The 235,064-nt window shown below is 36.7% G+C and overlaps 14 protein-coding genes and 1 long non-coding RNA gene across 17 annotated transcripts; 8 read left to right on the top strand and 7 right to left on the bottom strand.

The window, feature by feature from the left end:
• Positions 1 to 6,065: 6,065 nt before the first annotated feature.
• LOC106928982 (E3 ubiquitin-protein ligase RNF14-like) lies at positions 6,066 to 11,608 on the bottom strand. The gene is made up of 7 exons (XM_088004682.1): positions 11,137 to 11,608; positions 10,617 to 10,747; positions 9,453 to 9,965; positions 8,502 to 8,580; positions 7,645 to 7,848; positions 6,777 to 6,949; positions 6,066 to 6,684 (listed from the first exon to the last, which is right to left on the bottom strand). The coding sequence occupies exons 1-7, from the start codon at positions 11,288 to 11,290 to the stop codon at positions 6,622 to 6,624; spliced, it is 1,317 nt and encodes a 438-aa protein (XP_087860808.1). The 5' UTR covers positions 11,291 to 11,608; the 3' UTR covers positions 6,066 to 6,621.
• Positions 11,609 to 11,646: 38 nt separating this feature from the next.
• On the top strand, positions 11,647 to 17,944 carry LOC106928984 (E3 ubiquitin-protein ligase RNF14-like). Its single transcript, XM_088004681.1, has 7 exons — positions 11,647 to 12,315; positions 12,705 to 12,835; positions 13,487 to 13,999; positions 14,577 to 14,655; positions 15,227 to 15,439; positions 15,750 to 15,922; positions 16,595 to 17,944. Exons 1-7 carry the CDS (start codon positions 12,162 to 12,164, stop codon positions 16,667 to 16,669), a joined length of 1,338 nt encoding a protein of 445 aa, XP_087860807.1. The 5' UTR covers positions 11,647 to 12,161; the 3' UTR covers positions 16,670 to 17,944.
• A 154-nt stretch (positions 17,945 to 18,098) lies between these two features.
• ankmy1 (ankyrin repeat and MYND domain containing 1) lies at positions 18,099 to 29,960 on the bottom strand. The gene is made up of 19 exons (XM_088004683.1): positions 29,689 to 29,960; positions 29,473 to 29,619; positions 29,170 to 29,364; positions 28,822 to 29,060; positions 28,214 to 28,430; positions 27,037 to 27,198; positions 26,662 to 26,834; positions 24,887 to 25,184; positions 24,625 to 24,806; positions 23,529 to 23,700; positions 22,011 to 22,151; positions 21,817 to 21,924; positions 21,629 to 21,736; positions 21,428 to 21,550; positions 20,427 to 20,528; positions 20,172 to 20,337; positions 19,499 to 19,562; positions 19,259 to 19,413; positions 18,099 to 18,319 (listed from the first exon to the last, which is right to left on the bottom strand). The coding sequence occupies exons 1-19, from the start codon at positions 29,881 to 29,883 to the stop codon at positions 18,159 to 18,161; spliced, it is 3,108 nt and encodes a 1,035-aa protein (XP_087860809.1). The 5' UTR covers positions 29,884 to 29,960; the 3' UTR covers positions 18,099 to 18,158.
• Positions 29,961 to 30,913: 953 nt separating this feature from the next.
• Positions 30,914 to 46,657, bottom strand: stxbp3 (syntaxin binding protein 3). Its single transcript, XM_088004680.1, has 19 exons — positions 46,551 to 46,657; positions 45,493 to 45,542; positions 45,294 to 45,375; positions 44,560 to 44,636; positions 44,409 to 44,481; positions 44,229 to 44,329; positions 41,151 to 41,296; positions 39,910 to 40,003; positions 39,070 to 39,194; positions 38,873 to 38,971; positions 38,736 to 38,793; positions 38,327 to 38,392; positions 38,138 to 38,218; positions 36,203 to 36,338; positions 35,961 to 36,067; positions 34,766 to 34,864; positions 33,862 to 33,947; positions 32,683 to 32,831; positions 30,914 to 31,596 (listed from the first exon to the last, which is right to left on the bottom strand). The coding sequence occupies exons 1-19, from the start codon at positions 46,594 to 46,596 to the stop codon at positions 31,493 to 31,495; spliced, it is 1,779 nt and encodes a 592-aa protein (XP_087860806.1). The 5' UTR covers positions 46,597 to 46,657; the 3' UTR covers positions 30,914 to 31,492.
• A 951-nt stretch (positions 46,658 to 47,608) lies between these two features.
• On the top strand, positions 47,609 to 64,458 carry LOC106903778 (fibronectin type III domain-containing protein 7-like). The gene is made up of 14 exons (XM_014967765.2): positions 47,609 to 47,662; positions 48,559 to 48,574; positions 48,661 to 48,921; positions 53,170 to 53,430; positions 54,642 to 54,902; positions 55,696 to 55,956; positions 56,414 to 56,668; positions 57,390 to 57,647; positions 58,892 to 59,161; positions 60,095 to 60,349; positions 61,649 to 61,909; positions 62,008 to 62,037; positions 62,123 to 62,165; positions 64,021 to 64,458. Exons 1-13 carry the CDS (start codon positions 47,609 to 47,611, stop codon positions 62,152 to 62,154), a joined length of 2,475 nt encoding a protein of 824 aa, XP_014823251.2. The 3' UTR covers positions 62,155 to 62,165; positions 64,021 to 64,458.
• A 7,080-nt stretch (positions 64,459 to 71,538) lies between these two features.
• Positions 71,539 to 129,425, top strand: fndc7b (fibronectin type III domain containing 7b). Its single transcript, XM_014967764.2, has 57 exons — positions 71,539 to 71,716; positions 71,874 to 72,134; positions 73,035 to 73,304; positions 74,526 to 74,789; positions 77,998 to 78,116; positions 80,502 to 80,643; positions 80,901 to 81,164; positions 81,255 to 81,515; positions 82,242 to 82,505; positions 83,139 to 83,396; positions 83,496 to 83,756; positions 84,182 to 84,445; positions 84,957 to 85,217; positions 86,124 to 86,384; positions 87,458 to 87,715; positions 88,899 to 89,162; positions 89,957 to 90,217; positions 90,314 to 90,574; positions 91,726 to 91,992; positions 92,930 to 93,193; positions 94,218 to 94,475; positions 96,278 to 96,541; positions 97,190 to 97,450; positions 98,208 to 98,468; positions 99,520 to 99,783; positions 100,844 to 101,104; positions 101,198 to 101,458; positions 102,561 to 102,821; positions 103,473 to 103,742; positions 104,526 to 104,789; positions 104,866 to 105,126; positions 105,771 to 106,034; positions 107,059 to 107,319; positions 107,786 to 108,046; positions 108,902 to 109,162; positions 109,988 to 110,248; positions 110,388 to 110,648; positions 112,151 to 112,408; positions 113,244 to 113,504; positions 113,621 to 113,670; positions 113,900 to 114,110; positions 115,030 to 115,290; positions 115,865 to 116,125; positions 117,058 to 117,318; positions 118,401 to 118,661; positions 119,283 to 119,549; positions 120,130 to 120,387; positions 121,182 to 121,445; positions 122,359 to 122,619; positions 123,739 to 123,999; positions 124,293 to 124,553; positions 125,401 to 125,658; positions 125,907 to 126,167; positions 126,234 to 126,521; positions 127,206 to 127,442; positions 127,588 to 127,653; positions 128,875 to 129,425. The coding sequence occupies exons 1-57, from the start codon at positions 71,539 to 71,541 to the stop codon at positions 129,141 to 129,143; spliced, it is 14,133 nt and encodes a 4,710-aa protein (XP_014823250.2). The 3' UTR covers positions 129,144 to 129,425.
• A 654-nt stretch (positions 129,426 to 130,079) lies between these two features.
• On the top strand, positions 130,080 to 136,793 carry henmt1 (HEN methyltransferase 1). Of its 2 annotated transcripts, none has more exons than XM_014967760.2 (9): positions 130,080 to 130,177; positions 132,054 to 132,166; positions 133,045 to 133,179; positions 133,270 to 133,452; positions 134,227 to 134,395; positions 134,966 to 135,137; positions 135,209 to 135,302; positions 135,494 to 135,651; positions 136,687 to 136,793. In XM_014967760.2, coding segments are annotated over exons 2-9 (1,020 nt in total). In that variant the 5' UTR covers positions 130,080 to 130,177; positions 132,054 to 132,164. The 2 variants fall into 2 exon arrangements, with proteins under 2 accessions (XP_014823246.1, XP_014823245.1); XM_014967759.2 differs by lacking the exon at positions 130,080 to 130,177 and adding an exon at positions 131,717 to 131,852.
• A 184-nt stretch (positions 136,794 to 136,977) lies between these two features.
• eeig2b (EEIG family member 2b) lies at positions 136,978 to 160,253 on the bottom strand. The gene is made up of 12 exons (XM_014967761.2): positions 160,121 to 160,253; positions 158,350 to 158,617; positions 152,151 to 152,271; positions 151,907 to 151,936; positions 150,643 to 150,759; positions 150,477 to 150,523; positions 149,004 to 149,098; positions 145,048 to 145,149; positions 143,677 to 143,905; positions 141,003 to 141,139; positions 140,593 to 140,662; positions 136,978 to 139,439 (listed from the first exon to the last, which is right to left on the bottom strand). The coding sequence occupies exons 2-12, from the start codon at positions 158,493 to 158,495 to the stop codon at positions 139,397 to 139,399; spliced, it is 1,137 nt and encodes a 378-aa protein (XP_014823247.1). The 5' UTR covers positions 158,496 to 158,617; positions 160,121 to 160,253; the 3' UTR covers positions 136,978 to 139,396.
• Positions 160,254 to 160,517: 264 nt separating this feature from the next.
• On the top strand, positions 160,518 to 175,704 carry slc25a24 (solute carrier family 25 member 24). The gene is made up of 10 exons (XM_088004679.1): positions 160,518 to 160,697; positions 164,429 to 164,555; positions 164,639 to 164,726; positions 167,535 to 167,646; positions 169,723 to 169,881; positions 170,663 to 170,815; positions 170,888 to 170,995; positions 172,625 to 172,792; positions 172,873 to 173,023; positions 174,969 to 175,704. Exons 1-10 carry the CDS (start codon positions 160,518 to 160,520, stop codon positions 175,148 to 175,150), a joined length of 1,428 nt encoding a protein of 475 aa, XP_087860805.1. The 3' UTR covers positions 175,151 to 175,704.
• Positions 175,705 to 175,965: 261 nt separating this feature from the next.
• LOC106907237 (transmembrane protein 69-like) lies at positions 175,966 to 178,735 on the bottom strand. Of its 2 annotated transcripts, none has more exons than XM_014972834.2 (3): positions 178,628 to 178,735; positions 177,630 to 177,674; positions 175,966 to 176,932 (listed from the first exon to the last, which is right to left on the bottom strand). In XM_014972834.2, exons 2-3 carry the CDS (start codon positions 177,672 to 177,674, stop codon positions 176,213 to 176,215), a joined length of 765 nt encoding a protein of 254 aa, XP_014828320.2. In that variant the 5' UTR covers positions 178,628 to 178,735; the 3' UTR covers positions 175,966 to 176,212. The 2 variants fall into 2 exon arrangements, with proteins under 2 accessions (XP_014828320.2, XP_014828321.2); XM_014972835.2 differs by having other exon boundaries at positions 178,520 to 178,673.
• Positions 178,736 to 179,506: 771 nt separating this feature from the next.
• Positions 179,507 to 185,465, bottom strand: tm4sf4 (transmembrane 4 L six family member 4). The gene is made up of 5 exons (XM_014972836.2): positions 184,784 to 185,465; positions 183,622 to 183,711; positions 181,628 to 181,782; positions 180,595 to 180,781; positions 179,507 to 180,100 (listed from the first exon to the last, which is right to left on the bottom strand). Exons 1-5 carry the CDS (start codon positions 184,952 to 184,954, stop codon positions 180,083 to 180,085), a joined length of 621 nt encoding a protein of 206 aa, XP_014828322.2. The 5' UTR covers positions 184,955 to 185,465; the 3' UTR covers positions 179,507 to 180,082.
• Positions 185,466 to 187,251: 1,786 nt separating this feature from the next.
• Positions 187,252 to 199,437, top strand: LOC106907242 (uncharacterized). The gene is made up of 12 exons (XM_014972838.2): positions 187,252 to 188,093; positions 189,103 to 189,256; positions 189,337 to 189,490; positions 189,949 to 190,155; positions 192,634 to 192,786; positions 192,868 to 192,958; positions 193,481 to 193,652; positions 194,718 to 194,874; positions 195,350 to 195,520; positions 195,714 to 195,798; positions 196,830 to 196,925; positions 198,050 to 199,437. Exons 1-12 carry the CDS (start codon positions 187,994 to 187,996, stop codon positions 198,193 to 198,195), a joined length of 1,686 nt encoding a protein of 561 aa, XP_014828324.2. The 5' UTR covers positions 187,252 to 187,993; the 3' UTR covers positions 198,196 to 199,437.
• On the bottom strand, positions 196,915 to 199,342 carry LOC106907243 (uncharacterized). The gene is made up of 3 exons (XR_001415541.2): positions 199,256 to 199,342; positions 198,015 to 198,191; positions 196,915 to 197,224 (listed from the first exon to the last, which is right to left on the bottom strand). It is a non-coding gene; the product is annotated as an uncharacterized LOC106907243 (long non-coding RNA).
• A 1,347-nt stretch (positions 199,438 to 200,784) lies between the features above and the next one.
• tm4sf1 (transmembrane 4 L six family member 1) lies at positions 200,785 to 212,305 on the top strand. Its single transcript, XM_014972837.2, has 4 exons — positions 200,785 to 201,159; positions 205,134 to 205,202; positions 206,456 to 206,598; positions 208,534 to 212,305. The coding sequence occupies exons 1-4, from the start codon at positions 200,980 to 200,982 to the stop codon at positions 208,730 to 208,732; spliced, it is 591 nt and encodes a 196-aa protein (XP_014828323.2). The 5' UTR covers positions 200,785 to 200,979; the 3' UTR covers positions 208,733 to 212,305.
• On the top strand, positions 212,231 to 229,758 carry cp (ceruloplasmin). The gene is made up of 24 exons (XM_014972832.2): positions 212,231 to 212,477; positions 213,761 to 214,005; positions 214,757 to 214,969; positions 215,925 to 216,098; positions 216,168 to 216,259; positions 216,935 to 217,097; positions 217,787 to 217,925; positions 218,006 to 218,145; positions 218,855 to 218,995; positions 219,077 to 219,121; positions 219,208 to 219,422; positions 221,797 to 221,947; positions 222,076 to 222,288; positions 223,304 to 223,508; positions 224,453 to 224,592; positions 225,240 to 225,368; positions 225,491 to 225,597; positions 226,018 to 226,073; positions 226,376 to 226,447; positions 226,993 to 227,084; positions 228,241 to 228,380; positions 228,454 to 228,510; positions 229,169 to 229,274; positions 229,357 to 229,758. The coding sequence occupies exons 1-24, from the start codon at positions 212,323 to 212,325 to the stop codon at positions 229,377 to 229,379; spliced, it is 3,213 nt and encodes a 1,070-aa protein (XP_014828318.1). The 5' UTR covers positions 212,231 to 212,322; the 3' UTR covers positions 229,380 to 229,758.
• Positions 229,759 to 235,064: the final 5,306 nt, after the last annotated feature.

Genomic DNA, 235,064 nt, shown 5'->3' with positions numbered 1-235,064 from the left:
ACGAAAATGTGAAAAATGTGAATTTTGCATAATAGGTCCCCATGGAAAGTTTTCCATTGTTCTCATTGTCAGATTAACACATAAAGTCTAATGTAAAACTAAAACATTTCCAGTTTTATTTAAAAACATCTTTTTTTAAGGCTATTTGCTGAAAACCAAATTTCTCCAGATTCGATTGCGTCGCTAAAAATGTTCATGTCAACAGTCAATTATACGTTGGAAGGTCAACAGATGACTGCAATTATTCCTTAATATTTAATCACTAATTAATAACCAAAACAACATCATATCCAACATTTCATTTAGCCAAAATCTTTTGTCTTCACTTAAAACAGAAAAATCTAAACTAAATTATTTTTAAACTATTAATTTATTATTAGTTTATCCCATTCATTAAATCTCTAAACTTTCATTGCCTCATTGAGACTGAAACTATTTGTAAGTAATGGAGTTAAATTACAGAGCTACTTTAAAGTGTGACTAAAATACAATTTGTGTACTTGTATTTAAGAATTTGTTGTTCTGTTTTTGTGAAAGACGACAAAAATCTACAATTACAAAATTCCTGTAAGATTTTAATCTCTGACTTCAACTTCACAGCTACAAAGCACAGATACTTTTGTACCAAATATACTTCCGTATAAAACGGCCACATCAGTGAATGCTGCTTTGTAGTGCTGAAGAGTGCGTCTGGTCTTAATGGGCTGCACAAATATTTTAGAAAGCCTGATGTACCTTTTTTTCTTGCCTTCTTATTATTCCTAGATAGATCATAGAATGGGTAATCACAATATGAATTTATGAAGTTGTTTCACTGTTATTGAGATGCTGACATGTTTCAAAAATAATGAGTTTAGTGTTAAACTTCAACGTTTTGTTGTACATGACAGAAATGCCTGTTTTGTTTTTTTTGTGCATGAAGGAAGTTGCAGCTATCGACTGCTGAAGGGTTTGGGAGAGATTTGTATTTATTTGGAGATATTTATGGATAAAGAGGAAACTTAGCAAAACAATTTTTACACTGGATGTTAAAAAAAAAAGGGCATTGGTGTTTGTACGGAAAGACATTTGACCATTTATTGTTACTTTCAGTGAAGACTATTTTTGTCGATATATATACCTCTTAGCGATTCTAAATGTAATGTTTACGATGGTGAGTGGTTTTGTGCGTTTGTCCGTGCACTGGGACTTTGGACTAAACCAGGCATGGCAGGCGGCCAAAAAGGGGAAGTTTAGCTAAAAAAAGAAACATAAACTGTGAAACATTTAAAATGTTAAAACTGTTTGCCATATTGGGAGGGAATCTGAATCTATTTTTGTCTTTTGTTTGGCAGAATCTACACATGAAAGTTAGTTATTTTCAACTTGTCTTAGTTTAAAATTTGCAGATGAAATGTTTTCCACTCTGCTTGTCATGAGGCACTTTAGTGTTTGATCATCTAAACTTCAAATGAAGAATAATAACATTAATTTTTTTAAAGTTTAAGCTCTTTAAAAAAAACATTGTCTTGTTTATCAGGACAATAAGCATCAACTTAACCGCCTAGTTAGAGTTTTCTAAAGTGGGGTTATGTTGAGCATCATCAACAGTCAGTATCTTACCAGAAGAAGAATCAAAAATCAGAATGAAAAATGTTATTTTATTCACCACTGTAGCTTAAAATTAAAATCTATAAGCACCTTAAGTATTTATTGACACCCCAAAGTTTTATATATATATATATATATATATATATATATATATATATATATATATATATATATATATATATATAAACTTTAAACAAACCCATATTATTTGTATTCATTATCTGTACATTATTTGTACTAAGTATTTATTAACCCATGTCATAATTTAGATATTAATTTAAGATACAAAGTTGAGTTTGACTTAAAAGCTCAATTATGAGTTTTGATTTAAAATGATAAATCATTTCAAAGTGATACAGGAGTAACAGAGTTATAATTACAAAATTTTAAACTATTTGATTTTTTTGTCATAAGATACAAAATAATAGTTATACAAAATATGGTGATAACTTTTAGATTCTACTTCAATAATTCTGACTTTCAAAACTGGATTTTGAAAAAAAAAAATAATAGAATTTTGAAGTAATCATTTTGACTTCCAATGGCATAACTATGACTTTTAAAAACATTATTATGAGAAATAAGCAAACATTATGTGATATAAAATCAGAATTATGAGATCTAACTTTCAAAATTTCAATAACATAATTTAGAATTTCGAGGGAACTTTTTTAAAAATATAAAACTCTTTAATGGAATTAAAATTAAGTAAATGACATCACTAAGAGAAATAAATAAAAATGATGTAAAATAAAATCAGAATTATGAGATCTGACTTGCAAAACTGAATTTCAAAGACAATTTTTTTATATATAAAACTAAGTCATTAGAATAATTTGAAGTCAGTAATTTGACTTTCAAAGTCATAATTATTAATTTCAAATGCATCATTGTGAGAAATAGGCAACAATTATTTGCAGTGAAAGCAGAAATATGAGATTTGAAGTCAGAATTACGAGTTTCTAATTCCTAATTGTGAGATTCAGTACATTTTGTGAAAAGGGATGGTAGTAATTTTCCAAACATATCCCTCCTGTCTCACATTGAAACCCGCATATTCTGGTTTACAGACACACTTCAGGATCCTCCACCTGGGGTTCTGCCCAGGGCCGTGAATCTGTCGGCATCGCCCCTGCAGGGACGCGGATGATCCTGTGATCTTTGTGGAAAAACCTCAGCACACGTTTAGTGCCTCTGAACCGCATTAAAACTCCATCCTACTGTCTGAGTGAAGGCCTGGACGGCAGGCGCTGTCGTTTCTGTGTATGCTTGTGTTTCATGACAGATGAATAAACATGCAGGCGATAAAAGCTGAGCTGTGGTTTTCATCACTAAAGTCTCATCTGGTCTCCGCTGTGGCTCAGCTCGCAGCGCTGCAGGGGAAACATGCAGCCATCAGCCTGAAAGGAGCAAATGTTCTCCATAATCTACTTTAAATAGTTATTTGTTATATTACTCTGAATAAAAATAAACCTGTGCCTCTGCTGAGTTGTTTGTGTGTCATCAAGTTGGTGTTAATGTAACCTGCTGACCTCATCTTAGATATTTACAGAGCAGAATGATTGAGTGTTTTGTTTTGTTTGTTCTGTTGATGGTTCTAATTCCATCATGAGTTAAAAATTATTAAACCTGCAGTAAAAGTGAGTTTTACTGCAGGTGTATTAGGGCCTCTGCAGACAAAAACAAAAAAGAAGAATAAACTTCCACCAGAAAACTCATATTTTGAGATTAATCTCAAATTTTCTAGAAAAAAATATTAAAATTTCTAGTTTCAAAAGTCAAAAAATTCCAAAATCGAAAATGTTCAACTTTTAGAAATTTCTGTCTACAATGGCCTTATTGTAGATAGTTTTTTTTGCATTATTTGCAATGAAGGCTGAAATGATTAATCAAATTAATCATGATTAAGCAATTATTGAAATAATCATCAGCTAATTTAGTAATCGATTAATTGGAGTATAAAGAGTCTAAAATATGGCCATTTGCTGAAAAAACAACACATTAATTTATCCAAAAAAGTAAAAATTTTCTACCCAGAACTCCTCAGGTGGCGGTTTTAGCTTCAGTTTTAGGTCTTCTTCTATCCAATTATTACATTTTTATTGTAGTTAAACTGAATCATTCCTGGAACAATGAGTGAACCCTGACATTTTCTGTCTTGGAAAAAAAAAACCTGCAGCATGGGGGACATGCTTGCATCATGTTTTTACAACAAAGGAAGGGAGGAGGACATTTCAAAAACAGGAAGTCTGTATGAAGGTGTCAAACGCCCAGAAGCTGCAGCAGCAGCAGCAGCAGCAGCAGCAGCAGCAGCAGCAGCAGCAGCAGCAGCAGCAGCTGTACCTGGGAGCTTTTGAAAGCAAATAAAATGTTGGCTGGTGGATTTATTTTAGACATTTTACTGTCTTTTTTAAATGCAACGTAAAAAGTTGAACAATTTTAACTTAATTATGTCAGAGCTGGCATACTGTTGCACTACAAATTATTTAGTTTTTTTTAATGCTTTGCATAAAATAAACATCAGTTTGTACATTTGTTGTTCTGCTTGCAAAAAAGAAAAGCAGCATTTCCAAGGCTCATTTAGCTGTTCTTCTTCAGCGCCATCTAGTGTTTGTGACAGAAAGCAAACTGCTGCAGTGTTGCATTTTTATTAGATGAGTTTTAAAGTTTTTGAATGTTTCTGTGGGCCTGACCTCACAGATAAATAATGAAACCGTTACTGGACAGAGTTTTAGCAGTTTGTGTTCCCAGTGTTGACAGAAAGGTTTTAATAAATCTGGTTTTACTGCTGAAATTATAAATAAGCTTTTCCTTCTCTCCCTTGATTCTTCCCTAACAGGTTAGCAAAGCTCATTCCTCAGAAAACTATCAAATTGTTGTAACGTTGCAAAATCTTGTAGTTTGAAACAACAAGCATTTTGTCACAAAAATTTTAACTGAAAATAAGATTTACTAAAACCTAAAAATACCAATACTAGAGTTGATTCCTTTCATAAGGAAACTGATGCTGCTCCAGTTCGTTTCAGTCTGGACTTAGAGCTAATGGCTAAAGAGACGGAGAAGCTACTGGCTCTGCTAATGGCTTCAGATAATGGACCTGAACCTTTGGACTTCCATGTCCTAACAGTCATAAAATCCTGGGAGAGGCTGCAGGACTGAAGTTAATTACATTACAGCTGCAATTCATGCTGTGTACTCCAGTTTAACTATAACAGAAACAGCATGAGGTTCTTTATCCATGTCAGAATTATTTTTCTTCCTAGTCTGAGGTCCAACAGAGTCAGAGACACAAATAAGAAATATTTAGACTATATGTGCTTTTTGGCTTTAATTTTCGTCATTTTTAGTAATTGAGGTTAAATCATGAAATTCTGTTTTATTTTCACAAGCTTACTTCCTGTTGAGCCTTATTGTGTTATGTGCATTAATAACATTTTAGGACTATTTGTAATTTAGAATCATAAAAGAAAAATACTTGAGTTACTTTGGCAGAAATAAAAATCCTCTTCTGCACCATTAAATATAAAAATATCCACACATTTTTATTAGTTGTCTTTATTTTCAGATTAAATTATTTTTGGTAACACTTTATTTGAAGGGGGGTGAATAAGACTGTCATGACACTTTCATTAACATGACATAACACCTGTCATGAACATCAATAAGTCTTCATAAATATTTATGACTGTTGTCATAAAGCGTCATTCGGTAAATTATGACACTTTTAATACAAAGTTGACATTATTCAAAATGTCTTTGTTATGACAACTTGACATTAACCAAGAAATCATTACTTATATAAATTTGTTATAAAAGTATTACTGATTGCACTTTAAAAAATTAGGTAACTTTATGTTATTAAAGGTAAAGTTTAAACAGTAATGATTTATTGGTTAATGTCAAGTTGTCATAACAAAGACATTTTGAATAATGTCAACTTTGTATTAAAAGTGTCATAATTTACCGAAAGACGCTTTATGACAACATTCATTAATATTCATGAAGGCTTATTCATGTGCATGACAGGTGTTATGTCATGTTTATGACAGTGTCATGACAGTCTTATTCACCCCCCTTCAAATAAAGTGTTACCTTATTTTTAAGTAAATAAAAATAACAATAGCTGTTGACGTGTGACTTATAAGCAAGCAAAGTCGTAAAAATTTAACAGTTCTCACCAAATGACTCGTTCACGGCAAAGAGCTGTTCAAAAGAATCAAATCTGTAGTGAATGACACATCAGTCAGGAATGGCTTCCTCTGATCATTTAAACAGAGCTGGGGAGTAACATTTACCCGAGTAACCTTTTTTTAAAAATAGTTTTAGGAGTGTTTTACTACTAGCCAATTAAAAGTAATTTTATTATTAAGTATTTTCACTATTACTTGAGTAAAATTTCTGGATTTTCTACCCCCTCAATGAAAAACAAACATGTTTTAATCAAAGATTCACCAGACACAGACACACACCTGCAGTTTTTGTTAAAATTGTATTATTTTTTTATTGAAAGAAACTGATTTGGACATTTTTTCTTTTGCCTGATTTTATTTCTTGTTACTTATATGAATTATTGTCTTTTTCGTCCTTAAAATACCTAAATTTCCATATGATTATATCATTTTTAAATATGAAATGATGGTAATTTGATCAGTTACCCAGTACTTTTTCACCAAATACCTTTTTATTTTACTTGCCTAATTTCTTGGACAGCTACTTTTTATGTTTACTTGAGTAAAAATACGTCGAAGTAGAACTACTCTTGCTTTAGTACAGTATCTTAGTTCTCTGCCCACCTCTGCAGTATTCCTGCCGTTGATTTCTTTCCACCGGTATCTTCAGTTTTTCTTTTGAGTGACCCGGTTTGATCCATTATTACTGTCCTTTGCTAAGATAGCTGTAGCGTCGCATTTCGAGCTGACGTCACAGTAAACAAACGGTCGTTTACATGCAGTACCTGGGCGGCCACTAGGGGGCGGCCGCGGTCCAAAGTTTGAGAAAGACTTCTCTAAAGAAAAAGTCAAGTCTACAGCGTCACTGCCACGTAAACTTCCCTTTACATTGAATGCAAAACATGTGGTTACATCCGAAATATTTCTGCAACACAAACAAAAAACAACATAATGTGAAGAACAGAACCAGATTGCCTGAAACAATGAGAATCTAAAGCTGTTAAAAACAAAACGTACCTGTATTGGGGAGAAACAGTGAGGGCAGGGTTTGGTGTTGGCGCTTATCCATTTGTCGCTAATATGCTTTTCGAAGGTATAAACAAACAATTTACGGCCATATTTGTTTTCTAGGAGGCGACGCTTTCTCTTGCCGCTTTTAGCATATTCCTCTATAAGTGCCTGGATCCCGTCTGGAAGAAATTAAAATAAACAAAATAAAAATAAAATATATCTTGAAACACAACTTGGACATTCAGTCTTGTCTTTAAATGGTAACGATTTATATCATATGACTGAATTTCATTTCATTTTCATTAATTTATTTCAGAGTGGTGTTTGAACTTTTTGAAACATGGGCCCAAATCCCAAAGTTGAAAGTATTTAGCAATCTGTCATATTTTTTTCCAAACTTAAATCCAAAATAATTTTATTGTGATTTTTAAAAAAAAATCAGAATTAAACATGCAATAGTTTTTGTCTTAATAAAAGGACCAACATTTTGGATATTTGTTTTCAGTTTATTTGGTCTAGAAAAACATTTAGATTATTTCCAGTAATAAAAACCCTGGTATTAACCAAATTCAATAAAATAAAATGTAGTTTTTTTTTTTTTAGTAAAGAGTCAGATATTTATAGCCCTACTTACTTAATTTGACTTAAAATAACACACAGCTATAACAGACAGTGCACACAGACTTTTTCTGTATAAATTTGTCATGCATTGTTCCAAGTGCCATTAATGGCCCACAGGCCACAGTTTGGACACCCCTGGTTTAAGGTAAATGGTTTCCTCAAATCGTTTAAGTTCAACCAAATCATCAGGTTTTCCAGATGCACAGAGTTTTTTGTTTTTTTTTTCACAGGAAGAATTTATATTTCCATGTACCTCCTGTCTTTGGTAAAGCAATCAGCAGATCTTCACTCTTCGCTGTAGATAAGTCAGGTTCTTCATAGCACTTGCTTCTTCCATGGTACGTGTTTTTGCAGTCTACACAGAAAGCAAAGCTGCAGACAGAGCACATCGCTGCAGGGCTGGACTTCTCCAGAAGCACAGCAGAACCGCAAGTCGGCCGAGGACAATACATGATGTCTAAAAATGAAAAATAAAAAATGAGAGATGAGCATCTGTAGTTTTCCTGACACTGAAATGTATCTGAATTTTTATCTCTGATAGAGCCAATTAAAAGTGACCTCTAATGCTTCTTGAACAGGATAGGATAGCTTATACAAAACATGTTCATTAAATTTTTTGCACAATAACTCAACGTTTATACTTGCATGTAAAAACAGATGCACCATTACACAACCGTACATCTTTGAAAAGCAGAAGTGAAACCTCCTTCACAACCAACAACAATGCAGCTAGAGGTTACTGGATTTTAAGTCAATGGGAAACTCTTGTTTTCCAACAGCCATTGTACAGCATATACAGCAGTAAAACCAGCTGACCAAATGTGCTGGAGCTCAGCTTGGGTTGCTAGGTAACGGGTGGAACTCTGCTATGGTTGCTAGGTAACGGGGGTGGAACGTGTGCCTGGTGATCTGTGACGTTACATTCAGGAGGTTTTAGAAATGGCTCATTTTCCAGACACCAAAAACATGACCTTATTGTCAGAAAACTTCTGGCTGTTTTGTATTTAAACATTTAGATTGTTTTCAGAAGCAGTTCAAACCTAAATGGAAGCACAAAAACATCCAAGATGTGTGTTTTGCATAATAGGTCTCCATTACATATAGGCATACCAGGCATGTCGCCCAGGGTAGACTGTAGCAGAAGATGGTCATATCTGTGAAAGAGCTCCTCTCCTACAAGACTTTTCACCTGAAGGAGGCATTAGAGACGCACAGAAGGGGAAAAAGTGAGGATAAAACTCTATGTATGTATGAGATTTATGTAATTATTTTCACCAAAACATACAAAAAGGAAGAAAAACACTGTAAATGTATGGCTCATTATAGCTATTGAAATATAAAAAAAAAATAATGAAAACTTTATACTTTGTTGCATTAACGTTTCTACTACATATATATATATATATATATATATATATATATATATATATATATATATATATATATATATATATAATATATATATATTTAGATATTAGTTGAAACTATCACTATCATTGTTGTGACAGTGTGGTGTGATACAAGTTTAGCTCCTCTGCCTTCTCCCAATGCTAACTAGAAACAACGAAAGAACCAATCAGAGCTAGAAGGCGGGTCTTAGTGCTGCCAATCACAATGTGGAGTGGTTTTGCTCAAGCAGCTAGCATAGCATGTTGTGAATAGTAATGGTGGAGCTAATGTTAGAATAGCCACTGATCATGGCCGATAAATGGTTTCCTGTAACAGTAAGTTGTTTCTCCACCATTAGCACATTTAGCAGTGAGTACATTAGGATGACTGACCTCGCTAAGACCCGCCTCCTGGCTCTGATTGGCTATTTTTGGTCAAGCGCTGTATCCAATGATACATGTTGTATCATTGGAACATGGTGAAAATCAACATTGTTGAAGTTAGCGCTGTAGGTTAGCTTCCACTAGGTATCACCATAGTGGAAGCGTTAGGGGAGCTGATGTTTATGGTTAGCGCTTTAGCATTAGCTTCCACTAACTGTAGCTTTAAGAATCTTCTGAATTGATTGTATGATTGCCTTTTTATGTCGGTGGGTCTCAAAATGCGGCGTACCTGTGCAGGCGTCGGCGTGGCAGAGCAGTCTACCTGAGGACAGGTAACGCCACGGACGTTCCCCTCCGTAATCTGTGCTTTCCAGAACTCGTCGAGACAGACCCGGCAGAAGATGTGGCCGCACTCGTACAGCTGAACGCACTCGGACCCGAGCCGGCTCGAGAAGCACACGCCGCAGTCAAACGGCGTGGCGGCAAACACCTTTTCTTTCTGCTCTGCATCGTGGATCAAAATCTGGGACAGGAGAATCTGAGACGCAGTCAAAGAGACACCAGAGTCACTTTGGTCTTCGTTTGGAGGGACGACTTCCTGTCCGGCCGGAACAGACGCAGGAAGTTCAGATCTGTCTGCAGCTGAGGAAGAATCGATCTGCTCAGAAGGAAGCTCCAGCAGATTGTGGATGTCCAGGTGCTTCAGGGCTTCCTCTCTCAGAAACTGGATCCAGGAGAAGAGCACCACAGCGCCCCCAGTGGCCTGGTAGAGATCTGTGAGCCGATCACTCAGGGAAGTTAGCTGAGACAGAGAAACAAAAAATAATTTAATCCATGGTTTGGAGGGATTTTACGACGGCGTATTAAGGCCGTTATAGATAGAAAAGAAGGGAATAAATTTCTGCCAAAAAACTCTTCCGTCGTTAATTTTTTTCAGATTAATCTCAGAATTTCGATAATTCAAGTATTTGCTAGAAACAACTCAGAAGTGTTTAGATTAATCTCTGAAATTTTTTAGAAAAAAACATAAGATTTTGATTATCTTCGACATTTAAAACTAAATTTCCGCCTTGTTTCTAATCGCAACTGAGTCTCAAAAGTCAAAGATTTTTCAAAATGTTCAAGATTAATCTAAAACTTGCAGAATTTTTCACTGAAAATTAATTCATTTTTTAAATCAACAATAATCCTAATCCACCGGCGTAGTATTTTCAGTTCTTAGAGGTTTGCATATATTTTCCTCTTTTCTTGTAGGTTCATTTTCAGTGTGGACTTTGACTGGATGCAGAAAATGCTGACTAGGAATAAATTTCACACCCTCGTTTTTGGCGCCCCTGTAGCGCAGCGCCCCTCCCTATACGTCACATATAGTGGATACCTTTTTATTTGTTGTGTGACTGATCCCCAGCACATTGTTTCAGAAGTTTTTCCACCATTGTCATTTATTTATTACCTGCGGGTGTGTCAGCCAGCTGCAGGTCAGAGTGAAGGAGGGAGGGGCAGAGGACGGGTAATCTCCAGGAAGTTCAAAGGTCAGAAGCAGCGGTGGAAGGAAAGAGACGTCATACTGCCTTATTGTTCCACCTAGTCGGAAGAAAAAATAACAATTTAAAGACACTAATATTTACCTATTATGTAAACAGTCATGTCTGGTTTTATGTTTGCTTCCACAAAGATAGTTTAGAAATGTTTTAATTCTTTTCCAGACAACCCCCCCCAAGAATAATAATGTGGCATTAAAATAAATTCATTTTTTTCCTGTTTTTGAAAATGGTCAAAGATCCCTTAGTCATATCTCGACAGTAACTGATTAAAATGTATATTTTAAGGTTGTTTTTTATTAGATATTCTATTGTACTAGCTAACTTGAACACACCACGGAGTTAAACTGCTACCGTAAAACCCAGTGTAGAAGCGCAGCTCCACATAACATCGCCCTTCTGCCCTATTTTGCTCAGTTTTCTGAACTGTACCGTGTTTTAAGAGCACAGTGAATCCCGCTGGCAGCTCCACGGAAACTCGGAATTCTCCGGCAGACTTCGACTCATTTCGGACGAACTCTTCCGAACCAAATATGCTCTGCAGGGCGAGCAGCTCGTCTTCCTGCTCCACCAAGTCCGTATTCATGAAGTCCAGAGACGCTAAATTATTCCGCCGCTGCTCGAAATGACAGCGAAGCAGCTTAAAATGTGTTATTTAAAAAAAAAAAAAAAAAAAAAAAAAAACTTCCTTCAACCAAATGATTAAAAATGGCTACAATGTTTAAAAATGGACTTAGTTTACATGCCAGCTGTTTGCTGTGTCTCCATCAGCTTCCTGGTCCATATGAGTCCGTCCCTCTCTGGACTCGCCTTAATAAACTCCAGTCTGATGCAAGGTTCGGGAATCAGCTGTAAAAACTCCACAGCGCGTCACTGTGGAAACTCGTCCTACGTGTTATTGTTTGCTTTCTAATACAGATTAAATCACTGCAGGAACATAAAACGGCCTAATGTCATGTGCAACACAAAGTTTATTCATTGTTTTACTTTTACTTTAATTAATTAGGAATGGGGACAAAAAAACATCCAGTAGTTTTTACTTAAGCGACATTTTCCATATTTTAGCTCTAAGCTGTTCAGTGATTTATAATCCATTAGGCCGTTTTATGTTCCTGCAGTGATTTAATCTGTATTAGAAAGCAAACAATAACACGTGGGACGAGTTTCCACAGTGACGCGCTGTGGAGTTTTTACAGCTGATTCCCGAACCTTGCATCAGACTGGAGTTTATTAAGGCGAGTCCAGAGAGGGACGGACTCATATGGACCAGGAAGCTGATGGAGACACAGCAAACAGCTGGCATGTAGACTAAGTCCATTTTTAAACATTGTTGCCATTTTTAATCATTTGGTTGAAGGAAGTTTTTTTTTTTTTTTTTTTTTTTTTAAATAACACATTTTAAGCTGCTTCGCTGTCATTTTGAGCAGCGGCGGAATAATTTAGCGTCTCTGGACTTCATGAATACGGACTTGGTGGAGCAGGAAGACGAGCTGCTCGCCCTGCAGAGCATATTTGGTTCGGAAGAGTTAGTCCGAAATGAGTCGAAGTCTGCCGGAGAATTCCGAGTTTCCGTGGAGCTGCCAGCGGGATTCACTGTGCTCTTAAAACACGGTACAGTTCAGAAAACTGAGCAAAATAGGGCAGAAGGGCGATGTTATGTGGAGCTGCGCTTCTACACTGGCTTTTACGGTAGCAGTTTAACTCCGTGGTGTGTTCAAGTTAGCTAGTACAATAGAATATCTAATAAAAAACAACCTTAAAATATACATTTTAATCAGTTACTGTCGAGATATGACTAAGGGATCTTTGACCATTTTCAAAAACAGGAAAAAAATGAATTTATTTTAATGCCACATTATTATTCTTGGGGGGGGTTGTCTGGAAAAGAATTAAAACATTTCTAAACTATCTTTGTGGAAGCAAACATAAAACCAGACATGACTGTTTACATAATAGGTAAATATTAGTGTCTTTAAATTGTTATTTTTTCTTCCGACTAGGTGGAACAATAAGGCAGTATGACGTCTCTTTCCTTCCACCGCTGCTTCTGACCTTTGAACTTCCTGGAGATTACCCGTCCTCTGCCCCTCCCTCCTTCACTCTGACCTGCAGCTGGCTGACACACCCGCAGGTAATAAATAAATGACAATGGTGGAAAAACTTCTGAAACAATGTGCTGGGGATCAGTCACACAACAAATAAAAAGGTATCCACTATATGTGACGTATAGGGAGGGGCGCTGCGCTACAGGGGCGCCAAAAACGAGGGTGTGAAATTTATTCCTAGTCAGCATTTTCTGCATCCAGTCAAAGTCCACACTGAAAATGAACCTACAAGAAAAGAGGAAAATATATGCAAACCTCTAAGAACTGAAAATACTACGCCGGTGGATTAGGATTATTGTTGATTTAAAAAATGAATTAATTTTCAGTGAAAAATTCTGCAAGTTTTAGATTAATCTTGAACATTTTGAAAAATCTTTGACTTTTGAGACTCAGTTGCGATTAGAAACAAGGCGGAAATTTAGTTTTAAATGTCGAAGATAATCAAAATCTTATGTTTTTTTCTAAAAAATTTCAGAGATTAATCTAAACACTTCTGAGTTGTTTCTAGCAAATACTTGAATTATCGAAATTCTGAGATTAATCTGAAAAAAATTAACGACGGAAGAGTTTTTTGGCAGAAATTTATTCCCTTCTTTTCTATCTATAACGGCCTTAATACGCCGTCGTAAAATCCCTCCAAACCATGGATTAAATTATTTTTTGTTTCTCTGTCTCAGCTAACTTCCCTGAGTGATCGGCTCACAGATCTCTACCAGGCCACTGGGGGCGCTGTGGTGCTCTTCTCCTGGATCCAGTTTCTGAGAGAGGAAGCCCTGAAGCACCTGGACATCCACAATCTGCTGGAGCTTCCTTCTGAGCAGATCGATTCTTCCTCAGCTGCAGACAGATCTGAACTTCCTGCGTCTGTTCCGGCCGGACAGGAAGTCGTCCCTCCAAACGAAGACCAAAGTGACTCTGGTGTCTCTTTGACTGCGTCTCAGATTCTCCTGTCCCAGATTTTGATCCACGATGCAGAGCAGAAAGAAAAGGTGTTTGCCGCCACGCCGTTTGACTGCGGCGTGTGCTTCTCGAGCCGGCTCGGGTCCGAGTGCGTTCAGCTGTACGAGTGCGGCCACATCTTCTGCCGGGTCTGTCTCGACGAGTTCTGGAAAGCACAGATTACGGAGGGGAACGTCCGTGGCGTTACCTGTCCTCAGGTAGACTGCTCTGCCACGCCGACGCCTGCACAGGTACGCCGCATTTTGAGACGCTCTGATAAAATCGATTCAAAAAATGCTGCAGTTAGTGGAAGCTAACGTTAAAGCGCTAACCATAAACATTAGCTCCACTAACACAGCATACCAAGATGGTACCTAGTGGAAGCTAACGCTACAGCGCTAACTACCCTTAGCATTTACAACTTGCTATGCTAGCTGCTTGACCAAAGCCATATCAGATTGTGATTGACTAAGACTTGCCTCTTGGCTCTGATTGGTTGGTTTTAGTTAAGAGTTGGGGGAAGGCAGAGGCTCTCAGTTGTTGTTTTGTACAGATTATCTGTCTCATGCTAAACTGTCACAACATAGACACATTCAACATATATGGGGAAAAAATTCTAAAAGTTACATACTTTAAAAATATTTAAAAAATTCTTTAAATTACATATTTAATAGCTATAATGAGCCATAAACTTAAAATATTTTTGTTCTGTTATGTTTGTTTTGGTGAAAATAAATATATTCATCGTATACATTTCAATTACTTCTGTTCTTCCTAGAATTTTATTCTCACCTTTTTCCTTCTGTGCGTCTCTAATGCCTCCTTCAGGTGAAAAGTCTTGTAGGAGAGGAGCTCTTTCACAGATATGATCGTCTTCTCCTACAGTCTACCCTGGACTTCATGCCTGGTATGCCTTTCTATAATAGAGACCTATTATGCAAAACACACTGTGTACACTTTTTTTTTTTTTTACCTTTTTGCGTTTCATTTTCTGCTTCTAAAAGCAGCAAAACTGCTTTTAAAAAAATAGAAATAATAAAAAGCATCTTGCCATTTTCTGGCAATAAGTTCGAGTTTTTGGTGTCTGGAAAATGAGCTGTTTCAAAGCAGCTTTTGAATGTAATGTCACAAATCAGCAGACACATTCCACAAGCACTCTGCCGTTACCTAGCAACCACAGCAGAGGTCTGCCTGTTACCTAGCAACCACAGCAGAGGTCTGCCTGTTACCTAGCAACCACAGCAGAGCTTCAGCAAGTTTGGTTTGCTGGTTTTACCATGTACAGTGGCAGCTGGAAGAGTTTTGTTGGTGACTTAAATATACAATCCACTTGCTGCATTCTTGTTTATCATCTGTACCATTTCCCGAACCTGTTCAAGGAAGTATAATGGGTCACATTTCACTACATCTGACAGATAAGAACACAGATACATTTCAGAGTTAAATGAAAACTACATCATGAATGTTTTTACTTTTAGACATCACGTATTGTCCTCGGCTCACTTGCGGTTCTGCTGTGATTCTGGAGAAGTCCAGCCTTGCAGCAATGTGCTCTGTCTGCAGCTTTGCTTTCTGCGCAAACTGCAACAAAACATACCATGGAACAAGCAAATGCTACGAAGAACCTAAAGAACCTCACAAACCTGAAGAGACGAGTGAAGATCTACTGATAAAACCACCACAGACGGATGGTACAATTTACATTCTTACTGTTTAAAAATAATTTGTTAATTTATACTTTATCAAGTTTGTGTTCTAATTGCGTAATATGACACTTGTGGAATGACTCATAAATTGTCGTTTACAATTTGGTGAAAAATGTTCAATGATGGAAAAGATGGATGTTTCATGTATTCGCTGCTGATGGCGGAGAAACAACTTACCGTTACAGAAAAACTGTTTATCCACCGTTATCGGTGGCTACGCTAACAAGCATTAGCATTCCCAGCAGGCCGCAATGAGACCCCGGATATTTTCTATTTTTTCTTCTTTTTTTACCAGAGGGGATGAGGGCGCTTATGGATGATTATTCCACTGGTAGCAAGGAGCGGCTTCACCTCCTGGAGAGAAGATATGGCCGCCAAACGCTTCTACATACCGTTGAGAAGCATGTTAGCGACAAATGGATAACAGTTAATACTAAACCCTGTCCTCACTGCTTTTCCCCAATACAGGTACGTTCTGTTACAACGGCTTAAAGGTTACTTTCTAACTAACTGCGTTTTCTTTATAAATGTTCGCAAATACATGTCAATATTCTGCTAAAGTCGAAAAAACACAATTTCACTACGGTGTTTCCATTACATACAAAATGAAATTAAAATCACGCGTGAATAAGCTTGTTCACGCGGTAAGTCATTACAAAACATGGCGCCGATGTACGTAAACTGTTACCAGAAGAGACGTCGGCGGCTTACGCCGATTTTGGGGAAACTGTAGTCTCCCATTTTACAAAAGCGCCATGGATTCAACACGTTCATATGGCACAGCCTTTTATGAACTGTGCAGCCAGCCAGCTGTCCGAGAAAAGAGAGAAATAAAAAAAAAAACTACAAACAACGAGGAAGACTCCGTCCTGTTGTCGTCTTTGTGGTTTCCGTAGTAACATGCGGTTGTTGATCAAGTCACTCGTCAGATGCGACGATATTTCCATTGCAGTTTACGGCTGAAAAACCACCTCATCCCAAAATGCAAAAACTTTTATCCCTCCTAAATTGCCGTGTTTCTATTCAGCGAATTTATTTTCGTAATTTCAATTTGCGCAGTTGTATGGTTAATGGAAACGCAGCTAGTATTTCATGCAACCCATTTTCTCCAAATGTAATGTAATATTGTTTGTGTTGCAGAAGGAAGGCGGATGCAGCATTCTGCTTTGCGCTCATTGTCGCCGGCGGTTTGACTGGAATCTGGGGCCCTTTTAGGATCTTAAGAAATGCTCTTCAAGTCTATTTATGCATATTTCAAAATATTATACTACAGTGATTATACTATTAGTTATACTGGATTAAATTTAGGCGATTATTTTTTTTGTGTATTACTCAGATGATTAATCAGTTAATCAGATTTTTCAAAATTGTCCCATTCTGCAGATTTTTTTATTCAACCATCTTTTTTTGTACAATATTTGAAATACATTAAAAGATGCAAATAAACAAAAAATTAAATTCCTTCTTTAAATAATAAAATAAAAATATTTTGCCTAAATTGCAGTAACTAGGTCAGTCACAATAACAATCTTAGCTGGATGATAAATTGTCCTAGAAGTTATTGCAATAAACGATAATATTGTTGACACCATACCATAACTGGATAGCAAATGTGCTTTATACAGAATTTGAACCAGGTGAAGCTAAAACTGTCACGTGACCCAGTTTTAGCTCAAATTCTGTAAAAAAAACTTCTTAGTAAGTACTTTTGTTATCCAATTATTGATTAGTTTATCCAAACAAAACAATAAACTGATCAGCCATACACTATATTTATGTTAAGCCAAGCAGAAAGAGTTGGGTTTTTCACATATTGATGTTAAAAGTATTATTTAGCTGCAGATGCATCCTTTGCTCCAAATGATTAAGCGTTCACTGAAGGAATAATATGTTACTGATTTGTAGGCAATATGTATTATATTTTTTTAAAAAAAGAATTCAGTTATTTATTTCCATCTTTTAATGTTTTTCTATTGTATAAGAAAGTTAATTGCCTTGATCAGCAGAATGTGGCAATTTTTTTAGCTGATTGTCCGAATAATTGATCACTAAAATAATCGTCAGTTGATCCCTTGAGTCAATAATAAACTAATCATCAATAAAGTTTAAACAGAAAAATAAGTTTAAATTTACTGCAAATATTTTCTTATCCATTTATAAAAATTTACATCCACGTTTATATTTATTTATAACTTTTACAGTCTGTGAAGTCTGAGTTTTTATTTCAGAGAGCATCATTTAATCCACTATTGCCTATAAGAAAACAATGTTAAAAAATTTAATTTTTTATTTGAAACCATGAATAAATGTAAAAAAAAAATTATCACAATAGGAAATATTTAAGTGCACCACTTATACCCCAACGCCTCTGCAGACATAATAAAATTCCCTAAATTCCCAACATTTAACAGAAATTTATAACAGAGGTGAAACAAAACTACATCAAGATCAACATGTATTAAAAAATAAAACAAATACAAAAATGGCTTAGTCCTGAGATTTCTGTGTATTTCTTTGGTTTGACATTTTTAAAATTATGGAAAATAAATCAAAGAAGGAAGACATGTATGATCTACATGTCTTCAGACAGACAGATCATAAAATAGTTCTTACTAAGAGAACTGTTGTTAATGGCACAACTGCATTTAAGTTCAAATTACTTTAATTTAAAAATAACAGCTACTTTTCAAAGCATTTAAACCCGTCAGATGAGACTGTAGTTTTCCTTCAGGTAGATCTGGTTCGCCATGGCCTGCTGCGCCTTGGTCAGAGGTTTGGGCGGTTCCGGCTTGTATCTTATGATGGTTACGGTTTTCGGTTTGCGCGGTTTAAACGAAGATCTCTTCCGATGGGCATCGAGATAGGCTGCATTTAAAGAAAAAGAAAGACAAGTCAAAAACACTACTCACCTGAACAATAATACATATTTTACATTATTTATTAATCCAATATTGACATTTTAGTCAGGCTGGGTGAAATAGCTCCAATTTTTTTCATACCACGTGATTTTAATCTATTTCTTTTCCCAAAAACAAAATTACAAATGGCAGAAAATATTTTCTAAAAGTGCCTTTTATTTCAATCATTCCTTTCTGTGTAGAATATAACATTAGCAGAATACAGCTGCAATTTTACCAGGTCTTAAAATTATAAGAAAAAAGTGTTTTTTTTTGGTTTTTTTAACTTTCTTGCCTTTAAATATAACAACAGGAAATTAACTGACAACAGAAAAAATAGGGGGAAAAACCCAAATGTGTTGAGTTTGGGCTCAGTAAACAGGTAGCAAAACAAACGAGATACATAAAAAACAATTTTAATGAGAAAAAAAAGATTTAATTAACTTTTTTTATTTTTGATGTTGGAGTTCTCATAAATTTACTACTTCATTCTCCTTATATTATGACTTTATTCTAGTAATAAGATTTTATTCTAAAAATAATAATAATAAAGCCTGATCCTTATGTTTTGTTGTAGAGTTGACCCAAATTCAAAGTCCAATTGAATAAAAGCTGTATAAATGCTTGTCAACCAAGATGGCCGCCCTGGGCGTGCTGACATGTCTTGTAACTATGGAAACCCAAGAAGCACATTGGTGACAAAAAAAAAAAAATCCAGATTTTCCAAAAATTAAATCTCCAAAAACCATAAATGTGACGTCTCACACAGTCCAACATGTTAGTAGTATTTTCTTATTAGTTTCTAAGCCCAATTTAATTAAACTTCTTCTCCTCAGGGTGTCCATGTCCTAAATTTCATATTCTATGTAGGTTTACTGCGGTTATGTTGATATCTGTGGATTCTCACCTGCCATCTGGAGACACTCCTCCTTGTGATTTTCATCCCAGGATTTCATTTTGCAGGACTTGGAGCAGAAGTACACCCTCTGGCAACGGCCACAAATCGCCAGCTTCACAAGCACAGAGCGGCCGCAGTGATAGCAGAACTTTAACACCGGCGGCCTGAGGAAGGATTTACAGTCGCGGGGTTTGAGAAGTGCAGTGTGAAAGGCGGATTGAAGAGGAAGGATATAAAAATAGTGTGTACCTCGGAGGCTTGGGTGGCGTTTTTCCTGAGGCGGTACGCTTGCCTGGGGTCTCGTCCTCTGGAGCTGTGGGTGTTATTAGTGTTTAATTAGTCACTATTACAACTAAAAAACCCTCATACATGCCACACAAGTCAAGTTATCATTAGAAATGATAACAACCTATGACTCTGTGTGTGTGTGTGTGGACATCTGAATATTTAAAGGGGACATATTATGTCAAATAAGAGCATATACACAAAGTCCAGGACTTACAGAATTATATTCTGACATCAGAACATTGGAAAAGTTTGCATAAACCTAAAAATATATCTAGCACTGAATCAATTAATCACATTAATTGTAAATAATAAACTAACTTAGTCATCCATTAATCATTAGAGTATCCAGACTCAAAAATCTGCTGAAAGAATAACATACGCAGAGCAATAATTAAGCCAAAATTGTACAAAAAATATATACATTTTGCATTACAGACAAAAAAAACCTTTGCCTGAAAGTATGTTCTACCCAGAACTTCTCAAGTAGCAGTTTTAGATCAACCTAGTTATTATAATAATTAACTGATTAATCTACTAACTCTTAATCTACTACTTACTTAATCCACTTACTCTTAAATTACTTTACAGAAAAAAATAACTTGCATACGTTTTGCAAATAAAATGTTGCACTTACCAGTCGGTTGAAGGGATTGCTCCAGTTCTAGAGTCTTCCTCTCCTCCAGAGCAGCACTCTTCCTCAACAGATCCGCCATCAGAGTCAGAAGATGGCGCCATTTCTTTATTATAGCCCTCTCCTGCATGTTCAAGGCGTGGAAAGGAGTGCGAGCAAAACGGACATCCTACAGCATATTCAGATGGAAGCACATGCAGCAACTCAAATCACTTTTAACCTCCAGAGGCGAATTATTAGATGGTGCAACAGGGTTACCAGCTGGAAGGAGTGGTATGCAAAGTCGATAGCGGTTCCCACCCCTTCGCCCACTGGAACTTGCATCAGGATATTAGCATCAGCCTCGGCTAACATGTCAAGCTATAAAGACACATAATTTTATCTTATTACATCAGCCATACATTATTTACACTCGCTTGTCTGTTAAGGGGGAGAGCAATTTAGTTATGGAGCTAAATTGAGGCCAAAATTTTTTAAACTGAAAAAAAAAAAATCTTTTAAGTTTCAACACTTTTTTAATTCAGTTTATTTTTTTCTGTTTCAGTTTTATTTTATTTTTTACAAACTTTATGGCCCCAATTTAGCTCCATACAGGACACAATCTGGACAGATTGCAACCCATCACAGAGCAACACAAGAAAAGCTGCTTTTAAGTGAATTTTGTCTTATTTCAGCTGCACTAAGATATCTGTACTCTGAACTAGACAAAAATACTTAGTAAGGTTTTGAGTTTTTGCAGTGGATAGCTGACATATTTTAATCCTTCACTTATTCCAGGAACTTTATCACATTTTATACATTATTTCTAAACATATGGATGATTAAAAGTCTTTATTTCTATTAATTATGATGATTTTCCACTTACAGCTAATGAAATGAAATGTTTTATGTCAATAATTAATTAATATTGATTAAAAAATACTAGTTATTGGTGAAATAATCTGCAGGTGGAATAAGACATTTTAACTGATAATATGGGGAAAATGTGCTGTTCCACTAGCAGATTACTTCACCTATAACTAGTACTGTTTCATCAATATTAAGGAATTATTTACTTAAAACAAGTTCCTATATCTTGCCGAAAAATCAGTTGTGAGTTAGTTTTATCTTAGTTTGTACTAAGATATTTGCACTGGCAACTAGACCAAAAATACTTTATAGGATTTTGTGTTTTTGCAGTGTAACTCCTTATGGTGAGAAATCACAACTAAATGTAAATTTGCATTTATTTTAAAATACATCTCTACGTTTGAGTTTACCACTTTGATTCTGTTGCCACCTAAGCGGTAGTTGAAGTTGGCGAGGGCGCAGAGAGCACTGCCCACCCTCCAGCCCAGACGCAAGTTAGGATCTGCGCCTGCCTTCAAGATCTCCTCCACTGCCTGAGTGAAGACAAGAGGGCAACATGACGAGTCTTAAATTTATGCAACCGCTGCCCTGACGGAGGGGGGCGGCGGTACCTCGTCATTGCCGCTCGCTATGGCCAAGGAGAGGGGAGAGTGTCCGCTCCAGAGGAGGTCGGTGCTGGCTCCGTGGGAGAGCAGGAGCTCCACCACTTTACAGGCATTCTGCAAAACACACAAATAAAATACATTTCATATGACTAAGGATGAGTACAGCTGTGAATGTGTGAACTGTTGTCCCAGACCGAGTAGTCCCCATCTCTCTGGCAGGCTATGTGCAGGGCAGTTCGGCCCCCGTCTTTCAGATGCATGTCCTCAGTCACGTCCTCCCACTCTTTATCCACCATGAAGGCCTGAAAAGACAGAAAAATACTAACTTTACACTTTACCTCCTTTATTAAACAGGGGAGTATGTTAAAAGGTGAACGTAAACATGCACCATATCCGGTTGGTAGATCTCTTCCTGGTCACATGCCCGAGAGTCGGGTTCGGTGATAGCGTGCAAAAGCATTTCAGTGATTTGTGCACCTTCAGAACCGTGCAACGCTGCAGCAACATGGAGGGGATAAAACCCTTTATTCTACAGAAAGGAAGAAAAAACCCGGCATGTTGGAGGGAATCAAGTCTGAGATAAACTACAAATTACTTAAAGTATATGATCTACTATTACACTCCAAATTAAATTAATCGTTAGTAACATAATCTCACGAGGGCTGAAATGATTAATCAGATTAATTGTGATTAATCGATTATTGAAATAATCGTCAGCCAATTTGGTAATTGATTAATGCTAATTACATTAGCAGCTAACTGTGCTAAAGTAATTAAGCCAGGACTGTAAAATAAAATATACATTATATGTTTAAGACAAAAAAAATCAACAAAATCAAAGTTTTCCTTAATTCTGCATTTTTCATGATGTTGTTTCTGTTCTTTTCTGTGCGTGTTCATGTGTAGTGTGGAATGCCACTTCTATAGCTTGAAAAATCCCTACCTACTGTTTTACAAAGATTTTCGAGTTTAAAAAATATATATATATATTTTTAACAAAGACTTTATTTTATTAGTTCTGCATTCAAATTCAATAATTAGCACATTAAATCACAAACATCAATTTCCAGTACAACCAAACAAATCAGTTGAACAAGAACATCCGAACGATTCGGTGAGCTGAAGTTCCAAGGAGTCTTTTCTCCATCAGTGGAATATAAAACACAGGCTACAAATGGACTATAAACATGAAATATGAAATAAAGGGAAGATCTTCCTCCCGTAACCTTTGCCTGCATCTTAACAGAGACATATGTTAGATATACATATAAAGAGTATACCTGTGTTTACATTTGTTTTACTTGCTACAATGTTAACTGCAAATATGTTATCAAAGGGTTCAGCCATTTCTTAAATAAATCAGTGGACATGTTTAGTTTTGCTGTTATTTTCTCCATTGTATAAACGCTCAATAGTCTCTCTTTCCATTGATTTATAGTAGGGGGTAAACGTTTATACCAACCTACTGTTATCATTTTTTTGGCTAGGTGTACAAGGATTCCAAACAAGTACCGGTTGTCTTAACTTAATAAATTACTTGGGGGTACTCCCAGAACAAAGACAAGGGGTTCCATTCAATATAAATGTGTAAAATATTTGAAATTTCCTCTCTAATTCCCTCTCAGAGCGTTTTAATCTTTGGACAATCCCAGAAGATATGAGTGTGATCTCCGACTAGTCCACACTGTCTCCAGCACAAATTTGATTTAGCTTGATCAAATTTTGAAATAATACATGGTGTTTTGAAATATCTAACGATTACTTTCCAATAAAATTCTTTCCATGTTGGACTCTTAGTCAGTTTATGTCCATTTTCACACACTTGCTCCCAGTCTTGATCCTCAATCACAACATTAATTTCGAGTTCCCACTAAAAATATATATAATTTACATAGGAGATTCCTACCTTCATTGGAAGGCGAATATCAGTACGAGCTCCACACATGAGCAATTTATGGACGACCTCAGTGTCGCCCGCCATTATGGGCAAAAACAGGACGGGCATTGGGACCCTGCAGCAGTTGGGGTCGGCTCCACGATCCAGTAACAGCTTCAGGGTTGTTAAACGAACACGGGGCCTAGCCGAGCACAAACAGGGGTTCTGCCGGTGTTAACAAGTTACATTTTAGACTTTTAAAAACATTTTTAATGTCAGCTCAAAGCAAATTTCTGAGCAAATGTAAACAAGTAGCAAAAATGAACACCGTCCAGCCAGCTGGTGATACATTTGCGCATATCCGCTATTAATAGGAAGAAAGCTAGCTCTAGCTAGCTAGCTAAAAATTAGCAGCAAGTGAGCCGTCTCCTGTCACAGGAGCACAGGACTACGATGACGCAGTACAAAAAAGGAGTACATTTCTGCCAAAAAACGTTAGAGCTTAAGCTCAGAAATTTTCTAGAAAAAAATATAAATTTCTGAGTTAGAAAAGTCAGTAATTTTAGACTTTTGAAACTGAATTTTTTTTCTCGAGAAAATGACAGAGATTAGGCTAACAATATTTGAGTTTTTTAGTGTAAATTTACTTCTGTATTTTTTCTGTCTACAATGGTCCTAAAACACTGTAGTACAGAACACAATGATGTCTGCACATCACTTGGCCTGACAGAAAAGTCCTGAAAGAACAAAAACTACATACAAGATGAAATAATCCTGCTATGGGAAAATTTAAGATCTGTGTTTAACATGTTTGTACAAAAAATTAGAGCTACTGAAAAAAAATTCTGACTTTATCTCTGAATACTGATTTTTTTTCTCTCAGAATTCTGACTTTAATCTCAGAATTCTGACCTTTTTTTTCAGAATTCTGACTTTAATCTCAGAATTTTGAGATTAAGGTAAAAATTCTGAGAAAAAAGTGGTCCTAAAACTGCAAGGCCAACTTTTTAAATACATTTTAAGGTTTTAATTTTAGACATGAGTTTAAGAGACCCTGCACAGATCACATTATCACCATTAGACCTAGAACAAAGGAGCAGCATGTGAGGGGGGAATGATCACTGACTCGATTTCCTTGAGAGTCATTTTGCGTATAATCTCCTGTGAGTCACACTGCGGGGTTCGCTTAGCTAAAGTCAGCAGCTCAGCTGACTGCTGCAGCGTCTCTTCTGATTCAGAAATGTCTCTGCTGCGGATGGAAAAGGAGGAGTCAAGGCTCTGATTCCGGGTCAGATCGTGGTCTTCGCCCTGCTGCAGACAGAATCACAGCTCTCAGAAAAACACATAGAAAACAAAGGGGGATGGGTTCAGCATGACTGTCCTGCTACCTCGGCTGGGACATCCTGCTCACTCCCCAGAGAAATGTGTTCACCCAACTCTTGAACGTTGACTTCTCTGTTTTCACTCTCGGTTAAATTCTCCACATCTCTGTTGAGCTCATCCTTTAGCTTCTCTAGCTCACTTTCCACATCCTCTCTAATACTCTGCTCGTCTCCAGATTTCTCTGTGGCATCGTAGCCTTCATCCATTCCTGTCTCTTTCCTCTCCTCCTGAAGCTGCTCAGAGTCTGCAGGGATTTCATCATTTTGACCATGTGAGACATGTACAGGCGGTTCTTCAGATGCCCTGCAAACAAAATAAATACCTTTGGGAATAAATCATTTTGTGTTTTCCTCAATCTGTTTTAGATACTTGCATGCTCGTGTATACACACACAAACACACACACTTAGCACCTGCACGAAGAGCTAAGGTTAAAGGAAATGACAATACAAGGAACTGAAATGATTCATTGTGATTAATCGTGATTAATCTGTCATTGAATTAATCGTCAACTAATTTAGTAATGAATTAATCATTAACTGGAGTATACAGACTCAAAACATTAAGGCAAAATATGCCCCAGACTCAAAGACAGTGAATCACACCTTAAATTTACATAATGGCTTAGTGATTTGTTTTGTTTTGTTCTTTGCTTTGATGGTTTTTTAATTCTTGCAAGTGCAAAGAATGATTAAACCTGAAGTAAAAAGTGAGTTATGTGCATTATTTGCAACAAGGGCTGAAATGATTAATTGTAATTAATCAATTGTTGAAATAATGGTCAACCAATTTAGTAAATGATTAATCACAAACTGAAGGATACAGATATATATATAAAAAGCAATTTTTCTGAAATTGCTTTTATATTCAGAGCAGTGTCTTTAGTCAGAGGCTTCTTCAAATTGGCCGTACTACAGACTGCTACAGGAGATCTTTTCTGCCAACAGCTGCCACCATCTACAATAACTCTGAATATTCTGAATTAATAATTAATATGAGTTACAACAACATTTAATTTCCCTTTGGGATCAATAAATTATTTTTTTAATCATTGTTGATGACAGGAGTATTTTTTATCTGCAGATCCTGGATGATAAATTGTCCCAGAAGTTATTGCAATAAACTATAATATTGTTGAGTTGAGACCATTTTCAAGTAATATAATGGTAATAATGGCAGAATAAAACAGGAGCACATTCTCAAAGATCAATAAACTTTAAATTCCATCAAAAATTTAACACTGGAACTGGAAGACATTTTAAATATCTAAAATATATAAACAAAACAACAAATAAAATGAATCACAAAGTCTCTGTAAACAAAATTGTCCCTTAAAGAAAGGGGCCAACTGAGACCAAAACACCAGACCAAAGACTTTAGTCATTCAGTTTTTGGTAAAAAGAGAGAAAAGAGAAAAACGATAAATTGTGCAAATGGAAATTATCGAGTTTGTTTTAATTTATTGTGTGATTAATTGATTTATTGCTATAGATACAAATGATCCAGGAATTCAGGTAATAAGATGTTTATTTTCTTATTTAAAATTAATAGTTTTAATGTATTTCTAATATAAAATATTCAGAAGTGGTTCAATAAGAAATCAGCAAAATGTGCCAATTATTATTTTTTATTAATCATCAGAATAATAAATAGAAGAACACTAAAATAACAGCTGCAGCCCTGGCGTATTCTCCAAACAGCTTTTAAACAGTAAACAGAAGGTTTCTACTGATGAAATATCTGTAAATCAGCATGAGGTGAACGTGTAGGTGCAGGCTTACTGCTCGGTGAGCTGGCTTGGGCTGCTTTGGTCCGTATTATTCTGATTCAGATTCAAGTCCTGGTTCTGATCCATGTCAGTAATCTGTGATTCGGTGTTCAGGTCCAGCGACTTCGATGGGTCGTCAGTCTGGTTGATCGGAGAGCTGGTCTCACCAGGCGGAGACATCGAAACCTTACGACACAAGACAGAAAAGCACAAATGGGAATGTTTTTCAAGAGCAGCATTTGTGTTTGTGGGGTTAGAATTGCTGTGACACACAGTCACAATCATCCACCTAAAAAAGAAGTAATAAATAGCTCTTATTGTCATTTTTATTATTGTCACAATAGTCCCAAAAGTCCATCTCTCCCAGCACGGCAATGCGTTGTCTTACCGGCGTGTCAGTGGGCGGCTCGATCAGAGTCGACCTCAGAGACTCAAAGGGATAGTAGAGGACGTTGCACACAGCCAGGGCGCTCATTCCTTCGTTGTTCATCTTGTCAATATCAGCACCGCCATCCAGCAGCAGGTGGATCACATCATTATTGCAGTTTACCTGACAGGTGGAGATACAAAAACATATATGAGACGATGGACCCGCTGGATGCTATCGTTCACATTAGGAAATTTCAACGCTGGACAGCAAAAAGACGATTCTTTTACATCCCATCCAGAGTAGAACGACTTTGATAACTAAATAAAACTTGAAAAATGAGCCTGGAACAAACAAATCTACTACAGTTTTCACAAGTTAAACAGATTTATGTGTTTTGTAAGGTGGAGTTTTAGGGCCATGCTAAGAAATAAAAAAATTAAATTATGGGAATAGAGTCATAGTATTATGACTTTATTCTCAAAATGTATGTTTTTTATTTTAATATAATATTTAATATCATATTGTTATATTTTCATATTATTTCAGCTTCATTTGTGTAATATTTTGGACTTTATTCTCATAATTCTATGCCTTTTTCTCACATTTTTAAAACTTTTTTCTCTTAAATATGAGAATATTTTTTGTAATATTATGAGTTTCTTTTTATATTGTTTCAACTTTACTGTCATACAAGTTTATTCTTGTAATGCTATCGCTTTATCTTCGTAAATATTACGAAGATAAACAATTTTTACTACAACTTTTACTCTCAAAATATTTTTTACTTTTTTCTCATATCATTATAACTTTATTCTCATATTATTTCAACATTATTCTTGTAAATATTACAAGAATATTTATTCACAAAATATTTTTGACTTTTTTCTCATATTACTATAACTTTATTCTCAATAATTTAAACTTCATTCTCATAGTATTGAAACTTTCTTCTCGTAATAGTACAACTTTATTCTCATAATTTATGTTTTCATTTTTTCTTAGTTTGGACCTAATACTCCGTTGTAGTTTTGTTTGGGCAAATAAGAAATTTAGTTTCTCAAATTTCGGCCCACAGTTCATTTAGATGAAATTGAAATCTCATTTTGCCACCATTGTTCTGTTTGTGCCCCTGAGGGAAAAAAAAACCCTAGACACGGCCCTGCAGAGGAGGAAAACTCAAACTGGGAGATGTTACGGTTGCAGCGATGAGCGCGGTTTGTCCTCGTGCGTCGGCTACGTCCGGGTAGACGGCGCCGTTTTGGAGGATCTGTGACACAGCGCGCAGCTCCCCTCTGAAGCTGTGCTGAATCAGCAGCTCTGAGGTGACCTCCAGAGGCCCTTTGGGGCCAAAGCTGTCCCCCTTCAGAGAGAGGACCCCTGCAACGTTCCAGTCGACAGTTTCAGCCTGCAGCCTGAAACAAACACACAGGTAGAGGTGAAACAGATGCTTCCTCTCAGTACAACGAACTTGTGAAGTCGGTTCCCACCTTCATCAAGGCTAACAAAGTTGGTGTCAAACGTTTATGCTTTAAAGGTCATCAGAGGTCATTATCAATATTTTCAAAGCAAAAGCAGCACAAAGGAAATTTTGTGCTGCATAAACAGAGTTGAGTTGATTTGGTAAATGTGAGTGAAGGCAGGGTGGTTGACCTCTAATGATCTCCTGAATCTTTTTATTATCTTTAAAATGATAGCTGCACAAACAAAAATTTTTGCTGCACTAACGTGTCACAAACATTTGACACCAATTTTGTTAGATCTGAAGAAGGTTGGGGGGCCGACTTCACTGTAATGGTCTCCAACCTGTGTTCGTGTATGTTAGCCTTCATACGGATGTGCACAGGGAACGCAGAGAGAGGATCCCTTTTGTACCCCTGGTATGGACGGGCTTCTGGCTCCCACTTTTCACCGTGAAAAACTCGATCCAACTCTCTTTTCCTTCCAGGAGGAAGCGGCAAGTGGTCGCCATCTGTGGAGTACCTCTCGATGCCGGGTGGATAGATGAAGCTTTCGTCTGATAGCAGATCTTCGTCTACGTCTGACTGAAGACGGGTTAGAAACAGACGTGACAGGACAGAAGGTAACAGAGTTTATTATGTTTTAAATGTAAGCCTGAAAGGGATATTGAAGCAAAAACATGACAGCACATACCTGAATGAAAAAATGCTCACGATGAGAGGACTGCATGAATGCAGCATAATCTGGAAAATTGAGCAGACTAAAGCCTTCTTCTAAAGAGGAGCAGAGTTTTAGCAGGCGCTGCCCGATCCACAGGCCCACATCCTGGTTCCCATCTGGATAAGTGAGAACACCTGGACCAAACCTGTGGTCACTGTGGTACAAACCCTGAATATGTGGAAGGAGAACATGCTTTTTTTTCTACAGAATTCACTTCTTTTTAAAAATAAAAAAAAAATAAATGAATGAAATAGTTAAAAAATATTGCAGGCTCACCTGAAAGATGGCTCCACCTGGGTAGATTAAACATCCATATCCTTCCTTTCTGTTTAGGTAGAACTTGCCAATGAACTTGTGACCAGAGGGCCAGCTGTACTCCCCATCGCCATGTTTGAAGTCCTTGTAGAAAAACCCCTCATAGAACTACAAAAATCAACAGGAAACTTAGAAAATGAAACACTGGCAGTTGGCGAAGCTGTAATTTCACGTTACCTCGCCGTTTTTCCAGCTGTAGCGCCCTTTTCCATGTTTGAAATCGTCTAAAAATTCGCCCTCATATTTTGACCCGTCAGGCCACTCCTGAACACCGAAGCCTTCTCGCTTCTCCTCGCCGAAGACAGCGACTCTACTGCTGCCTTCCCCCTCCGTGTCTGGGACACCTTCACTGCTTGACGGCATTTCTGCCATTGTTCCTGCTTCTTGGATTTGTTTTAATGTGATAATCAATATCTTAGACTGCAGCTAGAGATACATTTTTGTTTATCTTCGTGATAAACGTCAACTGTTGGATGTCAGATTTGAGTAGTAACTTTGCCTTCAGCGTTGGTTGACATGACAACGGTGAAGCGCGTGGAGAAAGTAACTCTTCACGCATGCGCATGTAGAAGGTCGAAAGTACACGAATTAAATTTAAGTAGTTAAATCATTTTTTTTTAATGTACCATGTAATAAATATACGTTTAATGTGTTTCATAGACAAGTTTTAAATGTCATTAAATCATAAGAAATAAACTTACATTAGCCGATGCAGATAATTATAAAATAACATAAAAATACTACTCGCTTTATTGCTTCTTGTACAATATATCTAATTAAATGTATATTTATTTTATTGCTCCTGTTTCTCCATCATCGCCGTGAAATATGGTATAAATATATACACATTCATAAACAGTAACTTTAAATCAAAACTTTCAAATAATATTGCCATGGTAGGCAGGGAGAGCCCAATAAACTAATTAATCAATGGCTTTATTTTTTGATTTTCAATGACATAATTTAACAAGTAAAACTCATTTAACAGATTCTTAAAATGGAGGGATATAGTTCAGGCCTTTTTGTAAATTTATTTTATAACTTACAGGGAGTGAAAACCCTAAAACCAATATCCAAGAAATGATAGACAGACATAATGTCAACAAAAAATGAAGATATCTTAACACTTAAGTGGACACTAATGTTTTAAACTTTGCATCATCTCTACTACCTACTACCACAGAAAACATGCAAAAAACTGGTTAGTTAATTGCTGTAATGTCAAATATTGTATTCAGATGGGTGTAAATATTTGTTACAAAAAAGCTCATAAAAACAATTAAATGTTTTTTAAGAACTCATGACATAAAAAATTATCTAGCAGATAATATTTTTTGTTTGCATTCCCTGATTTTATAATAATAATTTAAAAAAAACAAGTAGCAGACATTGCAAAAACAGCTCAGAGCTGAACCACTTCATCCATTTATTAGTCAGTTGTTCAATCCAAGAAAGGTGTACTTATTTAAAAACACTCAGAATATATTAGGTGTTTATAAACAGCAGTGATCAGAAAAGGCAACACAACAAAGCAGACACTCGGTGCATACATACAGTATATACAACAACTTTGTGCTTTTATTTTCCCACAGCTGTCAGGGGCTGGTCAACTTGTAACATTACCAGCATCTTTCTTTAAGGTCAAAGGTTAACACAATAATGCATTATGGAAATTTTTTTTAAACATAAACTTGCTTTTAGTCAAATGAGGTTAGTTAATTTTAAAATTAATCCATTTGATTTAATAGAACAAAGCTACATACATTATAAACAGATTGTATTCTGACCAAAAAAAGAAGAAATTCTGCCAGGCGAAATGAAAGATTAAAGGATAATTTGTCAATACCGTCACTATAAATGTGCATAAAGTAAAATAAAAGACAAAAATAAGCTACAGGTGAATTCCCTTCAGTTTTCCAATCAGGAAGTTGAGTTGAGTGCAGGGCTGAGTGATATGAGATGAAGTAACATGGGAGATTTCTCAGGCGTTGCTTCTTTCCTCTACAGTAAAAGTTTCCATTGGACCTTTGCTCAGGGCTTTAATGTCTTCCAGCAAACCGATGGGGGTCAAGATATGAGAAGAACCTGTATAAAGATAAAAATATTCATTTTGAGTTCTCATTGGTACCAGCAGGGGGAGAATTAAGTCAAAAATAAAGCAGGTCATAAAAAGCATGAAAGGGGATCTATTATGGAAAATTCATATTTTACATGTTTTTGTTTTTTCATTTGGGTCTCAAATGCTTTTGAAACAGGCCAAACACTTAAAAATAAACACCCAGCTAGTTTTTGGCAATAAGTTAATGTTTGTTGGTGTCAAACTTTCAGAATGTAAAGTCACAAATTACTGCCTAGCAACTTCAACAAAGCCCAGCCTAGCAATGCAAGAGGAGCTCCAGCACATTTGGTCAGCTGGTCAAATTAAAAACTTTACCTTTTAAAGTTGCTTTTAGACATTAGGATGGTTAATGTATGTTAAAGCGGATCTATTATGGAAATTAAACATTTTACACATTTTTATTCTTCCACTTGGGTCTCACCTGTTCTAAAAACAGATCAAGAGCTTGAAAAAAATCCTTCCTGCTGTTTTTTGGTGTCTGGAAAATGAACTGTTTCAAAACCTTTCAATTGTTAAGTTACAAAATCAATGGACGCTGCACCATTACATAGCAAACCCAAACCCAAGCCCATCCCAGTTACCTAGCAACCCGATTAGAGTTCCAGCACGTTTGGTCAGCTGGTATTACTGCTGTCTGTGCTGTACAATGGCTATTGGAAAAGACAAGTATTTTGATGATCTACTATCCAGAAACCACTTCCTGCCTTCTTGTTGGTTGTGTAGAAGGCTCCACTAATGCTTTTCAAAGATGTACAGTAGTATAATTGCACATCTGTTTGAGGTCATTTTCAGTGCGAAAGTAAACATAAAGTTTAGGGTTGTGGCTAGCAGCAGCTTATTTGGTTTTAAAGTGACAAGAGGCCCTAAAACAGCTCATTTTAAGAATGACTTTGTGCTAAAAATATAATGGACATGGTTCGTATCGCCCACTGACCTATCCTAGCCTGGTCAAGGAAGCACAATTGGTCACATAAACACAAATTGTAGTTGACTGAATGACAAAAACAGATAAACTCCAGAGAAATAAAGTTGTTTTCAAGAGGAATACTAACCCACGATGACCTCACAGGACTTCACCGCCTGGGTGACCTCGTAAGCGCAGCGCATCTCAGAGTAGGTGATGCCCCCAATAACAAAGATGATGAGGCGTGAACCGGTGCGGCGATCGTCCTGGGTGCTGGGTTTGTTCCTCTGGCGGGCGCTGAAGAACATGCATGTAAGGAAATTTAGGAGATCACGCAAGAGAACAAGTCTATTCCAAAAACAAAAGAAAAGACATTTGGCCCTCAGTCCAGCCAAATAAAGCTTGTCTAGAGCCACAAATGTTACATGACTGATCATTTTTGAGAAATACCTACACTAGCTAATGTGCTGCCATTTTTAAAGAACCTTAGTTTTGTTTTTTACTATTGTCAGTATAAGATAAAAGTTTTAAGGGTAAAACTTTGGTAAAAATCAATACATTTTCTTAAATGTAATGTTAATATTTGTGGAAACACACCAGTAGATTTCAATATAATGACAAGAAAAAAATATCTAAATAATTATTTATACTTTTAATGTAGTTCTGTTCCATGAGAAGACTGAAAAACTGCTAAAACCTGAATTTATTATTATGTCCTTATTTAAAAACATTAGTTGGGTACTTTATAATTTCTAGCCGAAGTTATTGAGCGCCACTGTGGGAGGTCCAAAAATCCCTAGAGTTAGTTTTAAAGTAAAAATGCAGATCATCAGAATAAAAATAAATGTAAATTGAATCCCGGACAAGCCCCCAGTCGTTAACAACTTGGCTCATAGTTGGGAACAAAATAGGAGAATCCACAGACAAAACCTGGCTTACTCAAATTTATTTGTCAAAAAAACCGCTCTCTGTGAAAAGAAGAGATGATTATGTCAATAATAGGAAAAACATTACTAACCCAATCACCACATTATAGGGAGGAACAAACATGCCAAACACAAAGCCTGGCATATTCAAATGTGAAATAAAATGAGACTAAAATTGAAATACTTTTCACTGCTCCTGCCTTTGGAAACATTGAAAATCTTTTTAAATTAATGACCGTTAGGATGATAACTTGCCACCTCTGAGCCTGTAGGTGTTTAAAACTGGGTTTTTGTGGCATTTGTTTGCTAAATATCTCAACAATTTTACTTATTATGCATAATCTTTTGGATCTTGAAATATTTGAATGATGAATATCAATCAGTTTTTCCTGATGCCCCACCTGACGGCGCCGGAGCCGTTCCAGGCAGCGGGACATTCTGATTGGTGCGGCCAGTCTCTGGAGTCCAGTTTGTTCTCCACAGCATCCTGAAAATAATAAAAATGTTTTACATTATTTTCTGCAATGATGACATAAATCTTCTCTGCAGCATACACAAAATAATTTTTATATCAGAAAACACAACCTGAGTAAATATATGAAGCAGTTTTCAAATTATTTTATTTTTCTAAGATAATAAAGCTCTCCAACTCATGATTTACTCTTTATTTACTCTAATGGTAGAAGACACAGTCTTAATTTCAGGGGGGAATTTTTTGAGAAATTTTGGTATTTTTTAATCAATTTATTGATGCTCTCATATAACGAAAAATGAGAAAACTACAAAAATAACATTTCTATACCGTCAGTTTTTTTTAACATTAACAATGGAAATTTATCATAATGAGCTAAAATTCTTATGTAAAGAAATTTTTCACGATAAATGATGCAATAAATGCTGATTGCTACTACTTACCATATAAAACCAGTCATTTTTAAACTTAATTATGTAAAATTTAAGTACACAGGATCAGATCAGGATAATCTGATCAGTAGGAAGGAGGCGGCCCTCAGGAAAACTACCAACAGAAACATGAGAGTCAAAGGGTGAATTTTGTGACAGATTACTGCTGGGGGATTTCTTGAACTCTCAGTTCCCCATTAATTTCTGCAGAGTGAAATAAAAAATTTTCAGAGATGATTCTTACTCTTCCTTTTTCTTTTTGCTTGACAGATTTCATAAATTAAAGGCAGGAAAAGCCTGGAAGCTGTGTGTCAGAGTGGATTTTTCTCTTTTTTTATACGCAGTGATGAGACCAACAGATGAAGCTGCCGACAGTTTGTTGTGTTTAATTTGACCTCTGACCTCCATCACGTCTTTGATGACTGGAGTCCATCTGGAAAGGTTGTACGTCTCTTCTTGGGATCGATCTCTTCGGTTTGGTTTGCGGGAGAAGAAACTGGCCTGAACAGAACAGAACTAAAATGAGCAACATGGTGGTTAAAGTGTGGCCCGGGGGCCATTTGGGGCCCCTGGGACAGTTCTGTGCGGCCCACAAATGCTTTTTGTAGGGTGACATTTTTCCTCAAAAATTAAAATACTTTAAAGGGGCAGTATAATGTGTCTTCTGGGAACATAGCACAATCAAGTATGCTAACTTGTGTTATTATGAAAATGAGACAAATAACTTTTCAGCAAGATACCAGAGCTTATTTTAAGTCAATACTTCCTTACTATTGATGAAAAAGTACTTGATCCATTGGTACTTTTTCATCAATGTTTAGGAATCATTGACTTAAAACAAGCTCCTACTTCTTTCTGAAAAGTTACTTGTAAATTAGTCTAGTGTTATTTTAGGAGAACTAAGATATTTGAATTAGAAAATAGACCAAAATATTTTTGTTTTTGCAGAGTGGCTCCTCTGTTAACCTCATAACGTCTTAGCAGTGTTTCACTGAGTGGCAGCTCCTATAATGAGCTCAGCAGATTAACAGTTTCAGGTCTTTGCAAGTGTTTGCTAATTGTTGGTGGCTAGTCTGAAGGAGAAGAGTGGGGGAGGAGCTGCACCTCGAAGGCGGGGCGAGGTCTAACCAGGCGTTTTGAATAGCTGGATGGTTGCCATGGAGATTAAAGGATTTCATGAAACATGCAAGAAAAAACCAAAGCAACAGTAAAAATGTTCTTGCTTCATTTTCTGGCTTTTAGGAAATATAAAGAATTTTAATAATTTTATAAACCATAAAAGTTTTCCCATTTAACTTCAAACAGCGAGAAAATTTAGACTTTTTATTAGTTGTATGAAAATATCTGTTTTTAACTTTAAAAAACATTTTCCAAATTCAGGCTTTTAATCAAATGTTACAAAAACTCCTGTTTGAATAAGAAGCACTTTCAAGGACGTTATGCAGGGATCCAGCACTTTCCTAATTGAAACTCAAACACTTTCAAGCACCTGTATGAACCTTAAAATTACAGGTTCTGAGCTCCAAGCAGAATAAAAACATCATTTTCTATTTTTAAATCACAGCTTAGAGTGAAAGGATAAAACTTCCTCACATACCGTCGTGATGATGGGGACGCCCAGCTCTTTCCAGTTCAGGATAAACTCTCGTTCGTCCTCGATTTTAACGTGCTGGATAAATTTGTTCAGGTTCTCATCTGTCGTTCCTGTTCACACACAACAAAGCAGAATCAATGAAACATCGATTCAACATTTTACTTAGTTTTAGAAAACAGACAGGCTGTTTTAATTCACTGCAGTCAATGGAGGCTGGGCTTTGCAGGGTGAGATGAATGTTTTACCGCTCAGGCTGAAGATGTAGAGCAGCACGGCTCTGATCTTGTCATGTTTGCTGAACGGGTTGAGCAGCACCGGCAGCAGAGTCCTCATCGGGTCCTTCACCTTTGTCCCATCCGCATCAGCACCAACAGCCAGGTCCTGCACAAGAAACACAAACATTTAACCTCCTAAAAATACAAATATTATCCAACAGGATAAAACTGAAGGTGCGTGGGCCAAATCTGGCACACTGTAGCTTCTTAAGTGGTCCTCTGGACACCACAGGGACATGATAAAATATCATTATTTTATTAAAATATTTTATCAAATCAAAGCAGTTTTTATCCATTTCCTGCCAAATTACATCAATCAGTCTCTCCAGTTTTTCACGATTCTATGATTTACTTATTTTAGGGATGCAGTAACATTGGTATCATCTGATATTTGTCATTTTTTAACATAACGGTATCAAAACAATAAATAAAACCGGGGCGATATGAACAATCAATATTTAATGCCGTCTGTTTCTGGTACTTGTTTTATCCAAAAATGCCAAAACGGTAGAGACATATATAAAGTATTGGTAAATATCAGTTACTGGCAATAACAGCAATAGCTAACAGCTAAAGGTACAAATTTGTATATTGATGCATCCCTAATTTATTTAATTTTCCACTTGGATCAATAAAGTAGTTTTGAATTTGACTGTATTTTCCTGTGCCAATTTATCATTGTGACTTTATTGCAAGTTTTGTGCAAAAATGCTCAAAAACATTGTGTTAAAGTGATACTAACTCCAACCTGCAGGTGGCAGTATTTCTTACTTCTACTCCACAGCTGCCTCAATCTTATTTGATATCAAGTTAAAGTATGTGATTGATGCAGCGAGTAACAAAAAGTCACATTTCCTCCAACATTTCTTGCAAATATTTAAAATTAGCACCAGAAAATGAGTGAATCTGATTACAAAAATTCATAAAACAATTACAGAATTCTGTAGGGGCTGAACAGTGTGAAAAGATGTTCAGTATTTAATTTTAATAATCAATTGGAGACATGGGTAATTATTATTATTTTAAGTTTGTTAATGGGTTTTATCATCACATTATGGCCCTTTAAGAACACTCATGATCTTGGTATTTTTCAAAATGAAAATGAGTTTGACAAACCCTGCTCTACAACAATTGTTCTAGAGAAAAATGAGGAAAGACTAAATGGCCGGGTAATTTCCCACACAAGTATAATGTAAGAGAATATTTTGAAACATAATTTCACAAAAACCACAGGCAAAATTTAGGAACAGAAACAAAAAACCAAGTCAAACATGTCTGTGGAAACGTGCCACCAAGAAAAGAAAAGGAAGAGAAGATTTTGTCTTTCTATGCAAACTACAGGATAAAAATACAATCCTAAAAAACAATTTAAATTAGGAAAAAAAAAACTTGTTAGTATAGTTTTTGACACTTTCCACTTCCCGTATTTAATTTCCATCCAATCTTATGGATTTTCACTAATAGGCTATTTCTCCCCCCCCCAATATTCACAATTGCTAAAAGAAAAAAAACATCTTCTAGAAAACAAATGAATTAATGAAGTGGAAAAAATATTTGTATAAACTTAATTCACACTAAAATACCCGAGAAAACCTGCAAAATCAAATGATCAAAAAGTAGGGTTGAGCCTTTATCGTATCGTAAATCATTTATCATGAAAGATTCTTCATAAGATTGATTGATTGTTGTCACAATAATTCCAAAATAATTCTCTCTATATTGTCTATTTTAATTTTCTCTACTTTTTTCGATGACAGCATCAATAAATACCAGTAAATTTGATTAAATGAAGTCTCCATATTCAGGTTAATGATACCAGTCGTACTTCTGTAAGTATATGTCTTCCAATTTCTAGATAAAACTTCAGCATAATTTCAAAAACAACCACAGTAAGTCCAGACAGACCTGCTCAGCTTTGCAGAGTTTCTCCACATTGTTTGAGAAATGCTTCATGCAGTCCTCAGCCAACTGCAGGTGAATCGTTTTCTAGTTGGGATCAAAACAACAGTTTTTATTTATTATTCTGAGATTCATTTATCATTACTTGTCCTTTGTATTTACAGCCACACCATGAATGAAATAAAGTTCTCATACCTCGGTGAGCTGCTTACGGAATGAGGGCATCTTCTTCATCATTTGTGCCAAGTTGCTTATTGTGATCTGAAAGGATTACATTAAGTTTCAATTAGAAAATGACACCATCCCTGTTTAGTCCGCTTTAATCAAATTTTGGTTTTATTAATTAATCAAACCTTAGTTTGATTAAATAACTCTAGCTTAGAAAGTTTGGTTCGTTTGGGGAGTCGGGAATCAAACTGATGCAAACCAAAACTACAGTGATCTCTTAAGCGGTTTGAATGCATATATGAACGCCAAGCAGACCGGAGACCGCTCCAAAAGCGGACTACGATGCAGGGCATTCTGGGTAAATACAACCAAAACAAACGTGCTGGTCTAGCGCTAGGAGCAGAAATGGCTCGTGGTAGGCGCTCCAGCTCTTTACCTTCCCATCAGGCTGTTTCTTGCTGGCGGATATTTCCTTCACCATCTTAGGGATCTGTCTATCACAAGGCAAAAACACAGAGGAGAAATAAATAAGAAGAACCAGATCATGATAAGCTGAATGTTGGGAAAACTTACTCTGAAACCTCAGCGATGTGATGGTGCCGCAGCTTCACCCACAGCATGTCGTCCTCGTTCAGCAGGGCGTGCTTCTCCGAGCCATCTTTGGACTTGTACCTGCATAAGTTCATCCACATAACTGCATTTAGCTGTCTGCAACAAGCTGAGAGTCAGGAAATGATGTGGCTGGGAGCTGGAGTGAGGTGCAGGTTTACCTGTAGGTGTCGTTCTGGATATCAATGAGGTCATAGGCCATGGCCTGGTAGGTGAGCTCATGGAGGATGGGGCTTACGGGGTCAAAACCTCTTTCTACTATCAGCAGCTGGGCCTGCGTCTTCTCCTGCCGGCAGAGGGAAAGTCGTTCATTAAAGATGACCCGTTATGCATCGTTGAACAGGTTAGGAAATCTCTATTCAAAACATTATTTTACACAAAATCAGCCTTTGACAGATTTCAATCTGCTCAGTTCTGCCTCAATGCTTACACTCGCGCGTGAAAATGGCTAAAAACAGATATGCGATTACACAACCGTACATCTTTGAAAAGCCTTAGTAGAGCCTCCTCCACAACCAACAAGAATGCAGCAAGTGGATCCAGCAGCCATTTTCCAGCGCATACATAGGTTCCACATGGGTTGCTAGGTAACAGGGCAGGGCTCATCTGGGGTTGCTAGGCAACACCGCAGTGCCCATATGATGCGAGTTAATAATCAGGAGGTTTTTGAAACTTTAACTTTTTGTCAAAACACAGCTGAATGTTTTTTTGTTGTTGTTGTTCTTAAGCATTTAGGCCGTTTATAGAAGCCCAAATGGAAGTACAAAATGTGCAAAATGTGAATTTTTGCATAATAGTACACCTTTAAAGCACCTGATTTACTTGTAAAAACTGTTTAATGTTTGGTAACAATGCAGGTTTTAATCCCCAAATTTCTGGGAAAACAGCTTTAGGCAAAGGAATAAATGTTACAGATGGGCGTGAAAAAGAAGACTTAGATTTACTCCCAAGGCCAAAACCTGGTTTAGTTTCTGTTCTTCTTTGTTCAGCAGACGTCTCACCTTTTTCTTCCCACTGTCGTCCAACTCGTAGTGCCTGGCCAGCTTGTTGTCCACCAGCTCTGCTAGAGTCTTGGCGTTCTGCATGTTGTTGTCTCTAGATACAAGACATATTGTTATACGCAGGAGTCGCATACGAGATGTAAACAAGATAAAGTTATTAGTTAGCCAGGCAGCTACTTGACATAAAAAGACTTTACTGAGACCTTCTTCAAAAGACGTTTAGAAATGTTATTTCTCACTTATTTCTAAGACTGTCACAAAAGATGGTCAACTGCTAAAAATGGTAATTTTTTTTCAAGAATAGCAATGACAAGTAAACAAGACATTTGAAATAACAACAAAACACTTCTCTTGTCCAGCAGTCATTGTGCAGCGCATAAAGCGGTAAAACCAGCTAAGGAAGCCGGAGTTCCGCTTAGGTTGCTAGGTAACAGGGCTGGGCTTAGCTGGCGTTGCTAGGTAACGGCAACTCCAGCAGGACAGTTCAAATCAACACATTTTTAGAAATTTTATTTTATTTTTTGCTTTGAAAATCCTTTTCTTATCCTTATAAAATGTGGAATACATAAAGTGTCGCAGCGTTCTAGGTTTCAAAACCAAAATTTTTCAAGAACGGTCAGGGTGGTGTGACCAAACATGTGGTTTGGTTTTTTATCGCACTTCCAACTTTATCATTTGAAAAAAATATATGTGTTTTATTTCTTGCAAAAATATACACAAAATAATAACTAAAATCTCTTACAACTTAGATGAAGATGAAAGTTAATCTGATGTTCAAAAGGTGGTCAAAACCACCATCACACCAAACATTAGCCGAACTAAAGGCATCCACCCCCTGGAGTGTCCTTAATCACTTAAATTAGTGGGAAGGCCTAAAACTTATCAAAGTGATCTAAACAATACCAAATATAAAAAATTATTACAGATTTTGGCTCCACACAAAGTGAAGTATATCCCAACTGCCCAAAGAAAAACTAAATGGATGGAACTTAACATTTACAAAAATTCAAAATAAGTGGCCACAACACAAAGTACTGAAATACTTTTCATGTTTCTTACCGACCTGGAAATGATTAAAACTTTCCAGCAACTCAGAAAACATTCCTTTAACGGGAAGCGTTCATAACAAAACAAGTGATGTCTATTAGAACCGGCAACAGTTTGGGACAAGAGAAGAAGTTGTGCTTGGGGGCTGAGATGTGCTGTAACCTAAGCAGAGAAAGCGACTCTTCTCTGCTTACTTCTTGTATCTGACCCCCGGGTATTCATTCAGGGTGGCACACAGGGTCACGAGCTGGTCTGCCAGAGTCTCCAATGTCTTGCTTTTGTCCTGACTGTGAGGACTGTAGATTCTCCGGAAAGCCCCCGGATCGTCACATGTGAACACCTGGAAACCACGCAGGAGCAAATTAGGATCAGGTGGAATATAAATGAAGATATGTTTATTTTTTCAGATATTCAAATGTTAAAAAGGGAAGCTCATTATTTTAGATTCATTACACAAATTCAGTCATTCATGTCCGATAATTTTGATAATTATGCTAAGCTTGTAACTATAAGCAATAAAGCAATTAATCACATGATAAATTAAGTTGAGTCCAGAAATGTTTATTTAGACCGCAGTCATTAAAGAGATGCTATCATTGGAAAGCTTTTCCGTTTTGAAGTAGTTAGTTTGCACTACCTGCCCCTTTTGCCTGTTTTCCCTGTCGAAGCTGAATTATTAATATTTTTTACAGCAATTTTGGCTAAAGAGATTCATGTTCTTTTTTAATAATTGTTGTTTTGTTTATTTTGGGTCTTTAGAATGTTTTCCAGTGTTCAATGTTCTTTAGGAATTTACGTTTTTATTTATTTTTGTGAGGTTATACTTGCATAAATATCCCAATATCATTATTATTATTATATTAATTGAGAATTGTCTGAAAATTATAATGCTATCGTTTATTGATATAAATTCTGGAACAATTTATTGTTCAGTAAAACTAATTATCATGACAGGTCTAATTACATCTAATGACAACCAGTTTTTTATTTTTCTTATTTCAGTAATTAAAAAAACCCACCATTTTCTGTTTATTCAGTCAGTACTTAATGCAGCCAATAAAAATAATTATATGTTTTTTATCAATTCAGAATGTTATGAAAAATGCATCCCTTTGTGTTATGGAGAGACGCTCGTGACAACAGAAAACTCGTGTTTTCAAGAAAATGGCGGCTTATCATTTAATCGACTGATAAGAGCAGTCGACTTTAGATTAACTCATTAATTGGTAATATGCATTACCAAATGCAAGAGTTGTAGTCTATAATCCTTGAATGTTGAATAGGTTTTGTTTGAAAAGAGTTTTATTTTTAAGTCACACTTTTTTCTTCCACTCAACTTCTCACTAATGCAGCTGTCTGAACAGCCAGTGACCTGTTCCCAACTAGGGTAACAAGTAAGCTAAGAAGTTTAAGTTTTGTATTTGCTGCAAGTCATTTAAATCAGTGGTCCCCAACCCCCGGTCCGTGGACCGGTACAGGTCCGTAGACCAATTGGTACCGGGCCGCGCAAGAGATAATTAAATATTTCCGTTGTATGTATTATTTGAGTCTGGAGGATCTTTTATTATGAAAATCCTTTAACCGGATTCTCTCAGTTACTTGCGCACCAACACTGAGCCCACAAGCAGCAAAATGATTAAGAAACGGATCAGATGTCTTTGGAAAGTTTCTTTGCAAAGGGGAAAAGGCCCAGAGAAGAGACAGGAGGATGGATTTATCCCGGACCGGTAGGTGAGTCCCACATTACAAGCCGCTCTGTGTAACATGCGGTGACCGGCTGCTAATGAGGCAATGAAGCTTCAAACTGCTTCGCCACGTAGAGACCAAGCAGGCTGTGGATATAAGCAACACTTCGGGTGTCATTGTCCCCATCACTCCCAGATGGACCGTCTCGTTGCAGAGAAACAAGCTCAGGGCTCCGTTAGTCATTATCGTGAGTTAAAATGTTCCCGAAAGTAAAATGCTTGTTTTTGTGGCGCATCTGTATCTTATTTTGAAGGGATATGTAAACGTTACCATAGCGACCAGAGTCAGAGCATTTGGGCAGTGGTCGAGAGGAGATGAGTAGAGCTTGTGAGTCTTAAGTCTGGTTTAGACGGCAAGATTTAAGAATGTCGGCCGATTCTCCAAACCTCTGTGATCACAGAGCTGATAAAAGTCCAACAGGTTCGATCGGTTCGTGTCCAGCCACACAGCAGGAGCAACACGAACCGATTCCAGTCACAAACATCTCGATTCCAGAGGATAATCCAGAAAAAAAACCAACATAGCATACGGGAATTTAGAATAACCAAACACGGATGACGATGTAGAAGCAATAGTGACAGTTTGTGGAGTCATTTTAAGAGATAAAAGACGAAATAAAAAGAAAAGGCGGTGGATAAAAGACGACGGGAGCAGCCGCTCTATTTGCTGCACTATGATTTGGAGGGGACTGTGTTTTTTCATAGTTAACATTTTAACTGAATAAACACATATAATAATGACCTTTACATATAATAATAAACATTTCCACATATCATCTCCGATATCCACCGGACTCACAGTAGCGCGATATCAATCAATCAATCAAATTTTATTTGCATAGCACATTTCAGCAGCAGGGCATTTCAAGGTGCTTTACATAATTAAAGAAAAAAATATATAATAAAATAAAAAATAAGAACAACATGTCAGATGTGTCAGCTGTTTGGGATTCCCCTGTTCTGACGTCACCGCGCTTTCTGATTGGCTACCTGTCACATTCAACAGGTTGTATTCTTCCCAGTCAGGGAAAACCCCACAGGCTGCAATAAAAGGGCCAAATTGGGCATATTCAGGATTTATCGGGAACACCAACATGTAGAAGCCTTATCTGACGGTTTACCGCCTCTGGGCTGCAGCAAAAAATTTCCAAGTCTTGACTGGTCCGCGACAATAAAAAGGTTGGGGACCACTGATTTAAATGATTAGAAACTTTGACAGCATTCTGATTCGTTTTAAGTTCTAAAATCAGATTAAAACACAGAAATGGTAGCAGAAAGCAGACAGGAAACCTAAATCCAGAGACATTCCTTTCATTATTAAAAAGCAGGAAGCACACAAGGTTACTACATCATAACTTTAAGCAACCAACACCCATAAAAGTTTCCCTCAGAGGATTAAAATGTGTCCTTCTCTGCATTATCTAAAAACTTTGCAACCTGCTACGTTTCTGAGAAAAAGAAACCCCTAAGAATAAAAAGAGGAACCAATTATTAAAATTATTATGGAAGTAAACTGAAACCATTTACCTGCGCTTCTTGTGGTAAGAAGGAAATGTTTATTTCCTTGCAGACCCGTATGTGCTTTGCACAGGAACTCCTCATCTTGTTGAAGAGGTCATCTGGACAGTCTGTGGAAACCAAACAAAACCGTCAACTTCCATCCTGACATCCAGAAACGTCTTTTTATATAATCTACAGGTTACTTACAGTCTGTAAAATAAACATAAGCTGATTTGTATTTAGGTTTGGACTTGAAGTCAGCTATAAAGGCATCCACACACTGAAAACAAGAAAGTTTTAGTCAAAATTCTTTAATAATAAAAGTTTATGCCGTTATATTAGAGTTATTACGGTAAACCTTGGAGGTTGGTGTCATGAAGTAGATGGCCTTCATTTCAAGAACAGGCTCCCTGCTTTTGAACAGATCCTCCACAACTAAACAGAGAAGACATTAACGTCAGAAAAATGCACCAAACAACATCATGTGTTTCAAACCCAGGGCGCGGGGGCCAAATCTGCACCGCCACAGCTTCTTATGTGGCCCTCTAGACTCCAGAGGAGCGGAAACCTTCAACATAACAGTTATATGGTGAAATATTATTTTATCAATCAAATCAAAGCAGTTTTTATCTGCATGCTGGCAAATTACATCAATCAGTTCCTCCAGTTTTTTGCAATTCTGCAATAAAAATCAAATTATTTTTTGTTATTCTTGGAGGGACTGATCAATGTGAAAAGAAATTCTGTTTTATTTCATTTAAAAAACTTATTGAATGCAGACAAAGCTATTTATTAATATTTTAACAGGTTTTCTCTCCAGCTCTTGGTGAAGGTGGGAGGTTTTATCTCTGCTCCGTCACTAACCTTAATTTACAACAGTTTTAGATCTAAAAACAGGTGGATCTAAAACTGTTTTTAGATCAGTTTTTGCCCTGCTTGCTCTGTTTTTGTGCTGCTTTTCTGGAGCCTTTCTTTGCACATCCTCCGAATCTACAAATTATGGATCTGGTCAACTCGTCTCTCAGTGCAATTCATAATCCTGATTAATTATCTCCTGGACAACAAAGTCTGACTGCAAACATTGTGACCTACTTGTTATTCTCTCCTCCATCAGGTCTGACATTTTGCAGCATGATGAGAGAAGCTTGGTGGTGAACGGGTCTAAAATCAGAATCTGTGAACAGAAATTCAAAACAACCAGTAAACACCAATTCTGGCCTAAATTACTGTTGCACAGTCAAGCCTAAAAGTTTGTTTTGAGTCATAACAGATGGAAAATTTCTGTTCCTACCTTCCATACTTCAGATTTTTTGCAGTCTGCAATTATTGTGTCTTTTATTCCTGGAGAGAGACAGAATATCAGTTGTCACACAAAATCAAAAGTCAACTCAAAAGCCAACATGCTGAGTACAAAACTCCAGTTGGTAAATTATGGCAACATTTAGTCAACAGTATGTACAATCAATAATTACGATCTAAACAAATAATGTGGCATTTACCTAATCTAAAATATGTAATTTTTAATGTTAAAAACCTCATCCTACTCAGTTGCTTATTTCTTTTTAATCTGAGTATTAATTACTATTTGTATTAATTATTTTTGTTACTGTTCATTTGCCCTCTTTTATATGGTGTCCTATTATATTTGTATATATTTAGTTTACCTTTGTGTGATTCTGAATTATTTAATTTGCATTCACTTTGCTCAATCAAAAACTTTTACTCCATCACTAAAAGGAGATTGAAGCATATAATTTAAGACTGAATTAGCATTTTAACATTAGATTATGCTCTTCAAAGTAAAGGTACTATGTAAACAGATCAACAGACTTTGTGTTTTTTATGTAAAGCACTTTTAATGCCTTGTTGCTGAAATGTGTTATACAAATAAAATTTGATTGATTGGCTGAATGAATACAACAACAAACTCTTCCCGTTCTCCATTAAGCTCCATTATTAACCAAAATTGGTTGGATATTCATTCAACTTCACGGGAAGTTAGGAGGAGAAAAGGAAATGATTGTTTCAACGCTGTCAGACATATATCCAACAAACATTGCTTTTCCAAACGCTTACAACAGTTTTATAAATAAAGAAACTCGCTAATCTCAGCCATCTAGCTTTGTTATCACAACGTGCTAATCTTTAATCGGAGCAAACTTGTGAAGGTGACAGCAGTTTGTCTCAGTCAGTCGTGGTTTTTCTTGTGGAATAAGGTGGGGCTCCAAGCTATACACAAAATGACTTTACGGTCGCTACTCTTAGACAAAAGTCGGATAATTAATCAGCACAATTATCGAGTCAAGTTTACGTAAAGTATAAATGCGTAAAAACAGTAGGGAAACTTACTTTTCCAAACTATTCGCTTAAGCCCGTGATCCGAGACTGCTGCCATCTTGTTTTCCTCTTTTTTTTTTTCCACTATTGCGCCTCTTTTTCCGGTCTGTTTGACGCACGCTAGATTGCGTCACAAAGGGCGCGACAGGGTGATTCTGTAGTTTTTTTTAAATTGAACCCTTTCATACTTTTTGTGCTTCTGATAGATAGGTAAATAAGAAAGTAAATGAATAAACATCTACTTACGTAATGAGAAAATTTATATTTTGTGAAAATACGGATAAGAAACTATTACTAATACTAATAAAGGTATTTTCTAAAATATCAAATTTTAAAGAATAAATTGAAGATGCTAAAATGAAAGGATTTAAGAAATAAAAACAAAAGAATATTAATAACAATAATTATTTATATTATACATTTGTATATTTATTTCCATGATATAATAAGCCCAATATATTCCAATAATTCCTTATGCATAATCGTAAGCATAAGGAAATAATTGTAAGCAATTATAGAAAATAAATGTTTTCCGCAAAAAGCATGCGTAAATTATTTGCAAAGCAATTTGCAAGTAGCAAAGCAAATAGCTGTTTCACCATGCAGTGTTTCTTTTTTATTATTTGTTTTATAGTAAATATATAATAATGGCACTTTAAGCTGCAATGAAATCTATCTTCTTTAAACATTGTAAGTGAATACATTTCACTTATAATGTGGAAAAAGCTCAGACATTTCGCTGAAAAGTTACTTTCTTTTTGCAGCGTACATAAAAGTCACAACTGATGACTGTCCTTTAAACCCAGCGTAACTGCACGGGCACCCGCCGTTACTTAGCAACCCCAGCCCAGACCATCACCTAGCAACCCCAGCAGAGCTCCGCCTGGCGGGCCACTGTACTTTGTTATGATTGGACCTTTGCCTCAAAGAGGGAGGAGCTGAATCCAGACGTATTAATAAGAACAAACACTTTATATTTTAAGGATCAGTTGAAGATATCAGGCAGGAATGTGGATGAATCAAAAAGAGGCATAAGGTGAAAAGGAAGAGCTTCAAGAAACAAATCAAGAATGGGCGGTATGAAGTGGCTGGTGTTTTTGGTCTTTCTCAACATATATTCACAGGTAATGTGAAGCAATTTTACTAATTAGCGACAGACTCCTCTTGTTACCACTTTACAATAAGACTTTACTTATAGATGGCTAATAAATGTTATTTATTTATCTCTAAACTCTTTCTAAATCATTAGTAATTGTTTATTATACATTAATTAAGGGTGAGAAGGAGACAAAATATAAGTTTCTAATCAAATAGAGAACCAAGTCTGTTCACCTATTTATTTTATCCAGAGTTGTTACATTACACCTTATAAACAGAATAAGCATTTGTGGACTTAATTTTGTAGCCTTGTCACCTTGAATTAATGCATAATAAACAGTTATTAATTATTAATTAACTGTTTAGCAGATTTGCTCAATTACATTTACTTGAGTAACTTTTTTGAAAAAAAAAATACTTGTATGAGTATTTTTACTACACTGTACTTTGTATTTTTGCTAAAATATTTTTTTAATGACGTAAGGCTACTTTTACTTAGGTAAAATTTCTGTATTCTTTACTGACTGAATGAAAAACAAATGTTTTAACCAAAGATTCACCAGACACAGACACACACCTGCAGTTTTTGTTAAAGTTTCACAACTTTAATATTGATTTGAAAAAAAATTATTTTGCCTGATTTTGTTATTTTTTTGTTACTTATATGAATTATTATAATTTTCGTCTGTAAAATACCAAAATTATAAAAAAAAATATTTGAAGTAGAGCAACTCTTGAGTTTTTTCTTACTTGAATTTTTGGGTACTCTACCCACTGCTGGTATTTATAGATGAATTAATAGCATATCTATAAACTAAATATTATCCATCTATGAGGGGAGCCTTATTATTAAGTGGTACCCTTCTTTTTAACTTAGGCAAAAAGTATTAATGGCATTTTTTTTCCTCCTATAAATTTGCAGGCAGCAGCACAATCAGGTACTGTTTGTTGTCCTATCAGGATAATAATGCATTTTTTTATCACAGCATTCAAACACACAATAATGTGTTATTTTTCTCATCAGGCATCCAGGTGTCTGTGTTCTCCACCACATCCAAGACCGTGATTCTCAGATGGAGCAGTTATTCCGGAGCTGCTTCATACAAAGTATCTGCTGCCCTGTCAAGCTCACCCAACGATCCCATCGCTTTCGTCATGTTTGGTCCAAATACGGTGATGGGCTCCATCAGTTCCCTGTCCCAAGGTGTAGCCTACACCTTTACTGTTGAAGCATTGAGTGCAAACCAGACTGTACTGAGCTCAGCATCAACCAAAACATCAACAGGTGAGCAAAATTTAGTCAATTTTCAGCAAAGTGTGAAAAAATAATTGTTTAAAAAGTGTGAATGTGACTCAGGGAACATTTCTGAAACTTACAACAAGGTTCATAATCTTCATACCTAAAAATTGAACTAAAGTCAGAGTAGCTACGGTAACATATTTTTACTTAAGTAAAAACAATAAAGTATTTGGTAAAAAGTCTAAGGAAGTGACCAGACTAATTTCTCATTATCTAAGACAGGGGTGTTAAACTCAATTTCACCGAGGGCCACTTCAGCATATTGGCCACCCTCAACGGGCCACATTGACGGTACAAATCAGGAGGGCATCCCTGCTAAAACACACCCCAGACAAAAGGTTGACTTCCCTCATTCAGAGGCTTATAATGAGTCAATGGTCCAGGTGTGTTAGAGAAGGAATGCATCTAAAGCTGCAGATGGGAGCTCTGGAAAACTAGACTTGGGCAGTCCTAGCATAAATGTATAAAAATACAATGTTAAAAATAAATTAAACACCAACCTCATATTGTTAAATAACTGATTTTATGTATTAAAGTTTTAAATATTACATTTGAGTTTCCATGGATGTAAAATTACTGCTCAGTTTAAAAATTACAATATTTAAATCAGTGTTTAAAGGTAAGAAAACAAATTATAAAAACAAGTCACATGGGCAGACATTATAGACTTTACGCAAAGATTTAGTCTCAGAGGCAACTGAAGTCAATTAATAAAAATAAAAAATCCCATGGACTCTGAACTAAGTGCGTCTTTCTGACTGGTGCACGTTACCCCGGAGAGCGGCGCTCTGGAGGAGCTGCACACGTAGTATCTGTCCGTTTCGGAAAAGCGAAACGACACCAAAAAAAATATATATCCTGGTAAAAGCGCACACTGGACCGCTCAGGGTAAAACACTCACAGACAGAGTTCAGTTGATCTGTTTTGATCAGACAGATCCAACTGACGGATGAATTAGCGCAGATTTGTCTGCAGATGGGAACCAGGAGGAAGTGCATTCAGACTCCAGCGGGTGAAGTGATGCTAATTTAAGTGAAGTCACTTAATTTAATTTATTAAAAGTTATTGGGGTGGTTTTTGTCACTACGAGAAAATGTAGATATATTTATCTGCTTAATTTGTGATGGGATCTGGATTCACTGTCAATATTAACTAAACCGCATAAAATGCTCCTAAATAGCCGATGTTACTATGATTGTAATTTCTCGGATAAAAATAGTACATGACCGATTTTTTTTTATGTTGTCGGTCAAGATAACGTCTAGCGCCACCTGCCGCCCTGACACCAACTCACACATCTTCATTCACAGTCTTGTAAATCGATTTTTCTTTTCTTGGACGTTTTGATGTTAGCTTGTCGATGTCTCAGTTTTATTCGCTGGGAAGATCAATAAGCAGCTTGAGGTGACTCTGCTGCTCTCTAGTGGCGAGAAGCCGTAATGTTGGCTGGTAACAATCGGAATGCATTATGGGAGATGTAGTTTGTAGTCAATTCGTGCTCAAAACCTATTTTAAATCAATCATCGGCCTATAAACTGCTGGGGGGGCCACATGTGGCCCGCGGGCCTTGAGTTTGAAACATGTGCATTACGCCATAGAACTGCCAATTGGTAATTGAAGTAAAGTAGCTTCAATTTCACAGGAGCCTATATTGAAGTCGATTGGCAAATGAACCATCACGAAAGGGGAAGGCTCTTGTTGTCTCACTGCACCCCAAACAAAAACTGTTTCTGTCTGGTTTTGAACCAGAGACCTTTTGGATGTAAAGCAAATGTGATAACCACTACACTACAGGAACTGAACTTCTCTGCTTTGTTTCAGTTTGAGGTTCTAAAGTTGATGATGTGAGATGCAATGCATGAAAATGTCAACTGAGGTTTGCACTCAGATGCCTGGATTCAGAGTACAGACCATGACACCACAGAGCCTTGTTGACCTTTAGTAAATCTGTTTCTGAACCAGAGACCTTCTGCGTTTAAAGCAAACATGATAACCACTACACTACAGGAACTCAGGCTCTTTGCATTGTTCCTGGTAGATGATCCACATTTTGTTAGAGACTAACGTCAACAATGGACTTGGAACAATGTCACAATAATATCAACACTTCAAAATACAAAATCTCTGGAAAATAAAATATGTTGTTTTGAAAAACATTAGAATATAAGCACTTTTATCAAATCTTCATTGTGGTAAGATCATGTCAGTTCTTCTTAAATCCATGGAAACTCAACATTTTGTAAGGTAGGTGAGTTAGCTCAGCAGGTTAGAGCACGGTGCTGGCAACGCTGAGGTCATCGGTTCAAACCCCGTGTGGGGCAATTCATGTGTAAGGTCTTTCAGACAATCAACACTTCAAAAATAAATAAGGGTTCAGAAATAAAATCAACACTCTACAATAAAAAAGGTTTCAAAAATAAAATCAACACTTTACAATTAAAAAATGGTTAAATAAATGGTTCAAAAATAAAATCAATACTTACAAATAAAAAATGGTTCAAAAATAAAATTAACCCATTAAAATAAGAAATATCTGAAATACAATCAACACTTGAAAATTAAAAATGGTTCAATAATAATATCAACACTTCAAAGTGCAAAATCTTTGGAAAATAAAATGTTGTTTTGAAAAACATTATAATATAAGCACTTTTATCAAATCTCCATTGTGGTAAGACCATGTAAGTTCTTCTTAAATCCATGGAAACTCAACAGTTTGTAAGGTAGGTTAGCTCAGCAGGTTAGAGCACCGTGCTGGTAATGCTGAGGTCATCGGTTCAAACCCCATATGGGGCAATTCATGTCCAAGGTCCTTCAGACAATCAACACTTCAAATAAATAAGGGTTCAGAAATAAAACCAATACATACAAATAAAAAAACGGTTAGGAAGCGCATTACAATCCTTTGGTTGAAATGGCACATTAGGTCTCCATCCTGGTAAAACACTCACAGAGTTCAGTTGATCTGTTTGGATCAGACAGATCCAAATGACTGATGAATTAATGCAGATTTGTCTGCAGATGGGAACCAGGAGGAAGTGCATTCAGACTCCAGCAGGTGAAGTGATGCTAATTTAAGTGAAGTCGCTAAATTTAATTTATTAAAAGTTATTGGGGCGGTTTTTGTCACTACGAGAAAAATGTAGATATATTTATCTGCTTAATTTGTGATGGGATCTGGATTCACGGTGAATATTAACTAAACCGCATAAAATGCTGCTAAATAGCCGATGTTACTATGATTGTAATTTCTCGGATAAAAAGTAGTACATGACCGATTTTTTTTAATGTTGTCGGTCAAGATAACGTCTAGCGCCACCTGCCGCCCTGACACCAACTCACACACATCTTCATTCACAGTCTTACTTGTAAATCAATTTTTCTTTTCTTGGACGTTTTGATGTTAGCTTGTCGATGTCTCAGTTTTATTCGCTGGGAAAATCAATAAGCAGCTTGAGGTGACTCTGCTGCTCTCTAGTGGCGAGAAGCCGTAATGTTGGCTGGTAACAATCGGAATGCATTATGGGAGATGTAGTTTGTAGTCAATTCGTGCTCAAAACCCATTTAAAGTCAATCATCGGCCTACAAAATGCTGGGCGGGGAGTGGGGGCACATAAAATGACATGGCGGGCCACTTGTGACCCACGGGCCTTGAGTTTGACACATGTGATCTAAGACACATTAGAAAAAAAGATTGTTTTGGAGGATTTCTGTCTGTAAAAAAATATTTCAACGGACTTATCAATGAGCTATTATCTGTTACTGCAAAATTCATTTTTGAACATTTTCTTTTACTTCCATTTGGATTTCTGCTGCTTCTTAAAACTACCCAAGTGCTTAAAAAACACCCAGCTGATTTTTGTTAACAAAATGAGTCGTTAAGTCACATTCCATTGGCTTTTTGCCGTTACCTAGCCGCCCCCGCCGACGCAGCCCTGTTACCTACCAACCAAGGCAGAGCTCATTTTGGAAAGTGATCAAAATGGGCAAATCTCATAAGAATGATTTTTATTCTAAAAAAAAATTTAATGAACATGTTTTGTATAGCTCGCAAACCTTTCCTAACCTATTCAAGGAAGCTTAATAGATCACATTTTATATGCACATTTGATGGAGGAATCATTAGATAATCTACCCCAGTTAATAGTCTACAAATGTCATACTTTTTTGTATTTTTACATTAATTTAGTAATAAAAAACACTGTCAGCTCACACTCTGCGTCTCTGTTTCAGCACCTGATATGATGGATCCCATCAGGACCGTGAAACCAAAGGACAGCAGGACCTTGATGGTGGACTTTAACCCAAAGACAGGGGCGACCTCTTACGTCATACGAGTTGAGAACACTAATGGCTTCTTTAGAGAGGATTCGGCGTCCTCCTCCCCGGCTGAGATTGACAATCTCAACCCGTACACCGAGTACCAGCTCAGCATCATGGCTGTGAACGATGCCGGCCGGAGCCAGCCATCGTCTCCCGTAGCTGCAAAAACACGTATTACCTTCTTTATTACAGTTATATTATGGCTATTATTAGAAACACAATACAAATGAAAAAGAACTATTTCAGCCTAAGGTTAGTTGGAGAGTTTGAGATATACCAGGAAAATCCGGAGCTGTCTCCAATCGGTCCAATTTGCCCTGAAGACGTCATTTGAGCTGCCATTTTGTGCATTAGTCATGTTCTGTTTTACCCAGGAAATGTGTCAGCATCCCTCAGGCCCTTCTCCGATATCATCGGCAACTCTGTATCTGACCTCATTTATGAAAACACAAAGAGATTATCCAATTTTTGCTTCCCATTACACAGCTTCAACAACTTATTTGTGTTTCTACCCCAAAGGAAAACATCTTAGACTTATTTTATTGTCATTGCACAAAGAAAGAAACTATTTTTTGTTGTGATACTCACAACAAAAGCAAAACGACTTCAACAATACGTTCACAGTTTATTTTTTATTTATATCAGGAGATTCTTAAAATGTCCAAATTTCAAACTTCTTTCTACTTAATTGAGATGATTTGAAGAGTTTTGAGGTAGAAAAGCCGTATCAGCAGTTGGTTTTCCATTACAAATTTTCGCAAAACTTTGTTGATATTCAGCTAGTGTCATAAAAACAAACAGAGTGTCACAGTTGTGGTGTTTCCATTAAATATCAAACAAGTAAATCACATCAATAATTTTGTTCATGCTATTGTCATTAAAAACATGCAGTGCGATCCTCCTCCTACCACTTCCTGTCGTCTTTTTTGTCTTTTCTGCCAGTAGTAACATCCGAAAAATATATTTGCTCCGTGGCAACATAGCGATTTTGAAAAAACCTCACGTTTTTTGCTAAAGACATTTTGGCGCTAGAATTAGGTGGCTTTTCGGCTGTATCAAAATTGTTTTATTTCGCGAAGCACCATTTTCGCGTCACACGTATCACGTGATCAACCACCGGATGTTGCACTGCCGCAACCCACGAAGAAGACGACGACAGGAAGTAGAGGAGGATTATGACGCAGCATGTTTTTTTAACGACTTATTGCGTGAACAAACGTATTCATGTGTGACTTTAATTGCGTTTCTCATTTAATGGGAACAACACAATTACAAAATTGCTTCTTTTGCAGAATATTAAAGTTTTACTAACACTTGTAATGGAAACTCAGCTTTAAAATGTCTTTTTAAAGGCATTAATTTCAGCAATTTCTTCTCCTCAGTGTTGCCACCTCCTCAGCTCTCCACCTCCTCTCCCAGTAACGACAGCATTATTGTGACTTGGCCTCCTGTTTCTGACGCGGCCCATTACACCGTGTTTATGTACAAGTTCGGCTCAAACACTGAGGAGAAGTACAACATGACCAACACCAAGCTGACCGTTCCTGGCCTGGATGCTGGATCCCTGTATGTCATCAAGAGTTTCGCTTGGGACCCGGAAGGCCGAGAGGGAGAGGGAAGTTTGTACGTCAACCAAACCACACGTAAGGAAACACAGAAATATTTTTATTCTTTATGTCGCCAATTACATTAAATACGTTTTCAATTGGGCGCTTTAACTTATCAATTAAATCACATATTTATGTCTGTTAGCATGTAAAAATGTCCTATTTACTTCAAACAATATGTCACGGTAACGATAAATTTCCCTAGCATCACAATAAGTGACAATATTGTTGTCTTGAGAATATTTTCAAGTCTTATAGTGATAATCACATAATAATACAAGTTCACCCTCTTAAAGATCAATGTGGCAGGTATTCTAAATATCCAAAATAAAACACAATTAAAAATAATGAATATAAAACATTTACAACTGAAGCCATAAATAAAATGTGTTATGAAGTTTCTAAACAAAATTTCCATTCAGTAAATATCAATCATCAGAATGGAAATTATCAAGCTTATTTTAATTGATTAACTGCTTATTGAAACAGCCTTAGTCATGACAGCCTATTTTATATTAGATTATGAAATGTTAAGAGTATTTCTTCTTTTTCTGGATACATATTTCAAATTAAAAAATTCCAATGCACAAAAATAACCTGAGTAAATTTTAAAAAATCTATTTTCAAAAGTTAATTTTATTTTTAAGTATAGGAAAATATGTTTATTTTAAAGTTTCAGGACATATTATTTTTTCTAATGAAAATAGCCTTAAACAGCTTATAATTTTTAAAAGCATATCCAAACAATCAGTATCCTCCTACAAGTCGATCCCACAGTTAGGGTTGGTTTTTGTTTTTACTTTTACAACTTGCATTGTCTTTTTACCAGGACCTCCGACTCCAACCTCTGTCAGCGTGTCGGTGGTGAGGAGTAACGTGGCCAGACTCTCCGTGTCCTGGGAACTCGGCCATGACGTTTATGGTACCATTGACTATCATGTGACAAGTGACCAGAACCTGAACTGTAACAGCACCTCCGGTTCCTGCACCCTGTCGCCGGTGGGCTGTGGAGAGGTCCACACCGTCCACGTCACGGCCTCAAACGAAGCCGGGCCCAGCCAGCCATCCAGCCCAGTGGTTTTTATCACCTGTGAGTAGAAGCATGAAGACTGAAGATGGTTACAAATAGGTCAATAAAGGGAAATGTGCAGCTAGCAAACGTAAATCCTAGCTAAAAGCTAGCATTTATCATCATTATCGTTACATAGAAGGTCCATAATAAAAAGGTAAAACAGCGATGTACAAAAAGATAAATAAAAAACAAACATGACATTGTTCACCGTCAAAAATAAATGATAATGCTAGGTGCATAAGTAGCACCTAGCATTAGCTAGCAGCTAGAATTTACTTCTGCTAGCTGCATAAGTAGTTAGCTAGCTGCTAGCATTTCCTTATGCTAGCCAGAGGCGGTAGAGATAAGAGTAGTAAAAATCATACTCAAGTAAGAGTAGCACTACTTCAACATATTTTTTTTTTCAAGTAAAAATAAAAAGTAGCCGTCCAAGAAAATACTCAAACTGAAAAAAACTCATATTTTTGGCAAACAGTCCCGTGTCCTCCAGAGTCTCTGACTCTCGTGGAGTCGTCAGAAGGAAACTGCACGCTGACGTGGAACACGGTACCTTACGCAGACGGCTATGAGGCCTTTGTCAAAAAAGGTGATGGCGGTGAGACAACCTGCAACTCCACCAGCAACAACTGCACATATCAGTGCCAGTGTGGATACACCTATCTGATGTCTGTGTTGGCGTACAACCTGGCTGGGAGCAGTCCTGAGGGGACGATTCTCAACTACACCACAGGTGAGCAGCAGCGCCGATAGTTACACAATCAAACAATAACAGAAATTAGGCTAGCAATTAGCATTTAGCTTGTTTAGGCTGTCATGCACGCAGGTTCATCTTTAAAGGTCATGTTTTGAAGATGTTATTTATTCATTATTAAATAATAGTTTCAAACTAAATATTCTAAATATTTAAATAGCAAACTAAATTTAGTTAAGTTAAATATTTGGCTACAAGCTAAATATGTAGTTTGTAACAGAAGTAGTATTAAGCTAACTATTTTGTTTGGAGCTAAATATTTAATAAGCAAGCAAAATATTTAGTTTGAGGTTAAATATTTTGCTTAAAAATGGCTTACATATTTAGTTTTAAGCTAAATATTTGGCTTGCTAACTAAATTTAGTTAGCTATGTAGTTTACAAACTAAATATTTAATTTGGAGCTAAATATTCAGCTTGTTATCTAAATATTTAGTTTGGAGCTAATATTTTGCTTTCTAATTACATTTAGTTAGCTAACTTAATATTTGGTTTCTAAACTAAAAATTTAGCTTGCTAATAAAATATTTTATTTGAAATTCTTAACTTACAAATGAATTAATAAAATGGTTAAAACATAACTTTGATAAATGAACCTACATTTTTTTTCTGTCTGGCTAATATTGCTGTTAGTTTTTGACATTGTGCGTCTAAATGACATCATTTATTCATGCTTAGAATCGTTAATCTGTGTGTTTCAGTCCCCTGCTGTCCAGAAAGCGTCTCTGTCTCTTCTGTGAGCGCCGACACGCTGGAGATCACCTGGACCGCGTCGCGGGGAGCAGAGCTGTACCAGACCCGGGCGGCTGACAACTCAGAGGTCGTCCTCTGTAACGACACGGCTCCGGTGTGCGCCCTCTCCGACCTCAGCTGCGACAGCTCCTACACCGTATCGATAAGACCTTGCAGTGAAATCAGTGGGTGCAACCATGCCTGCAAATCCCACACCAAAGACACAGGTAAGGTCTTACCTGCTGCTTTTCATAATAAAGTTTTGCTTTCAGTTTACAGCCAAATGCTTATCTGACAATTTCTTTTATTTCCTGAAAAATCCTTATTGTATTTATGCCATTTGCAGACTTTTAGAAATTGTTTTCAAGACTCTAGAAAATGTGTCAAACCTAAGTCGTGGGGGCCAAAACCGGCTCACTATAGCTTCTTTATGTGGCCTTCAAGATAACAGTTAAGTGCTTAGATATTATTTAATCAATCACCGCAAAGCAGTTTTTATCACTGCCAAATTACATCAATCGGTCCCTCCAGTTTTTCAGTTAGTTAGCAAGCTAAATATTTAGTTTGAAGCAAAATATTTAGCCCCTTAACTTAAATATTTAATGGGTTTAATATATAGCATGCTTCAGTTAAATGTTTTGCTAACTAAATATTAAACTAAATATTTGGCTTGCTAACTTAATTATTTAATACACTAAATATTTATATTAGCCTGCTTAAATGAAATATTTAGCAAAATATTTAGTTTTGAGCAAAATATTTGACTTGCTAACTAAATATTTAGTTTGAAGCTAAATACTTAACTCTATGCTAAATATTTACCAAGCTAAATTTTTACCAATTTATATATTCATATTTAGCCACTAAATATAAATAAATTAAATTAAATACTTATGCTAACTAAATATTTAGTTTTGAGCTAAATATTTGGCTTGCTAAATAAATGTTTAGTTGAATATTTATGCTATCTAAATATTTGGCACAATCGCGAAAATTCACTCAAAGTTAAATGTTTTAATTTTTTTTGCTTATGTATTTGAGTTCATTGTAAATTTTCCTCAAAAACATTGGTTTAGTCATGTTCACTCCCACCTGCAGGTGGCAGCGTTTCTTAGTTTTTGTGCCTCAGTCTGACTTGATATGTGGCAAGTAACAAAAAGTCACATTTATCATCATAAGAGCAAATATTGCAAAATTACTTGCAAATCTTTCTAAATTAGCACCAGCAAATCTGTTATTTTGTTTGCAAATTATCACAAAAACCATTGAGAAATCCTGTCTGTAATGATCAATGTGAAAAATGTTCAGTATTATTTAATTTTAAGAACTTACAGAATGCAGACACAGCTTTGACTAATATTTTAAGAGTTTGTTTTTTTATCACTATAATCTGGCACAACAACAAAAACATAAAAAGATTTTTTGCTTGTTTTTGTTTGTGTGTTTCTCTGTTTTCTTTCTTCCCCTCCAGCTCCCTGCATGCCTACAGACCTGGTTCTGGATCCAAAGAACTCCTCCGTTGTCAGTGTCAGCTGGAAACCAAACAACAGGGCTGCGAATTACACCGTGAGCGCAGAGAGTCACGGTGAATACGGGCAAAATGGCGGACGAACCTGCACCACCAGCGGAAACGGCTGCGACATCACCGAACTGCCCTGCGGCTCTAGCTTCGAGTTCAGCGTCACGGCAACCGGCGGCGCTGGGCGGAGCTTACCCAGCTTCTCCACCTTCCTGGAGACAGGTAAGAAGATGAGGAAAAGGCCTGGAAAAGCTGGTTTTGTTGGTGATTTAACCATTTCGTGTGAATCCAGCGTTTCAAAAATGCTCACCAGATTCTGTTTTTAAAGTTTTGAAAGCCACTGTCTGGTTTTTATAAAATTTAATACTAACTAGTTTTATACATAATAGTACCATGAAATTATCACTTCCAGAAGGAAAAGAAAATGTCCATAATTTCTGAACATTTGAAACATCTAACGAGCAAGGTGTTAATAGTTCTGGGTTTTTCATTATAGTTTAGTTTAATTCCATTGTGACTTTTTGTTTGTCTAATTCAGTTAGTTGTAGTTTATAGAGTGTATTTGCCAGTTTTATTAGTTAAATATTGTTTAGTTTTAGTTTCTTTTTTGTTAGTTATAGTAGACTAAGACAAAATTAAATTACAAATATTTATAAGCAAGAAATAAGAGGCTTGTTTTCGGTAAATAATTTCTTAATATTTATGAAAACGTTATATTTCCACTAACTTGTAACCAAACATTTTTCCCATAAAATAAGTGAAATAATCTGCCAGTGGAGCCATTACATTTTCATTAATATAAGGAATTATTTGCTCAAAATAAGTAAATAAGCTCCTGTGTGTTGCTTAAGTTACTTGTAAGTTAGTTTTGTCTTATTTGAAGTGAACTAAGATATTTGCACTAAAAACTAAACCTGAAACATTTTGTCAAGTAGCATCATAAACATCATCAATACAATAATAATTTTAAGTTTTAAAATAAAGAAAGAGAAAGCAACTTTTGAAAAAATCTCACATATTTTCCAAACTAATAAGAAAAATATGCTACATGTGCTTTTTGGTCATTCTGCTGTGGAAATTTTATGCAATTAACTCCATAAAAAAGCTGTAAAAACATGGTTTTTCTTTCTAAGTAACTGAATATCTCTCCTGCAGACCCCTGCTGCCCGGTGAACCTGACCGTGGCTCAGGTGACTCAGGCCATGTCCAATGTGTCGTGGTCTCACGCCAAGGCGGCGCAGTCCTTCATCACGTCCCTGACGTCGCCGCGTGGCCACGCCCGCTGCCACACCCAGGACTCCCACTGCCTCATGGGATGCATCACCTGCGGGACGAACTACACCGTTACCGTGGAGACGTTCAGCATCACAGGACGGGCGACCAACTGCACCTATCAGGGCTTCTCCTCCAGTAGGTGGCCGTTTCTATGACGACAGATTGACTGGCAACACAAAGAGTCTTCAAATCCAAACAGGAACTTAATATTCATCACTAAAGATGTTATAATTGTAACTTTGCTACATTATTTACACACAAAAAAACTCATAATTTTGGTTTTGAAAATTGAGAATGTGCAGCTTAAAGTGTTATTTTATATTACATTGAACTATTTTTGGATTAATTAATGTCCATCTCTTGGGTTGTAATCAAAATAAATGTATGAAACATTCATTGTTTAAAATAATCAGTTTATGTAAGAACATGCATGAAACTTGACATAAGATTCTGATTTGTTCTTTTTTCAGAGTTTTGCTCATAATTATTTGGTTACGATAATTTATTTTAGGTTTTTGAACAGATATTTCCTCTGGTTGGACGCTATGCAGCTGGAAAGATTGTTACTCTAACATTTTTACTTTTAGACTTAGATCAGAATCTACAATATTTTATTCTACACCATTTAGAATATTTAAATCAGAGTTTGACATTCTTGCCATCTCAAAACTCTCCAGATTGTGGAGTCCCATCCCACCAGAGGTCAGCAAAGTACGCAAAAACTGTACTCCAGTAAAAATAAAATGTAAACATTCAAGAAATTACTCAAGTAAGAATACAAAAGTATATGATAAAATGTCTACTCAAATACTGAATAACTGATTAAATTATCAATCATTCAGTATTTTAAGATTACATAATGAGACAGACCAAATTTTAAAGCTAAGTGGAGATTTTGGTATTTTAAAGATGAAAATGACAATAATAAATTTAAGTAATAACAAAATTAGGCTAAAGAAATGTTTTCCCATTCAGTTTCTCTCAATAAAAAAATATAAGACTTTAAAACGCCAGGTCTGTGGTGGGTTTGGTTAAAACATGTTTGTTTTTCATTCAGTGAGATGAAAATCCAGAAATGTTACTGAAGAGCAGAAATACTTCATAATAAAATTACCCAAGTAAAATTAGAAAGTACAGCATAGTAGAAATACTCCTAAAAGTACTTTTTTCAATAAATGTAAAATGTAGCTACTATTCTGCAGTGCTGCACCGTTACCTAGCAACCCCAGCCAAGCCCAGCCCTGCTGCCTAGCAACCAGGCAGAGCTCATTCTGGAAGGAGCTCAAAGTAGGCAGAACTGAACAGAATGATTTTGTTTACAAATGTAATGAACATGTTTTGTACAGAGCTTGAACCTATCCTGTTCAAGGAAGCAGAAAAGATCACATTTAATAAAACAGATCCTGTTTTTCAGTCAGAGTTTGTCTCTTTCAGGCCCCTGCTGCCCATCAGGCATCAAGCTCTACATGTTGGCCAGTAACTCTCTGCGGGTTTACTGGCGCAGCACAGCCAGCAGCCGCAGCACCACAGTGGAGATGCTGGGCGCCAGCAGCAACTACACCTGCACTGCCTCACCTGGGGAGAACAGCTGTGACGTGGAAAACATCCAGTGTGGAGACGTTTATCGGCTGGTCGTAGCGCCGCTCACAGCAGGGGGCAGCAGAGTCCCGTTCTGCCCCTACAGACTCTACTCAGGTACAACCGCCTGCATGAAACTTCACTAAAGTCATTTATGTAGTTTTGAGTTTGACTGTAGCACAGAAGAGTGAATATTTCTGCTTCTGTCTTTGTAGTCACTTGTTTGGGAAGCAACATCGGCACAGGTGAGCGTGTTTAAAACCTTTAAATCGCTTTCTTAAAAAACCCAAACTATTATGTCTTTAATCACTTCCACTTCTTTGCCTCCAGTGATTTATAGAGGAAAAAGAAGCGTCGACTGATTAACTCTGTGGTAAGTTTCAGGTTCTGTTTAAGAACAGTTAGCATAACTTCACCGTATTTTGAAACTGAATTAAACTAAAATCCAATCAATTATTTAAATATTCTCCATCCATACAAATGATGACAAAAATAATCATCTAAGGTTCTGGTCAATCAGGAGTATAAAGTCGACCAGTGGTGTCCAAAATGTGGCTCGGGGACCATTTGTGGCCCACTTACTGATTTTCTGTGGCCCACAACTTCAATTCAAGATTATAAATTTACCCCCTTTTATTTGTATTTTGACTATTTATTTTTAACCAGGAAAAAATATTACAAGACTAATTAAAATATAGAAAGTGTTGGCTACACCACAAAATATTCAGTACTTATTTTATTTTATTTTTGTGAGGAAAAATGTATCCAGCAGGGTTTGATGCACCCAGATGTGCTTTTTATAAATTTATTAAACTTGACTGTTTATTTTTTCAATAAAAGTGACCTAATTCTTGTTTTTTATTTCTCAGAATTGACCAAAAATGTTTTATTACTTCTAGTTGAGACCCTTAAACACCTACTTTATTGAGCATAGCATAAGTTATATAATTTAAAACTAAAGCAAGCAAAAGAAGAGCAGTAGCAAAGAATATTAAAAAGAGGAGGTAGAAGTATAAACTTATTTGTATACATATCAATTTTAATATGGAAAACCTTCAAAACCGTGTTAACATTCTGAATCTACAACAATTTACATCCATTTAAAAAAAATACAATTTCTCATTTAAGTAAAGTCGGTAATTAAATTAGAAAAAAAATCAGTATTTTGTTTCTTTCTCCATTTTTTTAAATTAATTTTTTAGTAATTTTAACTTGAAAGTTTTGATGCCCTGGAAATAAGCTGCTGCTTTGTGTCTTCCAGCCAGCAGGTGGCGCCAAACGCGCTTGACTTCTAATTGCAGAGTTCTGAAAACTTCAAACTTGTGTCTTCCAGCCAGCAGGTGGCGCCAAACGCGCTTGACTTCTAATTGCAGAGTTCTGAAAACTTCAAACTTGTGTCTTCCAGCCAGCAGGTGGCGCCAAACGCGCTTGACTTCTAATTGCAGAGTTCTGAAAACTTCAAACTTGTAAATAGATTTAGCGAGAAACACATTAAATTTAATTCAAAGGATGTAATTATCAGATTTGAGTGATTTTGAAATTTTATAAAATGTATTTATTTAGAACTTAAAGGATGATAGATTCAGATATAATACAATCAGTTTTCTGACTAAAATTATTTATGAAAATACAATTTGTAGAAAATGTGAATATTACATAAAACATTTTAAGAATAAATCTTTAGACTTGGATTCTGTCTCTCCACTTTGGGAATTTCATATCCTAGAGACATAAAATAAAACAAAGATTTTATATGATTTTCCTCTTTTTGCCTTATGTAATAATCTACTTTTCTGAGAAACTGAATGTTATGTTGTCACTAACTATATGTACTATAACTGTCGAAATTAAAATAAAAATGCTTTTTAAACATGTACTTATTCTAAATAAATTAATAAATATATTGAAGATTAAGCAAAATTTGTTTCCTGACATCAACTCAAATGTTGGTTTGTTAGTAAGCTGGTAAATTAGTGGTGTAAGATTTAAAATAAAATATAGTTACATTTTAAAAGTATACCTACCTATATTTTGTGTGTGTTTTATTGTGGATCCTGATGGCACAATTGCGCCTCCTTAATTCTGAAGATTTATTTTATTTCTTATTTTTAAATGACATGGACTACTTTTTGCCTAGAAATAAACAAAATATGTATTATTTTCTCTGCAAAAAATTACCTAAAATGTGAAAATCTTCATTTTTGAGCAACTTTTATTTTATTTCTCAGCAGACTCCAGTTTCTGGTGGAGTTCAACACTTCGTTCTCCTGGATAATCTCTTCTTCTCTTTGAACAGACATGATGTTTTTAATCATGATTCAACACAAAGTAATTACTCATGTTTGACTTCTTTACAATGTAACAGAAACTTAATGGCCAAGTAAAACGACCAGCAAAAATCAAACCGAAATCAATCAAATTGCTTAAAATATTTTCAATAATGAATGTTTTGATTTTTTTTTTTAAATGTGTCATTTTTTTAGTTGCCTCAGCCCAAGCAGAAAGCCTCCTTGCATTGAAGCAGCAGATACAGATTTTAGCATCTTTAAATAAAAACATCAAGTCATTTTTCAGTGCGCTGTTTCAGACTGTTAGGATGAATTCATGTGTTTTAAATGTGAAAAACTGAAACATGTTTCAGTTATTAAACATATTATCAGCATCGATTATGTCTCCTGTTGTCTCTTTTGTAATTTAAATATACACTTTGTATTAAAATAACAGAATTTAGCAAAAATAAAACATACATACACTGCAAACACACAAAATATTAAGTGATTTCTGTTTAGTTTTTAGTGTAAATATCTTAGTTCACTTGAAATAAGACAACTCATATATAAGTAACTTTTCAGTTAGACAAATAAAAGCTTGTATTAAGTCAACAATTTCTTAATATTGAAGAAAAATTACTAATTTCATTGGCAGATTATTTTACTTATAAAAAGACATTTTTCCATGTTACAAGTAAAATAATCTCAATATTATTAGTACTTTTTCATCAGTATTAAGGATCTATTTATATAAACAAGCTCTTTCATATATTGATGAAAAGTTACTTATAAGTGAGTTTTGTCTTATTCTAGGTGAATTTAGACATTTAAATCTTTTTTTTACTTCTCTTTGATTAGCATGACGCTTTTGGGGAAGAAAAAGCTACATAGTGATCCTAAAATCCTTTTTAGAATGTTTTATAAATGTTATGAGAGTTTTTTAACACACACCCAGATAGCAGGATCACTTTGAGCTGCCATGATCTTTCATTCACAGCCCAAGTTTCAGTTGGCTAACGTCCCAAAACCCTGAAAAGAAGGCCCTCATATCATCCACAATGGTTGGTTTAATAAGAGACTCTAGAGAAAATTTTATAAAAGCACTTGAAAAATATCTCAACCACAGAAATTATAATTCTTGGACACCAGTAGACCTTTGAGGTGTCGAGCGTTTTATGTAACTGTAGGGAAGCCAGGAGGATTTGTGGATGTTACAGCAGTCCAGTTTTCATAATAAATCCACGCCCAGATTAAGATCAAATTTATCGTCCCCCAGGGGCAATTTGGTTTAAAAAAAAAAAAGATTTAGGTTACAACCGCAGGCTCAATTTGGGTCTATCCAGTTACATTATTAATGAGACTGATAATAACCACAACAAATATTAATTTTTATTGCCATTTATCTATAAAATGGTGTCAGAAGTCTGTAATTTGGTTTAGTTTTCTCAAGTTTTAGCTGTTTTTGTAGAGTTGGGAGACACTTTAAAATACCGTTCAGCCTGTGTTCATTTTTCAAGGTGAGGGAATCAAACCTACAACCAGAGGTGGGAAGAGAACCAAAAAATGATACTCCAGAAAGAGAAGCACTACGTCAACATGTTCTTATTCAAGAAAAAGTAAAAAGTAGCCGTCCAAGAATTTACTCAGGAAAGAGTAAAAGTTTATTTGATAAAAATGTTACTCAAAAACTAATGTATTATGCATTAAGTAAAAGAATACATAATAAGTAAATGTTGTAAAAATAGTCAAGAAAGCACAAATTATAGTTTATTTAATCTAAAATTGTTTAAAAATAAAGTATACTTATATTGTGGACAACAACCTGATGAAAGAACAAGTATCAATGTCTGATATTTGCCGCGTTATCAGCGCTATCTGCTTTGTGAATCATATGAAGAGAGAAAGAATGGCATTAATACAATATGCAACATAATACAGGTGAATTCAATCCACAGTCATTCCACAGAGGCAGCATCATCACAGGTTCCCAAAAGGTTTATGAGAAATCTGCTGTCAGGAAAAAAAAGCAACAGAATATTTTTAAAAATACCATCAAACATAGCCAGACAAACTCAAGGATTCTTGGATTTGATTGAGTTTCTTTTTTAATGAATGGTTTGCTCTGCATCCCCAGAACCGGAACCACATGGAGAAACAGCATTCAGCTTCTATTCACCACAAATCCGGAACAAACTTCTGGAAACCTGAAAAGTAGTATTGCAAAAGTAATGTTTCAGTTGTTGATAACTTTGTATTTTTGTGATTTTATGATGTAAAACTCTTAGAACTCCCTTGTTGCTAAAATGTACCTGCAAATAAAATTTATTGATTGATATACAAAACATCTTCATGAGATTTTTTGCGTAAAAGCAGCCGACCAAACGAGCTGGAGATCAGCTATGGTTGCTAAGTAACAGGCAGAGTTCCGCTGGGGTTGCTAGGTAACGGCGGAGCGCCTGTAGAATGACTTAATCTGAAACAGCTCATTTTCCAGACACCAAAAAATATTAATTTATTGTCAAAAAAAAAACGAATTTTGAACAAGCCCACTTTAAGTTTTCTAATTTTTCCTGCTTTTAACAGACAAACAGTAAGAACAAAGTGTTCACTGGCTGCCTAATATAAACCACTAATAAGTAGGTATCCAGTAATCACTGTAATCTTATACCTTATAAGTGTATGCTTGTTGTCAGAGGTGGGCAAAGAACCCCAAAATTTAACTCAAGTAAGAGTGGCACCACTTAAAAAAAACATATTTTTACTCAAAAAAAAGTATTTGGTAAAAAGTCTACTCCAGTACTGAGTAACTGATCAAATTATTCATATTATAATTAATATTAATATTTAAAATAACATCATCCACCAGACCAAAATACACAGTGAAGTGAAAATGTTGGCATTTTAAGGACCAAAATGACAATAGTTCGTAACAAAAAATAACAAAATCTAGCAAAATAATTTTTTCCAAATCAGATTCTTTCAATAAAAAAAAACTTATAAAACTTTAACAAAAACTGCAGGTGTGTGTCTGCCTGGTGAATTTTTGATTAAATATGTTTGTTTATTTTTCTTTCAATGTGTAGAAAATTCAGAAATTTACTCAAGAGAAACGATACTTCATAATAAAATTATTCAAGTAAAAGTAAAAACTACAGCATTGTAAAAATACTCCTAAAAGTAAATGTTTTCCAGGAAGTTAAGTTACTCAAATAAAAGTAATTGAGTAAATGTAACTCTGTATGTTGTATGTGAAACATTTTGTATTATTTTGTTGAGTTTGCACCAAAAACAAAACACCAATCCTGGCAGTATTTTATCTGTTGTTGTTGCTAGGTACGACCAACAAACTGTCAACATAAAAGACGAAGATTAGCTGAGAAATCTACTGGAAGTTGCATCACGAGATGCTCAATACGTGTGACCTGTAACAGAGTCCCCTCAGGACAATGCAAGGAAATATCAGGGTGTTCACATCGCTTGTCCTCATTCAATGAGCTTAGAATTGTGCATTTACAGGGCAGCTTAAGTTTCCTGCAGGGTTTCATGTTGACTTCCTTTTTTCTCTTTCTAGTGCTTCATAAGGAAGCAAGTGGCGATGGCCCTTCTATTATTTTATCATAAAAGATCTATTGTTGTTTGATAGTTATTTTTGCTTTTTATTATTAATGGTGTTTAAAATCTTTCAAAAATAAATAAATACAGCCAAGAGCCACAGCGTGAGTTTTTTTTTCTCTAAGAATGCATCTATTTAGATGAAATCCAAATTCCCAAGATTACGTTCCTTTTCTTCAGTTTCAGTAGAACTTGTCTCCTTTTCTTAAGCTGCCCCTCCTTAGTCATTATCTCTAGGGATCAGGTCATTCACTGTATTCTTGTGTATTGTTAGAAAAATGACAAAAAAGATGTTTAAACCCATAAACATGACTTTGGAGTCCATTACTTACTGTGAACTGGAAATGGAAGGAAAATGGAAACTTAAAAATAAAATGGAGCTTTATGTAAAAATGAGGTCTTTCTGTGACCAAATGAACGCCGTTTGTTTGGCAGTTTAAATCGGATTAAATCTGATCAGATGGTTTTTATAAAAGAACCAGTTCATATTTTAGATCTTAGGAAAAATAAATAAATAATTCACTATTTTTTAAAAACACATTAATGCAAGTCATACACTATAAAACAATTGAGCTGCAGGTAGTTACTCTTCAAGTCAAAATAGAACATTATGTTTTATAAAATATAAAAATGTTATATTTCTTATAGCTTAGAATTAGTTATTTTAATTTGACAATAAAAGATGTGCGCTTGGTCAACTGGGTGAGGACAGTATTTTTGCATACTGAGAAATAATTATTTGGTTTAAATTACAAGCTGTGACAGATCAACATTAGTGAGCTATCTGACAACTTGTCTATTGCTGCTAATCAACTTGATGAAATTAAAATTTTAAGGTTGACTCATAATTGAGAAAAAGCTAATTAATTTTCTAGTAAATTGTAAATTTGCTCTTAAGATTAGATAGGGATTTTCGTACACTTAAGGCGCTTTCGCACTGCACGGAACGGTACAGAACGGTTCCGAGCGTGTTCGCATTACAACTTGGGACCGGTTCCACCCGGCCCCATGGAACCACAAGAGCTGTGGTTCTAATCGTGCCGGCCAAGCGGTTCTACTTAGAACCAGCAGCTGATTGGCCGCTGGTTGTTATGGAGTCAGATGTTGATTTTCCGTTGACAGCTGGCTCTCACTACTATAAAAGAGTGCTCTTTGCAATATTTTTATTAAATTGGCAGTTAGCCACCAACCAACTCAAACCACATTGTTTAGTTTTAAAAATAAAGACGTCCTGCACCGCTTCGATGGCGCCCCCAGTGTAATGCGAACACAACGGGGCTGGAACCGTTCCGTGCAGTGCGAAAGCGCCTTTACTTTTTGATTCGTGCGTAGAATTTCAACCGGGCCAATCAGCAAACAGGAGAAGCTGTGAACGTTGTCGTCCATGCTTTGCGCCATTTAGCCCGTAGTTTTAGCAACAGCAGCAGAGGAAATGAACGAAGCCGTTCAAGTTTTTTTAATAACTTTATTTCAAACAAATAACATAAACATACATATGGACGTAAACTCAATGACAAATATTAAAATATAATAATAAAAACAAATAGTAAATAATAATTACAGACATTCAGGGTGTTGCTGTTAAAGTCTAGAGAGACAAAAGTTAAAGAAATATATATATTTGTATATATATACATTGGTAAAATAAAACTTTGTGAACTTTTTTCAGTTATAGTTTTCATAAGAAAAAGTGTCAAAAATATATTTGAATACATATGAAGAAGGATATATTACAGCAACAATAAAAATAAAAAACAAAACAAAACAAAACAAGAGGGATCTGCTTATGAGATTAAGTTAAATTTTTGAAGAGTTAAAGTTTTTACCAGTTTCTTGTTATTAAAGTTAAGTTTTTCAACAGAGGCAATATACATTTTTAAGTCAGTTTCTTGAAAATTATTAAAAGAGGGGATTTTTTCACTCCATTGAAGCCGTTCAAGTCCGTGTTGGCCAGCGCTTCCAAATATCCGCTATTTTGTTCGGTTGGGCCCTTCTCTCTTCACAGTCCAGGAGTTGTTTACAAAGCCGGCAACTTCCGGTTAGCTTCATATCGTTGAAATGACGCATAGCCACGGATAAACGTTAGCGATTGGGTAAAATTTTCCCCCTATTAAATGCCGTATTCTTCTGTTAAACTGTAACATTTTGTTCCGATCCACCCGTCGAAAACAATTTCCGGACTCTTTCAAACAGGTGTTATTTTGCTGTAACGCCCATAGACATTAATATTGATGTCTATGGTAACGCCTGCAGTTCTCAGTGAAACTTTTCTGTAAGGGCTGCAGGGTTTATTCTGCGCATGCCCGGGCGGTTAGCAACAAAAGCAATTGCGGATAGAATTGTTCTGTGTTGTACTATTTATAAGCTGTTCAATTTACAATTCATGATAATGAATATTTGTGTTACATGAGCACTTTGTTCACGGTAGATGGAAGCAGGTTACTGTTTTGAAAAGCTATTCGAAGCTAGGTGGAAACAAAGGATCAAATGCGCATGCGCTCTACATTCTAAAAGCAAAGCGCCATCTAGTGGCTTGTCATGACAACTACAGATGATCCAAGGTGTCGACGGTGCTTTCAAAAAGTGGATAATCGGAAAACACTGACAGTTTCCGGAGGAGTAAATTTCCGCCAAAAAATTCAGAAATTTTTAGATTAATCTCAGAAATTTTCTACAGAAAACTTGGACGTTTCTGAGTTTCAAAAGTTGAAAATTTTCGACTTTTGATTTCTGCTTTTAATCTGAACATTTCTAATATTTTTTTCTAGCACATTTTCAACTTTTGAAAATTTCTGAGATTAATCTTCAATTTTTTGAGTTTTTCCAGAAACTTTTGACTTTTCAAATTCAGACAAGTCCCAAATGTTGCAAATTTTCAACTTTGAAAGAGTTCTTTTGTAGAAAATTTCTGAGATTATTCTAAAAATGTCCATATTTTTTCAAGCAGTTTTTTTCCACCTTTTGGAGTGCAAAGTTAAGAAAAGATTTGCTTTTCTTGTTTAAAAAAACTAGAAATATCTTCTTTTTTAGAAAATTTCTGAGATTTATCTTAAAGTGTCTAATTTTTTCTAGCAACTTTTTGACTTTTCAAGTGTTTTCTTAACTAAAAATAGTGGCAGGGTGATAATTCACACATTAAAATGTAACACTGTCAGATAATGAATAGAGAAAACAAAGTTGTAAAACAATACATGGATAGAAGCTTTTAGGAAAGATGGGGATCCATTATAAACAGCCCCTATCACAGGTTGTGCAAGCTGGTACATAAGTGTTAGCTAAACTTATCCAAACAGCATCCATCCCTCCCTCTGCAGCTGTGACTGCCTCAGGCTGCAGGTTGGACCGCCTCTCCTCATCAGGTAAACATGATTGGTTCTCACCCGTCTTAAATCAAAGCTCAAAAGAATCCTGCACATCTTTTGTGTTTAGCTCCCTTATACATTAAAGAGATTTTAATCCCAGTCTCAGTGTGAAAGATGGGATTGCTGGGAGCCATAGGATTTTCTTTAGTTTTGGTTTCTCTCACACAGGTAAATCTATGTTTAATCTGAATGTATTGTAATTTATTGCTGGAATTTAAATCATATCACATACATTATTTTGCTGTTTACAGATACATCATTGTAGTGCAGGAGGTAAGAAAATTAAAAAACTAGTCTCACAATTTCAAGGCCAAAAGTGGAATTTAGAAAGATAAATATGTACAGGTAAAACTGTTGTTTTTCCTTTTATATGTGCTGTGGTTTATTAACTTTACTGCTTCATACTTCTGAATTTTCAGCGTGTAAAATTTTATCAGCAAAGTCAACAGCTGCCTCTTCCATTTTTGTAAAATGGGAGAGTTATCCCGGAGCAACAAGCTATATGTTGGACACCAGAAGGAAAAACTCGACAGATACGGCGCCGATTGTCCTTGTATCAGGGGCGCAGGTGACTGAGAGGAGCATCCAGGGTCTCAGTCCTGGAACTGAGTACAATGTGACTCTTAAAGTGATAAATTTTTTAAGTGTGAGCTGTGTGGCGTCAGCGTTGGCACTCACAGGTAAACCCAACAGGGAATATTTTCGTTTTTGCTTGATATCTCACATATTAAACAGATAAATAAAAAAATAGGCTTTTAGATGAGAAAGTTTTAATATTCTCTTAAATTAAACATTTTGGTGCATATAAAGCTTTTCTTTTCTCTGTTTTTCACTCAGTACCTGATACATCACAAATTTTAGACGGCTGGCCACAGTCAAGTACCTCCTTTACTGTAAAATGGACAGCAGTGCCATCTGCGCAGCACTACATCCTGCAGGTGTTCTCCCAGGCTACAGAGAAAATGCTAAACTTCACCTACACCACCACCACAGCCATGGTGACAAACCTGCAGCCCGCCACCAACTACGACTGCTACGTTTACACGGCTAACCAGGCAGGCTTGGGAAGCAGAAGCAATGTCAGGACCATCACAACGTGTGAGTTTCAAAAAATCTGACGAGAAACTTAATCTGTTTTACTCAAGACAAGTTGTTAGCTATTGAGTAAAGAGATCTTTATTTGCGTCCAAATTAGAAACAGGAAGAGAACAGGCAACATAACCCTGATCATCGTGGAGTTTATGTTTGTTTCTATGTATTTATATTTGGTTTCTTTTTGAATTTAGTTTGGTTTCAGCGCTGGTGTGGTGCTTAAAGAGTTTTCTGCTTTGATTTGAAGTATTTTTATCTAACATTTAGATGGTGTTATCAAAAGTAGAACATTAAAACAGTCTCAAACTGAATAATCCTAATTAAGGATGCCCAGAGTAAGACTTCTTGTCTTTAATTCTGATCATAGTTATTTGTGATACCAAGTCCTACGAACATCTAATTCCTTAAATCTGTACTACATATGGATATGCTTCAAAGTATCAATAGTTTTAAAGAGCAGTGAAAAATAAAACAACTACATTTTGTTCATATTACATCTCTACTACGGCACAAAGATGGTGTCCAACTTGACCAAGTCACCAGTGAGGCTGGAGGATCTGTTTTCCTTCCCATGTTATTCTTGTTCCAGTTGAAATTTGTTTGGTTCAACTCTGGAGTTATCAAAGTTACAAAAGCTGCTAAAATATTCTGAAAACACAAAATCTAAAACCAGCATAACTTTATTATTTGTTTCTAACAATAAATCTGACTCAAATTTCACTCCACAGCAGATTCAGCAGCAGATTCACTTCCAGAAGTGGAGCTTTTACTGTGCTCCACTTGATTTTTAAAATATAATTTAAATGTCATGGCTAGGACTCCTAAACTCTGATTACTAATATAAGTAAATATTGTATCCTAGTCTAATAATAAATGAGAATTTATGCGATCTGTTTTGTCTTTTAGTGGTGCAGCCTCCTGTTGGAGTAGCAACAACACCAATCAGTGTGGAATCAGTGAGAGTTACGTGGACGCCGGTGGTAAACGTCCTGATGTACCAGGTCACCATCCGGAACCTCGATGAACCCACCATGAAGCCTTCTGTGTACAACGTCACAAACACCAACCAGGACATCAACGGCATCCGCCCATGCTCCAACTACCTGATATCTGTGTCCTCGTTCAACAAGTTCCTGGTGCTGAGCGAGCCCACAAACCACAACTTCAGCACCAACAGTGAGTTTCCAGAGCCAAAGCTGGATCAGTAACTGCTGGATAAAGATCTAGGTCAGCTATTCTCTCTCAGGCCAGCCTTTCAGACATGCAGAAGATGATCCTCAGGGTAAAAAGGATTCAGATTCTCCAGCATCTTATCTTGTTGTTGAGGGTGTCATAAAAAATTCCCTGAGAGAAATTAATCCAAAGGCTATTTTTTTTTAATCTTTTCAAATAAAAGAGGGTCAAATTTGAGCCCGTGGTTATCTAATCAGCAATTCTGACTTGATCTGAACTTTTCAGGCTGCAACAATACAAGACCTTGCCAAGTTGTTTGTCTAGTTTCTATTGCAAATATCTTAGCACATTGAAAATAAGACAAAACTATCTTACAAGAAACATTTAAACCCAATATAGGAGCTGTTTTAAGTCAATAATTCCTTAATACTGATGAAAACGTTCTGCTGGCAGAATATTTCACTTACAAGTAAAATAGTCTGTCGATGGAGGTAGGATTTTTTCATCAATGTTAAGGAATTATTTACTTAAAAAGGCTCTGATATCTTACTGAAACCATGCTTGGAGGTTGGACCTTACATATTTATTTGCACTAGAAACTAAACAGAAATTAAGATTTTTTGTTTTTGCAGCTCAAAAGTGCATTTTTCCCAGCAGCCTGATGACCAGAAGCCTCTGAAATATACAGAAAATATGGATTAATTTAAAGTTACAAGGAAGAAAACATGTTATCATTCCCCATAGTAATAATTTATTGTTGTAATGGTGAGAAGCTTTAACACTGCAAAACACAAAATTTGACTAAGTTTTTTTGGTCCAGTTTCTATTGCAAATATCTTAATACTTTGAAATAAGACAAAACTAACTTGCAGGTAGGTTTTCAGTAGGAGCTTGTTTTAGTTCAGTAATTCCTTAATTTTGATGAAAAAATCCTGGTTCCATCGACAGACTATTTACTTGTTTTAAGTGAAATAATCTGCCAGTGGAACTAGTCCTTTTATAAAATCAATATTAAGGTATTATTTACCGGAAACAAGCTCCTATTTCTTGCAGAAAAGTTACTTGTAATTTGGTTTTGTCTTATTTCAAGAGTACTGAGATATTTGCAGTAGAAACTGGACCAAAAATACTTGGTGAAAATTTTACACTTTCATAGTGTAGGAGGTTTTCTCATGTGAAAAACACACAAAATAAATCAAATTTCTTATATTCAACCTTTCACAGAGTTGGCACCAGTGTCATCTGTATCAGTGGATTACTCCTGCAGCACAAACTCTGCCAAAGCATCTTGGTCGTCCGTCTTTGGAGCCAGTTCCTACATCGCCACAGCAGTGGATGAAAACGGATCAGAGATGCAATGCATGAGCCAGAGCACCAGCTGCACCATCGTCGGACTGACATGTGGCCAGCAGTACGAGGTGCACGTCATACCGGTATCAAACAACTGCAAGAACCGGGTCAACGCCACTTCAGCTTCGTTTCAGACTGGTGAGCCACAAAACAGCAAAGAAAAACACAAAGTAAACCTCAGTCTCATACTGAGCCCCATAAACATGCATTTGTTTTATATAAATACCTTATTCTACTGGTATTCGGCTAGTATAACATGCCCCCAACATGCTTCACTGCAAAAACACCAAATAAAACCCCCCAAATATTTTTGGTCTAATTTCTAGTACAAATATATTGGTACATTTGAATTAACATTAACATTTCAGGAAGATATAAAAGCTTGTTTCATTAATATTGATGAAAAAGTATCAATTCCACTGGGAGATTATTTTACTTACAATATGTAAGGAATGTCTTAAGTGGAATAATCTGCCACTGATACCACTTTTAGAATTATTGATTTATTTACTTAAAACAAGCTCCTATATCTTATTCAAAAGTTGCGTGTAAGTTAGTTTTGTTTATTTCAAGTGTACTAACATATTTTCACTCGAAACTAGACTGAAATACTTAATAAGATTTTGTGTTTTTGCAGTGTAACCATTCCAATAGTACTCCAAAGCTGGAAGAAAATCACATTTTCTCCCCTAAAGTTTGAATTCTAACATGGAAAGTCTATTGGTGTTTACCTCAAAGTCCAATATGGCTGCCATGTGTAAGAGAGGTGGTACAAACGGATCATTCTTGACTGATTATTGGCTTATATTTTACTTATAGTAATATTGTTTTTGTTCACCAACCACAACAGTTACCGAATTTCACAGACTTGGAAGAGAATTTCAAATTATTCTGTGGTTCATGTTCTGACTTCTGAGGGAAAAGGTAACTCTGAAAAATAATGGGAAGATGATCTGGAAACAAACAGCATTAGCCTCTAGCCAATCCATCGGACAATGTTACAAAATATGTGAAGAAATATTGGCTTTTTTACAATTTTTTCTTCTGTGTATTTCATTATCCATTAATTGTTACAGCTGTTTGGCATTAATGCAACCTCAAATGTAGTCCTCATATGTAGTGATTTTAGCTACTAATGCAGTTGAATGGTTCCTCCTGTCTTTTTATTGACAGAAACATTTTAATTTCCAGACTGCTATGCTAGCTTAAAGAGCAAGCTAGCATAGCAAGCATCTCAAGCTAGCATAGCCAAGATGAGCATGGCAAATAACCTTTATTTTAACCTGTATTTTATCTGAATGATTGACAAAATTAATCAGATTGTATTATTTAAATATATATATATATAATTAATTAAAAAATTTATTGCATAATTTTTTCCCCATCAACTTTCTTACATTGAAAAACACTGTCCTATAAGAAGAAACTGTTACAGTAGGCCCAAAAAATAAATTACAAAAATTCTAGCGACCATAAAAGACACTTTTTTGCTCTACACTTCGTGTTCTTGCCATTGAAATTTAAATATTATTTATATATTTCTGAATTAGTTTTCTTTCATTTTCTCTCTCTTTTTGTTCTTTTATTTTATTTTAGCATTGACATGTATATGGAAAGATTAAAATGACCAAAATAAAAAAGTAAAATGTTGACTAATTGATAGATAAGAAAGGAAAAATGGTAATAAATCAAACATCATCATTGCTAAGACTGATTTTTTTCTCTAGATTTTATAATCTTAAAACAGATGAAATCTCTGAATTTTTATGCAGAAATCCTGAGTGCCAGAAAAAAATTAACTCCGGTATAAAGAAACTGAATAAGAAATCCAAGAATCATTCTGATTTAATTGTCTGGTAACCTGCCTGCTTGTGAAATGCCATCTGACATCTGACCCCCATCTAATCCATTTCTAGTTAAATATGTGGCTTTAAACTGACACAGGCAGCAGAGAACTGTAACCTCATCCATAAGAATTAATTGGGTGATTAAATAGCAAATAAAAGATGTAACCTAACCGCTAAGCACCGGTGAAATGAATGGGGATGTTCTATCAAATTCTTCGATGGTGAGAGCTTTCACTGCTCCACCCAGGTGTCTCTTTTTGTTAAATGCTTTCATCTCACATGTCGCTCCATTCTTCTGAACATCCTGGCTCAAACTCGCTGTCCTGCCTCACCCACGCAGGGTAAACAATAAAATAAATAAAGACTTCACTGTAATTTAGTTGTGTCTGCTAACTTCTACTCTTCTTAAATTTGTGAGTTTGTCAGACGTAGCTGTGTTGACTTTTCATTAATTTAAACGAGGGTTTCTAAGTTAGTGCTTACTATTTCCCAGAATGCTTAGTGGCATGTTTTTGTATCCTGTGTTGCAACGTGAGTGAGTGTGTTACTAAGGCAAATATTAATCGAGTGCAACTGTTAGTTTGCACTGCTAGAGGATGACATTCATCATGTTCAAGCTATTTTTTGGCAGAATTCATTGTGTTGCTAGTAGAAAGTATTATTAGCAAGACACAAAATCTCACCAAGTATTTTTGGTCTAGTTTCTAATACAAATATCTTGGTACAATTGAATCAAGACAAGCAACTCTGCAGCAAGATAATTTTACTCATAAGATATTTTTTTCATGTTGTAAGTGAAATAATATGCCAGTGGAGTTAGTACTTTTTCATCAATATTAAGGAATTATTTATTTAAAACAAGCTTCTCTATGTTGCTTACAAGATGCTTGTAAGTTAGTTTTGTTTTATTTAAAGTGTGCGCAATTTTCAAGTTAAATGACTTTCAAATGTTTTACAGTGCTGCGTCACTAAATCTGGTGATTATAACACAGAAACCCCCTGTGGTAATCATAAGCTTTAATAAAAACATAAATTAAAATATTTCTCAGATATAAGAGGTAAAATGTGTTAGATCCTTTAAAATGAGTCTCATTACTTTGGGGAATACTTGTTTACAGGTTTCATCTTTCAAATCCTGTTTGCTGTCCAGGTTCACGTCCATGTTTGAATAATCTTTTTAAAAAATGGGTCTCCCATTCAGCTTCACATTGTTTTGTGTTCTTTCCCTTCATAATAGACTTGTGCTTTTATAAAACCTGAATGCAGGGAAACGCAGCTATCTGTATCAGGGCGTTTTAACCTAAAAAGAGATGTGAGACATTTCCCTTTTGATTGTGACATTTAATCATAATTACTGGTATTTTTAACTCTTCTGTCATACATTAATCACCTATTCTTCTTTTGGTAGCCTCTTGTGAATATATATGTATACATTAAAGTATATAACATGATGTGGTTACGAGGTTTAAATTACAAATTTGATATCTCTTTCTGTTTAGCTCCCTGCCCTCCTGGCAACCCGATGTTGTTGCGAGAATGTAGCAGCAACGTTATCATCTTCTCATGGAATCACACAAGCAACATAGATTTCTACATGGCCCGGGCAGAAGACTCAAAGGTAAAAAATAAATTAATAAATTATTCGGTGTCTGATTTGGGGTTTATTCTTTAAAAAAAAAAAAAAAAAAAAAATTGGTCCGGTGGGAACGGCGAAGTAGGTGGCAAATTTTGCTAACTGATTTTGTTAGCCAGAAGCTAACGGCCGGTGGAACCATAGACATAATATAAGGATAGACGCCTCATGCCCCGCTGTCGCCTATTGTCGCTGACGAGATTTAGGGCGGCCATCTTGGAGCGGTATACCACTCCACTCGGTACTATGTGTTTAACAGGCACAGTGACGGATCAGCGACGGATCAGCGCATTTAATCGATCATAACACACTTTTTTGTTACTGGAAACCATATTCAAACATCTATCAAAGCTACATTTATAAACAATTGTATTATTTAAGTATGTTATTTAAGTTATTTAAGTATTTAAATATGCTTAGTGGCTATAACAATAGAATAGGAATGGAATATTCTGATATTGATGTATAAAGAGCATATTACAAAGCACACAGCCGTTCATAATTTATTTAATAAATTATTTAGTAATATCAATACATATTTAAATAACTATACAACACAAATAAAGATTCATAATGGCACAAATAAATAATTAATACTGAATTATATATATATATATATATTTTTTTTTTTTTGCCGACTTCTAGCTTCAGAGATTCAGCAGCTGAGATTAAGTCCAAAATCTGATGAGATCCATCCTGCTGCAGTGAATCCGTCTCTCTTTATAGATTTCTCCCTCTTCTTCCTCACATCTTTATGAAACTTTCAAAACAAAAACGGAAGATTTGGGATGTATCTTACTAGTGAAAGAATATAAATAATAGTCTTTACCACCTGTGTAAACTTTGCCGGTGAATGTTATAACACATACGTTTTATAATATGTGTTATATTGTTTCATTTCTAAGGCTCTTGTGTCATATAATCTAAGTCAATGTTAGAGAACAATTAATATTTTTAGATGTACAGAATCTCAGTTAGTCTTCATAGCGGGGCTGAACCCGTATTACACCGGGTTCAGATACCAGCTAGGCGAGATACCAGCTAATATTAGCTGGTATCTCGCCGGTGGACATAAATACAGTAAAGTAATATTCTAATCACAATATATACACAATAATATGTCCATCTTACTTGTGAAATGCTGTCTGTGGAGCCCTCACATCAATAATCCATAGATCCGAACAATAATATCCCTCAGAGCTGAGGCATCTTCTATTGTTTTGATTGAGGAAAGTAGGAGTTTATACCGCTCTAAGATGGCCGCCGTATTTCCTGCGCCGGAGCAGCCAATGCGGCGTCTACCCTTATATTATGTCTATGGGTGGAACGTCTTCTTCTTCTTCTTCTTCTTCTTCTTCTTCTTCTTCTTCTTCTTCTTCTTCTTCCTTTCTTCTTGATTTTTGTTGGCGGTTAGCAAGAAACGTTAAGTGTGCGCCAGTGTAATTTCTTCTTGCAGTCCAATATTTATGACTTTTAAGTTAATCGGTCTTTTTAAATTATTAAGTGTGCGCTCTCAGTGACTGCTCCCGGAGAAAAAGGCATCCCATTCATTTATTACGAATTAAACAGGTATTTTTCGCCATGGATTTCAGAAAGTGAAGTATTTCAATTTTATTTCTTGTAAATTTGACGATATTGGCTGATATATAATAAAAACCAAAAATTTAGCATAGAAAAAAATCAGAATTTTGTGAAAAAGTGAAATCTCATGGTGTCACACCTAATCAAACCAGTCAGAACTACATGTTTTGAATATATTCCTGTACATTTAACTAATTGAGTCGTAATTATCACAATTTTTTGTAGGCCACCGAAAAAAAGAATTCAGCCTTTCTTCTCAGAATAAAAAAAAAAGAAAAACAAAATTCTTTGTTTTTTCTGCCGTGACGCTAATCCTCTTATGTATGAAACGGAGTACAATCAACTTCAATCAAATTTTTTAAAATATAGCAATTCAGAAACCTGGCTGTTTTCAACTGCGTATATCTAATTTATTTGCATATTTTAAGAATGAGCCAAAGAGATTGTTGCTTTGAATGCCTTAGATAAATAAATAGAATTTTTTCTTGTAATTGAAATTCATAAACTCTACAAATTGGGTTTAGTTGCACTAAATCATGACTGTATTTATGTGCACAGTGGGGGTCATTTAAAAACATTTAAAATGCTTCTTTAAAAATATAAAAACTCTTTTGTTGTAGTTAATTGGCAGTAACATCAGAGGGAGCCTCTGGTTGTAGCTCAAACACAAAGATGTTTACTTATTAATGCATAAAAAACATGCCAATAAAAAGTTTTCCATGTAAAAATTATAATTTTTTTCTTTGGTGGAGCATGAATGCACCTCGTTCCCTTTTCTTCTGTCTCCAGGGAGAGATCCTGAACTGCCTGACCGAAGACAACTCATGCTACTTCACACAAACATCATGTGGTCGACGGTATCGCTTCACCGTATTCTCCGTCACAGCGGGCTGCAGTAGTGGAGTTAGCTCGACTGTTGAAGTTCAAACAGGTAAAAAACACTTACATTTACAAAAATGTGAACAGAAACACAAGGTTGTGTGTTTTTATCTTCCATTCTGAACTCTTTTATGGGTGGGATTTTGCATGTGACGTGATGCTGCAGCTCATCTACACTCCAGTTAACGATTAAGGATTGACCAGTTACTAAATTGGTTGACGATTATTTCAACAATCAGTTAATCACGATTAATCTGATCTATTCTAAATTTGATTAAATAACCTCTAATGTATTGTTTTTTTCTCCAGCGCCATGCATGCCCCAGAATTTGCAGACTTCAGACTGCAGCAGCAGCAAAAATCTGGTCAGCAAGTGGGACCACGCTGAGGGCGCCTTGCGCTACATGGTTGAGGCTCAGGGAAACATCCGAAACAGCAGCTACAACTGCAGCTCACAGTCCAACAGCTGCGCCATGGAGGGCGTCCTCTGTGGAGATCAGTTGACCATGACCATCACGGCGTACGACGACGAATGCGCCAGTGCTCCAAGTTTGGGATTTCCTGCTGAGACAGGTGAGGGGAAACCTTGTTTTACACACCAATTTTTATGGGAAAGGTGTAAAAGTAACAGAGACTGGATGTAATTTGCTGCCTCTTGTTCAGTCCCGTGCGTCCCCCAGAATGTGTTGGCAACGAAGGAATGCGGGTCCAACTCCATCAGGGTGTCGTGGAAGATGAACAGTGGAACGGCTTTCTACATTGCTATTGCAAAGTCCAGTGACAATGTGATCGGCAGCTGCAGCTCCCTTACTCCATCCTGCACCATCCCCGGCTTGAAGTGCAGCACCAACTACACCGTCTACGTTATAGCCTCAAACTTTATGTGCAACAGCTCAGAGAGCGAGATGGTCACCTTACAGACAGGTACAGTAACAGAGGAGCTGAGCAACAGTACACAGTTTCTAAAAATAAAACAGAAAGGGATACAGCGCTTTGGTATGAAATACTATGAAAAGCAGAAAACAAGGTCCAATGGTGTTGCATTTCTACAGAAGAGGATAAAGGCCACTGGGAAAAAAGAATCGACCTTTTTTCTCTGAATTCTGACTTCAATCTCAGGATTCTGACTGGAAGCTGGAAAAAAAACTGAATCTTAAAGAAAAAACAGTTGAATTTTGAGAAAAAAAAAGTTTAAATTTTGAGTTCAAACTCAGAACTCTGAGTTTAACGTCCAAATTCTGTTTGAAGTCTGAATTCTGAGAAGAAATGTAGAAATTTGAGAAAAGTCTGAATTTTGAATTTGAAGACAGAATTCTGAGGAAAAAAAGTCAAAATTATTTTTTTCCAGTGGCCCTAATCCCCTTCTGTACTTTTTGTGAGGTAAATGTTTATTGGTGTTGAGTCCTGATGCACTTGAGCGTAATTTTTGCTCAGTCAGTTGGTGGAGTTTTGTGTCAGTCGGTTGCTACGGCAACGGGCCTGTGTGTACCTTAAAGCCGACACAGAGAGAGAGGAGAAAGGGAAATCAGGAGCGGTTTTGAGTTGTTCCTCTCCGTTTATTCTGTGCTGTTTTCCCTTTTGCTGTGGCCTGAAAATGCTTTCTACGTGAATGTTTGAAACGTAAAGTTTTGAACCTGATGTCCGTTCCAGCCGCCTGCGCTCCAGACAACGTCACCACCGCCCTGGACTGCGCCTCCAACACAGCTCTGATCTCCTGGCGGTGGAGCTCGCCCATTAACTCCTTCACTGCCACCGTCACTGACGAAGCTTACGGATCGCTCAGCTGCAGCTCCAACACGACCAGCTGTAAGGTTCCCAACATGGTATGCGGCCGCCTCTACAGCGTCTCCGTGTTTCACAGCGACGCCACCAGCTGCTACAGCGTCCCATCTCAGCCCGTCTACATGGAGTCTGGTAGGAGCAACATCAGCTGCAAACATGAGGCTGTGACCAAGTAAAACAAACAACATTTGAAAAGTGGAGACTTATGTTACTGGACAAATGCACCGTGATCGTTTTTGTATGGAAGAATATTCTGACTTTAATCTCAGAATTCTGATGTTTTTCTCAAAATTTTAAGTTTAATTTCTGAATTCTGACTTTGATCTAATAATTCTGATTTTATTTCTTGGTATTCTGACTGATCTCAGAATTCTTAATTTTTCTTTGAATTTTAGCTTAAATCTCAGAATTCTGACTTTAATTTCAAAATTTGGATGTTTTTCCTCAGAATTCTGACTTTAGTCTCAGAAGATGAAAGTCCTGGTTCCACTGGGAGATTATTTCATTTATAAAATGATTATAATGTCTTATAAGTGAAATTATTTGTGAATGGAAGGACTCCTTAAGGAGTTATTGACTCAAAACAAGCTCCTATATGTTGGTGAAAAGTTACTTGTCTTATTTCAAGTGAACTAATATATTTGCAATAGAAACTCGACCAAAAATACTTGATAACATTTTGAGTTTTTTCGATGCAGTCTTATTTTAATCACTCAGGATCCACACTTTACCTCGTTTCACGTCGCTCTTCTCATTTCTGCGCAGTTCCTTGCGGTCCGTCTAACGTCCAGGTGAACGTGAACTGTGGCTCTGGTGCCGTGAACATCAGCTGGGACGCGCAGAGAAAAGCAGAGGGCTACATCGCCGTAATCTCAGACACAAACAAGACGACGATCCGGTACAACACCACGCAACCCAGGCTGCTGATTGGCTCACAGGGCTGCGGGCAGCAGTACACAGTGGAGGTGATGTCCTTCAACCAGAGCTGTGTCAGCTTTTCTTCTCAAACTCACTTCAAAGAAGGTGAGTAAAGCCCTAATTTGGTTCCATATGTGTAAATGAATGCCTCCATGTTCCTCATGGTGGGCAGATGGGGGTTAAACGGAGGTTTTACTCCCACAGCGCCGTGCGTGCCCACCAACGTGGTGGCAAGCAGAAGCTGCGGGCAGAAGTTTGTGGATGTGGCGTGGCAGTCGAGCCGCGGAGCCCAGAACTACACCGTGACGGCGGTGGACGGCCAAGGCAGCCGCTTGACGTGCGTCTCCACGGAAACATCGTGCCGGCTGGACGGCGTAAAGTGCAGCCAGGTTTACAATGTGAGCGTGGTCGCCATGGATGACTTGTGCAGCAGCATGAGGAGCACGCCAGTGAAACTGACCACAGGTGTGTATTTGTAGAGATCAGATTATATAGATTTATCTTTTTTTTAAGCCAGGGGTGTCCAAAGTGTGGCCCGCGGGCTATCTGTGGTCCTTAGACTTGTTTTGTGCGGCTCCCAACTGAAATTCAAGAATGATTATTTTTAATCAGGGCAAAACTATGACTGACATAATTTTCTCACAATGGAAAATGTAAAGTAGAACTCAAATCTTTTTATAACAAAGCTTTTATAATGAGACAAACAACGTTTATCCAGGAACCTTTACTAAAAAGTCAGCTTTGCTGGACCCAAATCAGCTTTTACTTAGTTTAACTAATTCGGCTAAATATAGGGAGTCTTTTGAGACAAAGTGAATAAAATGCACACCACACTTTTCAGATTTATATTTGCTCCTAACTAATTAACATTAGTTGCTTTTTCCCTGCAGAGCCTTGCCCTCCGTCTCAGCTCACTGCCTCGATTAACTGCTCTGATAACTCTGCCAAGTTAAGCTGGGGCAGCAGCCCCAACGCTGCGTCCTACACTGGGAAGGCGAGCAGCTCGGACGGACACACGGTGACCTGTGACCCCGGCCTGACGCTGGGATGCCAGCTGAAGGGCCTGCAATGCGGCAAACAGTACAGCTTCACCGTGTCGGCGTCAGACGGTGACTGTCGAACTGCAGACAGCCAACCAGTCAATCACACAACTGGTGAGAAACACAGAAACCTTTATGTTTTTCATTTCCACTTATTAGTTTTAACTCTTCAATTTTCTAAGGAATTTTTCTTGGTGTCTCCTATTTACTTTACCTAGAAGTTAGCCTGTGGAAATATAAATTAAAATTAGCACGATAGTTTCTATTCTAATTTTTTTTTTTGAAGGGCAATTTTGTTTACTGAAACTTAATAATTCATTTTTTATTGTTTATTTATTTTATTGTTTATTTATTTTTGGATATTTAAGATATCTTCCAGTTCCAGTGTTAAATGCTCATTAGAATTTAAAGTTTATTAACATTTGGTCATGTGATCTTGCGTTATTACGACTATTTTACTTTAAAATGGTCTCAAAACAACAATATTATCATTTATCATAATAACTTCTGGCACAATTTATTTGTTATTGTGACAGGCCAGTTCATCATATTGAACAGTATGCTGATAGTTAGAGGGTACCACTAACGACACAAATAAAAGCTGTCATTCCTCTGTCTTGTTCAGCTCCATGTGCCGTTCAGGGCGTAATCACCCAGCTGAACTGCAGCACCAACGCTCTGAGCATCAGCTGGACGCCTGGGTCCCTCCCGGTCAACTACAGCACCAGCGCCGTGTCTGCTAGCGGCTCCGCGCTTAGCTGCTTCACGGACGACTACAGATGCACTTTAGCCGGCTTGCAGTGCGGTCAGCGCTACACCGTGAGCGTGAAGCCCATCAGCAGCACATGTGAAGGCCGGAGCAGCGTCCCGCAGATTGTGAATGCAGGTACGTTCACCAGTCAGAACCGTTCCCACCCGATACAAAGTTACAACAACTCTGAACCCGAAGTGATCCGTGCCATCTTAGTCGGCAAACGCAAAGCATAGCGGACCCGCGGCTAACGAGGCCAGCAAAAAGAAAATATGCGGATATTCTTGACAAATGTTATAAAAAGATACATGAACAAAATGGCTGGTGTCAGGATCAACCCACATGAGACGGAGAAGGAAAATATGTCAGACGATGTGGACAAACTGCCTCCGATCTCATACTACCAAACAGTTACTTAGCTAGTGAAGAGGAAGAGTGAGGAACATGGAGGAGCTTCACGGCCGGAAGACCATGGACTCATGAAATCAATGTGTAAACAAACTCTTCATGTGAATAACAAAGTTCTGGTGACTGGCAAAGTAAGTACATCTAGTAACAAACACGTAGGCTCCATGTCCGCCTTAGCCAGCAGATAAAAACTACATTAGTTAAGCTAATTTTGCTAGCTCAGCAGTAAGTGCGACAGTAAATATCAATGATGTTTATGTTAGTATTACACAGAGGTGGGAAGAGTACTCTAGTAGTTGTAATGTACTTAGCTTGTCTGTACGTTTTATAGGAATGAGGCAAGATCCAGTTCTAAGCTTGTGGATTGTTTATTGTTGTCATAGCAACTCCATTAGCAACTGCCTCCCAAGATGGCTGTCAGTTACAAAATTTGCAGAAGTGTGACATTACATGAGAACGATGTATGCATAGTATCCAAAGATCTCCTCCCATAGTTCACATGTTGGTCTTGAGGCCATGGGTCCGCTATGCGTCGTGCGCCGCTTGCCTACCAAGATGGCGCGGATCTCTTCCGGTTCAGACTTGTGGGAACATGTATAATCACGTTTCTGATTGACGTCTTCTTCTTTTTAGTCCCGTGTGTCCCAGTGAACGTCCAAGGCAACGTGGAGTGCTCCACCAACACCCTGCAGGCGTCCTGGGCTGCAGCTGCCGGAGCTACAAACTACGTCTCCACCCTGACCGGACCGGGAGGCGCCTCCTCTTCCTGTCTGACCACCAACCAAACCTGCACTTTCACCCGTCTGCAATGCGCTCAGACTTATAATTTCAGCGTGGTGGCCGTCAACGACAGGTGTAACAGCACAAAGAGCAGCACTGTCTCTGCAAAAACTGGTAAAAGATTACATTTAGTACCAGGCAGTTACTATTATATGTATCATTTTGCTATATTTTGTAATATTTTCCATGATAATTGATGATAATTACCTCCAGCTCCATCAGTCATCATTTATTTTCTTCCACACCAACTACGAGAACTGTAGCTCAATTCCATACAGTTATATTTTCTTCCCAAATGTTTTTAAATCCACAATATTACAAATGTATGGAAGACCATTTCTGCCATTCTGATGACAAAAAATAGACTTCTCTCATAATTATGACTAAGCTATATGATAAGTATGAGATTGTTATCATCTCAAACTTACCATATAACTTAGTCATAAGCTATACAAATTAAATACATTTGTATTTCATTTGTATGGAAGCCCATTTCCGCCACTCTGATGGGAAAAAAAATAAACTTGTCTCATAATTAAGCTATTTCATAAGTATGAGACAAGTTTATTTTTGTTCATCAGAGTGGCTGAAATGGGCTTCCATACAAATAAAATACATTTGTACTTCATTTGTAGATGAAATATAAATGTATTTGAATTTCATACATTTCCATTTGTATGGAATGTACTTCCATACAAATGAAATGTGTTTCATTTGTATGGAAATACACTTACATTTCTTTCATAATTATGACTAAGCTGCATAAGTATGAGATTATTATCTCATACTTATAAATAATAACCTCATACTTATGAGATAGCTTAGTCATAATTATAAGAGACGTATTTCTATGTTTATTTTATTTTTTCCAGAAATGGACTTCCATCCATACAAATGAAATATATTTAATTTTAACTGACAAACTCATATATAACAAAAATAACTTATGAATTTATAAGCTTTACAAAATGGTGATTACACTGATTTATTTAAAATGTTTTTAAAGAAACATTTTGTAACATAGTTACTTTGTTAACCTCTTTTCCTTTTTTAATGTTTCTATGCAATGCAGTTGACTTGGAAAACAATTCATGCCACTTGAACTGAAAAAAAAGGATGATTATTCAGGTGGAAACCTGGTTTTAATTTTATTCACCATATCTTTGTTTGCTTGCATGCGTCTCCAGCTCCATGTGACCCTGCAAACGTCGCCGCGTCTCTGAACTGCCTCTCTGAGGTGGCGACGGTGACGTGGAGCGCCAGCGCCGGAGCGAACCTTTACACGGTCGTCGCTCAGGCCGGCGGACTTGTGGACTCCTGCAACTCGACCGGAACCTCGTGTGAGCTGAGCAAGCTGCAGTGTGGAGAGAATTACACCGTCACCGTGCTGGCCGGGGACGCCAAGTGCAACAGCTCCATTCTGGCCAAAACCAGCATAGTAACAGGTGAGAACACTGTAAAAACACAAAGTCTCACCAAGTCAGTTTGGTCCAGTTTCTAGTTTAAATATCTTAGTGCACATAAAATAAGACAAAACTAACTTACAAGTAGCTTTTCAGCAAGCTACATTAGCTTGTTTTAAGTAAATGTGTCCTTAATATTCATGAAAATTTTCTTACTCCAGTATAAAAATAAAGTTTTGCCATGTTATAAATGAAATAACTGGAACTTTTTCCAACAGTGTTAAAGAATTATTTGCTTAAAATAAGTTCTTACTTACTGAAAAGTTACTTATGAATCAGTTTTGTCTTATTTCAAGTCTGCTAAGATATTTACACACTAAACTGGACCAAAATTATCTGATAATATTTAGAGTTTTCTTTTTTCACTGAGCATTGTAAATTTAAGTTCTTGGAATTTTACCTTACAATTTTAAACCAAACTTTAAATTAATTAATGTGAAATATATTTAATGCTTATTATAATGTAAATTAAAAGCCCTGTCTTAATATATAAACGGTTATTGGTGTTTAAAAAAGATAATCAAAATACAAACTGAATATTTTTACCAATTAAAAGTAGTAGAAAATACTCTGCAGTTAATAAAAATAGGAATAATTTTCATGGTTATGTATTATATGTTGTTGATACAATAAAATTGTTTGTTAAAATATAGATATTTTATATATATTTACCAAATAAATAAAGCCATCAGTATTATTTTAATCTAAATCTAAAAATGATTGAATGTAGAAATAATTGATTCACATTTCAATATTTATTTAGAAATGAATTTAACTGCCTAATTCACAGTGGCTGTGCTCCAATGCATTAAAATAATTTAAAATGAGACAAAAACTCATCAAATTCACCCAAACATTTGATTGAATCACTTTGACTTGGTCAGTTTTAGCGCCTAGCTTAGATTTCAAACATGAAATATCATATATGTTAAGTTACATACTTATACATAAATTGCCTTAATATAAAAAAATAGTGCAAATTTAAGAAACTTAAAGAAAAAGGGTAAAATTGAATGTCAAAGGGAGAGAAAGTGTCTCAGACTCAGACAGATTACCAACTAAAACACACATTTATAAACTTTCTAGCATTTAATTTAAACATTTACGTCGTTAAGACGTCGCTCTAAATAACACGACTCATATTCTGTTTTTTCTTTCCATGCAGCTCCCTGCACTCCAGTGATCAAGAATTACTCTCATTACTGCGTCACTAACCACACTTTGGTTTCGTGGGTTGAGGATAAGGACGCCGTTAGCGTAGCGGTCAATGCTACGTCCGACCGGGGTCACTCGCTGACCTGCAGCTCTTCCACCAACAGCAGCTGCATTCTGGGTAACCTCCTGTGTGGACACACCTACACTGTCCAGGCTGTCGCCATCGGAGTTCAGTGCACCAGCAAACCCAGCTCTGCTTTCCAGATTATCACAGGTTTGAGCAACACAAAAATACATTCACTTATATGGAGCTAAATTAGGCTCAAGAGTCATAATGTGCACAAGATTTGTATCTATCAGTAAAGTTTATTTGTGTAGCACACTTCTGTAACAAGACGGATAAAATGGTAATTTTTTTCCTCAAAATTGCCTTTTATCTCTGATTTTTGACTTTTATCACATAATTATGACAGTTTCTGAGAAATTAGACTTTTCTTGCAGACATTTAACTTTTCTCTCAGAATTTTTACTTTTTTTTCTCTGAATTTTGACTTTATCAGCATTTTGAATTTTCTCAGAATTTAACATCTTTATCTCAGAATTTTAAAATTTTTTCATAAAATTCTGACTTTAATATTTGAGATCAAAAGTAGGAATTCAGAGGAAAAAGGTGTAAATTCAGATAAAAGTCAGAATTCTTCATTTTTCCCTAATCGTCCTCCGTAGGTTAAGGTTCAGAAATTCAAGCTTTTCTTCTGCCTTAAACGCATCATCTAAGAAAATCTTGAAAGCTGAAGCACAGGCCAGCTGACCATGTGAACCGGTCCGTCTGCAGCTGGTGATTCAGAAACACGCCTTTGCAGATTTGTATTTGTAAAGTATTACTACACATACAGTTTGAAGCGTGTCAATATGAGAAACTTTATTCTTATTTCAGTGTTGAAGTACACGTTCATGCATTTCTGAATTATGTTGTACACTTACAAATCTTGTATGCTTTTTGAATCTTTTTGAGACCAAGTTGCCTCCATAGTTTCCATTAAATTGGAGCTTCTTTCTCTCCATCAGCGCCCTGCACCCCGGGCAACGTGGAGTACCAGTACTACTGCGGATCTGGGATTGCTCTGGTGAGCTGGGACGAGGCTCTGGGCCGGGACAGCTACTACGTTCGCGCCCACGCGGGCGACCACTCCGTCTCCTGCGCTGCCAGCCAGGACACCGACTGCTCTCTGCCGCCGCTGCGATGCAGCCGCAACTACCAAGTAGAAGTCATATCAATGGCTAGCAGCTGCAACAGCAGCATTCCTGGAGTCACTCACATACAGACCGGTGAGTCACGTTGGTCTGCAGCCAGCGATTACTTTAGGGCTGCAACTGTAGATCTGTACTGTAAATAAAGCCCCGTTTTGTGTCACTTCCTGTCAGCTCCCTGCGCTCCCACCAACCTCAACGCGTCCCTGTTGTGTGAGAACAACACGGCGGAGGTGAGGTGGCAGCCCAGCGACGGAGCGGTGCTGTACAGCGTGACGGCCACTGGACGAGACGGTGACCTGAAGCGCTGCACCACAAACACCTCCACCTGCTTATTACCCAACATGCATTGCTCTCAAACCTACCTGATCATCGTCAGCCCCTCCTCTAACCAGTGCAAAGGCCAAGACACGCAGGTGTACACCTATAATACAGGTGAGACATAAATGTCAAACTGTAACTTCACAGCGCCCCCTAGAGGAGGTGGGGAATGTTCTTTCTTCTGCCAAAGCACAAAATCTTACCAAGTACTTTTTAGTTTCTAGTGCAAATATTTTTTTGCACTTTGCAGTGGGACAAAACTAACTTACAAGTAACTTTTTAGCAAAAAATAAAAACTATTTAAAGTAAATATCGATTAAAAATTACTGGTTCCACTGGCAGTTTTGTTATAAGTGAATATTTATCACTTATGACATTGGAAAAATGGCTTGTTATAAGTAAAATAATCTCCCAATGGAACTAGTATTTTTTCAATATTAAGGAATTATTGGCCTGAAACCAGTATCTGTATCTTGCTAAAAAGTTACTTCTAACTTAATTTTGTCTTATTTCAAGTGTGCCAAGATATTTGCACTAGAAAATAGGCCAAAATACTTGGTAAGAGTTTGTGTTTTTGCAGTGTAGTAACATGTGAAACACATTCTTGATAATAAAAATGCACTGCAAAAACACTAAATCTTACAAAGTAACTTTGTTTCAGTTCTACTCTAAATGTCTTATTACACTCAAAGTAAGACAAAACTAACTTACAAGTAACTTTTCAGCAAGAAATAAAAGCTTGTTTTCAGTAAACAATTGATTGATATTGATGAAAAATTACAAGTTGTAAGTGAAATAATCTGCCAGTGGAAATAGTAGTTTTTCATTCAATGAATGAATGAATTTTATTTGTTTCTTCAGCAACAAGGCAGTTCACATTGCTTCACATCATAAAAACAAAAGTCATAAGAACAACTTAGAAACCAGGAACAAACATCACATCGAGTTCCATCATCAAAATCATCAACACGTATGAAATATGTTGATAAATGTTTCATTTTTTATGGTTCAAAAGCAACTCTAAACAGGTGAGCCTTGATTTAAAGGAACTCAGTGTTTCAGCTGTTTTGCAGTTTTCTGGAAGTTTGTTCCAGATTTGTTTTCCAATCAAGTTCCTGTATCTTTCTGAAAAGTTACTTGTAAATTGGTTTAGTCTTATTTGAAGTGCAATAAGATATTTGCAGTAGAAAATAGACAAACTACGTCGTCAGATTTTGTGTTTTTGCAGCATAGCAAAGTAATATTTCTTAAAACCTCTCCCGCAGGCTCCTGTCCTCCTACAAACATCCGAGCGTCTTTGCAGTGCGATGGCAACGTGGGTCACGTGACCTGGGACGCTGCGCTGCGAGCCGAGAAGTATTACGTCACGACCGTGCCCTCCGTCCTGGACCGACACGTCCACAGCTGCTCCACCGACGGAACCAACTGTTCGCTCACGGACCTGCACTGCGGCGAGACGGTCGCCATCACCGTGGCAACCATAGAGCGAGGCTGCCGGAGCGAACCCAGTGACCCGCTCATGTTCAAAACAGGTCAGACACACAAACTGTGGTCGGTGTTTAGCAATAAGTCAACCGTTTTGGTTCCTTTCACATTAAAAAAAACCCATTTCACATCGGACAATCTCTGTTCACCGAATTAAACAGTACTACATTGTTTTATTTTTGTTTTTTTGAAAAATAAATAATTTCAGGTAAAATATTTATTTTGAAAGCTACGCAAACCTGTTAGAAGGCAAAATGCAAAAAATAAAAATAGTGCAGAGTTAAACAAAGAAAAGAGTGAGGAAAATATGTTTACTTATAAAAAAAGGACATTTGAAAATAGACAGAGACACAATATTGTAGCTGGAGAATATAATTTATGAATAATAAACAAAAAATATGCTAAAAAAAACAAATGAATACAAAATGTGCAAAAAATTAGAAAAATTAAATTGTGAATAAACTTTTATCATATAAGTAGAAAATTTAAGTAATTAAATAAGAAAAGGAAACTATAGAAATGGTAAGATTATGAATAAATTGGAAAATTAAATAATAGTTATAATATTAAACTTATACTGTTGAAAATGATAAATATTAATTTATACTGTACTGCATTATCACTTAACTTGTGAAAGTTCTGCTTGTTTTTATTTTTTGATGCAACATTTGACACATTAATCACTTTATGAAGTATTTGTTCTAATTTTAACGCCTATTTTGGCATGCTCTGTCCTCCATATACTTTTTGCTCATAGCGATAAGTAAATGCTTTAAATTACATGTTTATAGGTGCAAATTAGTTTTGTATTTCTAAATAGCAATAGAAATAATGGATTATTTTCTTTCTAAATAGAAATGAGATGATGTTCTGCATTTTTTTATGAATTCTGTGGTTCAATGAATTTGAAATTAAATATTACTTTATGAGAACTTTTACTACACAACAAATAGAATAACATATATTTTTCCGCCTTGTTTACAGTGATCTGCCCGCCCAGCGCTGTGGCGGCTGTGACAACCTGCAGCAGCAGTGACATCACCGTTAGCTGGGCCCTGAGTCCGGAAACCGGAGCTCAGTACTTCATCCACGCCCAGAAAGACGGCGGGTCGGCCGCCAACTACTCGTCGTCTCAGCCGTTCCGCGTGATCAGCGGGCTGCGCTGCAGCGAGATGTACAGGTTCAAGGTCGCCGCAGTGAACTCTGAGTGCAGCAGCGTCTTCAGCGAGCAAATCGAAGCTGAAACGGGTACATACCAGCTGCAGTCAAATACTTTTGATTAAATAAAAGATTTTCATGATGGAAGGACAAACACCATTTTACAGGTGGCTTGTGTTGACCTGAGATTAGCAAATTAGCTCTAGACACTACAAACTTTCTTAAAGCTGCAGTTTGTAACTTTTATGATAAAAAATATTCCTTAAAAAATGTATCTCTTTTCTCAACCAGTCAGAGCCAGGAGGCGGGTCTTAGCGCTGTCAATCACACTCCATGCGGTTGACAGCTTAAGGGAGAATGTTTAAATGTACACTGCAAAAACAGAAAAGCATTTTTGGTCTAGTTTCTAGTTGGAATGTCTTAGTGCACTTGAAATAAGATGTAAAAAGAACTTTTCTTCAAGATATAGGAGCTTATTTTAAGTAAATAGTACTTTAAAATTGATTAAAAAAAAGGTAATTCCACTGGCAGATTATCTCACTTATAATAAGACATTTCTCATTAATCAATAAAATTTTATTTGTATAGCACATTTCAGCAGCAAGGCATTTCAGAATGCTTTATGTCATTAAGCACAAGAACACAACATTGGATCAACAATCAAAAACATTAAATTTCTTGCCGAGTCGAAGTTCTGCCCTTATGGGTACCTCCTCCAAAAAAAAAAAAACAGAAGTGAAATAATCCGCCACTGTAACTAGAAAATGTCCATCAATATTAAACACTTGTTGACTTAAATCAAGCGAATATATCTTGCTAAAAAGTTACTTATAAGTTAGTTTTATTCTTATTTCAAGTGCACTAAGTTGTTTGGAATAGAGACTAGACCAGAAATACTTGGTAAGACTGCGTTTTCTTTGCAGTGTAATTGGAAATAATATTTAAATATAACTACAATATTACTGGAATTTTATATTATTTTCTATTTTTATTTAAGGCTGAATATATATTCTTCTTGTGCTAGACTTCCAATCAAATTTCATGATCTATAGTTGTCAAATTAAAGTTTTATCCCCTTTTCAGTGCAGTTTTTTTTTATTATTCTTGTTTTCAGCTCCTTGCCCTCCCACCAACCTGACTGTAGAAACTGAATGCGGCACCAATCTGGCGACTCTGAGCTGGGCTCCCAGCAGATACGCCGTTTCCTACACCGCCACCTACACCGGTACGCACGGTCACGTGGTTTCCTGCTCTACCAACACAACCAGCTGCTCCGTAAAGGTGGACTGTGGACACCAGTACTCCGCCGTTGTGGTCGCCTCCACTGTAACCTGCAACAGCAGCCAATCAACTGCTTTGACCTTTGACTCAGGTAAGTGAAAACCTGTGTTTGTTTGTGTTTTTTAATCTGCTCTGACAGATTTACGATTAATTGTAGATTAATGCTTCATTAGATTAATATTAGTTATAATCGCTTATCTAATAGCATCCGAGTAGTCTTTTACTGTTGTAGTTTGGCCTCCATCCAGTAGAGGGCGCCGCTGGTCATCCTTAAGCAGAGCTGTTGATACAGACATACAAGATGGCGGCGCTATGTAGGAACGGCAGGAAAGAGAAGCCACTCAGACGGAACCCGGTTTAGCAAGAAAATGCACTTTATCTGGTTCTGTTTTAAATATAAACAATCGACAAACCGTTGAACAAAATCAAGCGACTCTAATTTTAATAGCTCTCATTTTTCAACCAAAAATAACTAATGTTCCAAGGTGATAAAGTCTGCATTCCTCACTGACAGTAATTTCAATCTCTGTTAATTGGGGATTTAGTGTTTAACATATTTCAATTATTTCATATTTTATGTCTTATTCAGCAACCTGATGCATTCCTGTTTTGTTGTATTTTACAAATATGTCTTAAGTTTAATAATGCGAATTTATTTAGCCCTTTCAGTGTGGTAGTTTGGCGGTCGACCAGCAGAGGGCGCCATTGCTCATCCTTAATCGGATCCGTTGATACAAGAATTAAAGATGGCGGCGAGATATAAGGACTTCAGGAAAAACTTTATCCAGTTCGGTTTTAAAATATAATCACTTGTCAAGCTGCTGACGTTTTACCTTAATTCAGGCGAGCAGCGTTAACTTCTCTAAAAATTGCTGATGTGCTATGAAGGTGATAAAGTCTGAACATCTCTGACCTGACAGTAATTTTTATGAGCATCTCTGTTCAAGAGGGATTCACATAAATTAATCTTTTCATCTTTTAATTTTTCATTCAACAACCTAAGAGGTTCCTGTTTTGTTATATTATATAAATATGTAAGTGTAATATTGTGAGAATTAACAATTATGTTTATATAATAAGTGTTTTACACAGCTGATGCAAAAAAGTGTTTTGTTTTAAACTCGGCTTATTATGAAAAATGAAGCCCAGTTTCCATCTTGATGCAATTGAAAACTCAGTTTTTAAGAAAATTAATCAACATTATTTTTACTCATTAATTTACACATTGCATCCCCAATCTGCTCGTCTCAGAATAATTAGATAAATTAATTTATAAGCACAGTTGGGTAGTAACTAGTTACATTAACTCAGTTACATTTACTTAAATTAACTTTTTGGAGTATTTTTACTGCGCTGTACTTTTTACTTCTACTTCAGTAATTTTATTATGTAAGTATTATTAAGGATTTTTTCTCTTCAGTGAAATTTCTGGATTTTCTACCCACTGAATGGAAAGCAAACACATTTTAACCAAAATTCACCAGACAGACACACACCTGCAGTTTCTGTTAAAGTTTCATCAGTTTTTATTGAAAGAAACTGATTTGGAAAAAAATTATTTTGCCTGATTTTATTTATTTTGTTACTTATATGAATTATTGTCATTTTGATAATTAAGACACCTAAATTTCCACTTAACTTCATATTTTGGTCGTCTGATGATGTAAATATGAAATGATTGATAATTTGATCAGTTACTCAGTACTTGAGTAGATTTTTTTTACCAAATACTTTTTTACTCTTATTTGAGGAATTTCTTGGATGGACACTTTTTACTAGAGTAAAAACAAGTTGAAATATTGCTACCTTGAGTATAGTTTTTGGGAACTCTGCCCTCCTCTGCTCATTGATTGATTGATTGATTGATTGATAACCAGCCTCTTCCTCCATCAGCTCCGTGTCTGCCTGACCAGGTGGAAGCAGAGCTCGACTGCACGGCCAACTCCTTCTCGGTGCAGTGGAGAGGAACCCTCGGTGACGTTGGCATGTACACGGCCATCGCCATCGGCAGCGACAACACGCGTGCGAGTTGCGACTCCGCCAGCACTCAGTGCACCATCCAGAGCCTGAAATGCGGCGTCCTGTACAGCATCGCCGTCACCACGGCCTCCATCGACTGCGGGACCATCGATGGCTCAGACTACCAGATTTACTCAGGTAAAGAAAACCAAAGCAGATTCAGCTCCACCTTCTGCTAAAACATAAGGGACTTATCCAATCACATGGATAATCTAGCAGAGGGCTACAGCTACTGATTATTTTAGTAATTGATTATTTAGATGATTAATGATTAATTGGGTAGACAAAAGGAACATTCTGCAAATTTTCATTTAATTTGTTAATCCTTTTTGAAATACTTCCTTTTTTAAACGACAACGTAACCATTTTATTTCCAAAAATGCAATAGTAGGATTCCTTAAGTATAAGCTTGATCATTTGTAGATTTTTAAATATATTTGCAGATGTGAGTGGTTCTGTGTTGAGGTCATGAATTTATATAATTAATTACACAGTAAAACACAAAATATTACCAGGTCTTTTTGGTCTAATTTCTAGAGCAAATATCTTAGTACACATGATATAAGACTAAACTAACTTACATGTAACTTTACAGAAAACCACAGGAGCTTATTTTAAGTCAGTAATTCCTTAAATTAGATTTTAAAAATGGCACCAGTTTCTCTAGCACCAGTTTCACTTCTGGCATTTTTCCTGTGTTATAAGTGAAATAATCTGCCTGTGGAACCTGGCAGATATCTGTTGTAACATCTCTTTTATTAGCGTTTTCTTGATCTTTTGCTCCAGCTCCCTGCAAACCAGACAACGTCTCAGTGAACCTGGACTGCAGCGCCGCCGTGGCGATGGTCGCCTGGGAGAACACGGGTCCAGATCAGCGTCAGGTGGTGACCGCCGTGGACAGCAGGGGACAGACCAGCTTCTGCAACTCTAGCAGCTCCAACTGCACCTTCCACCAGCTGCAGTGTGGGAATAAATATGCCATCGACGTCGTCGGCTACACCAACTCCTGCAGCAGCGAACCCGCTGCTGCTAAGGAGCTCAGCACCAGTAAGAGCTAAGCAGCTCAACAAACTGAGAAACAGTTGGTCATAATTTGTGTTAACTACGACAAATGTGCAATAACAGAGTTTCTACAGGTTTCATCAAGTCAAATTTAAGACTTTTAAGACCATTATGATTAAAATTTAAGACCTATATCACAACAAAGCATAGAAATATGTTGAGAAGGGTTTCTTAAAGCGGACGTTTTTAAAGAGCAAACACTGATTGGCTGGTTCCAATTCTTAAATATCTTTATTTGTTTTGAACTACTTCAGTAAGTTTCACGTGATTCCAGCAGCTAATGCTAACTAGCTGCTAATGCTAGCTAGACTCAAACATTTTCCTGGTATAAAAGTCCCAAAAGAACAAACTAAAAAAGAGTAAATGAGATTATCCCAGTAACAAATTTTGCTGAATGATAAATTGTCCCAGAAGTTATTGAGATAATCAATAATTTTGTTGTTTTGAGACCATTTTCAAGTCGTACGATGATAACTTGAAAAAAGAAATAAAAAAAGACAAATGCATCATGCAGATAGAAATTATTGAGCTCTTTTAAAATGATCATGCAGTTGATTTATTACTTATAGTGACAAAACTTACAATTTCTTTAATGAATTGAAGTCATTACAAGGCCTTTATTTTAGACATTTAAGACATTTTAACTCTTTAACTGTCCGTGCATTGACTTTATTTCAAACCAATACTTAGAGACTACAATTGTCCTTGAACAATTTCAAATGAATCTCTGTTCTCTTAAAAGCTCCCTGCATCCCCACCCACGTCAAAGCAAGCGTGGACTGCGACAGCGGCATCACGGCCGTGACGTGGGACGAGGCGCTGGGCGCCACTTCGTACGTCGTCTACGCCTGGGGAAGCCTCGGCCATGAAGCCCAGTGCAAGAGCGAGAGCATCAACTGCAACTTCATCAACCTGGAGTGTGGGCAGGACTACAACGTCACAGTGGTGGCTCAGCATGACACCTGCGTCAGTGCGCCGAGTGAAGCCATCACCCTCAGCTCACGTAAGACGGACACGAGTTCATAAAAAATGACAAAATCAACCTCAAACATGAAAAGCAAAGCTTTCATATTCAGTTCAAACAGGAGTAGGAAGAATCCAATTGTTATGAAGTCCTGCCTACAATTAGATATACATGCTGGGCTTTAGTCTAAAATGTAGAGTCCTAATCAATCATTCAATCAATCAATCAAGTTTATTTGTGTAGCTCATGTCAGCAACAAGGCAGGTCAGGGTGCTTTACATCATAGAAGTACACACAGTGAACCATTGAGAAGACCAGTAAATGTTGCCACTGTTACACACCAAATATGTCGGCCATTGTTTCATTTGTTATGATTGCAATGCGACTCTAAGCAGCTGGGTTTGTAGAGTGGATGCACCGATCGCAGTTTTTTCACCGATCTTTAAGAAGCCAGACCTGCCAATTCTGATTTTGGCCAATGCCATTTTTTTGTCTGAAATGTTGATAAATGTAGCAAGAAACTCGCTGAGTTGGCAACATTTGTTAACTGCAAACATACAGAGATGACCTGGTGGGCCGGTCTGTCAGTCAAACCTCTCTAACAGCAGAGCAGAAGAGAACAGAGGCTGATTTCTAGATAAGATCGGCTTCACATGTAAATATCACCCCACCACCGATCTCCCAAAATGAAAGAAATTGGCGCAGAAAAATCGTTGCACCTGGTTTTTAGCCCTGATTTAAAGGAACTGAGTGTTTCAGCTGTTTTGCAGTTTTCCAGAGGTTTGTTCCAGATTTGTGGTGCACAGAAGCTGAATGCTGCTATGGTGCTATGCTATGTGCTCCATCTTCCTGGTTTTAGTCAGAACACTGGCAGCAGCGTTCTGCATCAGCTGTTATGGATTTTTACACATTTATTTTATGCTTCATGTCACAATTTTTACATTTTTAAAAAGTGCAGTTAATTCAGACCACACAGTCATCTTTGGAAAGACAATGTTTTCCTTCTCTATATAAACCAGCTGATGTTCTTTGATTTATCATTTGGTAAAACCAACATAAAACATTTTCTTTTGCATCCTCCTTTGTTTAGGTCCGTGTCCCCACAGCGGCTTGCACACGTCGCTGGACTGCAACACCAATGCAGTCATTGTGTCTTGGACTCCTGGCAACGGCATCCTCCACTACGACGCCTCGGCCGATCCTTTTAACATGGCGGAAGAGAAAAGCTGCTCAACCAACGGCTCGTCCTGCAACATCACGTCTCTGCGCTGCGGCGAGAGCTACAGGGTCGGCGTCAGCGGCCAGGGGCAGACCTGCCCCAGTCCGTCCCAGTACTGGAACAGAATAAACACAGGTAGGCCTGGAACTTTAGCAGTGAGTTATTCTGACGATTAATCGGATAAAAAGCTGGCACACTCTACGGATTTTTTATCTAGCCATTTAAGCCTTTTTTATACAATACAAGAAATTTATTGAAATATACAAATAAATAAGGAAATAAACTTTTTATTGCCTAAGAATTTGAACCAGGTGAAGCTAAAACTATCCCACAAGTTTTGGATAAAACATATTTACAAACAAATTTGTTTTAAATGCAAATGTACAGTATGTATATGTTTTTTTTACAGCTTTGACTTAGTTTCTGCTCTGAATATTTTATTTTTCCAGCAAATGGCGTTTTGACTCTGTATACTCCAGTTACCAATTAATCGATCACTAAGTTAGTTGAGGATTATTTCAATAATCGGGATTGATCTGATTAATCGTTCCAGCCCTAAATACAGGTGGGGTTTTTTTTTCCAACCCTTGGATTGGAAAAAAAGCTGCTGCAATTAAGCTGCTGCTGGCCACACCCCCCAACTCAGTGTTTACACTCACACCTGAAAATGGCTGCCAGCAGGTCAGCAATTATACAACTGTAAATCTTTGAAAAACAGAAGTACTGCTGCACAACTAACAAGAATGCAGCAAGTGGTTTATGAATGTTAAGTCAACAACAAAACGCTTGTCTTCCCCAGCAATCATTGTACAGCGCATACAGCAGTACAACCAGCTGCCCAAACGTGACACAGCTCTAACTGGGTTGCTAGGTAACAGGTGGAACTCGGCCGGGGTTGCTAGGTGACCTTTGTCATCTTTCATTCCAGAGGTTTTTACATTTTCCAGAAACCAACAAACATGAACTTATTGCTAAAAAACAATTGGATGGTTTTCTTTAAGCATTTTTGCTGTTTTTGAAGCAGTAGAAACCCAAGTGGAAGTACAAAAATGTGCAAAAAGGGAATTTTGCATAAAAGTTCCCCTTTAGAGTATCATTTAATTTAAAAATTATTTTTTTTTACAAAACTATGCTTTCCCTGTGGCACCTGCTGTGCTGTGATGGTGTATAAAAACGATCCCTTTCCCTGCACCAGCTCCGTGTCCTCCCACCAACCTCGTGGTCAGCTCTTCCTGTACATCCAACAACATCTCGGTGTCGTGGCAAGACTCGCAGGGTTCCACGTCCTACATGGCCGTGGCTGAAAATGAAAATGGTCGCCAGTGGTCATGCAACACAAGCAGCACCACCTGCCAAATACCTGAACTGCTCTGTGGACAGAAGTACGACGTTTATGTCGTCGGTATCGATTCAACCTGCTTTGGAGCCAAGAGTGAAATAAAAATGATTCGCACTGGTGAATATGAATAATTACCCCGTTTTCTGCAAAAAACTGCCAAACCTGCTGGGTGATTGGGCCTTCAGATAACTCTTTGTGCTTCCTCTGTAGCTCCATGCGTTCCAGAGAACATTCAGACACATCTTGACTGTCCGTCTGGACTCCTCAACCTGACCTGGGAATCCACAGGCTACTTTACACGCTTCCAGGCTTCCGTAGCGAGCGGCGAGGGTCACGTCAACATCTGCACCACGGGAAAGAATTACTGCCTGGTGCAAAATATGGAGTGTGGGACGACGTACGATGTGACGGTGACGGCCCAGGATGAGGCCTGCAACAGCTCCCACAGCCCCGCAAAGCAAGTTAAAACAGGTGAGCCAGCTACAGAAAGGAACAGAATGAGATCAAAATATAACACAACACAAGTCGACAGATTCACTGGCTACAGTTCTAATTATAACAATCAAAACCAAACAATGCAGCAATTTTTTTTTATACAAAACCAAATTGAAGGGGCATTGTTATGCAAAATTGACTTATTTAGCCAAAAAAGTAAAAAAAAAAAAAAAAAAGACTTTTTTAATCCCCTTATCAAAAATAAGCCTGGAAAGTTGCCTCGATTCTTTTGTGCATGTTTGAGAAATCCTTCAGTCTCCATGGTAACCATTTAGCTGTGAAAAGCGCCTGTGTGGACCTAGCCACGCCTTCGAGTCACAGCTCCGCCTCTCAGCTGCAGCTTCCAAGCTTCACAACTCCCCCACTCAGCTCCTTCAGACTAGCCAGCAGCAATTAGTAAACATTTGGTGGATCTGATCTCATTATAGGAGCCACGTCTCTTAATTTCACTCAGTGGAAAATTACATAAGGAGACGGTTTATAAATGTTTATTTTAAAAACGTATAACCAACAGTTTAATCACAAAATGTTTAACCAATCAGAGTGACTGCTGCACAATGGCTCATCTGACAGGGTCGTCACATAATCAGTGGCAATGATTTATTTTAGCATGACAGTATAGTAATAGCTTGCATAGCAGAAGATAAAAAAGAAATATAAAGAATATTTTATAAAATAAAAAAAAAATTGCTATGTTGACATTTTGCCCTTATTGTCCAATATTTTTATCTTTTATTCTGTTTATATTTTATATTCTATGTTTGTGAGTCTAATTCCTGTTATTTACTGTCTCTCCATAATTTCTCCATCATGGGACAATAAAGGATATTTCTGTTAATTTTTGATTTATTGTTGAAGTAAAAGTGTGAAAGTAAGGGGCATCGGCCCCAGTTTGCCCCCCATTTAGCAACACCCATGCTCAGAACTTTTATAAGAAATTTTCTGCTTCTTAAAAAAAAGGCTCCTGTTCTGCTTTTTCAGTACATTTTATGACTTTTCCCAAAGGTTTTCTTGAAATAACTAATACTCTTTACTATTTTCTCAGTTAGTCATGATTTTCTTTACTTCCTCCACCCAGCTCCCTGCCCACCGTCGTCCTTCCATCCTCGTGTGGACTGCAGCAGCGGCGTTGTCTCCGTCACCTGGAACAGCAGCGTCTCTGGAGTCGTCTACACCGTCTCTGCGGTTGATGAGGAAGGTCGCGCTCATAACTGCAGTGGCACAAACAGCGGCTGTAACATTCACACCCTGCAGTGTGGGACCGAATACAACGTCTCCATCACACCGTCCAGGGATGCATGTGTGGGCCAGGACAGCGCCACCGCGCTGATATCCACAGGTCCAGAGAAACATGTTTTACTTTCTATTAAACTCTGACTTACCTAAAAAATAGGAAAAGCCAGTTTTAAGTTGCTAAAATCATCTTAATTAGTAAGACAAACCTTTTAAGTGTAATCTGCATTTCAACAGAATAAAATATTATCTAGTAAAAGCAGAAATTGTGAAAAAGAATCAGTCCAAGCATTGAACCCTGGGGAATGCCATGATTAATTTAAATGAATTCCTTCATTTTTTATTTATTTTCTTTTATTTTAAGATAAAGAGAAATAAATGCAGAGTGAAAAGATACTGGTCCAATCACTGAACCCTGGGGAACCCCAGGAGTAACGTCTGTTTTCCTTTTTTTCTTTTCATGCTTGGATGGCACCTGTTGATAAAGATTCAGAAGTTTTATATTGAAAGAAATTGATCAGGAAAAGTGTTTCTTTGGTCTGATTTTGTTATCATTATTTTTTTCTCCAAAATTTCCACTTAACTTTATATCTTGGTCCAGCTGATGGGGTAATTTTTAAATATTAAATGATTGGTAATGTGATCAATTACTCAGTACAGCACTTGAGTTTTTTACTCTTACTTGAGTAAAACTATGTTGAACTAGAGCTACTCTTAGTTTGACTAATTTTCTGATCCTGCTTCTCGTTTCTTTCAGTTCCCTGCGTGCCTCAGCTGTCGGATGTGGAGATCGACTGCCTGACAAACTCAGCCTGGGTGATGTTCGACGAGTCTGACGGCGCCGAAGGATACGTCATCGTCACAACAAACAGCCAGGGCGCCATCCAGACGTTTGAGTGCAACGCCACGTCGGACGGGATGTGCGCTCTGCCGACGCTAGCCTGCAGCCAGAACCTCACCTTCACCTTGAAGGCCCAGAACGAAGAGTGCATCAGCGCCGCCAGCAACGCCGTCACCACAGAAACAGGTCAACAGGAAAAGACAAAGAAACTTAATGTTACAGGATTAGAACTGAGACAGACAGCAAGTAACGTTGAACTTTGAATAGCTACGATATGTAGATAGCATTATGCAATAAGCAATTAATCAATGACACTGCAAAAACATAAAATCTCACCAAGTATCTTTTTCCCGTTTCTAGTGCCAATATGTTGGTAGACTTGAAATAAGACAAAACTAAGGAGCTTGTTTTAGGTTAATAATTCCTTATTATTCATAACAAATATCCTAATTCCACTGGCAATTTATTGAACAAGTCATTTTTCTCATAAGTGAAATAATCTGCCAGTGAAACTAAAATAATCTGAATCAGTATTAAACAATTATTGACTTAAAAGTTGCTGGAAAGTTACTTGTAACTTAATTTTGTCCTGTTTCTAGTAAACTGAGGTATTTCCACTAGAAACTAGACCAAACATAGATTTTGTGTTTGCAGTGCAGTTTGAACAAAATGTTTTTTTAATTAAAGATGTTATTTGCCATGTTATGGCCTACAACATCATGAACAGTGCTGATATTCACTAAGACTGAAGAATCTGGCTGTACAGCAAATACTGCATAAATGCATACAAATGAAAAATTTAGTGGAAGAAAAAAGTGAGAAACCCTGACCAGGTTTTGACTACATGCTGTACAATTTATTGACAAAACCTTCAGTATACTGACATGCAGTGCCTGTATGTTTTTTGTCCTGTGAATGCTTTTGGTTAATTACGTGAGTGTAAAAGTTACATTTCTTCTCCTTCTGCAGCGCCGTGTCCTCCTCAGGGCATAACGGAAACCGTAAACTGTGATGATGGAACCCTGTCAATCAGCTGGTCAGCTGTTCCCGGGGCGGTAACGTACACGGCCACGCTTGAAGAGCTGAACGGCGGCACGCCGAGCTGCTGCACATCAGCTGCTGCCGGGTGCGACATCAGAGACCTGCCGTGCGGGGAGATGTACATCCTGCATGTGACAGCCGAGGGCCGGACCTGCAACAGCTCTGAGAGTGACGGGATCGTCACAAGGACAGGTGTCCGTCCTGAAATGCACTGGAAGCATTTTGTGTTCTGCGAGGAAAGCTTCATTTCTGATTTCCCTGTTCTCAGTGGCGTGCGTCCCGGAGAACCTCAAAGCCGATCTGATCTGCAGCAGCAATGTGGCGTCCATGTCGTGGGGCTACAGCCGCGGCGGACAGCTCTACACCGTGAGGGCGGTGGGCGCCGGCGGACACCTGTCTGAGTGCCGGTCGCCTGATAACCAGTGCGATCTGACGGACCTGCAGTGTGGAGAGCTTTACAACGCTACCGTGACCGGCGAGGACGTACGCTGCCGCAGCAAACCCAGCGACAGCGTGACGATCAAGACTGGTATGGCCTCAGAGTCTGAATCCACTCAACTGTGGTTTAAACATGAAGTAAAGAAGGAAGGATATAAAATTTTCTGATGTATTTGAAGTGTGTGTGTCGCTTATGATGCACCGTCATCCTGAATAATGCACACCTCGTGGGATCAGTGCTGTGGAAATCACCGTATTCTGCTGTGTCATGGCCGCCATGACACTTTTCTGTTTGATTCATAATTAAAACTGTCAGGGATTGAAACTGATTGAATCAGCAAAGGTATGAGCTCAATGTTTGCTTTCTGAATCCACTCAAACATGGATTTAAACATAAAGTACTGAATTAATTTGGCTTTATAGTAACTTTTATAAATAAATATTTAGCTGCCGTTTACAATAATACAATAATGACGTTGTTTTTTCCTTTTGATTGACCTGGTTTTAAGCCACTTATTATTTCTAAACACAATCCTTCGGTAAGCTTACAAATAGATCTGACGTCACGGCAAATAAACGGTCCCTTACATGCGTGGACCACTAGGTGGCGCCCACAGACCAACAGTGAGAAGGACTGGGGTAGAGCTGTGGTTCTATGCTCTAATAGTTCAATGTTTTATGTCTTTTGAGTGCCATCAGCCTTCCTAACCTCTGAATGTCATGTTTCTCCAACAGTACCATGCACTCCTGAGAATACGTCCACTGTGATGGACTGTGAGGCCAACTCTCTCATCGTCTCCTGGTCTGAGAGCGCAGGCGCCGACTCCTACATCGCCACGCTGCAGGACAGCTACGGCCGGAGCACAACCTGCCAGGGGACAACCGAGGGGTCGTGTGGTGTGAGCGGAGTCGGCTGCGGCCAGATCTACCACGTGTCTGTGGTCTCCTCTGACGGATACTGCAACAGCCCGCCCACAGACGTGCTGGACACTCCCTCAGGTAGGAGAGGAGCTACAAATAAAACACAAACTATTAAATCTGATCCTCTACAGGGTTTTAAAGGTGACCCGTTATTCTTCCTTTAACGGATTAGGATAGGTTTGTAGGTGAAACAAAAACATGTTCAGTGCTTTTTTTCTCTCTTAGTTAATGAGAGCTCCTTCCAGGGCTCTGTCACTTTAAGACTGCTTTCCCTCTAGCCCTGCTTAGTCCGCTTTAACTGAACTCTAGTCCATTTGCCTGTGAGGTCCCGTTTGTTTGGTGAGGTGTGAATGCGAAACCAAACTCTGATTTGGACCAATAAAGATAACTCTGGTCCGCCTAGTGCAGGGCATTCTGGGTAAATACAATCAAAGCAATTGCTTGAGTCCAGCGCTAATAGGAGAAATGGGTCATGGTTTTTACCAAAGACAAAACAGAAATCCTACAGCCACTAAAATCTGATGTTTCTCCATTTTATTTACATTTTGTGAAGAAGGAAGTTGCATTCAGTGTCTTCTGAGGTTTCTGTGTCGTTTCCTTCAGTAGTTCTTGGTGCAGCGCCCCCTCAGGCGAGGAGGGGAACAGGTTTTTTCCATTGGGTTTGGTTCATTTGACACAATGCTGTGTGAAAGAGAACCAAAAGCAGATCCTCCCGCACAACCAACAAGAATGCAGCAAGCAGTTTCTGGATGGCAGCTTTTCCAGCAGCCGTTGTACAGAACTGGAATGAGCTCAGTTTGGGTTGGTAGGTAACAGGCTGGGGTTGCTAGAAAACAGGCAAGCGCCTGATGATTTGTGCTGTTTCATTCCAGAGGTTTTTGAAACTGCTCATCTTCTAGACACCAAAACAATTTATTGCCAAAAACTGACTGGTTGGGTTTTTAGAAGCAGTAGAAACCCAAATGCAAGTACAAAAACATGAAAACTGTGAATGTTGCATAACAGGTTCTCATTAAAATTTTTCAATATTCACTTTTAAGACTCCTCTGAAAGTAGAATCTAAAACCACTGATTGAAATGTTGCCACCTGTCTTCCTCTCAGTGCCGTGTAAAACCAGAAACATCAGGGCGGCGATGGACTGCTACACGAAAACAGCCCAGGTGTCCTGGTACCCCAGCGACGGCGCTCTGTCCTACCTGGTCGTCGCCTCCACTGCGTCGGGCCACAGCGTCACCTGCGAGACCAACACCACCTCCTGTGAGCTGGAGGGGCTGCAGTGTGGTCAGAGCTACTCTGTGTGGGTGAAATCAGTGGGAGAAAGCTGCAGCAGCAGCGCCAACATGACCGGAGAGCTGCTGACGGGTGAGAAACACAGTCTGAAATAAAATTCAACTCTCCCTTCTCACAATCGCAGTTGTTTTACATTTTATTGTGCAGAATAACGATTTTACCCACCTGAATAAATGCTCTGAATTTTAAATATAGATTTTTCTAAATTATTTAGTGTGAGATTATTCTACAGCTGCAAATTTAATGCTTTTATCCTTAACTTTAAAATAAACACAGAGAAAACTGTATTTCATTCTCCTTTACTCTGCAGTCTAGTTTTTACTCTAATCCTAAAAAATCAACCCATAAATTTAGAAATTAAGTAACAAATGTTGAAATGCTGGAGATTTCCTTTAGAGCTTACCTTACAAAAAAACACATTTTGTAAGTAAGACTAAAGTGTTTAAAAAAAAAAGTCAGATTCACATAATTAGTTTTTTCACCATAAAAGAAAAGTTTTAATTGTAATTAATTTTTTTATCTTCATTCTGTGTTGCAGAACCGTGCATTCCTGCACAGATCACCGGTCTGTACAACCTGGCTATCGGTCAGGTTGAGTGGGACAAGGCGGCCGGTGCCGATAACTACACAGTTACCGCGGAAACGGACCAAGGCCTCACAGCCACCTGCACCACCAGAGACAACTTCTGCACATTGTACAACATGGAGTGTGGCCAGGTGTACAATATCAGCGTCACGTCGCACAGTGACGTGTGCAAAGACGTGTCCATCTCTACAGAACACGTCACCATTGTGACAGGTGAGGATTTCCTGTTATTACCTTAAATGATGCACCTTTGAACTTCTGTGATCCCAGATTGTGATTAGGAATGTAAAGTTTAGCTGGGCCACTTTTAGCTTCCTTTAATTATGACACTAGCTGCAAAAAAAATAAATAAAAATAAAGACCAGATATGTGTGATCTGGTTTCTGGTTAGTTCCCTTAAAATGAGGCCCAACTAATTTGCAAGCTACTTTTCAGGAAAATATAGGAGCTAGTTTTCAGTTAATGAAATTCATTAAAACGTACAAGTTCCAGTGCCTGATTATTTCACTTATGACACATTTTCCCCATTTTATAAGAGAAATAATCTGCCAGTGGACTTTCTACTTTTTAATCAATATTGATCAAAAAAATAAACCCCTACTACAATCAAAAAGTGATCAACTTGTATTATATGTAGTTCATACATGTGGCAGCCATATTGGATTTGAAGGTGAGGGCCAACTGACTTCCATTTTAGAATTAAAATTTTAGTGAAAATTTTTTATTTATTTATTTTTTTCAAATGGGAACTTAGACAAAAACTTTTCAGCAAAATATAGCAGCAAGAAAATAATTATTTAATATTGATAAAAGTCCTAGTCAGCAAGTCATTTTCCCTGTTATAAGTGAAATAATCTTCTAGTGGAACTTTTTCATCATTAAGTAATTATTAACATAAAAAAAGCTTTTATCTTGCTGAAAAGTTACTTGTACATTAGTTTTGTCTTATTTAAAGTGTAATAAGATATTTTCACTAGAAACTAAACAAAATACTTGGTAAGGTTTTGTTTTGCAGTGCAGATAGGTAAACATGATCTGCTTCATTCAGGCGTTTCTGTCCGTTTGCAGAGCCGTGTCCGCCTAAAAACGTGGAGACCAACGTGAACTGCCAGGAGGAGCTGGGGACTGTGTCATGGGAGAGCAGCTGGGGCTCTGTGGGCTACGAGGTTCAGCTCGCAGGGCGTGATGGCCATTCGCTGACCTGCCTCACAAACACCACGTTCTGCAACGTCAGAGACCTGCACTGTGGCGTGGTCTACTACACCAACGTCATTGCCATTGGGGAGAACCGCAACAGCAGCAAGTCCACCACTGTGCTCCTGACTGCAGGTATTACATACTGGCAGAACTGTAATAAAGTACTAATGGGGCTGTCATAATGCATGGTGTAACAGGAGCCTATACAATCCTGCTTTTATTAGTGTGGCACGATCTATCAACGATCAACAGTTTCTATTTTTTTAAAGGTGACTTATTATGCTTCCTTGAACAGGTTAGGATGGGTTTATGGTCGACACAAAACATGCTCATTATAGTTTTTATTTTTGCACAAAATCATTCTAAGTTCTGCCTATTTTGAGCTCAGAATGAGCTGTTTTAGGGCCTCTTTGAAAAGCAGAAGTGGAGCCTCCTGCACAACCATCAAGAATGCAGCAAGTGGTTTCTAAATGAACCGACAAAACACTTTTTCCAACAGCCATTGTACAGCGCATACACCAGTAAAACCAACTGACCAAGTGTGCTGGAGCTGCTTGGGTTGCTAGGTTACGGCACAGTGACCCAATCGGGATGTTTTTGAAACGAATCATTTCCAAAAACCATAAAACATTTTTAAAAAGCAGCAATAAGCACTTGGGCTATTTTTAAAAGTGCTTATTTACATTTTTGAGACCCAAATGAGAGCATAAAATGTGCAAAAAGTGGATTTTCCATAATAGGTCCCTTTTAATGTTGATAAACCAACTAAAAATCTAATTAGTCTAAACAAATTAAAAGTCAAATTAGTTGGTCTGAAGAATTCTTGACATCATCAAACTTTAAAGATTGATTAAAATTTAAAGAGCCAATATGAGAAGTTTAGTGTTTCCAAAAAAGCACCACCTTTCTAAAATATATCCCGTGACTTTTTGCATCTCTGTCTCCTCCTGTCTGCAGCTCCCTGTACAGCCGGCGACGTGGTGGCTAGCTATGACTGCTACAACAACTCAGCAGAAGTCTCCTGGAGCTACAGCGTGGGCGCCAGCTCCTACCGGGTGACTGCTGTGTCGCCAGCCGGGCACCGGACCTCCTGTGAGACGGACGAGCTGCAGTGTGAGCTGTTGGAGCTGGAGTGCAGCCAGACGTACAGCGTCACCTTCACAACCATCAGCGACCAATGCCAGATTGAGACGTACACCAACGTTTCCTTCAGCACACGTAAGTCAACCGATCCCGTTACAAGTTAAAAGTATAGGTCTTAACAGTGAGCCATGTGTCAGAGCTAATATCTTTCAGCTCTGAGATTTTGTCATTAAACTGTTTAAATTGTCCACATTTCGACTGATTTGGCGTCCAGGCCCCTGTAAGCCGCAACGTGTCGGCGTGGACCTCCGGTGCGGGACGAGTACAGCCGACATGTTCTGGGACGAAGACGACTATGTGGAGCTGTTCATGGCCACTGCCACCAGCAGCGTGGGAATGACCCTGCAGTGCAACTCCACCAACTCCACCTGCCAGTTCCCGGATCTGGACTGTGGCGAGAAATACGTGTTTTCTGTCACTGCGTACAGCAGCATGTGCTACAGCGAAGAGGGCAACTCTGTGGAGATCCAGACAGGTAGGAGAGTTAACCGACTGAGACGTTTTGTTTTAATGTTAATCAATCATCTAAATGTTGTTAAATTATTTCTGCTTTAATATTTCTACATATTGTTATATAGAAATAACAATATGGCTGAAAAAAATTATCATAAGTGTTTCATATCAGTCTTTATCAATAATTATTGATTAGATTTCAGTTTTAAATATCTGAAATACTCCCAAACTGGTGGCGTGACCTTTCCTAGTTTATCCACATTTTTCACTCCATGCTGTTGTTGTTATTTTTAAGCAGTTATGAGAAGCAGCGGCGAAACCCTAAAGTGTTCCTGTGCAAGTTACTCAACAGGTTGTTGCTAGGTAACCACAGAGTGAGTGAGTGAGTTGCTAGGTAACCAAAGAGTGAGCGAGTTGCTAGGTAACCACAGAGTGAGTGAGTGAGTTGCTAGGTAACCACAGAGTGAGCGAGTTGCTAGGTAACCAAAGAGTGAGCGAGTTGCTAGGTAACCACAGAGTGAGTGAGCGAGTTGCTAGGTAACCACAGAGTGAGCGAGTTGCTAGGTAACCACAGAGTGAGTGAGTGAGTTGCTAGGTAACCACAGAGTGAGCGAGTTGCTAGGTAACCAAAGAGTGAGCGAGTTGCTAGGTAACCACAGAGTGAGTGAGCGAGTTGCTAGGTAACCACAGAGTGAGCGAGTTGCTAGGTAACCACAGAGTGAGTGAGTTGCTAGGTAACCACAGAGTGAGTGAGCGAGTTGCTAGGTAACCACAGAGTGAGCGAGTTGCTAGGTAACCACAGAGTGAGTGAGTGAGTTGCTAGGTAACCACAGAGTGAGCGAGTTGCTAGGTAACCACAGAGTGAGTGAGTTGATTCCACCAACTTTGCTTGGCTAGCTGTAAGAGGTTGAGCAGCTGAAGCGTTTCCTTTGCCTACATCTCCCAGAATGCTGTGCGGTTCTGGATTAGTTTGGTGAATAGATTATTCGTTGTTATTGATATATTACCCAGCTCTATTCTCACCTTGTGATGCCATCCATTTTGTGAAGTGCACCAGTCCCTCCTGCTGCAAAACACAATGCAGAGTTTCACTATATCCAAAATTTCAATATTATCAATAACCACTTCAATATCAGTATTGGATTGATTTTTTATTTGTTTTGTTTGTTTGTTTGTTTGTTTTTCCACTTTTTTAAAATGAAAAAACAATCCATTTGATTTGAGATTTGTTTTCCTTTTGAAACTTATAAATTTCTGACTTTTTTCTATAAAATTTTGGAGATTAATCTCAGAATTTTTGAGATTCTTTTCTCTGAACTTTTTTCTTTTCCTTTCTACAATAACTCTACCATGCCGTTGTACAACAAAACAGAAAAAAACATGAAATATATTGTTTTTATTCATAACTGTTAAAGTCAGCTAGATGTTCTCCTCCAGGTTAAACCAGGACCTTGGTCAAACTTTGACATATAAAGAAGGTATTTTTTAGATTGCTATGAGGTAATTTTTCTCTTCTTTCTCCAGATCCTTGCCAGCCAGCTGGCCTGGTGGTCAGCGGATCGTGCCATGATGAGATGGTTACAGTGAGCTGGGACGAGGCTCCGGGCGCTGCAGTGTACGTAGTCACAGCCGCTGGACATCTGGGCTACGTTTCTACTTTCCAAGCCAATGAAACGTGGATAGAAACCGATCTGCCCTGCGGACAGATGTTCACTTTCACCGTAACGGCACAAGATGATCGATGTGAGAGCGCCGTGAGCCAGCCTGAAAAATACAAAACAGGTAACATGACAGGTTCATAACATATGGAGAAACTGCAGAAACACAAAATCTAATATTTTTGGTCTACTTTCTAGTGCAACTATCTTAGGACACTTGAAATAAGACAAAATTAATTTGCAAGAAATGGGAGCTTGTTTTAAGTCAATAATTCCTAATATTGATCAAAAAATACTTGTTCCACTGACAGATGATTTCTCTTAAAACATTTTTCTCATGTCGTATGTAAAATAATCTGCCAGTGAAACTCCGACTTTTTCATCAATATTAATGAATTATTGACTTAAAACAAGCCAGTTTTTTGTACTGTACAACAAGTTGTAGAGTTTTGTCTTATTTACTGCCCTGAATGTTGCTTAGACTTTTCTGAGTTTGCATACTCCATTTAGCGATTAATCAGTTACCAAATTAGTTGACTGTTATTTCAGTAATCAATTAATCTTGATTAATCCAATTAATCGTTTGAATATATTTTCGTCGATGGCCATCAAAAAGCAAAGAAATTATCAACAACCCACAGTCTCATATTTCTCCTTTTGGGTAAAACATTTTTACAGACGGACGTCTCTGTCTCTATTGTTTTGGCATCATTAACGCTTTGAATATGTTGTTCTTTCAGCAAAATCCCTTTTCTCAGTCTGTTTACTCCATTTAACGATTACTAAATTAGTTGACAGTTGTTTCAATAATTGATTAATCATGATTCTTTTGATTAATTGATTATTAAATTAGTTGAAACTTACTTCAGTAATCGATTAATCACATTTATTTGATTAATCGCCTCCGCCCTAGTGTCATATACGGAGCAGTGATGTGAACGTTTGCATCTCTGTGTCAGGTCCCTGCACCCCTGAGGCCCTGCAGAGCTACACGCGCTGCGAGGACAGCCTCGGCTCCGTCAGCTGGACCATGTTTGCAGACGCAGAGTCGTACCTGGCTGTGGCGGTGGGGCAGGACGGCCACATCCACCAGTGCGCCTCAAACACCACCAACTGCACGTGGGACGACCTGCACTGCAGCGAAATTTACACCGTCAACGTCGTTGCGCTCGACTACCATTGCACCAGCATGCAGAGCAACAGCACAATTATTCGGATGGGTAAATACGATTTTAAACTGTACAACTTAGAAACGTGGGACTTTCATAGAGTAAAATGTATTGTTTTTCTGTGCCAGTTCATTTATAAATGTCAGACTTCCTCCTTCTTCTTTCAGCTCCTTGCATACCTCAAGATTTGAAATCATCCATTAACTGCTCTACAAAGGTGACTGATGGTTTAATTGGCTGTAAATCAGACAATCGGGCATTTGGGCCTCCTAAGAAAATAAAGTATGAGAATAAAGTCAAAGTATTTGGGATTCTAACTTGACTTTAATCTTGTAATTTGATGACTTTATTTTCATAATTCTTTTCTTAGTTTGGCCATAATATTCCCTCTCATCAGGTGAAACAGAGTCTCAGGCTGACTAAAACTTGTTTTCACCTCCTCCCAGGTTGGATCGCTGACCTGGAATGCGAGTGAAACTGCTGAGTTTTACATCGTGACGGCAGAAACCAACAGCGGCCACAAAGTGCAGCTGAGCACCAACGACACCTGGACGTTCATTTCTGAGTTCCTGTGCGGTCAGGAGTACTTCCTGTCTGTTCAGGCGGCAGACGCTTTCTGCACCAGTCGCCCCAGCCAGCCTTCAAAACTCTTTTCAGGTACATTTTTATGAAAACTTTTTATTTTTTGTAGGAACTGAATTTCAAAATCCACCAAAGATGAAACAAAAGAACATAATCGGATTTATGTTCGGACCATTGGACTTTAAAACGATTCCAGTGTTAACTCACCAGTTGCACCAGGACTTTGTCTCCATCCCTGGAATACAAGAAGCTTTGGGTTAGAATTTGGAAGTTGCTTATAGACCTTAAACAATAATTTTAATAATAGATTAATCTATCAATTATTCTGATGATACAAATGTTTTTTTATACAGCATCAGAAATACATTAAAATATTCAAATAAATAACTGAACTCCTCAGGAAATGGACTAAACGAAGAATAGATTTTATTGCCCAGAATGGACCAACATGGCATTTCTTTAGCAGATTTGAACCGAGTGGAGCTGAAACTGTACCACTGGAGAAGTTTTGGGTAGAATATATTTACAGATAAAGGTGTTTTTATCTTAAATTCAAAATAAATATTGCATTTATTATATATTTTGTACAGTTTTGGTTTAAATTACTGCTCTGAACAGATAAATTTCTCATCAAAATGACCTTTTTCAGAGTCAGTATACTCCAGTTAATGATTCATTTATTACTAAATTTGATTATGATTTTTAAAGCAATCGGTTAATCACGATTAATCGTTTAAGCCTTTGATTCTTAGCTTATTAATAAAGTGTATTCCCATAAATTATAAAATACTAAAAGTTGGTTTGTTTCAAAATGGGTCCCAGAAAGTTGTCATTTGATGATTTGGAGAAAAAATGGACTTTGGGTTTTCTATTTGGTTTAGTGAGGGACTATGCTGCAGTAGAGTAGATGTGCTGTATTGACCTTTTCCTCTTATTTGCTACATCTGACACCAATCTTAACCCTCTGCTCTCCATGTTGTGCTCCCGGCCGCAGAGCCCTGCCCGCCCACCGAAGTGCACAGCGTCTTGAACTGCCTGTCGAACATCGCTCTGCTGTCGTGGACCGGCTCGGCGGGGGCGGAGTTCTACACCGCCACGGTGATGCCAGAGGACGGCCAGCCGATGAGCTGTGCGTCTGAAAACGAGCAGTGCGCCATTCCCAACATCCCGTGTGGGAAGCACAACCTGGTGACGGTTGTCGGTTCCAACGGGATCTGTGATTCTGACCCCAGCATGTCTGACATACTGCAGTCGGGTGAGTTGGTAGACATTTAAATTTTATTCTTTCCTTATTACAAAAATTGCTGAAAAGAAGCTTATTTCTCTCATGTTTTTTCACTTGCACACAATGTTAAAGGTGATATAAGATATTATGCTTCCTTAAACAGGTTAGGAATGTCTATGATCCATACAAAACATGTTCAATACATTTTTCCCACAAAATAATTCTTATTTAATGAGAGTCGAGTCTGGTCAGTTCTTGGGTTGCTAGGTGACGGGCCGAGTTCCGCCGGGGTTGCTAGGTAACGGTCTGGGGTTGCTAACTTGTAATGTTTCATTTGGAATGTTTTTGAAACATCTCGTTTTCCAGACACCAGAAAACATGAAGTTATTACGAACTTACAAGTTTGGCTGTTTTTAGAAGCAGTGGGGACCAAAATGGAAGTACAAAAACAGGCAAAGTGTGAATTTCGCTTCATACGTCCCCACACTATAACCTTAACGTAATTTCAATGAAAAATTAACCCTGTTCATGTAGAATTTAAACAAGACGTTTCCTGTTAAATGCTTCCTGTTTCTGCTGCTGACCGTGCCATCTCCGTCCCCAGTCCCCTGTGTTCCCACTGACGTGCGAGTGACGGTCAACTGCTCCACGAACCAGGCGGTGGCGTCTTGGAGTGCCAGTGACGGCGCTCTGTTTTACAAAGTGATTGCAGTGAGCACACAGGGAGCCGAGTCCAGCTGCGCAACAGAGGAAACAAAGTGTGCGCTGACCAACCTGACCTGCGGACACCAGTACAACGTCCAGGTGGTGGCGCAGGACAACATCTGTTCCAGCTTACCAAGCCCAGCTGTCGCGTTTGAGTCAGGTAAACATTCAGGATTTATATGAATCACCAAAATATAAAGCTGAGTGGAGTGCTGTTTGTGAAGTTACACAGTCAAAAATTAAATGAGAATCATTGTCATAAAGGAAAAACATTGGAGTTCATTTTTACTCATCCACTCATTTATTTATAAATATAAGTTTCAAGCATAATATTTAATTTGCAAGCTAAATATTTAGCTCCACAGTATTTAGTTATCAAGCTAAATATGTAGCTCCAAACAAAATATTTAGCTAATATGCTAAATAGCAAGTTTGGAGCTACATATTTACTTAGCAATATAAATATTTCATTTACAAATTAAATATTTAGCTACAATATTAAGCTATGAGCTAACTAAACATTTAGTTTATGAATGTTTAGTTACCTCCATGTTTATTTAGCTTGCTATTTAGTTAGCAAGCTAAATATGTGACTCCAAACTACGTTTGTAGTTAACTTGGTAAACAGAAATCCAAAGTCCCCAGTAGCAAGATAAATATTTAATTTACAAATTTAAAATGTAGCTGGCTCATTGCAGAACATTTAGCTAATGTGCAGATTTACCCACCTGTAAGTGAATGTGAACTTTCAAAATAAAAGTTGGGTTTAGCGAATCTCTATATAAACTTCTGCTGCCAACTAAATATTTAGCTCCAGCTGTTTAATTAGCAAGCGAAATACGTAGCTCCGAACTACATGTTTAGTTTGGACCTAAATATTTAGCTAGCAAGCTAAATAATTAATTCCAAACCAAATTTTAAGCTATGTACCATTTGCAATATTTATCTGGCAACCTCAGAACCAAATGTAAAGCTATGAGTCAGCTTACCTAAATTATCGCTGCTAATTTTTGACTGTGTAACTTTACAAATGGCGGCCCATTGTGCCTAAATAACACATAAAATGTATTTATGTTTAATTACGTCTCTTAGTTCCCTGCACACCCAACATTGGCTCTGTGATTCTGGACTGCTACACCAACTCTGCGCTCCTGGACTGGATGTATTCTGAGGGCGCGTTGAACTACACATCCACCGCCCGGTCCTCTGGCGGTCATGTTTCCAGCTGCACCACCAGCCTCACCAACTGTGAGCTGGAGAGCCTGCAGTGCGGCCAGACCTACGAGGTGGCAACTGTGGCGTCAAACGATCAGTGCAGCAGCCCACCCAGCGCCACGCTGCAACTGGAGTCAGGTAACCGCTCAAAAAGAAGATTAAAACCTTCAATTCAGAGTAAAACTGTTGCTTTATAGCTTGATTTACTCAAATAGATTTAAATTTTGTTGAATTACTTAAACTCAAAAGCTGCCAGAAACAATTTAAGGGATTTGTTCCTCCATAGTTTCCATATAAAAATCCTTACTTTACTCAACTTAAATATTTAAAACTATAGCTGTGCACAAATTAGAATTATGTAAATAAATTTACTGAATAAAAACACGGCATTTAAAAAAAAAAGAGAAGTTTCTCAATAAAAATCTTTTTGTGCTGGGATGAGTAGGTTTTTTGTTTTTTTTTGGACTATCAAAATTGATTTAGTTTGTAAAACTGCGATGGAAATACAAAAGTCACATGACCAGCAACCAGATGTTACTACTGGCAGAAATGACAAAGACGACGACAGGAAGTAGTTGGAGGAGGATGACGCAGCAGCATGTTTTTAATGACTTATCTCGTTAATAAACTTATGATAAATGAGACCAGTTACACAAAAAGTGCTATTTGTATCACAAAGCTGCCCTAGGGGTTTGCATTTATTGTATCATTTATCATGAATTTTGATCTACTGTTGTCTCAATAAATTTAAATTTATAATAAAGACAAATAAAACTCATAGAAGCTTTATTTTTGTTATTTTCACCAGTTTGTTCCACCAGGGCTTCAATATCACTAAATTCAAAGTATGATGAAATGCGGTTACTGCGTTCAAATTAGTGACATAAATCACAATTATTTGAATAAATGGCGTCTTAATTATCCTTTTCAAATTTATTGATATTTATTCAGTTAACAAACTGTGGAGAAAATAGTAAAACTAACAATCCTGACAAAACATAATTAACTGGGATTTACTGACAAAATTATGATTACAAATTTAAGATAAAATAAATTTCTAAAATTCCTACAAATGGATCTCATGTCTATTTTCATCCATATTAAATCACCTAACCTCCATTTTTATTTCCATGCTGTCCCTCGTAAATCACAAGTTTAAGAGCAGGCGGGAAAAAAGCGCCTCTTCAGCGATAATCCTTGACTTTCACCTTTCCTCCCAGTGCCCTGCCCTCCTGAAGACGTTGTGACCAGTCTGGACTGCGATAGCAACGTAGCTCAGGTGGAGTGGCAGGCCAGCAGCGGCGCAGACTCCTACATCGTCCAAGCTTTCGGCGTGCAGGAGCACGAGACCAACTGCTCCACAGACTCCCAGTCCTGCATCCTGCCCGACCTCATGTGCGGCTTCACCTACAACGTCAGCGTCATCGCCGTTAACGCCGTGTGCAACGTGTCGCAGAGCGAAGTGCACCAGCTCAAAGCAGGTGAGAAAAGGCTTTCGGTTTAAAGTTTTAAATTAAAAATGTTGATGCAATTAGGAATGCGAGTTATCAATAGGCCTGTCACAGCAATAAATTATCCCAGAAGTTATTGTGATAAACAATAATATTATTGTTTTGAGATAATTTTTATGTTACAGGCACAATATCTATAGGAAAGAATTTCAAACTAAAGTTTTTGTAAAATAGAAAAAGAAACAGTATATGAGTAGGGGAATGTTTTTCCCTCTTTCCTGTTCTGGTATTGCTCCGCCATCTTTGTTTCTGTATCAACTGCTTCTGCTTCAGAATGACCAGCAGCGCCTTGACCTGCCACAGTAACCAAATTTTGCTGGACGATAAATCGTCCCAGTAATTATTGGGATAAAAGATAATATTGTTGTTTTGAGACCATTTTCAAGTAACATAATGGCAAAAACGATGCTTATTGTGAGACATACATAGATTTCATAAAAATGATTGAAAAACAGACTGAATTTATAAAAATTTGATTTAAAAAATTGATCTCCTTTTTATTCATTTCTCTTTTTTCATTTTTTTTAAACACTGATAAACCATTGACCATGAGTTGTAAGTCGGTGAATTGTTTGCTGATGTGCTGTGTAGTTCCCTGTGTGCCTGCGCTGGTGGAGGCCCGAGTCGTGTGCGAGTCCGGCGGCGTCATGGTTTCCTGGGAGCAGAGCCAAGGCGCCTCGTCGTACTCCACGGTGGCGCGTGGCGGCAGCGGCGGCGGCTTCGTCCCAACGTGCAACAGCTCCTCCACCTCGTGTCTGCTGGACGACGTCCTGTGTGGCCAGAACTACTCCATCACCGTCATCGCTTCGGACGACGTGTGCAGCAGCGCCGAGAGCTCAGCCGTGGAGATCGACACAGGTTCAGTCACGATTTGGGTTTAATTTAGCCTTTAACACAACGTTTCTCAAACCGAACACTCCCAGACCAGCTAGCCTGAAATAACACATCTGAATATTTACAACCTGTAATTAAAATATTATTCTCTTCACTTTCTAATTACTGTTTCCATTGTTCATCATCAGTTGTCTTTATTGTATTTACTTGCTGATTATATAATCTTTAATTAATTAAAAATAACAATAGCTGTTGACGTGTGAGCGACACATTATAAGCAAGCAAAGTCATAAAAAACAAAGAACAGTTCTCACCAAATGAGACTCGTTCACAGCAGTTGTTTTATTTCCACCGGTATCTTCAGTCTTTCTTTTGAGTGACCCGGTTTTAAGCCTCTTTTCTATTTTTATTTTTAAGCCCAGTTCTTTGCTAAGCTAGCTGTAGCATCGCGCTTTCAGTTGACTTTATGGTAAATAAAGGGTCGTTTACATGCAGTACCTTACAGACTACTAGGGGGCGCCTGCAGACCACAGTTTGAGAAACTTCTCTATTGTTATGGCTTCATGTTGTGTTGACCCTTTTATCCCTTTGTGTCGGGTTGCAGCGCCGTGTGTGCCGCAGGAAGTGACGGCGGAGATGTTGTGCGGCAACAACACCGGCGTGGTGGCATGGGCCGAAGACGAAGGCGTCGATTCGTACCACGTTCAAGCTTTGGGGCCCGACGGTCACAAAATATTCTGTGACAGCGACGAAAACAGCTGTGAGCTTCCCAGCATGCATTGTGGCCAGACCTACAACCTGACAGTGACGGCTCAAGATGGACGCTGCGACAACAGCAACGCCTACCTCGACCTGAAGTCTGGTAGGAATACTGTTACATTTTCTCTTAAGCTTTAAACTACTGGTTGTCATGGTGACGGGGAGGAATTACATACCGGAGTTAACTCCGACGGTGTATTGGCCGTTTCTGAAAAGAAAAAAAAAATGTAGAAAAAACAAGAAAATTTGAGTTTGAAAAGCCAAAAATTTGTAAGAAAACTCAAACACTCAAAAAAATGGAAATTTCTCAGTTCAAAAGTTGAATTTATGAGAAACAAATCAGAAAGTTTGAGATTAATCTCAGAAATTTTGTAGAAAAAGCTTGGACATTTCTGAACTCCCAAATTTGAAAATTTGTGAGAAAAATAAATCACAAAATTTGAGATTAATTTAAGACATTTGGCAGAAAAAAGTAAGGAAATTTCGGAGTGTGAAAATTCAAAAAGTTGCGAGAAAAATTAGAGAAATTTTCTGGAAAAAAATTGGAAATTTTTTTACTCTGTAAACATAAAGTTTGGGAGAAAAATCTCAAATCTTTTTTGATCATTTCAGAAATTTTGTGGGGAAAAAAATAAGTAGATTTCTGAATTTGAAAATTAAAAATTTGTAACGAAAAAAAATCAAAAATGTTTACACTAATTTCAGTAATTTTGTAGAAAAAAATTTAAAAGTCCAGAACTCAAAAAGTCAAAAATTTGAAACTTTTACAATAGATGAATGTTTTTGGCTTAATGAGATCAGAAAATGCTTTTTTTAGAATAAATCTTAAATAATCTCATAATTTGTGAGTTTGTTTTCTTCTTATTTTCAACTTTTTCTGTTTCTTCTCTCTGCCAGTTCCTTGCAAACCCACGAACGTCGGCGCGTCCCTCCGCTGCCACTCGAACTCGGCTGCGGTGACCTGGGAGGGCGCCAGCGGCGCGCTCTCTTACGTTGCAGTCGGCGTTACTGCAGACGGGACACACAGGGCCGAGTGCAACAACACGATGACCTTCTGTGACCTGAGACACCTGCAGTGTGGACAGACCTACAGCGTCAGCGTGTTCGGCCTGGACGAGTCCTGCGCCGGCCAGGAGAGCAGCAAGACTCACCTACGGACAGGTAGGAACTGAAGGTCGCTAGCTAAGAAGCTAAACTTTATGAATACATCTGAGTTGTTAGCTATTTAACTCTACAGCGACCTCCGCCCATTAGAATAACTTATAACTGGAAATAAGGTTTGGTACCAAAATATGATGCACAGCTCTACGTTATGATGTCATCATGATGCTTAAAACAGATAAATGTGTGGATGAACAGAAACGATCTAGAGTTATAGATCTAGAGTCAATGCACAGCTTCAGTTATTACATCTGGAAACTAGAGATCAGGATGACCTCTGACCCTTCAGAGCCACATAAAGACAGTTTCAAAGTCGGCCTCCTATCAAGTGAAGAATGTTTCCATGTCCCAATAAGATGTAGAGAATCGCATCCAGGCAATATAATAATAATATAATAAAGTAATATAATGGCACAATAATGCAAGAACACATTCTCAAAGATCAATAAACTTTAAATTCCAATGAACATTTAACACTGGAACTGGAAGACATTTAAATACCTAAAATGAAACAACAAATAAAATAAATCATGGCGTCTCTGTAAACAAAGTTGTCCTTCGTAGAAAGGGCAAGTCGAGACCAAAACTCCAGACTGAAGACTTTTATCAGCCAGTTTTTGGTAGAAAGAGAGAAAATGTGGATTATATTGAGCTTGTTTTAATTTGTTCATGTGATTAATTAACAGGCCTACCACCGGCTCCCTGCAGCTCAGAGAACAGAAAATACTGCTGTTAGTTTATGAATCCCTGAACGGCTCAGCACCAGAACACATTACAGACCTGCTGTTAGAGTTCCCTTTGATTCATAACAGTGATCAATATATTTGGTTGATATTTCACTAAATGTAATATTGTTTCATAACTGGTGACTGTTGTGTTTTATATGATGTAAATCTCTTTGCCTCTGTCTCAGCTCCATGTCCGCCTCAGAACGTGACAGTCGCTGCCAGATGTGCTGAAAAGGCGATGGTCGTCTCCTGGGCTCCCAACCCGGATGCCCAGTACCTCCATGTGTCCGCAGTGAGCAGCACCGGCGCCAGGCTGTACTGTAACTCCAGCTCCGACTCCTGCACCATCGCCGGCCTGCCCTGTGGGCAGCGATACAACGTCACGGTGATCTCCGTCAGAGACGCCTGTGAGAGCAAACCGAGCGCTGTGGTGGCGACCAGTTCAGGTAAACGTCAGCTCATCGTTGCTTCAGGAACGGAAACGGAGTAAAAAAAAATCCTGTTATAATCTATTTCTTTTTAAAATGATAACTGTGACTGGGGTTGCAAAAAACGAGTAATTTCATAATCAGTTATCGATTATTCTGACAGTAAATGGGATAAATGGAAGATTCTACAGATTTTTCTCCAAGCTACATCAGCCTTTATCATACAATTCTAGAAATACATTAAAAGATGCAAATTCCTTTTAAATAGGGAATATATGTATATGTTTTGCCTAAAATGCAGTAACATATCATTCCTTTAGTAAACTTCAACCAGGCGAAGCTGAAGCGTTGCCACTTGAGAAGTTTTTTGTAAAACATATTTACAGAAAAAAAGTTTTTATTTTAAATGCAAAATGTGTCTGTGAATATATATACAGATAGTATATTGTATACTTTTGGCTTAATTGCTGCTCTGAATGTGGTTTTTTTCTGTAAATTGCATTTTTTTGAGTCCATAAACTCCAATTATCAATTAATTGACTTCTAAATCGGTTGAAGATTGTTCCAACAATCGATTAATCATGATTAATCATGATTAATCCAATTAATCGTTTGGGTCCTAAAGACATTCAATTGTTTAATTTTTTTGAAATACCAAAAAGTGTCTCTACTCCAGATTAATTGATTACTAAATTAGCTGAAGATTATTTCCATAATAGTTTCAGTCATTGTAATATTATTATTATTTTTTTCTGAAACAGAAAAATTAGTATTTACTCCAGCTAACAATTAATTGTTGATGATTATTTCAACAACCGATTAATCATGATTAATCGTCTCAGTCCTAATGATGACATTTTCATTCTGTTTAGAGTTGAACCTTTGCATCTGTGCCAACTGGTCAGGTGTGATGGACATCAGATTTTTCCATCAAAATAAGGAAAATATTTGGCTAATGCGACGATCCCTGTGTTCGTATATTATAAAGAAGTTTCTTTATAATACAATAGAAACTTCTAGTATAATAGAAGTTTCTCCATCCATTTTCTGTACCCTTCTTTATTTCTGAAAAATAAAGAAGCTTCTGCTGCATAAAAAGTGAATGAAAAGTAAAAATCGTGTCCCGATGTGCGACAGCTCCATGTGTTCCCACGAAGCCTAATGGCCGCCTGGACTGCGTGTCAAACTCGGCCTGGGTGTCCTGGACCCCCTCAGAAGGCGCCAGCAGCTACTCCGTCATGGCCACAGCGGCCGGCGGCCATAACTCCAGCTGCACCGCCTCGTCCTCCCCGTGTGAAGTCGCAGATCTGAAATGCGGGACTCTCTACACCTTCCATGTCACGGCAGTCAACAAGCACTGCCGCAGTAATCACAGCAGCACCTTTGAGATCGAGACAGGTACGCAGCGTCATACTTTTGGTTTTCGGCCACCTGAGGCTTCTTCGGACCTTCCACACCAGCTGTGTTCCCTTTTCAAATTTACGCAAACCTTTGTTACCACTAAGCAAATTTATTTTTGTAATAACATTTTGTGCAATTATATAATCAATGGAAATGCAGCTACTTACTCTAGATGTAAGTAAGAAGACACTACAGAATTTGTCATGTTTTGTTTCACAGCTATCCAGACACAGAAATGATTGAATTGACGCCGACATTTGGTATATTTCTGTTTATTTCTGCCCCTTTAGGTCCCTGCGCTCTAGAGAGCGTCAGTGCAACAGCTGCATGCAACAGCGACACCATCCTGGTTGAATGGAAGCAAACGCTGGACTCGCCGCTCTACCTGGTCACAGGTGAAGCCGACGATAAATCCGTCATTTCCTGTAACAGCTCGTCCAACTGGTGCGTCCTCCATGATGCCCGCTGCGGCCGACACTACAGCGTCATCGTGTCAGCTTCCTCCGACAAGTGCAGCAGCCTAAGAAGTCCCCCGACGAAGATCAAGACAGGTATTTAAAACAGAATCAGTTCCGCCTGTATGCATCCCTTGAATGTAGTTGTTTACATCCGGAAACTTTGTGCATCCGCACAACACTGGAGAGCAAAAAGGTGATATTTTTACCTGCTGTAAGTAACGGCGCTCCGTTAACAAAATGAAACCTGGAGATGTGGGTGTGATTAACTTAATACCTGGACTTAAAACTGTGGCTTAAAACCACTTTTTTTTCGCTCTCGTCACCTAAGATACACACAGCTTAGGTGACAAGTTGCCGTAGCAACTGACAACAACGACACTTTGTTTATTTCCCACACAAAGAACAGAACATTACAGTTTTATATTTTCAGGCTTCATGTTTGTGTTGTGATCATTACGATTATCAATGAGTGATCACTGTGGTAGATTAGCTACCGCTGCTTTTAGCTAAGCTAACACCGCGGTGGTTGATTAGCTAATTTAAGCACCTGCTCTCCTGATGATCTGTCAGAGTTGGTGTGGGTCATCTTTTCTTTTTTGTTAACTGAACCAAAATTCAGTTGCATCCACATGTTAAGGTTGTCATAGTCAAACTAGCATAACTGAACTCTCCCTCCCTATTTTTTTCCTAATTAAAACTTTTACTGACCTTGTTTCAAATTGTCGTAGTGTAGCAAAGCACTGCATCCCTTTTTATTTTACATATCAGGGGTACATTTAAGATTTAGCGCGTTATGTTGATGGTTTATCAGTTAAAACCAATGGTAGTCATCGTTAGCCACCAGCTTTTTGCCCTCCAGCAGGGAGACGGTGGCTGATGTTATGAATGTGACGTCAAGCTGTCCACATCTTTTGGGATACTTGAACTTTTTCTCCTTTAGCTCCCTGCGTGCCGAGCAACGTGACAGTGGTGCCGCGGTGCGAGGACAGAGGGGCTGTGGTTTCCTGGGAGAAATCGCTGGTGGCCACATCGTACCGGCTGACGGCCAGAGGACAAGATGGCCACGTTGTGGCCTGCAACAACACGGCCAACAACTGCTCCCTGTCTGCCCTGCACTGCGGCCAGACGTATGGCGTGAGCATCACCGCCGTGGGAGAAAACTGCACCAGTTACCCCAGCAACAATACCTTCAGAACAGGTACAACTGGGGCAGAAACGATTAATCGTGATTAATCGATTATTGAAATAATCAAAAATAATTTAGTAATTGATTAATTGTTGGCTGGAGAAGAAAATGACTATTTACTGTAAAAACAAAACTCTCAGAGCAGTTTTAATTGAAAACTGTATATTAAAAAAATTATATTTTGTATTTAAGATAAAATAATCGTGACTGGGAAACGTCAACTCCACCGGATTCGCTCTCTGACTTCCTTTATCTTTTAGTGCCTTGTGCTCCGTCTAATCTCGCCGTGGATATCGACTGTCAGACCAACTACGCCCGGCTGTCTTGGGCTCGCACCGACGGCGCTGTGCAGTATTTCAGCCGCGCGTCGTCTGCGGCTGGCGAAGCCTTTTACTGTGACAGCAGCAACACTTCCTGCACTCTGAAAACCCTGCAGTGTGGCAACAACTACAACTTTACCGTTAAAGCCTTTGACGGGGCCTGCAACAGCTCGGAGAGCAAACCTCTGCAGGAAGGAGCAGGTAACAGAGTTAATGTAAAATAACATTTCTAATTTTACTGGTGTAACTCTCCCTCTTTCGCATCAGCTCCATGCCCTCCGTCTCGCCTGAATGTCCGGATGCAGAGGATCAAACTAAGGTTCTGGGCCATGTTATCCTGGGACAAAGTCAACTGTTCAGGCGTCGAGTATTTGGCTGAAGTGAGAGGCTGGGTCGGAAACGACCCGCTGGCCCTGATGAAGGTCTCCTCCTACTGGCAGCCCAGGCCGTACTTCGAGCTGCCGATGCCGTGCAGCTCGGCTTTCAACGTGACCGTGTTCTCCAGAAACTCTGGAGGCGTCAGCAAGCCGTCCAGAACCTACGCAGGAACCACAGGTAGGTCAGGATTTACAACGTCACTGGACAAAACAGGCAGCAAATACTGAACCTTCACTACAGTCAGTAAAAACATCGCAAAAACAAGAAATACGACGGCGTATAGGGGAATTGTAGACAGAAATTTAAATTTCTGTCACAAAACTAAGAAATTCTGAGATGAATTCAAGGAATTTTCTAGAAAAAGTAAATTTCTGAGTTGAAAACTTTAAAATTAGCTAGAAAAATCTCAGAAATGTTTAGAGAAATTTGCAAGGAAAAAAAAGTACATTTTTGACCTTGAAAAGTCAAAAATATGCAAGAATCCCTAACCCTTCCCCATCATAAATCAGTCCTCTGTTTTCCCTCTGACAGTCTAAGTTAGCTTTTTATTGTTACATTTAATAAAATTGTCAATTATTACTGCTTTATGATATATTGATTTAGAAATGTACGATATAATTGATAACATGTTAACAATTATTGATGCTAGCTTACAATATGAATGACAGATATGGATAAAGAAAATACTAATAAATAATGTTAAGATATCATGACTAGTAATTTATTGGATGATGCTGCTGATGTAAAAATAAGGTTATACTTATACCCACTTCTTTGAACGTGTGAATGTACTTTAGTGTATAACTTTATTATTTTATTAGAGGAAAGTTCAGAGCAGTTTATTTCATGTCTGTCTCGCAGAGCCTTGTGCGCCACAGAGGGTTAAATACAGTGGGAACTCGACGTCGGCCATCTTGTCCTGGGACGCGTCGGTGTTGGCCACCATGTACACGGTCTACAACGTGTCGGGGGGAAGCCGGGTGAAGCTGTGCAGCACCACAGGACTCTCCTGCCAGCTGACCAACTTCAACCCTGCTGCCACCGCAGTAACGGCCAGCAATGCTGCCGGGGAAAGCAACCCGAGCCAAAACATAACAGGTCCGGCAGAAACGGTAGCAGAAAACACAATTCTCAACATCTCCAAGTTGGTTTCCTTCATTGGAAGAGAATTAAAGTCCCAGCCAACATTGAAACAATGAAAGTCAAGAAAACAGCTCATAAATAATTAATTTCTGTCCACCAGGTCCAGTGAGAGCACGCAGGAGACGAGATCTGCAACCCGATCAACTCGATGGTGATGAAGAAGAAAGTTAGTGACTTATCGATTATTTAATTAATCTAAAGTTGATTGATTTTATCCATCAACTAATGATTGCAGTGATTTTCTTAAAACTTCAGTTTTCTCTTGTATCAAAATGTTTGACCGTCTTTCCATAACGTAAAGGACAAAAGTTTTATAAATTTAATTTTATTTTGTCACTTGTGTTAAATACTGACTGAATAAACTTTTTTGTTTGTTTTTTACATTTTGAACTTCGACATATATATAAAATATAATATGTAAGATTAATAATATAACATAAGACAAATACTTTGATGTACTTTACATTTTCCTTTGTAAGAAAATTATATTGGTAATAATTCTACCCTGATTACAAATGAAAACCATCCATCTGCATCTATGGGCCAAATTTACATAATTTTTTAATTGCAAATGATGACGCACAAAATCAGTTCAAGGGGCACAAAACGCCCACAGGCCACACATTGATTATTCCTAATTTAAGTGGACATTATTAGTTAATCGATTGGAACTAATTTTAATCTAATAAACAGAGATTCCGAAAAACTGTACTCAAGTAAGAGTAGCACTACTTCAATATACTTTTACCGAAGTAAAAGTAAAAAGTGTCCATCCAAGAAAATACTCATAAGAGTAAAGAAGTATTTGGTAAAAAGTCTAGTCAAGTCCTGAATAACTGATAAATAATCAATCATTATTTGATCACTTATCAAATTGTGATAACTGACCAAAATATTTTTATCAGTTATTTTGGTTAAAAATATAACCAAAACATAAAGTGGAAATGTTGGTATTTTAAGGGCCAAAATGACAATAATTCAAATAAGCAACAAAATATAACATCAGGCAAAAGAAAATGTTTCCAAATCAGTTTCTGTCAATAAAAAACTTATAAAACTTTAACAAAGGCTGCAGTGCGTTTCTGGTGAATTTTTGGTTAAAACATGTTTTTCATTCAGTGGGTAGAAAAACTTAAATTTTACTGAAATAAGAGGAGAAATACTTCATAATAAAATGACTCAAGTAAAAGTAAAAAGTACAGCGTAGTAAAAATACTCCTAAAAGTAAATTTTTTTGAAAACTTTACTCAAGTAAATGTAACTAGTTATTACCCAACTCTGCTAATCGATGATTACCATTAATCGATGAGTAATCCCTGTAAGTGGACTGTAATGATTAGTTTTGATATTGTGGATGTTATTTTGAAGCTTCTTTACGCTCCGTCAGATCTGGAAACCCCAGAGGTGTTGGCTGTGACGGCCAGCGCCGGGTCCTTGGATGTGAAGTGGAAGACGGTGGACGGAGCGACCGAGTACGAGCTCGTCATCGAGGAGGAGCAAAACGCGGAGCAGAGAGTGAGAAACGTAGGCGGGGATTTTTACACAGAGACTGGCCTCAAACCCAGGACCAGCTACTGCGTCAGAGTGGCAGCGAAGGACGGCCTCAACCGGAGCAACTTCTCCTGGCCGACCTGCAGGAAAACCGGCGCTTCGTAGAGAAACCACTTACTGTAGAGACTGGATGAAACAGGTTTATGTGGGGTAAAAATAGTTTTTCCACTACGTAGCATCCATCACAGATTTTCTTTTCTGGTTTGTTCTAGGATGATAACTGATTGCTTTAATAATCTAAACATGTAGCCATTCATAGATGTCTAAAAGTGTTGCTGAAGCCATATTTATCAAAAGAATTGTTTATTTTTAAGATAGGTTAATACTTTTTTTTTGGATGATTGTTAACTCTTAAAAACTCAATAAACTTGATAATTTATCAAGAAATATCCTTTAAATGTATATTTTCTTGGTGAGTTAACTGCTCAGATGATGATGAATTAAAAAGAAATCTATGACATAATGAAACAAATTTGTGTAATTTTGTTGGTGAAATGTCTATGGTGTTCCAAGAAAAACCTTTACAAGGCTGACACAAAGAATACAAAGTAATAGAAGCGATGATTTGGTCCAAACAGACTCGAGTTCAACTAAACCAGGGGTGGGCAACTCCAGGCCTCAATTGTCAGTCTCCTGCAACTTTTAGATGCGTCTCCACTTCAACACACCTGAGTCAAATAATGATGTCATCAGCAGAGAACTTGACTGCATTTAAGAGGTGATTCAGCTGTTGGATTCAAGTGGGTTGGACCAGGGAGACATCTGGGAATCGCAAGACACCGGCCCTCCAGGACCAGGATTGCCCACCCCTGAACTAAACAGGAGATTACATGAAGACAGAAAAACACAAAGAAGCCACCTCCAATTAGCTCAGTTAAAAAAAGAAAATAAATCTCGGCAAACAAAACAAATTGATTACATTTTCTTCACAAAATCCTTCCTAGACAATGGGATTTTGAGGTCCTTTCAGAATGAGCTGACAGTGACGGTTTCTGTCACTTTAAATCCAATAAGCTGCCACTGGCCACGCCCACCATCTTGACGGTTACACTCGGTGAAAACGGCCGCAAACATTTTGAAAAAGCAGAATTAGAGCATCCAGAAGAACCAACAACAATGCAGCAAGTGGATTCTGGACAGTAAGTTGACAAGAAAACGCTTCTATTTTTTCCCCGACAGTCATTTTACAGCCCAAACCAGTAAAGCCACCTGATCAAACAGTGCTGGAGCTTAGCTTGGGTTGCTAGGTGACGGGCTGGGTCGGGCTCGGCTTGGGTTGCTAGGTAACGGCACGGGCTTCTCCGAAACCCAAATGGAAGTAGAAAAAAGTGAGTTTTACATAATACATCCTCTTTAACATTTGATAATAAATATTTTTTACTCAATAAACAGAGCCTATAGCATTTTTTCTTACTTTACTAAACATTTACACAGCATTGTATTTAAATATAACCAAAGACTATATTTGGCTCAATAATGTAGTTGCAGTTTCCTAAAGCTGGAACACATAACACACTATTTACAATATTTTTATTTAAAATTGTATTTGTATTAAAGGGGTAATATTATGTATTCTTTAGAAACACAGTCCCATCTTATTGCACAATCAAGTACGGTAACTATGAATGTCTGACATCGGAGATTCATTGAAACATGCATGAAAGAATCAAGGCAACACTACAGGTATGTTTTTGATGAGGGATTATAACATGGTGTAAAGCTCAAAAAGTAACTTTTACATAATATCCGCCCCTTTAAACAACATTATGTGCAAATCAAATCTGTACAGAATGCATAGGCCTACTATTTAATACTAAAAATACAGTAAATCACAACAGACCTCATTAAAATACACCGAACATTTTAAATACTAAAAATGGGAGGGAAATTGTAAAAGAAACAAAAGCGTCTACTTACAATTAAGTTGTCCATCCAAAATCAAGTCCAAATATTACATTATCTGTTTAAAATAGAAAAAATAAAGTTTTCAGGATAAAGCCAACCTACCAATAACATTAAAACATGTTTTAAATTTACTCATGTGTCTCAAATTAACAATCAAGAACATCCAAATTTAACTATCATTTGAGAATGCAACTTTGGGACAACCTACAGTTTTGCAACTTGGGTGAGTTTAATTTTATGGGGAATAAAGGAATATAAAAATAGCCTGCAATTTCTGAGAAAATCTTCTATTACTCATCTGTTGTGTTTAATTGGGTTGATAAATATGTCATAGGTGATTCATTCACAACAACAAAAATCAGCTGAACCCAAGTAATTTCAAAGTTGGTGAAGATTAAAAATTGTTTAATGAGTTTAAGACTGATAAAAACTTCACTATACAAGTCCTCTGATGACAAATATGTTCTATCCTAATATTGAGTAAATTATGCAACGTTGCTTGTTTACCAGATTAAAAATGTCTTCTGAAAATAACTTTTAAGCATCTATTAAACATACTTTTCATTAAGTATGTATGTCTGTTATATTTTAGTAATTGGTCTGATCTAATATTCCAATCCTGTTTTCATAAAGTGTAATCAAAATTAAGGCTAGAAAACATCAGTGATTAATTTATATAATGTGTTTGACTGAGTGAATTTGGTTAATGAAATACATTTTTGACTAATATTCAAATTTATCATTACTCGGCAAACAGAGATTTAAACACCGCCCCCTACTGCCGAGGAGGTTAACAGACGGTCACAGAAAACTAGTGGAAGAAAAATGAATCCCATTTTTACTCCGTCACTTCACAGCCAACGACATCAGTTTGTCGTCGATTTTGTCAGAAAAAACAAACCTAATAAGGTAGTTACTAAAATTCAAACACGAATTAAGCAGGAATTCAGCTATTCCTTCGTCTTAGCTTCGAAGCTAACCAACGTTCGCTACCAACTCCTCGTTGTAGCGAAGCCAGTGAACGCCGATGTCTAGTTTATCCAGTTCTACCTGTTGAGAGCGTTTTCTGTCACTTTATTGTCATGTTGCCTGTTTGTCTTCTTCCACCAGGTAGCTGACCTGGGCTGCGGTGAGTGTCGCCTCCTGAAACGGCTCAAGTTTCAGCGGAACATTGAGCTGCTGGTCGGGGTGGACATCGATGGTGCCAAAATCAAGAAAAAGATGTGAGTGACGAAAAGGGAAGGATTTATTTTTTATCGCTAGCTTACAACTTTTCCACAGGAGTAATGAAAAAGTACATATTTATTTTTATTTACTAATTATTAACAACAAAGCATGAACAGTCACGGCTAAGGGCGATTTAGAGAAACCAGTTAACCTAAAAAAAAAAAAGTATCCTGACTTACTTTAGCGAGATCCTGCGAAAGTTTCTAGAAATTTTGTCTCAAGGCACTTTATAATAAAAGTAAATTCAACCCGTTGAAAATTTGAATTTGTTTTCATTCAATTTACCTGGTTAAATAAAATGAAATACAGGCGGATGCCTCTATTTCAGTTGATCCTGTATGTAGTCACGTTAGGTATAATTTACAAATTAACTTATCTAAGAAAACGTGGCTGTTTGCATGCAGTCACTGATTTGCCACATTCATTTCTCCTTCATGGAGTGGCAGTTGTTTGGATAAGTGTAATTTATTTTTCAAAACAAACAAAAAAGAATAAGAACTGGTCCTAGTACAGAACCTTGCAGGACACCATAAATAACTGTTAGCTCTCACATAACGGAAATTACTAAGTTGGACTTGAAGCACTTTGAATTGCCTCATTGCTGAAATATGCTACATAAATAAAATTGCATTTGATTTCAGTAACATCTTCCAAGGTCTGTATTAAGACATAGCACCGAGTTTAGTGAATAAGCTCTGAACTTACATAATTTCCATCTTCAGCTTCTTCAGTTTCTGCGCTGTGAAGTGATTTTTTTTTTAAATAAACAGATGGAAGTTCTCTATGTAAACCATTACTTTGAAGGTGAACAGAAGATTTATCTTTTGCTTTATACAATTCAATTTATTAATTTGTTGCTTGTTTGTCCCTTCAGGCAAGGATTGGCTCCTCTGTCTACAGACTACCTGCAGCCTACCTACGACCAGCTCCACATAGATCTGTACCAAGGTTCAGTCACACAACGGGACGCTCGGCTCCGAGGGTTCGACTTGGTGACCAACATAGAACTGTAAGTGGCTGTTGGAGCTACAAAGTTATTTCTTAAATAATCATTTTTGCTTTCAAACATGTTATTTTGTTACGTCTGTGTTTTTTGCAGCATAGAACATCTCACTCTTCCTGATTTGGAGCTCTTTTCTTCTGTGGTTTTTGGATACATGAGACCAGCGAGCGTCATTGTCAGCACCCCGAACTCTGAATTCAACAAACTTTTACCTGGACTGACTGGTTTCAGACACAGCGATCACAAGTTTGAGTGGAACCGATCAGAGTTCAGATCCTGGTGCAGTACAGAGATTCAGTTATTCACAAAAAAACAACTATACAGTGAAACATCATGCAAAGTTCAGTTTAAAGTCAAAGTCAGTTTCATGAGTGATATCTCAAGTAGATTAATCGTGATTAATCGATTTATTCAGTAATCGATTAATCGTTAACTGGAGTATACACACTCAAAAAAGGCCATTTACTGAAAACCCCCCAACATATTTAGAGCAGTAATTAGGCCACAATTAATAAAAAATATATAAATTATAGTATAAAAACACCTGTGAATGTTTGTGAATATGTTTTAGCTTCGCTTGGTTCAAACTCACTAGAGGAATGCTATATTTCTGCATTTTAGGCAATAAAATGTTTATTTTTTATTTATAAAGGGAAACTGAATTATTTGTTTATATTTTAATATATTTCTGATATTGTATAAAAAAAAGGCTCAAGTGGTTAAATGAAAAATTTGTTGAACCATTTTTCTTTATCTGATTAATCATTAGAAAACCAATTAATCGAGAAACATGATGGGTTTTCTTTAAAGCCAGTTATTTCAAAAGAAAGTAATTTAACAAATACAAGACTAACTTTTGTAAATTTAAGTAGAGGAACTGCTTGTATTGTGAATACGAATTAAAATAATTTACTATGTTGTGCATTTTAAAATGACAAAAAAAGACAGCAACTCTCTGGTCAAAAAGTTGAGAACATGGACTCATTTCAGGCTTTCAAACAACCATTTTGGCTCTTGGATTCTCCCTTCCAATGTCCATTTTGCATCCTGCAGGGCTCTTCAGGTGTGTTTGGATTATGGCTACGAGGCTGAATTCACCGGAGTTGGAGAAGCGCCTCAGGAGCAGCAGGAAAGTGTCGGCTTCTGCTCCCAGATTGGTGTGTTTCAACGTTTGAACGTTTTACCCGACAGAGATGAGGAGGAAGTGTTTTCCTACACTTTGGTGAGTCTATTCCTTCATAAACAACTGGTTCTCACATGCATCACTTAGGGCTGAAACGATTAATCGTGATTAATCGAATATTGAAATAATCGTTGACGAATGTAGTAATCGATTAATCTGGAGAAACATGCAGTGATACAGCTGTCCTTTAGTCTATTTGAACCGGGTGAACTGAAGCTGCCACTTGAGGAGTTTTGGTTAAAATATATTCAAAGAAAAAGGTTTTCTTTATGCTAAACATTAAATTTATTCATTTTTGTACAGCTTAATTACTGGTCTAAATACGTTGTTTTTTTCTCAACAAATTGTCTTATTGAGCCTGAAGCGTCAGTTAACGATTATTAAATTGAGAATTGTTTCATTAATTGATTAATCACAATTAATCCAATTAATTGTTTCAGCCATACTCTAAAAAACAGAAACCCAAGGACATCCAGATTTTCCAAAAATTAAGTCTTCAAAGACCAAAAATGTAATTAATCGCCCTAAAAAGGTAAATACTGGGGCGATACAAAGTTTATGTTTGTGCTTCTCGGCTTTGATACTTTAACCCATAGTTTTCTGTTTTAGGTGTACTCTGTAAATTACCCCACTTTGCGTGACAACAACACTTTGCTCAGAGTCCTGGTGAGCGAGGTTCTGTACTGGGCAGAACAAATGAAGAACAGGTGGATGGAGGAAACGACTGGAGGGACGACTGGTGTTTTACCTCACAGTCAGACTGAACAACAGGAACAATCAGGTCGACCAAGACGCTGAATCAAAACGGCATTTCTCTGCTTTAACTTGTATAAAACATCTTTTTCCATTCAGCCTGTACAGAAAGGTTGAATTGTCCAGGTGAAGGGGAGGAGAGTACCGAGTCGCTTTGGACAAAAGACCAAGAAGAGTCCGGGACCTTAAACAGGTTTGTTTCTGTTTGGAAGAGAAGAAATGTTTAAATTCTGACAGTTCTGTTCAGTTTGGGAACAAAACGTTGCATGGATTTCTCTAAAATCAAGAACAAGGCATATGAATAAATATATGCAAATATGTAAAATAACAATTAGAGGCATAAAGATGTGTGAATGCGTGTATCCAGTATTGTGTTTGTTTCAGGTTTGCCGTTGTTCCTCTGGCGGCGCTCTGGTCCTTCTGTCCGAAAATCGCTGAACTGAGTGGAAATCTTTCAAATCTGAGACGTCTCCTGGTGGATCAGCCTCAAGTGAAACTGTCCCAGGATGGATCCGCTCTGCTTGTAAAATGTGAAGAACAAGGTACCGCTGAGCTGTAATTCGTACCGAGACATCTCTGGTCCAAATAACTTTATTAATGCAAACCACATTCCTGGCATGTTTGCTTCTGAGGTTTTTTATTTTCATCACTTCTTATTTTAAGACCCTTTGTATTTTCTGTCATGTTTACTTTAAAAACATTTTAGTAGGGATGCAGCTAACAATTGTTAGTAATTGATTATTCAGACAATCGATTAAATAAAAATGGCACATTCTGCAGATTTCTCATTTAACCACTTAAGCCTTTGTTTAAATAATATTCAAAATGATTGAAGACACAAATAATTCAGTTCCTTTCAAAGTAAGAAAATAGACATTTTATTGCCTAAAATGCAACGTGGTATTCCTTTTGTGTACGATTAATCGTTTGTAGATTGATTAATTTTTGCTTTAACCGATTAATAATTGGATATCAAATTATGCTTAACTGGAGCTTTTTTTTTTATCATAATTTGAATCCGGTGAAGCTAAAACTGCCACTTGAGGAGTTTTGAATTAACATATTTACAAACAAATGTGATTTTTTTTTAAGTTCGCATTGTGTGTATTTTTTGTACAGTTTTAGCTTAATTATTGGTTTGAATTATTGCTATGTCATTCTGTTATATTTTTGAGTGCATAATGCAGTTGATGACTAATTGATTACTGAATTAGCTGGCAATTATTCCAATAATCGATCAATCACGATTAATCGTTCCAGTACTATATTTTGCTTCCAGATGATGTCGCAGGAATGCGATTGCGTTAATTTTTTTTACACCTTAAGATATATAAGTAAATAATTAATTAAAATGAATGAATGTTAAACCTGTAAAGTTTAACTTTCTGTTTCTGACATTTAATTTTATTTTTCTGATGCTTTGAATTTATAAAAATGTTTGTAATCTGCAGTTTGTCCAGCAGATGTCAGAACTGCCTAAAGTTTGGATGTTCCAGCTCCAAAACATGCAAATGCTTTTCATTTATTTTCTTCTGCTTGTACTCAGATCCTCCTGATTGGATTTTGTTGTTTTTCAGAACCAGAACAGACTGACAGCGATGAAGAGGAGGATGAGGAAGATGCGTCAGCTGTCCAGTGTTCCCATCAAATTGAACCAGAGGAAGACTGGGAAGCGAATATTTGACTTGGAGAAATCAGTTTTGTTGGCAGGAACAGATGGGAATGTAAATTAATCTACCCTAAGGTGAATGTTTGGGGAAAAAGAGAGAAAAGTTTTTCAGTTTTTTTTTATTCTGAAGGCTCGTAAAGTGAAAATAAACCCGAACAACGAATCGTGATTATTCATGGAAAAACTGAGGCAGCATGGAGGCATTTTGAACCGTTTTATTCAACAGTGCTGGGGAGACATTTTGCCGTTCAGTCATTAGGGAAGCAGTTTGTCCAGAAAAACAGATCCGTAACAGAGAACACTCAACGCGTCAGAACGGCACTTTACAATAGATTAGTTTACAGTTTTAATTAGACAACAGCTTCACAGAAGAGAAAAGCATCATGTTTGGAACATGTTAGGTACCGAGATGAACACACCTGCGCCACACAGGTAAACGCGTTTTGTTCCGAACAAAAAGACAAAAAAATCACCTTCAGACGATAAGACATCTGGCAGCCAGAGTTCAAACATTTAGTACTAAATTGCTCATTAAAAAGACACTTTATTTTCAGACAACATTTATTAAAAATGTCACATTGGCAACAAAGATTAGAAAACAAAAACAATAGTATCTCTTTTTTTTTTTTTCAGAAATCTTCAAATCAAAAACAACTAAAAATGATGAATTGCTTCATACAACATTTTATGAGAACAAAATTACATTTTGGATGATGAACAAGTGAACAATTATTCCTTCGAAGTGAAAATGGATGGCACAATAAGAAATGAGGAGGATAAAATGCGCCTGGCTTTGACGGAAACTTCCACAAAGCTGAGAAGATTATAACCATGCATGTCACAAAATGGCCTATTTAAAACACCAAAGGCTTGTGCAGAGATGGCTGTAATGAGTTTAACATTTATTCTATGATTTGCAGTCACTTCTGATGAAAAACAAAGCTTAAAGTTTCTGCAGAGCCCGTTTTCTAGACGGTTGAGCTGTTGATACGCCGTCATGAACTTTGAACCCTAACAGGATATGAACAGTCTTCATACAATAAGAGGAATTCAACACAGATTCATTCATTAGTGCAGTTTTCTACCATAGGTTTTCCTTCCACTCAACTTTCCCTGCGTATTCTTGGATACAGCCAGGTTGATTTAATAATTACATTTTTATGGCTAACCCTACTTGCTGAGGGTCTCAGTTCCTGGCTGCTGGAAAACGGTCACACCGGCTTTTTTCACAATGATTGTGAGAACGATTTATTTAAATAACATGTGTGAGATGTACGGAAGACAAATAGGGCCACTAGAAAAAAACCAAACCAAATTAGACTTTTCCCCCAAAATTTAGACTCTTCCCCCTAAAAGTTCTGAATTTAATCTCAAAATTCAGACTTCAATTTCAGAATTGACTCTTTTTCTAAGAATTCTGACTTAGATCTCAGAATTCTGATTTATTTTCCTCAGAATTTTGATTTGAATCTCAGAATTTTGACTTTTTCTCTAAAAAGTCAAAATTCTGAGTTTAAAGTCAGAATTTTATTAATTTTTTTTCACTGGCCTTAATTCTCTTCCACATTAGTGAATCTTAAATGAGATTACTTAAATGTAAATTGTTGCTGTTTGCTCATAAATGCATCTGACCGTTGAGCGTTTTCTTCTTGGCAGTGGATCACTTTACTAGATTTTTGCCGTTTCATTTGATTTTTTCACTTTCATTCATTTTTCCTTTTTTTTTTTTGTAATTTCCCTGACCTGCAGGTCATTGTGGATCGATGCAGCACAGCTTTTAAGCAAAAATGCACATTAATTCAAGCTATTAATCCTCACATTTTTACCTACAGTTTCATTTAATGATGCAAAGTGGGAACATTTTTATTAAGTTGCTAAATGTAAAATAAATTTGGTTGTTCAATTTCTGGATGGATTAGGAGGAAAAATAATGGCTAAAAATCTAGTTAAAAAAATGCAGTTTTGGTAAACAAATCAAGTTTTGCTCTTTTGTCTTTGACAGTCTCAACACTGAATTACATAAAATCCCTTCATTCATTCAACACAGGAGTCTCACACATTGTCACCCACTCATTGTCTGCATTCACACATAAAATAGCTTACTTCTTATGTTTCTGTAGTAAAATATTTTCACCTTGAAAACACAGTTATCAGTGCAGCTCTTCTGCTGCTTGCAGGCAAATCATCCAGATAAAGTCCTATCATCCAAAGCAAGCAGACTAAAGGAATGTATCGAAAACACGTTTCACTTTAAAGGTGCTCAAAGAGAAATTAATCTCCTCTCATTGACGTAATAAAAAAATGCATAAACATGTAGATCTGCTAACACCCAAACTGAGTGAAAACATTCAACTGAAATATAACAGTTTCCTGGAGTGATTTGATAAGCAACTATTTAAGTTCTCCGTTTATCTGAGATGATATCTTACCACTTTTCTCCTGAATGTATCTGGGGAATTACAGTGGCTTAAATGAACACAAGGGGCGCTCTGGTTATGACAGAAATCAGTGATTAGGCATGACACAGTGCTGATAACAAGGGGTGTTGTGTTTGCTGTGGGAACTGAGAAACAAACCCAAACCATTTGTTTAAAGTGTGATCAGGGTCATCCCATCATCTAGCGCTTGATCACCACCTGTTCGTACGCTCCGGCGCCAACCCTGACGACGGAAGAAAGATTAAATTAAACCATCACAATTTATTTATTTTTTGCTAGCAATGTCTAAAAGTAGCCTTGTTATGCTTAGAATATATCGCGTGACCAAAAAATATTAGAAAACCGACTAATAAAATGTATTTAAAACTCTTCAAAGGCCAAGATCCACTGAAGGAAGCAACACAAAACCTCTGAAGGGGACACTGAGCACAACTTCGTTCTTCAGGAAACGTAAACAAAAATGGAGCGGTGTCAGATTTTAGCGGTTATAGGATTTCTCTTTTGTCGTTTGTAAAAGACTACAAGTCATTCTTCCCGCGAGCGATAGACTTGAGTGATTTTGTTTGCTGAATTTACCCATAATGCCCAGCATAATAGTCTACGTCCTCCTTTTGGACCGGTCTCCGGTTCATTCATACCAGCCCTATTTAATCCGGTTTAATCAAACTATTTCTTTTGTCTAGAAAGTCCAGTTTGTTTGGGAGGTGTGAATGTGTAAACGGACCAAAAAAGCAAGAAGCGGACTACAGAGCAGGGCATTCTGGGTAAAAACAACCAAAGCAAACAGGATAGTCTCTAGCTAGCAAGAAACGGCTTGTAGTCTTTTACCAATGGCAAATAAAAACCCTTCTGACACTACTTTAGTTTTGTTTAAAGTTGTGCTCAGTGTCTTCTTCAAAGGTCCTCATGTTGTCTCCTTCAGTAGTTCTTGGTGCAGCGCCCCCACAGGTGAGAAGGGGAACAGGGTTTTCAATTAATTTGGTTGCTTTGACTGAGTGCAGCTGAAAATGCAACAAATGTTACAATTTTGGTCTCAAATCAAACTGAGTCTACCAGACTATCAGGTGTGAAAACATCCTCACGTCGGACTTCGAACCGCACCAGAGTTCTCTTCAACCAAATTGAGACCAGAACCAGAGTTCGTTTTTCTTGGTTCATTTATGCATTCCCCAAACGAACCGGATTTTCAAAGCAAACAAACTAGAGTTCAATTAAAGCAGACTAAACTGTGAATAAAACCTGAGTTATCATGTTTTGTGTCAATGGCACTAACATGAGGTTTACTAAGTTATAATTACCCGCCCAAGGACACAAGTCTACTTTAGATTATTAGCAATTCATATACAGTAATGCAAATCTGAGTCTCCAGAGCTCACCTGGTGGGCAGATGATGGCTTCCCAGGGCTGTGCTTCCTCCCGGCCCAACAAACAGACGCAAGCCTTCCTCTGAAGCAGACACAGTTGTGGTACCAGTCATTGCAGGAGGCGCACACTGCCTCCTGTATAATTCTAGTCATGAGGAGCAGCCAGTTGCTAGGCAATCTAAAAATAATCATGTATTGACAGCGGCTCTCTTTTCTTAGCTTTGAGCTGAATGAGACCTTGGAAAGAAACACAATGCTGTCCTAAAAGCTCACACAAACTGACTCACAGCGTAACAGAAGACTACCGGCTAATTCATTGTTATGCAAACTAGCCGTGCATCTCTTGAAATTATCGTTATTCATTCTTATAGCAACATGTGGCTGAAAGATTAGTGTTGATTAGATTAGGCCAGTTTTCTCACCTTCAGCACTGGAGTCCAGTAAGCTCGGTGTGAAATCTTGACTTTGTAAAATCTTTTCCACAACATCATCAGCGTCCACCCGAGTGTCGTCCATTCTCTTCAGCTGAGACTCCATGGAGTCCTGTTTTATTGGATGTCTAAACAGAAAGAGGACAGAAGTAAATACGTTTATTTTGACACAAACTGGCCATTATTTAATTCTATCAAGTAATGATAAAAACAAGCAACGATTTACTATTGATAATAGTTTATTAGATTCAAATTAGTTCTAATCGATTAACTAAAAGCGTCCATAGAGCTTATTTTAGTGTTGCAGTTGAGCCGCCGTCCAGCAGAGGGCGCCGCTGGTCATCCTTAAGCCATCGATTTAGAATTAAAGATGGCGGCGGAGCCGGTCTGAACGGCCCAAACAGAGTCCGGTGTGGGATGATAAATGAACTTTATGCGGTTCTGCTTTGAAATATAAACACTCGACCAATTCCTGAAGTTTCACCTTAATGGCGACGTGAAAAACTTCTCATTCAGGAAATTACCGATCGGCTACTGTGAGTGAAGATGACGCGGCAGAAAAGCGGAGGGCGAAACGCGGAAAAATGTAACCTGGTGGAAAAAACATGACGCCACAGTTTATTTTTAAGGCATAATTCACTTTATGGAGCGAAGTTTAAATATTCCTCCAAGAGCAACTACAGATATTTCTGTTTGAATATCTGTAAGTTGGGAATTAAGTGTTTCTTTAATTTTTCTACTCAGCAACCTTCCTGTTTCGTTATATTTTATGTCTGGACTTAATGAGGTGATTACCACCATTTTCTTTTTATTCAGTAACTATTTAAAGCAGCTGACACAAAATAATGTTAAAATGTCATGTTTTCTCATATTATGAAAAATGTAGCCCTCAACAAGAGAAAACTCAGGTTTTTAAGAAAATGTTTGCTTATCAGTTAATGATAAGCAAACATTAATTTGAGTCTATAAGATCAGTCAACTTTATATTAACTAACTGATCAATAACTGAACTCAGGCTTTAAAAATGTTACCAGAAAAAGATCTGGTTGTACAGACAGATGGGCAAATTGGTACATTAAATCTTTCCATGTGTTGGACACACTAGGTTGGAGCATCTCTGTTCCATGATTTCAGACATCATTTTATTTATTTTATTCATTTAGTTTAATAAATGTCATGTTGACATAAGATCTGAATGAAAAGGAATAGTTGTAAGAAAAAGTTTCTCTTCTCTCAAAATTCAGTTTGCTACATCATAAGTAGCTAATTAATAATCCATGTAAATGGATGTTTAGAGACCAACAGGCAATGTGTTTAAACAAAAATATATACGTTTATGACCCTACTGAATCAATACTTCATTATACTTTGATAGAATATTGTATTTTATAAAAAGTACAAATTAATCTACTCTGGTTTCTTTAGACATATTTGTTACATAAACAGAAATAATAAAACTATAGTCAATCTGTCTAATAAATATGAATATTTTTCAGCCCTTATTTTGAACCTGAAATTAATCTGCATGCTTCAGGTGTCTGCAGCCTGTATTTAAGCATTTCTGAAATGCCTGAATGCACAAACAGCAGAGCGCTCAGTTGTTGCAATGTGCTGAAACCGCACTAAAAAAAAAAAAGAAAAAAAAATTAACCCCCACAGGCTGTGAATGTTGAATTAAAAGTGTGTAGTCAACTGGTGAAACCTTGCCCTACAAGCACTACAATGTGCAGTAACTGGTTTCCAGCTGATAAACTGGGACATGCAGTGCTGACAGCAGGCTGTGGTGTTAACCACCTCACAATAAACAGAAGTCAGGCTGACTTGAAACAAACTTTTGAGGAAGATGGCACAAACAATCAGCTTCATTGGTCATATTTCTGCAAGATGGTTTTAAAATTAATTTGAAGTATAAAAACAAAAGAACACACTGAGATCAGATGTGGTAACTTCACAAGTATCTCTGTTTCAGGTTAAATTTCTTAGATTTTCGCCTGGAACCAAAGTTTGAAGTGACACGTGGCTTTACAAGCCGAGTGAAACCAGACTGTGGCGTGTGTGACGCAGCACTTCCTGTCACGGTTTCATGTTGTATTGTCACTGAGGATTCACAGCAATCAGTGATTCAAGCTGTGTGTATATTTATAAGATATATATTTATGAAATAAGAGTGTAATAAATGGTGCTGTTTCCATTTGTCTTAAGGCAGAGACAAATTACAACACAGATAAATAAAAGTGAGTGGTTGTGGTAAAAGTCTGGCAGTTAAAGTTTAAGTGCATGTTGTAGTTGAACTAGGGCTGAAACGATTAATTGTGATTAATCGATAATTGAAATCAACTAATTTAGAAATCAATTAACTAAAGTAATTTTCTGAAGAAAAAAACAGAGCAGTAATTATTCCAAAACTGTACAAAAATATATTTACATTTAAGATAAAAACACCTTTTTCTGTAAAGGTGCTTTAGCCAAAACCTGTCAAGTGGCCTCATGGTTTTAGCTTCTAATTTACTAAAAGGGATGCAATATTACTGCATATTAGGCAATACAGTGTTTATTTTCTTATTTAAACAAGAAATGTAACTATTTGCATATTTTAATGTATTTTTTTTATTTTGTATAAAAACTCTTAAGTGGTTAAATGAAAAATCTGATAGTAGAAACTGACCTGTTCAGTCGCTCGCAGGATGAGGAACTGCGCACCGGTGTGCCCGGTGGGTTTCCCGTGGTTGCCGTGGGAACCGGATGCTCCGGCAGAGCCGGACAGGGTTTGGACTCTCGCTCTTCGCTCGGCTCCGGGATGCTTCCGATTCCCGTCGACGCGCTGCCCACGGAGTGGTTTCTCCGGTGGCCGAAGTCGGACATGCTGGACGAGCGGGAGTGACCTGTGCTGTAGCCTGAGGACGAACGCACAGCCTAAAGGGTTACCGTGGAAACGTTGGGATTTTCATCCCTTTGTTTATGAATACTAAGCAAATTCAATAAACAACAAAAAAAAAAAATGGAGGCCACTATTAAAACTGTTATGCAAAATTCACATTTTGCATGTTTTTATACTTCCATTCGGGTCTCTACTGCTTCTAAAAATAGCCAAAGCAAAAAAAAAAAAAAAAAACCTATACATTGCCAAAACATTTATTTTGGCAATAAATGAATACATCTAGTATCTGAATTAATGAGCTTCATTTAATTTCCCTTTGGGATAAATATAGTATTCATGAATTTGAATGTTTATTGGTGTCTGGAAAAAGAATGATTGCAGAAGCCTTTTACATGTAACGTCACAAATCAGCATGCACAACCCGTTACCTAGCAACCCCAGCGAAGTCCAGCTGGTTACCTAGCAACCTCTGCTGAGTTCCAGCGTATCTGGTTGAAATGAACTATTTCCAAACTCTGTTTGTCTGTAAAGTGCCTTGAGATATTTGTTGAAAATTGGTGCTGTATAAATAAGCTGAGATTTATTGTTATTGGTTTTATTTAAAAATGCATTTTTAGAGAAAATACACTTTCTAGTTCTCTGTAGGAATTACTAAACTTTTTCCAATTCTAAATTTCTGACTTGGCTCAAAGTGTGAGGTGGCATAAAGTAGCAAATTTTCCTCCTATCAATGATCAGTTATTTTGCACTTTTGCAACCAAAGCTTCATGTCTGCAGGAAGCAAAAAACATCTGAGGGCATCAGACATGAGACAGACAACTTCCTGCAAACTAATCTGAGGTTTGAATAAATCTTGTAACGCGTTGCATGAGGCAGGAAAAAAAAACACGTTTCCACCCTTCATGAGCGAGGCACTGCAGTCGATCTCTGCGCTTATCCACTTCCTCTAATCGTTTATTAGTGTCATTTGATCTGCCGGCGCTGGAAACCGGAGCCTCCAGCTTTGAACAGCAGCCGCGGCTCATCCCCGGAAATTGATTTCACTGCGTCTATCTCCTCGTCGAACCAAAGGTTACTTTTAGTTTTACCTGAGTTACTGGACAAGAGGAACTAAAAAAAGAAACTATTAAATGGTTTTTAGAGTGTGTGATTATCTACCTGAGAGTTTGGACTGCTGGCTGGCGTAGCTGGAGGTCCGAGAGTGGCCGCAGCCTCCCAGATCGTCTGACATGACGGGACACTTTCCGTCTCGGCTTTCACCTGGACAAGGAAGGACAAAGTGGATAATTTCATTTCAACCCCTCTGAGTGTTCGCTGCAGGAGTTTAGAAGCTATTAAATCGCTTCTGAGCCACAAAATGGTGGAGAAATATTGGACAGAAACAGCAAATGTGCAACACTGTTATAACAACCAGCATAAATATTCTTATAAAATGTATTTTCCTTAGTTACCTAAAACTCCTTTTACCCTGAAATATTAATATGATGCGACACAGAGGCCCATTTTTTTAAGTTATTGGCCACTCGGCTGGAGGATGAGCCATGTTTATATTGCCATCAGCAGCAGCATTTCCATTAGAAATGTCTGCAAAACTTTGTCGATATTCCACTAATGTCGTAAAAAATAAAATTTTGCTGTTCTGATGTTTCCATTAAATAAGAAACGTAATTAAACTGAATGTTTGTTCTCGCCATGTAATTAAAAATCATGCCGCACCATCTTCTTCCCACTACTTCCTGTTGCTGTCTTTGTCGTTTCCAGCAGTAGTAACATCCGGTTGTCGGTTACATGACTTGTGTGACGCAAAAAAACTACTTCCACATCAGTTTTGCGAAATAAACTAATTCGATGCAGTCGAAAAACCACCTCATCCAAAACTTTTTACTTTTTTCATAATTGCCATCTTTCCATTAAGCAAATTTATTTTCGTAACTACAATTTATGGAAATGCAGCTTCAGTAAGCATGTTTGTCAGGAGTAAGCAAAGAGAATACATTTTATTGTCATAATGTCATCTTAGTGTTCGTGTTATAAAATACCAGAAGCACCAGATAAAATCCCTGAGAATGTAAGTAAAGAGAAGATAAAAAGTTGTCCTTTAGGCTAATTAAAATAATTTCAGTTTGTCTGAATAACCTTTTATTTCCAGACAAAATCTAAATAAAATCTCATCTATAATGACTACAAGTTTGACAGGAGAGAGGAGCTGGAAAAACCACAAAGTTGCTTTGAAACACAAATTTCAGTGTTTTCTGTTCACGATTCATTTTTTACTGATTAAAGAAAAATGCATTCCTTTGTAATTTAATATTTTAGAAGACAAAATTAACATTTTACAAAATTTAATCAACTGGAATTAGTCTAATTAAGCATATCACAATAAGCAATGAATCAATTAATTGGATTAAATTAAATGGAGCGCAATAAACTCCACTTGCATGTTTGTAATTTGCATAATAATAAAGTGATGCTTCCCTTTGATATTTCTGAAAAGTTTCCATTTTGAAGAACGCTGGAAACACTGGACAAAGCATAAAGTGGTTAGTTTGCACTTTTTGTTACAGTTTTGCCAGTTAAGCAAAACTGCCAAACTGATTTACTTGCTGGCAAAACATTATTTATGTTTTGAAGTGCAGTTCTGTTTTGCTGTGACTTCATAACCCATTTTATTTATTGTTTATTTTGGATAATTAAAACGTCTTCCTGTTGCAGTGTTAAATGTTCTTTGGGAAATTAAAGTTTATTGATCTTTGGGAGGATCTACTTGCATTATTATGGCAATATCATTTATCACAATAATTTCTGGGACAATTTATCGTCCAAGAAAAATGCGACTGTGAAATCTAAGAATAATACCAAAAATGACTGAAATTAAATCAGAATGTGATGCTGAATTAACCTTAATGGGATGTTGGTTCCACCTAGATAAAAAAAACCCCAACATAATACGACAGTTTGTAACAAAAATGGACATTTTACAGTCTTACAGTCTTGGGGTCACCAAGTTTCCATGGTAACATGTAGTTTTCTAAATGATGCTGGGGTTTAACTGGAACCCCATGTTTTGGTCAGATGGGTGTAATAATGAAACAATAATAAAACAAAGGATGTAAAGAACCACATTTTACACAAGCCGACACAGTTTCCCCCTGAACAGGCATGAACACCGTCCTATTTTTAAACATGTGAAAGCCCACAGGTCAGAACAGATTGTAGTTAATCTAAAAGAGGTTGTTTGAATTATACATGAAAGCGCTCTTCTATTCAACACTGCAGTGTGTTCACCCATGAAGACACGCAGAAGGGGAAGAGATTCTGATGTAAAAGGAGCAAAGCTACAGAAACACCCAAATAAAACCATTTTTATGCCTTATGAATGTTTATAAAGCTTTAACATTTTATAGTGGGAGAAAGTGAGGATTATATCTGCAAGAGTGAACAAAGTCGGGTTTCTCTTGCTTTAAAATGTGCTTAAAAGCAAGATGAAGATGAAACAACTCTTGAAATGTTTAGTTTACCCGAAAACAGCTAGATTTATTCATCATCACTTTAGGAAAATGTAATCTACAGGAACAGAGCGCGATGAAGCTGAGTTAACTCACCAGATGGTTTGCAACTCAGAGCCATTTGGCTCAGCTGCTGTGATAAAATGCTTCGGCGCTGCAGCTAATGACTGCAGGGAAATCCATGGATTATCAGATCAGACGGCTCCGTTATTTACTGAATCAGTTTTGTAGGCTACGCTGAAAAGCAGATCCTGGAAGTGAGGAAGTGACCAGAGTCTGAATGACTCAATGAGACTCCTTTACATCAGACCGAATGTGTGTGTTGCATGAGGTGACACAGTAAAACTCTTAAAACTGTTCATATCAGGGTTCCAACTCACAATTATTTTAGTAATCGATTATTGCGACGATTAATCGAACAAAATGGGCAAATTCTATAGATTTTTCATTTAACCACTTAAGCCTTTTTGCACAGTATTACAAAAACATTTAAAAATTGCAAATAAATACATTCCTTTTTAAATAAAATAAAAATGTTCCTGCTTTAAATGCAGTAGCATAGCCTTCCTTCAGTGAATCCTACACCCACATCAGGAGTTGTGGGTAGAACATATTTTCAAGCAGGTTTTTTTGTATCTTAAATAAAGTAGATATATTTTGTATGATTTTGACTTGATTATATCTGTCAAAATCAGATACAGATACAGATATATATGTATCTGTATATGTTGGTTTTTCAGCAAATTGACTTTTATGTGTCTGTATACTCCAATTAATCAATTACTTAACTAGTTGATGATTATTTCAATAACCAATTAATCATGATTAATCTGATTAATCGTTTAGCCATAATTCAAATAATACATTTTCTCACAAACTTTAGTCTTTTACTAGGACTTTATGGGATAGAACAATACAAAGCTAAAAAAAGATGCAGTTTTAGAAGTTTTTTAACAAATATATAAAATGGAAAGTAAGTTTATGTTTCTGTGCACATGATCAGTTTAGAAAAAATAAAAGTTTTCCAAGTGTTTTTCGGCAGCATCAAAACTGCGAAGGAAACACTTTTTTTCACGTCACACGAGTCATATGACCAACAACCGGATGTTGCTACTGGCGGAAACGACGAAGAAGACGACAGGAAGTGGTAGGAGGACGATGGCGCTGCACGTTTACGTCAGCAAACTTATTAACTTTTGCTATGTTTCTTATGTAATGTGATTTTAATTGTGCTTTCTATTTTATGGACAAACTGCAATTGCAATTTTATTTTATTTTTACATTAGAGGAATATCTACAAAATTTTGCACAAATTTGTAATAGAAAAAAAGCCATCGAGTTTCTAACAAGCCTCCAGGCTGCTCCTCTAATTGTTTTTAAATTTTAGGTGTGATGTCTTGGTGGGTTTTCAGTTGTGCCCTTTCCATTGTCAGATATTAATTTATTATTTAAAAATTACACACAGGCAGTCTCTGGTTATTGAGAGAGGTGTCAGTGAAGGTAGTAGAGTTTACGGTTGTTTTCAGCGGACTTTAAAAGATGCCTGCCGACGTTTCAACAAACAGAAAAAAGAGAGAAAGTGAAGAGTGATGGCGTGATTCGTCTCACCAGAAAAGCCTTTCTGTGAGTCTCCGCCCCTCCTTTCCTCCAGCAGGCTCTCTCCATCACTCTGGATCCCAATCACCGTGGCTGTGGATGGAGGCCTGGACAGCAGAAACACAATGTGGCTTTATTTCCTCCTCAGTATTTCAATGAGGCCTTTATTACAAGGAAAGAAACCAAAGTAAAGACAAGGCGTTGCTGATTTAAACTCAAGCATTAAATTCAAATTGGGGAAAAATGTTTCTTACCTATAGGTAAAGAAACTTTTCTTTCTAAATGCCAGCTTCAGTTTTTGGTATAAAAAATGTTAAATTAAATAAACAGTTTTTACAGATTTCAATTTAAGACTTTTTAATGCCCGCTTGATTTAAATTTAAGACCAAGAAACTATAAATATAGGGGATTATTGAAGTGAGCCAGTGGCAAAACCAAACTTTGGTGATACATTTGCAATTAGCCATGATAGTCGCAAAAAAAGCTAGCGAGCTAGCAAGGGCATATTAGCTTCTAGTTAGCAACCGCACTGAAGATGTCTGCTTCTTCCTCAAACTTAGTCCAACAAGGAAGGAAAAAAAAATACAAGACTGAATAGTCCAGCCACTGCAAAATATAAGATCTGTGATTAATAAGACCAATTTACATTAAAAAAGAAAGACATTTTAAGGCCTTAATTTAGGTACACCAATTTAAGGCTTTTTAAGGATGTGCGGACATCCTGAATTTTTTTTTTTTTTTTTAATTGGCCTTTAGAAGTTAGAAATATAACAAATTATTTTCATGAATCATTTATTGTTTGGCTCTGTTTATTTTCACTCATTTTCAGTCACTATTATGTTAAAAGCCTCAATTGTTAAAAATGTATTAAAATTTAATACATATTGTTATTTTTCTGAACATGTCCAGAGCAGATCAGGCTGCAATGTGAAGATCATCAAATGACCCTGGAGTGATTTACAAAATAAATAAAGGAATCAGTGAGACGTTTCTGTTGGGTTCAGTGACTGCGATACCTGTGTCACCATGAAGCAGAAAAATGTAAGTGATTATCCCCAATAATCAGAATTGACAGCAGATCTGCGGCCAACGTGAGTTTGGGTGAAACCAGTCTCAACTTCCATCTAATTTTTTTTAAATCGGATCATAAGACAAAACGAGAGCACAACCAGTAGAAATGGCTCTAGTGGAGCATCGATCATCACTTCTGCAGAAAAGTCGGAACCAAGAGCGCTGAGGTTCACTTTACTTCCTTCATAATTATTATTTTCAGCCGTTTACGTTCAGATTTACAGCGTCTGGCGTCTTCTGGTGCAGAATTAGCAACATGTCAGGAGGGAAAAACAAATCAGACTTTTTTGGGTGAGAAATTTGGAATTTGGCCTTAAATAGTTGGATTTTGGTTGCATTTGCTGCTGTGTGAACACAGAAATAGCTGCTACCTTTATTAAAGTCCACAAGTAGAAACATGTTCTTCAAACTTACGTTTTGAAACAGGGATCCCCTGACATGAGCTGCGTACCGATGATAACCTATGGAGAATGAAACGGTAAATGGGTTTTACTTCATTAAATCTGCATTTAAAGTATAAAACTTATTCCTCTCATCCAGGAATAAACCAAGCTGTCTGCTGTGGGCACACAGATGTTACCTTGAGAATGGAGTTATCCTGCCGGGTATTTTTGGTATCATAGCCTTCCAGCAGACACCTCCGAGTTGTGTTTCCTGAGCCGGCAAACTCTGCTAAATTCAGATCTGCAAAACCGAGCTGAAGGAGCAAAAACAAAACAAGGTGAACCTTTTTTTCCACTTCCTGTCTGCAGAAAATCAGTAATGTGACCTTTAGATACAAAGATAGGACATGCAGGAACATGAGAACAAAGGAATAAAATATCTTTTACGGCTCAGTTTTCCTTCACGACGGGCCGGTTGCTATTTAAAAGTGACTAGAATATTATCACGCTGCTCAGTTTCAGTGACTGTAAGCAAAACTGCTGAGCGTAATGAGGCAACGAGCCATCTGTTAGCTGCAGACCATCACTAATACTCCCTTTAAGGAAGCTGTGGGCTGACGACATTTATCAAAGGAGGAAAAATCTCACTTTTTTATTTATGTATTTTTAAATTACAAAAGCCAAAAGGATAATCTACATAACATGTAATTATTGTAATTTATACTTTCCTTTTCCCCCAAAGTGATAAGATTGTAAAAATAACTTTTAAATAGAAAACACTTCCTGTTATCCTGGAGAGAAAATATGTTGGAAGCAGATCTACTGGCTGTTCTTCAAAATGGGAAAGACAGGGATGCATTAAGGCTGAAACTAACGATTATTTTATTTATTGATTATTCTGATGATGATTAATCAGATTTTAAAAATTCTACAGATTCTTCATTTAACCACATGGGCTTTTTATACAATATTAGTAATACATAAAATAATTAAAATAAGTAGTTATTTTTTTAAAGTAGGAAAACGTACATAAAAAAATAATTCCTTTGATCAGTCGGAAACAGCTGAAGTTAAAACTCGACGAGTTTTGGCTAAAACAGATTTACAGACAAACATGTTTTTATCTTAAATGCAAAATGTAGATGTTTTATGAACAGTTTTGGCTGAATATGTTTTTCTCAGGAAATGTCCCACTCCAGCTAATGATTAATCGATTGCTAAATTAATTGTGATTAATCGTTTCAGCTCTGCTTTTCACAAGCCTGTTGATGGCTTTGAAAACAGCTAAAATTTATAACTTAGCGATAATAAAATAGTCCAAAAAGAAAAAACAAAGCTGGACCAGGAGCCAAGACTCACACTGTGAGGATTTTACATAAAGTTAAGCATTTTAAATTGACTGTAGGTCAATATTTGCATTTCCAATATTTGTATTTCACCCTTTAAGTACATAATAATTACCTTTGCGTAAGCTTTTCCACCCTTGAGCTCCTGAAAAAGAGAAAAGCAGAAAGGTTAGAAGCAGGATGATAATCTGTCAATTTTTAATCCCTGACATGTCAGATTACAATTATTAAAAGTAACAGGAACACAAAGATAAATCACTAAAGTTCTCCTTTTGGTAAATGTTACTTCAGGTTTCACATCAAGCTTCCAGGTTTCAGTTCAACAGCAGAACGTTTGGAGGCTCTTCCATTTTACGAACCTTTCTGACCGAGACGCGACACATGCAGGGGTCCAGCACACCGGTTCCTGCGCTGGCGCTCATCTTGCACGGAAAAGAGAAGCGCTTCCTCCATCGGACGCAGTTGGCCTGCACCGGCTCCCTGGAACAGGAAGTCACAGAGGATTAGATGACCTTTACGCCCGTGTAAGGTCAGATGTCCAGGCTGCACACGGAGGCCAGAAAGGCCAAATTTCAACCGAATGTTGAGGATGGTTGTGGCAGCAACATTTACTAAGACGTTTCTGTTCAAGTATGAAAATTATTTCAGCACAAAACATGGATAAATAAAGGTTTTTGATCTTTTTGTTGCTAAAATAACTCTTGGTGTAATATAAAATAGATTTGAGAAAGTTGAGATGCACCGACTGATTGGGCTTATTTTGGACAATATTATTATTATTTTAAATGATTTTTTCCTTTTAGTTTTGGTGCATCTGTACAGCACTTTGGTATTTAAAGCACTTCATAAATAAATGATGACGAAAGATTTTATTCTTGTAATATTATATCTAGGGCTGTTGTAAACGAATATTTTAGTAATCGAGTAATCTATCGATTATTCTTACGATTAATCGAGTAATCGGATAAAAAAAATTATAAAATGAAATATTGGTAAATCTGGCATAATACCGGTGTTACTATCAGATATCAATATCAGTCCAATTTTTCATATTTGAGCATCCCTAACAGTTGCTTTTTTGTAGTTTAGAAAACTAACCTGTAACAATAATAGCTCACTTTCTAAGTTAACCAGAAGAAAAGTTATAGAAAAATCTGAAATTATATTGAATTTAATAACAAAGAGGCAGGCTCACAAATATGCTTATAAAAATGTCTACAATCCAGCTTTTAGTTTATGTATTCATCTTCAGTGAGTTTAATAGATTAATTAAACTCACCTTGCCACCTAACCTGTCACGCTTTGGGTTTGAAAATACGGGAAATGCCGCCTGGAGTGGGAGGAGAGGGCGAATGAACGAACGTAAGATGGAGGGGAGGAAATAGACCAGCGGACTGACGAACCGTTAGACCGGGGGACGAACACGGGGGAAGCAATACGGGATATTTACGACACCTTCACTGGTCACACTCAGAAACTCATCTACCAGCCATGTACGATGCGCTCCGCCACCCGTTTCTTCAGACCGGGATATGAAATTTATTGTGCGGTTCGTCGGTAAAGCTACATTTACACGGTAAGCATCAGCTACTCAGCCGCCCGCCCTGTTCAGGCTATCCGCTCACCTCAGCGCTCTTCCCGCCGTTCGCTTTCAACCAGCAGCCCCGGAGGAGAAATGCTGCCGTACTCCAGGCATTCCCCCAGTCATTTTAAGGATGCTTATTGGTTCCCCAAAAACGATAAAAAGTCGGGCATTATCATCAATCCATAAAATCCCCACGGGCCAATCTTTAAGATTGGACTTTATGCCGCTGAGACTTAGCTTTTGTCAACAACTCAGAGGCGGAAGTGAGAGCTCCGCGCAACGCAAATGAAGTCCCGGCCAGAACACGGTGCGCTAACTAATAAAACATAAATTAACGAAGCTTCGAGGCAGGTAAATTTTCCTCGAGGAATTTTAGTAATCGAGGTACTCGAATCATTCGAGGAATCGTTTCAGCCCTAATTATATCTATTCCCAGACTATTATGAAAATAGAACTGAATGCGACTTTATTCTCGTGCAATTTTATTCTTGTTTGACTTTATTTTCGGAATATTACGACTATTTTCCAAGTTCGTCATCATTTTATGTTTTGTTTTTCTTATACATCCCTAATGCTGCATCGTACAAAATAAACCCACCAACACTAAATTAATCCCAGATTAATATATTCTGGTTCCAGTCAACATAAACTGGTATCAATTATCCTCTGATTTTGTTGATAATTGAGCTGATTAATCAACGTTTTTGCTCCATGTAACGTGAATCCATGCGTTGCGATGGCAGAAAAATGGCTTCCCAGTCCGTCCTGCACGTGAGTTCCCAGCAGAACGGATGGGATGAAGTGAAAGAGAAAGGAGTGTGTGCGTGGGCAGAATTACGATACCACAGATGGCTTCACTTTCACTGGCGTCCTCTGCTCTACCACTCACATCTCCAATCTGTCTGTGCAGCCCAACATGCCGTTTATTACCTCACTTTCTCCCAGTTCTGGAGGTTTTTGCATTTAGTATTTGCACATTTTTAAAGAAACACCACATGTTGTTAAATGCAGAAGAAAATGGGGTTAAAAATTAGCAGTGTGTGGTGAAATGTGTATTCTGCACCGCCTCACTATTAATAAAAACCAGCAGATGTGTGACTAATGTTGTACAAATGCTGACTTCATCCCGAGGTGAATAATCTTCGGAGGGAACTCCCAGCGTCGGGAGTTCTGGCTCTTCTTCATGGTTCACGCTCTGCGGCTCGAAGCGTTTCTCTGTGCAGACAAATCCGATTAGCCGGGGTGAGACGCTCTGGGTTCCAGCGCCAGTATATCCCGCCTTTCCTTTCTTTCAGACGTCTGGTTAAACGACAGCAGCTCTTCATTTACAGACAAAAGAGAAGCAGCAGCTGAACTACAATCGGTTACAATGGAGAATTAAGGGAATAAAGTGAAAATATTATGAGGATAAAATTATAAAGAATACGGAAAAAAACAGGAATAAAGTCAGTATGAAGAGAAGAATAGTCATTAAGATTTTATTCTTGTATTATTATGACTTTATTCTTGTGCTATTACTTCTCATTATTACGACTTCTTGAATTTTGCAACTTAATTTGCATATCATTACGACTTTCTTGTATTATTACATCTTTTATCTCGAATTATTACAACTTTGTTCTTTTATTGTTACGTGTATCCTTGTTTTATTACAACTTACAACTTTACTCTAATGCGAGAATAAAGTTGTAATAATTCATGAATAAAGTCGTAATAGTACGGTATTATTACGACTTTATTCATGAATTATTGTGACTTTGTTCTCGTATTATAACCTTTTTACTGTATTATTAATATTATTCAAATATTATTACAGCTTTATTTACGTATTAAGACTTTATTCGTGTATTATGACTTTCACATACGACTTTAGTCATATATTGTCTTTATTCATGTCTTATTACGACTTTATTTTCATAATTAGTAATTACGAATGACAAGTAATTTATTCACATATTATTACAACTTTATTCACGTACATTTACATCTCTATTCTCGTAATATTACTACTTCTCATTATTACAAGTTTATTCTCATAATTTTATGATTTTATTCTGTTTATTGTTTTCTTAGTATTGCCCTAATAGTTCCTTTGTTGTTTTGTAACGTGTCTGAGGAGCGGTTTTCCAATGTAGACCTTGATTATAAGCAATGAAACAATAAATGGTCAGATTGGAATCAGACTTTTTTTAAAGTCAGCATTTCGGTCAAATGCTGGAAAAAATAAAATAAATTATAAAATATATCAAATAAATTCAGAAATTAGTCGGGGCGCACGGATTACAGTTTTCAGCCGGACCTGCCGACTCAGACTTTGGACAATACTGGCTTAAAATTACCTAATTGGTTTTGGCTGGGAAACGTGTGATCAGTGCGTCTAATTAAATGTAAAATACCAACAGATGTACCAAAGAAAATAAATGGGAACAAAGCAAACATCTAAAAATAAGCAGAACCTTTAAACATCTGTTGTTGCCACAACCCTAAAAACAAATCAAATTATCCTATTTTTAATTTTTTTTTTATCATTTCCTTCTTTTTGTGCAAATGTTTCAGGTAATTTTGCATCACCCTGAAACAATGGCTCCCCTCTCGGTTAAAGCCGATCTGATTTACGAGGCAGCGTCAGCCGCTGGACTTTTCCTGCGTCAAACTGTCGGCAACAACAGCATAAACATGAACCAGTTACTCAGGGTTACCGGGAATAAAGGATGCAGGTCATTTCCTGTCACAGCCGGCCGCTGGGACGTCGTCTTTCTCTACAGTTTTACAGTTTGGTGATATTTCCAACCACTGCTTTTAAATGGTTTTACAGCTAACAGAGTCACATGACCCTAACAGGGTCAACTGCTCGGCTTTTAATGGGTTTTTCTTCCACCTGTTCATAATTTGAGTATTTTAATAGAAAAAAAGAAGTTATTTCAGGTTTATTACCAACATTACACATATTTACAGCATGTGATTGATATATATATATATATATAAATATATTTATATAAGTAATGTAACTGTCAAAAACAAAGAAAATGACTTTGATTCTCTAGAATTAATAGGATGAATTATTTGACATCTCTGTATATGAAAAGGCATTAAATTACCATCAGCAGCCTTTGCACACGTTTCTCTTGTAGGACTTCAGATTGTAAGTTAAACAAACTCCTTAAATTATTTCCACATGAACAATTTTTGATAAAAAAGAAAGAAAGTACGGTTTCATCTTCCTAATAGGAAACTTATATTATTGCTTGGCTGAGCTGATCAAACACAGGATGATCGAAGCAGACATGTACAATCATGAAACATTTTTTAAAAATGTGTTTTTGACATGTGTGCTCTGAAGAAATCCTTCCATATTAGATTTATCCAGTGTTTTTTTATAAAAGCAATCACATTTGTTGGGATTAACTTTATAAACTGGGCTTAAGATGTCAAAATCAGCCAACTCACCCTAGAACTGACGAAGGGGTGTACTTTCTTTTTAACATGACTGCACTCATCTCAGTGTATCTATATGTTTCCATTGCTTGGAATCAACTAATAAAGATCTAAAGAAAGTACAAAAATTCATCCAGCAAATGCAAGCTTTAAATTTCTTAGTATTTAATTGCAAAAAAACTAATAAAATGAAACCAATGAAATTAATTGATCAAGTTTTTTCAGAAGATACCAATTTCCAGTTTTTCCTTGATCTGACCTGCAGACGCTCCTTCACTCTGAAAGCATCGGGGACGGCTTGTTGGGGATGTGCGCTCCAAAATCACAGTTTTGGTTCCCTACACAAAGTTTCTTTCACACAGGCAGACTGGTGGCCATCATTTTAAAATACCTTCTTCCAAACCAAAACACCTAAAATCTTACAGCAACTGTGACAAGTTTGTTTGTTGTAAGCGGTTCTGGCATCATTGGAGTCCAGAGTTTGGTTGGAAGCCCATGACCAATAAATCACGCCAAATCATTTGTATGACTTGTCATTTTTCTCTCTTTCTACCAAAAACTGGATGGTAAAAGTCTTCAGTCTGGTCTCAACTGTCCCTTTTTTTAAGTACAAGTTTGTTTACAGAGACTTCATGATTCATTTTATTTGTTGTTTCGTTTATTTTGGATATTTAAAATGTCCTCCAGTTCCAGTGTTAAATTTTCACTACAATTTAAAGTGTATTGATCTTTGATCATGTGTTCTTGTATTTCAAAACAACAATATTATCATTTAAAGCTTTAACTTCTGGGACAATTTATCGTCCCGCAAAATCTGCTATTATGACAGGCCTATATGTATGGAGATAATTCGCTGTAACTGATACTAAACAAATGAACATTTGTGTCTAAACCGACACAAACTGACTCTCTGTTTTTTTAACACAAATGAAAAAGACTTTTGGATGAGAAGCGTCTTAAAGAATATTTTTGTTATTATTTACAAAGTAGATCCATAATTTTAGAGATTTTTCCATTTCTGTGAGACTAAATTTGCTGTTTTAATAAACAACTCCTATAACGTAACTAATATATCTATTACAAATAGGGCTCAGGTGTATTATGTACACTTATAAGCTATAAAACACATTGGCTCCAGTACTTCCCTTCCAACTAAACTGCAAATAAGATATTCAATTAAACACAATTATGATGCCGTGAATTACTTTAACACTGTGCAGGTTTTACCTTCATGACTTGAAGCTAAACTAGGTTTTCGAGGTACAATTTGAAAAAGTTGAAGTACAAATTTATTATGAAATGACGAACAGGTGACAGCTCCTGCGTTTGTCTTAGATGTTTAGTTATATTTAACATAAATATCCTGAAAGATGGTTAATTTTACATCAGCTTTACTACTAAAACATTTCATTTGACTTGGCTCATTTTAACGTTAGTCATGCAGCACTTAGCTAACCATCTGTTAACGTTTCTACCACGGAGTTAAATGCTAAACAGAGACAGAACACTGGTTCCAAGTAAAGTATTTTCCTTTTTACCGTGAAGATTCCTCGGAGAAGCCGCCATCCAGCAGCCTGACTTTACAGAAGAGGACACCGTTTACGACGGGGACCGACGACAGCTCGTCCAGCTCAAAATCCACCCTGAACTTGAATTTCTTCTTCTTCATCATCATTAAATCCATACACAGTCTCGGCGGTTGCGAGGAGATGCTCCGATCCCAGGCGTCGCTGACATTACAGCCCCATTGTGTGCTCTTCTTCTGGTTCACCGGAGTGTTGTTGTGGGAGGACGGTGGCGGTGAAGCTACGGATGACAACAGACCGTCAACGCTGCAAACGCTAGCGCTAAACGGATGTGCTTCCTGTTTAGGTTTTCAAAATAAAAGCATGTGGTGGACGTTCCACCTTTCAATGCAAAAATGTTAGCTTGGATTTTTTTTTTATTCTGAATTATGCTTTGTAAAAAGTCATATATTTAATTTGACTTACAACGGCGTATTAGGGTCATTATATATGGATCAAAAGAAATAAATTTCTACCAAGGTGTCAGAAATTTTCTAGAAAAAACAACTTAATTTCTGACAATGAGAAGTCAAAAAATTGTTAGAAAAAAATTAGAAATTTTGAGATTAATCTAAGAAAATTTTCAGAAAAAAAGGGAAATTTCTGAGTTTCAAAAATTGCAAATTTGCTAGAAAAACTCAGAAAAAACTAGGCAATTTCAAAGATTCAGAAGTTGAAAATTTTAGACTTTTGAAACTTAGAAAATTTCCAAAAGTTGAAAATATTCAACTTGTGTCTCAGAAATTTCCCGTTTTATCTTCTCTATTTTCTGAGTTTAATCTCAAATTTGAGCGTTTTCCAGCAGTTTTTCAACTTTTCAAATTCAGACATTTCCTTGTTTTTTCAAAAAAAAAAATTCTAAGGGTTTTCTCGCAAATTTTCAACTTTTCAAACTCAATAATTTTCATGTTTTTTCTCTCAAAATTTTCTGAGCTTTTTGGCAGAAATTTGCTCATATTTTATATCTGCAGTTCAGTAGATATAAAATAGTGTCATATTTTATATCTACAAGTTTTAATAATCTTTTTCTCAATTTTTGAATAATAAAGGGTTCTTTAGTAGTCCATTATCATTATTGAAGTACAAAACAAAAAGTATATTTTAAAAAGTCTGCATCAATATGCATACAATCTTTTCAGTTGCAACGCCTTTAAATTCTGCTTGAGTTTTATATTTAATTTTAAAAAGTTTCAGTTACGTTTTTATTTCTACTTGTCAGCATTTTTATGTTTTCTTAATATATAAAAAAATGCCTCTTTTACTTTGAAATACCTCTAGCTTAAAGGGAAATGCAGCGCTGACAACTTTAATCCCATGGAGCTTCAAAATAAAACCCGCCTCTTTTCTCGATCTCCCCCTGTCGGCTAACCGGAGAACAGCAGCACCGATTGTACAGATTAAAACAAAGCGAAACCGACTGCTGTCGTCTGGTACGCTGTCGCCACCTCGTGGTTAAAACTAAACATTGCAGAGTTTTGAAATATTTTTCTTCTCAAATACAGAAAACATGGATGCGGAGATTTTAGTCAAAGCGAATCAAAAGTTTTATTTTTCTAAATAAGCTGCCGAGTGAGCTTTGGCGACACCTACCGGATTCTTTTGTGTATAGCATGCTGATCTGTGTCTGTGATATTATACACAGTCTATGGTAATATTTGCAGGTTCTGCGGGTTTGTAAAAGCAACCATAAAGTTTTACATCAGCGCATGACTGGGAGGAGTTTTGGGAACAGTTTTACGCTCACCTGTAAAGTAGGAAGCATGTAACAGCGGTATTTTCTGGTCGTTACATGGGTGTGTCTGTAATATGTTTGCGCAGTAAAAGAAGGAGGTCTTTCCAGGCCAACTGAGCCGAGTCCTTTCCCCACCCTTCTGCCAGCCTACCTCATCCGCTCCAAACTTTTTTATTCAAACATTTTAATCTATTTTCTTACACACTCCAGCGTCCCATTAGGAGCTTCCTCTTCAGGTTGCAACGCGGATAATCTTGTAGGAATCAGACGGAGCAATCATTCTGCCTGAAACCAGAAGTGCCCAACCACAGGAGCCGATCTGTGTGAGTTTCCCCATCGCCGTAGCTGCTCGGTTTGTGTGTGTGCAGCTCCGCAGGCCTCGTTTTAAAAAATATTTCAAGTTCAAGCCATGTATCCCGCAATGAGGAAGCTGTTTTTTACGGACTGTCGGTGCGCCGGAGATCCGCCCAAGACATACGAGGAGTTGTTCGCCAAGCTGGACACCAACAAGGATGGGAAAGTGGATGTTTCCGAGCTCAAGGCAGGCCTGGCTGCAATGGGCGTCCAAACCGGGAAGGGGGCTGTCCAGGTAAGGCGAGAAACAAAATGTGCAAAAGGTTTTCAAAGGTTTTAGTGCTAAATATTGTACTGACAACAAGATGTTTTGCCTAATTCCCAACAATATGTAAGTAAAGTTCTAAGATAAAAAGAAGGAACTTTTTGTCCTAACACAAAAATATTTATAGACTATGAAGGTGTATTAGGGCCATGGTAGACAGAAAAATAAAAGTACATTTTCGCCCCCCCAAAAAAAAAGAACTCAGAAAATTTTAGATTAATCTGAGAAATTTTCGAGAGAAAAAAAAACTTGGAAATTTATGAAAATTTTCAACTTTGGAAATTTTCTGAAATATAGGAATTTCCTATTTTCTTTAGTAGAAAATGTCTGAGTTTTTCTGTCAAATTTTTGACTTTTCAGACTCAATTTTCTTGTTTGTATTTTTTTCTAGAAAATTTCTCAGATGTTTGCTAAAATGTACACCTTCTTTCTATTTACAATGGTCCTAATAGGCCATGGTAAGAAACAAAACATTCTTCAAAACGAGTCACGTGATCAATAATCGGACGTTGCCACTGGCGCAAACCACGAAGAAGAAGAGAGGAACAGGAAGTACGTGGAGGATGATGGCGCAGGATATTTTTTAATGATTTATTGTGTTAACAAAGTTTTAATGATGTTTCTTATTTAATCGAAATGCAAAATTGTAAAATTGTTTTTCTAACGTCAGCGGAATATTGACACACATTAGTAATGGAAACTGCAGAGATGATAACAGTTTAGGTAACACATGCAGCCATATGAAGGTATATACACAGTTTTACTTACAAGAATAGGAGAAAACTGATGCTGGACCAGCTTCTTGAATAAAGCTGCAATTGCTTGAAGGCAAGTTGGTGCAACTCTTGGAGATGGGATTTAATCTCATCTCAAAACTCTTCTACTGCTACATAAATATTACTTATATGCACAAATTTTTAGTTAGAAATAGTTCCTGTAAAACTTTGTGTACAAAAAAATCAGATATAAGGGAATAAATATTAACTTTAACTCCTCTAAACTATGATAAGCTGATTACTTCTGCACTTCTGATTGAACATAATGATGTCACTTTCAAAACAATATAAAAGCGATGAATGTGCTTTAGAGTGCACAAAACATTTTCTCAACTAAGTGGCAATACTTACACACACGTTTCTCACGTAAAAGTAAAAAGTAAAAATTAAGTAGGAATAAATATTTAAGTCTACTGAAGTAACTGATCAAATTATCAATCATTTAATATTTAAAAATTACATCATCAGACGAACCAAAATATAAAATTAGATGAAAATTTTGATATTTAAGGATCAAAATTACAATAATTCTTATGAGTAACTAAAAATAACAAAATTAAGTAAACGAAAATGTTTGCAAATCATTTTCTTTCAATAAAAAACTTATGAAACTTTAACAAAAACTGCAGGTGTGTGTCTGAGTCCGGTGAATTTTTGGTTAAAACATGTTTGCTTTTCATTCAAGGTACAGCGTAGTAAAAATACTACTAAAAGCAATTTTTTCAGTGCAGCCTCCATTTTGTTGCAGCTGTGAAAGATGGTATTTATTGAGGTGGAAATGAGCCCTGGAGCAAAGCAGCTTCCCTCAAACCACTCCGGCTTGTCGGGTCAGAACCCAGCAGATTGGCTCTTTTTTTCAGGTCTTCTGTAACTTATAGTGCGATTAAGCTAAATAAGAATAAACCGATCAGTCTCCCATTGTCTAAAAGATTATTTATTTTCTATCTATTTGGCCATTTTTATTGTGAATAAAAGAATCGGGAAGATATTCATCAGTTTCTCATTGGATCAGGTTTGTGGCTTAATTTTCATTGAGTGTAAACAGATGATAGATAAATTCTAATTTGATGGTGTGATCAAGCTTATTTTTTATGATGCTATTCAGTCAAAAAGTAATTTAATTCTTTTGTAGGAAAAATAAGGAAATAATAAATTTGATTTAATGTCCAACAACTTTAAAAGTGTAAAGATAAAATCTAAGCATGATATCAAAATAATGAAAAACAAAATGCTAAAATTATTGATCGGCTGTCCTGTCACAAAGCAAGAAAAACTGAGTATAAATTGTCAAGCAGTCAGACAAAACCTTTGTTTTAAGGTAATAAAATAATTCAAGGTTGAATTTTATTCTATGCTGTTAAAGTCCAGCAAGAACATTTTGAATTGACCTGAATAAAGCAGTTAATGTCGACAACCTGGAGGCGTTTGCATCCACTGCAGCCCTACGCTAAGCAGAACCGCCGTCTAAAACAGCAAACTGCAGAGTAGAAATAAGAAACGGGAAGACAAAACAAACCAAAGCTTCACTTTAACCTTATCTGCAGCAAACATGTCTGCTTTGCATCTTTGTACGTTGTAGCTTAAAAAACACAGAAAGCAAGTTTATCTTAATGATCAGAACTATCTGGAGAAAAACCTGCAGGTCCAGGCGGGATGAAAAGCACAGGAACAAACAGAAAAAGTGTTCAGGAATTCAGGAAATATGAAAAAAGTTAAATCTGCAGTTAAAATCTCACTGTTGGTTGTAAGAGGAAGGATTCGTCTTTACTCAGTCAGAAGTGAATTTTGAAGGATTGACCTGGGAGAGGCCTGCTGTGTGTGACTCAGGGCTGTAAAGTAAGAAAAATGCTCTCTGTGATATGATAAGCAGTAATAAATCTTTACTGCTTGCTTTCATATTCTCCCAACACTTTTGGTTTAATTTATTATATTCTTTGATTCTAACAGGAGCAAAAATGATTTAATTTTCATTCATTATTTAGAAAATAATAGGTGGAATATGTTTAACTTAAGTAAAGCCACATGAAGTTTGCATATTTCTGATCTTAACCTATTAGGGCTAAAACGATTAATCATGATTAATCGATTATTGAAATAATTGTCAATTAAAGTAGTAATTGTCTGTTTATTAACTGGAGTATTTAAAGGCCACTTGCTGAAATAAAAACATACTTGGAGCAGATATTAAACCAAAACTGTATAAAAAATATTTACATTTTGCATTCAAGATAAAAAAATAAACTTTTATCTGTATATATTCTACCCTAAACTCCCCAGTTTGCAGTTTAAGCTTCATGTGGTTCAAATTGTTTAAAAACATGTCTTATTTAGTACCTTTAGCTATCCACTTGTTAATCTGTTCATTAGAAAAGTCAACAGATCAACACAACACGGTGTGGATAAGTCAAGCAGAAAGCGCTGAACTTTTTACATGATGGTGTTGGGAGGATTTTTTTTAGCTTTTGCATCTGCAGCGTTCACTGCAGGAATAGTTTCTTGTATTCTAGGCAATAAAATGTTTATTTTCTTATTCCAAAAAGGAATTGAATTTACTTATTTGCATCTGAAGGCTTAAATGACAAATCTGCAGAATGTGCTCATTTAAAAAATATGATTAATCGATTAATCATCAGAATAATCGATTAATCAACAGCTAAAATGCTGTTAGTTGCAGTTCTACAAAGTACAAAGTTCAGACAGGAACTGAGCTCAGAGGAGGAAGTTTATCTTTACAGTATTCTGCCCCCAAGTGGCAGATTATGGTAACTGCTGCTTGTGTTAGTGATGGTGGAGTCAACATCTTTCTCTTCAGAGCTCAAAGCTCTCCCTTCACCCACCGAGGAGGTCAGAAAACACCGCAAAAACAGCCGGGAAAAACCTGTAAGGAATCGGAACAGCTGATATTCTGTGTGTTTTTATCTTTAGAAAATAATTTCCTCTGCTGACAAAAACAAAGATGATGCGCTGGACTTCAACGAGTTCGCCAAGTACCTGAAGGAGCATGAGAAGAAGCTGCGCCTGACTTTCAAGAGCTTGGACAAAAACAAAGACGGTATGGAGAAATGCCAATCAGTTGTAGATTTAAAAATGTTTTTAGAGTTTATCTGCTTGAGCTGTGCTCATTTATTCCAACAGGTAAAGTAGATTACATGGAGATCCAGCAGTCGTTCGCCGATCTGGGTCTGGAGATCACCAAGGAAGACGCAAAGAAGATCCTTCAGAGGTTTTTCTGTTCGCCTCTTGTTGCTGCGGTTGATTAACTGGATGTGATACAGTCTTATGTGGACTTCTAGAAATAGAAAGCTTAAAATGAATGTATAGCACAAAGTGAAAGGTGGAGACCAGTGTGAGGGGCTGATAACCAGGGAGGGACAGGAGAAGGCAGAATCACATGATAAAGAGCTACTGAGACGTCTGAGAAGAAAACCGACATAAAAACACTCACAGCTGGACACACACTCAGCTCTAAATCAGGTTTAAATGAATTTCCTGCAACATTTATGCTACTCTGGTAGCATAAATACTCTACTTCATTAAACATGTTTAATGAATCACATTAAACATGTTTAATGAATCACATTAAACATGTTTAATGAATCACATTAAACATGTTTAATGTGATTCATTAAAGTTTAGAGGAAAACTTAAGTTACATTTGACTTGAAAATGTGTTTTAAAAGGTTTGATTTTTATATAAAATCCTTGATATTCAAACTGCACATTTTTGCAATAAAGTGTAATTTATCGTTTGATTAAAATCTTTAATTTGACAGCCAGATATGTTCATTCACCTAATCAAACACATTTTTTCTCACTGTCTGAAGTTAAATCAGACTAAACTTTTCCTGTTTTTGGTTAGTTTGAATGATCAAAATTATTCACTAAATACCAGAAAACTTGGTGAAAATCTTTTAAAGATGTATTTTTTTACCCCACACAACCTGTTTGGATTGTGTCAATGTAATTAAAATCTATTACATATATTTATTATTTAAGAATAATTGAAAACAAATTACATAGATTTTTTTTTTTAATTATTGGATTCCAATTCCAGGTTGTTTTTTTTTTTTTTTTTTGCTTTTCTCATCCTCCCTCCAACTTTTAGTCTTCTGCATCTATTTGTTTATCTCAGAAAAAGTTTTCCTGTGGTATAATGTTGCCACTATCATGATTTAATTTGCATCTGTGTGTTCAGAATGATGTGCTGTGTTGGCTTTCTGCTAGTGGTTTGCATGTAGGCAAAAAAGTTACATTTTGATCCCGTCTGACGAAGCACCTTCTTCCACGTTTGCTGATTCCTCTTTTGGGCTTGTGTTAGCATTAGGACTGAAACGATTAATCAGGTTAATCAGGCATTGAAATAATCATTAATTTATTTAGCAATCGATTAATCGTTAACTGGAGTATAAAGATTCTAAAAACAGCAATTTACTGAAAGAACAACATCCTCAGAGCAGTAATTAAGCCAACACTATTGCTTTAAAATAAAAAAACACCTTTGTTTGTACCGATATTCTACCTAGAACTCTACTGGTGACAATTTTAGCTTCATCGGGTTCAAATTGTATGAAAAAATGTCTCCTATTTATTGAGTTTTCCAATTATTAATTTGTTATTCCAAAAAAATAACCAACAGATCAGCTCTTGCTGTAGTTAAGTGGAGCAGAAAAGTTTTCACGTTAGTATTTTTAGCTGCAGATGCATCATTGTCTCCAAATAATCAAGCACACAAGGAAAGCTGTTATTGTTGCATTTTAGGAAATAAAATCTGTATTTTCTTATTTTAAAAAGAAACTTAGATAATTCTTTGATTGCATATTTTCATGTATAAGATTGCATATAAAAGGCTTAAATTAAAAATCTGCAGAATCCGACTAATCGATTAATCGTCAGAATAATTATTAGATTAATCAATAACTGAGATAAGCATTAGTTGTTGCCTTAGTTAACATGGACCTTTTGGAAAATGTTCTAGTTTTTCCTGTTGTTGCCAAGTCTTGAGCCTTAATGTTGCTCCTTTACAGGTTTAGCTGATGGTATTTTATGTTTGTCTATCTTATAAGATCCTCAAAATACATTTGAAGTTTCCACCGGTTTGTTTTAACATGACATACCGGTGAAATTTAATAGATTTACACAAAGAAACATAAAGTGACAAAGAGGTGGTAACGTGTGATGAATGTGACAAACCAAAAGTAGAACAGGATGTGTGTTGGTGTGAGTGAGACGGAGATTTGGTTTGAAAACCACAGCAAAGGGCGCGTGCCAATCTACTGAACAGACACAAAAGAATTTAAGCAACAGTCAGTAACAAATATAACAACATAAAGGTCATTTAGGGCTGCACCTTACAATTATTCTATCAGTTACTCTGACGATTAATCAATTAATCAAATAAAACATGGCACATTCTCCAAAGTTTTCATTTAACTACTGAAACCTTTTTTTAAAAATACAATATTAGAAATGCATTAAAAGATGCAAATAAACAAATGTATTTAAATTTTTAAATGGGGAAAAACATTTTATTTCCTAAAATGCAACAACAAAGCATTCCTTTAGTGTACGATTAATCATCAATTAAACATCAATATATGAAAAGCTCAGCACTTTCTGTTTGACTTAATATCAATACAGCGTAGAGCTGATCTGTTGGTCTTTTTTATATTAATCAATTATTAATTGAACAGCATCATGTGCTTAATAGGAAATGTACTTATCTGACAGAATTTGACCTTCGGTGAATGTTAAACTGCCACTAGAAGAGTTTTCAGGGGAACAAATTTACAGACATTTTTTCTACCTTAAATGCAAAATATATATATTGCACAATTTTGGCTTAATTCCTGCTGTAAATGTGTTGCTCTTTCAGCATAGGGTGTTTTGTGAGTCTGTGTTCTCAAGTTAAGGATTAATCGATCACTATATTTGTTGATGATTATTGAAATGATTGATTAATCATGATTAGTCTGATTAATTGTTTCGTCTACAATGCATATTTTAAATGGAAATGTTTTTCTCTGTTCTCCAGTATTGATTCTGATGGTACCATGTCGTTGGACTGGAATGAATGGAGGGAGCACTTCCTGTTAAACCCGGCAACCAGCCTGCAGGAGATCATTCGCTACTGGAAGCACAGCACGGTAAGAGCAGCCATCTTGTTTTTCACCAACGACTAAAGAGAAATCCTCCAATCACTAAAATCGGACATTACTCCAATTTTGTTTACATTTTGTGAAGAAGGAAGCTGCACTCATTGTCTTCTTTAGAGGTTCTCATGTCGTTTCCTTCAGTGGTTCTTGGTGCAGCGCCCCCACAGGGCGAGGAGAGGAACTGGTTTTTCAAATAGTTTGGTTCATTTGACTCAATGCAGTGAGAAAAAACCCCACAGCAGCTGAAAATGTAACAAATGTCGCAACTTTGGTCTCTAATCAAACTGAATCTGCTAGATTATCAGTTGTGAAAATGCCTTTAATCTACAAAAAGGAAGGAAATTAAAGAGGCAGTGTTATGTGTTTTCCAGGCACATTGCCATTTTATAGTATAATGAAGTAACCATGTTAACTCCAGTGGCTATATGATTTAAAGGGAATTTGACTTTGTAATTTAACACTTGAAATTGGGCCTCTGTCTCTTTAAAACTCCTGCTCTTTCTGAAACTCCGCCTCCAGGAAGTCATCACAACGTGGCTCCTCTATTAACCCTCTATCAACGTTTTTACCAGCGTTTCACTGAGAAGTAGCTCCTATAATGAACTCAGCAGTTCCAACAAGTGTTTGCTAATTGCTTCTGGCTAGTCTGAAGGAGCTGAGCTCTGTAGTGCAGAAGCTCAGAAGTTTAGAAAGGAGGAGATGCGCCTTGAAGGCGGAGCTAGGTCCAACAAGACGTTTAACACAGCTGAATGGTTGCTATAGAGATTAAAAGATTTCTCAAACATCCATGAAAGAATCAAAGCAAAACTCTAACTATGTTTTGATGAGGGAATAACATTATAACATGATCTAAAGCTAGAAAAGTAGATTTTACATAATACTGCCCCCTGTAAAGGAAATATGCTGTGATGTTTGGTTATTTTTCTACTTCTAGAACAATCCTTTATGATTATATATCTTTATTTTGGTACCTTACATATTCCACTCATTAATTTATTTTGCTCATAAACTGAAATATCTTGAATTTCTTATAAAATACTTGAGCCCAGAAACAGAGCCGCCTCAGGCCGTGTCTAATCTCTGATGCTCGCCGTCTCTGTTCAGTGTGGATAAATTACCGCCTGCTTTCTAAACGCAGCTGAGATGAGCTAATTTCAATCTGACCTGCGTGCAGATTAGCCCATCAGAGGGATTTGGAAGGGATGAGTAGAAAGGAAGAGCATCTGAGAAGAGTAGGGATGAGGAGCCCGGACCTCAGCATAGATTCTGGCTCTTTATTAGAATCGTGTGAAGGGAAACAGGAACTTCGTGGCTCTGCAGATCCGCTGAAGGCTTTGGACGGCCATGGCTCTGCTGCAGCAACATGCTAACTGGTTTTTCCTCGAATTTGAAGATGGAGGAGGAGTCTTTGAGGTGGATGTGGTAGGTTTTCACAATCTGTTAACAGTATAGAAACTGTAAATTCAGCCATTTTCAGTGGAAAAATAATCTATTTGAAAAAAAAAAAAAAATTCAGCATCAAGTTACCACTTTTGGAAAGTTGACATTTTTTGACTTTTGAAACTTTATTCTTTAAAATTTCTGAGCTTAATCTCAAAAGTTGCTTTTCAAGCTTCTTTTTCTTTCAAGAAAATCAAAGATATTAAAATTTACTTGTTTTTTCTAGAAAATTTGAGTTTCTTGGTGCAAAATAACTCATCATAACAGGCCATCATAATTACTACTATTTTTACTTCATTCTCCTAATATTATCACTTTATTCTGGTAACATTAAAACTTTATTTTCTATATTATTTAGACTGTATTGTCATATGACTGTGTTCTTCTAACATTATGACTTTATTTTTGTAAAATTAAATCTTAGCCTGACCCTTTTATTTCTTCAGAGAGATGGCCTGAATTCAGAATTAAAATAAATACAAACTGTAAAACATGCTTGTCAAACAAGATGGCGGCCTTTGGAAGTCAATGAGTGCATTGGTTAAAAAAAACAAACAATCCTTTTATTGCCCTAAAACAATATTTAACCCGGCAAACATTTAATGAGAGTGAATGTGTTTCCTCCAGGTTCTGGATATTGGCGACAGCCTGACCATCCCAGATGAGTTCACAGAGGAGGAGAAGACAACGGGCTTGTGGTGGAAGCAGCTGATTTCGGGGGCCGTTGCGGGAGCCGTGTCCCGCACAGGAACCGCCCCGCTGGACAGAATGAAGGTCTTCATGCAGGTGGGTCACAAGCAATTTTATGTTTTAGTCTTGTACATTATTGGACCTTTCAACATAAATTATTGATTATTATTGTATCCAATAATTCCAGGGATCAGTTCTGGTCTCAATTTTAAATTATTTTTTTAATACGGATGGGAACAATTAATCTAATCGATTTGTAGCTTCGGTTTGATATCTTTTAGTGTTGTGATTTAGCCGCCATCCAGCAGAGGGCGCTGCCCGTCATTCTTAAGCGGAGCCATGCGTACAGAAGTTAAAAATGGCGGCAGGGTTATTCCAGAACGGAAAAGAGAAACGGTTCAGAGTTCGGTGTGCGATGCAAAGTGCATTTTATTCGGTTTTATTTGGAAATATAAGCTCTCGACAAACTCCTTACTGTAAGTTTCACCCTGATAGCGCTGATTCAGCAGAGCTTCATGGCGGAACAGCAGCAATTTCTCATTTAAAAATTACTGCTGGGCTACGAAGGTAAGGCTGCGATGACGGGAAAGCGAAGGACCACGCAGGAAAGTTTGAATATGTTTGAAAAACAAAAAAACAGCTAATGCTAAATAACGAGGTTGATTTTGAGATATTGTGACTTAAATCACTTTCTGAAGCGAAGTTTTAACATTCCTTCAAGACCAAACACAAACGGTAGTTCTGTATGAATATCTCTGTATTCGTGGGGAATTAAGTGTTGGATACACTTAATAAGTTAGTAATCGATAACTTGCATCCTTCTTGCTGAATCTGCTTTGATGTACCAGTTTTAATTCTTGTTTTCTTTAATCTGCAGGTTCACGCCTCAAAGAGCAACAAAATCAGCCTGGTGGGAGGTTTTAAGCAGATGTTAAAAGAAGGAGGTGTGACGTCTTTGTGGAGAGGAAACGGCATCAACGTCCTGAAGATCGCCCCGGAGACAGCCATTAAATTCATGGCGTACGAACAGGCATGTATTTTTATAATTTGTTGAATTCTTTCCTTCTGCCTATTTCAGATTCTTACTGAAGTGTCTCCTCAGTATAAGAAGCTGCTGGCCAGTGAGCCGGGGAAGGTCCAGACCCATGAGAGGTTCATGGCGGGATCGTTGGCTGGAGCCACGGCGCAAACTGCCATCTACCCCATGGAGGTGAGCCAAGATGGAGCTTTTCTTACCCCATGTAGCAAAAACATGGATTTACACTGCAAAAACACAAAGTCTTACCAAGTATAAATATCTTACTACACTAGAAATAAGACAAAACTGACTTACAAGTAACTTTTCATCAAGATGTAGGAGTCAATAATTACTTAATCTTGAAATTTTAGAAGTACTAGTTTCACTGACAGATTAATTTACTTCTAACATTAGACAATCTCTTTATTATAAGTGAAATAATCTCCCAGTGGGGCTAGTACTTAAAAAAATCAATATTCAGGAATTGTTGACTTAAAACATTAATATTTTGCTTAAAAATTCTGATAAATTACTTTTTTCTTATTTCTAGTGCACTAAGATATTTGCACTAGAAACTAGACCAAAAACCTGGTACAATTTTGTTTTTTTGCAGTGTACGAGTGAATTTCCTATTCTCTGTGATCTCATGTTGTACAGATTGAACAAATATTGTAAATTAGGTTTTCAAGTAAATTAAAAATATGCAAATTTGGACTTTTTTTTTTAATCAATAACAAGTTAGTGCTGGGTTGTTGTAGTAATTCACAATACCAATGAAAAAACTCAAGAAGATTTCCATCCCAGGACTTATACTTTGAGCTATAAACTATAAAGATTCTCAGTGGTTGAATGATTCAACCTGATAATCATTCAACCAGAAATCTGATGACACATTTTTACATTTGATCAAAAACATTATTCGTGTAACATATTTGCTTGTTCCAGTTGAATTATCTCACTTTTTTCTTCTGCAAAGTTGCATCATAAACTTTGAAAAGTGTCCAAAATAGATGCAAATTTTGTGTTTCTGGCAGTTATATCAGGTTGATTAGAACATGTGGAAGCCAGAAAGTTGCAAAACAAGTTCAGCGTGACACATTTCCTTTCTGATTCAAGGCAGTCTTTGTTTTGTTTTTATTGTACTTCACTAACTCATTGCATTGAATATTTGAATTGATAATTATCCAAACAGTGGCTAATATTAACAATTTTCTGCCTTGAAATTCAGAAATTTCCAAGTTTTCTTGAAAATTTCTGAAATTGTTCTAAAAAATTCTGACTCCTCTTTTTAGAAAATGTTCAACTTTTGAAACTACGAAGTTTTTTTTTTTCTAGAAAATTTCTGGCAAATTTTTGACTTTTCAAACTCAGAAATTTCCAAGTTCTTTTCAAAGAAATTTCTGAGATTAACCTCAAAATTTTAGGGTTTTTTTCTAGTAAATTTTTGACTTTTAAAACTCAGAAATGTAATATGTTTTTCTCAAATTTCTGTGATTAATCTTAAACTTTCTGAATTTTTTGTACAAATTTTCCACTTTTCAGATGTTTTTTTCCAGAAAATTTTAGACTACTCTCAAAATTTATTAATTCCTGTCAAATTTAAACTTTTTAAAGTCAGAAATGTTAAAGTACTTTCAAGAAAATGTCATAGATTAATGTCAACATTTTTTAGATTTTTCTAATAGTCTTTCAAGTTGAAAAACTTTTATAATATTTCTGAGTTTTATGTCAAAATTTGAGTTTTTTTTCCAGAAAAATTTCAACAACAACAAAAAAAAAAACTCAGCTGCTTTTCTGATCGTCTGGATTTTGTCTCTTCAGGTGATGAAAACTCGTCTGACGCTGAGAAAGACGGGACAGTACTCAGGGATGTTCGACTGTGCCAAGAAAATCCTGCAGAAGGAAGGAGTCAAGGCATTTTACAAAGGATACGTTCCCAATATTCTGGGCATAATCCCGTATGCTGGGATAGATCTGGCTGTGTACGAGGTGTGTGCCGATAATTTGGATAAATTCAAACTGTAAATACATAAATCAGTACTGAGGTTTCCTCAATCTCTTCCCAACAGAGCTTAAAGAACTTTTGGTTGTCCAAATACGCCAAAGACACAGCGAACCCAGGGGTTCTGGTGCTGCTGGGCTGCGGAACCATTTCCAGCACCTGTGGTCAGCTGGCCAGTTACCCGCTGGCGCTGATCCGCACTCGCATGCAGGCTCAAGGTAAAGGAAAACCTAATCAGTGAAAAATAACTTAAATACAATAAATATGTAGCTAGAAATGTGAATATTAACTCCCTTTAACTTGCTGAAAATAGCAAGTTAATAACCATTAAGAAAAATAAAAAAATCCACTAAAATATGTTTATTTTTTATTATAAATAAAGTTGATTTATGAGAATAAAGCCATACGAGAATAAATTTGTAATATTATGAGAATTAAGTTGTGCGAGAATAGTCAGAATATAAGAATAAAGTCATACTTCTACGAGAATAAAATTGTAACATTACGAGCATAAAGTAAAAAATAAAAAATAAAAAAATGTTTTTTATTTTCTTAGCATGGCCCTGTTAGCTAGCTTTTTTGCGTCTGTTATGGTTAATTACAAATTTATCACCAGTTGATTGGATGGAAGTCGTACATTTCTGTGGAGATATTGGTATGAAATTCCTTTCAGTCTTTCTTTTTTCCTTAAAGTCTTTTAAAGTCTTAAATGTGAGTTGGTGAAAGAAACCCTGAAAGTGCGTTATTTACAATCCGAGTTTTTCTTATGAAATTATTACGCGCTACAAGTTCTCAGATGTTAGTTGGCTGAATGTGCAGCCATGTTGAATTGATTATCTTTCAAATAATTCAGATTTAAGGAAGTTTCTAGAAGAGCAAAATGTTCTCATGAACTCAAAACTGTTTTAATTGGGATTAGGGGCTTAGTGACGTAAACAGAGGATTTCTTTAGTGTCATGGAACAGAACTGGTTCTTAATGGGTTTTATCTTCACGCCATGTTGTGCAACAAACACAGACCCGGTAATAGATTAAATCAAGATCTCTTCTTCTACTTTTAAATACTTTTTATGTTTATTTTTAATGTGATTATCTTAAGATTGGGAAATAAAATATATATTTTTCCTCCCTGTTCATACATAATTTGAACATGAAATTGCAAAATATATTGTGTGGATTAACCACTTCCATCTTGGAAATAGTGAATGAATTGATAAGAATAACAAGGAATATTAATCTTTTTTACTTTGCATTGAAGAATCCAAGTAAATATTTTACATAAAGCCACTTTTTTTAGATGTTTAAATAGAAAACATTTAACATCTTCCCACATACTTACAATTTAGCAGGGCTGTTATTTACCTTTTCTAAATTTATGAATTTGCACATTTTGTGTTATATATTTTTGATTTAAATGCTAAAAGAGCAGAAAAACAAACTTAAAACCATAATTTTGAGTGCTTCATTTAGTTTATTTATTGATCCTAAATGGAAATTAACCTTCAAGAAAAGTATTATGAGAAGACGTAGCAATTTTATTTGACTTTAATCTTGTAATTGTATTTTTTACACTTTTCTTTAGCATAGACCAAATACTATGTCATAGTGGTGGGCATTGCTAACTAAAAGGTTATTTACACTAAAGCACCAATCATAAATAATTCCAATAACACTAAGAAGCTATACCAACATAGTATTTAGTGGAAGCTAATGCTAAAATGGTAACACTATTTCATGAAAGCTAATGTGAAAGCTCAAACATGGTGTTTAGTGGAAGCTAATGCTAAAATGCTAACATCATGGTATTTCATGAAAGCTAAAGTGAAAGCTCTAACATGGTGTTTAGTGGAAGCTAATGCTAAAACGCTAACATCAGTATTGCATGAAAGCTAATGCTAAAATACTAACAGTATTTCATGAAAGCTAAAGTGAAAGCTAACATAGTATTTAGTGGAAGCTAATGCTAAAATGCTAACATCATGGTATTTCATGAAAGCTAAAGTGAAAGCTCTAACATAGTATTTAGTGGAAGCTAATGCTAAAATGCTAACAGTATTTCATGAAAGCTAAAGTGAAAGCTCTAACATAGTATTTGGTGGAAGCTAATGCTACAGTGTTAATGTCGACCATGTTGACGCCCTCCATGTGTCTCTCGTCGCCGCAGCGTCTCTGGAGGGCTCTGAGCAGCTGCCGATGGGCCGCATGGTGCAGAAGATCCTGGAGAAGGAGGGCTTCTTCGGACTTTATCGCGGCATCCTGCCCAACTTCATGAAAGTGATCCCAGCGGTCAGCATCAGCTACGTCGTTTACGAGAACATGCGCTCTGGCCTGGGAATCCAAAAGTAAGCTGCAGAACCCTCCGGCTGCAGCCATTTTTATTTTCCATTCACACTCCCCATTCTTCATCAAGTTGTTTACCTGGAGTCACCAGAGGTCACGCAGCTGAACTCCTGTGGAGGATTTAAAGTTACAGCAGCACTTTAAAATCCTGCTCGCTGTTTACAATGCAACCGCAGCTTTAAGTGTACTGACACACTTTGGGTTAAATAACTTTAAATCGCTCAGAGAAGGTTGATTTAAACAGAAAACCCGTTCAGCCTCCATTGTTCACCTTTAATCAGGCTGCACCAGTTTCGGCCCTTATCAGTCATCCGAGCCATCACCTGCTGTGTAAAACCTCCAAAATCATGCAAGATGTCTCTGAAAAATTAAAGTGCAATACTTTATCCCTTCAGGAAAAAAATCACAGCAGTTTTTCCAAAGAGTTAATATGTGGGATGTTACTGCACCTTTAAGTAAAAGTAAACAAATATGTGCCTTATATGTGTTTTTTTTCTTATGTTTTCTTTTGCCTTTGGTTTATAGATAATGTTTACAATAAACATCTGATTACATATGAATTAAGTTGTGAACAGTTTTTATTGAAAATACCAACAGAAACGATGATGTGTGTTACTGAGGTTTGATGTGACAAACAAGGAGGTGAAACATCATCACAGAGAATCTCGGAATGAATTAAATTCAGGCAAAAAAAGAAGTTCATAGTTCACCACCTAAATACTCTGAATTTAGGTCAAAGCTCCTACATAAGCTAATTATTGTTCCTTTACATTTATGTCTGAAACTAGTTAATTAAAATGACTTTGGGTCATGAGGCTTAATTAAATGTTTCTTGAAGATCCTTTTTTATTTTAGAAATTGAAAACATTAAGCAAAGAATATCATTTTCCTTTATTGGGTTTATTTAAACCCAATATAGTGAAATCAGGATGAAAATTTTGCATTTTTCTGCCACCTAGTGGAAACTTTTATGCTTTTTTTCCCTCCAGTAGATATTTTCTGAGTTTTTAAGTTGAAGTTTCCTCCAAGGCCCCAATACGCTGTTGTACATAAAACATTAAATATCCTTCAGAAAAAATACTTCTCTGGAAATGATCCGTTCATTAAAATCGTTCCGAGCAGAGAAAAGAACGCCGTCACGGTCAGGACGGTGCGCAGCGCCTTGAACCAGCTGGGATACGTCGGCAGCAGAGAGAGGTCATAATGCAGCGAAACGCCGAGTCCGACGATGGCCATCGTGGCCGCCGGAACAAGGCTGTCGCTCAGCAGCATGGCCGCCCACGCCAACAGCGGCGGAACCACGCTGTTGGCCAGGTTGATCCAGTCGGGTTCGGCCGGGCTGCTGTCGGGAAGCGCGAACCCCCATCGGGAACCGCCCAGGAAAGAGATGATGGCGGCGGCGTAGGCCAGCTGGGCGTAGGCCAGCTCCGGGTAAAACGTCTCTGTGGCAGCCATGATCAGAGGCGGGGAGACGAAGGGGATGAGCCCGGCGAAGCCCAGACACAGCGCCGGCTTCGGACCTTCCCACAAGTGTTTCATGTCATACCGGACCAGGTCCAGCTCCCGGGGAGGCGGTTCTGGTCGGTCTCGTTTCTTCAGCCTCGCAGCAGACGAGTGGAAATGTTGCGATGTGATTAAACCGTTGAAACGCAGAGTTTTCTGGGTGATAGAAATGAAACCATGAGGTTGCAGTCGACCAAAATTATCCGGAAAGAACCGAGAGGAGAATGGCGATCCAGTCAGGGACGACGGCCGCCATGTTGGAGGACGACGAGTCCAGAGGGAAACCTACAGGAAATACAGTTTCTATATGAGTGGCCAGCCCTGACAGCCGAATCAACAAGCTACGGAGGAGTATTAGGGACATACTTAGAAAAAATAAAATTATTTCAAGATTAAAGTCATAGTATCATGAGAAAGTCATAATGAGAATAGTAATATTTTGAGATAAGTCAGCTTTACAAGAATAAAGTCGTGAGTCATTGAGATTCAAATCAGTATTATGAGAATAAAATTTAAACTTTACGATAAGTCAAAATCTTATTAGAATAGAGTCAAAATAATGAGAATAAAGTTGTAATATGAGAAAAAGTCAATAAAGTATTATGACATTATGCACTTATAATTTTGACTTTATCCTCGTAATACTACAACTATTCTATTCTGTCTATAATCCCAAAATATGGGGATTAAATTTTATTATAGAGATTAAAGTTATTTCAACTTTATTCTCATGTTATTTTTAGTTTATTCTCATAGTATCTTTTATTGTTTTAATATTATGACTTTATTCTAGTAACTTTGTTTCTTACGTTGGCCCTAACACTCCGCCATACAATAAAAAAAAGCAAAATTGTAGATCCACAATATTAAAAAGTGTCTTTCACAAATCTGCTTTTGGATTACAAAATCACTCAGTGGGCCGCAAATGGCCCCCGAGCCGCACTTTGAACAGCCAAACCGGCCATCAGGATGGATTTCTTACCCTCGGAGTTGCAGTGACGATTCTTCTTAAAGCAACAGACAGCATCTGAGGGGAAAATCAAGAGTGAGAATCACTGTTAAAAAGTCAACGGACACCTTTTTTTCCCTACAGATTTGTTTCATGTTTTGCTTTAAAATTTTTTGTCTTGACTTTTTAATCTATGTATTTTTTTTTCTCGCGGTGCTTTTCAGTCAGGCAAAAGTTTAAGTCGCTCTCGGACGTCTGCGTTGCGTTCCGACGCGTGTGACGGTTGAGGCTAACGCTAACTAGCTAGCGTTTTTACGGCTATCGTAGGTAAGTGATAATTTATCGTTGCCTGGACCAAGTTTGCACATTTCTGTAGAAATAAAAGTATTGAATTTCATTCAATGTGGTCTTAAAAGGATTTCTAATAATTTATTTATTTCTACCAAAAACTGGATGACTAAAGACTCCCGTCTTCGTTGGTCTCAGCCAGCCCCCATTTGGAGGAACAGTTTTGTTTAAAGAGACTTCACTGTGCACTGTTGTCGTTTCTCTTGTATATTTATTTTTGATATTTAAAATGTCTTCCAGTTCCACTGTCAAATGTTCATTAGAAATTTAAGCATATTGATCCTTGAGAGTTGCATTATGGCATTGCTGTTATATTACTGGAAAAATGTCATTTTAATTGGGACAATTTTAGTTTTAAGTAATTTTTAATTAATAGTTTAATTTTCTGAGAAACTGAATTTTGGATTTTCATTCATTATAAGCCAACTATACTCACTATAAGCGAACTGGAAGTGACAAATAAATAAATCTGAAATTTCGGGAAAAATGGTACAAAGAAAAAAAAAACAACGCATTCAATATGTGTTAGATTTCTAAAATAAGCGCATTTTTTCCTAACAAAATTCAACACCCACCTGCACTCAGAAACAACACAAACCCGTCACCGTGAACAGCTGCAGTTACATAACTAAACCTCGTTTATTTTTATATCATTGTCCCATAAACTTAGCTGCTAAATTTACCTTCGTTTCAGTCTGAAAACTTCATATTTCAAGCTGTTCTTCGGGGTCATTCAGCAGGATTTTACCCTGGTACGCTGCTTATTTCTTCCGGTCGCATCAGCTTCCACGACTTAATAGTTCCGCTTCGCTTACATGACCAGACAGACTGGGACGTGAAAGCGATGTAGCGTGTATTATCAAAATACACTTAATAAAAGGAAACATAAATTAATAGAATGATTTATCACATTAATATGTTTTATTGTTATAATTCATGTAAATATGGATGTAAAGTTTTAATTTCATACATTGCTTCATTTCTGTAAATTCTTTGAAACAACTTCAGTGATATACTTTTGTTCATAATGACTAAAAAACAATTTAAAAATGCTAATTATTTAAACTTTGTGGGTTCTTTCCCAGCTGTTTTCATCATTTTTTGAATAAAAAGTGCCACATTTAAAGTATCTCAGCTAATGTTGATCTAAATTAAACAAAAAAGTCAAAAGACTTAATTATATACTGTCCAAATTATCACACTAACATGTTACTTTCAGTAAAACAATTAACCCAATTTATTTAAAAACTTCAATGACTTCATAGACTTTTGTTCATATTAGGACTAGAAAAAAATAAAAAATAAAAAAATATATATTTTTTTATTTTTAATTACAACTTGTTTTGGGGTGTTTTTCAGTTGTGATCATTGTTTAACTTGAACGCTCACATATCTGCCTGTACAGACGCACTTTTACATCCTTCGTCTTGTAAAATAAACGTTTATACCGCATCATATTACAGTAGATGTGAGGAGCTGCCATATTGAAACGAGAAGTTCGCCTTATTACAATTGTCATGTAATTACATGATCTGTCAAAAATTACAGTAAAAGAGCAAATGTGAATTTTGTCCAAACATGTTTATTGATACAGATATTTAATTTTGAGATATAAACTCAGGATTCTGAGAAATAAACTGACTTTTGCAGTTAATCCATGGTGTTTTACTGTTTTTACGAATTGTTCTGAGAATGCTCTTATGTTTTGCAAAGAGAGAAATGCACCAAAGTGACTGAGAAAACTGTAATAATTACGATGTAAAGTACAATAAAATCTTTTGCGGATGAAGCCCACAAGGAGGCAGTCATGTTACTTCATAAAGCAATAATGGCAAGGAGCAACAAAGCCATGAAATGAAATAAATACATATAGCAGATAGAAAATCAGAAACTAAAAACAATATACAGCAGATTAACCTTCATATGATCAATAATAGTAATAATAACACATAGTCACAGGAGTCTGCAAGAAGAAAGTAAACTAAGAACTTAAAATGAGCTCTGTCATTTTTGCAGTGCTTTCAGATGACACTGTAATCAATAAGCTCCTCTTCAGCAGTTAGATTAATGCGTAAAAGTCATCCTCAGGAAGGAGAATAAATATGGGACAGCCATCTGTCTTCATCCACAGGAGGCGATTATACGGCTCCATCGCCCTGAAAGACAAACATTATTATCAGTCAGATGTTTTCAGTTCACATATCTCATCCAATCAGACTCAGTTCAAGACTTTCAGGTTACGACAACAGATAAAAATACAGAATAACAAGTTAGAAATCTCTTTGCAGACTTGTTCACTGCAAAAAAACTAAATCTTACCAAGTATTTTCGTCTAGTTTCTAGTGCAAATGTTGTAGTACAGTTAAAATAAGAAAAAACTAACTTATAAGTAACCTTTCAGCAAGATACATGAGCTGGTTTTAAGTAAATAATTCCTTAATATTGGTGAAAAATACTTGTTCCATTGGCAGATTATTTCACTTATAACCGGAAATAAGTGAAATAATCTGCTAATGGAAATAGCTTATGTTATTTAAATGATGCTTATTTCTACTGTACTAAGATATTTGCCCTAGAAACTAGACCAAAAATCCTTGGTAATGTTTAGTTTTTTTGCAGTGGAAGTGAATTGAGGTGCCTGGACACTGACCTCTCCGCAGCAGCCGCAGCAGTCTCCACACAGCGCCCCCAGCAGGCCGTTTATCACCTGCACGGCGCACAGCACGATCTGGATTAAACCCATCGCCAGCAGCACGGAGAACAGGCCCAGGTGCCAGGACACCACATTTGTTGGCTGTTTGCACTCACTCCAGAGAGTGTGATTCTTCAGGTAGTCTCTGAAGATTAAATATAGAGTCGGATTATTAATTTCAGTTTGTTTTTGGTGAGTAGTATATTTTTGTCGCTTCCATTGTTGATTAAATATTGATTGAATTGCAAAATTATTTTGTTTTTTACATTAGCAGAATATCATCAAAGTTTTGAGCACATTTGTAATGAAAAAAGCATCTAATAAAACTTGCACAAACACAATGTAAACTATGTTTGGTACACAACAGCTGCATGTCCATTACAAATGTACCCAAAACGCAGTCGATATTTTGCTAATGTAAAAAAACAGCAGAATATGGACAAAGTTTTGCGCATATTTGAAATGCAGCTGCTGTGTACCAAAAATAGTTTACATTGTTTTTGTGCCAGTTTTATTAGCTGCGTTTTCATTACAAATGTGCTCAAAATTTTATCAATATTCTGCTAATGTAAAAAAAAAAATCAGTCTTGCAATTGCCGTGTGTCCATGAAATAAGCACAATTAAAATCACTTGTGAATAAGTTTGTTCACACAGTTAAAAATCATGCCGTGCCATTAGCATCCAGCTACTTACTGTCGTCTTATCCGTCATTTCCACATGATCAGCATGCAGTCGTTGATCATGTGACTCGTGATGTGAATGTAGTTTTGGAGAATATGCTAATTTTTATGCAGCTGAAAAATTTCCTTCATCCGGCACCAAATAGTTTTAGCAAAAAAAAGAGTTTTTTCAAACTTGACATGTTGCCATTAAGCAAATTTATTTTCTTGGTTTCAACTTACACAATTTTATGATTAATGGAAACACAGCTATTGGTGTCTGTATTAAGAAATGTGTTTCATGGATTTGTGATTTTGCACAGCATCTCACCCATTGTTGAAAGGGTATTCCCATTGTGTTTGGTTGACATCCGTAGGGTCAACCAAAGAACAACGTGGTCCCTTGTTAATGGCAACACATGAAACTACAACGGAGTAACCTGCACCAAGCGCACCAACGGCTGCAAACAGTATGGAGCTCAGCATCTATGTGGACACAACGGAGAGAAAATGGTACAATGAATTCAGCGTCCTCTTGACCTGAAATACAAATAAAATATGATTTAAATGGAATCACTGCAAAAACACCAAATCTTACCAATTATCTTTGGTCTAGTTTCCAGTGCAAATACTTTATTACACTTGAAATAAGACAAACTAACTTGCAACGACTTTTTAGCAACATATAAGAGCTTGTTTTAAGTACATAATTCCTTACTATTGATGAAAAAGTACTAATTCCATCGGCAGATTATTTTACTTACTTTGCATCTGCTACTGTGCCGTTACCTAGCAACCTCAACCAAGCCCAACCCGTCACCTAGCAACCCAGTTCTAATTCCACTGGCAGTTTATTTCACTCATAAATTAATCCATCTGCCGATAGAACTAGTACTTTTTCATCAATAGTAAGGACTTTTTGACTTAAAATAAACATCTGTTTCTTGCTGAAAAGTTACTTGTAAGTTAGTTTTATCTTATTTCAAGTTTACTAAGATATTTGCACTAGAAAATAGACCAAAATCACTTGGTAAGATTTTGTGTTTTTGCAGAACAACGTAAATCAAACAAAGTTTTGTTTGATTTTTCACATTCCTGATCGATGTGTGTGTGTGTGTGTGTGTGTGTGTGTGTGTGTGTGTGTGTGTGTGTGTGTGGGGGTGTGTGTGTGTGTGTGTGTGTGTGTGTTCATCTTTGGTGGAACAATAGTAACTTTGTAAGAGACGTGTTTAAACCCTCCAAATCCTTATTAATACATGTGCTCAGTTTTATGCATTTCTCTGTGTGTTTTTACATTTATGGCCATGTAAATCATGAAGGGTGTGTGTACACAGTGTCATTGTGTTTGTTTTCCATTGCTGCCTCAGCCTGGTTTGGCTTTACAGTTAAACTGATAACATGCAGTAAAACAACGTCTATCACTCCAAGACTTTTTTTACGAAATTAACAAAATAACTGCTACCAAATGTTGATTGTGTCGGCAGCCATGAAGAGTTGTTTGGCAAAACACTAAAGCCTTACATGACCTTTGTTATAATAATCCCTGCTTCACAAAAAGCACATTATGGGTCAAACTTTTTTTAAGTCATTAAACAGGTAAAAGAAACAAAAGATGGGGAAAAAACTAACAAATTGAACTGGGGTACAATTTAATTGCCACTAACATTAATTTAACTTTTAAATCCACTTTTTTCATTTGTGTTTCACAATTAATAAATTAGATAAATCAAATAAAAATCACATTTGTTTCAAATTAAAGTTCAATAAACCCAGTTGTATTATGGGAAATTATTTGCTCCGGCTCTTTGATTCCCTTTATCATATTTGCTTTAAAGCGTCTGATGTTGCCTCACCATTTGGGGCTCCGCATCCAAGGGCAAGGTACAGGGTTTACCACAGCAGCCATTTTGAAGCATTCACAAAACTAAGATCCATAATTAAGAAGGTTTACATCAATTATTTTACTTTAAAATTATATTTAAATATGTTATCAAACGTGAGTGCTTTGACTTTTAGTCCATTTTTCATTTAGCAGTCCCAAAAGGAAAAAAATAAAGGTCTGAATTTCCATACAGCACATAGATGAGACAAAAACCTATTTTAATTTTCACTTCTGTTATACTTCAGTTGCATTTCAGCTCCTTTCGAGTTGGACAAACTGTCAATGTTTCCTGATGTTTTCATTTTAAATATGAAAAATAGTTACATCAGACCCAAATGAAGAGCTGCTGTGACTAAAGTAAACTTTAGTCCCAATTTTAAAAGTGATTTTTGTAAAATAAATGAAATAAATTCACGACGTTAAACAGAGAAACAGTTCTTTACCGCAAATCTCCGCCCACAGCTTTCGTTTCCACAGCAACCGCAGCAGTCATTGTTCTTCAAACCCAGGAAGACGAGAGCTGGGAAGATCATCTACCATCGACACACACACACGCACACACACACACACACACACACCAAAATATCTAAATGAGGAATCATTCATTTCCTTATTGTGTCCATGTTCCATCACCAAGCATACAGAAGATTATTGAGCATCAATCTTTTGATGTACATTTCAACTTCTACCTGATAAGCAAAAAAAAAAAGCATCAATGAAGGTTTCACATACTTTAAATACATTTTTTTCTCAAAAACTCTTAATTATTTAATTATACATTTAAACTTCTACGGAAGCCGAGAGCGGATGTTTTCTGCATATACTTTTTCCTGATGGTTTTCTCTAGATTAGCTCGTTATCTCAGAAAAACCCACTGAGTTTTCTCAAAGTTTGTAGAAAAACTCAATATTTTCTCAAAGTTTATTTTCTTAAGTTTCACTTGTTATCTCAAGAAAACCATTGAGAAATTTTGAGAAAAAAAAGTTTTCTTAAGGATTTTTTTAATCTCTAAAAAGATTATTGTGGAAGTAAGTCTTTATCTGGAGAAAATCATTAGGAAAAAATATGCGGAAAATAGAAAATTAACTAGTTATATAGAGAAAACAATCAAGTTTTCTAAAATGTGCCAGGAAAACTCATTGCTTTGTCAAAGTTGTTTCCAACCAAACTTTGGAAGTAACTTTTTGTTTTCAAGAAAACAATATCTGCTTTCTTGAGATTAACTCTTAATCTCTAAAAAAAAATTGGGAAATTAACTTATCTGAAGAAAACCATTGAGTTTCTTAAAATTTGTTGACTTCAAGAAAAAAATTGTTTTCTCAAGATTAACTCTTCATCTAGAGAAAATTGTTGGTAAAAGGTTTATGCAGAAAATGCAGAATTAACTTGTTATCTGGAGAAAACGATTGGGACAAAGGATACGAGGAAAACGCCCACTCTCAGCTTCCGTGCAACTCCTACCTGATATGGGAAAAATTGGTTCCACGTACTTTAAAAACAAAGTTTTGCTTCTCAAAAATTCTTAATTTGTTTATAGAAACAAAAAATAAACACATTTACCATCATATTATCAACCCTAGACAGCATAACCATCATGACACGTACCAGCACACCGGATCCCAGGATGCCTCCAAAGTACCAAACCTCGTCTGTGATGTTCTCCTTATCCACAACCTTCCCGCCGGGGAAGAAGAGCAGGATGTTGCAGAGGACACACACGATGGCCAGAGGCATCAGGCTGATGCCCAGACATTTAGCGAAGCCACCCGAACACATTCTGACAACGAAGCTTCAAACGCCAGGCCTCGACTGAAATATTCTGAGATTTAGATGCAGTCCAGACGGTGTCCGCTTCAGAAAGACGACTCCTAACTTCCTGCACCTCTAGTTTAGAAATATCTGCACTCCCAGAAAGATGCTGCCGCTTCACCTGCCTTCCTACTGATGACTGTCGATGCTTCATGTGGTCCTTTATAGTCGCCCCTCCTCTCTTTAGACATGATCTCATTGCTGCACATTTACATCGAACAGATCTCTCTCTCTCACACACCCATACAAAGTCCAAACACACACTGCAAAAACAGAAAATTTCACCAACTATTTTGGTCTGGTTTCTACTGCAAATATCTAATTACACTTAAAATAAGACAAAACTAATTTAGAAGTAAGTAAACAGCAACATATAGGAGCTCATTTTATGGCAACAATTCCTTAATTCTTTAAAAAATTAATAGTTCCACTGGCAGATAATTTCACTGATAATGTGAGGAAAATATCTTGTTATAAAAGAAATAACTGAGTTTTACTTAAAAAAAGCTCCTGTATCTTGCTGAATATTTACTGTAAATTAGTTTTGCTTCTTATTTCAAGTACTAAGATATTTGCTCTATAGAAACAGGACCAACATATTTTTGTAAGATTTTGTGTTTTTGCAGTGTATTTTTCACTAGAAGGTCTTTATTGTGTATATATATGTATATATTTCTACACGGCAAAAACGAAAAATCTTACCAACTATTTTTGGTCTAGTTTTTAGTGCAACATTTTAGTACACTTGAAAAAAGACAAAACGAACTTGCAAGTAACTTTTTAGCAAGAAATACAATCTTGTTTTAAGTCAATAATTCCTTTATATTCATGAAAAAGTTCGTTACCCTTGCAGATTATTTCACTTATAACAATAGAAAAATATTGTGTTCTAAGTGAAATAATATGCAAGTAGAAGTGATATTTTTTCATCAATACTAAGAAATTACTGACTTTAAACCAGCTCCTTCTTCCTGAAAAGTTACTTATAAGTAAGTTTTGTCTAATTTCTAGTGAACTCAGATATTTGCAGTAAACTAGACCAAAAATACTTGGTAAAATTGTGTGTTTTTGCAGTGCACAGCTGGTGGGTCCATTCAAAACCCACAGAGGGCTATTAATGTAGGAATACATACCTGTGTGTCCACCCGGACACAGCAGTGGCCAGAGTGGTTAATGTTTTACCTGGTGTTTGGATTACACGGAGACAGAGGAGGAAGTTTCAGATAGTCGGTTGATAGTGACTCATAAGAAAGACTCGTGATCAATAAGGAATGTGTCATGAATCTATAAAGGTATCCCATGTGAAAGAAAGTCAGATTATTTAATGGGAGCCCTGCCTTGTAATCGATGGAAAGCAGGTGTAACCAGTAGGCTTGTCGACATGAATCATAGCAGTTTTGTTGATTATCTCCTCATGTTAAAGTGAGCAATTTATCAATATTAAGGAGTATTATTAACTGATATATATAATGAGTTTGAATGGTTTTACAGTGTGAATCTCCAATACTGCACAAAAAACTAAATATTAAGTAGTTTTGGTCTAGTTTCTAGTGGAAATATCTTATTACACTGAAAATAAAAAACTATCTAAAAAGTAACTTTTCAGCAAGATATACAAGCTTGTTCTAAACATATAATACTTTGGAACATTATATGTTTGATAATGTATTGATGATTTTGATTATGGTGCTTGATGTTTGTTACTGGTTTCTCTGGTGACTGTATGCTGTTTTTATTATTTTCTATTTTTGTATTTTTATGACGTGAAACACTGACTGATGTGTTGCTGAAATGTGCTATAAAAATAAACTTGATTGATTGATTAATATTCATGAAAAAGTACTAGTTCCACCGCCATAACTTTGGAAAAACGTTTTGTTTTAAGTTAAATAATTAACTAGTTATAGTTTAGGAGCAACTGCTGATATTTACCCATCCTTAACAAAAGGGGGCTGGGTTAAGTTTTTATTTATCTATCTACTTTTTACTCTGTTTTAAAAAGATTATACTTCTTAAACTTGGTTCTCACTGCAAACATGTCACATTTTAAATCAAAAAAAGACCTATGGGTTTAAATAAAAGCACAGGAGTAACTTTTTCTAAAAAAATAACTGACAGTTTTATAGACTAATCCATTACCTATTGACTGTTGCAAAAAGAGAAGAAAAAAGGGACCTGAGAAGCTATAAAATAATTTAATTATTTCTATGCATTGTTCTCAAATTGTTGTCGGTGTCCAAAGTTGATACTTTGGCTGCCTATAGTAGTAGAAGAAGAAATTCTGGCATTTATTATTATAGGAAGGTAAATTAGAATAACTGCAATCTGGATTTTGTTTTCACCAAATACCAAAAAGATTCAGTTATTTAAAATTCATTTGGGTTTTAACTGCTTCTGAAAATTACCCAAACACTTAAAAATAAAATTGTACGTTTATTTATTTATTTATTTATTTATTTATTTATTTATTTATTTATTTATTTATTTATTTATTTTTTTTACAATCAAAATTGAATATGTCAGTTGAATTTGTGTTAATGAGGCTCGTCTGGCAAATTAGAAGTACCTTTTGGAAATAATCCTTAGCATTTCTGATTTAATCAGAAGTGGACAGAGGACACAAAAACTATACTCAAGTAAGAGTAACTCTACTTCAACTACTCAAGTAAAATAAAAAGCAGCCAAGAAATGACTGAAGTAAGAGTAAAAAAGTATTGGTAAAAAGACTGAACATCAATGATTTAATATTATCAGACGGACCAAAAATAATATTAAATAATAATATTAAATATATACATTTTAAAATTATGTCTCACTCAGTGATTTGAGTTGTCAATTTATTGAACTTGATATTAGGCAATCGATGTGTTCTGCGCTCCTCTTTTCTCCCAGCTCAACACGATCAATTACAGAATAATCGATCAGAAGTTGAAAGTCCGCTTCGGTTTGTCTTAATTTCTGCATTTTCGCGCTGTTTTCTCGGTCTCTGCAGGAAGCTGCCGCGGTATGAAAGCCAGCCTGCCTTTCTCCTCTCGCCGGTCTCCTGTGCTGTGTTTGCACTGCTGCGTGGCGTCCAGTCAGCCGCTGGCCTCAGCCGTGGGTCTGGGTGAGTGAGTGGGAGGGTGGACAACACCTTATTTTATTCATTTATTTATTCAGTTTTGCATTTTTAATTTGATCGTGACTAATAAAATCTGAAATTCATGCAACATATAAAGAGGACTGCAGTATTCAGAGTTGGCTTCTTTATGAACAAAACACGCAGGGAGAGCTGATTAAAGTATTAACGGTTCGAACCGCTGAAAACTGGACTTTAGACGGTTCTGTAGGTGCTCAACTGCCTATTAAAGGTGCAGTATGTAACTTTTAAAAATATCTATATTACATATAGAAATTGTCACTATGTCATGACCGTATGGTATGAGACAGATAATTAGTGAAAAAACTGAATTTCCCATGAACAACCAAAAAGAGGCGGGACTTAGCGCTGTCAATCTCTGCCAAATTTCAGCTAGCATTGCATGTTATGAATGCCAAGGCTGATTAGCATGCTCATCAATGACGACGGTTAAACGGTTTTTCTGTAATGGTTGGCTGATGTTTCTCCGTCATTAGCACATTTAACAGTGAGCATACACATGTTAAGACCCGCCCCTTCGCTCTGATTGGTTGTTCTTGGTCGGGAGCGGTGCATTTCAGATTATCTGTCTCATAACAAACTGTTAGGTCTTATCTAGTTTCTTGTGCAAATATCTTCGTGCACTTGAATTAAGACAAAACTAACTTAAATGTAACTTTTAAGCAACACATAGAAGCTTTTTTAGGAAAATAATCCTGTATAATATTGGTGAAAAACTACTAGTTCCACTTAAGAAAACATTTTTCCCATGTTGCGGCAATGGAACTAGTACTTTTCATTAATATTAAGGTATTATTTACTTAAAACAGGCTCCTATATCTAGCTTAAAAGATATTTGTCAGTTACCTTTGTCTTATTTCAAGTGTACTTAAATGTTTGGATTGGAAACAAGGCCAAAAGTACTTGGTATGTTTTGGCAAAGAGCTGCAGGAATGCCATAAACCATTTACTGTCCTGGGTCTGTTTTTGCGTCCAGATGTCCTGAAGCGTGGCGGGAATGCTGCAGATGCGGCCGTTGCCATGGCAGCAGCTCTGGCGGTAACGGAGCCATGCAGCACTGGACTCGGCGGCGACGCCTTCTGCTTGTTCTACGATGGGAAGACTGGAGAAATCCGAGGGATTAATGGCAGGTTGAGACTCTTCTGTCGGGTTAATTCTCACCCCGATGATGTTGAGTAACTATCTAAGCTTCATCCATGTTTCTCCTCAGCGGTCGTTCATCTCGAACTTTGACCCTGGACTTTCTGGAAGGACTCGGCTACTCAGCAGAAGCTCCTCCTTCTGTGTTTGATGCTTTAAATGTGACTGTCCCTGGAGCTCCTGCTCTCTGGTGCGACACAGTCCAGTTGTTTGGAAGCCAAAAGGTTCGTCTGCTTCTCTAGTCGCCATGTTTTCTGCAATAATCTGGTAATTAAATCCCCATTTAGCAGAAATTTAAAGGACATCACCTCTCTAAAAACTACAATTTTGACACAGATCATAAAAACGGAGGAGAAAATCCATCTTGTTTGTGAATTGAAGTAAAAATAAAGTTTGAATTTAGAGTTTTTGCTGATCCTTGGATTTATGAAAACATTCATCAAGTCAAGACAGTTTATTTCACACAAAAAAGCAAAATTAATTTAAGGTGCGTCTTTATCTACAATTAAACAGAACTGATTATATTGAAATAATTTGATACTGATACAGTGCAACACGTGGATTTTTTCAACATATAACTGCTGTAAAATAAAAACTGTGTGTGTTAGTGACGCTGCAGAGGTTTACCACAGTGTGTTCCTGCGCCGCTCTGCTTCCTGTAAAATGCTTCCTGTTTCCATAGCTGTCCTTGCAGGAGGTTTTGAGCGGAGCAGCGACCCTGGCAGAGGAGGGCTTTCCGGTTGCCGAGGTAACGGCGCACCACTGGAAAAAGTGGGCGGCGGCTTTGGGCGAGTCGGGGAAGGAGCTGGGGGCGGACCTGCTGATCGGCGGCCATCCACCCAAACACGGAGAAGTGTTTAAAAACACTGCAATGGCTCAAACCATAAAGGTAAATCCCTGAAGTTTATCAAAACAAACATTTAGACTGTTTTATGTTTTTTTTTTTTTTTACATCCATACATCTTTTTGTAGAAAATTTAAAGCTGATATTTGCATTTATTATAAAAAAAGAAAAAAAGCTAAAAAGGAGAGAAACACTGGGAATTTAAATGAAAGGGTGTCCAAAGTTGGGGCCCGGGCGCCATTTGTGGCCCAAAAATTCAATTTCTTCAGCCACAAGTTAAAAATGTAAAAAATTAGGCTAAAAAAAAAAAGAGAGAATATTTGGAAATTGTCTGTTTCCTTTTAATAAGACAACTTCTTTAAAAAAATGTTTACTGCTTATCAGGTAAAACAAAAAAAAATTACAATAATTATTTTTTGGATTTTCAATTTAATTTAATGAAAATGTGTCCCGCTTGTAGTTTAAGTTTTCCAGTTTTTAAAAATTTTGGACATCAGTGGTTTACAGCAAGGAGGTTAAATTCATTTTCATTTTGGGCCACATCATAATTATGTATGTCTTAAAGGGCCAGTTGTGACAAAATGTATTGATTAGACTCAATTAACAAACTTTAAAATAATATTAATAATTATGAGTACTTCTTAAAATTAAATATTATTGAACATCTTTTCACATCATTATTTTACCAGAGACTCTTGTGGAAACAAAATTGATTGTAAACTCTCTTTTAAAAGAGCATATTTTTTTTATTAAATCTATGTTAATTTATGTAATGTCTGGCCAATTTTGTGCATATTATGTTAAAAATATTTAATATTTTTGTATTCTATCAATTGGACCCCAGGAAGATTAATATCTGCAGGCCATACAGAATCAATCCACGGGCTGCACATGGCCCACGGGCCGCACTTTGAACAACACTGCTTTAAACAATCTGCAAACCGTTTTATAAAAGCATATTTAGGCAAAATGCTGACTGAAGGTGACTTAATATGTCCTTTTGATTTTATCTTTTATAAGTAAAACTGTGATTTTTCTCACTTTTTCTAACTTTCCCTTCCCGTATTCAGACTTGTAACCTTTATTTTGAGTTTTTATGTAATGCAGTATTTATAAACCTCACGTCATTTTTTTCTGTCATCAACTCTTCAATAGAGGTAAAGCTGAGGTCACGTTATCAGGTGCGTTATCACCGCTGACGGAGGAATTCCTCATTTCAATGGAGTCCTAAAAATCCGCATTATGTAACGCCATAAAACTCTGCATACACCCGTAGCACAAACAGAACGTCACTTTGCAGAGAAAGAAGAAACAATGGGAATGACCTCACCCCGCAGTGATGGCGGCAGTCATTCCACGATGAAGCCAAATGTGTCATTTCCTTGCTCACTCACACTTGGACACAGCCTTTGATTCACCCCATTGATGAAGATTTACAAAGGCAGACGGAGACATGACTTCACTCTGACGATTTAACAGCGTTTAGTCACCTGAGTCGTTTCGATGGGGGAACAAAATTGTTCCCCATTTTCAGCTGCTGTGGTTCTTTCACACTGCACTGTCAAACTAACCTGGAAAATCTGTTCCCCTCCTCGCCTGTGGGGGCGCTGCAAAAATAACCCTGAAGGAATCAACACGAAAATCTCTGAAGACACTGAGCGCAACTTCCTTCGTAAGAAAATGTAAAGAAAAATGGAGTGGCATCAGATTTTATTGGTTGTAGGATTTCTCTTTTGTTCTTGGTGAAAAACAAGGAGCCGTTTCTGCTGCTACAGCTATCTTAGCACGTTTGTCATGGTTATATTTACCCAGAATGTAGTGCGCTGGTTCAAAAGCTTCCTGCTTTAGGATCGGTCTCCGGTCAGCTTGGCGGTCACTTCAACCGAACCGAGACCTTGGTTTGTAGGCGACCAGAATTCACTTTCTTGATCCACATCAGAGTTCAGTTAAACTATCAATTAAACTTCATGTTTTTTGGTGTCTGGAAAATGAGCCGTTTCAAAAACCTCTGAAATGTAACATCCCAATTCAGCAGACACTGGCTGTAACGTAGCAACCCCAGCAGAGCTCCAGCACATTTGTTCAGCTGGTTTTACCTCTGTATGCACTGTACAATGGCTGCTAGATAGAAGTGTTTTGTTGTTGACTTACTGTTCAGAAAGCACTCGCTGCATTCTTATTAGTTGTGCAGGAAGCTCTATTTCTGCTTTTTGAAGACGTACAGTTGTATAATTGCCCATCTGTTTGCATGTTCATGTCCAAGAGTAAACTTTGAGTTGGGGGTATGGCCATCATCAGCTTATTTGGATTTAAAGTGACAAGACGCCCTAAAACAACAGCTCATTCTGAAAGGAGCACAAAATACTCAAACATTTCTTTTTATCTAATATGATTTTGTGTACTGAAATGTAATGAACATGTTTTGTTTAGAAATAAAATAACGAAGCCTCTACAGGCCAAGGGAATAAGCATTTGTTGGTCGTAATGGTGAACCCACTATGACATAAATGTAACTTTTCCCAGGAGCTCGGTGAGCGAGGCAAACCGGGTTTCTACCAGGGCCGAGTGGCTCAAGCTATTGTTGATGTCATCAACCAGAATGGAGGGGTCATGACCCTGGAGGACCTCAGCAGCCACGACAGCGAGGTCGTCAGCCCCATTAGCACAGATTACAAGGTCGGCAACCCGAGTGGCTTATCATGGCCGTGCCTTCGCAGCCCGGTCAGCGGCAAGTGACCGGGTTTGTTTTGTGTTCAGGGCGTGCGTCTGTGGGAGCTTCCTCCCAACGGTCAGGGCCTGGCCGCTCTGCTGCTCCTCAACATCCTGGAGAACTTTCCTCAGCTCAAAGGTACAGGGCAGGAATTGCAGCTGACGTCCTCTAAAGCTCAAAAGAGAAATATTTATCCAGACCCAGAGTCTCAGACTGTTCTGTGTTCGCTGCAAAAACACAAAGTTTTATCCCCAGAACCAAACATGACTTTATTCTCATAATTGAAAGAAACTCTTACTCTAATATTTAGTTGTGGAGTTAGCATGAATTCAAAGTTCAAATGAAAAGAAGCTGTAAATTACGATTGTGAAACAAGATGGCCGCCTTAGCCTTGCATCACTCTGAATTATGGAAACTGAAGATGGGCATTGGTGAAAAAAATCCAGATTTTCCAAAAATAAAATCTTCAAAAAACAAAAATTTGATTAATAGATCAAATTAGAGATGCACTGATCCAATATCAATATCTGTATTGATCCCAATATTGATAAAAAAAACTAGATTGGGTATTGCCGTAACACCTACGACAACGTCACTTTTCAAAATGTTCATAGAATACAAATAAAAACATTTGTGTTGATGCGTCTCGTTGCGTTTCAGCTGGAGGCCACAACAGCTCAGACCACATCCACGTGTTCGTGGAGGCCGTGCGTTTGGCGCAAACGGATGCCTTCCGTTACCTTGGCGACGCCGCCCATGTGACCGTCCCTACGGAAAGCTTACTGGCGAAAAGCTACAGCCAGCAGCGGGCGCGGCACATCAGCATGGACAGGTGTGTGTGTGTGTGTGTTGGTGCCATGATGTACCAGTTGTCGTTTGTTGACTTTAGATAGGATTGTGGACTTTTACTTCCCTTGACCTTAACGCTCCTCTCTCTTTGTCTCGTCCCTCGCATACGGAGGGTGTGGGCTCGTATAGCTCGTGTATTTACTGACCAGTAATGTGTACTTTGAACTTTAAATCATTATCAGTTGTAATACAAATAGACTAACTATAAAACCGTAAAAATATAATAATCCATTATGCTGAATTCAGGCACACAGAGTCAAGTGAAGACTTGATGGTTACAAGAGTGAAAAATTTAAAATTTTGTTGAAATCCGTTTTGGTTTTGAATTGTTTGTCACAATAAGCAATAAATCAGTTAATCACATGATAAATTAAAGTAAGTTTGGAAATGTGGATCCTGCTAGTTTTGTTTTCATTTAACAGGTTTAGAGCTGCAACTATTGATTACCTTAGTAATCGCTTATTTTGTCAATTGTTCTGACGATTAATTGATTATTCTATAGACTGTTTTGACAATTAATTGATAATTCCAATGATTAATTGATCAAACAGAGAAAAAAATTGCCCCACACTGCAGATTTTTCACTTAACCTCTGACATTTTTTTTCTGTACAAAATTTTTAAAATCATTTAAAAAATGCAGATAAACAAATAATTTACTTTCTTTTTTAAGAAGTAAATGTAAAATGTTCATATATGCTTGATCATTTGTACATTAATTGATTAATTTTTGCGTAAACTGATTAATAATTGGATAGCAAAAGGTGTTTAGTAGTAGATTTTTCTTTCTTTTTTGCAGAATCTAAAACTATGCCACTAGTGGAATTCTGGGTATATCATATTAACAGAAGGGTTTTTAAATGATATTAAATACTAATGTACATGTATTTGTACAGTTTTGGCTTAATTACTGCTCTGAATATCTTGCTCTTCCGGCAAATAACGAATGATCCAGTTAGCCATTAATTGGTTATGATCAATACGATTAATCGTTTTAGCTCTGATCAGTTTACTTTCTTTATTGTAAAACAGCTGTTGTGGATCTGCAGGGTGATGGAGCGAGTGGAACCAGGCCTGCTGACAGGAAGTGACACGGTGTACTTCTGTGTGATCGACAGCCAGGGGAACGCTTGTTCGTTTGTCAACAGCACCTACATGGGGTTTGGGACTGGCCTGGTCCCCAAGGACTGCGGCTTCTCGCTGCAGGTCTGCCGTAGAGGAGGAGACTGTTCTTTATTTCAGGGTTCACACTTTAAATCCTTGAAAATGTTTTAATTTCACAAGCAGTTTGATGCTTACTCCTCACTCCCTCTGTCTTCTGAACATATATATTTGTTTTGTGTGGCTCATTAACTTGGTTTTCCTAGAACTACCAGTCAGAAACTCACTATTTTCCCACTTTCTGCTGTTATGGCTGGCCTAATTAATAAAGCTGGAACGTGTAAATTAGTCAGATAATAATACGATTTTTAAATATACTATATGTGTTATAAATGAATGAGAGAACATGATATTCTAATTTCTAACCTGTTTTGCATATTAACGCCACCTCAGGATGAATGGCTAGCTTGTGTTTTATGCCGTACGAAATACTTAATATAGCTGATATTGTTTCCTTATTTAAACATGAACTAATCAGACTGAACGGCAGCGTTGAAATTCATTTTCTTCTTCCTTGCAGAACCGAGGTGCCAACTTTTCCCTGCAGCGCGGCCACGTTAACTGTGTTGCTGGAGGGAAGCGGCCGTATCACACCATAATACCTGCTCTCCTCACCGACTCAGAAAAACCCCAACTACTCGCTGCCTTGGGGGTCATGGGCGCCTTTATGCAACCTCAAGGACACATCCAGGTAACCAGAATTTGGGCTGCAACTAACGATTATTTTATTTTTATCGATTAATCTGTCAATTATTCTGACGACTAATCGGATAAACAAATGGGCACCTTTTTCTGATTCAGCCTTTTTTAGAAATACATCTATTGACTATTTTTGGTTTAACCAGTGAATAATTATGTAGATTTACCTGGTGTGTTTTGTTAAGGTCCTGCTGAACATGGTCGAGTTTGGGATGAACCCTCAGCAGGCTTTGGATGCACCGAGAGTCTTTGTGGAGTACGATGACAAAAGTATATATCTTAAAACATTTTTCAAAAAGTCAAACAATGAAAACATCGCTACAGTTTACACCACAGTATGGCATATATCCCTAACAATTTGTTTTTGGCTCTTTTAGTTATTTTGTTCAGGGCGGCAACTGACGATTAATCAATTAAACAAAGAAAAAATTAGCAAATTCTTCAGATTTCTCATGAAACCACTGACATTTATTTACAATATTGGAAATATAATAAAAACGCCAATAACCAAATTCCTTTTTCTAAATAATAAAGATTTGTTCCTTTAGTGAACACTTAATCATTTGTAGCAAACGATGCATCTGCAGCTAAAAAAATAATTCTAACATCAAAACTTGTGAAAAATATCAGGGACTTTCTGCTGGAATTAACATCAATACAGTTTAGAACAGATCTGTTGATTATTTTCTGCAGTAACCAATTAATAACTGAAGAGCAAAAGGTGCGTAATAGATTAGTTTTACAGAATTTAAACCACGTGAAGCTAAAACTGCCACTTGAAGTTCTGGACATATTTAGAGACATAAAAAAAAAAACTTAAATGCAGCATATTTGTACAGTTTAAGCTTTTCTGCTCTGAGTGTGTTAATCTTTTTTCTTATGCTTTTTTGAGTTTGTATACTTCAGTTAACAATCAAATACAAAATTATTTGATTATTTGAATAATTGATTCATCACGATTAATCGTTTCAGCCTTAAGTGTTTTGTTACAGTATGCTTTATTTATAGCTTCTGCATCTGTCATAACTGAATTTTCCAGTGGAAAATGTAAGTACAATACACATAGTAATGTTATTTGTACTTATTTCAATCATCCGAATTGACTTACCTTATTTAAACTTTACATTTTTTGCTCCATAACAATTTATTTTTATCTTTAAATGTAGATATGAGGTTTATTCCTGCATACTAAGGTGGTTGATTAGCTCTTTTCTGTCATGTATTGTGGGATGATAAGCATAAAAATTATAATTCTGCATAATTTGAAGGAGAAATAATGTTTCTGTGATTTTGTCTTGCAGCTGGTCAGTGGTTAGTTAATTTGGAGGAAGGGATCGACCAGGAAGTGGCTGAGGAGCTGAAAAGAAGAGGCCACAAAGTCAACTGGCCTGTTACAGGTATTTTATTTTTAATGTACAAAATATATTTAAATTTTCTGCATTTAAAAAGTCAGAAATGCTTTTGGTCGTAGTTTGGACTGTTCTGCATTGACTTATAGTTCAAATTTTACCACCAGCAGCTAAAGGAAGTTTATGTGCCACAATAAATGTTTTATTGGTATACTTTATAGTAACATCCATAAAAAATTACTGTCGCTGAAATAACATTCTGTGTTAATGTCAATAAACCGCAGTTTCCATAAAACATTTTGGTTCCTTTTACAGGCAGCATGCTGGTATTTGTTCCTCTTCTCTCCCTAAATGAGACACAGAAGTCAAATCACTTTCCTTAAAAATGCAAACAGACTATGTTTGTTAAATAACTAAAACAGTCAGAAAATAGAACATAAAAAAGTTTAGATTTAAATTATCTTAACTGCTACAACTAACAATTATTGCATTCATCGATTTTCCTGTAAATTGTGCTGACAAGTAGTCGATTATTTTTTCAATTAATCGATTAATCGGATAAACAAATCTGTCACATTCTGCATATTTTTTATTTAACCACTACAAAATATTACTTTTGGCAAAAAATATTTTAGGAAGTCCATTATTTTAGAAATACATAAAAATGTACAGAAACAATTAATTCAGTTTCTTTTTAAAATGAGAACATAACCATTTTATTCCCTAAAATGTAATAACATAACAGGAGACTTTATTTTTTATTTTTTTTATAGAATTTAGTCGGTGAAGCTAAAACTGTAACTTCAGGGTTTTGTGTTGGACATATTTACTGACCAACAAAGTTTTCTTTACATCTTAATTGAAATATATATTTATGTTTTTTGTACAGTTTTGGCTTAATTACTGTACAAAAAAAAAGAAAAGCAAATGGCCTTTTTCTGAATGTCTACTGCAGTTAACAATTAACCGATTATTAAATTAGTTGACAATTATCTCAATTACTGATTAATCACAATTAATTGTTTTAATCATCGTAGATAATGTACACACATATCTACAGTTTTGTAATTACAGTTGAAAAATAAGACTGAGATTAGAGTTTTTACTCAGGAAAAGTGTGAATAATGTTTGAGAAACCTGTTTTTAAACCACCGTTGTGTTTCCATATGTAGGCCACCAGAGGGCTCAGTTTGGGCGTGGACAGATAATCTCTGTGGGTGATTGGTGGAGTCACTCCATCCCTCAAAGCGGCTCTCCACCCAGGGTGCTGTGGGGAGGATCAGACCCCAGAGCAGATGGATGTGCTCAGGGATACTAATAACAGAAAGACCAGAATATTCAGAACCATTTCACTGCTAATTAATTATGACAAAATGTGTTTTTCATGATGATTTTGGTTTAATTCCCTTTTGTTATTAGCACTCCTATTTTTATTCTGTTTACTTTAGTTTTAATGATTTTAATGCTGGTTAATATTTGACAAACAGCTGGGTTTGTATCAGACGTCACATGGCACCTGCATGAGGTGCTTTATTTCCTGATATCAGTAATCATGAGTTTGTTCTGCAAATGTTCAAAGTTCACTGACAATTACTGGATGCAATCAGCAGAAGCAGATCTGCAAAGTAACCAAGGAATATTCTCAATATTTCTCTGAAAGAAAACCTGGTGATTGAACCACTGATGCCACAAATTGTTGGACTCATTCAAGAAATGAAATAATAAATAATAAATATCAAAGTGCTTTTTCATGCTCTGAACTCAAGTCCTTGTGATTGTCAGTTTATTTTTTTAAGGATTTTTTTACAGGCATCCCAGTATAATATGGAAGCCCAATAATGCCACAGTTTAATAAAAATAAAAAAATTGATTGACACTAATTAAAATGAACTAAATAAGACTTAATTAAAAATATAAATGTGTTAAAATATACAGTTTGTAATTTATATTCAGAAAATACATATTGGTTTTACTTTGCATGTTGTTGTTTTTTAACTCGACACATTATGGCTTAATTTTATGAACCTCACTGCTATTGTCACTACTCAGAAGTTAAATGGCTGTGAACCAGTTGGTGTCATGAACTGACCCAACGACCGACACTAAGCAGGCAGATATTTTTAAAAGTAGAATTTGACTAAATAATCAAAGTGAATCAGATTTACTTGCTGTAGGTGACAAAGAGAGAAAAAAGCACCTGATGTAAAAATCTAAATAATATTAATTTATTATGTAATTTCCCTGTTGGCGCTGGATTGTTTCACACAGTCACTACTTGAGCATGAAATCTCCCTCATGTTGGACTTTGTTACAGCGGTAATCTCCTTACAGATCCAAACCCAACCTGGTACGATCCGTTTACTCTGCTAACGACCCACCGACATAATCCAGGCGACATAATCTGCCTGAAATGGCTCTTAATCCGGCGTCCCTTATGTTCAGCTTCAGTTGAATGGATGTTAAATGATGAGCCTGTGGAATATAAATATGTACAACTTTTATCGCTATTGATGTTCAACACATTAAACTTCATCCAACCTGTTGGGAAGAAATACCTTAATGTTTCTTTTTGTTTTAATTCACACACACACACACACACACACACACACACACACACACACACACACACACACACACACGTTTGTGTTGCTATCTTTGTGGGGACATTCCATTGACTTCCATTCATTTCTACAGCCTAAACCTTACCTTTACCCTTTTCCTAACCCTAACCATCACATACCTAACCCTAACCCGTAACCAAAACTCAATTCATACCTTAGCCCTAAATCTGACCCCTGACCCAAAAACCGGGTTTCCACTTGTGGGGACCAGGCTCCGGTCCCCACAAAAAGCAATTGGTCCCCACAACGTAGTATATGTCAGGAAAATCGTCCTCACAAGGCACTACAAACAAACGCGCGTGCACACGCACACACACACACACACGCAGTCATGTTTTCCCATCTTCTGGGGACTTTACATTGACTTCCATTCATTTTCTACAGCCTAACTTTAACCAGGCTGTTAAAGTTAGGCTTTAACAGCCTAACTGTGATGGTTAATTACCAAAATTAACCATCACATACCTAGCCCCAAACCCAAAAACAGCATTTCCCCTCATGAGGACCAAGAAATGTCCCCATAGAGAGCCGTGGTCCCCACAGTGTAGACAGAAATAGGCCCCATGAGGATATGAAAACCTGGTTCTCTTTCACTCACACACACACACACACACATATAATCTAAATATTACAATGAAGTATTAGGGCCATGCTGAGAAAATAAAAAGATAAAATTATGAGAATAAATTCACAATAATATGAGAATAAAGTCAAAATTCAGAAGAAAAAGTTCTGGTACGAGGATAAAGTCGTTTTACGAGAATAGTCTTAATATTATTTTAAATAATATTTACATTATTTTGACTATTTTTTTATGACCATTCTTGTAATATTATGACTTAATTCTCATATTATTACAACTTTTTATCCTCATGTTATTTTAACTTTATTTTTAATTTTTCCTTCGTATAGCCCAAACACTCCATCATAAATTCTGTTTTCTGTGAATAATTTCAGTCGTATATTGGAACATTTTACAAACTGCCGCACCGGAAAAAAAGATAATAAAGTCATAATATTACAAGAATAAAATAATAGAATAAAACTTTATTCTCAAAATATTGTGACTTTATTCTTGTAATAATAGGACTTTATCCTTTAAATATTTTTTACTTTATTTTGACTTTATTCTTGTAATCTTAATTTTTTTCTTATATTTACGTCATTAAACATGTCTGCTGTTTCTTCTGATTCAAGTTATTTTGTTCCATCCTGATTTTGTCTCTGCTGACTAATGGCCTGAGGGAAACTCCATCATCCCTGTTGGACTTTTTGTTTTTCCGTTCGTTCGGGTCTCGTCAGCGTGAACGCGTTTCCTCCTTTGTCATGCCAGAACCCCCTCCACCCTTTAACTCCGACACAACCCGCTTCCTGTCCCTTCAGCTGTTCCCCTCCTCTCCTTCCCAGCGCCTCTCCAGAGCTGCTCCAGCTCCTCCGCCATCTCCCTCTGCTCGTTGTGAGTTTGGTGTTTTGGTTTTTCGATGTGCTGCTCGGTGGGTTTCGCCCGGTCTTTGGGCCTGGCTCTGCTGCCGCTGGCGCTCTGCAGTGTTCTGGCCAACCTGCTGCTGCTGTTTCCAATGGGAGAAATCACCTACATCCAGCAGGACCGACTCGCCAGCTACATCTGGTACTTTGGTGGACTGGGAGGCGGAGGGCTGCTGGTGAGTAAAAACATTTATTACAAATTAACTTTAGTTAGATTTTTTTTTTTTTTTTTTTTTAAAAAGGGCTTTTATGGTCAGGAATTTTTATTCTTTTAAATCATTAGTTAAAACTAATGATGGACTAAAAAAACAAGTGTTTAACAAGGAGCTTACTGGGACCAAAAATGATATTGATGAGAATGTGAGGTTTAAGTGTCATTCGATGTGCGAATGATTTCAGAACTTATCTGTTATGTAAACATGTAAATGTTTGCAAGTTTTAGTATGAAAACCACAAAATCTTGTATCTTCTACCTGCTTTTTTTCAAACAAATAATGTAAAATTGGATGTCAGTAGGCATGACAATTTTTAAATTTGTAGTTTTTCTTACTTTTACTTTTTGTCTGTTTGAAAGTAAAAAACAAAAAAAGGCTTTTAATATTTTAATTTCTTTTGTATTTTTATTATGTTATGTAAATCAATCAAGTTTATTTTAATCAATTTGAAATTTAAATTTAAAATTTATTTAAATTGGTTTTACTTTTACCTTGTGTCTTGTAGGATGGATGGTGTTTTATGTTCATTTGTGTAAAAAATTGCTCTACAAATAAAGCATTATTATTGTTATACATTTATTGATGGGGAAACCGAAAGCAATATAAACCATTAATCTTCTTTCATATTTACTCAAAATATATTTTATTGTCATATTTAAAAAGTATCTTTAGGAATTGTTGTTAGATATTTATGGAAACAAAAGTGTTTCCTCCCTTCCTGTCTTATTCATTAGAGATTACACTGCAAAAACACTCAATCAACTATTTCCTTTAGTTTTCGGTCCAAGTATCTTATTAGATTTGAAATAAGACAAAACAAACATACAGTTAACTTTTTGCCAAGTTGTAGAATCTTGTTTTAAATGAATAATTCCTTAATTTAGTTCAACTGGCAGACTATTTCACTTTTATCTGGTATATTTTCATCAATATGAACTAATTTTTACTTAAAATAAGCTCCTTTTTTGTTGAAAAGTTACTTGTAAGTTAGTTTTGTCTTATTTTACTAAGATGTTTTCACTAGAAACTGAAGCAAAAATACTTGAATACTTGGTGTTTTTGCAGTGTAATGTTGGTTTGCGCTATTTCGTGTCTTTAAATGTATTTTTTTAGTAAGTTAAAGTGGATTTTGCCCTGAAAAATTACAGAGTATAAATTGTTCCCCTTTGCCACCATTCAGTCTGAGTGAGTTTGCAGTTGTTCAGTGGGAACAAAGAAGTGTTTTGTACATCTACAGTTAATCTGTCTGCTTTGCACGCCGCTGAGCTGATGGGGTTTTGCTCTAATTGAACAGAAAGGAGCTGTTCTTTTTCACCCAGCAACAACAGAAAGATTGTGCCTTACAACTAAAATTAACTTTGTTTTCCAACTATTCTTCTGTAAACCTACATACCAGTCCATAAAGTGTAAATTATGACACTCTGTGCTAATTAAGCCAGTTTCAGGTGGATTTAAAGGAAATAACACAAGAAAATTGAAATGATATATGAATGAAGTGTGATAGTTAAAGAACTGAAACTGGTCAGAACTGAGGTATAACTGATTAGTGCCCCCTACTGGACGGAGGACCACAAGAGCAATTTGATTTACATAGAAGTTTACAAATACTCCATTTTTATTTATGGTAAAAATCAAAGAAACACAACAATCAATCGACCAAGGATAGAAATCATCCAATTTCTCATTGATCATCTCTGATTGATGATTTTAAAATAAAATACTAATAACTTTTCTCTTTTCTATTCCACACTGGAAACTCAAATCAGTTTTGGTATATAAATATAAACAGAAAGAAGTAAACTACGAAAACACAAAATCTTACCAAGTATTTTTATCTAGTTTCTAGTGAAACTATCAATAGCAAAATTAACTTTAGCCCAGCCCATTACCTAGCAACCCCAGCAAAAGCTCAGTCTGTTACCTAGCAACCCCAGCAAAAACCTAGCAACCAGCACATTTGGTCAGCTGGATTTACCACGGTATGCGCTGTACGTTTTACTAAGTATGTACACAATCTTACTAAGTATTTTTGTTATAGGTTTTAGTAAAGCTATCTTAGTACACTTGAAATAAGACTAAACTAATTTACAAGCAACTTTTCAGTAAGATGTAAATGCTGGATTTAAGTCAACAATTCCTTTAAACTGATATATATAAAAAGTCTTGTTTCAAGTGTTCTAAGATAATTTTACTAAATTATACCAAAAATACTTGGTATGATTTTGTGTTTTTGTGCGTTTTAAGTTGAATGAAGATCAGAAACATATATTTTTAGGTATAACTAGAGGTAATAATGTAATTTTCTTTTAGATTCCAAGCTTCTCCATATCAAAAAACCTGCTGGACATTTTTTCGCTTTAAAAAATTTCAATTAAAAATTAGGTCACACTTTCCAGAATTTGAAAGCTATGCGATCTGAGTCGTTTAATATTTTTCCTGCTTATTTTTAAGCAGATGGATGGAAATGACATAAAGTTAGTAGGTCAAAGAACAAACTGAATCCCTCTGAGAACATCCATCTGCAGCTCCCCCAACTTCCTCTCCCACGTGCATCCTCCCTCCGTTTTTCCTTTTCTCCTCTTTACAAGCCATGCACTTCCCTCCCTGTCGTCAGACTCCCTTTTAATCTCTTCTGTTGACATGCAGGATGTGTATTTTAACTAAATTCTGATGGTTGAGCACTTTGCGGGTGTGGAAAACATTTTGGAACATCCTTTCCTTTTGTTAGAATGTGATTAATGTCTCTGGGAGACGGATAGCAACACAGGAAAGAGGATCAGAGTCCCTCTCTTCCTCCCAGACAGGGGAGAAAGAACAAACTGTGTTTCCGTTACAAATGAGTGCAAAACTTTGACCATATTATGCAAAGGTCGAAAAATCGCAATTTTGAGATTGCGGTGTTTCCATTAAATAAGAAACGTAATTAAAATTAATAAGTAAATAAGTTTGTTCACATAAGTTGTTAAAAAACATAATCCTTCAACCACTTCCTGTCATCTTTGTTGTTTCCACCAGTAGTAAAATCTTGTTGATGTGATTTTTATAACTATATGGCCAAGAAAACCACCAAAACTAGCTCCAAAACTTTGTGTCAAAAAACTCTTAAAAATGTGTGTGTTTTCATTTAGCACATTTATTTGTGAAATGTCAAATTGTGGAGTTACTGTGTTTTCATTGATCATATAATTGCGCAAATTAGAATTACAAGAATAAGTTTGTTTAATATAAACATACTAATATAAGAAAAAAAGCAAATTTCTCAATACATTTTTTGAAAAAGAAAATTAATACGTAAAGTGGCAGGTTATTTCACTTAAAATGTGGAAAAATGTGTTATAAGTGAAATAATCTGCTGTTTACTTCCCATTTCTAGCTGATCTTTTCCTTGTTAGTTGGTTTTGTCTTAATTCAAGTTTAATAAAAAACTAGACTAAAAATACTTAATAAGACTGTGTGTTTTTGCAGTGCTCTTGTCTTTTCCAGTAGCCATTGTCAGTGCATACAGCGGTAAAACCAGCTGACTAGATGTCCTGGTTGCTAGGTAACAGGCCAAGCTTCACTGGGGTTGCTAGGTAACAAGCTGGGCTTAAGTTAGTTTTTCCTTAACTCAAGTGTACTAAGATATTTACACTAGAAATTAGACCAAAAATAATTGGTAAGATTTTGTGTTTAATAATTCAATTAAAAAGCTCTGTTCAGACATGCGCTTTACTAGCTATTACTTTTTTAAATTCATTTTTACAATGATGTATAGCTGTTTTAATTAAATGAACCTGTTTTGCATTGAAAACTTAAATCTACAGTTACATGCAGAACCTTCATAATATTCCTTTTTTATTATTAAATTATCTGGCAACAGAATAATAAATTAGATAAAGGGGAAAATGTCATTGCTCAGAAACTGTAACAGAAGAATCCGTTCTGTGTCTTTCCAGATGCTGATTCCAGCTGTGGCCTTCATCACTCTAGGGAAATGCAGCTGCTGCTGGAATGAAAGCTTAATGGTAGGAGACTTTTTATGCTGGGACCAGTGCTCAAAATATACAGGAGGGGAACATTCTGCACCAGCAACTGTTTATGGGATCTGATACACATCTAGAGCATTCAGCTTATCTGACAGGCTAACATTTCAACAGGTTTCTTTTTTTCAGTCTCTATATATCGGCTGGACTTTTTTGCAGTTCTATTATAATTTTGTTTTCACCCCTTTCAGAGTAATACATTAAAGAAGTCAATAAGATAAAGCTAGATTCCTATCCTATATGGCTGAAGTGCTAATGCTAATTGGCTCTTTAGCTAACATTTCGCTCTGTTTGAATGAAACATTTCAACATTTCTATTGCTTTCAGATTTTTTTCAGTCAGTTTATATTTATTGGAGTTTTTTCAGTTTATTAAGTTGTCAATAACCAAGATAAAACTAGATTCCTATCGGATAGAGCTGAAGTGCTAATGCAAACTAGCACTTAAGCTAGCACTTCCTTCTGTTTCTGAGTGAAACATTTTGACATTTGTATCCATTTCTGTGTCTTTATTCGTCAGTATATAATGCCGTTTTTGCAATTATATTATTATTTTGTTGTCACCGCTTTGAGAGTAAAGCATTCGGTCAGAGGTGTCCACAGTCGGTCCTGGAGGCCCGGCATCCTGCATGTTTCAGTTCTCTCCCTGGTGGCGGTGACAACCTTCTCAGCATGTCAATGATCTTCTTAGGCCTGTAATGAGCCATCATTTGATTCAGGTGCGTTAAACCAGGAAGAGAACTAAAACATGCAAGATGCCGGCCCTCCAGGACCGACTTTGGGCACCACTGTATTAGGTAGTAATAGCCAAGCTAACACTAGATTTCTATCAGATAGAGCTGAAGTGCCAATGCTGAGTCTCCCATGATTCCTGAACAAGGCTCCCATTGTTAAGAAACACACACCAAAGTGAGCTTGAATACCATTCAAGCACAGCTGCGTCTATATGTGTGTGTGTAGCAGCTGAGCCTGTTTTTTCAAGCTCAGCAGGGATGAAGTGGAACGGTCAACATTTATTCGTTGCAGCTTACACTCCTAACCAAATCCACACTGCAAAACACAAAAGTATTTTTTAGTCTAGTTTCTAGTGAAAATATTTTTGTCTTATTTCAAGTGTACTAACATATTTGCAGTGGAAACTAGGCCAAAATACTTGGTAGAATTTTGTGTTTTTGCAGAGTAAACACTAGTTTGTTGTTTTTAAAACACTGCCTGTGTGCCGCTGTGCCTTCACAGATGTGCGGCTCGGTTCTGGCGGCCATCATCGGCCTCCTGGGCTCTGGTTACTGCTTCATCATTTCAGGCCTGGCTTTGATTCAGGGCCCCCACTGCTTCACCTCCTATGGGTGGTCGTACCCCTTCGCAGACCAGCGCGGCAGGTAAGACACCCAATAATAACAATTATAAAAACATTTTACATCAAGAAGATTATCGTTGTTGCTGTACTTTCATATCTTAAGACTTTTTAAAAATGCAGCTGTAGTTTTATGTCAGATGAAACGGGATGCACAACTTCTACAAAGTTCTCTTCAGTAGATCATTTCCCAAAAAGGTTTGGGCTGTCATCAGCCCTGTCATCTAGATCAGGGCTGATATGATTAACTGATTAGTCAAATAATTGTCAACTTAATTTAGTAATCGATTAATCGTTAACTGAAGTAAACGGACTCTAAATAAGGTCATTTGCTGAAAGAACAACATATTCAAAGCAGTAATTAAACCAGAACAGTGGAAAAAATATTTGAGTTACATTTTTTTTCTATAAATATGTTCTACCCAACTAGTACTTTTTCAATAGTAAAGAATTATTTACTTAAAACAAGCCCCTATATTTTGCTGAAAAGTTTCTTGTTTTGTCTTATTTTAAAATAAGACTAGGGCTGTTGTAAACGAATATTTTAGTAATCGAGTAATCTATCGATTATTCTTACGATTAATCGAGTAATCGGATAAAAAATATATAAAATGAAATATTGGTAAATCTGGCATAATACCGGTGTTACAATCAGATATCAATATCAGTCCAATTTTTCATATTTGAGCATCCCTAACAGTTGCTTTTTTGTAGTTTAGAAAACTAACCTGTAACAATAATAGCTCACTTTCTAAGTTAACCAGAAGAAAAGTTATAGAAAAATTTGAAATTATATTGAATTTAATAACAAAGAGGCAGGCTCACAAATATGCTTATAAAAATGTCTACAATCCAGCTTTTAGTTTATGTATTCATCTTCAGTGAGTTTAATAGATTAATTAAACTCACCTTGCCACCTAACCTGTCACGCTTTGGGTTTGAAAATACGGGAAATGCCGCCTGGAGTGGGAGGAGAGGGCGAATGAACGAACGTAAGATGGATGGAGGGGAGGAAATAGACCAGCGGACTGACGAACCGTTAGACCGGGGGACGAACACGGGGGGAAGCAATACGGGATATTTACGACACCTTCACTGGTCACACTCAGAAACTCATCTACCAGCCATGTACGATGCGCTCCGCCACCCGTTTCTTCAGGCCGGGATATGAAATTTATTGTGCGGTTCGTCGGTAAAGCTACATTTACACGGTAAGCATCAGCTACTCAGCCGCCCGCCCTGTTCAGGCTATCCGCTCACCTCAGCGCTCTTCCCGCCGTTCGCTTTCAACCAGCAGCCCCGGAGGAGAAATGCTGCCGTACTCCAGGCATTCCCCAGTCATTTTAAGGATGCTTATTGGTTCCCCAAAAACGATAAAAAAGTCGGGCATTATCATCAATCAATAAAATCCCCACGGGCCAATCTTGAAGATTGGACTTTATGCCGCTGAGACTTAGCTTTTGTCAACAACTCAGAGGCGGAAGTGAGAGCTCCGCGCAACGCAAATGAAGTCCCGGCCGGAACACGGTGCGCTAAATAATAAAACATAAATTAACGAAGCTTCGAGGCAGGTAAATTTTCCTCGAGGAATTTTAGTAATCGAGGTACTCGAATCATTCGAGGAATCGTTTCAGCCCTAAATAAGACAAAACAAACTTTTAAGTAACTTTTCAGCAAAATATAGGAGCTTGTAGAACTAGAACTGGGTTGCTAGGTGACAGGCTTGGCTTGGCTGGGGTTGCTAGGTAACGGCGCAGTGGACTTTTTAAAATCAATTTAAAGGAATTATTGACATAAAACAAGTGCCTATATCTTATAAGTTACTTTTCTCTTATTGCAAGTGTAGTATGTGCTTTAGAAACTAGACCAAAAACCACTTAGTAAAATTTCATGTTTTTTCAGTGTCCTGAAAGACAAAACCAGCTCTTGATTGTCACTTTCTCTCTTCTGTGCTTCCCAGGTATCTGTTGCAGCCTGAAAATTGGTCGTGGTGCCTCCAGCCCATCAACATCGTAGAATGGAACGTCACTCTGCTGTGCGTCTTACTGGGCCTCGCGGTGCTGGAGTTCATTATCTGCCTCCTACAGCTTGGAAACGGTTTAGTGAACGCCATCTGCCGGCCCTGCTGCTACAAGCAGGAGTACAGTCTCAACGCTTAGAGAGGCACATCTGCATGGACGCTGGGCGTATCACAGAAACAGCAGTACAACACAGCAACACCTGAAATATAGACACAGGTAAGCTGTGTCTTGCTGATGGGCCAAATCAGGGACGTCAAACTCATTTTCATCTTGGGCCTTATTAAGATCATGAATGTTCTCAAAGGGCCGACTGTACCAGAATGCATTCATAAAACCCATTAACAAACTGTTAAAATTTTAATAAATTGCTGTGTCGCTATATGTGCTTCTTAAAATTAAATAATAATGTACAATGGCATAATAGGGCCATTGAAGATAAAGGATAAAAATGTCAATTTCCACTCAGAGACTCAGAAATTTTGAGATTAAGCTCAGAAATTTTGAAGAAAGAAACTTTGAAATCCATGAACTTGAAATTTTAAAAATTTGAGTAAAAAAATCTGAAATTTTGAGAGTAAAATTTTTTGTGTCAAAAGTAAAAAAAATTCCACTTTTGAAACTCAGAAAATTTCAAACTTTTTTCTAGAAAATTTCTGAGATCTACCTCAAAAGTTCTGAGTTTTTCTCCAGCAAATGTTCAACTTTTCAAAACCAGAACTGTCCAAATTTTCACACAAAAATTTCTGAAATTAATCTAAAAATTTCTGAATTTTTTTCTTTTCAAACTTAGAAATTCCACATATTTTCTGGGGAATTTCTGAGGTTAATCTCAAAATGAAATGTTTTTGCCAGATATTTTCTCCAGTTTTTTGTATCTACAGTGGTTCTCATACACCGTTGTAGCCACTGCAGGATTTTGCAATTTTGTGATTTATTTTATTATTTTTTTCTTTTTTGCAATCAACATAACGGATTTTGCGGAGCTAACTTAGAAATACTTGTAAAAATTTTTGTGATAATTGTAAATGATATATGTAAAACAGTAAATGTGACTTTTTGTTACTTGCCGCCATCAATCATGGACTAAAATAACACTGAGGCAGCAATGAAATAGAAGTAAACCCACATAAATCCAATGTTTTTGACAGTTTTTATGGAAAATGATAAATTCACAGTTGTGTAACCCTTCTATGTTCGTCTCAAGTCCAGTAGGTTGACTTCATAACAGAAACACTCAGGTTATCTATATATATTCTAACAAAAGAACGTCTGCCCTATGCATTAAATAAAATACAATAAATTACCCTAAACAAACTACAGAGCAAAGATTCCCAAACTGCAGCTAACAGTTGTAAAATTAAACAAAGCTAAAATGAAATTAATAAAACAAGTTAAAAACAGAAAAAAACATGACAAAATTACACATGAAATACTGTATATGATTACATTTGTCTAAGACATGTTAAAATATTAATACTTGTGAAGAAAACAGAGCTGATCCCAATACATACCACAGTTACCGACGGCAACAGAAAAGGGGGAGGAGCTGTCAGTTACTGGTTGCTATGGTAACCGCCAACTGCTTATGCAAGAGCAGCATTACAGAACTTAAATACACCAAGAAATGTCACAAGAAACAATTTGTTGGCTAAGCATAATAAAGTTGAGTAACACATTTTGACAAACTTTACATCTATGTTAAAATAAAGTCTTAGTGAGGAAAAAGTGCATTTCCATAACTGTGTAATCGTGATGAACTGTAGGAACTCATTAATGTTCCTACAAAAACTGCTTTGATTTGACTGATAAAATTATATTTAAAACATAGCTGTTACCTTATCTATGTATCGCTGTGAGTGACCACATGATTAGCTATGATGGGCTGGATTTGGCCCCAGCGACTCGAGTTTGACACGTCAGTGATGAATTTCATGATAGTGTGGAGTGACTATTGTTGTTAAGAGGTTGTCTTTAAATTACTCACATCAATCTTACAAAATAAAGTCTGGATGTTTTCTTTAAGCAGTGTTTAAATGAGACACACACTGTGTAAATGAAAGTACCTTCAACCTTCAAGTGTCCTTTTATCAAGTTTTTAGGTATTTTTGTGTGTTTTTTACCTGTTGCTGTAAATTGCTGCCGTGATATCTGTCAGTTGGTAGTTCATTATTGAATGACATTTTATATCTGTTTTTAGTTATGTTTTTTTAAAATGTGCTGTTTATTTGTGCTGCCTTGAGTAAATAAATAATTTAAATTTTATTTGTACAGTTGGTGTGATTTTTGTAAAATTTCACTTCCATTCAAAAACTATTACGTAGCGCCAGAGTTTTCCTTGCAAATTTTTGACAAAAAAAATAAACTTTTTTTTTAAACCAAATGTTTGTTTCTTGAAAATTATCTGTTTCAAAAATCTCCTGAATGTAATTCAGCAAGCACTGCCCCTGCTGTGAGGTCCAACCCGTTACCTAGCAACCCCTGCTGAGCCAAGCCCTGTTACCTAGCAACCCAAGAACATTTGGTCAGCTGGTTTATCTCTAGTGTGTCCTAGATTTTTCTCCAGTTGGAATACAGATTTTTGTTGACACCTTTTAATAAATGATTAAAAATCATATTTTGTTTTTATTGCCAGGTAATAAACCAGGTAAAAAACCCACTTTCTTTTCAAGAGATAAAAAGCAAAAAAATATCAGACATCAATGAGAGCATTTCATAATACCAAACAGTTTTTTAATGTGTGGTTCTTTGTCTTTCCACTAAGTTTTATATCCTTCAATTTATTTACCATGACTATTTTTATTGACATTTTATCTGGGTTTTAAAAATAGTAACAGTATTTCAATAATTTCTGAAGAAATTACATGTAAAACAAAAGGGATTAAATGCGTCAGAAAAGGAAAGCACGTATGTTTGGTGTGTGGAAATCCATTCCCTCATGTTTTCGTTCTGGACTTTCCACAGTTATCCATTATTGATTGGTGTGGCCCCAAATTGAGTAAATGTTACCTTTAAACCTTGACAGGCAAGATGGGACTTACCGTAATATAGAAACTTACCTTATGAGGAAATAACTAAATCATTAATCATTTCAAACTTTTTAATAAAGATAAATCCATTTTGGGACTATATGATTATGTTTTTTGTTACTGAATAATTATCATGAAATAATTATTATGAAATGAAATAGGTGGTTAACCTATTTATCTGACTTTTGACTTTGACTGGATCAAAAGTCAAAGTATTTTCCTTACTGGTTAAACTTTTGAACTTTGGTGTCTATGATGCTTCACCGTTAGTACAAACAAAAATATGTAAAAACAGAAGAAAAGCAGTTTATTCTGTTTAGTTTCCATTCTTTAACATCTCTGACTTTTCACACAGTACTTCCTCACAAGACGTCTACAATAAAGTTCAAACTAATCCAAACTGGTCCAGGAAACGTCAAATTCTGCTGCTAGATTTTAGAAACTGATCAAACTTTTTGAATCACGTTTGATGAAGCGGTTTTCTGGTTAAAGTTCGGATGTTTCCTGACGTTATGTAAGTGCGACCCGCTGATCAAATGGTTGTCTTGCATTGTCTGATGGTCAGTGACCCCCTTGGCGTTGTGCCTGATCTCAGCAGTCCGTCAGTGGAAGCAGTATAAAAAGACAGGGAAAGCGCATAGAGCAGCTGTCTGTGCATCTGTTTCACTTGTTAATGTTTGTCTGATGTTTTAATTGATAAAAATGAAGAAATTTGGAGTTGTGTTGTTGTTGTGTTGTGCTGCAATATGTGCTGCAGGAATGAGAAGAGAGTATTTTCTTAAGATAGAGGAGGTTTCTTGGAATTATGCACCAACTGGGAAGAACGTCATCCAGAATCGAACCCTGCAGGAGGATGAGTAAGTACACCTGTTAAATAACTGTTCATTTTACTATTTTATAAAGATAGAATGATTTTTTTAATTTGTTCAAACTGACATTTTAATAGGCACATTTTTAACTAATTGTGACTAAATGTGTAGCATGTAAAAAAAACTCCACACATGAAACTTTGACAGAATTTATATGTGAAATGTTTCATATGTTAATTTTAACATGCAAAAAACCTAAACTGCAAAAACAAAATCTTACCAAGTATTTTTGGTCTAGTTTCTAGTGCAAATATCTAAGTGCACTTAGATATTTGCTATATATAAGCATGATATACTTATATATACTTATACTTGAAATAGGATAAAACTAAGTTACCAGTAAGTTTTCAGCAGGATAAAAGAGCTTGTTTCACATCAATAATTCCTTAATATTGAAGAAAAAGTACTTGTTCCACTGACAGATTATTTCACTTATGAGAAAAATGTCTTGCTAATTTAAATAGAATGAATCAAATACCTTTTCATCAATGTGAAGGAATTATTGACGTAAAACAAGCCTATATCTAGCTGAAAGGTTACTTATAAATCAGTTTTGAGGATTCAACATAAAATAATTAAGATTTTTTTAGAATTCATACAGTATATAAACCTTTTAGAAATATCGTAAATAAGGCAACAAACTTTTGGAAATCATAGATCTACATTGCTTGTCAATGATTTATGCAGGTGAGGTAAATTAAAGCAAATAATAATAATTTAAAAAAATAAACTTTTTGCCACTAGCAAAGGTTGGCTACATCTACAAAACTGGGGAGTTCCTGTGTTTTTACTTAGTAAACTTATTTTTACATATCTAAAATTGTTTTTTTTTTTTAAATACACACATTTATTTATTTTTTATCCAATTGTAATAAAACAATAAGAAATTGTTATTTGATTATATATTTTTATAGTGATGAAACCAGCTGAGCAAACATGCTGGTTGCTAGGCAATGGGCTGGACTTTGCAGAGGTTGCTAGGTAACAGTCTGGGGTTGCTAAGTAAGGGGCAGTGCCTGTTTATTTGTTACGTTGCATTCTGGAGGTTTTTGAGACAACTCGTTTTCCAAAATACTTGGTAAGATTTTTGTTTTTGCAGTGAAAAGTTTGACGTTTCCATGGATACCAAATATGTTTATGTTTAGCTGAGGGGAAGTGTAGGGAAAAAAGTTTAAATCTTTAAAACAGGCGATCACAACAACATTTACGTGTGATTTCTGTGATGTAAAACCAATGTAAATAGTTTTCTCTATGTGCAAATATCTTTGCAGAGAAGCTTCTGTGTTTTTAGTAAAACGTCCCCAACGCATTGGCCCCGTCTACAAAAAGGCTGTTTACAAACAGTACAGCGACGCCACCTACAGGACGGAACTGCAGAAGCCAGAATGGCTGGGATACCTGGGCCCCTTGCTGATGGCGGAGGACGGCGACACAGTGATCGTCCACCTGAGAAACTCGGCTTCCAGACCGTACAGCGTCCACGCGCACGGACTCAACTACAGCAAAGGGAACGAGGGTGAGAACCGAGCAAAACCAAAAAACACCTCAGCTGTTTGAAAGAAGGAGAACAGAAACCTCATTCTGTGTTCCTTCATGGAAAAGTTCGAGTTCCACTTTTGCTGTTACTTCGCAACAACCAGTCACCTAGCAACCCAGTTCTACTTGCACTCGCAGATTATTTCAGTTGTAGCAGGCGAAAAATGATATGTGAAATAATCTGCCAGTGGAGGTAGAACTTTTTCATCCATATTAGAAATTATTGACTTAAAACAAGCTCCTATTTCTTGCTGAAAAGTTACTTCTAAGTAGGTTTTGTCTTATTTCAAGTGAAATACTTTGGTAAGATTTTGTGAACTGCTTGTGCTTTGGTGGAAGGATAATCCATTGTTGCAATATGACTTCGTACGCAGTCACCTAACGGCAGCCGTTTCTGTGATTTTTTTACATTTATTTTTTGCCAAATGTGACAAAAGTGGTGAAAAAAAGAATTCTTAGGAAAAAAAAGTCAAAATAAAAAAAAATCCGAATTTTTAGAAAAAAATCTGCAGAAAAAGTTATAATTTTTTAGAAAAAAGTCATTTTTTAAAGTCTGAAATTATAGAATTTTTCTTTTTAATTTTTAGTAAAAGTCAGAATTCTTAGATTAAATCATAATTTTGAGGAAAAAGTATTTTTCCCCAGTGGCTATAACCCTCTTGTGTATTTCTATGTAACATTAACACATTAAAATGTTTAGATTAACATCGACAGTGTGCTTGTGCTTCCAGGAGCCTTGTACCCAGACGGCACAGATCCACAGCAGAAGAGGGACGACGCAGTGGCTCCTGGTGCCACTGTGACGTATGAGTGGACTCTCCCAGAATCCCACAGCCCAACAGCTGAAGATAGCAACTGCATGACCAGGTTCTACCACTCTCATGTCCGCCCCCCAAAAGACGTCGCCTCTGGACTTATAGGACCTCTGCTTATCTGCAAGCGAGGTACTTTTTCAATCCAATTATAACAACTACAGCCTGGCCAGTGATTTCAGACGCAATCCACTCCATTCAAACCTTGCTTCGAAGCACAGTCTGAGATTTCTCCCATTGACTTGGATTAGAATTCAACTGGGCCAATCAGCAACCAGAAGGAGAAGTTGTGAACAATGACGTTGATTCTCTGTCTTAGAATTGTAGTCTGCCTGCCTGTTTTTAGGGGCATTAGATAGTAAAAAAGGAGGTGAATTTCAGACAGAAAACTCAAACATTATGAGATTAATCTCAGAATATTTCCCTTGAAAAACATGGAATTTTCTGCATTTCAAAAGTCAAAAATGTTTAACTTTTAGAGCTCAGAAATGTTCATGTTTTTTTTATGGAAAAGTCTCTTGTCATAACTGAAATAATTTGCCAGTGAATCTGGTACTTTTTAATCTACATTAAGGACTTATTTACTTAAAATAAGCTCTTATTTCCTGCTGAAAAGTTATTTTCAAGTCAGTTTTGTCTTATTTCTGGTGTAGTAAGATATTAGCAATAGAAACTAGACAGAGAAATACTTGGTAAGATTTGTGTTTTTGCAGTGTAGACACTTTGCATCTCTATTAAAAAGCCAACTTGTTTTTCTTTACACCTTTCCTATCTTACTTTTAAATTACTTCTGCAGTGAATACTGACTTCTTAGTATGAAAAATGTAACGGAATAAAAAACCCCTGAAAAAATATGAGCTAAACACAGAACCAGGAGACTAAATTCAACTTTTCTGCAATCCAAGACACTCAAAGTACACAAAAATTTGTTTAATTGCAAAAAAAAGTATTTTCATGACATTCCCTTTTAAAATCAAGGACATTTGTCAAGTGTTTCATTTTCTACTGACTTTGAGATAAACTGTAAATCTTTTATTAATATAAAATGGAGTAATTATTTGAAAATCTGATTTTATGTGTTCTGTAGGAACTCTGGACATCCATGGTGACAGGGCAGCTGACTACACCTACGCTCTGCTGTTCATGGTGTCGGATGAGAACCTGAGCTGGTACCTGGACGACAATATCAGGACACACGTCACAAATCCCATCAGAGATCTGAAGGAGGACGAAGATTTTATAGAGAGCAACAAGATGCACGGTGAGAGCCGTTGGTACTTTTAATATGCAAACTGAAAAGTTGAGGTTTAATACTTTGTTTATGTCACAGGGATAAATGGTTATCTCTACGGAAACCTGCCTGGACTGAGCGCGTGTCAAGGCAACAAGATCCACTGGCACCTGATTGGCCTCGGCAATGAGGTAACAGCTTCTACTTTTATTATTTTACAAGTTTATTTAAAGTACTGTAGAAATAATTAAATGGGACTTCTTAGTTTTAACTGGTTTCAATTAATATACTGGGAAAAGTTTTCTACTGCCAAACTTCAATGGTTTATGAAAACAATATGTGAATTATACTTTGGTAGTAATGTAAGTTGAATCCAGATATATTTGTGAATAAATTTCTCTTGTAAAAACAGAAAATTTTACCAAGTGTTTTTGGTTAACACTTATATCTCAGTACACTTGAAATAGTACAAAACTAGTCACTTTTGAAGAAGATATAGGAGCTTATTTTAAGCAAATAATTTCTTAATATTGAGTTAAAAGCACTAGTTCCACTGGCAGATTATTTCACTTATAACATGGGAAAAATGCCATATTATAAAACATTAAAAATGTTAAATGAAAATGGCTGGGTGATTTTTCTAACTGCTTGAGATGTTTTTAGAAGCAGTAGAAACCCAAATGGAAGAACAAAAAGTGCAAAATGTGAACTTGAAGCACTTTGTCTCCTTATTCTGGCACTAAATAAAAATAAATGTTGTTTGTTAACTTTAGTTTTAGTTTCATTTCAGTTGAGTTATCCATCTGCCTGGTTTCACTTATATCTAAACAGTCCTGCTTGAAGTTGTAATTTTGTCTCTCTCGCAGGTGGACATGCACTCAGTTCATTTCCACGGCCAGATCTTGACCAACCTGAACCACCACACAGACATGGTCAGCCTCTTCCCGGCCTCCAGCACCACGGCTGAAATGGTGGCCGACAACCCCGGACACTGGCTGCTGACCTGCACCGTCAACGACCATCTGATGGGTGAGGAAACGTCTCTTGGGCTCCCAATCAGGCCAGCAGAGAAAAACCGCTAAAAAACCCCTCAAAACCGCTGTTGTATTGCGCTCTGTCTCGGCCACGCTGCACGCAGGCACGTTGCCATGGCAACCAGCAGCGATGGTACTTTATGTTTCAGGATTCGACACCAAAAAAAGGACAGATCATTACAGTTTTACGTCTTCTGGCTTTATTTTTATTTAGTAACTATTAATAAGTGATTGCTGTGGTAGATTAGCTAACGCTGTTTTTAGCTACGCTAACACAGCAGTGGCTGGTTAGCTAACTTACACACCTGCTCTACTTATGATCTGGACTTTTTGTTTTAACTGAACCGAAACACACCAAATTCCACAGCACCTCTACATGTTACGGTTATCATAGTCAAGCTAGCATAGCTGACATACTTCCCTCTCCTGCTATTTTTAAATTAAAACTTTTTCCTGACCTTGTTATCTTACTGTCATAATATTGACAGTTAGTAGCAAAGCACTGCATCCCATTTTCTTTTATATTTATCGCATATAATTAAGATTCAGCATGTCGATGACTTGACAGCTAAAACCAATGAACCTCACACTGCGACATGTGTTTAACGCTAATAACCCATTAAAGTTAAAATACTTCACTCCCGTTTAAGACTTTTGGGTTTTTGCTTTATATTTTTCATCCAGCTGGAATGCAGGCATTGTTTGAAATCAAGAAGTGCTTCCCTAACGTGCACAAGCCCCGTCCTCACGGTGAGCTCAGGCAGTTCTTCATCGCTGCTGAGGAAGAGGTCTGGGATTATGCGCCCACGGCACCCAGTGAAAGGTTGGTTAATCCACATGCTAGCAGACATGTTGGCGTTTTGAGAACTGCTCCAACCACATCCTGTGCTTTTCTGCTCGCAGCGAGGCTGAAACCTTTGTGACCAGAGGTCCGACCCGCATCGGCAGCAGGTATAAGAAGGTTCGATACGTGGAATATCTCGACAACACTTTCACAACGAAGATGATACGCAGCCCTGAGGAGGAACACCTGGGGATTCTGGGTAATCCAAGCACGGCAGGGATTTAAAAACTCATGTTTTAACTTATCTTTTGACTTTTCCATTAAAGATCTTGATTATATCATCACATGTAATCTCCATAATATTTGTACGCTGGAGTATTAGGGCCACACTAAGAAAATAAAAAAATACAGGAATAAAGTCACAATATTCCCAGAATAAAGTTGTAATATTATGAGAACTTCAACAGAAAAAAGCAGAATTACAACTGGTTGGTATTGATTTTACAAATAAGGAAATAATAAATTAAACCATCAGCATCAGATTATTTTCAATAGCAGGACTTTGAAACTTTACTCTGGCATTATTACAACTTTATTTTTGTATTATTTTTAATTTGTTCTCATACGACCTTATTCTCATAATGCAACTCAATTCTTGTATTTCACCTTTATTCATGTAATAGTACGACTTTCACATATTTTTAATTTATTCTTGTACGGTTTTAATCTTAATGCTAGTCTTTATGACTAAAGTTATAGTATTTTACTCATAATACTAAAATATTTGACTAAATATTTTTGTATTTATTCTTGTAATACTACTTAATTCTCGCTTTACTTTTCACTTATTTTTAGTAGAAACATTCAAAACTGTCTCTTATTATATAGCAAGTCATAATAAATCTGGTGAATATTTTGACCAGATTTATGTTTTTGTGATTATTTAATGTACTGCTAACTGTCTGCAGGTCCCGTCCTGCGAGCTGAAGAGAAAGACACGATCAAGGTGATTTTTAAGAACAAGGCCAGCCGGCCGTACACGATTCAGCCGCATGGAGTTCAGTACAGCATCGAACAGGACGGGACGCTGTACTACAACGAGCTAGAAGGTAAATAACAAAAATAATAATTTCCTGGCTTGTGTAGAATATTCCTCACTCGTCTGAGCTTTAAACATTTTTTTTTCTCAGAGTCACACACGGCAAAGAAACTTCGGGAGCTGAAACGAGAGCCAAGTGAGAACCCAAACATGGCTTCCGCATGATTTCATCTCTGGTTTCCTGGGTAATAATATTCTGACGTTATGTAATGATGATTTTAGGGGTGGTGACTCCGCCTCCAGCCGCCCTGGTCAGACCTGGGACGGTGTACACCTATGAGTGGACCGTACCTGTGGGTGCCGGTCCGGTTCCAGGGGAGCCCGACTGTCTGAGCTACCTGTACTACTCTGCAGTGGATCCTGTTAGAGACACGAGTTCTGGGTTGGTCGGGCCACTTCTCGTCTGCCGACCCGGGTCGCTAAAGAAAGGAGCACAGGTGAAGGACTTTTATTATGACCGCCAGTTTGTAAAATCACAAAGTATTTCCATTTCAGATCATGGAAAACATAACTAAAACTGAATCTGAGAAAACAATAATTAATGGGGAAAAAACTATAAATAACTGGAACTATATCTCTCACTAAAACATACTGGAATTATACATATAATATGCTTTGTTTTTATGTTTATAAATCTACTTATTTTTCTTTTGAACTGATGTGAAATTGCTCAGTTTACGGCACTCGATAATCCTTATAATAGTCCCAAAATGGCAGCAGCAAAGGTTTGGAGAAAACACCAGTCAGTTGGCTGATAAACAATAATTAAATACATTTTTTGAAAATGTTATCTTCTATTGAGTATTCATTACTCAGTCGATGTATATACAATCACAACACAATACTTTTTTGAATTCTGGATCTAAAAATTCCCCAAAATATGAAAAAACTAAAACTACTGCTATAATTTAAAAAATATAAACAATAAACAATTTATAATTAATAAGCCAACAAATATCTTCTAAATTTTTTGGTAACACTTTATTTGAAGGGGGGGTGAATAAGACTGACATGACACTGTCATAAACATGACATAACACATGTCATGAACATGAATAAGCCTTCATGAATATTTATGACTGTTGTCACAAAGCGTCATTCGGTAAATCATGACACTTTTAATACAAACTTGACATTATTCAAAATGTCTTTGTTATGACAACTTGACATTAACCAATAAATCATTACTGTTTAAACTTTACCTTTAATAACATAAAGTTACCTAATTTTTAAAGTGCAATCAGTAATACTTTTATAACAAATTTATATCAGTAATGATTTATTGGTTAATGTCAAGTTGTCATAACAAAGACATTTTGAATAATGTCAACTTTGTATTAAAAGTGTCATAATTTACCGAATGACACTTTATGACAACAGTTATAAATATTCATGAAGGCTTATTGATGTTCATGACATGTGTTATGTCATGTTTATGAAAGTATCATATCAGTCTTATTCACCCCCTTCAAATAAAGTGTTACCATTTCTTTTAAAAAACTAACTTAAATAGACAAACAAAAAGTCACAACAAAGTAAAACTAAATTACAATGAAAAACCCAAAACTATCACAATCCTGTTTCAGATTTTCGCTCATGATCTCAAACCCATTTATTACTTATTACGTTATGTGCAGTTTCCCTGCCAGCATGCCTAGGCGGGCCCCATATGGGGGAAAGGTGGGCTGACATATTTAACTTTATATTTTACCAGAATTTAAAACATGTTTTTCCGGAATTTAGACACTACGCTCAAAAAGTAAATTTTTTTTGTTCCAGAAATTCTAGAAACCAGGAATAAAATACATGAACAGAGATATTCATAAAAGAGCCTGTTGCTCTTCAACAAACGCTAAGGCTTCGATCCATGAAGTGTATTAACTCACAACAGGCTCAAAATCAGCCTTTGCGTGATGTTTGTCTGCATCATGTTACAGTTTTTCAGTTCTCCTCACCTTCGTAGCATCAATAATTAAACAGGACCGCATGAGGTGTCTGTTTCATCCCTCACTGGACTTTGTTTGGACCGTTTCTCCTTCTCCGTCTGGAATGGGCCCGCCGCCATTTTTAATTACTGTATCAACGGCTCCGCGTAAAGATGACCAGCGGCGCCCTCTGCTGGACGGACACCAAACTGCAACACTGCAGAAGGTCTAAACGGGCGTAGAAAACAGATTGGCCCTAATTTTAATCTAATAAACCATCAGAGTTGGGTAGTAAATAGTTACATTTACCCAGATACATTTACATGAGTAACTTTTTTTGAAAAAAAAAAAGTACTTTCAGGAGTACACTGTACTTTTTCTTTTGCCTGAGTAATTTTATTATGAAGTATTTCTACTCTTGAGTAAAATTTCTGCATGTTCTACCCACTGAATGAGAAACGAACACTTTTATACCAACAATTCCCCAGACACAGACACACTGCAGTTTTTGTTAAACTTTCATAACTTTCATGTTGTTTTTTGCTACTTATATGAATTGTCATTTTGATCCTTAAAACACCAAAATTTAAATTTAATTATATATTTTGGTACCTATGATTATGTAATTTTTAAATATTAAATGATTGATAATTTGATCAGATACTCAGTACTTGAGCTGTCTTTTTACCAAATATTTTCTCTATTCTTGAGTAATTTCTTACTTTTTAAATTTCACTTGAGTAACAATATGCTGAAGTAGTGCTACTTTTACTTAAGTACAACTTTTGGGTGCTCTACCCACCTCTGTAACCCATTAATTGGCAATTAATCATAAGTCAGTGAATTGTTTGCATCTAACATGTTGTTTCTTGTTTTGTTTTTGCAGAAAAACTATAACAAGGAGTTTCATCTTATGGCCACAGTGTTTGATGAGAACCTCAGCTGGTACCTGGATGAAAACATCCGGACTTTCACCACAGCTCCTAACTCTGTTACCAAGGAGAACGAAGATTTCATTGAGAGCAATAAAATGCACGGTGAGCTGAGATTTGAATATTTTTTCACCGCAACAGAAATCTTCTTTCGCTTTTGTTTTCTTTATCAGGTCTGATTCATGACATTTGTCTTGTTTGAAATAATCTCCATATCTCTGCTTGTCCTTTAGCGATCAACGGGTTTGTGTACAGGAACCTCCCGGGCCTCACCATGTGTAAGGGGGACAAAACGACGTGGCACCTCTCGGGTCTGGGCACAGAGACGGACATCATCAGCCTTTACTTCCAGGGAAACCGATTCATCTACCGCCAGAACAGAAAAGACACCATCAGCGTTTTCCCTCACATCTCGCACACAGTAACTATGGAGCCGGACAGCATGGGTAGGTTTGTGATTCATTCACTGCAGCTTCAAACAAAAGTATGAAAAAATAATAAAATATATAAGAAAACATCATCAAAATTTTGGAAAAATAATCAAAAGATGATCAATAAAGACTAACACTTAGATGTTTTTAAATAGCTTTTCTTTATGGGAAGTAATAATCACTTGCACCATTACACTGAAGAAATACTCCTGACTAAAACCAACCAATCAGAGCCAGGAGGAGGGTCTTATCGCTGTCAATCATCCTCATGTACTCTCTGGTAAATGTGCTAATGATGGAGAAAAAGGTTACTGTTACAGGAAAACCGTTTATCGGTGGCCATGCTAACTAGCCTTAGCATTCACAACAGACTATGCTAGCTGCAGCATAGCAGAGAGCAACGTTAAGAGAGAGTACACACGATACTGTGATTGACAGCGTTAAGACCCGCCTCCTCGTCTGATTGGTTGTTTCTACCTCAGTTTATTTATTCACAGATTATCTGTCTCATAATAAACTGTCACAACATGATGACAGTCTCAACAAAAATATTTTTATAAAAGTTACATATGGCGGATTTAAATCCATATAAGGTGCTGCTGGCCTTGCCACTAAACTCAACATTTACACTCGCACCTGAAAATGGCTGCAAACATATGCGGGATTACACAACCGTACATATTTGAAAAGCAGAAGTGGAACCTCCTGCACAACTAGCAAGAATGCAGCAAGTGCTTTCTGGATGGAAAGTCAATATCAAAATGGTTATCTTTTCCAGCAGCCATTGTATTCCACATACAGCGGTAAAACCAGCTAAACAAATGTGCTGGAACTCTCCTTGGGTTGTTAGGCAACGGGTGCTACACCCTGGCGTTGCTAGGTAGCGGTGCAGTGCCCTTGGAATGTGGAGATTTTTGAAACGGCTCATTTCCAGACACCAAACACACCGGGTGTTTTTTTTTTTAAGTATTTTGATTTGTTTGATTCTAAACTGAAGAGTGAACTAAAACGTAAGTTTTTTGTGTTTCAGGTCAGTTTGAAGTCGTTTCTGCGACAGTGGACCACTATCGGGGTGGGATGCGAGCCAACTACACGGTGCAGAAGTGCGGCCTGTTTCAGCGTCAGTCTGAGGTGATGCTCCATTCAAAGACCTTCTACATCGCCGCCGTGGAGATCGACTGGGACTACTCGCCCAACCGCACCTGGGAGGCCGAGATGTTCAGAGGACATGAGAAGTACGACACAAAACTGGTCATTGCTACTTGAATTTTTATCTCCATGAAAATATTATGTACTTTTTAATTCTTTTGAAGCATTCTTGTTTATATACTACCATTTTACAATAAAACATGATCAGAAAAATCATGCTATGAGTACATAAATTTGAATTTCAAAGTAAATTTAATGGTTTGGGTAATTTCAGTAATTCAGCTAATATATTAAATAGATTTATTTCACAGAAACTTATATTTAACCATTTATAAAATCCCGAAAGCTACTTTCTTAGTTATTACATAGAAATATAATTAAAATAAATGTTTATTGTTCCACAGTGGGGAAATTCAGGATACGTACTGTATATGAATATTATAAAAGACCAAACATCTTTTTTTAATCATAAAAATGATATCCTATGCCAGTGATGTCCAAAGTGTGGTCCGAGGGCCGCATGTGACCCTCTGAAGAATTTGTGCGGCCCCTGACAAAAATTCTAGAAAAAATCAAATCTGGCCTGCAGATGCAGATTTTTTAAAGTTTATTTTGTTTGTTTCAGTAAAATGTTTCACATTTATAGTTTATTATTGAGCAGATAAAATAAAAAAGAAATACAGAATGTACTGGTGAACTTGAAAAAGTTGTTTTTTTTAACATTTTTTTTTTTATTGTGAAATGTTTTCATTTCAATCGAATTTCAAGGAAATTTCAGCCCTGATTGCAAAAGTTTCTTTTTTCCTTTTGCATTTTTAATGTATTTCCAATATTGTAGAAGGTAAAGTTAAGCGGTGAAAGTAAAAAATCTGCAGAATGAGCCAATTTTTAAAATCCAATTAGTTGTTATAATTACCAATAATTACCAATCACTTAATCATTAGTTGCAGCCCTATAATTGCATAATAACTAGACATTTTTCTCCTGCAAGCAGATATTTTTTCATAATTAATTTTCTCTCTTGCTTCAGTCCTGCCTCTGTCTTTCTGGATAAGCGTGATGGATACATCGGCTCTATTTACAAGAAGGTTGTTTACCAGCAGTTTACCAACGACAAGTTCACCAACAAAGTGGAACGAACGCCTGACATGGATCACCTTGGAATTATGGGTACTTTTGTTTTGAATTTATCATTGCTGGATTAAAAATCTGTATTCCAATAAAGACCTTCAGCATGTCTGATCTAAACTAAGCAGAGATCATTTATAATTGTTGCGTTTTAGTAGTTGGTAATTTTTCAAAATTGTAAAGACAATGAGACATAATCAAGATGTGAGTCGATCTTTATCAGTAAATTAAAGTCACTGTAATCAGACATGCACTGCAAAAACACAAAATCTTACCAAGTATTTTGCTCTGGTTTCTAGTGCAAATATCTTAGTGAACCTGAAATAAGACAAAGCTAACTTTCACGTAGCTTTTAGCAAGAAATGGAAGCTTATATTAAATTTCTTAATTTGGATGATAAAGTGCCAGTTATGAGTGAGGTAATTTTTCAGTGGAAAAATAAACTTTTCCAATAATATAAATTAAACTGTCTTGATCCACTGACTTGCCATTCATGTCTGATTACAGCAGCACAAAAAATATTTTAAAATGACTAAAATTGTCTGAAATCTGTTTACACATCTTTGCCATTAGCGGTAATAAATGTGGATTGTGTTTCCTTTTTTTAAGTGTCATTTACTGCTTTTTTGTATATTTCTGTTTAGAAGTGCATTATTTTCTGCATCATGTGCTGTAAATGTTTCATTCAGGACCGATGATTCATGCGTCAGTGGGCGACAAAGTTAAGATTGTTTTTAAAAACATGGCGTCCAGACCTTATTCTATCCATGCCCACGGAGTGAAGACAGAATCTCCTGATGTTTACCAAACCAAACCAGGTACAGGAGAGGAAGCATCACACTTTTTATCAGCAGTTAAAGCGCACAGAAAAATGGAGGAATTATTTATACTTTATACTTATTGTATGAGTTCAGAAAGTCTTTTTAATGTATTTGTCCAGGTGAAACTCACACGTACTTCTGGTACGTCAACAAGAACACCGGACCAACCACAGAGCAGGAGGAGTGCTCTGTGTCAGCGTATTACTCTACTGCTGATGTCACAAAGGTGTGTTGATGAAGCACACTGCAAAAACACAAAATATTACCAAATATTTTTAGTCTTGTTTAATTGAAAATATCTTAATACACTTCAAATAAGACAAAACTCACTTAGAAGTAACTTTTCAGGAATAGGAGCTTGTTATAAGTCAATAACTCCTTATTATTGATTTTAGAAAGTACTAGATCCACCGGCAGATTGTTTCACTTATGGGAAATATTTCTTGTTACGAGTGCTTTCTTAAAATCAATATTAGGGAAATATTTACTTAAAACAAGCTGTTAAATCTTGCAGAAAAGTTGCATGTTTGTTAGTTTTGTCTTATTTCCAGTGTACTGAAGCATTTGCAGTAGAAACTAGACTAAAATACTTGGTAATGTTTTGTGTTTTTGCAGTGTACTTACATGCTCTCTCTCTTTTTGCCAGGACTTGTACAGCGGATTAATTGGGCCATTAGTGATCTGCCGTCGCAGCTGGGCCAGGTGAAGACTGAATACACTGCAAAAACACAAAAATGTTACCGAATATTTTTGGTCTAATTTCACATGCAAATATCTTAGTACATTTTAAATAAGACAAATCTAACTTTAAAGTAACTTTTAAGGAAGATATAAATATTTACATGTGTTATGGTGCTTTTAGTCTTACCAAGATAAGATTTGGTGTTTTTGCAGTGTTGGAACCCCGACCAACACGATGAAGCTTATACTGAGAAATTAAAGTATATTTGTAACATATTTTATCACTGAACACTGTGTGTGTAACAAAATGATGTCACTTCCAGGTCTCTTGGACTAAAGAAGGAAGTTGAAGAGTTTGCTCTGCTTTTCTTGGTGTTTGATGAGAATGAAAGCTGGTAGGTGTCAAAATTCAAAGAGCAAATTCACTGTTTACATTTTTAATTTATGTTAATAAATACTGGATTCAGTAACCAAAAAGTTGAATATTTCAAATGTACTGCAACACGGCAACATCCTGTTTCATCTGTAATACACCTCTTAGTTATTATGATTGGTAAAGTTTATGAAAGTATTATTTTTGTTGTGTTAGAACCACAGACTTTGAAGTATTTTATTTTGATTTCATGTGATAGACCAATCCAAAGTAGTTCATGAAAAGAATGGACAAAACTTTGACTTCAAAGGGATAAATATAAATTCATGCCACACTTTTCACATTTTTACTATAAAACCCCACAGATTTTCCTTCCAAATCAAATTTTGCTCTACTTTGTGTTGGTCATTCACATAAAATCCCATTAAAATACATGTCTGGTGTGACTCTTACATCACACAGTCTGGTTCAGCTTTGAATAGTTGCTGCACAGAAGAGGCTCTTTAAACTACATTTTCAGTCATTTTCTCCTGACTGTTTGACAAAATGATGCATTTTATTTTGCAGGTATTTGGATGAAAACATTAGACGGAACATCAGGAATCCTCGACCAAACCTGAAGGATGACGACTCCTTCATTGAGAGCAACAAAATTCATGGTGAGATAAAAACACAGAGAAAACTGGAAACTCACCCGATTCCACCTAGACATTACTGAAGGAAAAACGTTTAATGATACTAGAACGGACTTCAAGGTGACCCATTAGGCTTCATTAGACAGATTAAAATAGATTTATGACCTTTAAAACATGTTCATAAAAATTTTTTGTACAAAATTATTCTTAGATAATGAGATTTTGATTTTGAACTCCTTTCAGGATAAACTGTTTTAGGGCCTCTGACACTTTAAATCCAAGTAAGCTGCTGCTGGCCACGCCCCCCAACTCAGTGTTTAAACTCATGTAAAAGTAGCTGCAAACAGATGCGCAATTATACAACTGTCCATCTTTGAAAAGCACGAGTAGAGCCTCCTGCACAATCAACAACAATGCAGCAAGTGGATTCTGGATGGCAAGTCAACAACAAAACACTTGTCTTTTCCAGCAGCCATTGTGCAACACATGCAGTGGTAAAACTGGCCGACCAAATGTGCTGGAGCTCACCTTGGGTTGCTAGGCGACAGGCGGAATGCCACTGGGGTTGCTAGGTAACGGCACAGCACCCTTGGAAACGGCTCATTTCCAGACACCAAAAAACACCGGAATGGAAGAACAAACAATTTGCAAAATGTGAATTTTACATTATAGGTCCCCTTTAAAAAAAATCCAAATATTTCCAAATACTTTTAGGATTAGTTTGAGCAAAATTAACAAGTTGGAGCTCAGATTTGGATGACTTAACACTAACAGACAGAAATGCTGAAACTTTTGAAGATATCAACAACTAAAAGTTAAAAAGTTGTTAAAAAATAAACACTTGGTTAATTTTAGCTTAGTGTTTGAAATTCCTAAAGTTCTACTGGATGCACAGAGAACTAAATGCAGTTGATGATTTTACCTTGTGGTTTGTGTTTGTGTGGATTTTGATGTTCGATCCGGTTGACATCAGTTGAGTCGGTTAATAATTAACTTCAGGTATTTGCTTTGTTTGCTTTGCTGACATTTTGTTTCATGCTCCCAACGCAGTGATTGGTTTTGGTTCATCACTCAGAACACTGAGTTTCAAACAAAACTTCCCATCATGTCCCAAACAAAGTAAATCAAGATTAAATAAATAAAAACATTTGATTTCTTTTCCCTTTCTGCTCGGTTTCAGCTATTAATGGTTATGTGTATGGTAACCTGAATGGGCTGAACATGGAGGTGGGAGATAAGGTGTACTGGTACCTGATGGGAATGGGAAACGAAGTGGATATTCATACTGTACACTGGCATGGTCACAGTGTGGAATATAAGGTACGCAGCCATAATCTGACACATGATGGAGTAAAAATAATTCATAACTGAATTAATTATCTTTCTTGTGCAGCTGGGTGGAGGACCTCACCGTGCTGATTCCTATGAGCTGTTCCCTGCCATCTTTCAGGTAAAGTCTCAAAACTTCTCACATTGTTTCAAAATTATTTGAAATTATTTAATCTTTTTCTGTCTTCTAAATCTATTGTTAATGTACGTTGTTCTTATTATCAGTAAAGACGTGTTGAAATGTAATCTAAAACAGATCAGTCTAGTTAAATCTCTTCAGTTTCCCACTGATTATTGAGTAAATAATTATTACAAGAAAGGTAAAATATATTTTACCTTTTTTGTAATAATTCTCATTTTAGATTGTTTTCCCATATTTGGTTTAACTGTAGTTGTATGATTATGATTTCAAAAACTTTGTTTACAACCCTTCTGAATGTATAAAAGGATTTTTACACATTTAGTGAAATAATGTGTCAGTGGTAATTATACCTTTTCCATCAATATTACAGAATTATTGACATTGAAGTTTCTATATCTTGATGAAAGTTTACGTCTAAGTTAGTTTTGTCTTATTTCAAGTTTACTGACATGTTTGCACTAAAAACTAGACAAAAATATTAGGTGAGATTTTGTGTTTTTGCAGTGTATGCATTATTTCCAGACTTGGATTTTATTCCCTCTTAATAATAGCTTTGCTTAATTTTGGTTGAAATCTAATGATGTATTCTTTTAAACGAAATAAAGTTTGAAGTAAAAGCTACTCTTTCCCTGTCCAGACTGTGAAGATGCGCCCTGAGCATCCCGGTACCTGGCTGCTGCACTGCCACGTCACCGACCACATTTCAGCTGGAATGGAGGCCATGTATACGGTCACAGAGAAACGTAGGAAACTAAACAAACTAAATTTAACAGAAAGCTTCAGACAGGGACAGATAACTAAATCTGTGGTGATTTTCTTCCACAGCAAGAAGAGGACTCTTTGGCTGAACTGTGGGGGATCCAGACAGAAACTCACCAAACCACGTTTAATGTTTGCTTTTCTGCCTCACTCGCTGATTTTTTCATTACAATCTTCCAATTCAATGTAAATAGTGACGGGTAGAAACTGGACACACAAGCAATCATGTTCAAATAAAAGTCATTTTTAAATAATTGCTCTCGATATATATATTTTAAATGTCTGCAACAAAAGCCCACAAAAGCTATGTTTCCATAACAAATGTAACTTTACATTCAGATTAGTTAAATAAAATTAACATGTGAATGTTCACTTTTATGTCATTTCAGTAACTCTGTGACAGAAATCTTTTTTTTTTTTGTGATTCCAGTTTGTTTTAAATTGAATAAATTATATAATTACATTGGATTTCATGACGGAGGCAAAATAAATAAGATTCTATTCTTTTTTAAAATGATTGCAGATCAACAACCTGGGATTAAATGTGGTACTTGCGGTAAATGAACACAAGGTGGCGGTATTGTCATAAATAAGCCAATAGAAGGTTTGACTGGCCAACAGCTTAAAGTAGTTTAGGTAAATGACACAGTTTACAGTAATATCAATTTATGAAGTCTGGATATTTCAATAAAACGTACAGCAGTGGTTCATTAACAAATACAGTCAAAAATAAAGACACATGAATGATAAAACTCAAATTATTCACCTGAAGACACCAGAAATTAGGTCTGTATTTTTTTAATGCCATTAATTAAAATTTTAAAAAGTTTTCTGTGCAGTTCCCTCAACTTGCCGACTTTTGTTTTTAAATTCTGGATAAACCATGAACTGGGCAGATTTTATCTTGTGTAAAGTCGAACAAATGCAAATACTACAGTATGGAGGACCTGTGAGACTTCCTGAGTTCAGCATTTGAGTTCGAGGTGAGAAAGAAATGTATTTCTGTTCTTCCCACCTCAAGTAAAAAACAAGTTTGTCTGTTCTAGTAGAGTATATTTATTTATTGTGCCTAGTGCAAGTCAAGGCTGATTTGTACTGAAAGTACTGGAAATATGTGGATGATAACTGTTTTTACCTCATGGGTTTATGTAACATTTACCTAAAGTATCACAACAAAAGAAATTATACCTCTGTATGCTAAGAAAAATATAAAAGCATAAATGGTGACCTATAATGCTTTGTTGAGCAGGCTAGTATTTATATATTCTTTTTTTTTTTTGCACAAAATCATCAGTCTGACTGGAAACTGACCAGTTTTCAGTCTGACCAGTTCTTCCTATTTTGTTTTAGAGAGTCCTGCCACTTTAAATCCATATAAGCTGCTGCTGGCCACGGCCCCAACTTAACGTTTACACTCAAACGTGAAAATGGCTGCTAACAGATTCACACTTACACAAGAATGCAACAAGTAGTTTCTGGATGATACGTCAAAAACAAAACATTTGTGTTTTCCACCACATAAAGCAATTAAAACCAGCTGACCAAACTTACTGGAGCACTGATTGGGTTGCTAGGAAACCTCTTGGAGCTCTGCTTGGGTTGCTAGGAGACGGGTGGAACTCTGCTAGGGTTGCTAGGAAACCTCTTGGAACTCTGCTGGAGTTGCTAGGTTACAAGCCAGGCTTTGCTGGGATTACTAGGTGAAAGGTCAGTGCCTGCTAATTTGTGATGTTACATTGCAGAAGATTTTTAAAACACCAAAAAACATGAACTTATTGCCAAAAAATGCCTGGTTGCTTTCAGAAGCTGTAGAAACCAAAATAGAAATACAAAAACATACAAAATGTGAATTTTGTCCAATTTAAAACCCAAATCAACTTTTGCTGATCTTTTACAAGAATATGTACCTTACTGCAATGGAAAAATACAGTAAAAGTTACAGAGTTCATCCCTGAGCTGACTCTAGCAAAGCCTGAAAAACTGAGATGGAAGCAGCATTTTCATGGACGAAAGGGAAACTTTTAATTTGAACAGCCGACATGTGAATGAAGTTCAGAAAAGAAGTCATGTCGCATCGCAGACCTGCTCCTTTACCAGCTACCTCCAGCTTTTCCAGCACTCACACACCAAACAAAACATCTAAGACACCCACACACATGAACTCAGTGAACTCCATGTTATATAACCTCCAAGGAAACATCACACATGGATTAAAATGTAACTTAGACTGTAAATAACACTAATTCACTACAACCTTACCAATTATTTTTAGTCTAGCTTCTACTGCAGATATACTGGTACACTTGAAGTATAACCAAATTAACTTATAAGTAGCAACTTTTCAGCAAGATATAGGAGCTTGTTTTAGGCCATTAATTCCTTAATATTTATGATAAAGTACTAGTTCTTCTTGCAGATTATTTCACTTCTGACATGGGAAAATTGTCTTATTATAAGTGAAATAATCTGCCAATGGGGCTAGCAGTTTTTAAACAATATTAATGAATAATTGACTTAAACAAAGCTCCTATATATCTTTCTAAAAAGTTACTTTGAGTTAGTTTGGTCTTAGTTCAAGTATTATTATAAGGAATTTGCACAAGATCAAAAATACTTGGTAAGATTTTGAGGTTTTGCAGTGCAGAAATAAATCTAAACATGATTTATTTGCAGCCAGGAATCACAGGCATTTTATTTGCTTGTATTCTAATGCTTTCTCTAAGCTGGCAGTAGATGAATTGTTAATAGAGAGGAGTTTTGTGTAAACAATGCAACGCATAAATACAAACGAGAGAAATTAGTCAGTTCAGGCAAAGATTTAAATTTAAATAAATATGCTAAAGGTTTTATTAGTCTGTCTTTTCAAACATTCCCCATCATCACCACACGCGCGCGCACACACACACACACACACACACACGCACACACACACACCCACACACACACACACACACACAGCCACCTGCAGTCCTCAGTTAACTGGCAGGAAAATGAAAATCTAAAGATTTGCACCATGAAATGTGCCAAATAACGACCTCTCTGACCCAAACCTGTCGGGAATCCTAATTATGTGCCATCATCTCCGTCCCGCTCAACTTTATGGCGGCTTCCTGGCAAATTGTTGCGCATCTGTTCCTGCTCGCTGTGTTTGACGTCAGCCGATCAAGACACAGCTGTCCAACCGACGGGGCTCATTTAACGCTGCAGGACAGACTTTTCAAGCAAAAAATGAGAATCAGATAAATCCTAATGGAACTGTATGAGGCTACTGTTTTTTTGTTGCTTTTGTTGTCCTTGGAAAAATAGAGATAGATAAAAAATACAGTAAAAACTGTTGAAATTGAGATTTTGAATGGATTTTACATCGTCTCAGTTTGCAGATATTAAATTGCTCTTTGGTGTGATTGTTTGTGTTTTTGTTTTGTTTATCTATGGAGTATTTAAGTTATTCTCTTCGTGTTAGTCTTCTATTTTCATTGTGTTTTGGTTCAACTCTTTGTGTTTGTCACTCTTTCACTGCAAAAACCCCAAATCTTACCTTTCCAAAGTCAGAAAAATGTGCCTACAACAAATGTAGACACATTTTACTTAGAAAAATGAAACCGCCTGGATTTATGCTTATTTTTTGGCACTTCTAGAGCTCCATACTAGGTCTTTTTGATGAAGGTTACTATTCACAGACGTCATTGCCCTTAAACTCAAATGCTCTTTTTAAATAAAAACTTCTAGCCATGAGTCTGGCATTTCCATAGATACCAAATACACTGCAAAAACACACAAAGGTATTAGATAATCTGTGAAAAAATTGAGCTCCTCTGCCATGTCTCAGAGTTAACTAGAAGCAACCAATCAGAGCCAGGAGGCGGGTCTAATCGCTGTCAATCAGTTCATTAATGCTAAGGCTAGTTAGCATAGCCACCGATGACAGTGGATAAACGGTTTACCTGTAACGTTAAGTTGTTTCTCGGCAATTAGCATATTTAGCAGTGCTTTCATGAGATTAATTGACAGCGCTAAGCTGTGATAATTAATAGATTAATCTGATAAAAAATTGCCACATTCTGCTGACTTATCATTTAGCCACTTATGACTTTTATTTTTTTACAGTAATAGAAATTTTAAAAACGTGCAAATACATAAATAATACGGATTTTACTGCCTAAAATGAAATACTGTAGATTCCTTATGCAAATCTGAGCAGGGTGAAGCTAAAACTATCCCATTTGAGGAGTTTTGGCTAAAATATTTACGGACAAAGGTGTTTTGCCTAAATTACTCCTCTGAATGTGTTGTTTTCTACAGCAAATTGCCTTTTTTGGATTCTGTAAACATATTTAGTCCGTTTCAATCCAACTCCAGTTCGTTTGCCTATAAAGTCTGGTTTGTTTACTGAGGTGTGAATCCGTAATTGAACCAAAAAAAAGCAAACCCTGGTGCACTTACAATCCTGGGTCTCTGTTCGGTTGAAGTGAACTCTGGTGCGGTTCGAATATAAACGCAACCCAGAACGGAGACCGCTACAAAAACAGGAAGTGGACTACAATGCTGGGCATCATGGGTAAATGAAACCATTCAACAAAATATTCCATCACATATCGATGTCAACACTTACAAGTTCATCATTTTTCATGCTGTTTTGCAAAACATATTAAAAACAACGAGCAGAAAATCATCTGCTGAAATTTTTTGTGGAAATTTGGAGTTTGTTCTCAAAGTTTTTGGCAGGGTCACCTTAGAAAACCGATCCGTGAAGACTCCCAGAAATCCCTCAGTGGTGTTTTTGGACTAAGAATACTACAGAGATCCATTATCACAGCTTCATTCACCCACATTTGCATTTCTTATAGACTCCCATGTCATTAAAGAAGCAGCTGCTCCTTGTAATGAGAAGCTTCAGAGGAAGCAAAGCCTCCAATAAACATCTGCTTTATTCAGCGCTTTGCTCTAAAACTTCTGCCTTTCTGTAAAGCTCCAGTCGGACAAGTTCAGAGTTTAGCACGGTAGAGAAAAGCATAAAGGAGCAACATGTCATAAGTACCACCTCCATAAGGTTTTACTAGTAAGCTCGTCTTAAATTTGGAATTAGTGCCCATCTCTGAGCGCCCCTACGGTTATCAAATCCTTAATTAAGCTTATGCCGAATTTACCCAGAGAGACTTGGATGGGAGGGATTTGACTGCAGGTAGCACCAGCCATCTGCTTCCAGCACGCCGACATCACAGCTGATCCGTGCTAAAAGTCCCGAGCAAAACAAGCTATTATTTCACCAGAAATCACAAAACACCAAACACAGCACAACCCACCTGAAAAGAGAATTTTTATGGTGTTTTAATACCTGACAGTCCAGTAGACTAGGTTCGATTTGGAACCAAAATTGCAACATTTGTTACATTTTCAGCTGCTGGGGTTCACTTTCACACTGCACTGAATCAAATGAACCAAACCCTTTGAAAAACCTGTTCCGCTCCTGGCCTGTGGGGGCGCTGCACCAATACTCACTGAAGGAAACAACACAAAAACCTCTGAAGAAGACACTGCGTGCAACTTCATTCTTCACAAACAAAAATGGAATAGCATCAGATTTTAGTGGATGTATTTTATGCATCAATCAAATTTCTAATATTCATGAGTCATGGTAACAGGTGACAGGAAAAAAAAATTATTTGGGCCACAAATGGCCCACGGACCACACTTTGGACACCCCAACAGAGGCGCTGATGCCAGTCAGTATCAAAATAAAACTTCAAATCCTGAACATTTCTAAAAATTGACTG

The sequence above is a fragment of the Poecilia mexicana genome, unplaced genomic scaffold, assembly GCF_051168715.1.
Source record: "Poecilia mexicana isolate PSO_F unplaced genomic scaffold, ASM5116871v1 scaffold_4, whole genome shotgun sequence".
Lineage (NCBI taxonomy): Eukaryota > Metazoa > Chordata > Actinopteri > Cyprinodontiformes > Poeciliidae > Poecilia > Poecilia mexicana.
This window is presented reverse-complemented; position numbering and strand designations above follow the sequence as displayed.

Excerpts from the sequence above, each read along its gene's own strand:
- LOC106928982 (XM_088004682.1), bottom strand. The coding sequence starts at position 11,290 with ATGAATACGGACTTGGTGGAGCAGGAAGACGAGCTGCTCGCCCTGCAG. Across the intron at positions 8,581-9,452 it reads CCACGCCGACGCCTGCACAG|GTGAAAAGTCTTGTAGGAGA; the intron begins GTACGCCGCATT and ends TGCCTCCTTCAG. Across the intron at positions 6,950-7,644 it reads TGCTTTACCAAAGACAGGAG|ACGGGATCCAGGCACTTATA; the intron begins GTACATGGAAAT and ends AATTTCTTCCAG.
- slc25a24 (XM_088004679.1), top strand. The coding sequence starts at position 160,518 with ATGTATCCCGCAATGAGGAAGCTGTTTTTTACGGACTGTCGGTGCGCC. Across the intron at positions 169,882-170,662 it reads GAATGAAGGTCTTCATGCAG|GTTCACGCCTCAAAGAGCAA; the intron begins GTGGGTCACAAG and ends TTTAATCTGCAG. Across the intron at positions 170,816-170,887 it reads AATTCATGGCGTACGAACAG|TATAAGAAGCTGCTGGCCAG; the intron begins GCATGTATTTTT and ends GTGTCTCCTCAG.
- LOC106907242 (XM_014972838.2), top strand. The coding sequence starts at position 187,994 with ATGAAAGCCAGCCTGCCTTTCTCCTCTCGCCGGTCTCCTGTGCTGTGT. Across the intron at positions 189,491-189,948 it reads AGTTGTTTGGAAGCCAAAAG|CTGTCCTTGCAGGAGGTTTT; the intron begins GTTCGTCTGCTT and ends CTGTTTCCATAG. Across the intron at positions 192,959-193,480 it reads GAACTTTCCTCAGCTCAAAG|CTGGAGGCCACAACAGCTCA; the intron begins GTACAGGGCAGG and ends GTTGCGTTTCAG.
- fndc7b (XM_014967764.2), top strand. The coding sequence starts at position 71,539 with ATGTTGGACACCAGAAGGAAAAACTCGACAGATACGGCGCCGATTGTC. Across the intron at positions 99,784-100,843 it reads CTGGAACAGAATAAACACAG|CTCCGTGTCCTCCCACCAAC; the intron begins GTAGGCCTGGAA and ends TCCCTGCACCAG. Across the intron at positions 108,047-108,901 it reads ACACGTCACCATTGTGACAG|AGCCGTGTCCGCCTAAAAAC; the intron begins GTGAGGATTTCC and ends GTCCGTTTGCAG.
- tm4sf4 (XM_014972836.2), bottom strand. The coding sequence starts at position 184,954 with ATGTGTTCGGGTGGCTTCGCTAAATGTCTGGGCATCAGCCTGATGCCT. Across the intron at positions 183,712-184,783 it reads TCCTGGGATCCGGTGTGCTG|ATGATCTTCCCAGCTCTCGT; the intron begins GTACGTGTCATG and ends TGTCGATGGTAG. Across the intron at positions 180,782-181,627 it reads GAATACCCTTTCAACAATGG|AGACTACCTGAAGAATCACA; the intron begins GTGAGATGCTGT and ends TTTAATCTTCAG.
- LOC106903778 (XM_014967765.2), top strand. The coding sequence starts at position 47,609 with ATGGGCGGTATGAAGTGGCTGGTGTTTTTGGTCTTTCTCAACATATAT. Across the intron at positions 54,903-55,695 it reads GTACGTCAACCAAACCACAC|GACCTCCGACTCCAACCTCT; the intron begins GTAAGGAAACAC and ends TCTTTTTACCAG. Across the intron at positions 56,669-57,389 it reads GATTCTCAACTACACCACAG|TCCCCTGCTGTCCAGAAAGC; the intron begins GTGAGCAGCAGC and ends TGTGTGTTTCAG.
- stxbp3 (XM_088004680.1), bottom strand. The coding sequence starts at position 46,596 with ATGGCAGCAGTCTCGGATCACGGGCTTAAGCGAATAGTTTGGAAAA. Across the intron at positions 44,637-45,293 it reads GATGGAGGAGAGAATAACAA|TTGTGGAGGATCTGTTCAAA; the intron begins GTAGGTCACAAT and ends TTCTCTGTTTAG. Across the intron at positions 41,297-44,228 it reads TCTTACCACAAGAAGCGCAG|GTGTTCACATGTGACGATCC; the intron begins GTAAATGGTTTC and ends CGTGGTTTCCAG.
- ankmy1 (XM_088004683.1), bottom strand. The coding sequence starts at position 29,883 with ATGGCAGAAATGCCGTCAAGCAGTGAAGGTGTCCCAGACACGGAGGGG. Across the intron at positions 28,431-28,821 it reads GCTAACATACACGAACACAG|GCTGCAGGCTGAAACTGTCG; the intron begins GTTGGAGACCAT and ends TGTTTGTTTCAG. Across the intron at positions 20,529-21,427 it reads GTGGCAACAGAATCAAAGTG|CTTGACATGTTAGCCGAGGC; the intron begins GTAAACTCAAAC and ends GTGTCTTTATAG.
- henmt1 (XM_014967759.2), top strand. The coding sequence starts at position 131,769 with ATGAATCCCATTTTTACTCCGTCACTTCACAGCCAACGACATCAGTTT. Across the intron at positions 134,396-134,965 it reads AAGTGTTTTCCTACACTTTG|GTGTACTCTGTAAATTACCC; the intron begins GTGAGTCTATTC and ends TTTCTGTTTTAG. Across the intron at positions 135,652-136,686 it reads TGTAAAATGTGAAGAACAAG|AACCAGAACAGACTGACAGC; the intron begins GTACCGCTGAGC and ends GTTGTTTTTCAG.
- cp (XM_014972832.2), top strand. The coding sequence starts at position 212,323 with ATGAAGAAATTTGGAGTTGTGTTGTTGTTGTGTTGTGCTGCAATATGT. Across the intron at positions 225,598-226,017 it reads CTACTGCTGATGTCACAAAG|GACTTGTACAGCGGATTAAT; the intron begins GTGTGTTGATGA and ends TCTTTTTGCCAG. Across the intron at positions 228,381-228,453 it reads GTCACAGTGTGGAATATAAG|CTGGGTGGAGGACCTCACCG; the intron begins GTACGCAGCCAT and ends TTTCTTGTGCAG.
- eeig2b (XM_014967761.2), bottom strand. The coding sequence starts at position 158,495 with ATGGATTTAATGATGATGAAGAAGAAGAAATTCAAGTTCAGGGTGGAT. Across the intron at positions 151,937-152,150 it reads GTCGCGTCTCGGTCAGAAAG|GAGCTCAAGGGTGGAAAAGC; the intron begins GTTCGTAAAATG and ends TCTCTTTTTCAG. Across the intron at positions 143,906-145,047 it reads CCAGCAGTCCAAACTCTCAG|GCTACAGCACAGGTCACTCC; the intron begins GTAGATAATCAC and ends GTTCGTCCTCAG.
- LOC106928984 (XM_088004681.1), top strand. The coding sequence starts at position 12,162 with ATGAATACGGACTTGGTGGAGCAGGAAGACGAGCTGCTCGCCCTGCAG. Across the intron at positions 12,836-13,486 it reads GCTGGCTGACACACCCGCAG|CTAACTTCCCTGAGTGATCG; the intron begins GTAATAAATAAA and ends TCTCTGTCTCAG. Across the intron at positions 14,656-15,226 it reads TACCCTGGACTTCATGCCTG|ACATCACGTATTGTCCTCGG; the intron begins GTATGCCTTTCT and ends TTTTACTTTTAG.
- tm4sf1 (XM_014972837.2), top strand. The coding sequence starts at position 200,980 with ATGTGCTGCTCGGTGGGTTTCGCCCGGTCTTTGGGCCTGGCTCTGCTG. Across the intron at positions 201,160-205,133 it reads TGGGAGGCGGAGGGCTGCTG|ATGCTGATTCCAGCTGTGGC; the intron begins GTGAGTAAAAAC and ends GTGTCTTTCCAG. Across the intron at positions 205,203-206,455 it reads GCTGGAATGAAAGCTTAATG|ATGTGCGGCTCGGTTCTGGC; the intron begins GTAGGAGACTTT and ends GTGCCTTCACAG.
- LOC106907237 (XM_014972834.2), bottom strand. The coding sequence starts at position 177,674 with ATGCTGTCTGTTGCTTTAAGAAGAATCGTCACTGCAACTCCGAGG. Across the intron at positions 176,933-177,629 it reads TCGTCACTGCAACTCCGAGG|GTTTCCCTCTGGACTCGTCG; the intron begins GTAAGAAATCCA and ends TATTTCCTGTAG.